At 44.1% G+C, this 288,358-nt stretch overlaps 6 long non-coding RNA genes across 17 annotated transcripts; 1 reads left to right on the top strand and 5 right to left on the bottom strand.

Annotated features, from left to right (window-relative positions):
- Positions 1-49,519: 49,519 nt before the first annotated feature.
- On the bottom strand, positions 49,520-118,726 carry LOC137446837 (uncharacterized). 9 transcript variants are annotated; one of them, XR_010988728.1, is made up of 12 exons: positions 116,814-118,726; positions 112,742-112,983; positions 110,434-110,548; positions 109,350-109,463; positions 106,851-107,010; positions 95,746-95,837; positions 94,446-94,633; positions 74,674-74,813; positions 70,113-70,239; positions 68,687-68,778; positions 66,214-66,400; positions 61,430-63,686 (listed from the first exon to the last, which is right to left on the bottom strand). It is a non-coding gene; the product is annotated as an uncharacterized lncRNA (long non-coding RNA). The 9 variants fall into 9 exon arrangements; XR_010988732.1 differs by lacking the exons at positions 61,430-63,686; positions 66,214-66,400; positions 70,113-70,239 and adding exons at positions 49,520-50,543; positions 56,852-57,043; XR_010988731.1 differs by lacking the exons at positions 61,430-63,686; positions 66,214-66,400; positions 70,113-70,239 and adding exons at positions 56,274-56,706; positions 56,852-57,043.
- LOC137446835 (uncharacterized) lies at positions 58,709-67,850 on the top strand. The gene is made up of 3 exons (XR_010988723.1): positions 58,709-58,878; positions 64,815-65,028; positions 67,257-67,850. It is a non-coding gene; the product is annotated as an uncharacterized lncRNA (long non-coding RNA).
- A 10,398-nt stretch (positions 118,727-129,124) lies between the features above and the next one.
- LOC137446840 (uncharacterized) lies at positions 129,125-137,426 on the bottom strand. The gene is made up of 3 exons (XR_010988738.1): positions 137,212-137,426; positions 136,702-136,890; positions 129,125-129,549 (listed from the first exon to the last, which is right to left on the bottom strand). It is a non-coding gene; the product is annotated as an uncharacterized lncRNA (long non-coding RNA).
- Positions 137,427-139,637: 2,211 nt separating this feature from the next.
- Positions 139,638-174,672, bottom strand: LOC137446838 (uncharacterized). Of its 2 annotated transcripts, XR_010988733.1 has the most exons (6): positions 174,566-174,672; positions 169,079-169,270; positions 159,743-159,836; positions 149,059-149,179; positions 143,639-143,773; positions 139,638-139,675 (listed from the first exon to the last, which is right to left on the bottom strand). It is a non-coding gene; the product is annotated as an uncharacterized lncRNA (long non-coding RNA). The 2 variants fall into 2 exon arrangements; XR_010988734.1 differs by lacking the exons at positions 139,638-139,675; positions 143,639-143,773 and having other exon boundaries at positions 148,683-149,179.
- Positions 174,673-182,883: 8,211 nt separating this feature from the next.
- On the bottom strand, positions 182,884-240,052 carry LOC137446839 (uncharacterized). Of its 3 annotated transcripts, none has more exons than XR_010988736.1 (8): positions 239,765-240,052; positions 237,137-237,316; positions 236,502-236,610; positions 217,116-217,205; positions 200,222-200,443; positions 199,026-199,098; positions 187,178-187,282; positions 182,884-182,981 (listed from the first exon to the last, which is right to left on the bottom strand). It is a non-coding gene; the product is annotated as an uncharacterized lncRNA (long non-coding RNA). The 3 variants fall into 3 exon arrangements; XR_010988737.1 differs by lacking the exon at positions 182,884-182,981 and adding an exon at positions 183,604-183,767; XR_010988735.1 differs by lacking the exon at positions 182,884-182,981 and adding an exon at positions 186,922-187,043.
- Positions 240,053-254,189: 14,137 nt separating this feature from the next.
- LOC137447114 (uncharacterized) lies at positions 254,190-285,829 on the bottom strand. Its single transcript, XR_010988786.1, has 4 exons — positions 285,557-285,829; positions 266,686-266,801; positions 262,703-262,821; positions 254,190-254,276 (listed from the first exon to the last, which is right to left on the bottom strand). It is a non-coding gene; the product is annotated as an uncharacterized lncRNA (long non-coding RNA).
- Positions 285,830-288,358: the final 2,529 nt, after the last annotated feature.

The raw sequence follows: 288,358 nt of genomic DNA, 5'->3' as shown, positions 1-288,358 counted from the left end.
TGAGGGCACAACCTGAGGTTGTGGAAGAAACATTTAGATGAGCATGTGGAAATATTTAGAACCTGAATATTCACTGCTGGAGACTTACAAAAAGGTTAAATAATCATCTGCAAGGACAGACACCCATTGAATTAATCCTGCTGTGTGGCCAGCTCATGGTCTAGGCGATCTCACAAGCTTCCTTTCAAGCCTTTCTTTTGGGGGGTTATGTTTCTTGACACAAGGTAAGAAAAAAGGTCTCTAAATCCTCCTTGCCCGGGTCCTGACTAGAAGACAATTTATTCCAGGCTTCCATATCTTGAAACCCTTCCAAAAAGTGGATAACCCAAGTGACTTTTGAATACAGCCACTTCAAGTTCATTGTTCACCAGGTTCTGTGGAAGCGAAAGTCAATTGCCTCAAATATTTGCAGAACAGAACACAGAGGGAAAGTGTGAGTGCAGATCATGCAAATCAAACTTCTCAAATGAAGTCTGCAGTGTTATTTCATCCTTTGGCAGCACCACTAAGGTCTAAGCAGATGCAATTTTGCTCTAATATAAACTCTAGGACCACAGTCAGATTGGAATATTGGGAAAAGCATGAAAGAGCAAGACTGAGGGGCTCTGGCAGAGCTGTGTGGGGCAGGCTGCCCATCACCTGACTGCACAGGAGAGCCTCTGGGGCTCTGTGCTCATTGCAGATCTATTCCTCTCAACTTTACATTAAAGCCAAATTTAGCTACACAAACAATAAGATAGAGTCACGTGGGAAAAGGCTCAAAGACTGTGAATCTGTAGCATTATGACCAGTACAGAGGTATTTAATATCTTCATTGACGATCTGGATGAGGGGATTGAGTCAGTCATCAGTAAAGTTGTGGATGACACCAAGTTGGGAGCAGATGTTGACCAGTTAGAGGGTAGAAGGGCTCTCCAGACTGATCTTGACCGGCTGGAGAGATGGGCAGAATCCAACATAATGGCATTCAACAAGTCCAAGTGCTGGAGGGCTGCTAAACAGAAAGGGACCTGGGGGTACTGATTGACAGCTGGCTGAACATGAGCCAGCAGTGTGCCCAGGTGGCCAAGAAGGACAATGGCATCCTGGCCTGCATCAAGAATAGTGTGGCCAGCAGGAGCAGGGAAGTCATTCTGTCCTGTACTCATCACTGGTTAGGCCACACCTTGAGTACTGTGTCCAGCTCTGGGCTCCTCAATTAAAGACAGACATTGAGATACTTGAACATTTCCAGAGAAGGTCAAGAAGGCTGGGGAGAGGCCTCGAGCACAAGCCCTATGAGGAGAGGCTGAGGGAGCTGGGATTGTTTAGCCTGGAGAAGAGGAGGCTCAGGGGAGACTTCTTGCTCTCTACAGCTACCTGAAGGGAGGTTGTAGCCAGGTGGGGGTTGGTCTCTTCTCCCAGGCAACCAGCACCAGAACAAAAGGACAGAGTCTCAAGCTGTGCCAGGGGAAATTTAGGCTGGAGGTGAGGAGAAAGTTCTTCACTGAGAGAGTCATTAGCCATTGGAATGTGCTGCCCAGGGAGGTGATGGAGTTGCCATCCCTGGAGGTGTTCAAGAGGGGACTGGATGAGGCACTTGGTGCCATGGTCTAGTAGTCATGAGGTGTTGGGTGACAGGTTGGACTTGATGATCTTTGAGGTCTCTTCCAACCTTGGTGATTCTGTGCTTATTACCAGGACAGAGGTATTTCAAAGCAGTTATTAAGATACAGGGGTGTGCATATTCAGGAAAATCCAGGTAGAAGTCTTTATGGTAAGAACCATTTACTTTCTCTTTTATAAATCCACCTCCCACCCTCTTTTTTTTTTTTTCCTTTTTTTTAAGTTTCACCTTATTGTCAAAGTCCTGTTTCTTCCACTACTTTCACCTTCCAAAGAAAGCAAACACGTCCCATTTCCAGCAAAGCTCTTATTCAGTGCCCGTCTCTCCCGTGTTAATGGCTTTCTCAGATGGAAGATGTCATGCTAGGCAGGAACCAGGAGAAGAAAAAAAAATAAACAATTAATGGGCAGGATTCATTGTTTTTTTGCATGGCTTCATATTTTACTTTCCAGATTGGCAGCACCATGGGAAACCCAACACTTGGATGTAGAGCTGTGCATATGGTGAATACGGGGGGAAGAATTCTGAAGCTGTAATTCAGTTAGGTGAGAGCTGAAAGGGGGTTTTAGGGAGAGCTGAGAGGGCTTTTTCTTCCTCTTTTCTTCTGCTCTTTTTTTTTTCTTCCCCCTTTTTATATATAGATATTTTTTTGTCAGACACTGATTTTATAGCACATATCATCAAGTCCATATTAAACAGAGTTTCTGGACTAATGCTTTCCAGCCTTGACTCTCAGACTTAGTAACTGTTCCAAATAGTACTTTAAAATGTCTTAGCTGTATAAATGCATGAGACCTCAATGTTTCCCTTGTGGACTAAACCAAAAACAAGTTAGATTAAAAATAAATGTAATTTTTATTTTTTTTTTTTTTTAGTATTTCCAATTATGCATTGGCCAAAGAGAAAAAAAAGAAGAAGAAGAAGAAAAAAAATCCATCACAGGAGAAGGACTCAGTGTTCCTAATGATATTTTTAAACTCACCTCCAATTTGATATTAATTTTGCATGCGAAAAAAAAGGCCTCAGATAAAGTCTATGTACATTAAGGTCTGCAGGGTAGACTCACAGAAGAAAATCAAGTTCAATAAGGCAGTGACTTGTTCTTGGCTACTTGCCTTGGTCAAGAGACTCCCTTAATGTGTCAGATGAGCTAGCCCCATGCAAAGCTTTGTGAGAGCTCAGAGCCAACTGAAGGTTGCACAAAGAAGCTGTTATATCATCGCAAGCAATTGAAATAAGCTTCATTCCATAGTAGAACTATCTATTAGGGTCCCCAAAACACTCCAGTAGCAGCACAACGTGGTTTCCTGCATAGGGAGATGGAACTAGAACTGCCCCACACAAATTAAATGACAAGAGGGCCTTTGAATGCAGTGATGAGAGCTTTGTCCAGCCTAATTTTAAGCTAAACATCAATTCACCCTTTTGCCATTTCCAATGATTCTTTTGCCATCTATTTTTCATTAATTACTCTTTTGCTCTATATTAGCTGTCCTTTATTAAATGCAAATTTGCAGAGGATTAAACCATACACTATATCCACGTTGTATTGAGTATCAGAGTAAAATCTCAACAAGCATGAGTGTTTTCCTTTGTTTTAGAAATCAATGGATATTCAATTAACATGGGGTAATAACTCTTGCAACTAGCAGAATCCCTTCAGAGTTAAATGAAATCATTATTGTATGTTAAATGGCAACACAGATACATTCAAATAACTTCAAAGTCCTCTACAAACGAGGATGAATTGAATATACTCTGTTCTTCCAGCCTGGTGCAAAAAATGGATGCTGTATCACCAACATCCTCCTAACCTGGACACTCAGACACCCATTCAAGGAGAAAGGGGGAGACCTGCTCGGAGTCCAGCATGCCTGTCTCAAGGAATGAAAACCCATGTCATTTCCCAAAGCATTAGGCAATTCTTCCTGGCAGCAGCTGGTAGTTACCAGAGCCTGTGCTTGCTAAAGGTTGAAACACTCACATGGGAAAGCAGCACTCTTCCCATGAGCTTTGTGATGAATCTCACATGCTAAAAATCCATTAAAGTTTTTCACATTTCAGCTCATTCTAGGTGCTTAACTGACATTTAGTGCTGCTCTACATGTCTGTCCACCCAGCCCTTGATATTGTCAAGCCTGCTAGTGACAGCATTACTCTCCAGTAGGGTCTTCTGAAGTCACAGACCAATATTCCATGGGATTTGGGTGCTTACAACTCAGATGATCTGTTGATAACTCTTGGGTTTGAGTTTTTTCACCTGAAGGAAACCTAAATAATGTACTAAAAAATGTAGTGTTTCCAAGACAATGTTAAGGCAGTATCTAATGTTTGGGAGTGGAATTAAGGAAGAATTAGTATAAGACCAGTCAGCAGAAAGAAAATGATGAGAAAATCAGTGTAGCTGGAAGGAATATTTTCTGAGAGTTCTGGAAATTCCCATTTTTCCTATCAGCACATGGTCTAAGTTGTTACACTTGTCCTTATGTCTGGAATGAAACCAGAGATACCTTTCAGGTGAAAGTAATGTATTTCCTTTGTTGTATCACTACCTGTTTCTCAGAAGAGCAGTGCCTGGGTAGTTTTTTTTGGGGGAGCAGCCCAGAAACCATCTGTGTCCTGGGCTGATCCCCAGGAGTGTAGGCAGCAGATACAGCAAAGAGATTCTGCCCCTCTGCTCCCCTCTGCTGGGGCCAGCTCTGGTGTCTTCAGCACAGGAGAGCCATGGACCTGCTGGAGAAGGGTCAGAGGAGACCACAAAAATGATCAGAGTACTGGAGCAACTATCCTAGGAAGAAAGGCTGAGAAAGTTGGGCTTGTCCTTTCTGGAGGAGGCTCCAAGGAGACCCTTCAGTACCTAAAGGGGCCAATATGAAAGATCAGACAGACTGTGTAGCAGGGCCTGTTGTGACAGCACAAAGGGTGATGGTTTTAAAATAAAGAAAATGAGATCCAGTCTAGATAGAGGGAAGAAATGTTTTATGACGAAGGTGGTGAGACACTGGCCCAGGTTACCCAGAGAGGTGGTAGACGTCCTGTACCTGACTACATTTCAGTTCAGGTTGTATGGGATTCTGAGCAATCTGCTGTATTTAGAATAAATCTTTATTTAGAATAAACCAAACCAGGTTGGAAGAGACCTTCAAGATCATCGTGTCCAACCCATCAACCAATCCAACCCACCCAAACAGCTAACCCATGGCACCAAGTACCCCATCAAGTCTCCTCCTGAACACCTTCAATGGCGGAGACTCCACCACCTCCTTGGGCAGCCCATTCCAATGGGCAATCACTCTCTCTGTGTATATCCACTCTCTCTTCCTTATATCCAACCTGAACCTCCCCTGGCGCAGCCTGAGACTGTGTCCTCTTGTTCTGGTACTAGGTGCCTGGGAGAAGAGACCATCATCCGCCTGTCTACAGCCTCCCTTCAGGTAGTTGTAGAGAGTGATAAGGTCACTCCTGAGTCTCCACTTCTCCAGGCTGAGCAACCCCAGCTCCCTAAGTCTTTCCTCATATGGCTTGTAGTTGAAGCTGTCCCTGGTGACTGCAGCAGGGTTAGTCTATCTGACCTTTAAAAGTCCCTCCCAAACCAAAATATTCTATGATTCTGTGAAGTCTTGTTTTTATGGGTTACAAACTTCATTTAATTATAAAAGGAAACAATTGATGTTGTCATTTATTTTTATTAGTAGTAGCTGTAAATGAGGGATATCATGTCTGACGGTCAGGGGAAGCAGAAGGGTTTCCTTTTGGTTTGAGTCCTCTTTCTCTGCTGATGCCAGCATCCCCTCTGCTCAGTGCTGTCAACGAGGGGCTGGGGATCCTGCACCAGGGAGGGAGGGGGAATGTTGGAGGTGAGCAGCATAAGAAAAGAGCAGAGCTGACTGAGATGGATCACGTCGTTTGTGCCAGGACCTCAGACTGTACACCTCAATCCAGCACCGGCACTAAATAACAGTAAGCCCCAAGATTATGAATAGGCTGAGGAGTAGAGTGCCTGGATATGGACTTTATCAGACAGCAACCTAGAGATTAACCTCCTGGCCCCCTAATCAGGGCTGTGCTGGGACACCATTTATTACCAGAGCCGGGCAGGGGTGCGGAGGGTAGGGAGGGGGCAGTGGCTTGGGCAGAGCACGCCCGCGGTGAGCCAATTTCACAACACACCGCTCGGCCTCCTGCTGAAGGTTTGGTTTTGTTTTCTTCATTGGATTCTAGGGTAAAAAAAAAAAAAAAACAACAAATTAAAAAACAAAAAATCTTGGAGTCTTTCTTTACTGCCAAGTGGAACCACGGTGTGACTCCGGAAATACCTGTCGCCTAATTAAATTGTCTAGAGAGGAATCTTGGAAAGTGCTGCTAATTCAGGAGCTTAATTTAGGCTGGGCCCATGCACCAGAGCTTTCTGTCTTATTATTAGATGGAATTTTAATCATTGTAGATCTGCCCCCCACCCCCAGCATTTTTTCCTCTCTCCCGATCTCCTAACAACCTGATTCTGGCACAATTCCCTTCCCCTTTAACCCTCTGGAGCTAAAAATAATATCCTCTTGGAACTAGCCAAAAAAGAACCCCACATAACAAAACAAAACAAAACAAAACACCTCAAAAACCCCCAACAACCAAATAACCCAAACCAAACAAAAATCCCTCCCCCCAAAACTAAGAAAAGAATAAAGAAATTAAAAAATGAGCAAGCAAAAGCTGAACCAGAGGTGTTTGATTAGCACGAGTGAACTGGAGATGGGCTCAGCAATCATTTTACAGTAGCTTCCCTACAGACAAGCTAAATGCATTATGAGACCAAGCACATCATGAGACCATGCCCCAGGTCCCAGCAGTAAGGCAAGTGGTGTGCTCTCAGGTCTGCCTAAGCTGAGAAGAGGTGAAATGACCACCTGACACCTGGTCTGGGCAGTAAAGGACTCCAAATCCAGTCTGGGATGTGGGAACAATTTGCCAACCCGAGCACATTAAGAGTTACACAGGAAGAGCTGGAATGGTGGACTCAGCTCCTGTTAAAGACATTCTTTACCATAAGAGTAGCGAGACACCAGAGAAGGTCACCCAGAGACATTGTGGATGTCCCATCGCTGGAAGTGTTCAAGACCAGGCTGGATGGGGCTCTGAGCAGCCTGGTCTAGTAGAAGGTACCCCCAGGGCAGTGGGGTTAGAATGAGGCAGTCTTTAATGTCCATTCCAACACAAATAATTTTATAACTCATTTGCAACTCCCACCTGAAATGCTTTGATTTTGAAAACACATGCTTCCACATATCTTTATCTGCAGACACACAAAAAGCCCTAAACTTTTGACATCTTGTAACTTTGAATTGCCTCTTTTTGTTCAGCTATATTTACTGGGCTGGATCGCCTGCCAAGATCATTAAGTATCAATCATTCGTTGTTTCATTAGTGCTGAAATGACTTTCTAATTGACTTTGTAATTGTAGTTAAAAGTAACTTTAGCACAGGCTCAAAGAAGTCTTCCTGGAGGCCTTTCTGAGTCCTGCCTTTCATCTGCTGTCACTGGAACTTAATGGAGATGCCTCCAGCAGAAGAATGGAATCAGACAGATCACTTCCTTGTAGGATATTGCTTTATTTTCTACTTAGTTTGATTTTTACTTTCTTTCTTCCAGGGCCTGGTAATGACTTGATGTTCTGCATTATGGGATACTTGTCTGATAATTATCTAGCCAGGAGCTAAACCATCACATAACAACTCATGAAACACACCAGGACAATGTACTGTGGACAGCAGAGGTGACAAAATGTTCTTGATCCTTTTAAAATCCTGATAAGCTTTTTAAATGACCTCTAGTTTTTAATCATTCTGCAAAGGCAGATGTTTTCAAATTAAGCCTTGAGTTTATGTGCACTTCCTCTGGCCTGATTGTGATCACGTACACTCTGCTACAAAAGCCCTGAGACTCAGTAGGGCAAAGATACGCCTGCAGAAGAAGCACTGAGTGTCTCCATGCTGACTAACAGCCATGAACTCCTCCCTTCATCCAGCTGAAATGAACTGAGCAGCCAGGGAGCCCTCTCTGCATAGCAGTACAGGAAAGGGAAGCAGGAGGGAATGCTGCTTCCTCAAGCTAAAGATAGAAGGCAGAGTTCTCCTCTGCTTTTGGCAGAGGAACAGGAGTGGCATTTCACCACCTACTTCCCCTTCTGTTGGCCCTGCCAGCATGGAAGGCAACATGCTACCAAACCACAGAGGAAGCAAACTTGCAATGAGAACAGACAGGCTGGTAAAAATGCCAGAAGAAAGCAGTTTTGTTTAGGAAGCAATGGATGGGGTGATGGAGGGCAAGGCCTGTCTTAGCAGCAGCCATGTCTAGGTCTTACAGGGCTGTTACAGGGATTAATCCTTTTAAAAGGATCCACGTGAGATCACTACCTTGGAGAGACCAGTATCCTGGGGACTGTTGACCCCAGCTAGTCTCTAGTGCTCAGAAATGACTGAGGTCATCGCTGCTATTATAAGATTATAATAAAATAAATACTCTGTTAATTTGGTTTAAGTGTGTCACACTCTCAGCTATCACTGACAAAGATTTTGCTGTGCTATGCTCAGGCCAGTTGCAATCTCCCAGTCATTATCTCACCCTTCCAAAATCTCTCATTGAATACTGGAACAGAAATCACTCTGTTTGATAGTATCAAAAGTGAGTTTATGACCTGCCACCTTCCTACAGCACTGTTGTTTCATTTGCAGTGGATGGATCAGATCTGTTTCATGCAGGTACAGATGTACCAGCTTATTCCAGCTAGAGAAGCACTTCCAGAAACTAGGAGCCAAGAGACATGGACCTGCTGGAGCAGGTCCAAAAGAAGGCCACAATGATGATCAGAGGGTTGGAGCTCCTCTGCTATGAATACAGGCTGAAAGAATCAGGGATGCTCAGCCTGGAGAAGAGAAGGCTCCAGGGAGACCTTAGAGCTACATTTTAGTATCTGGAAGGGACCTACAGAAAGGCTGGGGAAGGACTGTTTGGAAGGGCTTGAGGCAATAGGATGAGGGATAATGGTTTGAAACTGGAGCAGGCTAGATTCAGGTTGGACATAAAGAAAGACGTTCTTTACAATGAGAGTGGTAAAACACTGGAACAGTTTGTCTGGGGGTGTGGTTGAGGACCCCATCCCTGGCTGGAGACATTCAAGATTAGACTCAATATGGGCCTGGGCAGTCTGATCTAGTTGGAAGTGTCCTTACTGACTGCAGGGGGTTTGGGTGAGATAACTTTTCAGGGTCTTTTCCAACCCAGTGCAACCAGTGAATCAGTGAAGTTAAGACATTCCCCAGGTTGCTCCAGAGTGAGAGGAAGCTCAGACCCCAGTGCACACAATACCTGCTCTCCTTTTGCAGAGCAAGCTCATGCTCTACAGTACTGAGAGCTGAGCTGCTGGCCACTGAACAGCATCTTCTGAAGCCTATCAGTTGCAGTTAATAAACAGATTCTGTGCCCAGGCTGAGAACTGCTTTTGCTTTTATTTGTCATGTCACTACCACCACAATCCTACACTTCTGCAAACCTTCCATCAAGCTGTGCATGGTAAAGTTGTCTATAGAGCAGCTCCAGTGTAGAGAGGCCCCAAATCAGTGTGTGCTCAGCAGAGCCAGAAAGCATCAGTAGAGAGGGCAGCCCTGGCTGTCCCACCTACCCAGGCATGGGAGCTCCACACTTACCACTGCCACTAAGTCCTAGAGGGTACCCTAAAGGGTCTGGCTGCTGACTTCAAAGGAAGGGCCTTTGCCATTTGGCAGGCCAAATGAACTAACAGCCAGCTTGTAACCTGACCATGAACATGAAAAGAGAGCAGAAGTACAAGTGAGGTGAGAGGGGAAAAAATAAAGAAGAAAAAGAAGGGAAAAAAAAGAAACCAAACCCTCCCCCTTCAGCAAAACTTTGCTGGCTTGCAGGGGATGCCTCTTAGCCTTTTCTGGTGTCACCTGATTCTGATCACATGTCTGAGCATTCCATCTTACAGATTTCATTAGATAAGTTGTAGCATGCTGGAGGCTAGTGTGGGGCTCAGATGGACAGCTTTTTGTGTCCTGTCTTAGTGCCTGGACTTGGTGACCTGTGCTCCCAGGGGTGATTGGTGCCTTTGACCCTTCTGCTGGTTTTACTTGTGAGCACAGACAGAGAGATGCCTGAAAAAGAGCAAATCAAAGCAAAGGGGGTTGGATAAGCAACCTAATTTTGCTCAGAGTAGCAGAGCTGATAGCAGTGGTTTCTCTCTGAGCTAACTGGTTGGTGGTCAGGTAATTCAAACCCTCTCACACTGTTTGCCACCCCCATGGTGGCAGACAGAGAGCCACTGCAGGCAGGAAGGCTCTGAAACACTCAGGCACTGCTTCAGTTCTGTGTGGTTTAAAAGGGCTTTCTGCAAAGAGCTGCTGCTGCCTGCCTGACTTGCACAGCCCCAGTGCTGTGTTTGGAAGCAGTTTATGGCTGTGATAACAAATGAAACCATTCCTCTCCAAACAAAAGAAAAAGAGCTCCCTTGCAGGAGTCTATTTTTAAGCTCAGTCCTTTTGTAAATCTCCCATTTAGGTGAATTTAAGGGTGAAAGGAATGACACATCTTATCTAAAGGTCCACACTGGAGCTTCTTAAGTGGTTTCTTAAGAAAAAGCTCTGCCAGAGGTCAGCACAAAGAGCAGGTAACCAGGCCCCTTGGCTTTCCAGCACAGGATTCAGTGCCACTGTGGGCTCAGAGCAGTAGCAGAGGCTGGCCTGGCACGTCATCACTTTGGCACTTATAAATTGCTTTTGAATATATTGGCAATTTGAACAGTGCCAGCTGCAGTGGTTTTATTAGATATTTCCTGGAATTTGAAATTAATTTGAAGGCTTAAGTTCCTAAAGTCAGGAGAGGCTCAATTTTCTCTCCCACTTTCATCAAATCAGACAAAAAATTGGATCCAAATGTATGCCAACCCTCCCACCTTGAGTAAACTTAAATAGACTAACACTTAATGTACATAAATCTCAGATGTATTGATTTACTGATGATTCTCTCAAAGCCTGGTTTTGTATAGTTTAATTTGAATTCTCAGCCTGTATGGACCTCTGAACAACTGCAGCTTTGCTTCCAACACTTCAGGAGAGACCTCTGAACAACAGAACAGGTGAAAAAATGAGGGAAAAAAATAATCTCTCCTCCTCTGGTGAGCTGAGAAGCAGAACTGACTGTCTGCTGTAGGCTCATTGACATCTGTAAGCATTCAAGTAGGCTCAGGGGTTGATCTCTATTCACTTCACAGGACTGAGCTTAAGATGGGCACTTATAACTGCTCGTTGCCACCTCTCATCCCTTGTCACCACGAAAACCAGCATATGCCTTCAAGACCAATGTAATATAGGAAGTTGCAGCTTGATGTATGCAAATGTATTCGATTTTATGCAAATGTACAACTGACCTTTCTTTGGTCAAAGTAAGTTGGCAGGTACAGGCTCTTGAGCTCAAGTGCAGGAAAAATGAAAGGTGCCTGCATTATGCAATGGAGATTTCTTCAGAGAACAAACACCTCCAGCTACCTACAGCAGAGACTACATTCTGCTAATATTTCCTGAAGAGCTCTCCTGTATCCTCACAGGGAAAAGCTGCTTGGACTTTCTAACAGAAATGTATTTGCAGCAGAAATAACTTATTGCAGCTGAAGTTTAAAAAATCAAAGTAAAGAAGGGAAGGGAAGGGAAGGGAAGGGAAGGGAAGGGAAGGGAAGGGAAGGGAAGGGAAGGGAAGGGAAGGGAAGGGAAGGGAAGGGAAGGGAAGGGAAGGGAAGGGAAGGGTTGGGGAGGGGGAGGGGAGGGGAGGGGAGGGGAGGGGAGGGGAGGGGAGGGGAGGGGAGGGGAGGGGAGAGGAGAGGAGAGGAGAGGAGAGGAGAGGAGAGGAGAGGAGAGGAGAGGAGAGGAGAGGAGAGGAGAGGAGAGGAGAGGAGAGGAGAGGAGAGGAGAGGAGAGGAGAGGAGAGGAGAGGAGAGGAGAGGAGAGGAGAGGAGAGGAGAGGAGAGGAGAGGAGAGGAGAGGAGAGGAGAGGAGAGGAGAGGAGAGGAGAGGAGAGGAGAGGAGAGGAGAGGAGAGGAGAGGAGAGGAGAGGAGAGGAGAGGAGAGGAGAGGAGAGGAGAGGAGAGGAGAGGAGAGGAGAGGAGAGGAGAGGAGAGGAGAGGAGAGGAGAGGAGAGGAGAGGAGAGGAGAGGAGAGGAGAGGAGAGGAGAGGAGAGGAGAGGAGAGGAGAGGAGAGGAGAGGAGAGGAGAGGAGAGGAGAGGAGAGGAGAGGAGAGGAGAGGAGAGGAGAGGAGAGGAGAGGAGAGGAGAGGAAAGGAGAGGAAAGGAAAGGAAAGGAAAGGAAAGGAAAGGAAAGGAAAGGAAAGGAAAGGAAAGGAAAGGAAAGGAAAGGAAAGGAAAGGAAAGGAAAGGAAAGGAAAGGAAAAAGAAACTGAAAAAGACAGTAGAGGAGAGAAATCTGCAAAGTGTTCAGTGATTTTCTCAGTTTGGATTTCAGGAAAAGGCATTTTTCAGTAATCTGATTATTTATTGAAAGCCATCTTCAAAAAATACATTTCTTTCCAGCGTCCCTTGTAGTTCAGTTTTAAAGCCCTTGCAATGCCTTCTCCACTTTGAAATTTTCTATGGAATAAAACAAGGCATCTTTTTTGATGAGGGGTAAACATGATTGAACCTACCAGCTGTTGGGAGTTTGTATGATATTGTTCATCTGAATAATGCTCAGAAGCATTATTTTAGAGGAACCTGATGAATTCTGCTTTCTCAGCACCAAGGAGGTTGTTTTTTTTTCCTGAGCTGCTATTCCCCTCTCCTATGCTGATATTAACTGATTTTGAATTTTACTATAGGTTTTCAAAGTGTTACTCGTGTATTAGCAGCACAGTTTCCCTGTCAGCCAAGGAAAAAAGGATTCAGGCACCTAACACCCATTTATAGCTTTGAAAATATATCCTTGCTAAGCACACAGTCAGGAAACTAAAGAAAACAACGTGAGAAAAGAGGAAGGGGAGAAGACAGCTGTATGTGTAGGGCTCTAGAGTGTGATCTAGGCAGGGCTGATGGACCCCAGGAAGGACAAATATACACCATGGGTAAGAACTGCAGTGTGAAAATGGGAGGAAACCCAGCATTTCAGCTGCCCATTTTCTTTGTATAAAGAAAAGTCTGGGAACATTCCCACTGAGGCAGAGTTAATCAGGGAGTTTTTCATATTGTATCTTTAAAGAAGAACTCAGCCAGACTCTGAATTACAACTGGCCCAACCAGAGCTGGATTTGGAGTCCTGCCAGGATGGGAACAATGCTCCATCAAGGTCAATCTGATATGGCAGAGTGAGTCTGGCCTCCATCACACCACCAGGGTGCTGGAGCTGGGTGATCCTCAGCCTATGCTACCCAAGGCTTGGTCAATGATACAAAGACTGTCTAGAAGCTGGACTCGTATTTAAATCACAGCTTGGCAATCCACAGGCATAAAATATCAATGATAGTAATGAACTGGAATGAGAATACCAATGCAGACTTATCAACTCTAAAAATCAGAGATAATCAAACACTTGATTGTGGTGAGCACAGCTTGACTGATTGATCAGAGAGGAACTGGACTCTCTTTAGGACTAAGCTGGACATCTAGGAAAAGAAACAAGAAAGCTGGGGAGGGGTTTGGAGCACAAGCCCTATGAGGAGAGGCTGAGGGAGCTGGGGTTGTTTAGCCTGGAGAAGAGGAGGCTCAGGGGAGACCTTCTTGCTGTCTACAACTACCTGAAGGGAGGTTGTAGCCAGGTGGGGGTTGGTCTCTTCTCCCAGGCAACCAGCACCAGAACAAGAGGATACAGTCTCAACCTGTGCCAGGGGAGGTTTAGGCTGGATGTTAGGAAGAAGTTCTTCATAGGAAGGGTGTTTGGCCATTGGAATGTGCTGCCCAGGGAGGTGGTGGAGTCACCATCACTGGAGGTGTTTAGGAAGAGACTGGATGGGGTGTTTGGTGCCATGGTTTAGTTGATCGGATGGTGTTGGAAGATATGTTGGACTCAATGATGTCAAAGGTCTTTTCCAACTGGGTTCATTCTATTCTATTCTATTCTATTCTATTCTATTCTATTCTATTCTATTCTATTCTATTCTATTCTATTCTATTCTAATTTAATTTAGTTCTGATGTATGACACTGGCTAAAAAACAGGCCCACAGAGACATTTAGGCATCTAACTCCCGCTCGTCTGCCTAAGAGATGATTTTAGAGACTGAATACTTTAATACATCAGAGTCTTGGTAGCTGATGACAAAGAGAGACCCCTTGTAAAATATAGGTGACTTGGCCACATGGCTGCCTCGTGTTTCTGTAGATTCCAGGTGTTACTGTGTTAATTTTGAGCACACCAACAAGATGTTTTGTGTGTGCAGCCCCCAAACCCTACCAGCCTGGGGCTGATCCCACGCTGATGGCAAGAGGCAGCAGTCCTTCCCGCTCTGCATTCAAACTCAGTGCAGTTGTGTTTTGCAGAGCTTCAAAGTGCCACTTAAGGGGACTTTCATTTTCCTCCCAGCTGAAGGGAAAGGGCTGTTAAACTCCCAGGCTGGCGAGCTGGAGTTTACACAGATGGAACAGTTAGCGCAGACCGCAGAACAAATACCAGCAACCAACCAGTTTCACACTTCTAAAGAAAGAAAGAAAGGAATGGCAGAGGCAGGCCAAAGCAAACAGGCCTTGGAAAACTCGAAGCCGCTAGCTGGAATTTTCAGCTGTTACTTTTCTTTTCACATTCAGGCTGTTTTTGGAGATCTCTCGATTCAGCAAAGCAGAGAGAGGGCTTTTGCATTCGTATGAAATGATTTAAGGCTCCGTGAGGAGCGCTCCGCTCGGTCCCGATGACCACAAAACATACATTGTTTGAACTGGTATAAACGTGGGTTTCACTGAGAGCCACATTAAGAAAAAAAGGACAAAAAAAAAAAAGGGTAGGTTTTCCTTCCAGCAACTAACATATTGTTGAATTTCCCACATCTTGCCTAGCCATGGCAGTGGGGTGTGTCACTTCAGATGCTTTTCGCTTTTTAAACCTGAGGATGACTCCTGCGCTCTCGAAAGAGTCCTGAGTCCTCTTCCTTTCCCTGGGCTGTCATCTGTCCTTGCCTTCTTCCAGTGATGCTGCCCAGTCGATGAGAGTTGTGTCCCCAACGGGGCTCATCCAAGCTGCCCCACAATTAATCAGAAAGGTCATTGCTGAGTATCACCACCTGAAACCCCTGCAACACCCTGAGCCACTGCTGCTGGTCCTCAGAGCAAAGGACCAGAGCAGGAATTAATCCAGGTCTCTCCCATGGGGATGGAAGAATAACCTCTAGGCCAACCCTGGAGGATTTGATTTTATTAAGACACAGGGGTCATGCCTCCCTTCATTCAGCCAGCCTTCCATTCTTGTCCTCCTGTAACAAAGAAATTGCTAAGGAATTAAAAAAGGTACCTCCTGCAAGTACAGAGGCAGAGCCACTGGTGAATCTCTGCTCAGCATCTGAGACCTGCTGGGTAGAATTGTTAGGGGTGGATAAACTGGTTTAGACAAAAGTATCCTCTTGTATTGCCAGAGACCCACATTCAAATGCAAACCTCATTATGAAATTGAAATGCTTTGTGCTGTGTAAACTGTGACTTACACTAACAATACCAAGGCAAGTTCAGCTCCACTGAAACAGATGTTGGTTGGAGTAAATTTAGATTGCTCCATCAGTGCTTTGGGTGTCTGAAGGGCCTTTTCCTTACTGTGGATTTACAGTCATGGAGCTGAAGCAGCATCTCATTCTGAACTATTTCATTAAGAGTGCTTGCTTTGACCTGGTTTTACTTTCACATACCAGAGGTCTGTGTTGTGCTCCTTGCTGTATTAGCAATACCTTCCTACTCCATCGTGCACAGTAAGAGGATCTGATTCCTCATGCATTGCTGACTTCAGATGGTACTAAATCAGTCCAGACTTCATTCAAATCTACACAAATCCAGCTTAATTCAGTGGAGACACTTCACTCTTTGTTCTAGCTGAGACATTAAATTATGTTATTCAGGGGTGTAAAAATGAGTGGAATTAGCTCATGTGATGATGGAGGAGGCAGATGGACAAAGGAATAACAAAACAGTGATTCTAAACAAAAATGTCACGTCTGAAACAACAGATGCTGTGGCCAAAACTGATCAGTGTCCACTCAGCTAATAAGCATTGGAGATCAACTGCAGGTTTAAGGGCAGATCACATTATCTGTGGTAGGTGTAATATATGACATCAGTGCAGACAAACCCTTCTAATTCACCTCTCCTTTATCTTTCATGCTTGTGTTAATTCCTTTCTTGCTACATCTCTTTGTACTCACTTGGGTGTGATTTCCACTTGCTCCACATGTTTACTGACACCAAGATAAGCATCCTCCACCAGGACACTTTCCTCAAGGAGGACAGACTGGCAGTGGAGTAGTTCCAGTTCTGGGCCCCTCAGTTTAAGGACATTGAGACACTTGAATGTGTCCAGGGAAGGGCAAGGGGGCTGGGGAGAGGCCTTGAGTACAAGCCCTACGAGGAGAGGCTGAGGGAGCTGGGGTTGTTTAGCCTGGAGAAGAGGAGGCTCAGGGGAGACCATTTTTCTGTCTGCAATTACCTGAAGGGAGGTTGTAGCCAGGTGGGAGTTGGTCTCTTCTCCCAGGCAACCAGCACCAGAACAAGAGGACACAGTCTCAAGCTGCACCAGGGGAGGTTTAGGTTGGATGTTAGGATGAGTGATTGGCCATTGGAATGCGTTGCCCAGGGAGGTGGTGGAGTCACCATCATTGGAGGTATTCAAGAAGGGATTGGACGTGGCACTTGGTGTCATGGTTTAGTCATAAGATGTTGGGTGACAGGTTGGACTTGTTGATCTTTGAGGTCTCTTCCAACCTTTGTGATTCTGTGATTCTGAGTTTGCCCGGGGAAGCTGTGCTGTCTTCATCGTGGAGGTTTTCAATACAAAACTGGATAAAGCCCTCAAGAACCTATCTGTCATTTCCTTCTGAAGTCCTTTTGAACCTGTCATCCTAAGGTGGTCATCTGTGCTGTAAAACTGGGGCAGGTTTTCTGGGGACAAAGAGCTTAAAGAGCTCACAGGTCCACAGTATTAGAATAACCTCATCCACGTGGCAAGAAAGAGACTGCACAAACACCTACATCCATGTCCCATCCATCTCCTCCCTGGGAGGATGTTACTCATTCAGAAATGACATCATCAGTCACAAAACACCAGGGCTAAGCCCTTCCCTGCTGAAACTACTGAAGCACTGATTGTAGCCATCAGAGACATTGTTATAACTCACTGGAGGTGTTTAGGAGGAGACTTGATGGGGTGCTTGGTGCCACGGTTTAGTTGATTTGATAGTGTTGGCTGATAGGTTGGACTCGATGATCTCAAAAGTCTCTTCCAACCTGGTTAATTCCATTCCATTCCATTCCATTCCATTCCATTCCATTCCATTCCATTCCATTCCATTCCATTCCATTCCATTCTTTATTACTTAAAATGCTCCCTTCCCCCCCCCCCCCCCCCCCCCCCTTATATTTTTCCTGCTAATATTGCTACTTATGAAGTTATACCAAGCTGGAACTGGTGCCTCCTGGATCTGCAGTATTTTTCTTTCATTTCCATGCCAATTGTTTGCAAAAGAAAAAAAGACAGTGCCAATAAAAGGGCTAGGGAAAAAGAAAACAAATTATTCTTCCTCTTTTCTCTGCAGTTCCTGCTTGTGGTGACTAGTCCCTCCCTTTCAAACAACCTTTGCTGACAGAAGCCTGCAATGATACATGGCAGGATGCACTAGAGGACCATGGAAGCCAGTGCAATGTGACGCATTTACTGTACTACAACGTACTGTAGCTCAGTGCTAATGACGTCTGGGTATTGAAATCACCTCCACAGGGAGCAACGCTGCAACACCTGCTTCTTCTGGAGAGCTCAGTCTTCCTCTCCTTGCTGCAATGGAGGGGGAAAAAAAAAAAAGGAAAAAAAAAAAAAAGACAAAAAAAGACCTTCTCAGAGAGGCAGCTGAAGTGGAATGTCACATTAGGGCGTGCTTGTTAATAACGAAACCACTGCAAGGTTGCCAAGTGTTCGAAAAGATACTCCCAGGATCAGTAGCATTGGAATATTTTATGTAGCATTTAATTATCCAAGGATCAAATTATACACAGAAAAGGCAAGAAAAACCTTTCATTAAGTGATGCTTAGTAATCATTAATCACATATTTATTGTGTGATTACATACTGCACAGGGCTTGGAACACGGGTCCAGTGGTTGAAGCATCTCTGACACTGCATGGAGCTAACGAGGCTTGAGGGTCAAAAGCTGTGCTCAGTTATTCCAGCAATTTGGGCAGTTGTGTTGGTGCAATCAAAAACCAATAGTAAAGGCCACTTCTCAGGAGTGTACCAAAGCAAGAAGGAGCAAAAGGGCTAGCCCTTGGTAGGATCTTATATATTTTACCAATATATTTTACCAATATTTTACCAATATGTACTAGTCTTGAGGTGGGCTTACTGTGTGCAGCAAAGTACAGCATCACCCTGGCAATACACAGAAGGGAGACCCAGCCATCCTTTTCCATGGGCTGCAGTAATTCATTCCTCATTTCTTTACAGCTAAGCAAGTAGCCTCCACCTTTTGTTGAATTCTGGCATTGAGTCAGTATCTCAACTAGCTACAAAACCAGCCCAGGGGAAGCTTGGGCTTGATGTAGACCTGAAAAATTATTTCATATGTAACCAACTCATAGTGAATATAGACTCCAAGTAAGCACTGCTGGCATTAAATTGAAGCCAAAGCTGTGTACAGAGAACATCGTTTACATCTCATGAACTTTAAGCCAGAAATAGATCTGGCTGCTCTGATAACTCTGTGCCTTGCATTGCTGGTTCTGTATGTTCAGATTTACTACAGACTGGTTTCTCCTGAACACTCATTTAATGGTGCAACACAGCATAGAGCAAGGGATCTCAGGCTAAAGCCAAGGGAGCAAATACTGATACAAGCTGCATGCCCACTTGGCCATCTGTGGTGCAGAGACTTCACTTTTGGCTCAGGTGTCTCTCTTTGCCAGGTGGGGGCTGGTCTCTTCTTCCGGGCGGACAGCACCAGAACACAGTCTCAAGCTGCACCAGGGGAGGTTTAGGCTGGATATTAGGAAGAAGTTCTTCATAGAAAGAGTGATTGGCCATTGGAATGTGCTACCCAGGGAGTGGTGGAGTCACCACCCCTGGAGGTGTTTAGGAAGATGTAATGGGTTGGGGCAAACCCCCTCCCCACCATGCGCAGAAATAAAAACTCAGATAAATGGATTGCAAAAGTGATGGAAAGTTTAAATAGAAAACAGTGAGTGTGTGCAGAAGGCTAGAAACACAGTGACAAGAGAGAAACCCCAAAACAGACCCAGAAAGATCCCATCCCCACCTGAGGGTGCACCCAAGACCCCCAGGGCTCCTCCTTCCCCCCCCCCCACCCCCACCCCTGCTAGGCTAGTCTCAGCTGGCCAGATCTGAGACTGCCCATCCTCCCGTGGCCTTGGGCCTAGCCAGCCCCATGGCCGGGAGATATCTCCCCCGGTTACCTGGTTTCGGAGAGGAAGGAAAGAGGAAGTGCCAGACCCCACCATAAAATTTATAGTGGTGCAGGAGTTATGGTAGAAATACATTATTTCCTGTGTCCACCCACTGGGCTGGACTTCCGGACACAGGAAACAACCCCGTAGCAGAGGGCACCCAGCCCAAACTACGACAGAAGAGACTGGGTGGGGCGCTTGGTGCCATGGTTTGGTTGATTAGATGGTGTTAGGTGATAGGTTGCAATTGATGATCTCAAAGGTCTTTTCCAACCTGGTTAATTCTATCCTATCCTATCCTATCCTATCCTATCCTATCCTATCCTATCCTATCCTATCCTATCCTATCCTATCCTATCCTATCCTATCCTATCCTATCCTATCCTATCCTATCCTATCCTATTTCACCCACCCTTCAAAATGCTGGGTAGGGACATGTTGGAGTGACCAAGCCCTCCCTGCCCTCCCAGCTTCTGCATATCCCAGGGAAGCATTGGCTGCTGGTCCTTCTCTGTGTGCTGCAGGGGCTGTGGAGGGTTGGGGAGGGCTGCCTGTTGTTCAACAGCTGCCACGTTTCATCCAAGCAGTGGCTGCGTTTCAGTGGTGGCTGAAGTGCTTCCCCTGTCTACACTGGAAAGCTCCTTGGCGTAATTTTGGATGACAGATATTATTACTATATTTAATTTTTGAAACTCCACTGGAAAAGTTAAGCACTTAAAGAAATCCCTGTGCTTACTACACGCAGCTTTTTTCCTCATAAGAAATGATTGGGGAGTTTGTGCTTTTAATTATTATCATTCTCCCTTGAAATTATAGGCAAAGCACTCTGTGACATTCGAAACGTAGATTGCTGGCCTGCAGCCTTCCTGCTACTGTTTCTCTATCTCTCTGCCAGGGCTGCAAATCAATTTTCTGCATTTCTTTCAGATTTTCTGAAAAGAAAAAAAAAAAAAAAAAAAAAAAAAAAAGAATTAATAAAATACAACCCCAAACCCCTGTGGAAAATAGCTGTTGGCACGTGGCAGCTTTCCACAATGGTTAGAGCTATTGAATGGTGCTCTAATAGGCCTGCCTTGGAGAAGCCAGCCCCATTAAAATGCCAGCCTCGGATGGATCAGGCTACTCTCTCAAGCTGAAGTTCATCATTTTTCCACAGGAAAAAAAAAGCAACCTCGTTTTCCTTGGGGTTTGCCTGCAGTCCTACAGCTTTGTTAAGAAAAAAGTTAAATGTATTAAAAAATAAATAATAAAATGAATGCCCTGAGCTCTGGCCTCTGGTTTTTTATTTCTTTTGTTTCTCATTGGAATGGGCAGCCCAGGGAGGTGGTGGAGTGACCATCCCTGGAGGTTAGAGTAGAGTAGAGTAGAGTAGAATGGAATGGAATAGAATGGAATGGAATGGAATGGAATGGAATGGAATGGAATGGAATGGAATGGAATGGAATAGAATAGAATAGAATAGAATAGAATAGAATAGAATAGAATAGAATAGAATAGAATAGAATAGAATAGAATAGAATAGACCAGACCAGGTTGGAAGAGACCTTCAAGATCATCGTGTCCAACCCATCAACCAATCCAACCCACCTAAACAAGTAAACCATGGCACCAAGCACCCCATCAAGTCTCCTCCTGAACACCTCCAGTGATGGTGACTCCACCACCTCCCCGAGCAGCCCATTCCAATGGGCAATCACTCTCTCTGTATAGAACTTCTTCCTAACATCCAACCTAAATCTCCCCTGAGACTGTGTCCTCTTGTTCTGGTACTGGCTGCCTGGGAGAAGAGACCAACCCCCACCTGGATACAACCTCCCTTCAGGTAGTTGTAGAGAGCAATAAGGTCACCCCTGAGTCTCCACCTCTCCAGACTAAGCAACCCCAGCTCCCTCAGCCTCTCCTCACAGAGCTTGTGCTCCAAGCCCCTCACCAACTTCGTTGCCCTTCTCTGGACTCGTTCCAGCAAGTCAACATCCTTCAAGAGGGGACTGGACATGGTACTTGGTGCCATGGTTTAGTCATGAGGTCTGTGATGACAGGTTGGACTTGATGATCTTTGAGGTCTCTTCCAACCTTGATGATTCTGTGATTCTTCTCCGTTTCCCTTTTTCTTTCCCCTCACCCTCTTCTTTTTTCCCTCTCTTTGTTTTGTTTTGTTTAAGTTCCAACCATCCTGCCCTCTAACCCTGGCTGATCTCTGGAGGATTTGGTTTAGCTTTTGTTTATTTACTCTGTTTTTGTCCAGATTGTTCTTTTACAAAGTGACCTGGAAATTCACCTGTTTAGAGTGATGTTTATTCAGCCAGTAAAATGCTTTTCCCTCCAAGCTCTATGTGGTATGTTTTCAGGTGATACTACCCATACAGAGACATTACTTTCTGACTGGAAGCATCTTTAAATCCATCCTGGCTACCTTGGGATTTAAACTCATAGGGCACTAGCCAACAGTGAGGGATTTTGCATCTTTAAGTTTGGCTGATTTCTCTGGGTTTAGAATCAAACCTCAGGAAGACCTAACAATAGAAAAGAAAAAGCAAAAAGAGATGAGAAATTGCAGGAGCCTTTCAGTCCGTACAGCAGAATTATTTCAGCCCTGCCAGCAGGTCTGTCCAAGAGGGCAGGTTTCACAAGTGCTGAGAGCCAGAAGGACTAGGAATAATTGTTGCAGAATTTTTGCTGATCCCATTGGCCTGGTCTTATATCAGGAACAGTGTGGCCAGCAGGAGCAGGGAGGTCATTCTGCCCCTGTACTCAGCACTGCTTAGGCCACACCTTGAGTCCTGTGTCCAGTTCTGGGCTCCTCAATTTAGGAAAGATGTTGACTTGCTGGAAGGTGTCCAGAGAAGGGCAACAAAGATGGGGAGGGGTTTGCAGCACAGCCCTGTGAGGAGAGGCTGAGGGAGCTGGGGTTGCTTAGCCTAGAGAAGAGGAGGCTCAGGGCAGACCTTCTTGTTGTCTACAACTCCCTGAAGGGAGGTTGTAGCCAGGTGGGGGTTGGTCTCTTCTCCCAAGCAACCAGCACCAGAACAAGAGGACACAGTCTCAAGCTGCAGCAGGGGAGGTTTAGGTTGGATGTTAGGAAGAAGTTCTTCACATAAAGATTGGCCATTGGAATGTGCTGCCCAGGGAGGTGGTGGAGTCACCATCACTGGAGGTGTTTAGGAAGAGACTGGATGGGGTGCTCAGTGCCATGGTTTAGTTGATTAGATGGTGTTGGGTGATAGGTTGGACTCAATGATCTCAACGCTGTCTTCCAACCTGTTTAATTCTATTCTATTCTATTCTATTCTATTCTATTCTATTCTATTCTATTCTATTCTATTCTATTCTATTCTATTCTATTCTATTCTATTCTAAATTGTAGAGCTGGTTGGGGAGAAATGAAACAAACAAGGGCAGTGTTATGAACATAGTTACAGATAAGTTGTTTTAGACAATACGGTAAAAACATAAACAAAGTCATATCTCAGCTTCTTCTTAAAAACTGGTTCTAGAGAGAGTCAGCTTCTGTGTTTCTGATCATATGTTTCTTTGCAAGGTGGTGATGTAATGTCATACATGATAAAATGAGGGAATTCAGCTTGGGCTGAGAGTGGTGGAAGTGTGCTGGTCTAATCTGGGTCTGGATTAAATTTAGATCCATTTATACATAATTTCAGGAGCAAGTACCTGAGCTTGGAATATCTTGCTGCTGGCTGGCCTGACACCTGTTTTGACAAGGCAGGAGGAACTGCTGCAATACTGTTGTAAAAGAATTGTTTCAGAAGGGAAAATTGAGTTAACCTCTGGGTGTTTCAGTAATGAATTGCTATCTTCATTAACAGAAAGAATGCCAGAGAGGCTAAATGAGTCAGAACAGGCAGAGACACAATCCTTTAATGAGCTGAACAGGAGCTGGTTTGTAATGTGAGGTTATTGATAATCCCAGGGTTTATATAACAGCGTGATTCTAGGTCAGGGAGCAGAAAACACACACCGCTGCATACATGCACTCACTGGCGCTGTAAGATGACACACTCCTCCAAGCAGATGGCTTCAGCCTGAGTCGAGCACATGCACTCTGGAAAGATGACATTTATTATTTTCTTTCCAGTGGGGTGAGTTCTTGCATGCTTTTGCGCCTCAGCCTGTAGGGGAGATGTTGATTTTTTTCCAGCAAACGTTTTGCAGAGCTCACCCAGGCTATTGTGGCACCAGGCTGCTTTAATGCATCTCAAGAAACTCCAGATGTAGAAATTTTTTTAAGAAACACTGTCAACAATTTTTTTTTTTTCTGCAGCTTGAGAAATACTCTCTTATTTTCCTGGTTTCCTGCCTTGTGCTGGGAGATCGGTCACCAGTCTGCTCTCAAGGAGCTGGAACTGGAAGTGGGAGAACCACACAAGGTGAAATAACCATTGCCTCTTGGATCTTATTTCTGCTCTGTGTTGCTATTGGTGGGCTTTTATTGCTAAGGAAGGTGGTTTACTTTCCCAGCAAGCCAATACTAGTGAACAAAATGGTTCTATCATCACAGAAAAGATTTTTATTAGAGGAACTAATTTCCCTTTTTGTTCAATAGCCTGGCCAGTAACAGTACTATACCACTGAATGACATGAATCCGGATCTCCACCTGGTTTTCTCTCCTAACCTCAGTCATTTTGCAGGCAGCAGTTTCTACAAGGCCTGATGACTGTGCAGAGTGTCAACACTGCCCTTGACTCACCTGCCAGTAGTGTCTGATCAACTCATTATGGTTATATGAAAGTCAATTTATGATATTAATGAAAATCTGAAACATTCTAAATACCATTTTTCTAGTCGGCTGTGGTGTAAGCAGCCTACCTTAACTTCCCTGCCACAGCATTTCCTGAGAATCTTTCCATTCCCAGGCTTGATTTTCTTGTGGTCTCCATATGGACAAGCCACACTGTTCCTGGTACAGGCCAGGATGCCATTTGCCTTCTTGGCCACCTGGTCACACTGCTGGCTCATGTTCATCCTACTATCAGCCAGTACCCCCAGGTCCCTTTCTGCCTGACTGCTCTCCAGCCACTCTGACCCCAGCCTGTAGCACTGCATGGGGTTATTGTGGGCAGACTAAATGATTATCCAGAAGAACATCCAGAGTGACAACTCCTGAATCCATAAGTGACACCTTTAACCATATTTGTATGAAGGTAAAGGTATTTTCCGTCTCTGAATTGTCTATTTTGTGGTGGGTTTGGTTTGTGGCAGTTTTTTGACTGTTTGGATTTTTTTTGTTGTTTTGGGGATTTTGGTGTTTTTTTTTTAAGTGCACTTATTGAGGGTAGGGTTGTTTTGTTTGGTGGTTTTTTTTTTTTCCCTGACAGCAAAAACCTCTCCAGATAAAGGTGAAGATGTTAACAGACATCAGCCTAACACCAAGTGTCAGACCTGTTGCTTTCTCATTCCAGGTAGTGTTTGGTGACTGCTGTTAAAGGACAACTGCTGGTGAAAATGTCACACCTTTCATAGAGCTGCTGTTCCTGGAGTCTGGTAGGAGGTTTGCAGAAATGGACATTTCAGTTGCTGTCATTCCCATTTTAAAAAGCCCCAGCTGAAAAGCAGACACTACACCAAAGCCTAGAACTAAATTCTGCCTTCTGTCATTACCACTCACAGGGGCCAGAAAGTGGAGCAGAGGAAGAAAAACATTTAACGAGTACAGATGACCCCAGGAGAGATTTTGCAAGGGTGAGCAGTGATGTTTGAGCCTTCTGCAGGTGTTAAACTGCTTGAGAACAAGCACAAGTGTCAGCATGCACAGGTGTCAGTAGCTGGAGAACCACTGTGCCAATTTCAGCAAGCAGGAGCAAAGCCACGGGGCTGAGGCGCAGCATGAAGAGGATCGCTGCAACAACTTCCCGTGTGAAGGAGGTTTGTGGTTCCTCAGTCTGTGTTGGCAATGCACTCCCTGGAGTGTTGTGTGCTCTTTCATTGCTTTTCTAACAGTCAGCTTCAGTGCAGGTGTAAAAAACAGACAGGCTGTTACAACAGTAGGATTTTGCCCCTGTTTCTCATGCTCCTGATCGGTGGTGGTGGTGCTGCTGCAGAGTGGTTCCTAGAAAGCACAGGACTGAGCCAACAGTACAGCTGAACTGGTGTCCCATTGCATTGGCAAGAGCAGTGACTGCATGTCATCGAACTCCCAGCTTCCACAGCACTGAGAATAGCAGGAATTTTCCCTTCTTAAATGAAGTAATGTATTTCTCCCTCAGCTATGGAAAAGAAACAATGGGGAAAGAAGATCAGGTTTGCCAAGAGCAGTGCATCCCTTTCATTTCTGTGTTCTCCCTGACACGTACAAAATCTGTAATAATTGCAGAAAGGAATTAGCAAATGCTTCACAGTTTGGAAATAGAGTCAAGATATTTCTGACAAAACATTTTGCCACCAGAAAAAATCCAGACTCTGTTTCACTGAAAACAGAATTTAATCCATGGCAGTTCTTTCGGACAGCTTGCTCAGGTTAAAGCAGCAAGGAAAATGCCAGGAAATGGTGTTGTGGAGAATGATAGATAGCAAACTTGGGAGGCCAGGAGTTCTTCTGATGTTCTCCCAGTCATTTCAACAGAGTATGTGGGTTCATTTCTAAATGCCACCAAGAGTACTAGTATGATGAGGGTTGGAAACCCAGGCTTTTGAACAGGGAGAAATTAAATGACAACTGGAAAAGAAACTGTGTAAGGCCTAAAAGGCACTTCCCATGGAGTCCTGCAAGCCTGGAGAGAGCCCTACTGCCCCAATTTCAATGTTCCAATTCCCTCTGCTGCGTGAATGCCCTGCTCACATGTTTGCTATGTCTCATTTAGTTGCACAAAAGTGAGTGGGTGAAAGAGTTTAGATGAAAGAGAGTGTGTGGCAAGAGATCAAGAAAATAATTACTGCTGTGATCCACTGTTGGAACTAAAAAATCTCAATTAAGGGAGAGGATGAGCAGGAAAAGCTGTTGGAAGGAAAGAGATGTGTATGTATGTGTACACACAGACACACAGACACTCCTGCTCCTTCTTGTGTTTTCAAGGAATACTCTTGAAATCTGTCCAACAAGCACTTTGACTACATTACTCTCCCCACCCTACAGTTGGTTTGGTTTCTCAGAAACTTCAGAAATTGTCTCAGATCTTGCTTTGCACAAGAGTTTTACAGAATCTTTCAGGATGATCATTTACATTTCAGCAGGCAGCAGAGTGAGTTGACTTAATACAGAGCTGTGGAGGCTTCACAACTGCAAGTATCCTCTCTGTTTCAAGCAGCATACTTGAACAGCAAGCAACCTGTTTCTCTAAGGATGCTACAAGAAGCTGGCATGCCTGAGGAAGAAACTTCCCTTGCCTGAGATGGTTTCCTGCCTCTTTCCTGGGATGTCAGGTGACCATGACACTTCCTAAGGCAAATTAAGTTGTTGGGGTGCTGCTATCCTGCAAGCATTCACAAGACAAACTCTGCTGGTAGGTGGGGGTGAAGGGTGTGTCCAGGGTACTTCTTTCCAGTGGAGGGTTTGGTAGGAATGGAAAGCTGGAGACAGTAAGAGTTATGCAGCACAGCTTGTTAAAAGAGTGAGGCTGGTGTATTATAGAGGAGGTTTTAAATGTCTGCACTGTAGGGATCCTAGTTACCCTCAGCTAACCCTGTGTGGAAGGGTATGAACCAGAGTATGGACCTGCTCCACATGAAGTAAGCAAACTGTATCTGAACTGCTGGCTTCTCCATTAGTGCAAAAGCATGTAATTCTGTCACTGCTGCAGGAGGCTGAGAACAGCCACTCACTTTGCAGCAGAAATCACATGTGCCTTTAAACTGTACTTTTGTAGCATGGACATACTGCAGATGTGTGTGTGTGTGTTTGTGTAAACTCTCCAACTGCTTCTGTTCCCCTTGTACTTCTGCTTGGCAAAGAAGTGCCCATTGTGCTTGCTGCGTAGTGACACCTTCTGTGCATTCTCAGCAGGGTGAGTCCCAGCAGCTTGGCCCTCTCAGAGGTCAGGCACAAGGCACAGCAGTGGCAAGGAGCATGGGTGGCTTGCTGAGGCCCCAGCTTCCACCTCACCTGTATGGCAGCAGCTGCACTCACACACACTTCATGCAGAGTAGATGGTGACATTCAAAGTGCGTGTTTTGAAGGCAGGTGGTGTGAAGCATCATTTGCCCACACAAAATGCACAGAGAGGATTTTACATGCATTTTCCCCTTGTGCAAAGAACCCAGACCTCCTGGATATTGACAAGTGCTATAGAGCACTGTGGTCATCACCACCACTGAAGGGGGCAAACTCTGAGTGCTAGTCCTTCTGATAGAGACACTCAAGGAAGCATACTGAGGGAAAACAAATAAACAAATAACCAGGGTGCAACTAAGTATGCATTGTGAGTGTCTTTTGAGCATGGAAGGTTCTCTGAACACATAGAATCATAGAATGGTAGAGGTTGGAAGAGACTTCTGGAGACCATCTAGTCCAACCTCCTCACCAAAGCAGGATCATCTAGGACAGGCCACACAGGAACATGTCCAGACAGGCTTTGAAAGTCTTCAGAGCAGAAGACTCCACAACCCCTCTGGGTAGCCTGGCATAGTACTCTGACACCCTCAAAGGAAAGAAGTTTCTCCTTAAGTTCAAGTGAAACCTCCTGTGTTCGAGTTTGTGCCTGCTACCTTTATTCTATCATTGGCCACCACTGAGAAGAGCCCAACTCCATCCTCATGACCTTCACCTTCTAGATATTTATAACCATTTATAAGATCCCCTTTCAGTCTGCTCTTTCCCAAGCTAAACAGCCCCAGGTCTTTCAGCTTCCCTTTGTAAGAGGCTTCAGTCCCCTAATCATCTTCATGACCCTCTGTTGGATGCTCTCCAGGACCTGTCCTTGAACTGGGGAGCCCAGAACTGGACACAATACTCCAGGTACATCCTTACCAGTGAAGAGCAGAGGGGGAGGAGAATATCCCTCAACCTGCTGGTCATACTCTTCTTAATGCACTCCAAGACACCATTGGCACTCTTGTCCACAAAGGCACTTTGCTGGCTCATGGTGAACTTGTCCACCAGCACTCCCAGGTCTTTCTCTGCAGACCTGCTTTCCAGCAGGTCAGCCCCTCACCTGTACTAGTGCAGGAGTTATTCCTCCCCAGGTGCAGGACTCTGCACTTGGCCTTGTTGAACTCAACACTCTGGAAGACAAGAGCTTAATCTAAATGTTCAGTAGGCTGTACCTGCATGCATAAGTGTACCCCAGGGCTGGTGTCAGCATGAAAAGTGCTGCTGCACTAGCATAGTCTTAAATGAATGTATGTAAAAAAATACAGGTTTAGGACAATTTGGGGGAACTAGGACCTGGAAAACCAGGGCATTACATGTGTGTCATTCATATTTCCTGCTGGTGGAAGTTTGTCTTAATGCCCGCCTTCCATGCCTTGTATTCATTACCTCCATGCCACTTCTGGCCTGCATTAAGAACAGTGTGGCCAGCAGGAGCAGGGAGGTCATTCTGCCCCTGTACGCTGCACTGGTTAGGCCACACCTCGAGTACTGTGTCCAGTTCTGGGCCCCTCAGTTTAGGAAGGATGTTGACTTGCTGGAATGAGTCCAGAGAAGGGCAACGAAGTTAGTGAGGGGCTTGGAACACAAGCCCTGTGAGGAGAGGCTGAGGGAGCTGGGGCTGCTTAGCCTGGAGAGGAGGAGACTCAGGGGTGACCTTATTGCTCTCTACAACTACCTGAAGGGGGGTTGTAAACAGGCAGAGGTTGGTCTCTTCTCCCAGGCAGCCAGCACCAGAACAAGAGGACACAGTCTCAGGCTGCGCCAGGGGAAGTTCAGGCTGGAGGTCAGGAGGAAGTTTTACACAGAGAGAGTGATTGCCCATTGGAATGGGCTGCCCAGGGAGGTGGTGGAGTCGCCGTCACTGGAGGTGTTCAGGAGGAGACTTGATGGGGTGCTTGGTTACATGGGTTAGTTGATTAGGTGGTGTTGGGTGAAAGGTTGGACGCGATGATCTTGAAGGTCTCTTCCAACCTGGTTTATCCTATTCTATTCTACTCTATTCTATCCTATTCTACTCTATTCTATTCTATTCTAAAGGCTTCACTTCATGGTCACAGCAGTAGTGGCAGAAAATGTCAAAGACACAACAGAAAATGTGGTGTTTCAAGCTCTCAAAGTAGGTTCAGTCAGTTGGCTTTGTTTTGCTTTTTTTTCCCTCTTCTCCTGGGAAATTCCTGCCTGTACAGGGGTATTGCAACTGGCGAGGCTGTGGTGATATATATGTGGGTGGTTCAAGGTGTGGAAGGATGTCACCATTCCAGTTAGAACACGCGGATTGTGATGTCATATCAAAGGGAACCACTTGCAAAATGACTGTCAGCTGAACCCTGAGCAAGGGAACATGAGGGCTGTGCCTATGAGGCTCACTGAGTATCTATGTGGCACCTTGTGTTCCCGTTCCTGTCTGCAAAAAGGGAGGGAAGGGCTCATCACATGGGGATACAGTCTCATTACCAGACAACTTGTGTAGAGTGAAAAAAGTGTCTTTTAGTCTCTTCATCAATTTACAGATACCCCTGAGCCTGCCAAGAAGGATCCCCAGTACTAATTGTGTCTATGGTGGATTCAGCACTCTACAGCTAGTTTCAGGAGCACAGCCAGTTAGGGAGGGCTCCTGTATGTCCAGCTCCAGTTCTTGTAAACACACTTTACAGATCACAGAATGGTAGGGGTTAGATGGGGCCTTTAGAGATCACCTAGTCCAACTTCCCTGCCAGCACAAGTACTCCTACAACAGGTAGCTCAGGACAGCATCCAAGTGGATTTCAAATTACTCCAGTGATGGAGACTCCACAGCCTTTCTGGGCAGCCTGTTCCTGTGCTCTATCACCCTCAGAGTAAAGAGATTCCTCCTCATTATTATTAACACTAAAATAAATAGGATGTGTCTAATTCTTAACACAGTGTGCCGTGTGGCCTCAAAGCCCTGCAGCAAAGGGTGTGCGAGAAGGGCTGTGTGTCACACCATGAACCCACAGCACACTGTGAGAGCATTGCAACAGCTAACTCATACAAGCTATCACAAACATCAGGACAGCTCCTGTGATTCTTGGTGCTCCTCTTAGAGTGGTAGCTATGGCCTGGTTTGATCCCTGGGTTTCTCAAGGTATTTTCCAAAGGAGCTTCTCACCGTGAACTGCTTTTCTTGGTTGTTTTGAGCAGGTATTTCAGAACTAGGCCAAGGATCCAGAGAGGTTTACAAATCCCACATGCTTTAGAGACATGGTATCAAGTCTCACCCTTAGTTTCCCATGGACCTAGCCTGGCTGACTCCAGCTGAGGATCTGGCACTGCTAACTTCTATTCAAAACCTAACCATGCAGTATTACATGGGGAGAGGCAACAATTACTAAACCATCACATCACCCCGATTGGCTTAATAAGCCTAAGCCTGTGAGATGCTGACAACATTTATTTCCCATTCATATCCATGGGAATCAGAAATTCCTTGCACCTCTCAGCACTTCTCAGGGTCAGGACCTTCTAACATCAGAAGGGGTTATGGTTTTCTGCCTTTAAACTTTCCAAAAGCAGATGTGCTCTGCCACATACTTCCAATTACTAAAAAGGATTAAAAAACCTAGGTCTGGGTTGTGAGTCATGGAGTTCAAAGTAGGTCCAGGACTGAAATTTCTCTAACACTCAGGAGTATTTTGGCTGCATCTCATGAGGCCTGAAATTCCATTACTCTGCCCTCGCCTGCAACTGAGCACTGCAATAGTTTCAGCCACTGCTAACACAGTTATTACTTCAATGAAGTGGTTCATTTGTTTCAAAGATCTAAATCAACACTCAATTAATATATTTTTAAAAGACAAAACAATCAAAGAGCACATTATATGGCATGAAATCTGGCTTGGGGACGTCTCTGTTTCAGTTGTTCCTGGAGTCACCAGCACTCTTTGGCTGAATTATCCCTACACAAATCACCCAAGCACCTCCCGCTCTTCTCGCTCCTGCACAGGCAGCTCTGCAAGCCTGGATACCCAAACATTGGTGGCCTGGCTGGGAGGGCACTTACACTGGGGCCAAATAACCACAAACATCTGAATGATGCTTTAAATCCCCCAATCCTTAAATCATATGTTTCCATCCTCTGGATGTATGTGACGATCATCTCCGTGGCGTGAAATCAGCAGGCCCAGAGCAGTTCTAAGGAAGGTTCATCCGAGGTAAGGCAGTAAGCTAAAGGCCACATGTTGCTTTTATTGCAATTTTCCCCCTTGCTTGCCATCCTGAGCCAACAGTTCCCTCGGAGCCCTTCGTGCCTACACACACACACTGGCTGCACACAGCAAGGCTGCCCTGCTCAGCACGCTTAATGTTCTGTCTGTGCTGGCATGCTCTTGTCTTGCTTCATAAAACCTGTTGAAAGCCAGTCAATCCATTAATCTTTTGCCAAGAGACGTTAAATACCAAATGGGGAAAGATGATAATGACTTGACAGTTCATAAGAAAGGGCCTGATCCTGCAAGGTGCTGAGAGTTGGGAGCCAGAGGGAAGAGAGGGTGCTTGGCATGCTGCAGGACTCATCTCTTGCACGTTCGCTGCTCTGTCTTTGCCACAGCTTGGTACACAGCTTGCAAAGTGAAGCCAGGAAGGTACAAGCACATGATGAAGCTGCAAACGTGATGCTGTCCTTTGAGGAGGTCTCTGCAGCCTGACCAGTCTGACACATACCCCTGACAAAGTCTGTGTTGGGGAGGACTTAGCTGGGCTGATGCTGGAGAGGAGAAACAGGAACAACTCAGTCTGTTGCCAACGTGAAGCCAACTCTTCTCTGAGCCTGTGGCTTACTGACACATAAAGCCCTGGCAGTGGAAACTGCAACCCATTTGCAATGAGTAATCACCTGCACTGCTTGGTCCAGCTTTAGGCTGCACCATCACCGGGGCTGGGGCTGTGGGCAATGCTCGGGGGCTCAGTGCAGCTGAGCTTTGACACCTTTTCTCTGCTCCATGCCCAAGAGCCAACCCTGGCACTGGGAAGGCAGGAGGAAGCAATACTGCCAGCCTGGGGCAATGGGGCAGCGTGAGTCAGGCTGCAGAAAGGCAAAGAGTTTCAGTAAAAGCTTGCAGCTTTACAGAATAATAATTGCTGGAGCATTTTTATTTGAATTTCAGATCCTGAGATTTTAGGGCTCAGATTTTTGAGCCTTTCTGAGCCAGCATCATGCTGGAGGTTATAAATGTTTAAAGAAACAAGGAGAAACAAGAGATCTTCACATGGTTGCATGACTCAAGGAACTGGAGCTTTATTAATGAAACCGCACAAGACTTGCATGAAGGTAATCAGAGTGGATATCACTGAGGTCAACCACGGCTTCCAAAAGGTCCCACTGGTTCCAGGGCAGTTAGTGATGCTGAAGTGATGCACTAAAAATCAAGTACACCAGCCTCCTTGCTGTACAGGAGAAGTGGATCAATACTGAATTAGAGGTGGATAAACTGCATTTAACTATATTTAACAATACCACTGATAGCACTTAAACTTATTAGGTATCAATTATCCCTCAGTTTCACAGCAGCTCACCTTGGACTCATATTTTGATTGTGTTTGATTGCTCCAGCCAGAGCCTGTGGCAAAGATGATGCTGTTCTGTCCCTCAGCTCATGGAATCAGAGTCTAATTTTGTGGAAACTTTTCCTGAGTCATTTATCAGTCCTAAATCCCCCAGATGAACCCAAGCTGCTGTGTACCCTTTTACTTTTTTTTTCTGATTTTAAGTGCCCTTCCCTGCTTAGTACTTCAGCATCCTCTCCAGTCTGCAGTTAGAATAGAATAGCATAAAATAGAGTAGAATAGCATAGAATAGCGTAGAATAGCATAGCATAGCATAGCATAGCATATACCAGACCGGGTTAGAAGAGACCTTCAAGATCATTGCGTCCAACCCATCGTCCAACACCACCTAAACAACTAAACCATGCAACCAAGCACCCCATCCAGTCTCCTCCTAAACACCCCCAATGATGGTGACTCCACCATCTCCCCAGGCAGCACATTCCAATGGGCAATCACTCGCTCTGTGTAGAATTTCTTCCTAACATCCATCCTAAACCTCCCCTGGCACAGCTTGAGACTGTGTCCTCTTGTTCTGGTGCTGGTTGCCTGGGAGAAGAGACCAACCCCCACCTGGCTACAACCTCCCTTCAGGTAGTTGTAGACAGCAAGAAGGTCTGCCCTGAGCCTTCTTTTTCTCCAGGCTAAGCAACCCCAGCTCCCTCAGCCTCTCCTCATAGGGCTTGTGTTCCAAACTCTTCACCAACTTTGTTGCCCTTCTCTGAACACGTTCCAGCAACTCAACATCTTTCCTAAACTGAGGGGCCCAGAACTGGACACAGTCCTCAAGGTGTGGCCTAAGCAGTGCTGAGTACAGGGGCAGAATGACCTCCCTGCTCCTGCTGGCCACACTGTTCCTGGTAGCAGCCAGGATGCCATTGGCCCTCTTGGCTGCCTGGGATAGCTGCAGCAGGAGAGGTTCAGGCTGGATGTTAGGAAGAAATTCTTCACAGAAAGAGTGATTTGCCATTGGAATAGGCTGCCCAGGGAGGTGGTGGAGTCATCATCACTGGAAGTGTTTAAAATGAGACTGGATGAGGAACTTAGTGCCATGTTTTAGTTGATTAGATGGTGTTGGGTGATCGGCTGGACTTGATGATCTCAAAGGTCTTTTTCCAATCTGGTTAATTCTGTATAGAAGAAAAAACTTCATAGGAAAACTGGTGTGGTGATTTCCAGTTACCAGGTATTTCTGACAGTTTTTATAAAGCAATTGCAGTTCTCTGCCATGGGGCCTATGAGCAGAGATCCTGCACACTGTTGCAAAACAATTCCCTTGAACACATGTGGTGAAAGAGGCACCGTGTGGCCTGTCCTCCTTATGTGAAGACTGCCAGCAAACATCCTCCACTATGTGCATTCATCAAAGGTTATCTGCAGAGAGAGCCTTTCAAACTCACCACTGCTCATGGCCTTCCATAAAGTAGGTCACTTCTGACAGTAAGAGAGGATAGCCCCAGTGTCAGAGTGCCTTGATATTCTTGCAGCCACCCTTCAGCATATTGTCCTCCCCAGTTCCCACCATTGGCATGTTTGGTGGAAGAAGCATGAAGCTTCTGGCCCATCCTGATGATCTGCAGCTCTCCAGCACATGACAAGCAGGGAGTAGCCTGTTCTTTTTGCACCTCTAATCCATCTAAACCCTAATGGAATGCAGCTTGAAAATGGACAGCCACATTTGGGCTGTGAGTAACTTGCAAGCAGCTCCATAGCCCAAGCTGCAGTAACTGGTTTGTGCAGGTGGAAGGTGGGATTACAACACAGAGCACACCAGCCTCCCCTCCCTGAGCAAGCAACAGTGCTTTTGGTGGGTGTCTGCAGTCACCTTAGGAAGGCCTGGGGGAGGACTGCCATTGGAGAGTGCCTGGACTGCCACTGGAGAGTGCCTGTTGCTTCTGGAAGGCTTGTGATCGTCATTTCATTGGTACATTTTCCCAGAGGCCACAGAAAAGCAAAGGACTAGCAGTGTGAACACCTCAGTGAAGGAGGGAAGAAGGGGAGGGGGCATCTTCTCCTGGTATTTCCTTGTCCCATGGGTGGAAGCAGGCAGAGGTACAGTGCCCAGGCATCTAGAAATGACAATTCAGCTCAAACCTGACTTGTTTTACCATAGCTAAATCAAGAGCCAGGGACTAGGGGAGCATCTCCATCACCTACTGACAGGCCACTTCCTTGATTTGAAGAGCCTGTTTCTTCTCTGGAAGATGCTCTGCCAGCCCAGATCTCTTCCATTTGTTCCCTTTGCAGGAAGGGCTGTCCTGCCTCATGTCAACACTCAGGAGCAGCAGAGAGGCTTTGCAGCAAGAACAGGCAGTGCTGCTGGAGCCCAAGACTAAGAAAGAAAGAAATACTCTCACACTGTAGAGGAGAGAACAGATTTTTTTTGTTGTTCATTCAATCTTGCACACAAACTGTGGGTACAATTGGGGTCTGCTTCTGCCATTACCAGGGTGCACCCAGCTGTGCCAAAACTTCAGCCAAAGCTTTGGGCAAGCCAATGATTCCTCTCTTTGCACATTGAGCAGGTTCCTGTGGCCAAATGCACCAAGGTAAGAGGGCAGGAGGATTCCCTTGCCTGGGTCTGCACCAGAGCACTGCCGGTGTCTTTTGCTCTGCATTATTTGGGAACAGCTCTTTGGCTGGCAAGTGGAGCTTAGGGATGTGGGGGATGCGCTGGGCTGCTGCCAGGAGGGATGTAACACCACAGAGCAGCCTGGGTTTCCTGGATACACCCTGTCTTGCAGCTATCTGCAGCTCAGGAGTGTTTGGAACAGCCTTTCCCGGAGTGCTGCGAGCGCAGAGCCTCAGCCCGGCCTCTTTCTGGCAGACTTGTTTATCTGGGTGTTACATTGCTTGAGGCCAAGGCTTAGTTTCTGTTGTACTTGTGCCAGTGTACACAACCCTGGCAGCTTTCGGCGCATGGGAGGAGTGTCATTTTATCCCAAGTCTCCCTCGGGAACTGATAACTGTTTAACAGAAGATCAGGGAGAGGATGGAGCGACTGGAGGGGTCCCAGCGCGGGGGAGAACGTTCCCTGGGAGCAGGAAGAGAAGGCTGGACAGAGAGTGTATGAATAATAAACTGAGGTGCTTTAAATTTTTATTTTTATGACTTGGTGGTGGCGGTGGTGGTTAGCTCCAGACTAGGATTAATGAATCCCCTGCAGCTATCCTGCTTTGACTAGATCTGGCAAAGATTATGTTAGAGAAAAAGGGAGCAGGGGGGATGGAGGGGGGGAAAAAAAAAAAGCACCACTTATCAGCATGCTTATACAGATGGGAGCTAAAAGGTGTAACCTGATGAGACATCTTTCATTTCAGACAATGCAAGCCCTGCACAGTCCCTCTGGGTCTCTTAAACAGATATATAATAAGCTCTTTGGAGCCTCCCAAAAGTACATTGTGCTATGGAAAGTGTTAGGAGCTAATTATGCAGCGGGCAGAAGAAGCCAAGGCATCAGGCTGAAACAGAGTAAGTTTTGCACCCAAAGCAACTCTGGAAAGCTGAAAGCAGAGCTTTGCACAGTAGGATGCAGAAGCCCAGATTTCCCTTCTTGCAATGCAGTATGCAAACACACCTGCAGTGCAATGTAGCTGTTCTTTAGCTTGAGCATTCTCCTAAAGACCTAGGTGCCAGGACACTATTGAGCAGTCTTCATTGCAGCAGAGCCACAGCGTCTGAGCATTCAGCAGATCAACTGTGGCAGGATTCTCTTCAAAGACTTAGGTGGAAGAATGTGATCTGTTGCCCATAGAACCCCCCCATACCGAAATAAACCTTGCCTGCCTTGGGCAATTTGGACCCAGGAATATTGCAAAGCACTTTGGTTTGCATGGGGCAATTCTCAAACAGGACCAGAGCAGCAAAGCACAAGGTGAAAATTAGGAGACTAATATTCTTAAGGTTCAGGGGTGGTGGTGACTGTGAAACATGGAAGAAACTCAGGGAAAACTACAGACTCCTCTGCACCCAGTTCACATCTGTTCACAATTCACTGCTACCTGCCAAACAATTAAAACCAGCAACCTGTTTTATTAGCTGTCACATCCCATAAAATATTGCAGGGCCCTTCATCAGCAGCTGACACCCTGTCAATAATAACACTCTAGGTTAAAAAGAAAAGCACAACCAAAACACCACAATGTTATTTCAATGTCTGACTCTCGGAGGTTTATCTCTAGTGCCCATCACAGGAGTATTCAAGCACTAAATGCAAGGTTAACAACTTTACAATTAAGGATGTGAAAGATATATAGACACTGAGTCTCATCCCACCCTGAGTCTGAGCAATACAGGTCTTACAGGCTGAATTGTTCCACGGCTGGCCAAGGAGCAGTGCACCAGCTGAGCTTTGGGAGGGCAAGTGGGTGGCCTTGAAATAATCAGGCTTGGGAGATAATCAGCTGAAGGCTCAGAGGGGCACCTCTCACTGCTGAAAACTGGGGAGTGGCACTAGAATGTTTTTTTTCTTAACTTTTGTGGTCTAGGAAAAGAGAAAATGGGGAAAAGACATTATATCATTGCACAGAAACATAAATGTCAGGTTCATAAACACATTAGCAGCATAATGCTAACCAAAATGAGTGGACACAGGCACTGATGTGTCTCTGTGGAGCTCTGTGACTAGATACAGCTAAAAGATAACTTCTGCATACTAAGTGTGAGAGCTGGCTTTACTCAACCCTGTAACAGTTTGTGGAACTAACCACTCATTTTATGAAGGCTTCATGGGAAAAATACGTCTAGGATATTCAGATGCTGCCCCTGCCCTTGCTTATGGCACTATGGGCACCACACTGATGAAGTCACTGGACATTGGGTTGTTGTTGTTTAGCCCTGACAGTTCCTATCCTGCTAGCAGCGCTCCACTCCAGTAACTGTGAAGTGTTTTAGGCATCAAATCTGAAACAGATTGATCCCTTCAGCACAATCCAAACTCTGCCGAGGCTGCCAAATTCTGCCTCCTTTACCTCCCACAGGATCAGGGAGACTTCCCACAATGTTTCCTTTCGAAAATGTGCTTTTCAGGGCTTAAAAAAAAACCTGCCTTCACCTCTGTTTGAGAATATGGTGCCCAAGGCTGAAATAAAAGTAGTCAAGATTGAAATCAGCATTTTGAAAACACAAAGACTTACCAGCTTTCAGAACTTCTCCATTTGTAGACGTGAAGCTGCGAGTGACCGTGTTCGGAAAACCTGGAGGCTTTTCGTATTGTTTAACTTAAAAGAAAGAGGTTACACTCCTCTTCTTTTTTGAATGCAATGCCAAATTCAATCTAAAAGACAAATATTTTCCATGTCCTGCATTCTACACAGCCAGAGCGATGAGCCTTGCCCCAAGAAACTCACAGTTTAAGTAGACCAAAGAGAGATGAAATAAGTCCAAAATCAGAATTACAGAATCACCAAGGTTGGAAGAGACCTCAAAGGTCATCAAGTCCAACCTGTCACCACAGACCACATGATTAAGCCATGGCACCAAGTGCCATGTCCAATCCCCTCTTGAGCACCTCCAGGGATGGGGACTCCACCATCTCCCTGGGCAGCCCATTCCAATGGCTAACGACTCTCTCAGTAAAGAACTTTCTCCTCACCTCAAGCCTAAACTTCCCCTGGCACAGCTTCAGACTGTGTCCTCTTGTTCTGGTGCTGGTTGCCTGGGAGAAGAGACCAACCCCCTCCTTAACTGTTGCCAAATCTGCAGCTGGAGCCCAGTCCCTTTGATACAGAACTTCTGGATCAAATGGCTGTTCATTCCAGCCATCTCTCCTGACATGTTCCTTAATTTTCCATCCAGGCCTTATTTTCCAGGAGGTAACGTTATGTTCAGTACAGCTGTTTCATTGTGCAGGTACTTTCTATCTGGCAGCAGATAATCTGTGATTGAATCTACTGGGATCAAACAAAGCAAAAGAAGAAGGAAATCAGATATGAAAAATCCTGTTAAACATCTCCCAGGTGCCAGGAGCTGGCAATTTGTAAGCAATGGCTGCACCTCTGATCTCACAGGGTTGCAATCACATCCCTGAGCACTGAACAGGGCCTGTGGCATCGTGCATGTTCCAGGATGAAAACTGCTTGATTTGCTGGCAGTCATCTGTTTTCAGATATATTTTCAGCGTTCCTACAGCATGGTTATCTAGTGTGGGTGAGCACTCTAGGTCAAATTCTACCCAGTGCTACCAGCACACGTTCCCCTCTATCATCAGGTCTAGCAGCACGGGCAAAGCCAAAGGCAGGTTTTAGGTCTGAATGGCAGCATTACACTTAGATTAGATTTGTTATAAATGAAGTTTTTTTAGTCATTATATTATTCCTGGCATTTATCCCAACTACCTGATGTTTTGACCCTATCTTCCTCCCAGGGATCATGACTTACTTTCAGTGAATGGCAGACTCTTGGCCATTTCTCATCACAGCTCTGTTTTCTTCCAGCGTAGCTTCTCCATAAAGAAATTTCCACGCCAGGAATGCCAGGGCCTGTTTGGCATGGCAGGGAGTGGTTTAATGCTCAGACCTTTGCAGTTCCATCTTGTTTCAAACCTTCTATACAGAGAGAGTGATTGCCCATTGAAATGGGCTGCCCGGGGAGGTGGTGGAGTCACCATCATTGGAGGTGTTCAGGAGGAGACTTGATAGGGTGCTTGGTGCCATGATTTAGTTGATTAGGTGGGTTGGATTGGTTGATGGGTTGGACACGATGATCTTGAAGGTCTCTTCCAACCTGGTCTGGTCTATTCTATTCCTATAGAACTGCAGATACAGCCTGTGTAGTTGAGATCTCAGTCAGGTTAAAAGTGGCACAGAACATGGCACACACTGCTTTAACAGCAGGATTGAGGTAGAATGACACAGCAGGAGGACCTCATTTAACAGGACCATAGTTTTGTGCTGGTGTACATTCATGTATTTGCAGTTGCATGCAGTAACCCACAAGTCTGGAAGCAGCCAGAGTAACTGGCTGTGGTGAGAAAAAAGACATAAAAATAAAGGGAATTCCTGATTCTGGGGTGGTTCTTTAGGAAGGGGGGGAAAAAAAAAAAGTGATTTAAAAAAAAAGGCCTTGGCTATATATGTTTCCAAAATCCTTTGTCAAACCATCTCAAAGGCAAATTCCTTGGTCTAACTTCACTGATCCCAGAGGAGCACATGTGGTACCAGCTCTCTAGTCCTACGGGCAGTTTCAAAAGAGCCTGCTGGAAGTTTCAATGGGATGTGAAATTTTTCTGCTGGAAATCACAGCTGGTATGGCATATTTTCTGTCACATGATGCTCAGCCTCAGCATTTCTGTGTCAAAAAGAACAACAGTGGGAAAAGCACGGGTAAACCTTGGGCATCTCTTTGAAACTCTAGGCCCTTGGTGTTCTTAGCAGGTGAGCTGAGATGAATAGAGCTGCTCCAACAGACATGGGGCACTCGCTCTTTAAGCAGCACGCTGGACTGCTGGCACAGAAGAGGCGGGTGGCAGAAAGTGCTCTTTGATATAATGATATAAGGTCCCCTCTCAAACCTCAGGGAGCCCCGTCTCCTAATATTATTCTTTCTTCGTTTTCAATTCAGACCAAAAGTGAAAACAGAAAGAAAATAACTCTCTTTTCTCTCCTTGCTTTCCCCCCTCCCTCCCCTCCTGCTGCTGCGACAGCAATGGGAGGGGAAGCGAAAAGGGGCTAGAGCCACTTAGATCAGTTTCATACACAGGAGAAGGAAGGCAGGAATTATTTTTCTTGTTAGCCTTTTTTGTGAGAAGACAGACAACCCTTTCAGTCCAAATACAATATTGTAATTGCTCATATTCAACTGACAGAGGTTCCCAGATGAGCTCCACTGAGGCGTCATTTACTAATCTGTCATGTTCTATAGCACCCGGCGCAGAGCGCTGTAAAAGTGTCTTCTTCTCTTTAAGTTATTTATATAGTTGGCTGAAAGCGCTTTGCTTGTACAAACTAGAAACTATTAGATTAGACCAGCGGAGACAGCCAGAGGCAATCTTTTTAACAAAGTGAGTGGGATTCAAAGTAGGGCTGGAAAGCAAATATTATTTCACTGGAAGTCTATTAGAGGTAGTTCCCTGGATAACAAATAAGTGCTTTGTTAGCTTAGCTTGAAGAAATGCACCGGTCAGGTTGGCAGCAGCTGGGTCTAATGGTAAGCTGTGTGATAGCAGATGATAATTCTGTGATCAGTGTGACATGTAAGCTCATTTTGCTCTCCCTTCCTCCATAGCCTGCCACATCCCCGGGTTTACTTATTTGAAGTGCATGTCGGAACTTAGCAGCTGGGGATAACTCCGTTTGTTTTAAAACTTCTCATCACAACACACACCCACACACATGAAAAGAAAACGTCTGTAGATTCAGCCTATCAGAAAGCAAATATTGCTCTCACCAGGGAAAGCTAAAAGGTTGTCCATGTTGGAGTGCTTCAGTAAAAGTAGAATCTGGGCTCAAACCAAGTTTCAGATGTAAAGCTCATGACGACAAACAGAAACTCAGAGTCTCTGTCAAGGGAGATGAAAGTATATTGATAAAACACAAAACAAGTCATATACACTATTAGCTGCTAATTCTGGCAAATATCACTTTCATTCAGCCCCAGGGACAGCTACCTTCAATGGTGGATAACATGATTTTGCTTTGGTAGAGGACAAAATGTCTCTGTGCTGTAAATCCGTATGAAAGAGTGATTCCTAAAAGCAAAAACAGGGATGTATAACACCTTGGGATCTATTTCTTTCTGTGAGAGGGGCTTCATCTATGTAAGAGGTTGTTTTTATTTATTATTAATAGCCACTTGCACCTGCTTGGAAATTCTCTGTTTGAAGCTGCCAGTCTGAGGGATCAAAACCCCAAAAATTCTAGTTTCTCTTGTAGCAAGATGGAGAAAAGTCAGTCAAACCATGGGACAGGTAAAACACTAATGTGCAGACAATGCATTTTTGCAAAGCAGGTTGTTTCTGACTGTGGTCTGGAGGGCTAGAGACACCAGAAGGCTTCCCAAAAGGTCATTACTCAACCCCATTCCTTGTATTCGCATGCGAGACTGGCTCCAGGCTGGATGCAACAGGAATGCTGGGCTACCCAAAAGAGTCAGGGAAACCATGGCCCTGTGTCCTGCTTGACTGCACCCAGAAGAACTGGATTTCCCCTTGGGAAATGCATGATCCAGCCTGTTACAATGAATGGCAAGGGGCTGTCTGCTCCATGTAGCTGTTGGAGCAATTGGTCTGCCCCTTTTCTAAAGGGAAGACCCAAGGCTATACTCAGTCTTTACCTAATAATTACATTTTAAACTCTGTCCACCCTCAATGTATGTGTCCCAGAGGCAGATTCATCACCAAGGTAAATGTAAGCCCTCTCCACATCCATCTAGCTTTCCCCATCCCAGCAGGCTGCAGGACTAGTTAATTAATCCTTGTCTGCTCCACAGTTGGTCTTCAGCCCCCTGTGTTTGATTCTTGGGGCAACACAGCTGGAAAGCTGTAAGTTGCCAACTGTGCAGTAAGAGAACTGGTAACATGGTTACATTGAAGGTAAAGCTTCAAGTTCATGCAGGCAAGCTGTTGAAGAGATCAATCTCCACTCAGCTTGTCTTAAACAGCCAGGTGAAATACATGCTTTTACCAACACCCTCCAACGTCTCACCAAGACTATTTACTCAGCCTCCAAAATTCATGCAAATTGATAATTAGCTGGACCCTGGCCCAAGGCAGTCAGCACTTACTCAGAGGAGAAAGTGCAAAACTTGCCCAGCCTGCTCCCACTCCAGCACTCTTACATGCATTTTTGGGAGAATCATTTGACTTTCCTAGCCCTGCTGTAAAACTTCGAGGAAGTTTGCCCTTTTGCCCTCCTCCCTCCCTGTACTCCAAAGCCAGAGGAAAAAGGGAAAGTAAGACAGCAGCTGTCAAAGAGAGCCCTTGCTTTGTGTTTTCTGGGGGAGGAGAAATAAAGGGAAAGAGTGGGAGGTTTTGCCGAGGCAAAAGGCAGTGGGAAATCCAGTCCAGAATTATCCATATGCTGTGCAGGTGAAAACCACCATCTACTCATTAATACTCCCAAGTGAGTTAAAAAGCTAGGGATTCCCAGGGACACACCTGGGTTTTACCTTGCCAAAGGAGTGGGAAGAAACAAGGTCCCCTCCCAAGCCCAAACCTCTCCTACACAGTGGCATAGCCCCAATTCCTCTGTCTGCCAGAGATCCTAATTGCACATCCCTTCCATTCACCATTCACCTCTCCTACCACTGCTCCCCAGTAATGACAGGTTAGCCCTCCTGTTGCTGGAAGCAGGCAGCTAAACTGCAGCTCCCTTTGATCATCCCTCCCCACTCTTCCCTCAGGGCTGTATTTTCCTAAGGGAGAAGGGGGCGAGGATACAGCCGTGTCACCAACTCCCTCTGGAACAAGCCAGGCAAGTCTTTTATCTGCAGGGAGGTTTCTCTCTGTTTAGGAGGATGGAGGCTTCTCCAGTTTGACTAGAAGCCCTTGCCTGCTGATAAAAACCACATTTCAACAGCCTGGCACACCTGGCTCAATATAAGCTACTGTAAGTAGCTATTTAAGTTATGCCTGTTAAAATCATCCTATGGGTGCTGGTAAATCCATAGGAGATAGAAGAGTCTTGGAGGGTATAGGGGCACCTGAATGAAAGTCATAGAATCAACAAGGTTGGAAAAGACCACAAAGATCATCAAGTCCAACCTGTCACCCAAGACCTCATGACTACTAAACCATGGCACCAAGTGCCACATCCAGTCTCCTCTTGAACACCTCCAGGGATGGGGACTCCACCACCTTCTTCTTCTTCCTCTATTGACAAAGATTTTTTTATTAATTCTTCACCAAGTGCCAGTTTTCACCTCTTTCCTCCATAAGAAGGTGACAATTACAGCACATTTTTTTACAGACAATGAAAGACCAGGGGCCAGGAAAGGGAGTTTATTCTTAGATATGTCTGCAGTGACAAAGAATCACCATGTGTGACTGGCCTTTTGCAATCCTTCCTGCTTGTAGTTTGGCTCCTTTACAGGTTATCAGGGGATCTGCTACATAGGAAAAGCTCCAGATGATCCAAGTGATCTGAAGGCACATGAAAGAAGAAAATGCCCGGGGGACAAACATGTGCCCTGAAAAGCTAAAAACTTTCTAGGCCAGTCCTCATCTGGTAGAAGTGGATGTATTTCCGCAGCAGTAAATGCAGGCAGATTTAGGCTAGTGGGGTTTACTCCTCGACTTACCTTTTTTCAGTTCAAAGTTCATCAAAGATTTCCCTTCCTCAGCTATGCATCTGGAGATGGATCCCAAAACCCTGATCACAGGGTTGTGATCCTGCAGGACACTTCAAACACAGCTGGGCAGGCTTCTGGCTGAAGCGCAGTGGTTATGAACACCTCACCACAGGGTCCAAGCAGCCTGGGACATCTATTACATTCTCACCAGGATGTTCTGAGCAAGCAGGATAGAAAAGCACCTTCCCAGAGCACAGCACAAGAGACTGGTGAAGACAGAGACACTTGCCTTTGTGCTTCCAGTATGAGGCCAGCTTAAGCATCTTGCTGATGTATGAATTTATGAGGGAGGTGGAATCATAGTTTTTGCTTCTTTCCTCTTCTCTGGTTGCCTGTCTTATCCTTTTGAGTGTAACTTGTGATTACAGAAGCTTGGTGTTCCTGTGGGGGCAAGGTGGGGCTGAAGTTTAGTTTAGTGCACATTTTCACTGACAGAGGCTAACAGCAGAGTCAGAATTCAAAGGCATTTGTCCAGGTTGGCAAAAGAAGTTTTGCCACATTGACACATTTTTTAGACCCCTTTTTCTTTTTCTCATTATTTGGTTTGTTTTTGTTTCTTTAGCAGCAACTCCTTTGCTTTCTAGACCTGCCTTACTCTCTTTAGATCAGTTGCAGGCAGGCTGTAATGTTCTTAATGCAGCTCTGATCTATACAAGCTAGCAGCTGAGACTGGTGATATATTGCAATCTTTATTGCCCTGTTACTCCCATTGTCTCAAGTGCTTCTCCAGATCGATGGTGAAATTCCTCTGCTTTAGTGGCCATAAGCTGGGAGGCCACTCATTCACCAGATATGTGATGAGCTGAACTGCCACAGGTTGTGCTTATGGATGCTCAGCCTACCAAAGATTTCACACTGATGCAGTCTGCAAAACTAGGCCAGAGAAGAGAGAAGTGAATTCCTGCTAATGTCATACAGAGCACCCCCTCCCTGTTAATTACATTTGGAATTGCTTCTTCTGAGTGGATCTGGATCCTCTCCTCACCATCAGGTTCTCACAACTGTAATCTGCTAAACTCATGGAACAGAAATAATTCAGATTGAGCTAGGTCTGCTCAGGAGAATGAGGATCTACCTAATCCAGCAGGACTTTTAGTTATTAGGAGGCTTTCCTGGTGATTTTGTCATGAGGATAGGAATTTGCCAGGGTTTAGAACAGGTTTAATCTTGTTCATCCTTTGAAAATGTGTTTGGGGTCTGGAAATTCTTCTTTTCATAGAAAAATGAGATTCCAAACTAGCCCTGCTGGAAAACTTTGAGGAAGTTTGCCCTTTTGCCTTTCTTCCTCCCTGTACTCCAAAGCTGGAGGAGAAAGAGAAAGGGAAGGGTGCAATTGTGCAGCAAAGAGGTGGCAAAATAGCTTTAAACAACTTAAGATGTGAAAAGAGGAAACTGGTAACTGATAATGTAAAATCTTTCACTTGAAAGGGAAAAAAAAATAAGGGCACAAACACAAAACTAAAGGAATGAGTAGAACTCTTCAGCCAGAGATGTGATGAAGTCAGAGTTAGCGAGATTGGTCCCGTATGAGCTGCAGGATAGAGAGCCTTGTGAATAATACTGAAGTCATCTTGCCCCTCTGTTGCCTCCTTGTTTTAAAGGCGTGTGGCATGCGTGCCACGGGGTACCAGGAGGAACAGGCCTGAGAGGTTATTAGAGGAAAGACGCAGAAGAGACTGATGGACTGGAAAAACAGTCCCCTATAGGAGCAAAGCTAAGTGCCAGCAGAGAGGAGAGACCGCAGTGGATTGAATGACGTTGTGTGTGTTGGGAGAGCTTCAATTACTTAATTAAGGAAACGATGATACCGAGAGCGGTTTGAAGAGCAAAGCTCTCTCGTTTGGATTCATTTCACTTTATATCTTTTTGGTGAAAGATGGAAATAAAAACGGAAGCAGACATGAAATTTAATAATGTTATTGCTAGGAACTAAAATGGAAGGAAAAAAATAATAATAATAATACAGGGACTGAATTAAAGCCCAGGCTTTAATGCTTAAAAAAAAAGAAAAGAGGAGAGAGAAAAATAGCCAGGCAGGACCTAAATAATTCATTTATTTCCAGCAGTGGAAGAGTATTAAAAAACAAGGTGCAGTGATTACAGCAGGCAGCTGGGAGTTGGAGGGCTCTTGAATTTTATTTCTTTTCCTCAACATATGTCATTTTGTGAGTCAGTCCTTCCATGCTCCAGTGTACCCAATACTTCTTTGCGTGACAGTGATGTAGTTGGGCTTAATTTGCTGATGCCCTGTAGGTGTAAATTGTTATGAATTGGCAGAAATCACTTGAGATTTAGAGATGAAGTTATCTTGCCATTAGGAGCTTGGCTACCAAAACAAACTCGCCATTGAACTCCCCCAAAGAAAATGCAGCTCCCACTGAAATTTCATAATTCATCTCTCACTCCGGGAAGGATTTGCTCTTGTGCAGTGATACCTCTAATTGAATAGCTCCCTCCAACTCCCTGGTGTGAGCGTAGCTTCTGGGTGAGCAGTGTGAATTGCCTCTCTCCTGTTCATAAAGTTGAATCAAAGCCTCAGATAAGTCTATTATTGTTATACTTTCCCTTGCAGGCCTCAATATCGCCTCACATCCGAAGGCTGCAGGCAATCACCTGTGCCAATGAGATGAACTTTCTACTTGGCCCTTCCCAACAGTACTGCTGCTGATCCCTGATGCTTGGACATGAGGAGGGTGAGGGCTTTGCTGATTTGCTGGGCAACTCTGGCACCTGCCAGTAGAGGCTGACAGTGGTCTACACACAACCTGTGCAGATAGTGTCTCACCTTGCAAGTGTTCCATCTAGGCAAGCCTAGATTCTTGCATACCTTTAAAACACTGCACGTTTGCCACGGCTGTGTGAACTGTATTTTTGGAAGATGCTCATTGCCCCTCTGACAGGTTTCATGTTTAACCATGTGAGGAGTCCTTTCCAAGCAGAAAAGGTTTTATTCCCATGAAACCTACAAAAGTGCACTCAGCTACACGTTGAAGTCAATCCAGCTACCTATGCAAATAAGGTACTCCAAGGCAAAAAATTGTTATGGTACTGACATTGCTCCTGCACATCAGAGAAGCCATATGAGAATTTGGTTGTCCAGGATGGTGTGAGAAATCAGTTACCAAAAGCAACTGTGCATTCTGACAGATAGAAGTGGTCTGTGGTTCATTTGGCTTGCCAAGCTCAGTTGCTGCATTTGGATTCAAATTGCTAAAATCAGCACAAATGTTATTGTTGAAAGCCACAGACTGTGGTTTATATCAATGATAGAGAAACCTCAAAGTTTGGAGGTTTCCAGCCAGCACCCAAAAGTTTGGATATCTCTCCAGCTTTAGCCAACCAACTCAAATCCTACTGTTTTAAAACATTCAAGTAGCAAACTCTGGAGAGCAAGCTGCTTCACAAGGTTTCTGAAATCCCTGGTTTCAATCTGAGAACAGAAAACTTCAAGATCACCCCTTTGTTTGATATAACTTTGTTACCTCCATGAATAATTTTTGTGAATATTATCAGGCCATCCTGAGAATCTGGTGATGGTAAGTTCAACTGCAGCAGGTTCCATCCAATCCTAGGTGCACAACCCTTCTCAAGAAGAACTTCCAATCTCAACTAATCCAATATCTTAAAGAGCAGGAAATGAAGTCACATCACTCCAGTCTCACAGAGGGTATGACAGAACTTACCTAAGATCATGACTGAGATTCATGACAGAGCCTCCCAGGAAATTATAGGTGAAACTCTTTGTTTTCTCCTTTTGGCAGTGAAGATCCACAGAATGTTGGGGTTTGGAGGGGACCTCCAGAGATCAAGGTCAGCCCCCCTGTCAAAGCAGGATCACCCAGGGCAGGCCACACAGGAATGCATCCAGGCAGGTTTTGAAGGTCTCCAGGGCAGGAGACTCCACAACCTCTATGGGCAGCTTGCTCCAAAGCTCTACCACCCCTACTGTAAAGGAGTGTCTCCTCACACTGAAGTGAAACCTCCTGTGCTCTAGCTTGTACCTGCTGTTCCTTGCCCTATCACTGGGCACCACCAAAAAGAGTCTGGCACCTTCATGTTAACACCCAACCCTCAGATATTTATAGACATTAATAAGATCCCCTCCCAGCCTTCTGAAGACTAAACAGTCCATGTTCTCTCAGTATTTCCTCATAGGAGAGATATTCAAATCCCCCAGTCATCCTCATAGCTTTCTGTTGGACTCTCTCCAGCAGATCCCTCTCTCTCTTGAACTGAGGAGCCCAAAACTGGACACAGTATTCCAGGTGTAGTCTCATCAGGGCAGAGTGGAGGGGGAGGAATCACAAGTACATGTGCTGAGAGTCAGTTACCAGAAGAAAAAAAAAAATTGCCAGTGAGGTTTTTAAACTTCAAACCAAATCCTAGTTTATTTTTGAACAATGGTTAAGGTCATTTCCAGATTGGCAGGAATGGAGTTGACTACTCCTGATTCAGAACAGCAAACGTCAGCAGAGCGCTGGCAATTAACCAGTTTGTTAACAACTGCTCTGCTGGAGAGAGTCTGGGGCAACTGTGCAGGAAGGGGAAAGAGGAGGCTCACTGTAAATTTTATTGAACATCTCAGTACTGAGTCTGATAAATGGTTTCTGAAGGATTTTTCTGAAGTATCTGGGGCTCTGAGGAGAGAAAACATTTCTCAGCCCAGATGTTGTGAGCCGAAGTATCCTACCTGCAGCACCAGATGTTGAGGCAGAAAGATAAGGGGGGGTGGTTCTAATAGAGATGTACAAAAGCAATCTCACCATGGCAATCATTATATTTCACATATTAAGCTGGGATGAAAGTCCTGCAATCTCTGGTTGTGGGAGGGAGAAGAGTCTTAGACACTCCTTTTTAAAAACTAAGTGCAAAAACTAACAAGGCCTGCCTCAGATCACCAAAATCAGTGCTGAGGTCTTCAACTCCACTGTGCAGAACAGGGTTACTGCTGAGAACTCATCTGAGCACCCTCCTGAAAATGCATCCTTAATGTTTGTGTGTGAATAATTACCTGAGTTCTGGTGAGCTTGGAACAAAGAAAAATATACTCTTTGGGTTTAGTTATATGGAATATGCATCCCTTCAGTCCTCATAGACACAGACTCCAGTGCTGGCATGTAAAAAGTTCTTTTCAGTGAGTCTCCACTCAAATTGAGTAGCAGAAAATTAAATTTGTGCTTTTAAACCCCTGTTGTTCCTTTGCATGTGAAATTTTTACTTTGCCACAAGAGCTCTTTTTTCTAGCTTAAGTAAGTCAACTGAATTTAAAGACAAGTATTCTGAAAAATGGAACTAGAATACTCATATGAATAGCTCTATAGATACAGCAGCAGAACTTTAATTCTCCAGTTACAGATTAGAAGTTTTCCGTAGCAAGGGTATAAGGGTACAGGTTGATGGTAGGGTATGGGTTGACTGGCAGTGGGGGGAACATGAGCCAGCATTCTGCCCAGGTGGCCAAGGCCAGTGGCATCCTGGCCGCTATCAGGAACAGTGTGGCCAGCAGAAGCAGGGAAGCCATTCGGCCCCTGTACTCAGCACTGCTTAGGCCACACCTTGAGTCCTGTGTCCAGTTCTGGGCCCCTCAGTTTAGGAAGATGTTGACTTGTGAAAATGCATCCAGAGAAGGGCAATAAAGCTGGGGAGGGGTTTGGAGTACAGCCCTATGAAGAGAGGCTAAGGGAGCTGGGGTTGCTTAGCCTGGAGAAGAGGAGGCTCAGGGGAGACCTTCTTGCTCTCTCCAACTCCCTGAAGGGAGGTTGTAGACAGGTGGGGGTTGGTCTCTTTTCCCAGGCAACCAGCACCAGAACAAGAGGACACAGTCTCAAGCTGTGCCTGGGGAAGTTTAGGCTGGATGTTAATTACTCTTCACAGAAAGAGAGATTGACCATTGGAATGTGTTGCCCAGGGAGGTGGTAGAGTCACCATCACTGTTGATGTTTAGGAAGAGACTAGATGGGGCACTTAGTATCGTGGTTTAGTTGATTAGATGATATTGGGTGATAGGTTGGACATTGTGAACTCAAAGGTCTTTTCCAACCTGGTTAGTTCTGTATTTCTGTATAAAGGATGGGTATTCACTTGTCACAATGGCTCTTTCTCACCGATTCTCTCTGTAGAGAAGTGTAACTGAGATTTCCAAGCCAGCTTGAACTTTTTTTACCCCCCCCTCTGCATTTACCACCATGCAACATAACCACAATGGAGAAGATGCAGTCTATTTCTGTCTGGTCTTTATAAAATTTGTCTTGTGATTCATAAGAAGTGATTCTCACTTTCCAACCTGCCCCTCTTCCTGAAGGCTTCCTGTTCAGAGTTGATTGATAAGTGAATGCATTCTCCAGATATGCATTATTGCTTTTCTTCCTCCTTTCCTTCCTTATTTCTGAAAAGAAGCAGTGAGGGGGAAGTAATGGCCTGTAAATGAGGCACAAAAGCAGAGATTTATTGAATGATGAGAGCAGACTCAAAGGCCCTTCAGGTAAAAACAGTATCATTAGCATAATATATGACCAAACAGCTCCTGCTCCACCACTGACATTTTTGCACCCATTCCAGAACCAAGGGCAAGACCCTCACCAACCAAGATACCACACAGAGGATCTCAGCCCCAGTAAGGAGGCTTAGCCAGCACCCGTGGATGGTATTGGAGTAGTCATCAGTTCTGGCCCTAACAACCGGGGGGCCACCAGGCCCCCCGGCCTTTGTTGTCACCACCACCATCACCCAGTGTGCACCATGGGCACTCACCAGTGATGAGAGGAGGATCCCTCAGCCCAGATGGGCTCAGCTTAGGGCTTCTGCCTTTCCTGGAAGCGATTAAAAAGGGGAGTGGGTGGGCTGGGCTATGTGGCCACACCTGGGGTGGGAGGAGACTCCAATAAAGCCCAGGTGCTCTGGGATTTGAGGGGAAAAAGGGGCAGGTGAGGGACTTTCAGGGTGTCAAGTAATGATAGGACTAGGAAAAAAAAAATAGAAATGGATAGATTCAGATTGGATGTTAGGAAGAAATTCTTTACCATGAGGGTGGTGAGACACTGGAACAGGTTGCCCAGGGAGGTGGTAGAAGCCTTATTGCTGGCGGTTTTTAAGGCCAGGCTTGATGTGGCTTTGAGCAAGCTGATGTGGTGTGAAGTGTCCCTGCCCATGGCAGTGGGGTTGGAACTTGATGATCCTTAAGTTCCCCTCCAACCCCAACAATTCTATGATTCTAAAACAATTTTGCAGTTTAATCTGGAAGTTAGGAAGAAGTTCTTCATAGAAAGGGTAATTGGCCACTGGAATGTGTTGCCCAGGGAGGTGGTGGAGTCACCATCCCTGGAAGTGTTTAAAATAAGACTGGATCAGGCATTAGTGCCATGGTTTAGTTGATTAGATGGTGTTGGGTGATAGGTTGGACTTGATGGTCTTGAAGGTCTTTTCCAACCTGGTTAATTCTGTGATTCTGTGAAACCATGCACTCACATTTCTCTGAAAGGATCAGCAGACAGAAAAATCTCCAGGTACTCATTGCACTGAAACACACACACACACACACACACACACACACACACACACACACAATCCCCTTTCTAATATAAAAATACAATATTTCTGATACAGAAAGCCAGCTATAAAGAGGTAACTTTTCCCTGTCTCCCTGAGTTGCTGCTTTTGTCAAGCCCCAATTTCAGTGCAGATCTTTGAGTCAAGTTCTGCAGCTAACTACAGTCTAATTCTTTTTTTCTAGCCAGTTGATATGCTGCCTCAAACACCTAGGAAAAGTCTCAGGACCTTGTGTTTGATTGTTTTTATTGTGTTTTTTTTTTTTCACTTGACAGTTAGGAACCAAATTTGCTAATCTGGATTTAGACCAATTTAGGTGAAGTTTACTCTCTTGTTCAGTAATAATTATGAAAAACAAAATTTGCCTTGCCTGATGGCTATATGTGTGTGTGTGTGTGTGTACATAAATATATGTGTGCAATTAGAAAGGATTATTCATGCTTCTCTCTCTATTTGCTATATACTCTTACTTCAGGTAAACGTTTATGGCCCATTAAAATGGAGCAATTCCAGAATTTCCTAAGTGTGATGAGCGGCACCAGGAAGATGTGCACAGCGTGGCCAATTACCCCATGAATAACAATATCCTGAGTGCCATATGCCTTCATTAAAAGGTGAGCTTGGGAATATTCTCAGTTTCTGCTTTCTCTGCGTTTCTCAAGCAGGCTCCAGCCTCATGGTAGTCAGCAGCGGCAAGCAGTGGGGAGCTGCAGGTTTTAATAACAAATTGTGACTAGTTGCTACTGACTGCAAAGCAGCTCCCACTGAAGCACAGAGCCCTTGAGGTTGAGGGAGGGTACACAAGTCTTCAATTTAATAGACCCTCCTTTGAGTGAAATACATCAAAGCATAAGCAGACCCTTTGCTGTGGGAGATATTACCCTCAGCTGAAGCTAGGGATAGAATCATCTCATTTGTTCAAACCTCCCCATTTACAGCAGACAATATCATCATTAAGAGCTGAGAGTGGGAGTTGGGGAAAAGAGGGGGAAAAAAACCCAACAACAACTAAAAAAAGATCACTGCTACTCTTCTAAGAGAGCATTAGAGCTGCTATTTCTGAGAGATGAACTTGTTAGCAGCATGCAGCCTTGAATTCAATGACAGCAGTGCTCTCCAAGACTTCAACAGCACTTTTACAGCCTTTACTGATAATCACACACACTTAGTTATTATGTCAATGCAAATTATCATCATTTATTATTTATACAAGAAGAGATTTTCCAAAGTGCCAAGGACAGCCAAGCACCCAACTCCCTTCAAAAGTCAGTGTGGGAATTAGGTTACTGGATCCATCTACACCTCCAGCACTCAGAAGCAGCTCCGTGCGTCTGATCAGCTTGGCTATTGAATTAGCTGTTTAGATTTATTTCTGTGGGATTTACTTGGATTTTCAGAATCTGGGGCCCAGACAAACAAATTCTCTATGCAGTTCAACTAGGCACTCCAACATATTTTGTTTGCATTAGCTACACTCTGTTGCATTAGTAATGTCTCATCATACCATATTAGTAGTCTGCTTTGCTAATAAGGAGAAGGCGTTCACGCAGCACAAAGTCTACTTGTGTTAGCAGTTGTCTTCCTTTGTATTTCATTATAGGCAGAGGCACCGAGCTCTGAGGGGGTGGAATTTCTTCAATACTTCAGGATAGATTTGTCCAATGGGATAATAGGAAGATATTTTGTTTCACTTCAATTTGAGTGGGGAAAAAACTGTGTTTGAGCAACGTTTCAGGAATTATTAAAACTAACTTTGTATCTCTCCTGACTAGCTCTGGGGCCTCAGGTGATCTGTCCAGTTGCTAATGATCTTATTTATTTACAGCACAATGCTGCCTGAAATACAGTTGTGAATCAGTGCCTGACAGGCTAACACAGAGCAGAAAGATGGCCCTTGGCCAAGAGGTGTCCACAGCCACGAGCAGCACTATCAAGTCAAACATGGTACCCTGAGCTCTCTCAACAATTTGGCCTTTAGAAAAAGGAACACTTGTCTAAACCTGGGCCTTGTGAGCAGGTGTTTACCAATGAGAGAGAAATGGCAACAAATACATTTTGTAAATGACTGTATTTTCTGGAAAGGTTCTTTGGTATTCACCAGCTTGATGCCTCGTAAATTACCAAGACTAGAAATGTATTAAAATGTTTAGAAGGAGTGATTTACCAGCTCTCTAATGGAACACAACTTTTAGGACATGAGACTTCAAATCAAGCTCTGATCTGGCACAGAAGTGAATGTCACTCGACTGACACCAAGTTGGAAGCCTTTAGTACATCCATCTCTGATGAAAGAAATGCAGGTTTTAGTATAGCAATTTTAAAGGAAGCATTATAATATCTGCAGCTGCTTGTCTAAATGTCAGGCTAGGCAATCTTAGCTGGAAAGTACAGTTTTCCTGCAAGACAGCTACTTAAGAATTTCATCATAAACTGTTAGCTCTTTTTGACTTTGCACACAGGTATTCAGTAGAAGCTTTCCCTTCTTTTTCTTTTTCCCCTTCCTTTTCTTTTTTCCCCTTCTTCCTCTCCTCTCCCTTCTTCCTCTCCTCTCCCTTCTTCCTCTCCTCTCCCTTCTTCCTCTCCTCTCCCTTCTTCCTCTCCTCTCCCTTCTTCCTCTCCTCTCCCTTCTTCCTCTCCTCTCCCTTCTTCCTCTCCTCTCCCTTCTTCCTCTCCTCTCCCTTCTTCCTCTCCTCTCCCTTCTTCCTCTCCTCTCCCTTCTTCCTCTCCTCTCCCTTCTTCCTCTCCTCTCCCTTCTTCCTCTCCTCTCCCTTCTTCCTCTCCCCTCCCCTCCTCTCCCTTCTCCCTCTCCTCTCCCTTCTTCCTCTCCTCTCCCCTCCTCTCCCTTCTCCTCTTATTTTTCTTTTTCTCTTCTTCTTAATTTTCTTTTTACTTTTTCTTCTTTTTTTCTTTTTTCCTTCTCTTTCTCTCTCTTTTCTTTTTTCACATGTATGCCAGACAAGAGGTTTTATTTGCTACGAACCATCTCACAAATGTTTGGCATTATGGTCCCACACATGGCCTCTATTCTCTAATATTGACAGCTACTACAGACTCCTTCCCTGAGTTCTCCCACTGGGAAACTCAATGACAGTGGACTCTTGGATAGTTCTCAATACCCAGGTTAATATATTGCACAGAGAGGTTGAAGAAAAGATGCAATCTCCCCCACACTCATTTGTTCCTTCCTAGTCACCTAGACATTGCTACCTGTTTGTGCTGGGTATGTTCTGATTCCTGGGGACACTGAATTTATTCTATCATTGCATTTTCATCCATTTATGAAATTACTTTTACATGGCAGAGTAAAAATAACACAAAGATTACTACCTATCCCCAAATGTGGTTTATGAACTAGATAATTCTCTGACTCTGAAATTAATGAGTGGGAAATCAATAGACTTATCAATGTTAAAACTAGCATCAGCAAAATCAAAACAAAAATCTCCACTGACTTTCAAGGAGTCAGATTTCCCCCCTCCCTCCCCAGAATATTGCATATTGACCTACTCAAGCCACGTAGCATCAGACATGCAACAACTCTTTGGATATTGATGTCTGTTGGACACTAAGACATGAAGAATTCTGGTGAAGTGATACTAAAAAACTACCTGAAGGGTTATTGTAGCCAGGAGGGGGTTGGTCTCTTCAGCAATGGAACAAGAGGACACAGTCTCAAGCTGCACCAGGGGAAGTTTAGGCTGGAGGTGAGGCGAAAGTTCTTCACTAAGAGAGTCATTGTCCATTAGAATGAGCTGCCCAGGGAGGTGGTGGAGTCACCATCCCTGAAGGTGTTCAAGATGGGATTGGCACTTGGTGCCATGGTTTAGTCATGAGGTCTGTGGTGACAGGTTGGACTTGATGATCTTTGAGGTCTCTTCCAACCTTGGTGATTCTTTGATAAGATGGTTTAATATGTCCGCTTAATATCACTGACCTTGTGAAAGAGACACAAGGGCACAAATAGGGCTCTGCGTGGTGCACAAGTGCTGGAAAGTGTCTGGTTTGCACGGTGGTTCTATTTGCTGATGTCAGAGAGTCTTCAGTGTGATATAGCATTAATATTGTCTCACATGTCAGGTAATGCAAATACAGAAAATTACAAGTAGTGTGAGCATGTACTGAAGATGAGCTCTGCGACATCCATTATGTAGCAGCAAAATCATCTTACCTCATGAAAGATGGCAGCTTGAAGGCTAAATTTAATGAGTCTGATTCTGATCTCGTACTAGGTTAAACCAAAAATGACTCCATTTCGGGTAATGAAAATGCAGTGCTGCTAAGCAGGGGGAGAGTCAGGTTTATTGATGCATCCAGCTATGCTCCTGTAAAAGCTGACAGCCTACTAAAGGTTGCCATTCATTAGTGTCTGATTTTTGACAGTCATGGTAATGGTTATTAGGAAACCTCCAGCAAGACTGAGTTGAGATACAAATTAAAAATAAGCCAGTGGTACCTTTAAATGTGCCATGAGCTTGGGTTTTGGCACTGGTATCTCTGAGTGCAGGCTTACAGTTCAATTCAGACAGTTAGCAGGGTGCTGACAGCAACGTGTTGGTACAAGACTGCACTTCTCTCTTTGGTTTTGTTTTAATTAAAGCCGCATTTATTTTTTAAAGCAGGTCATAAAGCTAACCCACTCTGACAACACAGAATTACATTATAAAATCATTCCTTGGAATAATTATAAATCTCTGCTCAAGCAAATTGAAATGGAATTCAAGTGCCAGCATACGTTCCCTTTCTTCCTGATTGGAGGAAGGCATCTGATCAAAATTACTGCCGGCTGCTCAGGGTTTGCAACAAGGGTGGATCCAGAAATGAATCTCAGCCTTCAGCTTCCTGCTCCTCTGCATCATTTGATGTGCTCAGAGCTTGAGCCTCAAAGGATGCCCTCTAAGCACCTAAGAGGCCACTTGGTTGCACCTGCACTTCATGCCACAACTACAACTGGTTTCAGTGGCACTTTTTTCACCAGCTACGGATGACACTCCGGATGAATCCTGTCCTTCCACGCTTCCAGAGGGAATGAGAAATGCTGGTGTCAATTTAATTTTAAGTGAGGCAGTTTAAAGCAGAAGAGGAAAAAATATAATAATTATATCATATTATTTTATAGCCAGAAGCACTGAATGCAGCAGGCTGCTTTCAGGAGGTTTATAGTCTAGGGTGACATTACTTACATGACACGTATGGAAACCACGGGCTGGAATTTCCCTGAAAGCAGTCCTTCCCACAATGTTTTCTGGCACTTTGGATTCTCTACACAGCTAGAAATCCTGTGAGGACAATCTGTCTCATTGTACTCTTGAGTCCTCCTTGGTTGGAATGGAAAGCAGGGGTCAGATCCTTGATTTATGTAAACAGGAAGAATTCTGTTGAAGAGGAGCAAAAAGGGAAATTCTCAGTCCAAAACTGTAACAGAGAGGAAGGTTTCTAAATACTTCAGGACCTCCAAAATACCAACCAAATCCCTTCACAGGAGTGGGATGAGAAGAGGAGGAGGTGTTTTTTCTTTTCCTTTCCTGATGGCCTGCCCAGAAAAATATACACTTTTGTGGTAAGAAATGTACAGGTGGGAGATCCCCCTTGGCCCGCTGCAGTGAGGTACTTAGGACTTTAGCTCTTCATTCCTCAGTGTCCCTCAGAAGTGGGAACAGAATTGCTTGCTAACTTCAGAATGTACCAAGTCAAGGATTTCAGCTTTAAAGAGAATGCAGTGTCCTGAAGTCAATAAGATGCACATGTTAGTCACATGAATGCCAAGGGATGTCAAGGCATGAAAACTCTAGAGATGTGTCCTAAGGTCCAGACAGTCTGGTCATTTAAGAAGCAGGCTGAGTACAAAAAGAACATAGAATGTTATAAAATGGAGTTTAACTTCAGTGTGCTTTCAGTGCAATAACCACTGTAGACCATTTGAGAGTTCAGTCAATAGGAAGTTGAATATCCCACTGGCTCTGGATTTGAAAATGATCTGTAGGAAACCTGGTGGTGGTGATGGCAGAGAAGAGTGACTCCCAGCTCAGTCTGGGAGCTCCAGGCAAAGAACTCCATGACAGAGCAGGTGCTCTGCCAAAATCCAGAGGGCAAAAGCAGAAGGGGCCAAGTCCCATTTCTGTCTCAGCTTTCATCTGAAGAGGTCCCTTCTACCCAATGTGAGACACTTGGGTATCAGTTTCTTGCCAAAGCAAAGAGAGATGTCCTACATAAAGGAAATTGGCTGTGTATTAACAGATGGCTTTCAAGGCTGCTTCTGTGTCTCTCTCTCCACTCTCCAGCACAGGTCTCTGGATTGCATCAAGTTGGTGGTATTTCACTTTCTAGAAAGAAACCCTAGCAAACTAAACACAGAGCAAATGCTGGGATAACCTAGCAGGGAGGTTATGGGAGCATTCATTAACTGCTGCATCACTTGGCAGGCTGAACTAGTTACCTGTTTGTTTCCAGTTGCAATGGAATCCAAATTCCAGCTTTGGATCTCTCTAAACAAAGCCCAGCATGGTTTGGATGCTGCACCTCCTTTCATCTCTACAGTTGTTGAGATCAGCTGCAATCTTGCATCTAAGTGATCTGTGGGTGGGGTTGACATATAGCTTTGTGGATGAAGGCAATTTCCCAATCAGGACCTTCAGCTTAAGCAAAACCTTCCTTTCCTTAATGGTTTGGCAAAGTTAATCTCTATTGCCCTTCAAAGCATCCAACAAGGATGCTCACATTGCTCCTGAGAAATCTGCCTAGGGAAGTGGAAGCCTGGAGCATGGAAGGGGATGGGTAAGAAGGAACCTAGTTATTCATATCTGATATGGTATGATAGTTTTAACTGATTTGCAAATGTTCCCAGATATCATGATAGAGACAGAATGAAACTGAAAAATATGCAGATGCATCAAAACTCACTTCCAGGCTATGGAGCAACTACTGCTACTGAGATTACAATTTTCCAAATGCCTGGTTTCTTCATGAGGGGTGGGGTGGGAAAAGAGAGAGATGATAAGTAAAACCAGTCCCCAAAGAACCAACATTTTGAATGACAAAGAACTGTTGTGATATCTGGTAACTGTGCAGGCTAAGAGGGAACACAGCACCTTCTGCCTCTAATTTCACTGAGTGACTTGCACTTTGTGGTGGTGTTTATCTGGGACAGCCCATGAGCAACTACACTGGCAGAACAGGCAGCAGAAGACATCCAAAGTATTCCTGACACTGAGTAAGTCACTTCTCTCTCTTCTTGGTCTTGTTGGTATCATCCTTAAGGTCAAAATCACCTTGCTTTCAAGATCTCAGTCTAAAGCTTTCAGGGCAAGAACAGTGTCTGTTTGCTTGTTCACACAAGTGCTAGCACAGCATGCCCCAGATGTGGTTATAGCCTGCAAGTGCTGTTACAGAATATTTGCTATTAATGGTGGGGGAGGTGGAAGAGTGAAGTCATCCTGAGCTCTTGTCCTGTTTACTTGCCACCTGTGGAAGTTTCTACATTTACATCTCTGAGAGCAAAACAAACTTTCCAGGCCCCTCTGGACTCAGATTTGAAAAAGCTCTACCTTCTCCACCACCTTTGTTGGCTTTGATAAAACAGGTTCCTGCCAAATCTATCAGGGGAATGTTTCTCCTCTGTGTCCTGTAAGCACCCAGGAAACTGGGTATGGCATTCAAAGCCAAGGATGGGAGCAGAGTTAGGCATAACACATATTAGTAGTCTCAAATTCCAAACCTGCCAAAATAACCCCCAAAACATATATATAATGCAGCTCACATTTGTATGTCCAGAGTATCTATGTTTAACTTGACTACTTAGTGGTTTTGTGGTATTTGTGAGCACACACAAGCTGTTCTTGGCCTGAAACTTAGACAATGGTTTATTTCCTGTGCAGTGATTATATCTACTCTGCTGAAACAGCTGAGAAGGGGTTTTGTGGTGACTCAAAACTGGACTATGAACCAGCACTGCGAGAAATCCCTTTATGAAAATAAGTGCTCCTTGGAGGGTGATTTCCAGCAGTTCAATGGGACAGGATTTAGCTATGGGTTTGCATCAATATGAGTTTGTGGTATATTCCCAGGCATTGCATTAAAGAGATACCTGAGTATGAAGGTGGTTATTGATTACTCAAACTGGCTGGGCCTGGAGGATCACATTTTCATGAAAGCATTCATATCACCGCTGCTGTGCATCAGCCACATACCTGCCAGGAAAGTAGCTTTCACATCTGTGCACTTACACTGTTGCACGTGTAGTCATGGTGTCTGTCTGATCATGCCAATCTAGAAACTTCAGCATCTAAATATCACAGAAACATAGAATGATGGGGGTTGGAAAGGACTTCTGGAGATGATCTACTCCAACCCCTCTACTAGAACAGATTGCCTGGGAACACATCCAGTTGGGTTTTGAAAGTCACCAGAAAAGGAAAGAGCCTGGTCCAGTACTCCATTGTTGAGAAATGGCTTGAATCTCAGGGACATGGTTCTATGGAACAACTGTTTGAACAAAGTATGTAGGGGAATCTGTTCCAGGAGACTCACTGCAAACACTGGAACTTGCCGCCATAGTTTATGCCTTTAAACGATGGCTACAGATTCCCCTTAATGTAATCTCTGATTCCTTGTATGCAGTAGGGGTAGCACAGAGAACAGAAGAAGCCCTGCTACATCAGCATACCAGCTAACTGTGAGCAGTAAACAACATGATGGAGTACAGCCTACACACTTTGTTCAAACAGTTGTTCCATAGAACCATGTCCCTGAGATTCAAGCCATTTCTCAACACTCCAGCACCCTCAAAGTAAAGACAATTTCCCTTAAGTTCAAACAAAACCTCCTGTGATCTACTTTGTAGCTGTTGTTCCTTGTCTTATCATTGGCCACCACTGAGAAGAGACTAGCCCCATCCTCATGACCTCCCCCTTTAGATATTTAGAAGTATTTATAAGATTCCCTCTCAGTCATCTCTTTTCCAGGCTAGAGACCTTCCCAGCCTCTCTTTGCAAGAGACATGCTCCAGACCCCTCATTATCTTTGTGGCCCTAAATATCTTGAAGATCCATTAACCAAAGGATTCTGCCTCATGAACCAGTTCCAAATTAACACCTCTCCTACATTCTCTATTTTTTAAGTGTCTTGGCTCATATGAAAACCAAACAGATTTGTATATCTCCTAGCAGCTGGAGCAAAGATAACCTGACAACTTGAAACTAGGGATTCATGTGCAGCACAAGTGTGTAAAACTGATCCTTTCAAAGTCTTGTTCTGACATCAGAAGCCTTTACAAGATGATCTGTAGTAGTTCACCTGCTTAATTCCACTACGCAAAATGGCAGCAACTGGTAAAAGCAGACTAGATGTGGGGATCCTTTCAGGATAAAAAGTGTGGTGATGTTGCGTGTGATATACTCAATAAGGCAACTGAATGAAAAGTAGAGAGCCTTACTCTAGAACCAAGTATTTGAAGGAAAAATTTGTTTCATTTTCAGCATTCATGTAACTCTAAAAGTAAAGAGTCAAAGCTGCAGGTTCATGCTATAGATCACACTGAGTATGCTACGACATGTATAACTCTTCTGGTTTTCGTATTTCAGGCCCCTGAAAATGTTTATGTGTATGATTAGTGCCAATGAAATCATGGTCCTTGTGGCATGAGTAGCAATAGGCATATCCAGGATGATTTGTGGAATACTTCAGTCTAAAGAGACTGCTTTCTTCCCTTTCCTGATCTAGAGTACTTTATACATGTACACAGAATACCTGTGCATACACACATACACACACACCTACATTAACACAAATCAAACCACCAGCTCCAACTTCAAGTTACTTCCCACAATTATTTTATTTAGGAGGCTCTGATGAAATGCCTCTTTTGAAAACCCAGCTCCATTGCTTTTAGCATTTTAGCTGCAAAGCAATTACTCAGCCTGTCAGGGTAATCATCATAAATATTGCTGTCCATGGTGTTTCTACAGGCCAATAGTAACTGGTTGGGTCAGTGGAGCTCAATTCAATGACCTTCCAAGAAAGAATTGCATTTATATTCCATTCCCAAATTACTGACCAGTGTGCATGTGAAACTGGGCCATTGTCAAGGCCTTGACCTCTGTCCTATGATTCCTGAGGCGTAATCACCAACACCAGAAGATCTGAGCTCTGCATCTGCAGGTGTGTTCTCTTTGTTTTCTTGCAGAAGCTTGAGGCATAGAGGAGACCTTTAACATTTCAAGAATCTGCCTAGACAACAGGCGCAGAAGCATGGATTCAGTTCCATTGCCTTATAATGATGGAAGAAGCTCTTAAGAGTTTACTGATCAGAACCATCAGCTAAGAACAAACAGATGCCAGGATGCTGCCCTTGTGGGACTACCCTGAAGTGTAGTTTCCATGTGATCCAGGGATACATTCTCACCAGGCATAAACTGCCCTGGCTTCCCAGGACTGAGTGATTCACATCCAGAGATGCCTGGCCAGAGAATGTAATGGCCCTGCATTTGTGGTTTAGCATCATTCTTTTTGGCAAGCATGCAAACTCAACAACCTCTAGCCCAGGCCTACCTGGTTCCTTGACTGGTGCTGGTACAACTCTTTGTGTTGCTAAAAGTCACCCTTAGGAGCTGCAGCCACCAGGCATGATGGAAGCAGCTCCTGCCCAGCCAGCAACGTGGTCCTGATACCTCTCACATCATCTAGAACAGGAATGGCTGCATGAATCACACCTCTGTCCCCTTCCTTTTCCTTCTTTCCCTTCCTCCCAGTTTCAATATGCATGTGATATGTAAGGAAGGATGAAGAGAAACAAAAGGCAAAAGCTAAATTGTTGGTAACTGCTGTAAGGGAAAGTAAAAAATCAGAAACAACATGAGAAAAAAGCAGTCAGGAGCGGAAACAGTGTGATGGGGTTCAAAGGGAAAGAGTCCCCATCTGCTATTACTGCAACAAGAAGGGGCATATCCAGAAAAACTATAAGCAAGAGGAATAGGATGAGGAAATTTTACAGAGAACCACAAGCACAGTGACAAAAGAGAGATCTCAAAGCATACCCAAAAGCATCCCACCCCCACCTGAGGGTACGCCCAAAACCCCCAGGGCTCTTTTACCCTCTTCTAAACCACAGAGAGCAAGCAGGCTCCAAGAAGGTCATTAGCATCTACCTCAACATCCAGCCCCATCCATATTCATAAAGAATATTTTGCTCCTATCAGTTAAGTGTTCTGTAATCAACCCACGTCCACATTACACCGATGAGTAAACTGAGGCCCAAAGCGGCGACACTACAAGATCACACTGCGAATTAGTGGTGGAAATGAGAATAAAACTCAGGAGTCAGCTGCTAACCACATAAGCTATCCCTGCTGTTGGCCTGGAAAGGAAAAATAATGGTTTGGAGTCCTCCAGTTTTCATTATTAGCTTTTTGGATGAGTTTTGCCTAAGGGGAATGAGTTATTCTCTGCTCTTGCATCAGTATGTTTCACTTCAGCTGAATTATGTGTCACTTTATGGTAGGGTTGTCTTCATTTTTTTCTCAGCGGTGCTTAGGGAGATCTTTGTGAACATCTTGTTTGACAAATTCTGCACCACCCACATAACCACTCTGAGGCAAGCTTAGCAGAGCCAGAGCCAGAGCCAGAGCTGGGCCCACTTATCTTTGGTGGATCTCTTCTTCTTGCTCCTAATTGCAATCTGCAAGGTCCAGTGGCCGGAGCAGAGCGCAGGGCTTGGATCTAAGTGCTCAGTGCTTCGCTTTGTTGTTTTGTCCTTGTGGCTTTGGGCAAGTCACTGAATTTGACTGATAGTTTGTGTTCATTTACGTGCTTGCTAGTTTCTAATGAAAATTTCATCCAGTGCAAAACCTTTTTGCAGCAATATTTTTATGCTTTCTTTTTGTCTTCTTCTTTTTATGTTTGTTTTGGGTTTTTTTTTAAGGGAAGAGAAATTGCATTTAAAAAAGGAGCTTTCTCCCACACACAAATATTTCTTTTCTTCCTTTCTTCTTTTTATTTTTTTTGTTGAGTTTCCTGAATCCAAACCTGGAAAATAAATCACTGTTAAACCAAGAACTGCAATTTCTCAATGAAAATCCAGAAATGAAATATTTATTTCAGCAAGCATTTCGTTAGTTGGTTAGCTAAATATCCTTCATGGAATTTGTCAGGAAATAGTGAAGGGGCAGAGAAATGCCTGGTGTGTAACCTGCCCTGTCTTGATCCAGCTGCTTTGGTCTTGAATTCCAACAAATCCTTGGTGACGCTCCTCAGAAATCTGCAGTTTGTGTTTTGGGTGATATTTAGTTCAGCAATACTGCTCGTGTATAGAATAGTCTTGATTACATTTATCTAGCAGAATCAAAACAGATGGCAATGAAGTAACTATTTATCTTCCTGGTGAATTTTAATACGCAGGGAAGTGAGGGCAAAAAATGATTGGTTTCAACTTGGCCTAATATGGTCACTGGAAGCTATGAAAGCTTTCCCCAATCATCTCTGCTCATGCACCTAATCTTGACCTGAAGGCATTGCTACTGCTCCAGCCTTCTGCTTGAGAGAAAACATCTTATTTCCACTTCCTCTTCTTAACCTGTTCCTGATCTGACTTTCTCTGCACCAGCACAGTTGCACACCCTCCAGTGACCCAGCAGCACCACAGCTACATCCATTGGTACAACAAGACAGGGCAGGTGAGAAAGAGCCATGGCAAAGGCAGAAGATTACAGGACAGCTAAAGGAAGTGAATGATCAAAGGGCTGCCAAGTGTTGGGAAGTTTACCAGTGCTCACTCTGGTGGGGAGGATATTAATGTACTGCTGCTGAGAACCTGGCCCATCCCCATTTTGGATGTTTACCATATTCTGTGATATGGCACAGCTGTTTCTGGGCTATTAGCCAGTTCGAGTGATACTCTTCCATCACATGTTCAATGATCAAGACCTGCTGCTGGTGCTTGTACCATTTGTGGATATACAGAGCAACTAATCCCCCAGCCCCCAAGTTGATTTCTAGGGCCTACACTGTGGAATAAATGCGGCCAATGTGAGAAGCTGCTCTTGGGGGCACAGAGGACAGTGGCAGGACAAAACTGAGTTCTGAACCTTCCATCATTCAGTAAGCTCAGCAGCCTGGGTGGATGCTGAATTTCATTATCTCTTCAAATTGCTGCAGATTTGTTCAAAGGAGCTTTCCCTTGTCGGTCGGGCCACACGACAAGAACCAGCACGTTCCCGTCTGCCAGTGACGTTCCCTGCCTTCGAAGCAGCAGCAACAAGGGCAGCAGCCAAGCAGCGCAGACTGCCAGCCCCAGAGATAGGCGAGCGAATCCGAGTGCTCCTGCAGACACCTGCCAACCAGCATCCATCCCCTCCTGCCTCCCCTCCAGGTGAAACTCTGATTCAGCATCTTAAACAAAACCACAAAACCTGCTTGTCAGTGTGGGAGCTCTCTCGTCTCTCTCTTCCCTCCACCACAAGACTCTACATGCAGCCCTGCTGCTGCCCAGGGGCTGGAGCACAGGAGCAGGGAACATCCAGTAACAGCCTGACACTGGCTGCTGTTTGAGAAACTGCTGGGCTTTGGCTTGCTCAGGGAGTGCAGTTGATGCTCCCCAGGCTTGGCAAAGCTGTCCAGACTTGCACTCCAAAGGAGAGCTTTTCAGCACATCCCTGGGCCGTGTCACCCAGACAGAACTGTACTGGGGGAGTTTCCTGCTTTCCAGAAGCAGAAATCTGATGTTTTGTTCCTCTCCAGGCTTTTTTTTTCCCCTTGTAATTTAATTGTCTTTTAATTTTTTTCCCAGTGGCTTGAAGTGACACTGAATGAAAAACAGTAAAAGGATAATTCTGAACATAATTGTATCTCTAAGTGGAGATACTGGAGCCTTCCCAACCTCAGATTTGCTTTGGTCCACAGAGCAGCTTCTCTTCAGCTGGGGAGGAGGTCTGAGAGACAATTTTTTAAGTCACTGGAGTTGGCCAGAATTCCTCCTCAACCTGATACAGCTTTTTCTGACATCCCTATTACTTGCCTGAGGCACCCTAGTCCTTATTGCAACCATCTCTTCTTTAGTCCTTGTATTTTATGGTTGATGAGATTCACATATCACAGCCAGATTTATTTGTTCTCTGGAGCCTGTTGGATTTCTTTTCCCATTTTCATTGATTTCCTACAGCAGAGAGTCCAAGTTGAGAACTAGCACATCCTATCATACCCCCCTTTTCTTTTTTGTCCCATTTTCTGTAGTTGGTCAAATAGATCCACCCTAACTATTCAAAGCAGCTTTTTCAGAGTAGAAGTATTCAGCTTTTTATCTCCTACTTGAACAGAAGTGCAGGCATGCAGACTTGTGAGTTAAGTGGAAAGGGCAAATAAATTAGCTTTGGATATCAAAATGAAGGCAGGAGGAATTGTCATCCTGCTTAATAAAATGAAACTCCCAGGAAACACTGTTTAGAAAGTGGAGAAGATGTGACACCTCTTCCCTCTCACTGTCTAAACCAACCCAAACAGCTCCAGAATAATCATTAACCCACAGCCCGAAATGTTAGTCCTTTCCTTGTCTGGGTACCTGCAGTGGTTGAAAACGAGCATCCCGACATCCTTGAATTGAAAATTGGATCTGAACGGTGTCACTGCAGCCTCTCTCTTCCCCATTGTTAGGCGACACCTAAAGAGATTCATTTTGCACCTGAAGAACTGTACACCTGACTTTTGCCCCGTAGTGAGCACATTCTGATCAGGCCCCAAGAATATTCCTGTGCAGCAGGGGAAATGGCATTAAAACTTGAAAGTTGATAGTGTACAGTAACAAGAAGATATTAATTGCAAGTAAAAGCCTCTTTGTTAGGTTGCATAGAAAGAATTGAGCTGCAATGGATGTACAAATGAGAAATCCCCTGCATGCTGTGCCTCTTCACACACAGAAATGGTGGTGGGTGACTAGAGGAGTCTCCTTTGAGAGGCAGAACTTCATTACTACTCTATTATCTCAGGTGGACTGGCAGAGGTCTTGGTAGGCTGTCCTGGAGAAGTTAAATCTGGTTTAAATGTCAACACATAAAGTGCTTAATACCCCTCAAAGATCTTGTTTCAGGCTCTTGGCAGACTTAGCCACCTGCTTCATACTTTGATCAGCAACTTGCAGTGGAGGGGAGATACTTTTTCTTCTGAACAAATGAAATGTTTTGTTGCAGTTAATGTGCATCCTTCCCAGAAACTTGTGTATGACCTGCAGTGCTTCTGCTTTAGTCTCTCCCTGCAAACAGTCTCTAGCTCCACAGGGAATTTTCTCTGTGCTGATTTCATCTAGGATCTGTAGCCTGTCTAGCAGCTTGCACCATAAACAAAATAGTTTGCACAATTTCTGGTGCTTCAAAACTCAAAATTGAACCTACCATCCATGGCTTGGACTGGGACATAGGTGCTAAATCTCAGCCTAAAAATAATGCACTCAAAACCTCATCTAGAATATCCCTTTACAAGACCATCTGTCATAGCTGAGCTACAGCTTGGTACATTGCTGATCTGTCCCAGCACGCTGTTTGTTAGGTTGTTTTTGTCTCCCCACTGGTAAGGCACATTCTTCTCATTCACTTAATTTGTTTCTCTCAGAGTCTTTTTATTCAGCAGTTGTCACCGAGTCAACGTGACATGAAACAGGAGCGAGAAGACCATATTCTGCCTGCTCTATTCAGTGCCTCCATTGCTGTGACTGCACAGGCCATCCTTGTATCTGCCCTACTGCTGCCTCTGATTCTCCTTGCAGACCCTGCTGCCTGCCTACTTGAGGACAAATAAAATCAAGACAATGCTTGTTGACAGCAGCTGGGATTTTGTGCTCTTTTTCCATTGCTGGTAGCTACTGGAGCTCTTCCAGCCTTGGTAGTAAGCAATTTCATCCAGTGAGATGCATTTTCCAAAAGCCCTTCTGATCCTTCCACAGTTCTCACTGTAGAATACCACTTGTATGGAGTTACTTAGAGTGGGTTATATATAAACACACATTTCAGCACCTTGGGATTCACCACTATTCTTTCTTTCATATCTTCCTGCCCTTTCCCCCTCCCTTCCCTGCTCCCTGCATGCCTTGTTATACCTTGTTTCTACATGTCTAATTCATGTTTTAAATAACAGCTGTCTGATTCTTTGCTGCTTCTCGTACCCAGCTAATTATTTTCAATTTATTGATTTTCCACATGGAGATTAATGGGTTATTCATCTCACAAAGCCTCCATGCACACAGCTGTGAGCTAATGCATGGGTATGGGGAGGGGTGGGGGTGTAGGTGTTTGTGTGGTTGATCACCTTTTGGATGAACTTATGTAACAAACCCAAAGGGATTATTTTTTTCTCCTCCTTACTGATTATAAAAAGCCACCAAGATCCAGACTTTTGCCAGTGAATAAACACATTTCACAGGGAGTAGAGTGTAATAAATGAAAGCCTGATTAAGTTTGCAATAAGAAAATTGTTAACACGTGTCCTTCCTATATTTTTAATCACACTGGCTAATGTATTCTGGGTGTGAAAGAGCCAGGTACCTTGGCGCAGATGTGGGTGACATGAGTTCCACCCCTTTGGCACAGCCCTGTCTTCCTTGTGCTGCTACATCAGCCTGTGGGGATAAAGAACTGAACCTTTCCTTGGCTCTTTCTAGCCAAAATAATTTCTGTGCTCCAGTGTGTAACACAGCAGCTGCACCACACAACCAAGATAGGCACAAGGACCTAGGGGTATGAAATATTGACTCTGATCTGACCAGAGAGATCCCACGGAATGCCATTAATGTAAGACTGTGGATTTGAGCCCTATACATCATTAACCGTTAACTTGGGGAGTAAAAACTCTTCTAGTGTTTTGCAGCCTCCTTTATTAGCAGATTTCACACTATTTTATTCTGTCAAGTCAAGTGTCACTGTGATCATGCTTTATCTGTAAGACAGTAATTGCCAGGAGACTTGGGGAGAAGAGGGAATGAATGGCTAAGAAGTGCAATCAGCAGTCAAAGTAAAAATAAACTGAAGTATTGGCAGAGTGATTACCTTTTAGTGAGTCTGGACTGAATATTTCCTGCTTTCCTGGAACCTATCAAAATGGTAGCCCAAGAAGTCTACGTTGTCATGGGTAGGATGAGCTGAAATTACAGAGTCCCAGTTAGAATCAGTGGCAAGATTTGATTTGGAATGGGTTAGGAAAGGCTGTAAGGCTGTATTTTTAAGGCCAAGATTTAAGAATGAGGAGTTTAGATGCAGGAGATTTCAGGCAGAAGATGGAATTCTTCTGACCAGAGAAACATAGCTGAAGAGCAAGACAGAATTAGATGCAGGTTAAAGATGATTTTTTAAAACCTATTCAAAAAAAGGATGATTGTACAGCTGAAACATGTCCAATCATTACTCATTTTCCCCCCAGTGTTAATCCCCAACACAAATTAGCCTCAGTTATTTTCCTTTTCCCTCTTAGACACACGCCATTCGTCAAGCCACGTTGCCTTAACACTTCCCAACCAGCTGGAGCACATTTAGCTTGTCCAAGGAAAAAGTGCAATATGGCCACCTTTGGATGAAGGAACAAGCATGCCTCTTGCTGAGTGTGGCCTCTTGTAGGTCATCACAGCACATGTGTCCCTCTCCTGGTACGGCTTTTGTTGAAAATGGCTCAAGGTACACAAAGCTGAAGCTTCCTGTTAGGCTAGGAATGGATCAGTGTGGGTAAGGTAGCGTGGGCAGGAAGGCATGCAAGCATCTGGTTTGAATAGCTCTGTGCATGCAATATCAGCCAACTTTCTGTAGGTTTCATAGTTGTTGTTTTTTTGAATCCCAGAGGTCTGGAGCAGTGGTGGACCCCACCCTCCCCATGCCTCCCAGGAAGGCTGTGGGGAAGCTCATCAAAAGGGGATCAGCCTCCTTCATTGACAGGAGCCACTGAAGTCAGGAATGAATCCCAAAAGCCCATGCATGGTCCTAAGGTCAAGTGTCCCCTGTGACACTCAGGAGGCAGGAGAACCCAGTGCCTTGATGTGCTTCTGATGGGAAAGCAACATGTGAGAAGACAGGCGACGGAGCGGCCTGCAGGATACACATTCCTAAGTGTCACTTAGCCATACAACCTGCGAGGGCGGAAAAGTGGGCAGATGGAGAAATAATATTTTCATTGAAAATTCCCTACCTCTCAAATATTTCCTGTCAGGTTCCTTCCAAGGAGGGCTGAAGCAAGGAAGGAGGGGGGCCAAGGTGGGATGTGTGGCAGTGGATATGAGTTTGTGATTCCTCAGGCCACTCCATTTTGAGAGTGTTTAACTCAATCCCCTTTTTTCTCCCCCCTCCTCGAGAAAAGGATCATGCTGAGCATTACTGGAGCCGGAGGCAGTATGGGAAGTGAAATAAACACCTGACTGTTAAATGCTAAAGGTTTACTCAACCAAAAATAAAAATAGTTCTGGTTTCCTCCACGAGGCTCTAGAATTACCTTCATCAGTGCACATGAGCTGGAGCTTTGCACGGCGGGGAGTCTTGGAAGGCTGAAGCTCTTCAGAGGGCAAAATCTTGAGGCAATAAGGCAGGCCTCCCTCTGTCCTGTGAGAGATCTTCTGCCACTGAGAAAAATGCTGCAGCTGTTTTCCTGGTGCAAGCTAAAAATAAAATTCCCTCCTCCTTTCCTAGCTGCTTGTATCAGTTTCATGGGTGCCATCGCAAACCCAAGATGTCAAATGTAACGGGTCGGAGCCTCAAGGGCAGGCACAGTCCCCTTCACGTGGTCTGAAGGGCAGAAGGGAGCCTCAACACCTCGGAGGAAATCTCAAGGACTTTGTGGCTAAAGTCACAGTGGTCTTTGGGGGTTAAGGATTTGCAAGAGGCAAATGATAGAGAGCAAATGCTGCAAATGGGCAACACAAACATGCCTGACCAGGGATAGTCCCAATACAGCACAGCAGAAGCTACACTACAAACACTTGACAGTAGGAATCCTCACTGGAACACTTTTTTTGCTGTAGCTCTGCCCACTGAGCTGAAGACATGATGTAGCTGTAGATAATCTGCTCCTCAGAGAGCCAAACCAGAGTGTCAGAAAGTAACAGCATGTGAAAAATCATTCTGCTTGTGTGTTGCCTCCAAAATGCAAGATGGAAAATGCTATGTGTTGCAGAAGATATTTATCTGAGTTGATCATACATGACACATACATTTGCAATATGTTTCCTTCTGTCAGGTCATCCAGAGATGGACTAGGAAATACCATTTAGCTCATAGGAAATAGAGCAGATTCCTCCCTTGTGCAATGACGGCTTGCTTGATTCTCAAAGCCTGCCAACTTGTAAAGTAGCCCAGAAGGGCTACACGTGAACTAAACCATACTTTAATAGCTGTTGCCTTGTCCTATGTGGATATTCTTCTTCAGAGAGAAAAAAAGATTAAGCAAACTGGAGAAAAGAGCACACATTCTGCCCATTTTTACTCACATGACAGTCCAAGCCGGCTTCTCTATTGATGTCAGCTAATACCAACTGCTTGGTGAAAAACAGGCCACACCCTTCCCCTTCTTAACCAAGATGAAGAAAATCCATGGGAATAAGTATTATTCAGGACCCTCAGATGGATAAACTGAATTGGGATGACAAGCCTCCCAGACTTGCATTTGCTCTTTGGAGATGGGAAGCCCAGAGAGAGAGAGCAACACCCAACCTGAGCTGAGGTAATAGCAAAGTGGGATTAGCATGGAACTGCTCTGGCTAAAATGCTGTAGTTAAGCAGAATTTTTTAGGGTAAGAAATTATAGAACAATTTGGGGAAGGAGAAATGAAAGCCACCTGTCTAAAGGTAGCCTTTAACCTATTCCCTCTGCCTTCTCATTTGCTTTCTCTCTCTTTCAAATTCTCCCAGTATCTCTGCTTTCCATAGAAGCAAATATTCCCCAGGGAAAGTCAATTCTGAAGGCAATTTTCCAGAACCCATTTGGCAGAATTGGCCAGTACTTCAACTGCAAACATGAAAAGGCATTTATTTCACTAACTCAACAGAGTTTGGAAGAGACATTACTGAACTTGTTTTAGGAATATACTTTGAGTGCATCAGTTTTATTGCTTCTTGTATAAATGTCAAACTCACTTTGCCTCAAAGCAGAAAAGCCCTCAAAATTCATAGTCATGTATATATTACATACAAAAAAAACTGGGAAGAAAACGGTGATCTCCATGGTAAACTCAAGCCCACACCGTGTTAATTGGGCCCATCATAAGCGCTTGGTGTTTCATCTGCGGTAAGAAGAACCTGACGATGAAGGTTTTGTGTGTAGGCTTGTTGCTACTGTGACCAGGTAATACAGGATCCTGAATAATTCTTAGATTTGGGGTGATAATTTTGCAACCAAAATGGATTTTTAAATAGTTATTTTTTTTCCAATTTCATTCCCTAAAAGAGCTGTTTGCCTGTTGTGTAAAGTACTTCTTGTAACTCTGTCCTTTGTGCACCATCAGCAAGGTTTAACCTTGCACTGTTGGCATATAAAATCATAGAATTGTTAAGATTAGAAGAGATCGTCCCTGGAGGTGTTCAAGAAAGGATTGAACGTGGCACTTGGTGCCATGGTCTAGTCATGAGGTCTGTGGTGACAGGTTGGACTTGATGATCTTTGAGGTCTCTTCCAACCTTGGTGGTACTGTGACCTCAAGGATCATCCAGTTCCAACACCCCTGCCATGGGAAGGGACACCTCACACTACATCAGGTTGCTCAGAGCCACATCCAGCCTGGCCTTAAAAACCTCCAGAGATGAGGCTTCTACCACCTCCCTGGGCAATCTGTTCCAGTGTCTCACCATCCCCATGAGGAAGAATTTCTTCCAAACACACATTCTGAATCTATCCATTTCTAGTTATTCTCCATTCCCCCAGTCCTATCACTCCCTGACACCCTCAAAAGTCCCTCCCCAGCTTTCTTGTAGGCACCCTTCAGATACTTGAAGGCCACAATAAGATCTCCTCAGAGCCTTCTGTTCTCCAGACTGAACAACCCCAACTCTCAATCTGTCTTCATAGGAGAGGTGCTCCAGCCCTCTGCCCATCCTTGTAGCCCTTCTCTGGACACATTCCATCAGCCATCACACATCACATCTGAGATCCAGGACACCCATCAGCAAAAGATTATTTTTTTTTTCCCCTGGAAAGGGGGTCTGAAAAAAGCAAGTCTTCTAAATTCCTGCTTCAATCAGTACTCATTGCTGAATTTTCTAGCAAGAAGCGAATTGGCTATTTCAAAACACTTTATCTCAGCAAAACTCGAGCTGGAATTTCTTGGGGGCTAAGGAAGAAAGCACATCTTTAATCCAAAGGTTATCCCCCTGCTGAATTTCAAAGACTTGCTGCAGACAATGTGGGATACAGAGCTTCCAGGGGAAGTGAAAAAAAAAAAAAAAGGAGGAGGTTCAAAAGTATTAAGCAGCCTAAATAATCTAATTTCTGCCATTTTATTGTACGACATAACTTGCAGAAATGTTAGATATTAGGACAGATTACATATTAGGTGCTGCCATTTGTAAAATATTACTGTGAGCACATTAGATTTTGCAGTGGTTTAATTTGCATTTTAAAGTCTGATCCCGCAAAGCCATAACTCCCCTCGTACGGGTGGCTGCGATGGCATCGGCGGTGCTTCTTATCTACATAAAGTTAATGTCTTGCACAATTATTTGCAGGATCAGGACATAAGACTGAAAATGCAATTACTTGGGGAGTTACAAAAAAAAGAGAATGCTCGTTGAAATAAGTAGGTGAGGTTCTCGGCTGGAGTAAATGATATAGGACCCATTGAATGCAATGGAGCTATCCTGCTTCACACCCGCTGGTATGGTCCATTAATTTTAGTGTATGAAAATGAATCTCTGCTCTAAAAATACCAATTAGTAATAAGCTTGGAGAAAGGCGAAGAAGAGAAAGGGGGGGGGAAAAAAAAATCAATTTAAATTCATTTTGTGTAGTGCACATTTTCTGTTGCTATTTTAGTTAAGTTATTATTATGCATAATAACGACGGGGCAATAGGTGCTGTCACTTCAGGAATTTGCAGCTGCGATGGCTGGTATAAAATGTAGTGGTAGGGAAATCTCAGAAAAGCCCATCCACTGAGTGCAACTGTCGGTATGATGATTTGGGTGAGGGCAGTGAGTCCCTTTCCCCGCTCAGGTCTCAGCCCCGTAGTGCTGAACACATAAAGCGACAGCACTCCAGCTCAAAACGATTTACAGCCTAGCTAGAAGAAAAAAATTAAGCAGAGGGGAAGAAGGGAAACTGAGGCCAGCAGAGCTTCCACGAGTACTCGAGCTTGGAGTCAGTCTCAAGCCTCTTGACTCATGGCCAGGTGCTCTATTCAACACATCAGCCTTATCCTCAGGAAGGGATTTTTTTTTAAGTGCATGTGTAAAAGCGAATATGTACTTTGGCTGTGAGCCAGATTCGGCATTCAAAGTACCCAGAGACAAGCATGCAAGCAAGATTCTGTGTGAACACCCAGCTCTGCAGGCATTGAAACCCCAGTTGGTGCATGGGGGTGATTTTCATGCTCATTTTGCTTCTATTCAGTGCTCATCCCACATGCATTTGTGCAGAGGAGATCACTCTCCTGTGCCGGAAAGTTAAGTGTTGTCTCTGCGTGCTGCCATTCAGTCTTGGTTTTTCATGAACAATAAAAGCCTTTTGGGATAAGTGGCACTCAAAGAGGATTCAAAGCTGGTTTCCTCATATTCCAAGCAATCCTGAGATCGTAATGAATCTCAGTCATAGCTGGCTTACTCACTGTTGCTCCTCAGAATGTAAATGCTAAAATAATGAAAAAATAGAGAAAAGTTTTGCTTCACGTAGTGGATAATTGAAGGGTGGAACTCACATCCACAGGACATGTCACAGGCCAAAAGCACCAGTTGGTCCAGAAAGTAATTTAAATCCCAGAAGACAAAACCAGCAAGGACTGTTAAACATTATTGTTGCTAGCTGCACATAACCAGAAGCAGGGAGGATATATTGAGGAGATCAACACTCACCATTTGCCTTGTTCTTCTCTTCCTCTGCAGCATGTGAGTGAGCTCTGGGCATGCTGGACCTTGGCTTCATTGCAGTGTGGCTGAATACAGAGATTACAGTTTCCCCTCGTCCCCATGGTTAAGACATCCAAGCTCCAATGCTAAACCACAGAGATAAATTTAAATCTATAGATGCTCTAAGATCAAGGTGTTGAGTTTTTTTTTTTAGAAGTAAGAAAATAAAACAAAGTCATGTGAATATACAAGTTCAGATACTTTAGGGACTTTTCCCAGCACCTGATTCAGAAATCTATTGCTTACTGCTGAGAGCGTTTTGACTTTGAAGAGTTAAATCCACTTAACACTTCTTGGGATGACACTGAAGTCATGTTACAACCAAGAGTTCAGAGCCCACAGCACAGCAAGTTTCATGAAACCTGAGGTTGCTCTGACCCTGAGACATAGGAGACTCTATTTTCACCTAACCTTCAGCAGCTGAGTGATCAACAGTAGGAGTTCACAGAAGCAAGTCATCCCCAAGACATGAACTCCTCTCCTCACTGATCCTCCTCTCCCACCTGCCCCCATTAGTAGTTTCACCTTGTTCTGCAGTTAAAAAGTTTTTTCTCAATGGCAGAGAAAGGAAGGAAGAAAGAAAGAAAAAAAACCACAACCCAACATTTCTTCCTCTAAGAAACCTATTGACAGGCAGATCCTGTGGATTCCTCCTAGTACAGCTATCTTTGAACTGAGGACTTCTTAGTGAAGTTGGGGAGTTTCCTGGGGTTTTACTGTTTTTTTTCCTAAATTGATTGTGGAATTTTTAAACAAGGTTGGTGCCTCTGATCTTTTTCTCAGCAGCTGCAAAATCTCTTTCTCCCCCCACAACTTGTCCCACAGAAACCTGGTATTGGAAAAATTAAAGGGGAAAGGACTGCAGCACCACTTGCAGAGCCAACCTCAAACGCAACAAGGACCAGTCCTATTGCTTTGTGAGCAATCAGATATCCAAAAGGGCTTTGATCAACTTTTTGGGCTAGTGAATTAAGGACAACTATAAAAGTTTGCTCTAGATTTTGATTTGAATATTGGACACTGCTGAGGATCATTAATCCCCAACATTTGGTTCAGGTCCCCTCAGTGAAGTTCTTTTGTGTTATTCCTTGTGTGCAGACTTGATTTTTCCAAGCTTTCACCAATGAAGTTTCATTTTGTGCATGTCTACATTTTTTCAGTGTATTATTTGATGAGGTGTTCTATACCATTTTGTTGTGAGGATGATCTCCTCACTTGTCAGGGTGGTTTGATTTCAGTGAACTGTGATTTAATGCCATGCCTGGACATTGCCTGGCACTTTTAATGTCACCCTGTGTCTACAGTTACATGCAGAGAGGTGATGTTGCTGTGAGTATAAACCCTTTCCCAGGCTGGGAGAGACAGATGAGTGTGGGCATAGGAATCATAGAATGGTTTGGGTTGGAAGTGACCTTGAAAACTCATCTAATCCACCCCCCCTGCAGTCAGCATCAATATCTTCAGCCAGAGCAGGTTTCTCAGAGGCTCATCCAACTTGATCTGGAATGGCTTCAGGGGTGGGGCAATACTACCTCTCTGAACAACCTGGGCCAGTGTCTCCTCACTCTCAGTGTAAAAAATTTCTTCCTTCTATTTAGTCTAAATCTCCCTCTTTCAGTTTCAAACCATCATCCCTTGTCCTGCCATGACAGGCCATACCAGAAAGCTTTCTCATTGGCCCCTTTAAGTACTGATAGGCCCCAAGAAGCTCTTCCTGGAGCTTTCTCTTCTGCAGGCTGAACAACCACAACTCTCTCATCCTGTCCTCACAGCAGAGGGTTTCCAGCCCTCACATCATTGTTGTGGCCTCCTCTGGACCTGCTCCAACAATGAGAGAAGGAAATAAAACTGCAGAAATTAAACCAAACCCAGAGGCAGAAGGGGACATTTTTGGAGTTCTGCAAAGAGAGAGGAGTAAAGACATGTATAGAGGCACACATTTTGATTTCGGTGTGTGCTACATCGTGTTTCTAGCTGGAACAACCAACAGGAATGCCAAATGAAAAGCTTTTCTTCAGAAACCTTCATCATTGTTAAAATCAGGGAAGTGCTGAGAACCCATGTGAAAGTGTACTTTATGGAGGTTTGTAAACTCAGCTTGCCTGTCTTGGGTCACCCTGATAAAGCAAGGATCAGCATCCAAGTACTTAGGTGGCTTTTCATTCCAATATCGTTGAGGGCCTTCTACCACCAGCCAAATCACATTTATTTCGCACTCAACCTTACCAAATACTGTTGGAACCAGCAAGTTATTTATGTGACCTGCTTAATTGAAAGAGCATTTGCCGTCAGTGATCAAATAAACCGCTATTGATCTTCAGCATTGGGGGCTACTCACACGGAGCTTTCGGGTAGGTATTTTTCATTAAGACACTTTGCAGGACAAAAAAATAAAAATCAGAATGCAAATGAAGAAAAAAAAATTAAATTAAAAATTCCTATAGGGTACAGAGATATATAAAAAAAAAATCAAAGTGATTTGAGAGTGGCTCCAGAGAAAAGAAACTGTGCACAGTACAAAATAGCAACACCATCAATGACTGCATAAAGATGTAAAGGCTTCAAGACGCACAACATCTTGCTCTGAATTCCTGACAGTTACAATAAGTAGTAAGAATAAGCTGTTCCTGACACTTAGTAAGAATAAGCTGTTTAAATTATAGAAGAATGGCTTAGCCCTTTGTTTGGACAAACAGGGAGGAGTTCTGGGAATGGGAATAGGTGCAGCAGTCAAAAGGATTTCTGTTCAGTCCCTGACCAGAGCAAACCATCTAAAAAACCTGGGACAGGTTGCTTGCTCCCATCCCTCATCTTTTCAGTGTAGTTCTTCTTAACTCTTTTAGAAAGTTGAATCTGATCCCAATTTGATGGAAGCTTGAGTGTCTGAGTCAGCTTGGGTCTGCAATATTAAATGGTAAAATCCCTCCATACTGTGAAGATGTTAGTAGGTGCATCACACTTTCCTCCCTTTAAATGAAGTACAAATTCCTTCCTCACCCTCTAAGAGTAACTCAAAGAATAGATGAATTGAAAAAGGTGAGGAGCTCAGCTGTTACTCCAATGAGATGAAGGATACTTGAACTATCCTGCTAAACAAAAAAGACGCAGGGAGCAAAGCCCTAAATCCATGGCCAAGGGACCACAGCCTGGCTTGTAGTCATGATGAAGGTTATTTGTCTTGTAGTGGGCCAACTGCAAGCTGAACTGTCAGACAGCAACTCATTTGTGATTATGATGACCCAGACTTTAAGCTCACTTGCTGATGCCTTCACTTAGCAGTACAGATGGACAAAGGAGAGGACATGACAGACTTCACATTCCAGCACATGGTACTTTTCCATCTTTTTAGCTTGAAAACAGGGACTGTGAAACTGTAGTTGTTATTTACAGGAAACTTTCTGATCCAAAGGCATCAGATAGCAGAAGAAAACCCTAAGCTGTTGATTACCAGATGGTGAAAAGTTGTCACTCCACATATACCCTTCTCACATAGTCTTTCCCATGCAGAAGATACAGAATACAGAAGATACAGAATTCAGAAGATACAGAATTCAGAAGATACAGAATTAACCAGGTTGGAAAAGACCTTTGAGATCAACCAACCTATCACCCAACACCATCTAATCAACTAAACCATGGCACTAAGTGCCTCATCCAGTCTTATTTTAAACACTTCCAGTGATGCAGTATCAACCACTGCCAGAAATAAACAGTAGGGTGGATGACTTTGCTTTGACCCAGCATGGCATTCCTGTATTGGAGGTGAAGTTTAAGATGTGTCTCATTCGTCACTACTTCTTTGACAAAGTTATTGCTTACAGCATGTCTGAGGAAAATACTTAATAGAAATAGAATAGAATAATAAATCAGGTTGGAAGAGACCTTTAAGATCATCGTGTCCTACCCATCAACCAATCCAACCCACCTAAACAACTAACCCATGGCACCAAGCACCCTATCAAGTCTCCTCCTGAACACCTCCAATGATGGTGACTCCACCACCTCTTCACCACTTGTTCCACTTCTACAGCTGAGATCAGAGGCTTCTGTTGTGTCAGGTTTTATTTCTTATAGCCTCTTTCAGTTGTGCTTGGGCAACGTATATCTTAAAGGTACATGCTTAGAACTACAAAGAACTCAAAGGTAGAATTATCTTCACTTCAAACTATGAAAGCATTCAGAGCACTGGAGAGCTGCTGAGCTAATTGTTGTACCCTTCACCAGGCTGTAGATAGGATGCAATCTTGTCGTCCTGGTGTGTATTTGGTTTTTTGTTGGGTTTGTTGTTTCCCTCCCCCCCCCCACCCCTATTTTTAAGGGATCCAAACTTCATTTTTCATCAGGATCTTTTCAGTCTCTTAGTCCAAAATACTTTGAATTTTCCTTACATTGTTATTAGAGAAAGGAAAAAAAAAAGGACATCAAATAATGAGTAGTACCAGACTACAGCCATTTTACTGCTGAAATTGCACAGCTCTAAAATATAAGGCTTATAATGGAAACACTAACATAGGCTTGACTACTGCAGCCTTGCTCTAATACCACTGAACTTCCTTTGGGGGTGAAGCTTTGCCTCAGGAACCTTAATTATCTGATGTGGTCAATTACTCCAAGATAATGATGATTTTATCAGGTATTACTGCTCAAATATTTTATGATAGACAGGCTATTTAATTGCATTCCTGACCTACCAAAATGCTTACAGATGACTCAATTAAATGCTAAGAAGAGGTAGGGGGAGGGAAGGAGGAGAGGGACAGAACTTAAAATCCTTGCATGCAGTTAATTTTGAGAATTCTGTTCCTCTTGACATTTCTTCCATCCATCCATCCATCCACTCACTCATCTATCCATCCACCCACCCACCCACCTTTCCATCCATCCACCCACCCACCTTTCCATCCATCCACCCACCCATCCATCCATCCATCCACCCATCCATCCATCCACCTAAGCAAGTAGGATTGTCTGGGCTGGAAGTCTGGATAAACACAGTTTTCACCTGCTAATGGGAAAACATGCCCAGCCTCTCTCCTGATGAGGGACTAGAACTGAATCCTGGTGCATTGGTGGCTGGATTGGTGGCTTAGCCAAGTCATTTTAACATTCCTGCACAGCCCAGTGCAGACAAGCATGGGGAAATGAATTTCCTACCACATCCAGGTAAAGCTGTGTTTTTAAGACTTCACTGCATCAGCCTCTGGGGATAGTCTCAGCTCCTGTAAACCCTTCAAATACCCAGGTGCCGTTCACACCCGCATCAGCAGGCTGGTCCATTTTTCTGTCCATTAGCCCAGCAGTTTCTGGTGCTGGGCTGACATTTGCCAGGCAGGCTGAGGTCGCCCTGAGGACTGCTTTAATTGGCATCTTTGCTTCACTGGTCATAATGGGCCGTTTCCCAGGCACAGACCTGCCATGCCTTAAGAATGCTCTGGCTGCAAAGCGAGCATGCCTCTGCCTTGGGTCAATCCCTGCCCTGGATGCTCTTCAGGGCAGACAGGGTGAACCCTCATGCTCTGACTGGTGCAGAGAGCTCCTCCCAGTTTACCCAGTCAGGGAAAGAGGAGGACATCTCCCCTGCCAAGCCTTCGATTTGCTGCTGGTGAAATAGGAACTGTGTAGAGGGTAGATTATTTCCCTGCTGCTTACAATAATGTTACTGTAACATTTTCAGCAACTGAGTAACGGACTCAGCCAGGAGCAGGGGACACAATGGCCAGGCTGCCCTTCCTTTGAATAGCTGCTGGAATTCTGCTGCATTTCTCCACAAAGGCCCATTTGTCTTTAGACCCTGGAAATAACATGGCCTGTTGCAGCATTGCTGCAGAAACTGGCAGCAAATCCTCCTGGCCCAGGAGTGTGGTTACCCACTGTTGCATCAGGCTAACAGAGAAAAGACATTTTATGGGGCATTGCTCAGCAAAAAAAAACAAACCCTAACTTTTTGTGAGAATATTATTTGCATTTAATTAGTTTACACAGGGGCAGCACTTTGATAATTTTCTGCTATGTTTTCAGCCTCACTAGTACTCTGTTCAGCCACATTCTAAAGTAAAGCATCCACAAATATTCCCAAATACATCCTAAATTGCCCAGGAAGGAAACAATTTTCCAATCTGAAATTAGAGCAAAATATGATTCTGAAATGTCAAATTCTAGCAAACCAATGTGCTGGAGAAATTGGCTTGGATAAGTGCAAACAGTTCAGCCTGACTTTTAAAAATATTACTATCATTAGTTTTCACATCAAGACGAAAAGTTATATTGAAACTGCTGTAATTCTTTCATTACTAAGAAGAGTGACAGCCAGCAGTCAAAGGAAACAGAAAAAGGCACTAAAATCTTAAGCACCCTGTAATCCATTCGTATTTTGGTCAGCATTAGGTAAGGAAGGAACAATTTTTAGTGAGTGGAATGGTGAAGTGAGGCCAGAAAACCACGGGCTCTGTGCAGATAGTGTGCAACAGCAGCATTAACCCAATGAGCCTCCTATGGAAGCTTCTTGTACCTCCCTTCACTGCCCACACCCTGCTCTTGATGAGCACCAAGATGTGCTCCTGTAACACAAACTGCCATGGAGTGTTCCTCTGTCTTCTTAAAGATGTACTGTCAGTAGTTTTTCTGTGTGAAACCCAGAGCTAGCTGCATACCATAAGCGGTGCTGTGTCATTGGCAGGTGAAACTGCTTTGCTGAGCCTGCTGGGCTGGACCTGCACATCAGTCTGACATTCTATTTATTAAACAGAACACAAACTGTGGGCTTGCTTCAGTTGCTGCCTGCTGGCATCCCTGTGTTCAGAGCAGACTTACTACACTGGCTGCAGCAGGCACTCAGACCCCAAGAGCTGCAATTATAGCAGTTGGGCATTGCCCCTCCTCATACCCCTCACCAACCTGGAGCACTCTGAGCTAACAAGCTTTCTTGTACCGATTTCCATACCACCAATCCCCTCCCCCCCCCAAAGGCCCTACTTATTGCAAATCAAATTTTTATGCCTGCAATGCTTCAGCTCCTTTTTATGGTACATACATATTTCAGAGTTACCACTTAATACAATTATAGTTCATTTAGCCAGCAATTACAGTAATAGGAAGACTGGCAACCATTGTCATTCAGCCTGTAGAAAATCAATGTTGCACAGAGTGAGTGCCTCCTTGGTTTGGATGCACGTACTCTGGAATCACAGGCAAAATTTAGGATTGCTCTGATTTGGGGCTGGTTTTGGTTTGCATTTATCCATTTGGTTTCCAAATAGAAAACAAACAAAAAAACCCAAACAGTGAACAACATCCTGAGGCCCCTTCCAACCTGATTTATTCTATGAATTATCAGCTCTGTTCTTTCAGTAGATATATTCTGCGTTGAATTCCACCTGACAGAAGACCTTTGACAGTCCGTTTCTGAGAGGCAACTCGGAGCGCTGCTGTCCGCGGGCAGTGAAATGGAAAGCTTGGGGGGTTTTTCTTCAATCTGTTGTACAATGTTTGCTTTTGCAAGCTTCTCTCCAGAAAAGCATTTAAATAGGTGTTTCACTTAATCCTTATTTTAGCAGCATTCTGAAGAATCCACCCAAACATATGGCTACACTTAAGCAAATGTGCACTAGACGGGCATGCACTGCTTCCAAAAGAAAGCTAAGTCTATAACCACGTCTCCTGAGTTTTAATTCCTCTAATTTTTTTTTCAGCCACTCAACCACGTTGCAGCAAACCTCCTTTGGACTGATGGTTTCAATAGCTGTTATATTTGCATTTCATTACGTGAGTGGCCTGAACACTGAAGACAAAACAAATCTGCAATCGTACCTGGAGTATCTGGTCCCAGAAAGGGGGTGGTTAGAAATGGGAGGCTCCCTTTGTCATCCAAAAAGAAGAAAAGAAAACCCTAAATCACTGCCATTCCTGAAAGGAGTTGTTTCAGCAAGGAGAATAATGGTATTTTTGCAGGTTGCCAAACTTTTGCTGCAGAAGAGGCTTTTGGCAGCAGAGCCACTTGATTCGATGAGCATTACTGAATTTCCTCGTTGATCTGTTTGTCTCTGCATGGTGCCATCTTTTGACGGTGTTACATTATAGCCCCTTGTTCTTATGATAAATTATTTTAATCCATCATCAGAGCACACTCTTGCTCTAATGATGGATTAGTGTTATGCATCATCAGGGTGAGGAGCATTGATAATGCACCATAAGAACCCCCACTGACAGTGGAAAAATCTGCCAAAAGAATTAATTTGCTCTGCACCAAACTGAACCCAGAGATAAAGGTACAGTTACACACAGTAGCAAACATTCCAGGCAGAAGCAGCAAGTCCAGCTCCAGGAGGAATAAAGGTGGAGACGTGGTCAGCAAGCCACACATCAGGGCAGGACCTGTGCCTTTGCACGGGAGAGTTGTGCATCTGGGATCAACCTGCATGAAGGTCTGAGTGTGTTGTGTGGGTTCAGGGCTGCAGCAATGTCCTGTCAAGACATGAGAGCAACTCACTTCAGTGCACAGAGTAGAAGAGAACTGAATTCACTGAGGAGCTGGATAGGGAACTTTAAACTGCCTAGCTTATGGAGGTAGGTGCAAATCTTGGGTGCAGACAGCCCCCACTGAGCCCCTTTTTTGGGGAGTCAAAGTGCAGCTGTCTTCTGCTGGGCACATAGGAAGATAACTCAGGAGGAGCAGCTCTTAGGGATGTTATGGTTCACAAATCCTGCACCAGCTCTTTCAGGATTTTAGGCTGGATGTTAAGAAGAAGTTCTTCATAGAAAGAGTGACTGGCCATTGGAATGGGCTGCCCAGGGAGGTGGTGGAGTCACCATCACTGGAGGTGTTTAGGAAGAGACTGGATGGGGGGCTTGGTGCCATGGTTTAGTTGATTATGTAGTGTTGGATGATAGGTTGTACATGATGATCTCAAAGGTCTCTTCCAACCTGGTTAATTCTGTTCTGTTCTGTTCTGTTCTGTTCTATTCTATTCTATTCTCTCTTAACATTGAAAACACACACACAAAAAAAGCATTTTCTACCTTCATTACATTGTAAGGGAATATGTAACGAGTCTACATCTTAGTCCATAAAGACTACATTTTAACCTTTGAATCTTATGAGCCTTATTTAATCTCAGTCATGACTTCCACTTTAGCTGTGGAAATAAATACTAATAATAATTAAAAACAAAAAGAGTGGTGTTTTTCTTCACTTACAGTGTTGTAAAAAAGTGTAGCTTTTGGGTTATTTTTCTTCAAATGCATGATTATATCTATTCTACCACACCTTGTGTTACAACCGTGGTGATAAGCATCAAGAAAACACTGAAGAGCAAGGAATCTACAGGGGAAATGAAACAGACTACCATTCACCTTCAGGTGAATCCATGATACAGAGCACTAAACAATATTGGCATCATCAGAGGCTGAGCTCAGTTCCTTCTCTAATCTCACTGCACATCCTGACGTGTCTGCAAGTGGCTGCAGATCATTCTCCAACAGAGCTTTTCCCACACTTTGAAAAACAAACCACAGATCACAAATTGGGAGCTTGGGTTTGTGACCCCCAGTGCATGAGGCTTGTACTTTTGGATCAAGCCACCTGCCTCCTACTGTCAAAACCATCATGCTTGCTTGTCATGGTAGCTTATCTGTTGCAGCTTTTTGCCTACCCAGGGGTTCTAAGGAAGGTGGAAGAAACTTTATGAACAAGAAGTGAGGGAGTAATCTGCTGTGATTTGAGAGATTTGGGGACAGGGCTAATGAGTTAGACTGAATTTTGGCAGGGCAGAACCTGTCCTGAAGAGCAAGCTACATCCAACTTCAAAGATTAATGTCTAGGCAAGCAGTTGTAAATTAAAGCTCATGATGCACTGTAGTTTTGGTGGAAGAAAGGCTTTCTTCTCATTAACTCCCTTTGGCACAAGGACTAGCCTGCCCATGGAGATTACTAAAAAAGGGAAGAGGCATAGGGGGTGTGGTGGTGGAAAGCAGCTGTTTCCCTACTGGTGCAAAACACACATCTGTCCCCATGCTGCTTGTCCCAAGCAGATGTTGCAGGATTTGGAGCAACTGATGACATTGAGACTTTTTTCACCAGCTTTGCTGAGCTTTCCCTCAACTTACCGAATCAGTGGCATGTGTTTATCCCATGCCACTTTTGGGTTGTGAAGAGAATGATCCCAGGCAGCTACTAGGACTTGTAATTAATTATTCATGTAATCACTAATGGATAGTTGGTCCAGGAACTAAACTACTAAACTTCCTCAAGCGTATAATCATTATGGGATTTTTTCTCTTCCAGTGCAGCCTCTGCAGAACCAGTCTGAGCACATCTCCTGCCTGGCATTTAATCGGTAGTTACCTTCTCCTTAGTATGGGCCTCACCGCTGCGTTTAACCTGACAGCTGGAGAGGATCCAGGGTGAGATTTGACCACAAATGTGAGTATGACATGGAGCTACATGCTCTTCTTGACTTCTGACTGGAAGCCCAGTGCCAGCCATCCCAGGAATATCCCCTAACGGCTGTGATTTATTACGGTGTTATCATGCCTGTCTGCCTCATTACAGACTTTGAATTTTATCGGGCAGCTTGTCCTCTAGTGTCTGGTAACCAATTACTGTGGTCTGCAAAGAAGCCTGAAGTACTTTGCCAAACACTGCTAATAAACTGGGAAAGAGCCTGAGTACAGCTTCAGGTTGCCTTAAGGAAATTCCAGAGAGCACTTTCCACTTTATTATCTGGTTCACAGTATGAACTACGAATTATCCCAAAGAGTCACTCTCTACACAGAGCTGAACTCCTCTAAAGAGTGTGCCACACTGCATTGCTGCACAGGGACTTGCCTCCATCTAAAGACTGCTGAACTCAGTAGGAGTCTTTCAAATGATACCAATTGAGTAGGACTCGGCCCATGGCCTGAAACCAGATACTTCAGAAGAAAAATGACAAAACCCCTGTATTCCTTTTTCTTTTACCACAGCTAATGATGGTAGGAAAAATCAGAATGACAGTGTCTGTACTGCAAGGGTGACATGTGCCTGTTGCTTCCCACTTGTGAAAAGAATTATATCTTTATAGGTTAAATAATCACTAGTGTTTTGTGCAAGTCCTTTGCAGGAAAGTCAATGTCACATGCATCTGTAAGTATGTATTTGTTATACATTTAATATTTTCTTTTGAGGCTGGCTTGCCTCATTGGTCCAAGGAGGAATGAGCTGCAGAAGTGACCACTAACCTCCCTCCCTCAGCCAAAAAAAAGTTAGAGAATCATAGAATCAATAAGGCTGGAAAAGACCTCAAAGATCATCAAGTCCAACCTGTCACCCAACACCTCATGACTACTAAACCATGGCACCAATTGCCACATCCAATCCCTTTTTGAACACCTCCAGGGATGGTGACTCCACCACCTCCCTGGGCAGCACATTCCAATGGCTAACAACTCTCTCTAAAGAACTTTCTCCTCACCTCAAGCCTAAACTTCCCCTGGCAAAGTTTGAGACTCTGTCCTCTTCTTCTGGTGCTGGTTGCCTGGGAGAAGAGACCAACCCCCGTCCTGATTCATTTCTCTGGCAGTTCAAAGGACTTCACCTGTGGTCTTGCTGCTGCAGACAGCTTGGCTGGTATGAGAGTGAAAAAAGAGCATGTTGGGATCCCTACTCTTGGAGACAGCAGCTGGGAACTCACAGACCTACCCTGCTCACATCCCCATGTACACACACAGACACGCACACACAGACATACACAGACACACCCCCCTCTGTTTCTCTCTCTTTTTCCAACTTTTCCCCTAGGGCAGTCTTCTAAAAAGTTTTTTTTTCCAGGGTGTAAAAGACCAGCTCCATAAAGGAATGGCTTAGTGCTAAAATGACATGATTTGTGGCTTCCAGGCTGCAAAGCTGTAATTTATTCAGACAATTAGCAGCAGCCCTGTATTCTTGACAAATTCAGCTACTACACAACAAGGTACTTTTAAGAACTGTGCCTTATGGATTAAAAGACTCCCCCCTCCTTTTCCCTCCTTATTTGACAAGTTCTTTTCACAGTCAATGGAAATTAATACAGCAGGTTAGAGAGGTGATATAGAATAATCCATCCAGCCAAGAAAGCATTGTCTGAAAAGAGCAAGTACAGAGCCTACAGGAATGTTCAATACACAAAAGGGAATGCTCCAGCATTCGTCTTACGGTGAAGTTATTTCACCCTTCACTTCACATAATCCTCCAGAGTTACTGTACTACATGTCACCCTGATGCCATTAAGAAGTGTAAATGGTATTTAAGTGTGGGTTCGTTGTCCAAAAGCCCACAGCTGAATGTCTACCCTCCAGTCAGGTGGCTTTGCCTGGACCACAAACCAATGAGCATCAGCTGGCTGTGCAGGATGTGGCTATGCAGAGCCCCTCATGAGGCAGAGCTGGGACACACAGAGGTGCAATATAAATCAGCCCAGGCCCTGTTTCACACGCAAGCCTGAAGTTAAACCAGAGCTGTAAAATACAGAATCAGCTCTAAATCCTGCCCTGTTTCAGCACTGGCTGGATGCAGGGGGCTGGGTCAAGGTCCAAATCTCACTGAGACTGGGGTCTTGCCTTTCAAGAACAACAACCCTGCTGAGACCAGGATTCTGCTTCCTGGCACAATGTGAACTACATTTTTCTGGAGATCTGTTAAAGCTACTGAATTAGTAGCAAGATGAGCAGCCTCTTCTCCAGCCCATTCCCACAGTAGCCTCTCTGCAAAATGAGGACAAAAGCAATCAAATAGTCATGGACTCAGGAACCACTTTTTCTTCACTGCAGGGGAAGAGACTTGCTTTTAGGCTGACATACTCTGCCTTACATCTTTGTCCAAAAAAAGTTTAGATCTGCAGTGAGACCTCTGCAGAGGGGTCTTCAGAGCCTGTCTTGTTGCACTTCAGCGCCGTGGCATGGGTGGCAAGTGACATTAATGATCTACACTGTCAACTTCATAATTGGCTTTATAAACACCAACAACTTGGAAAAAAACCCAGATTTTCTTGACCAGACTGAAATTTGTTAGCATGAAGTTTTGAGCAAACTGCAAGAAGATAACAGTTGTTTGCTTTTGGTTTAGTTTGGTTTGGTTTGGTTGGGATTTTTCTACTAACTGTGGGCAGAGAAAAGGAGGTTTAACAGGCCACATATTCACAATAAATGATTCAGAGCTCAGACACGGGTGTGAATGGGTGTCTTAGAAACACTTGGAGGGTTAAAGAGGTGTCTGTAAAAACTGCAAGGCTTGCCCTGCTATTGCTTTTGCTCTGAATTATGCAGCATTCAGTTCAATAACAGCAGGGCTTCACCCCGAAGCAAATTAAAATTCAAAGTATTTGGCCTCTTGTGGCAAAACAAAGTGTTTGTTCGGTGGAACTAACTTAAGCAAATTCCTCTTAATTAATAAACAGAAGTATTTTCTTTCAACCAAAGCAAGATGGTTATTGAAATATAATGAAGATCTTTTTAAAAAGCTTGCCTTGTTTAGGAATGATTTTCTTCCCCCCCCCCCCCCCCCCCCCCCCCCTCCCCCCCCCCCCCCCCCCCCCCCCCCCCCCCCCCCCCCCCCCCCCCCCCCCCCCCACTGAAAGAGGAGAAGACACAATAACACAGCAATTGGAGCAACACATCTGTTAACTGCAGTTAATTTCCAATAGTGAATCAAGCTGCATTTTAGCAAATAGCATTACTAAGTGAAATGAACACACAAGTTAAAATGAGACCTGTGGAAAGAAAGACTCTTTGGTACAGTAGGGTCTGACGGTAACACACCACCTAGGGATGTGTCTGTTTTTCCTGGACCTGTCTCTTGTGCTAGTGGATGTAGTTACATTGATTTCAGGGGAGTCGTGCTGATTGATACCTGCTGGTGATATGACACTTCAGTGTGTAGCCCTCAGACATTAATGAGGCTCACAAAGGAAAAACAAGCCATTTTCTTGGCCCAGTTAATTTGTAAAACCACCAGGATACAGGACTTCAAAGTGTTTGTCATTTATTTGGGAGCCTACCTGAATAGGTTTCCTTTTTCTTTCTGCTTTCAAGAACAAGTTTCCTCTCCCCTCTCTCCTTGTCTTCTTTCTCAGCTACTACCTTGTTCTGGGTTAATTTCCCTAAGCAGAGACATAAAAACCATATCAGGTTTTCTCTGTTTTGGCTGCAAGTACAGCCTGCTGTGCTGTGGAAACTTGTTGGAGGTGCAGAACCAGAATCTGCAACAGCAGCTGCATTTTGCATTTGGAAAAGGACTCAGGAAAGAGCTACCTTTTCTTTTTTTCCAAGCCTTCATTAATCAAATGATCTAGCCAGGGGAAGGGGGGGGTTAAAGCAAAACAAGGTGGGGAAGAAAAACAAAGCAAAGCAAAAGTGAAGGATGGGTTGAGCACTTCTCATTTCTTCTAGCTTTCAATATGTGTTTATTCCCTAAGATGTAAAAGCCACCAAAGAAGACCAGGAATGAGTATGAGAGAGAAAGAAGAATCTGCTGTGAAAGAGGGAGAAGAATGCTGTGGAAAAAAAAATCTAGACAAGACTTCTTCATCATCAGTCCAGCCTTCTGGAGTGACTACCAGGGAGTGGGACCCTCCCATTGCAAAGTGGGGTTTGACTTGCTGGTGTCAGCTTGTAACAGGGGCCTACAAGGGCAATTAGCCAACTGATTACTTTAACAAAGTTTTGCTCTGCTGCCAGGCACCAGTGCAACCAGCACAACCCTCTGGGCAGCACTGGTTAGGAAACGGGGAAAGAGGATCTGATTCTGGAATATTTTAGGCGTGCTTTATTAAAGGAGAGAGCATTTCATCCATCTCTGCTTAACCCTGCTCCGAGCCCCCCAAAAGGCAATAGAGCCCCTACAGTGAGGTCTGTTTATTTTCTGCTCAGTTGGAAAGCAAAGGTCCTATTACTGTTAAAGGGAGCTACAAGTATTCATCAAAGAAAGAAATGACCCATAAAGGCAGTTAAGCTAGTTTTATTCCCACTGCATAACTCAACCCCTTTTCTATATATAAAATGATGGGGTTAGAGGAGGATATTCATCAGGCAGTCCACCGATTTCATTGGCTGCACTTCCCCAAGTACTTTGTAATTTGCAGTTATAAATAAGTATGTTTTTAATAATCAATTGGTATTTAAATAACATACCATAGCTGTCTTATTAAATCCCACTTTTTAGAATGAATAAGCAGTTAGATATTGAAGACAGGGGTACCAAACAGCCACAGGATTTCAGAGCATTCTTTTTCATATACAAGCCATAAATATCACTATGGAATGATCTGGTTAGCCAAGGCCTTGGATGAAGCCAGCAGAAGACCCTGCCCTCTGAAGTTGCCTTTAAGTGATCATATATTTTCTGGCATGATGACTTTTTAAACAATAACCACACAATATTTTCTTTGGCCATCCCTTGCAGTTCAAAAGGGGTGGCATCAAACCCCAGAGCTGAAGTAAAGTAATGTGTCCTCAAACCAGAGCCCGAAAAGCAAAGAGCATCTAATAGCAGGTTTGAGATTCTTGGTCTCAGTTAGCTGGGTCCACACTATTTCCAGCAGTTAAGTTCATGCATTGCCTCAGGAAAGGGAAGAAAATCCCCAAGAATTAAAAAAAAAAACAACCCCAAAAGCCCCAAACCAAACCAAAACCAACAAACCTGAAGGCAGAAGTCAGTTCTATAAAGACAAAAGTTACAGGGTTTGTCTTTCTCTGATGGGGACACATACAGATATATGCAGACACACTCTTTCCCTTTGTTGCTTTTATTTTAGAATGACCAACTTTGTGCTGATCAGCCTCAACTCCTGCTCCTTTGATGTCTGAAATGGGAATGCAAAGCAAGAAGCAGGGGAAAGCAAATTTGCCCTGGGTGTCAAGAGGGAGAAGGGATGGATTGCTATCGTGGTGCCGGGCCCTGGGCTAGATGCAGCATCTGAGTCCATCAGTGCTGGTTTGGCCTATGATGAGGGAGACAGAGCAGCAGCCAGCCTTGTCTCAGAAATACTGTGTTTTTTCTCTGGATCCCTGCTGGAGATGGACACCACTCTGCACAGCATTGGGCTGCATGGGGCACCCCTTGAGGGGCAGCTCCTAGAACCAAGCTGATGAAGTAGTTTGTGAGTTTCAGATTATCTTTCAGCTATTACAGGAAGCATCTGGAGGTGCTGGAATGTGTCCAGAGAAGGGCCACAAGGATGGTCAGAGGACTGGAGCTCCTCTCCTATGAAGACAGACTGAGAGAGTTGGGGTTCAGTCTGGAGAAGAGAAGGCTCTGAGGAGATCTTATTGCAGCCTTCCAGTGTCTGAAGGGGGCCTACAAGAAAGCTGGGGAGGGAGTTTTGAGGGTGTCAGGGAGTGATAGGACTGGGGAGATGGACCCAGTCCTATCACTCCCTGACACCCTCAAAACTCCCCTCCCCAGCTTTCTTGTAGGCCCCCTGTGAGACACTGGAACAGGTTGCCCACAGAGGTGGTAGAAGCCTCATCCCTGGAGGTCTTGAAGGCCAGGCTGGATGTGAACTCTGAGCAACCTACCTAGTGTGAGGTGTCCCTGACCATGGCAGGGGAGTTGGAACTGGATGATCCTTGAGGTCCCTTCCAGTCCTAACAATTCTATGATTCTACGATAACCACCACTACCAAACATCATCTACCTGTGGATCTTCAAATTCTTTTGCATGCCACAGGGCCAGGTTGAGGAGCAGGGAGGGGTCTGGGCAGGTGAAGACTTGGGAAGGAGCTCAGCATGTCTGCAAGGAACTACTTTGCAGTTTGACCTCCTCTTGGTAGGAGAAGAGCACACAGTCATTATCATGAATTGGTACAACATCCTTTTCCCATCCCCAAACTTCATCCCCTCTCCCTACACTGAACCAGAGGATGCCGCTGGTCTCTCAGGGCAGGCTGGTGCCAGTACCTAAACATTTCTGTGTTTCAAGGTGGGCCTCAAGCTGGTTAGGAAGAGAGATTATGTTCCAATGGTTGCAAAGGGGCAGGCATGGATGCCGTGGCAGCTGACCCCAGAGTCAACTGCACAGATAAGGACATTGTACGTGAATGCTGGACATGGTCCTGGCTCCTAAACTGCCTCCAGCAGCTCACCCAGCCCTTGTCCTCTTCTTTTTTACACTTCTTTTTTCCTTTTAACCCTCTGTCTGAGCTGAGATTTACTCCTCAGCACACACCCCTCTGAAATTTATGGCCTCTTCACCTATGCTGTAAATCAAGACGCTGAGGCCACGATGCTGGACCTACGCTCCCCTGCTTCCTACACCACCTGCAGCACCGGCAGCCCAGCCAACCCCCCTGGCTCCTGGCCGCCGCTCCGTCCCTTTCCAGAGGGCAAGAGCAAACCACAGATAAACTTCACCAGCACGCTTGCTCCGATAACTTTTCCCATCACACTTTTTTTTCCCCCCTGTTATTATTTTTTTTTCAGCCCACTCCCTTCCCCTTACCTCTCCCCCCACCCCACACCCACCATTCCCTCCTCCCCCCCCCCCCCCTTATTTTATTTTAGGCGCCTCTGCGAGTTCAACTGTCGCCTGAGGCTTCAAACTAATTTTCTCTTCAGAAATGATTGCAGAAAGCCGCATGCATAATAAATCCCGTTATTGCTCTTGTTATTAAAATAGGTTGTTAGGGATGTGGACTTGGAGGCCTTTTTGTCTGATGACAGCAGTTCTTCTTAGCTCGGCGCTTATGGCTTATTGACTAAGGCTGCCAGGTTCAAAAACAAAAAAAAAGAAGAAATAAGGAAAAGAAAAAAAAAAAGAATAAGAAAAGAAAATCAAAAAGAGAAGAAGAGGTAGCTGCTGTTTAATAGTGAGAAAGTTGGGATGATTTGAGGCGGTTCTTTTAATCATGTCCATGGGCCATGTTGGAAAAGACGGTGCATTTCCAGCAGCTCCGAGCCTGCACTGAGGGCCCACAGCGAGAGGCTGTGGCAAATTCTTTTCTGGAGCAATGATTAATTAATACTTCTTTGACATGATTTATTGGACTGATTAATTAACATTCTGCGACAGCCAGGGCTGCATACCCCCACCATGCTGGGCACCCAGCAAGCCTCAGTGAGAACCAGAGGCTCCGATGAAGAGTCTGAAGAGACAAACTGGCTGATGGACTGCAAGGGAATATGAATGGGATTGTTCTGCTTTTTCACATGGGGAGCTGACAGCACAGAAGTGAAGTAACTTGCTCAAGGGCACCCAAAATCCCAGTGTCAGGGCTGGTAATTGAAGAAAATGCTTGTAAGCTCCTGCTTGCCACGTTGACCGTCAGCTTATGTTTCCTCACCTTGTTGCAGCAAACCGCATGCTTCATCCAGCAACCTGGAAGCCTTAGCAAAGAGGAGCAGAGCCCCTTTAAATGTGGTTAAAGCAACAAATTTCCTGTGAGAATGCATTCTTAAAACAATAAAAGGTTTTCAAGCAGGTTTGATAAAGGAAAGTACACTGTCCAATCATTAAATGGAAACATTTTCTGGTTACCACATGAAAATATGCTTCATAAATCACTGCTGCCTTGTGAAACGGAAATCTAATCACAGATGAGGCCATGCACTTAGCAAGGTTCTTATGCGTGGAAACTACGAAGCAGAGTGCATTCCTACCCTATGAAACCAAACATGTCACATCTATACAGGAGCCAGGGGCAGAACTGGCACAAGTTTCATTGGGAAATTCTTGCTACGGGCAGGGAAGGCAGGGACGATGGACACACCGCCTGCAAGGCAGCACGTCGCTCCCAGGGCATGTTCAACACAGACCTGGAAGGAACCTATGCAAGAGCCACTGGCATGTGATGAACTGAGAGGAGACGTTCAGTGGCCTCCCTGACAGCTTGCTGTCTGCCTGCCCAAAGGGAGGACACTGCTTCCTTGTCAGTACCGACTCTGAAATCTCCCCTTTAACAGAGATGCCAATGATGTTCTGCAGCGGTTGGCGCTTGATGATTATTTTAGCATCAAAGAAACTGGGGTTGGTTAAAGTTGTTTTTTTGTTGGTTTTTTGTTTGTCAAAGAAACTGGGGTTGGTTAGAGTTGGTTTTTTGTTCGTTTTTTGTTTGCCTTCCCACCCACCCCACTCCCCCACCTCGGCCAGGATGTCTTTTATACTACACCATTCCAAAGAGGAACCACTGGAGATTTTGCTGTCAAAACTTAATGCCATGGTACTACCAGGCCTTGCTCTCAGTTTCAGTTGCTGGCAGATATCCAAATGACCAATGAGCTCGACCTCTGCAGCACCAAGGCTGCTCAGCAAAGTGAGCAAGGTTGGGTACTAGCTCACATGTCAGATTTCTTTGCAGAACAACCAGTCATGGTCTTTCAGCTCTGAGATGTCAAACTATATTGCAAGCTTGAGACAATGGGGATGTACCACCTCATTTCTGGCACCAATGTGCTGAGGACTTCAGTGGGGCTGTGACTTAGAATCATAGAATTTTTAAAGTTGGAAAAGACCTCTAAGATCATCAAGTCTCAGCATCAAACCAAACCCACTATGCCCACTTAACCATGTCTGGAAGCGCTATGTCTACATGTTTTTTTAATACCTTCAGGGATGGCAACTCCACCACCTCCTTTGGCAACCTGTTCCAATGCCTGAACACTATTTCAGTGCAGAAAATATTCGTAACATCCAAGCTAACCTCCACTGGAGCAACTTGAGGCCATTTCCTTTTGTTCTATCACTAGTTATGTGGAAGAAGAGACCAACACCCACCTTACTCCAACATCCTTTCAGGGAGCTGTAGAGAGTGAGACAGTCTCCTTTCATCCTCAACTTCTCCAGACTTAACAGACCTAGTTCCCTCATCTGCTCCTCATAAGATGTGTGCTCACCACCTTCGCTGCCCTTCTGTAGACCCAGGTCTGGTCTTCATGTGCTCTGTTCAAGAGCTGTGTCATTGCCTAGGTCAGGTTACAGATAGGTTTAATAAACTAATCAGACAATTGAATATAACAACATAGAAGAGGAAAAAGAGATAAATCCAGGAAACAGTATTACCCAAGCGAGAAGTATGGTCACTCAAAAGCTGTCAAGAAGCTCAACACAAAGACTGCTGTAGAAAATAGAGTCCATTAGAGAAAATATAGACTCAGTTGCATATTTAACAGGTTGAGGGCCACAATTTCCAATTCCTGATCGATTAATTTAAGGTATCCATCTGAGTGTGGAAACTGACATTAGTAAATGAGGTTGGACATTAATGCTTGAAGTATCCAAATTGAAAACAACAAGCCTGGCTTTAGAAAGAAGGGGTGGGGGCGGGGGAATCAAGCCCAGCTTCCTTGCCCATGTTCCATTTCTAGGTGGATTTTAAAGAATGCAATTCATACCCCAGCAATACAGAAGTAATTTCAGAAATGGAAAATGACCAAGTCATTCTCAGGTATTCATAGAAAATTGGCATCTCCTGAATATTGAATTGTACAAGGTCCTAGCTTTCCATAAATACAGAAGATCAATAATTATCAGTGAAATGCTTTGCTAACGTCTGAAAGTTGGCAGGACTGAAATAAGAAATGCCACTTGCATGTTACTATCTGAAAGAGAGAAAGACTTCCATTCTCTTGGTGAATACACCACTTGGCCTCCTTATGAGGAGTAATTATGGGCTGCTCCATTTGCACACTAAGGAAAGAAGTGAAAGAACAAATGTTGGCTACAGCTGACTTGTTCTCCTTGAAGAACACTACAGTGTTCCCAGTCCTCCTGTTCTGAGGCCTGCAATGCTGCTCCACCATACGTCTTCATGAGGAGGTGGTGTGTTTAAGAACATCTGCTTTAGGAATTACTTTGAGAGTCACTGAAAGCCAAAAATGTTTCTTGCTACCCATTCAAAGCTATGGAGCTGGTTTCCAAAGGAGGTAAAATCACCAACCTTATTGTATAGGCACAAAGAACTGAACAAAATCACTCAAGCTTTTAGAAACAGGATAAGATGAGAGCCAGAGTTGATGTCTTTGGACTCTTAAGCATCAGACTCCTGCCTGTTTACTACCTTTGCCTCTTTTCTCACCTTTCCATCCTGGGAATACTGCAGAGGCAGCTGCACAGTCCAAGGACTGCAAGTTCCCCCTTCCCCAACTCCAACATTTTGGGTTTTCTTCACTGCAGCAGAGTTTGGGAGAATAAAGGCAGGAGGGAATAAATAAGCTAGAAAACATACCATCATCATTGCAAACATAAAAAGCTACAAATCTGTCACAGTGCAGAAACTCTCACTTCATTGTTACTGTGATTTATTGGGGAGCTAATTTTAAACAAGTTTTCTTTTCCAAAACCACAACACAAAAACAAACTGCACAAGCAAGCCAGAGGACAGAAGCTAGTCGCTACCGGACAATTTAAGCAATAATCTCATTTGCTTTGTAGTATAAAAAGCAATAAAGGGCTGTTTACTGAGTGAATAAACACTGAGTGAATCACAAAAAGCTCTTTATTGCGATTATACTCCAAGGCAGAGGAGATTATTGTTATTACACAAGAAGGCACAATGTGAAAATTTAACTCAATGCGCCAGATTTTCAGCCTGTTTCAGTGGTACAATTGTGTTCAGGGAGTACATTGTGTCTAATCTTAGCAGGCTGTTTTGACAGTCCTGAATGCAAATCAGGTAGTGGGGTACAAATGCATTTAATTAACTATTTACAGCCAATTTATGCAAGCCTGGTGGCTGGACACGTGTTTTGCACAAGCCATGGCACGCTGAACTACTTCGAACATCAGCTACCCTGTGTGATCCCTTAAGCCCTGCAGGAGACCCACAGATGTTCTGGAGTGAGGAGGCTCCAACCACACTTTCAGCCCCAAGGTGCTTCATATCTTCTCTTTGTGGGGCAAATCTACACAGTTTCCACATCAAGTTAATTTCAAGAAGGTGGAGAAGGGGAAAGTAAGCAATAAGAACAACATCAATGAGTAGAGTGTCTTCCCCCCCCACCCCCTTCATGTGTTTCTAATATGTTTTTTTATTGTCAAGTGTCTTGTCTTGACTTGTAGCCCTGATAAGGTGGTTGTGCCAAGGAAAGTAAAGCCACTGAGGATATTTTTCTTTTTTTCCTGTCAGACCACTAAGGAGTGGAGTGAGCTCTGGAAACAGGACCTCTGTGGCATGGATTTCCTCGCCAGGAAACTGTTACAGTTGAAGTGAGTAGTGCTTGGCCCTGCAGGAGCCACCAGCCTTTGGAATGTGTATGTGTACCAGACATGTGCAGACCACAGCACTGCCTTCTGCTCAAGGGGGTTGGTTAGTCTTTTAGTGTGTCCTCAAGTGTCCTTGTTCACCAGTATTTCCAGGGTTAGTCCTATCAGCTGATGCACTGGACTTCATCTACCTCAAATAATGATCTGCCCCTGGATGTTGAGGATTTGCTAATTCTCCACTGGAGGCTTCTGTGTCCTCGTCCAATAGAAGCAAGTTGGTGACATGTAGTCTTTCATTATTGCCTTGTCTTCCTCTGAAGTCTGCTGCCTTGGCAAAGGTAACAGCACTGAGAAATGGCAGGAGAAGATACTCCCAGTTACAGAAGAGGCTCTCTATTAGAGAAGTTTTCCTGCTGGGATGGTTACAGATTGAAAACCTGCATCTGTAGCTCATGGTCAGAAATGGTTTATTGACACATTAACAGCAGCTTGTTGCCATTGAGTGAGAAAAGTGGGTTAAGCCCTGAAGAGAGGGTAACTAAAAGCCTCATTCTCTTTGTACATGTAGTTGGGAAGCTGCTGAGAAGCATCTCCAGTGTGGCCTGACTGGCATCTGAACACGAATCAGTGGTTCATGGACATGAAAAGGTGATTAAATCCCCATCCTTGGAGGTGTTTAAAAGATGTGGTGTTGAAGGACATGGTTTGGCACCAGACTTGGTGGAATTAGATAATGCTGGACTCAATGGCCTTAAAGATCTTTTCCAATCAAATGATTCTATGATTTTGTGAGAAATAGCTAATATATGATTTCCCCCCCCCCCCTTGCCTTCCACTTTTAAGATGATCTGGTCTGGTGCTTATGACTGACTATAATCATTCATGGGCACGGAAGAAAACCCAGGCAAAGAAAAGAACACTCTATTATGCATCCATTAAAAAGAAGATGAAACATCTATATGCAGAAGTGATATAGTTTAATAGACAAGAGATACAGTTAGAATATCAGGCCTGAACTCCTTTTAAAATACCCATAAGAAGGTCAGTATGGATTTCTTTGGTCTGTTTTTAATTGCTTTTAGGTTTTGCTTTTTTTCCCCCTTTCCATTTACAATGCTTCAGCCACACAAGGAGGGAATAGAAACAACACAATGTGATATTGGCAGTCACTCTCATCATATAATAACAATTATATCTAACTACTCTGACACAGCAAAAAGTCCTCCTGATTTTTTCCAGAGTCATAGGCCATGTAGGTTTGATTCCTCATCTACCCTGTAAACACACAAGGAGCTGAACTCACCAGAGCAATTTGGAGCACTGGTGTTTGTTCAGTTTTGGGGGCGATTAAGTAGGTCCCAGAGATTTTGGGTTTATTTATCTTTTAATGGAACTTAAACAGCCTCCTGACTATATATATACCCTTTGTGAGGCTCACATCAGATCAGTGTTAACAGCACACGGAGCAGGCATGGCAGAAACAACCTAAGTGCTGATATTGGAAATGTGACCTCTTGGATCTATTTTAAGGCAAATCTCCCGTGTGGAAAAGAAGGATCGGTTTGGACCGCTCAGGTGAAAAGGAGGAGCAGAGAAGCTTTTGTCATCAGCATTTCCTCATCTATTGTATTACCAGCATAAGGAAAAAGCAAGAGCTCTAATTGCCAACGAGAGCAAATGATGGTTAAAGTAAAATAACAAAAGGAAATAGAGAAAATGTGGAATATTATGGGAAGTGTCCACGGAAAAAAGAGCTCCACAGACCTTGAAAATATCAATGCCCTGAGCTTGAAGCAATGGATTTGTTTTTTAAACTGTTAAATAAACAAGAGCAGAAATGGAGGGGGCTGCTGTGGATGAGAATAGAAAGTATTTTGTTGCTGATAGTTCTGAATCTCCTTTGAAAGTTTATTTTGCGAGGGCCGAGGCTTTCAAGATCCTGAATTCAATTCCTTTGGGCTGCTGGCCTCTGTAAACACTTTCATGGACTACCAGTGAGGAGACAGGAGCTCTGGCCCTAGAGAACAAAGCCTTCATGTTCAAGACACGATTTCTCCAAGTAAGATGTGGTTTTGGCTGTTGTGTTGAAACCACTTACACCTGGTTTACTTCAGCAGTACTGGGCAGGATATGGTAAAAGACCTGGAGTGTTAGGACCAAATGTACCAGATGTTCCTCTGCATACATTCCCTGTCGTAGCAAAACTCCTAGCAACAGCCCTGTCCCTTTCTTCATCCTCCTCACCACAATTCAACCATCTAAGCAAAACTTTATTTTTAAGTATATTTCATTTTCTTTTTCTTCCAGTTCTGACTCTCATTACCTCTTTGGCCAAGTCCAACTTAGCTTTTCCTTCCAGCAAGGCTCTTGTGTGAGCGCTTGCTGTGTTTGATAGCTTCCTGGTCTTACAGGTATATTTTGCATTCAGACAAAGTGTTCTCTTCTCACAAAAGTGAGAGACTAGCATTGGCAACCCTATTTTCCAGTGGTAATGAGTAGGATTTAACTTGTCTATGCTCCCACCAGGACATCTGGGAATGGAGAAAGGCAGTAGTGAGCATAGGGAGGAAGGCCTTTCACTACTGAATAAGACATTCTCAGCTCAAGTAGAAGAAAGAGAACATTCCCAGTGAATCCCTGTAAGGTTTCATGCTAATGCCTCTTGGGACAAGACTTCAGGAATACAAAGAATGGCTTATAAATCCTCAAGCTATTCAATACATCTCTGTTAGTAGACACAAACTGTTCTGTTTTGAAAGCATGAGTAGCAATAAGACGTCTAAACCTGACAAGTTTTCTTCTAATGCTAAGCCAGGTAAAACAGATTCCAAAATTTCCACAAAATGTTCAAACCTGCTTGTCAGAGCTAATGTAGCAGGGACACCTTTAAACTGCCTCTTCCCACCTCTTCCTCAGAGAAGCAGAGAAGACACTGGACCTTTCAAAGTGATGTAACTTGAACCAGCTGCACACCATCAGCAACAAGACTTTGAGGACAGAATATGGCTGATATGATAGAAATGACCTGGAGGACGGTGGTGTTTCTCCTGCAAGAGCTGCCAGTGCAACAGCAGCACTACCAAAGTGTAGACCTGTCCACATAACTTCAGTCTGCCAAGATGCAATGACAACAGATGTCCACTGAAGCTGCTCAGGCTTATTCTGGTCTTCACCTAGCTACTCAGTAGAAACCCTGCATCAATATAAGTGGATTGTCACTGTAACTGCAGATTTCCTAGAATCATAGAGTGGTTGGGGTTTGAAGGCACCTCAGAGATCATCTAGTTCCAAGCCCATTGTAGTAAGTGTGGATAAATTTCAACTGACCAGGTTGCTCAAAACTCCAGCCAACCTCACCTCAAACACTTCCAAGGAGGGGACATCCGCAACATCTCCAGGCAACCTGTTCCAGTGTCTCACAACCCTCACAGTGAAGAACTTTTCACAGTGAAGAAAAGGTTTCTATTTTCTCTTTTTCAGTTATTTTTTCCCCATGGAGCCAATATCTGTGTTGTCTTAATTTCTGATTAATCTAAGTGAGCTGCAACTTGTTGCAGTTATTTTTAAAGGGAGAAAGTTCTTCATAGAAAGAGAGATTGGCCATTGGCCCAGGGAGGTGGTGGAGTCACCATCACTGGAGGTGTTTAGGAAGAGACTGGATGGGGTGCTTGGTGCCATGGTTTAGTTGATTAGATAGTGTTGGATGATAGGTTGGACTCAATGATCTCAAAGGTCTTTTCCAACCTGGTTAATTCTATTCTATTCTATTGGAGGAAGTTAGTGCAACATGTCCTGGTTTTCCTCTCTTTCTGGCTTCTCCACTTAGAGCTGTAAGCTCCTCAACTCACACCATGCCACTCAGGTTAGGAGCGTGCCCCACCCGGGTTTCCCTGTGGGTCTGTAGATGACACAGGGACACAAGCAATACCTGACAGCATTTAAATGCTGACATCTGGAGTTCACTTGTTGAGAATTTTATGAGGGACAAAAAAAGAAAGAAAAGGAAAAAAAAAGAAAAGAAAACCTTGTACTTTACATGTAATCTTACATGCCACAGCTTTGTTTTCCCTTCCAAAATATCATCCCTTTCCCTCAATTAGCCAGCCTTCTGTTGCACAAAATGACTGTCATCTTGTGAACATTGTAGCTGCCTTTTACAAGATTAAAACCAAGCAGAGCACTGGAAAAAAAAATAAATCCCAAGCACCTAATGGGGCAAAGGTTGCATCTGACCACACAGCACCGTCCGACTTCAGAGGTGGGAGTGGACAGGCCTGAAAAGAGCAGGCTGTGCTCCAGAGCAAAATGTTAGTGTAGGGAAATATTTAGGCCCTGCTTTATGAATTAAATAGTAAAAAACCCTTACATCCATACGTCTTTATCACAAGTGATTTCAAAGCACAAGCAGAAACTCTTCTGCTCAGCCCTGAGCTGCGGCCAGCCCTGGGGTGAAGCGGCACAGCTATTTAAAAGTGATTTACAACACAAGGTTAAGAGGAGCACTCGATGCAAATGAACTCTCTGAATGATTTCTGATGGCTAACATGCCATTAGCCTTCCTCTAACCAAGCCAACATTTCAGGCTTTTGTGGAAACCAACATGATGTTTCTTCAAATACAAGAGAATTATAAAAGCTCAAAGGGCTTATCCAGGTGGATCTGTGGGGGAGGAAGTGAATTTTGTTCATGAGGCCCCCTCCAGATGAAGTTTCATTTACAAAAGCCAGGAGGATTTAAAAACAATAATAATAACAAAAAAACCTGTATGGGTGGAACCTGACAGAAGTGCCTAGACAGGGGACTTTCCCTGCTACCCTGCACTGACTTGTCCCATTAATCCTTTTAATTTCATGTATTCGTTTTTACATGGCTTAGCTTGCTCACTGCATGCCAGTACAAAGCGTGTTTTGCTCCCTCTGCTCCTGTTGTGCTCCTTCCTCTGACAGGACCTCACTGCTCCTGCAGTAACTTATGTGGTCTGTCAGCCAGGGCACTGGGATGCAAATCTCCTTTTGTCCCCTTGGGGTGCCATCGATACTTTATTAAGAGTTTGCATCTCCTTTTACCTAGGGAAGTGATGGACTAACTGCATTTTCCTTCCTCTCTAGTGGTCTCAGAAGGCAATAAATAAATAGATAATCTCTATAAATGTCTGGCAAATAATGGCTAAAGGAGAACCAACTCATAATTTATCTAGGTTTTCTTAAAACTGAAATTTGCTTTAAAAAAAAATGTGTGTTTCAAGTACCATTTCCCACCTCTTTTTCCTGAAGCCATGCCATAAAATAAGTTAGTGAGACATAACTGAGACACATTTGCACTGGGCATCCAAAACTCTGTCTGAAAAGCTAGCATGTTCCTCTATCAGGCTTTGAAAATACACATTCTAGACCATATCACACAGTATCACAGTATAACTTAGGTTGGAAAGGACCTCGAGGATCATCGAGTCCAACCTATCAACACAGACCCCATGACTAGACCATGGCACCAAGTGCCACGTCCAATCTCCTCTTGAACGCCTCTAGGGACGGTGACTCCACCACCTCCCTGGGCAACCCGTTCCAATGATGAACAACTTGCTCGGTGAAGAACTTCCTCCTCACCTCGAGTCTAAACCTCCCCTGGTGCAGCTTGAGACTGTGTCCCCTTGTTCTTGTGCTGGTTGCCTGGGAGAAGAGACCAACCCCCTCCCAGCCACAACCACCCCTCAGGTATTTGTAGTGGGCAATGAGGTCACCTCTGAGCCTCCTCTTCTCCAGCTCAGGACCTGATCTGGATATGATAAGTCCTTTCTGCCCTGGAGGATGCTTGAACCTGTCATTTAATTTGAGGGCCAGGTTCTAACTAACAAACATCTGAATATTCACCAAAGCTTCAAAGCTAATTGTTCAAGTTCACCCAAACCAGTGCTGAATCCCCTTGTCTGGGGATGCTTAGTACTGTTTCCTAGACTTGGCACTTGGCCTTGCTAGCCTCTACCCTGACCCATTCCAGTTTGGCTGTGAATGCTCTCTGTTCCCTGGTTTCCCTAGGAATATTCCTGGGTCTATGTTCCTCAGCAAGCTGGCATCTCTATAAAGAGAGTCACTGTCTTCCCCAAAACCGCCTGTTTGTCAGTCTCACCTTGCTTCGTTTTACCTCCATCCTTCAAAACAGAAAGGCTTATGAATAAAGTAATGTTTATTTAGCAAGTTAAACTCAAGACTTTAAACAGAAGGTTATGAATAAGCAGAAGATTATGAATAAGCAGAAGATAAAGCAGAGGCTTCCAGCACTGCAGTTGGATCACTCTCTAATTGTCTTGCCTTTGTCTAGAATTCAGCAGGTTTTGCCCTGCACATCAGACTGCACATGGCAAAGTTTGGGAGATAAATGTGAATACACATCTTGAAGCCTGGTGTTCCATGATTCCCTGCTGCATGCCCATGGGGGTGAAGGCTGTCCCATTTCCTCACATCATATTGTAAGCAAATGTTTCCTTTCTATCTGCAATCTCCTGTCTTTGTAGAGCTTGCTGTCAGCACCCAACTTCACAGACACCCAAAGTTAGGCACAATGTGTTTCACAGCCCAATTAGACCATTTAGTTCACTGCTGAGTTTCATGATTTCAGTGACCATGGGCTTGTGTTCCACACTATTCAAGGATTCAGTGCTGTGTGTCATCAGAGATTCCTTTCCAGATGCTCAGGAGCCGAGCTGCCAATAGGTCAGTGTTTCCACCACACACTCAAGCTGACTCTCCAGCACCTTACTCATGGGCTGGTTTTCTGGCACTTCACAGCCTCATGGACTTTGTTCCTTTCCTAATTGGAGCCTGGAGCATGAATATTTACAGTACATCTTTTCCACTTCCTCCAGAACCTCTTTTTGAGATGACAACTGCACCTCCCCTACACCATCTCTTTTATTAGTACACAAGTGCACATCAAACACAACACCTTAAGAGTCTTGATTAGCCTCCTCCTAATTACCCTTGCCACAGCATTCATGCACAAGAGAAGTAGGAGCAAAACTGGATGCAAATATACTACACAGGGTTCAACTTCTGCCCTTCTAATTCTTATCTCCGTCTCTCCAGGCTGTATTTCCTTTGAAGAGTAAAATGCTGTCAGTATCACTTCTGCTACTCTTACTCTAAACAGAGGAATCTCACTTTTCTTTTAATTCATGGCACTTTCTTAATTCACCTTCCCATTTTCACAAGAAGGTGCAGACCTTCAGTTGTGGACAGGTTCAACATAACCTTCCTAGGACCCCCAAAAGCCACACTTCTTTAAAAAACAAATCAGGAAAACCTGAACCCTTAAAGAACAGGTTTGACAACTTCGATGACTGAGCCAATCCTGCCTTGAGTAGGGAGCACCAGATGACATCTTAAGGTCTCTTCCACATTACCCCTCTAGAGTTCTATTATTTCACACATTGGCACTTCCCAGCTTTTGAGCATAAGCAATTCAAGAATGTTCTTTTAAGAGGATGTTTTTGCACATATGGCCGTGCTTAATGCAACACAGAGAAAATAAAGTTGCTTGAATACTGCCCTACAATCGTTCCTCCTGTGACAGGAGCATTTGTCCTAGATGCTGTCAGCCGCTACTTGGAACAGAAGGAGGATCACTAAGCCTCTGGAAGCTGAGTAACCCTGCAGGCCAGCAAGCATTGTACCCATTATACATGCTCTGTGCCTTGGCAGTGAAACAGTTAACAAAACATTTTTGTTCATGTGAAAACACAAAGCAGCTGCTTAGTTCTACACTTGGCAGAAGAAGGCAGCCCCCTCTGCACTCCTTGTCTTCTGCTGCTCTTGGATCATTGCAGAGTTAACCAGCTGTTGCATTCCACATGCCAGTTACACCAGTTCAGGAAAGCAAGAGCAGGGACAGCGTTATAGCTGTACAAAAGGAATGAGAGCAATATACTGCTGAACCAGAAAGGACAATATTTATGTAATAAACATTTTCAGGAGCAGAATGACTCCTTTGCCATCAAACTTGTGGAGTGGTTAATTGCACACACAAAAAGTGCACCACCTAATCCACACGCTCAATAGCCATTAAGCAGCTCCCAAAGTGTCCATGTGCTGCAGCTCTGACCATCTGCACAGCCCTGCCTGCAAAAGTCCTCACAAAATAGGGGGATCAAATGCACAAACACTTCTGAAAATGCAGTTGTGTGTATGAACTGCCTCATTTTGTATGCCTATGCCTATGAAAATGCAGATCAGATGATATTGTTTCCAGGCTTAAAAATATCAGACTAAAGCAAGCACTGAGGTTTGGTTGCAAAACATTCACCCTCGCTTTGTGCACACTAAGAGGATATTCAGGTAGGAATTACAACTGAGTCAGATCACAGAAACGTAGAATGTGCTGTACTGAAAGGGACCTTTGAAGGTCCTCTAGTCCAAAGCTGCAGTAATCAGGGCCAACCCCAACTAGAGCAGCTTGCTCAGAGCCCCATCAAGCCTTACCCTGAATGTATCCAGGGATGGGGCCTCCACCACCTTCCTGGGCAACAGTGGACACAGCCACAGATATCATCAGCAGACTGAGGTTTAGAGGCAGCACCTGTCTGCTGCTTCAGATGTTCATTTCAGGCTAGGTTCAAATTTACTGAGTTCTGTTTCTGACTAAAATGTAAAACAAAAAGCTCTCTGAGTCACAAGAGACTTACTGTGAGAACTTTCTTAAAATCTCAAGTGTGGGTAATTTGGTGGTTATCAAAGGCCTTCAAAAGGTCTGTCCATTGCCTCCTAAACATCATAAGAAAACTATCACACCAGTGAACTGATGACAACAGGTCACAAAGAGTACCTAGAGATGGAACAGAGAAAGGAGAGACCACTCCTGAAAATGAAACCATTTTTATCTGAGAAACTTTACAAAGAGAAGCCAAAGGGCTTGCAGAGCTCATGTAAGATTTTTACTTTGATGTGATGCTTCCCCATACACAGGGGAAAATTTAGCCTGAATAAAGTGACATAATGAACTGATAGGAACAAACTGCTAGCCATATTTCATTATTTCAAGTGAGTTTCTAATAAACAAACTTTAAAGGAGGAATAAAGCATGAAAGAAACCTTTGCTCTTTGATCTCACGGTGGGTCAGCCTGGCCTCCCTGTCCCCTTGGAAATACAGCACTGACACAAGGTCATATCAATAAACCTTCTTGATTCTCCTCTCTGTCCTGGTGCACTCATCCTTCTAATCACCAATTGCTCTCTCTGCTGCAACGTCATAGAATCATAGAATCAGTCAGGGTTGGAAGGAACCACAATGATCATCTAGTTCCAACCCCCCTGCCATGGGCAGGGACACCTCACACTAGATCAGGCTGGTCAGAGCCTCATCCAGGTGGGGCCTCAACCACCTCCCTGGACAACCCATTCCAGGGCTTCACCACTCTCACGGTGAAGAACTTCTGACATTCATTCCCCATGTTCCTCAGCACCAAGTGTCCACACCCCAGCAACAGCCTCATGGATCTCCTCACCCTCTTCCAATTTCTAGACTTCCCCTCAAACTCAGTTTCTAGGAGGAGCTTCCTGTGTTTGATTTCTTAGATCCACAGCTCCTAGCAAAGTTTGCCAGTAGTGCAAGTCCTCAGCGGCCACCACATGGATTTCCAAGCTTTTTTATATTATTATTTTTAATAGTTTAATTAAATGCAAACTAAACATCTTTAGAGTGGAGGAAACTCAGCCAAATGTAAACCCAACATTAAATAGTATTCAAGCAAATGGCACTTGAAAGAGGAGGGAGGCGATTTTCCTACCTTTTGTTTTTAAAAGGAATGTTCTCAAACATATAACAACTGCAAATAATGCAATAGTAACTGTATAAGATACACACCATAATGATACCAGATCAATAGAGATATTGGAAAAAACCACAGAATTAGTTCAGGATCTGACCATTTCTTGTGTAAAAAAAAAGAAACCCAAAACATTATTTACATTCCAAATCACAGTCACCTGCAAATGAGGAAATGATGAACAGTCCCGTTTCAGTGATTTCTTTCAGAAGTCCTTCAATCCATCAGTCCTTCAGCCCATCAATGCCAGCCTTTCCCAGAGAACTGGGGAAGATTCCACTTCATGTAATAAACCAAACTCCTTGAGCAGCAGCAACATTCTTTATTTCAAAAAAGAAAAGAAAAGGCATTTTCAGATACATAGCTCTGGAGATGAGCTCAGCAGACATATTGAAGCATGTTGCATGGTTGTCTCCTTTGGTTGATTTGTAATAACCTGTAATGCACAGACGCTGGGAACCTGACTTGCCTTCCAAACGGCTTGCCTGGCACCATCCAGCCCACAACATCCTATGGCCTAGAGTGATATTCGAATAGAATAGAATAGAATAGAATAGAATAGAATAGAATAGAATAGAATAGAATAGAATAGAATAGAATAGACCATGTTGGAAGAGACCTTCAAGATCATCGCGTCCAACCCATCATTCAACACCACCTAAACAACTAAACCATGCAATCAAGCACCCTGTCAAGTCTCCTCCTGAGCACCTCCAATGATGGCAACTCCACCACCTCCCCAGGCAGCCCATTCCAATGGGCAACCACTCTCCCTGTGAAGAATTTCTTCCTCACATCCAGTCTGAACCTCCCCTGGTGCAGCTTGAGACTGTGTCCTCTTGTTCTGGTGCTGGTTGTCTGGGAGAAGAGACCAACCCCCGCTTGTCTACAGCCTCCCTTCTGGTAGTTGTAGAGAGCAATAAGGTCTCCCCTGAGCCTCCTCTTCTCCAGGCTAATCAACCCCAGCTCCCTCAGCCTCTCTTCATAGGGCATGTGTTCCAAACCCCTCACCAACTTTGTTGACCTTCTCTGGACACCTTCCAGCAAGTCAGCATCTTTCCTAAACTGTGGGGCCCAGAAGTAACTGAGGGGGCTGCATCTCTGCTCTTCCTGGCAGTAGGATTGGCTGGCATGTTGGAGTTATTCCTAGGAGTACCATATTCAGGCAGGATTGCCTAACTGCAATTGCTGGCTCCAAAGTGATAGCCTGTGAGCTATTAATTGTGGGCTAATGACTTATTAGGTCAGGCATCCCACCTCTGATGGCGCTGTTTTATCTTCATGATGGAGTGAGTTGTTATTGTTAGTTAGTGGTGTGTGGGATTTGTGTTAATGCCATTACTAAGTGAGTTGGCAATGCAACAATAGTGCCAGGCTGACAATTAATTACTTGCAAGGTGGGTTTTGGTATCTGGGTCTGCAGTTGAGAAGTATCTGGTATCTGTGATTGAGCAGTTCAGGTCTCCCCCTAAAAACTGCCCTGTGCTTGCTGCTGGGGAAGTCACTTCAGCAAGAACATCTCTGAAGACTATCCCTTCCTACATAAGTTCTCAATAAATCCTTCAACTTTGTCAGGCTTTCTGAGAAGTGGGAAATAATCACCCTGCTCAGACAGGGTGGGTCTCTTTGATGCCCTTGCTTTACAGTTTGCTCATGTGTGGGGTGAGCACAGAGTCCTTCAGTGCTGTTTTACTGTCCTGGGTTTTATATCTAAATAACCTGCACTTCCAGTGGAGCTGGGGCTTGAACAGAGCTCTTCTTTACCCAGGGCTGGTGGTTATTCCAGAGTTTGTCCCTCTGACACACGAAACCTTTCCCTTTACTCCAAAACATTTGTTTCAAAGAATTAGCATTTTCCAACCAAAAGCCCTTTAATGACAGAATTCCTGAACAGCTCTAATTACACCCTGTGGCTCGGCCGGAGGGGTGATACTGTTTCCCTCAGTAAAACCACAGTCCAGCATCTCATGATGTGCCCCTGCTCCTCTGGAACTTGGATGAGCAGTGTTGGTGAGAAGCATAGGAATTTGGGGGGCTGTTGGATGAGTGTGGGCTTCTTCTCTGACCACCCTGGATGAACAAAACCCTCTGTGGCTGCTGAGGGATCAAAGTCAGGTGGAAGAACATTACAAAAGCAACCAGTCTCCACATGCTGCACCCAGAGGGAAAACAGATGGATGAAGAAGGTATCCATCTTAACTGGCCAGGTCCAGCTGCAGGTAGGCAAACATCAGCCTGGTGCAGCGCATAGCAGCACCTGAGGCATGGGCTGGCCCCAGTCTGAGCCCTATTCTGCTATCCCCAACACCCAGGGAGATGTGAGAGCTTTTACATGGGTTGGGATTCCCTGGCACATCATCCAGCCCTCCCACCAATTTTTAAAGCACGCTGCAGCACTTTGGAGTTAACTTCCTAATGAGGATAATTATTATTATTATTACATGTACATATATATCTAAAAGCCCCAGAACCCTGTGAGGTTTCTTCAGACTGTCCCAGAAAGAAAATATTTGCATTGTGTGGGTTGTGATTGGGAACACATGGGGAACGCTGCACCCCACTTCGCTCCGCTTGCTCTGCTACTAATTACAAAGGAAGCAGAGCCCAGTGCAGAGGTTTCTTTAATTGCTTGGGTTTGGAGACTCAGCAAGCAAATTACCTGAAGAGGCTGGAGCTTCTCTGGGGTCCAATCAGTCATACAACATTTGGGTTAGGCCAGGGTGCAGAGGCACAGGCAATACACACATGCTGGCAGCATTAGGTAGCTGCCCAACTGGGGGAAAAGGGATTTCTTTTAATTAATGGCATGATGTATGACATGTTAGCAACACAAACTCTTTAATAAACCCTGATGCCTTCTTTTACAACTCACAGAAGATGAAAGCATGCTGGGCTACCTGTAGGAACCGGGTCCTCAGCAGTGCTGGCAGAGCAGCTTGTGGTGAGAGAGTCTGAATAGCTGCACATGGTGCTTTTGATTCCAGAGCTGATTTTAGACAAAGCTGCCTTGAAGCAAAGGAAGCAAGTTTCACTTTCAACCTCGCCCAAGGCTGCTACCCAGAAAAGAAGATACCAGTGAAGAAGACTGAAATCTTAATTTAATTAGCTCCCAACAAGGCAAGCTTGGGAGGTTTTGTTTGGAGCACAATTGCATGAACCAACTGAGATCAAGCATTGGCTACACAAGTTCCAGCTCAATTTTTGGTTGGCACAGGACTGAGACAGGCTTGATGTGACGTTCAGAGTCACTCAGATTTACCCAAAGTATAAGGTACTCTGATCTGACTCATGTCAAATAAACATGTTTACAGTTACAATGGATTTAGCCTTCTCCCACACTAAAAGCCATTTATTTAAACCTTTCATTTTGGTCATGTCTTTGCCATCTTATATTTCTTAGCCTGCTGGGTCAATGAGGGAGTAAATGGGTCAAGTGCTTAAAAAAATACCAACATCAAAATGCAGAGGAGATGTGGCTAAGACTTGGACTCCAGAGCTCTAAATTAAGCATATTAATAAAGACCTATGAATTACTATTTGTTCTTATGCACTTTGATGGTCTTTGCTTCCTTGAAGCCCAGTTTCTGGTTTAGACCAAGAAAGAAAAGGAAAAGGAAATGCCCCAGTTCTTGGCAGCTTTGGAGATCCCTCAGCTGAGATCCTGGAAGTACTAAAACCTCAGAGAGATGAGGAGAATCAGCACAAAATATGAAGGAAAAAATAAAATCTTATTCATGGCTCACCAAATTCAGCAGAAGAAATGAGCATGATTTCCACGGCATTCTGCACAAGTCCACAACTCAGAGAAGGGACACAGATCCCAGACTGCAGACCTGACAGAGTAGATTTCCAACTCACCTAATCACAAACACAATAACAAAAACATTTTAGGATTCTTTTGCAGTAAGTTCATGGCACTTTGTATCTCTATCCTTCAAAAAGAAAGACACATCCCTCTGATCTGAGACCAAGACCAGGCTGCAGCATGATACTGTACTGCTCAGCTCTATGTCCTAGAGATCTCTGCAGGGTAATCCATAAGGAAAGGCCTATGGGAAGTCTTTGAGATTCATGGAAGACTGATAAGACACTGAAATTAGACCTATTCCTCTGCATGATAATCACATTTCCTTTCTTCCATAGCTCTCCATGAAGGTGAGAAAGAAGAACAAAAAAACCTCTCCAGTGAGTAAAAACCTTGCATGGAGAAGAGACTCCTCTAAACATGCATCTTCATTCTGACATTAAACTAACTCTCTTTCTCTCTCTCTCTCTCTCTTTTTCCCTTTCTTTCTTTCCTTCCTTCCTTTTCTTCCTTTCCTTCCTTTCCTATTCTTCCTTTGCTATTCTTATTTTCCTTTTCTTCCTTCCTTCCTTCCTTCCTCTTTCTTTCTCTTTCTTTACCTTCCTTTCTTTCTTTCTTTCTTTCTCTTTTTCTTTTCTTTCTTTCTTTCTTTCTTTCTTTCTTTCTTTCTTTCTTTCTTTCTTTCTTTCTTTCTTTCTTTCTTTCTTTCTTTCTTTCTTTCTTTCTTTCTTTCTTTCTTTCTTTCTTTCTTTCTTTCTTTCTTTCTTTCTTTTTCTTTCTTTCTTCCTCTTTCTTTCTCTTTCTTTCTTTCTCTCTCCCTTCCTCCCTTCCTTCCTCCCTTCCTCCCTTCCTTCCTCCCTTCCTCCCTCCCTTCCTTCCTTCCTTCCTTCCTCCCTTCCTTCCCTCCTTCTCTCCTTCCTTCCTTCCTTCCTTCCTTCCTTCCTTCCTTCCTTCCTTCCTTCCTTCCTTCCTTCCTTCCTTCCTTCCTTCCTTCCTTCCTTCCTTCCTTCCTTCCTTCCTTCCTTCCTTCCTTCCTTCCTTCCTTCCTTCCTTCCTTCCTTCCTTCCTCCCTTCCTTCCTCCCTTCCTTCCTTCCTCCCTTCCTTCCTCCCTCCCTTCCTTCCTTCCTCCCTTCCTTCCTCCCTTCCTTCCTCCCTTCCTTCCTTCCTTTTTTTGGAAAGCAATTTAGTGTGGCCAATAAAAACCAGGCTAATTTTTAAATCAGCATGTAGCCAACTCAGCCACCCAGTAGCGCTGTCCTTGGGCAATATTATTGAAGCACACACAATCTATACTAAAGCGATCAGCTTCCCTCAGGCCTGCCAAGGGGATGCGTTAGGCGAGCCCAAAATGTGACAGAAGGAAATTTATGTGCAACTTTTACACATAATATCTCATTATGACTCCCCCCAATCTTTCAATTTTAAAAATAAACGGCCTTTGTAATGATTTTACCAGGAGCAGGTTGGAAGGGAGATTGAAATAAGAAAGAGGAAAGTGGCTTTGGCTGCAGTTATTTCTCTTGCTCTTCTCCTCCTCCCGGGTTTTTCTTTAATTTTCCTGAAGATGTTTCCACTCAATTTAGGAAGAAATGGAATTTCCCCCTCCCTGCCACCACTCCTGCGCTGTGTTGACCATGTTTTCAAAGAATGGAATGGCTGACATAATGAAGCCTCTGTCAATACCAAAATCATTTTGACTGGTTGGTAAATAATGAAAGTTTCCACTTAACGTGCAAGCCAGCTTACCCAGGGGACGAGCGCCTGGTCCCCTTCCAGGCCAGCAAACTGTCATCCCTTGCTCTCTGCACGCGCTGCTGAGAGCATTGCCTTGCAGCAAGGGGAAACCGGAGAGCTCAGCTGAGCCCAGAGTTAGTGGTGGCTTTGCCATGAAGCACATGCACTTTTGGATGCTAGAGAGCTGATTGCACAACCCTGACAGCTGGTGCTTGCACCATCAGGCCCAAAATGGGACCAGAAAAAAAAGATGGAATAAATAAATGTGCACAAACAAGCGAGGGGAACAATCCCAGTGAGGATTGATCTGCAAATGCATGCTTGCCAGAGCTGAATTCCAGGCCAGGCTTTGATACAGAAAAGGTGATTCTATCCATTTGCCCTTCTGCACTGAGATGCCAACGCTTGCATGATTTTCTAGTGTTTCAGTGTGAGTATCAACAGCAATGACTTCATGTGCTATTCACACTCCACAGACCACAGCCTGAGATCCCAGGGGAGGAACATATACCTGAAGTGAGAAGCAATTAGAAGCATTTTTGGGAACAAACTCCTCTTGGTGGGGTAAGGAAAACAAACAAAGCCAAACTCTCCCAGCTTCTGCTGGTAGCAGAGTCAGTTGTTCTCAGAATGGAAAGCAGAATTGCTGCCAATGTACACTGACTGGTGGAAAGAGCTGTCCCATTGTGGGCTGATGGGCAAATGACCATTATCAGGCACAGAGAACTGGAGCAAATGCAAAAATATTCCAATCTGTGCAAAATAAAAAAGGTTTCATTGTTAGACAGTTCTACAGTGCATTTCTTATACATTCCAAGCACCCAAATATCTCCTCAGAAGGCAACAGCTTTTATGCCTGCTAGTCTCTTCCCCTCTCTGAAGTCCATGCCCTGGGACATCATGGTTTTAACTATATGTGCTCATCCAGAAGCATTCCCAGAGAAGGGTGATAAAGCTGGTGAAGGGTCTAGAGCACAAGATTGGCTGAGGGAACTGGGGCTGTCCAGCCTTGAGAAGAGAAGGCTGCAGGGAGGCCTTCTCACTCTCTAGAGCTCCCTGAAATGAGGCTGGAGCTGGATAGATGTTGATGTCTTCTCCCAAATAACTAGTGATAGAATGAAAGGAAATGGCCTCGAGCTGCACCAGTGGAGGTTTAGGTTGGAAATCAGGAAAGATTTCTTTGTTGAAAGAGTGGAACAGGCTGCACAGGGAGGTGATGAAGTGACCATCCCTGGGAGTGTTCAAGAAAATGTGTAGATATGGCACTTTGGGATATGGTTTTGTGGGCATGGTGATATTAGGTTGACAGTTGGACTTGATGATCTTAGAGGTATTTTCCAGCTTTAATGATTCTCTGATTTGGTTATACATTGCTGTTTATTTGTCTTTATGACTACACACTTGCTTGGTTTTCAGCCTTGTGGCACTTGTGAAACCAATAGTAAAGTTATTAGCACCAAAAATCTGTAAATACCTTTTAGAGGACTCACACATTTTCTCATCAATCCCCCCACACCCCTTCAGCAAGTCCAGCCCTGACAGCCCTGGAACCAGTGGGGTGATCTCTTCTGTCAGGTGGCTTTCACTAGATCTTTTCCCTGAGGGCTGAGCTATGAATTATTTGTGTATTTCTGGGGAAACCACAAGAAATCTTGAAGCTGGATATCGAGGCAAATAGGAAGGATGTATATATATTTAGTAAATGGCCATGACAAAAATAGCACCAGAATACACAGAGAATGGAAGAAAAAATACACATCTTGGCAAGCAGATTGTGTATTTTCATTGTAGCTATAATGTATTAGTTCTGCATTTGAAGAGATCATTTGGTTTAGGCAGAACAATTTCACTCTTCAAGGAAAAAGGCTGAGGTCAAAGGGCTGATTCTCAGTCTCTTTTTTTCCACACTACCTAGAACAAAATAACTGGTGGTGAGAACTGAATCTGGATCTCCCCAGGGTGATTTAACAGACTAATGCAGTCCCATCCTACCAAGGCCTGGAAAAAAAACACCTCTATTTCATAGAAGGAGGCTTCCAACAGAGAGATGAAACTGAACAAGCTAAATTTAGATAGATTTTAAGGAGATTTACCAGTTAATGTTGGCCAGCAGGAATTGTTTGTTGTGGCTGCTGCACTGCAATATTTGTTTTGGTAAGGAATGACTACACTAACATTGTTACCATTAGGGACATAAAACAGCATCAGATAAAGAGAATTTAGGAGCAACTGGAGAAAGTCATCAGCCTGGGAGCTGCTCTTTGTTGAGCAGCATAAGTGCAGGCAGTTAATTCCCTGGGCCTCAGTTTTCCCCACTGTAAAATATAGAATAGAATAGAATAGAATAGAATAGAATAGAATAGAATAGAATAGAATAGACCAGACCAGACCAGACCAGGTTGGAAGAAACCTTCAAGATCGTCGTGTCCAACCTATCATCCAACACCACCTAATCAACTAAACCATGCAACCAAGCACCCTATCAAGTCTCCTCCTGAACACCTCCAGTGGTGGTGACTCCACCACCTCCCCAGGCAGCTCATTCCAATGGGCAATCACTCTCTCTGTATAGAATTTCTTCCTAATATCCAGCCTAAACCTCCCCTGGTGCAGCCTGAGACTGTGTCCTCTTGTTCTGGTGCTGGCTGCCTGGGAGAAGAGACCAACCTCTGCCTGTCTACAACCTCCCTTCAGGTAGTTGTAGAGAGCAATAAGATCACCCCTGAGTCTCCTCTTCTCCAGGCTAAGCAGCCCCAGCTCCCTCAGCCTCTCCTCATAAGGCTTGTGTCCAAAACCCTCCCCAGCTTTGTTGCCCTTCTCTGGACACGCTCCAGCAAGTCAAAATATTTCCTAAACTGAGGGGCCCAGAATCAAATAAATATAGAATTCTTTTAGTTGAAACAGATCTTTAAGATCACCAAGTCCAGCCACTAACACAGCATTGCCAGGTCACCACTGAACCATGTCCCTCAGCACCACACCTGTATGGCTTTGAAAACCCTGCAAGGATGGGAACTCCACCACTGGCCTGGGCAACCTTTTCCAGAGCTTGACAACCCTTTCAGGGGAGAAACTGTTTCTCAGGTCCAACCTAAATATCCTCTAACATGACTTGAGTCTGTTTCCTCTCATCCTATGGCTTGTTACATGAGAAATAGGTTACAACCCATTAGATTAAGGGGAATTCATTTATTCTTAGAACCTGCTTTCAACGTGGCATCTGCTCTGGACACAGCATGTGAAGGACTTCAGACCAAGCTCATTTTGAATAACCCCTGACACAGGCTGTACACGAAACACAAGGCAATAAAACACCTGAACATTTAGAATCCAGGGTGGAATGCTGCAATTCCACTGATTGCAGTAAATACATGTTTGTATTATACCATAATTGCTCAGCTTTTAAATCAAACAGCACAACAATTAGCACATGGGTGTTTTCCATACACCTCAGCATCCCTCACTCCACTCAGTGCTTTCTAGGAGAGATTTTATCCCTTTTAAAAAATTAATGTGAAGCAAATCTACCTGAAATATTTCCAAGCTTGTCACATCCCCAGGTATTACCTGACAATGCTACTGCTCTTGCTGAGCAGTCTGAGTCTAGAAAGCCCTCTTGAAGTGAAGGGCCCTTTGTTCCACCACTGATTTCTTTGGAAATATAGAGCACTGGACACATTCCAGTTATAATGGGATGCACCACTGCAGAAGCTGGATGTATCTTTGAAATGGTTTCTAGGTGGGGTGTGAACACATATTTATTAACAAACACATTCATTTCCAAAATAAAGCTTGACTAGAAAGCTCAGAATGTAAGAACATTTAAAAGAGCAAGATACTGAGAGCAGCTCTGCAGAGGACTTGTGGGTGCTGGTGGGTGCAAAGCTGGACATGAGCCAGTACTGTGCACTCCCAGCCCAGAGCCAACCTTGTCCTGGGCTGATCCCCAGCAGCATGGGCAGCAGGGGCAGGGAGGTGATTCTGCCCCACTGCTGAGCCCCTCCCTGCAGTGCTGGGGCCAACTCTGGAGTCCTCAGCACAGCAGAGACATAGAGCCATTGGAGCAGGGCCAGAGGAAATCACAGTAATGATCAGAGGACTGGAGCCCCTCTGCTGTAAGGAAAGACAGAGTTGGGGTTGTTCAGCCTGGAGAAAAGAAGGCTTCAGGGAGACCCCATTGTGGCCTTTCAGTGTTTAAAGGAGCCAATAAGAAAGCTGGGGATACACTTTTCAGCAAGGCTTGTTGCGACAGGACTAGGGGTGATGTTTTTAGCTAAAAGAGGGAGATTTAGACTAGAGAGAAAGAGGAAATATTTTATGCTGAGGGTGGTGAAATACTGACCCAAGTTGCCCAAAGAGGTGGTAGATGCCCCATCCCTGGAATCATTCCAGGTCAGGTTGTCTGGGGCTCTGCAAGCTGCCTTAGTTGCAGTTGTCCCTGCTGACAGCAGTGGCCTAGTTGACCTCGAAAGGTCCCTTCCATTCCAAATCATTCTCTGATGCTATGATAGGAGCCTGGGAATGTGGTGAGAAGACAGCAGAGTATACTGTAGTGGGGCTATTTTCAGCCTCATCTTTTTTACCTGCTCTTTTGGAGACCTCCAGTCACAGGTCAGTGTCACATTTTTGCTCCGGGTAGTCTGACCACAGAGGAGAAGACTTGGTCTGGCCGCTCGGTCACAGTTACCTAAGGCAGTGAAAAAGTTTAGTGACTGTTTGTGGTTTCAAATCCCAGAACCCATAAAGCACAAACACGGGTTCTAAACATGAGGCTGTGACCTCTCCACTCACCAATAAACCATGCTCAAAAATCATAATAAACAAAGCATTACAAATCAGGGTGGCAAGGCATAAAGCAGTCAGATGTCTTTTCTTTCTGGCCACTTAAGCAAATCTTAGCCTTTTACCAAAAACTACCTCGGTGAACTAAGTTAGGAAAACAGTCCTGATTACAACATAGGTGGAAAAAAAAAAAGTCAAATAAACTTAACCTAAGGTTTCTCATGGGATGTTTTATGTTCTTGTTGTTGCAGAGGAGAATATGGGCCAGGATAAACATGGAAGGGACACGAGTGTGATAATATAATGATACCTTTTATTAGCTCAAAGAAGAGGAAAGAATAACAGGACTTTGGATACATCAAAGGTCTTTTTTTTCCTTCACTTTCAGGATGCAGAAAGGAAAAACCACAGCTTACATATTCCTGACAACACTCATCTTGTCAGGAGCATGAACTCATGTTGTGGGCTTTTCATTTCTCTGGATTGCCAGGGAAGGAGGGGGAAGGGGAGGAAAAGAGTGGCTTTGTAAGAATCGAAGGACCTGACATCTGGTTATACAACAATACAGATTTCCAGGTCATACTTAACAGCACAAATAATAAGCTGGAAAGAGTCTCTGGCTACTCTCTGTGGCAACCCTGTTAAGCTGCTTTCCATGGGTGACCGATGGAGCTACGGTGGATCATGGTAAGGGAGGGAGCAGAGTAATACCTTTTCAGGAGATAAAGATGGTAAGCTCTGAACCAAAGATGGGCAACCCTGTCTATCTGATTTTTTTCACAGAGGGGACAAGATTCAGAGCTGCTGGAGAGGAATAAAAAGAAATAAAATAGAAAAGCAAAACAAAAAGGCCAAGCAGAACAAACAGTGCACCAGGAGATAACCTGTGGATAAAAGCGATGTGCTGGCAGCCTGGCGTCTGCTGGCTCTGAGCAGATACAGCAGAGTTAGTGCAGTGGATTAATGATTTCTTTTCCATCCTCTTACATCTTTTTTTCAACCCCTGCCATCATTTATTACAGCATCTCTACTTTGTTACTCAGGCTGACAGAAGGGGAATAAACTTTACCCTGCAGGTGTTTTCAGGAGAAATTTTCTTTTCCCCAGGAACTGGATTCTAGATTTGGTAAAAAATAGTTATTTTTTCCCAACAGTTCATGACACTACAGTGGGCAGATGCTTTTTCCCCTGGGTATTTCAGATATGCTCACTTGCATCCCAAACAGAACTGGTCTTCTGTGAATGTACCTTTGTAAAGGTAGAAAGGATTTGAGAGGGTTAAGACATAAGGTATATTAAAAGACCTACCACTTATATTGATTTTAAAGCATTACATTTTGTCATCTTCAGTGCAGACAGACAAAGAAGCTTGAAATGTATTTACCAGACAAAAACCAGATTAAGTCCATTTTACACTTTCAAAGTAGATCTCAAACTTTCTCAGGCAATAATGGCATAGTTTTCAATTGACTAGAACGAGAAAGGGATTAATAGGATTTAGGGTGACTGGAAAGAAGGAGCTACCTCTAAAAGGGATTTCAGAACACAGGCAAAGGGAGATGGAAAGTGGGGCCTTGCCCAACATTTTGCTTGTCAAGACCCTCCTACCTTCTTTTACTGCACAACTGGTGCCCATTCACTTGTTTCCTTCAGTGTTGGTATAAAATATGTCTCTACGTATTATATATCCATACAGGTATTATACTGCAGCAGAGATAAGACAACAAAAAGCACAAGGAGCCTAATGCAGGCACATGTTTAGAAGGCAGCCAGCAAAATTCTGAAGGAACAAGAGAGAAATCATCAGAGCCAAGAATGGAGGTGGCAAACATTAGAGAGGCAGGGAGACTGGCACAATGCAGAGATTGCAATGGCTAATGGAGAACCCCAAGCCTTGCAGACATACAGTTCAGACTGCAGTGTTGACTTCTGACCCCACATCTCTGCTGAGCAGCACCTGCTGAAACAACAAGACACATTTTGATTATTATTTTTTTTTCTGCCTGCAAGAGCATTGCTCTGAAACACAGAAGCACAGTGAAAGAAGAACAGAAATAGGCATTCACCTCAGGAGCAGTTTCGGTGCTTTCACAAGAACAAGGCACTTCTGGGCAATCCTCAAGGGCTGCAAACATCCTCAGAGAGTGGCCACAGGAGCATGCACAAGGTGCTTTGTGCCACCACAATCACTCCAGTAGCCAACCAACTCGGGTTCACCTACCTCACTGAGATACAGTGCTTCAGGAGAAAGCTTGTTGGATTTTAAAGACAGCTGGAGAGAAAGGTTAAGTCTCCACAGCAGTGCCTGGAAGCCTGGACTCTAGCACAGTAGTCTCACCCTGTTTCAAGGACTGCAGGGAAGATGATCTAGCTGATTCTGGGTGTGCCTCACCTGATTAAGAGATACTCAGACATTACCAGGGTGAGTGCCTGTAGATTGAGAGATAGCTTTTACTCTGTGCCTTCCACCTGAACCCACAGGGAGAGAGAGAGAGAGTGTCAGGCACTGGCTGAATCAATGCCAGTCACCCCTTCAGTTCTGTCATAACAACTAGGAGAGGGGACCAAATGGCAAACAACCATGCATCATATCCTCTGCCTTCTTCAAAATTGCTTTTCTGGTCTCCTTCCAACCACTGAGCAAGATATTGTTTGCTGCAGCAGTAAGTTAAATAAAAATGGAGTCTCTTTGGGGGTTATTTTTATGGATTATACAGCTTTTATTTAACAATAATTCTGCCACTAAGGCTAACTTAAAAGAGATGCTGTCTTCTGTGGGAGGTTCAGCACTAGCCCATAGACACACCAAAAATGCCAGGTTGCAAAAAGCTTGTTTGATACCCAGCTAACATGGGGGAAATTTCATGGGACATAGTCCATAATGTTTAGGTTGGGTTTTTCTTCATTTCTTTGCCAGAGAAAACTTTGGAGGATGAATGTTTCTGAAGACAAGGATGCTGTTTGGCCTACATCAGCTTGACCTAAGTGCACTGGACCTTTACCCAGGCCTAAGTGGCAATATCACTCTTTTCAATAAACATAACAAAAACTGAGGGGAAAATATTTTGTTGCCAGTTGTGGGTTTTTTCTTGTTGTTGGTTTGGTTTTGGGGTGTGTGGGTGTGTGTTGTATTTTGTGCTTGCTTTTCTTTGCTGCCATAAAAGAAACCAAAATGGTGACTCTCTTTTACCTGTCTACATGCCTCTGGGTTTGTGGAAGAAATACCCAGCTTAGTCGACAGCTGAAATTGGCTTTGATACAGGAAATGCAAAAGAAAGCAAAATACATCAGTGATCTACAGCACTATTTATTGTAGCAGCTTTGGGTCATTCCACAGGTCACATACTTGCTTTATTGGATTAGCAGTGAACACATGTGTGCATCACACACAGAGAGCAAATTCTTGTCTCTTTTGGTCTGGCTTTTTAGCTAGGTGGGAAGAAAATGATGGTTTTGCTTTATCATAGCAAAGTGTTGCCAGAAAGATTTGCCCCAGCATCTGCCAACCTTATCCCAAATTTCTGTCCAGCCCTCTTTGCAGGCTCTACCTCTCCACCACACGCGTGTACCTTTCATGTCCCACCCTGGTCCCATTAACCTGATCTGCTCCTTCAACCTGCCCTCCAAGGCATTCACTTTTCCTCAAGTGATGCACAGGAGCAACTTGCTACCAGTGGCAATGCTGGGTTTGTGGAAATCACAGAGAAATCTCCTATTTCTGGCAGAAGGAGCTGCCCTAAATCTCTGTCACCAGTGCAGCTCTTTAAGAGCACAGTAATTCTCTACCAAATTGAATCTTCTCTGACAATTGGCAGCGCATCAGAGACAATTCACAGGCATATTTTTTCCCCTTTCCTAACAGGAAATAAGGCTTGCGTTACATTTACAGTGACCTGGAGCTCCAGGGGCAGACTAATATCTCACCTAAACAAACAGACAGTATTTCTTCCCTGATAAAGGCAGACAGGCTGAAAGGGAAAGCCGACTTGGATGTGGCCTTCCCAGCTCCCAGCAGCAGCATGGGAGGTGTCAACAATGTGCAAACCTGTGAACATCAGCGCAGGGATCCCTGATGCAGCCCAGGATGATGGTGCAGAAGGTTTGGAGTTGCAGGTCAACATTTGCACTCCATCTTTGTTTTTGTTTTAGTGAACTGGCCATTATCTCATCTCTGGTGGACCTCAGCGGGATTCTCTCTCACAGTGTGAACTGAGAGTTTCACCACTCCAGCCATGGTAGGGCAGAGATGACCCAAACACTCTTCTGCTAGATACTCTCCACCTCCTTAGAGTCTGAAGCATTTTCCCAGGAGCTTCCCACTCACCTCTCTGGAGAGAGTGAGATAATTTTGGGCCTTATTTGTGGTGGATTTTAAAGAAAACAAACTCCAAACTGTGTGAAATGGCTCTGGAGGACAATAACTTGCCACAGATGTCAAGATCAGTCAATGTCCAACTGACAAGAGAGCCTTCAGAAATAATAAACCCCTACATGTGCTTGCTTGTAAAACAAACAGAATTCAGATACTATTTTTCTTGGATTTCTCTTCCTCCATACACTACTGCATGCTTTGTCCAGAAGCAATCTCCCGTTCATGCCTTGTAAAAATCAGAGAAAGAACCCAAAACTGATGTGGAAACCCACAGATTGCAAAACTCCACCCCACACATGCATCACGCTAAACACACAGACAGAAAGCAGGAGAGAACAGTCTGGTTTCACCCCCATTAACTCCAAATGCCAAAGGCACCAGCAAAACCTGCATGTTTCAGCAGTTTGCCTATCCCAGCAGACTATCTCCTCTCTGCTACCCAACCCCCCACTCAACTCAGCAGCAACCATTTACCTGATGTAAAGAGGCTCTGCATCAGACCCTCAGCACAGGATTTGACCTTCTGAATATATAGAATCATAGAATCAATAAGGTTGGAAAAGACCTCAAGGATCATCAAGTCCAACCTGTCACCCAAGACTTCATGACTACTAAACCATGGCACCAAGTGCCACATCCAATCCCCTCTTGAACACCTTCAGGGACGGTGACTCCACCACCTCCCTGGGCAGCACATTCCAATGGCTAACAACTCTCTCTGTGAAGAACTTTCTCCTCATATCTGACAAAAGCACAGTTTAGAGCTGAAGGCAACACAGCTCCCACTCTCAGAAATGCTTGGCTTTCTGAAATGCCATTAAGGAACAAAAAGTTTGCAGCTTCTCCCCTGCACATCTTTGCTTCCATCACAATGAGGGAGTCTCAGGTGATGGAGTGACTCCATGACAGCTCAGGGTGAGTGTCTGTGCCAAGATGTCTCTCTGTGCAACACTTTCCTGAGCCTGAACATCCCACAGGATCACACTATCATAGAAAGTTTTAGACTGAAAAGGTCTTTCAAGTTCAAGTTCCCTGCAGTCAGCAGGGACATCTCCAACTAAAGCAGGTGGCATAGATCCCCAAACAACCTGACCTGGAATAGTTCCAAGGATGGGGCATCTCTGGGCAACCTGGGCCAGCATCTCATCACCCTCAGTGTAAAAAAACTCTCCCTTCTATCTAGTCTAAATCTCACTCTCCTAGTTTAACACCATCACCCCTTGTCCTGCCACAACAGGCACTGCTTTAAAAGACTGTCCCTGTCTGCTCCTAGGACAAAAAAGAGTAGGGTTCAAGCTCCTGTGAGTCAGACCAAGTCTGCCTTTATGGGAAAAACCAGTACAGTGGCAGAAGGAGTGAAATCCAGAGTGGGATAAATGCCTGGTAGCAGAAGATATCCTCTTAGGGAGCAGCCGAGAGACAGCAACAAGCAAAGGAGAGATGCTGCTGGAATGCCTCTCTTTAAGCTGTTGTTTTGGCTTTCTCATGAGACCACAAGTCTGTTCATGCTAGGCACAGACCTCGCTCTCTCCCTGGCTATTTCCAGGAATCAGCCATCAACAGTTGACAATTAGAAGCAACAGGAGAGCTGTGGCTGGCCAGTCTCAGTTGGTCTGAGGTTCTTGGTTTGTTGGGTTTTTTTTTTGCAAGAGGAACAGCAGTTGACCTTTGGCTTTTCTGTGTCACTCATTGCCATGGCACTGAATAGAGGTATTTTAAGATGACCATATCTCTTTCCACCAACAGTTACAACACATCCCCTAGAAATCTCCCTGTTGGGTGGAAAAGTAATGTGCCAACCAGTTGTCACTTCCACTTGTGTAGATGCTCTCTAGTCATCCCCTCAAGAGGTCTGCTAGGTCAGGCTTGAATTTGGGAAAGCAACTGAATTTTAACTGCCTGAATTTGTTTTGGGGGGCCCCCAGAAACTCCTGCTGAAGCTCAGAGTGAAACCCTATGCCAGCCTCAAAGAAGTGAGAATTTTCTGTGACTCTGTCCTGTGGTTTCAGCTGCTTTTGCAATTACGTTTGTGTCCTAGTTTCGCTCTGAATTTCAGCTGATGCCATGCTCAGATCAGATAAAGCAGAACCTTAAAATGAAACTGAACCCCACGTGAGCCTCTCCTCTGAACTAACTTGCTTGTATTTGTTATCCTCTTCCCCACCTCATTTCCAGTCAAGTAAAACACTTCTCTAGTCACTGCCCTTTCCTTCCTAGCCCAAGAGAAAGAATCCTCCCAGGACATTTGGAGGTGGCTGGTAGGTCTTTCCCTTCAAAAGCACAGTAATCTGTGGCTTACCTTTCAGCCCTCATACATTTCTGAACATATGAAAACAAGGAGCTCTGTTCTCCAGGAATGAGCATGGGCTGCCAGCCTCTTTGCAGTCTTAGAATACTGGGCTCAGTCTCCACCAAAAAGCCACCCACAGATGACGTCCGTGCATTAGGACACTTGTCTGACATGGTGATGTTTTTGTGGCTAGCCTGAGGAGTACTTTCCTGCTTTATTATTAGTCCAGAGCATGAAAAAGCAAGGAAGATAAACAAGCACTGAAAAGAAGAAGAGTGGTCAAATGGATAATCAAGGGCTTTGCATCTCTCCAGGACTCTGAAGTCAAGAAGCTAATTTTAGTCAAAAACTTAGAAACCAGAGGTCACAGAAAAGAGCCTGCTCATGTGTGCTGGAGTTTTGTAGATGCATTTGTGGACTTTTGTTTTTGCAGTCAAACGTGTTGCCTCCATCTGTGTCAACAAGGAGCAGAGAAAGTTAATCTTACAGGAAAAATACAGTGCAGGGAAAGAGACAAGCTGGGTTTGGCTGCACAGCAAAGAAACTTGGTGGGATTAAGGGGTTCAGCTCCCTCATGTCCTCATTTCCCAATCCAGATGAAGAAAAAGAATGAATGCCCAATGAAAGGGGGAAAGACCTTTGGAGGACCATACCAGCCAAGCCAACAACGTGGCCTGTGAGAACTCAATTTGATTTTAATGCAGTGGGAAGTGTGCCTGGGACTCTAAATAACGCTTTGTGTTGCATAGAATGTTACACAGAGGCCCAGTTAGGGTCCTGAGTTAGGATGCCTGAAGGGAATACTCAGCAGGAGTCCCACTCAAACCACTAAACAAATCAATAAATGAACTTCAGGTATTTATAAGGGGTTTGTTATCATTATTTAGGTACACAAAAAACCAAACCAACATCAGTCTTCAGCTACATTTCCTTTGTGCAACCAGTGATTTGTATGCTACAAATACAGATATTTCTCATCAGTCTTAACCTGTCCTTCCTTGCCCTGCTCAATCTTCTCCAGTATGTCATTCTTTCCCCTATGAACTTGACAGAGGCTTATTCATGTGCAGTTTCAGGTGCACCTTACCTGCCAGGTAAGATATTAACTTCGTTCATTTTGCTAAAAAGGCTCAGACTAAAATAGCATTTGCCTAAAGCATGTCATGTAATAATAAAAAGCTTGGCTTAAACTGGGTTGGAATCAGAAGTGTTGCACAATGACTTAATGTGCTTTTTTAATTAAAAAAAAAGATCAGATTATCAGATCCTGGGAAACCAGGAACTATCTCAGGATCTGCCCAGGCTGCAGAGAAAAGTTGCTCCATTGTAAGTATTTCATGGTGGGCAGCCTGGTCAGGATACCTGTTAGATGGCACTGAAGATCCTTTCTGGCCTGTATTTCACTTAAGTGGATACTGAGTTTGAAGGAGATGTTGAGGAGTTCTGCTTCAGCCTCTGCTCTTATCCAGGAGCTGCAGGTAGCTGCGGCATGCACCTTGCCCAGGGCTACTGGATGTGCTCTGGGCTCCCTTCATCAAGTTTGGCCAACTGGGTTAAAAGGAAAATATCACATTAAAACAAATCTGTAACTGCACACAGGACATATTAACAATGGACAAACAGAACATGTATGTAGTGAGTAAGGTATGACTGAAAAACCCTTATAAGCTTTTACACACAATTGGCATTGGTTCAGACAGTTGGCATTGGTTCAGTCTGTGCATTTGCAGTCAAGCTGTGGCAGGGGAGGTTTAGGTTGGATGTTAGGAAGAAGTTCTTCATAGTAAGAGAGATTGGCTATTGGAATGTGCTGCCCAGGGAGGTGGTGGAGTCACCATCATTGGAGGTGTTTAGGAAGAGACTGGATGGGGCACTTGGTGCCATGGTTGGACTCGATGATCTCAAAGGTCTCTTCCAACCTGGTTAATTCTATTCTATTCTATTCTATTCTATTCTATTCTATTCTATTCTATTCTATTCTATTCTATTCTATTCTATTCTATTCTATTCTATTCTATTCTATTCCATTCCATTCCATTCCATTCCATTCCATTCCATTCATAGAATCACAGAATCATAGAATCAACATGGTTGGAAGACACCTCCAAGATCATCCAGTCCAACCTATCACCCAGCCCTATCCAATCAACTAGATCATGGCACTAAGTGCCTTATCCAGTCTTTTCTTGAAGATCTAGAGATGGCAACTCCACCACCTCCCTGGGCAGCCCATTCCAGTGGCAAATCACTCTCCCTGTGAAGAACTTCTTCCTAATATCCAGCCTGAACCTCCCCTGGCACAAATTGAGACTGTGTCCACTCGTTCTGTTGCTGGTTGCCTGGGAGAACAGACTGACCCCCACTTGACTAGGTACCAGACATCATCCACAGAATGTGAAGGACCTGGAAAACCTGAGGGAATTTCCATTTCTCAGCTGTGAGGGGGAGCTTCTATATGGTTTTAAATTTTAGGGGTTTTTGGAGTTATCAGATAATAAGAGATGCACAAAGCTCTCCCCGTGACTCTCCCCTTCACACATGCAGACAGGCACCACCCAAAATCAGATCCACACTGGGTAGTGTGGGTAGAACAATGGGAAGTGGTTCTTAAACCAGAAAAAATAAAATTACAGAGAAAAGGGGGAAAAAATCAAAGCACTATCACGTGCAGGGCGGTTACGTAACTGCCTCCTTCCCTCCTCCACCGTTTTTAGTAACTTGATGGGAATCCAAACCACAAAGCAGATATTTGGGATAGGGAGCCAGGGGAGGAGAGGCAGGCAGAGAGGAGGAAGGGGGTGACCTGTCCTGCCAGTGCCTGTCCTTCCCTGGTAAAAGCAAACAGCAGGGAAGCTGAGCTGCACCTCACAGAGTTAGGCAGTGTCTGGCTGCCACTGTGCAGCCCTCCCAGCCCACCACCTGTGTCACATCACATACTGAGACTCACAGCTGACAGATGTGTCTGGAAGCACTTTTCTAAGACCAGGTCTCCTGCTTTTTCCCACAGATACCTTGGTATGAGGACCTGAACAATGACTTCTCAGTGCAGGTTTAAATACCCTAAAAATGAGGCTCAAGGTAAACCTCCTCCCTTTCAAGTCTCCAGTTTTCCTACTCTCTTTCTCACGTGTTCAAATCAAAAAGCACTTCCAGTGAAAAATCAAAGGCTGCTGTTGAAAAATTGGAAGTCAAGATGAGACTAAATGCTTCCCACCACACAAATACACACCATTTGTACTGCCAGGGTACGTATGCAAGGAACCAGCCATATGCTCTACCCTTTTTATACCTCTTAGCTGTGTAAACTACTCAGAACTGGAGGGCACATGTCACTTACGCTGACATGCAAATCATTACTGCATTGTCTGCCAGGAAATCTGTGTAAACCAAGGCTGAGTTCAGGTTCACTCTATTGACATTTTCACCAACAAGTACATTGAAAGGTTACACTGTTGACATACCAGATGTTATGCAAACTGCTTTTCAAACCATGGTTTCCATACATCTCTATAAATAAATAAATTAGACGCTTACAAATGGTGTGTGAATCAATATATGGTAAAACACCCATTTATATACACACAGCAAAGACTACTGTGTGTAAACCCCATATTTCACACAATGTCAAAGCCTCCTTTTTCACCCAGTACTTTTCATTTTCCTGAATATAGCTGTCATCTATGTAAATGTTTTCCCTTCAGACCAACTGTTCTTCATAGTAAGAACATTCCACAGCAACCTGGGTGCCTGGCTTAGTACATGGTGCTATCAATGGGAGTTAAGCACTCAAGTGAGAGTTAGGCTACAACACATCCTTAAGAATTTGAGTCTATGTATCTAAAAGAGAAGATTTGCATGTGCTAACTTTAGGCACATTTGAGTGTTTAATATGGATTTGCTCCAGTTGAGATTTAGCCCTGGGTATTTTGACCTCCTCCTCCTGCATTTTTTCACCCTTGACTCATCTGTAGTAACAAAAATAAGGAAAACACTATTTGCCCAATGAGATACTTATCTGAGACCAATTCTCCTTTCATGGTGATACCAATCAGGACTGGCCTTGCAATTATAGTCCCTGTGAAGCACATGTGGTCCAGGATGTAAACACAAGGGTTATCAATGTGATTTTTAAATGGTATTGCACTCCTTTGGTCTCAGGATTAAAACAAAGCGGGGCTGACACCAGATTTGCTCACCAAGGTCTTCAGGTAACCTGAGGCTCCATCACTGAAGGAAAGAAAATGGTGTTTTGTCCTTGTCCATCAAGGTCTCCCACTGTGATCATTATTTCTCTGGAGTTCCCTGCAGAGCCAGTAATTTCTGGCCATGCCCAGTTTCCAATGTATGAATTTATTCTGCTGTAAACCAGGGCAACCCAGATTAATTTCCAAAATCTCCAGTTGCAGAGAAAGGAGATTTCTTGGAATGATGGTGATGCCTTCTGCCAGTTGCCTCATCTCCTAATCAAAGAAATGTCATAACAAATCAGTACCTTATATACATTCATCATACAGATGCAGAATGGTTTCAATACATTCTAAAAGGCTCCTCCTAGCTGGAAGAAGCCTTGATCAATTCAGACCTTTCTCAACCAGCTGTGACACAGGACTGTGTCTTTCCCACTTTATAATTCTTTGCTGAGTGCTCATACTGAAATTGTTTCATAACCACATGAATTTGGAGTTTTCATTTCACCCTTGGAAGAAATGTAGAGCCTGGCAGGGTGACAAGGATAACAGTGTGTAAAAGCACAATTAACTTATGCTCCCACCCCATTTTTTTACATTGCTAAGGAAGCTCTGAAATTTCAGAGTGATTGTTTTCACTTCGGAGCCAGCAGCAGACGATCCCTTCACTTCATCAGCAATGCCTCACAAAGGCAGTGTGCTTGATCACCAGTGTGAGCTCCTGCACTAGCACTGGAGCAGAGGAGTCACAGCACCATGTCTTCCCCCAGCAACATGCTCCTCAGTGAGAGAAGCAGCAATTAAAAAGGTCAAGCTGAGTTGCATGCAGCACTAACAGAGTTAGGCACCATAAACCCTATATTGTGTTTTTTTTTTTACCTGGTACAACCAACTCTTCATCTCAAAATGTGAATGTCTTCATACATAAACAAGTAACGCCTTTGAGACTAAAGATCAAACCAAGCTTTTAAATATGATCAGGTGAGGATGTGTCGAAAAGATGCTGAAGTGGTGTTTGCCAATTATTTAGAGATCCTGAATTTTCAGCTCATCTTGGTAAAAGGAAAACCAAAAGTGGTTTCAGACGCTCTGAGGTAAGATGCCAGCATTGCAAGTGTTTATGAACTTTCATGTCTACCTGCTTTCCAAAGAGCTGGAGGGAGCAGAGTTAACTGCAAGTGTATTCAGAGTATTGCCCCTTCTGCCTGACTACCATTTGCCCTGTGGCTGAAACAGCGGGAGGGTGATTGAATCAAGAAACATTTAATTACTCTGAGGACGCTGAATGGGCAAGGCTGAGTTTCTGTGTGCTAACCTGGAAGCTGTATCAAACCACTGCCTTGAACTTAGTTCCCCGATGTCTTCAGTTTACTGCCACTTGCTTCCCTGAACTCTTAAAGCAACACCAAGTACAGTATCTCACTTTCATTTCATCTTCCTCATGAGAGTAGATGCAAAACTCTGTGTTCATCTTCCAATGTATCCAAGCAACTGTCTGTTTCCTTTTCACCACCCTTTTACTGACCTTTTTTTGGCAGCTACATGTAGATATCTCGCTAGAAACTGGTACCAGCACAGATCAAGAGGTGTTCAGATTTAATCACCCTGGGTCCTCAATAATCTTGCAGAGTTCATATGTCTTAAATTCTTTTCAGGTTTGTTTAAGATATCCATCAGGCTTGCCACTTCTAAAGGAAAATAGTTTAAAAACCAGTATCAAGGAGACTGTCACTTCAGAGCCACCATCACTTGGATCATAGATGGCACTAGGCACCAGCCAGGTATCATATTTCCAGCAGCATTCAACAGCATTACATATGCTTTTCCTTTACCACCAACACCATAAAGACATTCTGCCAGACACAATCATCTGTATCCAGCCTGGCAGTTTATAAGCTATCCTAAGCACATGGGCTGAAGAGCCTGGCTGTTCAAAAGAGGAACAGCCAGCTGCAGCAGTGGATAAAATTGCATCTAAAAGCAGAACAAAACAACACCATGCCAAGCCTTAGCTCGTTTCTCTTTCACAAGCCTTTCCCCACATTTGTGCAGGGTTTTAAAACTCTTGTTTAAATATATATATAAATAAAAAGTACCGTGCCTCTCCTGATAGTTGTGAGAGCTGCAAATTAAAAGCAACACATGCTCATGTTCAGAGGAAAGCAAAGGACACCGGACAGGTTTTACACTGTGAGGCTTTGCTCTGTGGACTCTGATTTTTCTTTCAATCTTGATTGTTCATTTTTAATGGAGATCTAATGAAACACCCTCAAGCTTCGCAGTGGTTTGCATCTACCCTTAGCAAGCCAAACAATAGCATGTTTTGTTTTGTAAATAGCATTCGAGATAAGAGAGGGTAAGATCATGCCCTGGTTTTACAAGGCTGTAAGAGGCACTTAGGGGCCATACAGTCCCCTCTTTGGCTGCCTAAAGCCTGCTCTGGGCACTAAATAACGTGAAAGGCTTATAACAGCTGGTGACTAATATATTCCTTTTGTACAAATGTTTTACATTTGTCACTGTAACCACTGCAGAAAGACAGCTCTGCTCTCCTGAAGGCTGCATCTTGCCCAGATTTTTTTTTGTTTACTCCAAGCTGCACCGTTCCAAGCCCCATTTGCCAAATACTATCACATCATGAAGAGCCTCTGCAATCCTACGGTAAGTATAAGTTAAAAGATCACAGGCACAAGGTCTTTAAGATACCAAGGTAAGATAAAACATCTTAAGCAGGGAAAAAGGGGTGGGAAAGGTGCTGAAAAAGCTCTTTCCTCAAATTTGCTGGAACCATGCTTTCCAAGAGAAAATCTCCTTGATCTGGGAAAAAGAAAATCACTCCACAATTTTGTGTGAAGAGACAAAAATCCCCAGTGCATTTGGGCTCCAAGATGCACTACATATGTACCACAGCTCCTTAAGTTCTCTCATGTGAAAGTCACAGCTGAGGCCTGTCAGCTATCGACTTTCTGCCTTCCAGACACACACGTCCACTCTGACCATATTTCATGGCTCCAGCAGTTAGCAGAGGAATTGCACACGAGTATCACGTGCACCAGACACGTCTTGCTGTTGATTCAGTGACACTGCCCTCTTATTAAAGGAAAAATTGTGCATTCTCAGATCTCCCAGGGCACCTGTGGGTGATCCTAGGCAAATGGCAAATTATTTCACTGATCACTTCTCCAGATGAGAAGTACAAGCTGTTGCAGACCTGGACCCAACCCTAAGTTCCTGGAGAAGTACCAGCAGCCTCCTTGTTCTAAAGAAATGTTAACTGATCATCTTCCACTCCTTGTGGGCATTTAGTTATTTTTTACTGGCCTATTTCTGAGTAAAAGTACAAGTATTAACCCTGCTCCCAGCACTTTAACTATCTTTCTCCATTTGCAAGGATGATCAACAGATCAATAGATATTCTGCAAGTGGAAGGGACTTTGCTTTCTTTCTTTGGGAATGGATGGGCAGATCACTTTTTCTGTTGTATGCAAAACGTGCAGCTCACTGCAGAGAGCATCTGAGACGGTAAAAATCCACAGCTCAGCAATCTGACCAACACTGCCTGACACAAAACAAGGTGCACTGTGCTATGCTATGTGGAGCGTGGACTCCCTATTGAATTACAGACTGTCAGCCTTTCAGTAGTATGGACAGTTTTATATGACAAACTCTTAGAAAGTCTAAAACTACCTGAAAGGTGGTTGTAACTACCTGAAAGGTGGTTGTAGCCAGGAAGGGGTTGGCCTCTTCTCCCAGGCAACCAGCACCAGAACAAGGGGACACAGTCTCAAGCTGCACCAGGGGAGGTTTAGACTCGAGGTGAGGAGGAAATTCTTCACCGAGCGAGTCATTCGTCATTGGAATGGGCTGCCCAGGGAGGTGGTTGAGTCATCGTCCCTGGAGGCGTCCAAGAGGAGATTGGACGTGGCACTTGGTGCCATGGTCTAGTCATGGGGTCTGTGTTGATAGGTTGGACTCGATGATCCTCGAGGTCCTTTCCAACCTAAGTTATACTGTGATACTGTGATACTGTAAAAGTCCAAGAAGCAGAGATGCTGACACCTTTCTTCTACATGTATAAGTCATGAGTCACCATCTCTGGAGGTGTTGAAGGAAACATGTAGACATGGAACTTTGGGACATGGTTTAGTGGCCATGGTACTGTTGAGTTGGTGGTTGGACTGGATGATCTTAGGAGTCTTTTCCAGCTCTTTCCTATAACTACATTAGGACCAAACAATACTGTAACCATAGCCTTGAGCAAACATGTGCTGTCATCTTGGATGATAGGTTGGACTCGATGATCTGAAAGGTCTTTTCCAACCTAGTTAATTCTATTCTATTCTATTCTATTCTATTCTATTCTATTCTATTCTATTCTATTCTATTCTATTCTATTCTAGCCATCCCATCCGATCCTATCCCATCCCATCCCATCCCATCCCATCCCATCCCATCCCATCCTATCCTATCCTATCCTATCCTATCCTATCCTATCCTATCCTATCCTATCCTATCCTATCCTATCCTATCCTATCCTATCCTTATCTTAAAAGAGGAAGAAGAGACAAGACTGATGCCTAGAGCTGATAATAGAGTTATAGCAAAGACTTTGCCAAAAAATCTCATCTCTGATCAACCAAAATAGTCACCAGCTCTGTGCTAGCAGCTTAAAACAACCATCTCAAACAATGAAAACAGTTGAAAAACATTTAAATGGTTAGTGTTCAAATTCTCCTAGGGAAATATCTGTACTTTTCATTAATAATGTTAAACTTATTTCAAATTTTGTGTATTTGGCTGTTGTTGGTTTGGTTTTGTTTTGTTTTGTTTTGTTTTAATTATTATTATTACTTTATTTAAAACCTAAAGAAAATTAACAACAAAAAAAAAAAAACAGTTAAATGAAATGACCTGAGCAGGAAGGCTGACAGCTTTTCAGTTCACACACGTTTTAGAGAGAGATTGTTTTCAATAAGCTCAAAAGTTCTTTACAAATATTTGTGTTGCGTGTTTTCAGGATTGTCAGAAAACAAAAATAGTCCATTATTCACATAGCTTTGCCAGTAAGTTCCATGACTGGGAAGGACACAGACTCATGCAGCCTCCAACAGCTGTGTTCCATCTAATTCTCCTAGTTCAGCTTTGGTTTCCTATTGGTTTGGCAACCCTGAAGGTCCAGAATAGCTTGTGGACAATATTAGGCACAAGAACACAGGTAGGATTTAGGCTGCCTGAAAACAGCCTCGAATTCATGGGCATTTTCCATCTCCTGCTGGTCTTCCAGGAATGGTGCCATGCTAGCCTACCTCTTTCTCGTCTTCCTCTAGGATTATGTCCAAACAGCACACTTCGGCTCTGCAAATAGCATTAAAATGTACAGATGTATCTCAGTGGTGCCAAGGAATAAGGTAGGACTGGCATCAGGTGAAGGGAAAGAGAAGTACACCAAGGAAAAAGAAACCAAGGATTGCTCTGTCATCTAAATTCTCAGAAAGCCAGTGATGGAATGGGGTGCTCTGGTGACAGGAGGAGAGATGATTTATAGTAAACTCATAGGAAACCTAAATGTTCTCTGCCATGTTGGGGATGACTAAGTACCACAGAGATAGCACCAGGAGGAAACTTGGCTGGATGGGTGTGGTCACTTCTTCCCTGGAATACACCAGAAACTGGAAGAGGAACTAGCCTTGGCTCTGCAAAGTATTCTCATAAACGTTTTCTAGTGCTGCATTTCAAATTTCAGCTCAGCTGCAGAGCTTTCTTTTGTGACTGCCATTCAGTGTCTATTTTCTTCTTCGTTTGGCCCAATTTGTGAGCTCCTTTGGAATAATGAGTGGTGTGACAATGGATGCCGGGTCACAGTCTGCCCAAGGAGTCTAATATCTAAATGCAGGACAAAAGAGAGTCTGAGACAAATAAACAAGAAATAAAAGAGATCTACGTGACAACTACGATAAGCAATAGTCTCATCAGCACATCATGTTCCCTGGCATTGCCAGCTCCTTTTGCAGGCATCATGGCAGGGGGAAAAAAAAATTATTCTCTTGGCCCAAAAATAACCTATATTTTGAATGTTTTTGTTATAAATTTGGTTTGATCAGTCACATCATCTCTGGAATGAGAATAAACATAGGCCACATTAACATACAAATAACACGTTGTATATTATTCACTAGCTGGTTTTCCCAAACAGTTTGATAGTCCACACACACACATATTTAATTGTATGCTTTAAATGAGCTGGCATTCATGCTGTGCCTTAGCCCCATTATGAAAGCAGCTTTTATAAGCCAAGACTTTACTACTTGTGGTAGAGATGATCTTGCAACCTGTTCTGCCTTGTAAGGTTACAAGAATCAGGTCTGGTTTGTACCTACTGCATTTGCTTCCTAGCAAAGAAATCAAAGAAATCCCAAAAGAACTGTAAATGACACCATCAAAAAAATGATTTCTAAGAAGGTCATCCAGTTCAAACTAAACTGGGTGGAAATGCTCCAAATGACATCAGTAGAGATGAGTCCTACGTGCAGCACGGTGGGTTGTTATAAGATGAATGTGCTGGCATATCTTATTCACATGGCAGAACTGTACTTTTTAAATTCTTTGAGACATTCATATGCAAAGTCCAGTTAAACTGAAGGCTCTGTATCTGTCTGAGTCACTCAATGTGACTTGGTTTCTGTTCCCATGCACAGGAAGGGCTGATAGACAGGCCACAGAGGAAGGAGTCAGTTTAATCTATTCACCGCCCTTCTCTTCCAAGTCAAGAATGGAATTGCAGAGGAGGAAATGAGGCGAGCCTCAGCTCAGTTTTTTGGCAAGAACGTCTTCAACTGTGTGGGGCAGGAGATGGGACGGCAAAAAAGGCCTCCTGAGGATAAATGGCCACCAGCAAATTGCTGGCCTCCCTCAAACTGGAGGAAACAGGGAAGAGCATGATTCCAGGGGATACCAACTTTTCTGCTCCAATGAGCTAAAGAACAATGCAGTTTAGGTGCTACCTACTGGGCTGGGCAATAGCTGTGGGCAGAAGTTAGTGCATGAAATGCAAAGATATCTGAAGTCTTAAAACTTAGGTCTGCAGACAGGTATAGAGCTGTAAAGCTTCACCTGGAATTATAGTGTGTGAGAAGCTAGTTTGAAAAAGCCTAGGCTGTGGCTCACACCCATGATGGAGCCTCTCTAGCACCATCTCCATTATGAGGGATTTTTGTTTCAATCTTCAGAACCTGGTGCTCAGGGCATTAGGCCATTTTTCTCTAGGTAACTTGTTCAAATCAGGCTCTGAGGAAGAGTAAAATAATATGTTTATCATCTAACACCAAGAGTTTGGTGGCTGAAGTAAGCTGCCTGTTGCATTGAATCAGCTTTCATTCAGACAGACTTGAATAACCTATGCAGCTGGCAGTGATAAGAGACTTAACAGTGCCAGAAGTGCTGTACCACCAGCATGGCTCAAAACAGTCTAGAAAAGGATTGTCTGACCACTGCTTCCCTAGGGACCTCCAGGGAAATGAGATGTAGCTCATGAGCTTCTCAATCAGCAGAAATTGGAACAAAAACAAATAAAACAGTTGGTGGTCTCAACTGTGTTTCTTGTGGGCAGTCACCCATGTTGCAAAAGCTTTCCTTGTGATGGGCACTAATTGCTCTCCTTTGCTAGAGGTCTTAGTCAAGAAGTTGGAAGTGAAATTACAACAGGGAGTAAAGGTCACAATGGCAAAAGTATTTAGGTATTTAGTATTTATGAGCCTGAACTTCCACCTAAACCAATGGAAATGTTGGTTCCCATGTAGGAATCGGGATCTGGGACTCAGCTCATCCACGTTTAATCACTACAGTGATTGCCAAAGTGCTGCTGCTTCAGATTTTTCTCCAAAGAAGGAAGAAAGGCATTTCCAGAAGTTAGATCAGAGCTTTTATGGGACATTCAGCTCCCCTGAAGGTGCATCAATGAGAAAGAAAGATCAGCATAACTCCCAGGGGTAAATTCTCAGACAACTGCACAATCTGAGATGTCTTGGATCTGTGTATCTAAGCCACTCAGTGGACCAGCCCTGATCATAGAATCTTTCTCACCTGTCACACCAAGGCCCATGTCTATCTAAGAACAGATCTTAGATATTATCTCATTACAGAGACACTCTCAGATCCCCAATTTAAAGGAGTTCCTGTTAGCCAGAAACTTGCCTTGGCATGGGGTCCTCAGCAAGAATGAGCCTCAGAGCTGTTGCTAGGTCAGAAATGGAGATCCTGAATTTTGAACCTGAGATCCTGATGTTTTGACTCAAGCAAGTGTTGATGTTTTGAATCAAGTGAGTTATCTTAGGCATTGGTAGGTAGCAGGCTGAAAGAGGTGCACCATCTGCCACCATGTTAATGGAGAAGCATGCAAAGCAGTGTGAAAAAGCAGTTCTGAAACTGCACATGCTGGAAGAAACCAGATGAAAGAGATAGGCAGTGATTCTCAAAGACAAATGGTAGTTCTCTAATTCAGAAAGCAGGTCACCAAGTGCTTCCCACCAACATTTGTGGTTATGCAAACCTTATAGGCACAGTTTCTAATACAGCTTAAATATCTTTGTTGTTAGTAAGTTCAGGTCAAATAGGAAACTCTTTCAGGTAAATTTGTTAGGTTTTAAGTAGATTTATACTCTGAGGCACACATCTGTCTAACAATAGATTGGAATTATTCATCTAGTTGCAGACATAGCCTCAAATCCTGAATTTTAAGGAGTTCCTGGTAACCAGAAACTGAGTTCCTAGTAACCAGAAACTTGCTCCCTGATGAGGAGGCTGGCAGAAGGCTGTCACGAAAGACATGGTGAAGTGGTACCTACCTGATTGGAAGAAATTGGTGTTTGGTGTGTGATGGATCAGCCATTTCAGTTAGTTGTCATTGCAGCTTATCCCATCATAAGCATAATCCAAGGTCTTACTCTTCTGTGTGTTTCCTGCAGGAATACTCTAAGTGGCAAACTGACAAATGGGCTATGTCCTGCACAATGTCAGAGGACACACTCTGAAGGCTACAAAGAAATAGAGAACAGAATCGAATGAAGTATAAAACTACACAAGACAAAAATGGAAATATGAAGGTTTATTGAAATCAAATTAATACTTCTAAGAAAGTATCTGGGGTTAGTGGGAATTACTTTCTTATGTGGTATTTCAATCCTCAAAAATACCAAATGTTTAAAAAGCCACCATTTCAAAACACATGCTGGTGGTTCAGTGGAAAATGTTGATATTTTTCACTTGAACACCTTGAACATTTCCACTTGGACATTGACTCTTGGAGAATATTTCATTCTGCAAAAGCTTTCAAAGTCTTACCCAGTTCTACTTACTTCTCTCAGAAGAACAGTAGAAGTGGAGAGGCAACATTCTTAGCAGAGCAAATGGGGTTTAGGATGACAGGACCAACTTGCTGCTGAGTGGGAAGGCAAGTTTGTGTAATAACTGCTCTGATCTGAAAGGCAATGTCCAACCCCGGCTCCTTCTTAACATCAGCTTGGAGTGAGTGTCAGATCCCAATGTAAACTTTCCCATCTGTGTTATTCTATTAACTGAAAGGGAAAGGGATTAGCATGTGTACTTGTCACATCTTTTGACCTGTTGCATACTGAGCCCAAAGGTAATGTTAAAGCAAACAGCATACTTCTCCTTCTGCCAGGATAAGCAGGGCACGGGGGTGGCGATTCGTTAGAAGCAAAGAAAGCCAGACCACGTAAAACAAAGTATGTACCCTGTGCAAAAATAAATCTTGAAAGCTGAAGATTTCCAAAGGGTATACCTTAAACAGGGCAAGGAAGAGAGAGAGAGAAAAAACATTTGAGAGGAAAGTTCCCCTCCCTGCCAAGCACCAGATGGAGGGCCTTCCCACGGAAATAGCTGCAGAAGACAGATCGCTGACAGAAACCACTGCCAAGCGAAGGAGGTCCCACTCACTGTGCTGGTAAAAGCTTAGTGGACAAGAACATAAATACTCTGATTGAAACCTGTGCTGCAGATAGGGGGGTTGGAGTGTGGCACAACATTCTTTAATGTGACAGAGCGTGGCTCATAACCCCAAAAGGAGTGCACGTTTTTGAAGGCCGATCTGTCTTGGGGGTTCATTCCTTCTCTTCATGTAGATTCTGTATTTTCCCCTCACTGTAAGCTTGTAGAGCACATGTGCATACACACACACACACACACACACAGAGACATACATAATGGCAACAATAATCTGCTTTTCCTCTCCTTTCCCCCGCATTTTATTTCCACAAGTCTTTTGCTGTGACTGGGACAAGACGAAGCGTTGGATACTGACACCAATAGAGAATACACTTGGGGACAGAGGGTTTAATGAAGCTGGGTACCAAAAATCTCTTTCTTATATATATTTTTTTTTTGTTTTCAAATGTTTCAGTTAACTTGGCACTAAATTATTCATAGAAAAAGAAATTTTGGGCTTTCCACTCCTCCTGTTTTTCTCCTAGGTATTTCTGGTTTCTTTGTAAAACTAGATGGGAGTGTAAGCACTTTGTCAAAGGAGAGAAATTCAGCACCTCCAGGATGATACAGTCAGTTCAGCAATGGGGGGAAATAAAAAGGCATTTAAATATATTGCTTTCACCAAGAGCCAAATGAATGGAACAGGATAACCTGAGAACAGTGTGTTCAGGAAACAAGGAAGCCAAGCAGGTACACCCAGATGTTCCCAACATTTGAATGAGAGCCCTTATATTACAGTTACATCAGGCTTCTACATCTGATGTCAACAAAGTAGACAGTTAATACAAAATATCAACCACAACTAAACCCAGATCTACTTTTGGACCATTTTTTTCCTCCTCACAGTGTTAGAAAGATATCAGCAAATTAGTCTGAGTCCAGCAGTGGACTATCAGGAGAGCTGAACACAAAAGGAGAGGCTGAGGGAGGTGGATTTGTTCAGCCTGGAGAAGAGAAAGTTTAAAGAAGAGGATCTAATTGGTGCCTTCTACTAATTGATAGATGGCTTACAAAGAGTCCAGCTCATCTCAGATATGCACAGTGAAAGCATGAGAGGCAACAGTCACTATCTGCAGCAAGACAAATTCCAGCTTCATTAATAAAATAAAACTAAAGGAGGACAGTCAAGTTTTGGAATGGGTTGCACAGAAAGATGGCAAAACACCTAGCCTTGCAGATTTTCAAAACCTGACAGAACATGGCCCTGAGAAACCTCAGCTGCCTTTGAAGTTGGCCCTCTTTTAAGCAGGGGCCAGATGATCTACAAATGCCAGTTTCAATCTTAACTAATTCATGACTCTGAGAATACCAATTATATTTTTTTGCAGTGATATAGACAATCACTTTCAGAAATCCTCATCTCCTACCTGAATCATAATGTCCTCCTCTAAAACAAAACCTTTTCTTTTACTCCTAAAAACCCTAATACAGAGTAAAGCATTGTTGAAAACCTGGTCTGCACCACTTGCCATTTGTGCCATTGTGGCAGGGCTTTTGATTCACTCTGAGCATTGTCACCATTATCTATGACAAATAGCCCACTGGGGAGGAAGGCAGCATTGTACTAAAAGCTACATGAACACATGGCACCATTTATGGGTAGCCAGGACCATTTCTGCACTGTCCCATGCTATGTCATCTCAGGAAGTGAGTAAATCTTACTCCCTTCCTCACTGTCACTAAGACAGGGGCATGGATGCACTCTGTGGACAAAAAGCAGCTTTGGTAGGTTAGTTTAGTAGCTTAGTCTCCAGAAATTACCTTAAAATATGATGTCTCTGTTTTCACTGTCAGTAGAATCTGTAGGGAGAAGAACTAAGGAAGATGCACAGCTGTCATGCAGTGACAATCAGTGATATCAAAATGAATTTAGCAGGATGTGACAAAGAGGAATACCACGATTTCCCCTTAACCTTTATTTCTCCATCCTTTGCAAAGTTGTAGGCAAACCTGAGCTGAAGTTGTAAAGAAACCCAAAGGAGCATGGAGTGCAGTAACACAAAGCTTCTCCTGTGTTGTGTGGCACCAAATGAGATCACAAAGGTGACTGGTACGGGTGCTCCCAGAGCACGTGTTAACCCCTGGGAATAGACTATTGGACCAAAGTTTGTGGCAGGCTGTAATAGTAAATGTCACCACTTCAGTGCAGTGATGGGGAACGTTTGCAGGGTGTCTTGACTAAATAAAGAAGACATTTTGGGGAGGCCATGTGGCATGGGCCATTGCTTTGCTGAAAGACCAAATGAGATAGGAGCCCTCACACTTCACCAGAGTTACTCTTTTCCTGTTTCCCTCTGGTCCCTGGAAGGTTTCAGGGTGACAGTCCAAGGTAGCATTATTTGAACTTGTCTACACAACACCAATATCTCCTCAACTTCTTCTCAGCCCTGTGTCATCTTGACTGACTTTATCTTACAGAAGTACACAACTGTCCCATCCACAGGCCATGGCCATCGTGCTCTGTGCAAGCACAGGACAAAACCCTGACACTAGTTCCCTGTTCTTTTAAGGACTGTCCTTCCAGCAGAGATGGAATATACACTGAATGCAGTTCAAAATAAGGTATTTGTGCACCTTAATAGCCTGATATCCCTAAAACCACCATTCCCAAGGCAAATGTGAAAGCACACTTTAGATACATTGACTGACAGAATATTTCCAAATATCCAGCCTTGAGAGTACCTGTGCAGAAGTGCCTGGATTTGTTTATATCTGAGCTTAGATATTAGGAAGTCTTACTACCCAAAGGCAGATGCGAGGCTGCAGAGATTTTAGGTTGGATATCCGTACAATCAGACTGTCCTTTTTAATCAAGTACTTAATATATGCTGTTGTACAGATGCATACAGTCATGTACATGTAAATATGCATGTGAACAAATTCAGATAGATACACACACATATATGTATATGTAATGCATGCTACCAGATAAAGAGGATACCAGGGAACTCTTCAACATTACAGTTTTGTAGCTGATGTGCTCTTAGTTGTATACAAGTTGGGACATTTCTGATATGAAGATCTGCAATTTATTTCTACTATAGAATAGGTGAAGAAAAAAAGGAGCCCCAAAGCATTGCTCAAGTGTTTTGCAGACTTATGGACATTTTTTTACAGGGAGGAATTTGGATCAAAGCTCTCTCTAATACAATAAGTAAGAGTGAATGACACTTGTAGGACCTCATGGGTGAAAAACATGGGGGGGTGGCTTAGAATGATAAAATCATTTGGGTTGGAAAAGACCTTTAAGATCATAGACTTCAAACAATGGACTCGATGCTCTCTACAACTACCTGAAGGGTGGTTGTAGCCAGGAGGGTTGGTCTCTTCTCCCAGGCAACCAGCACCAGAACAAGAGGACACAGTCTCAAGTTGTGCCAGGGGAGGTTTAGGCTGGAGGTGAGGAGAAAGTTCTTCACTGAGAGAGTCATTAGCCATTGGAATGTGCTGCCCAGGGAGGTGGTGGAGTCACTGTCCCTGGAGGTGTTCAAGAAGGGGCTGAAGGTGGCACTTGGTGCCATGGTTTAGTCATGAGGTCTGTGGTGACAGCTTGGACTTGATGATCTTTGAGGTCTCTTCCAACCTTGGTGATTCTGTAATTCTGTGATGAACTTTTACCCAGGTTGTGAAGGACAGCAAACTGCAAATCACTCAGTGGCTTCAGTGGACTTGAAGATTTACACTGAGTTTTCTGAAGGGCAATAAATCTTTTGATTAGCAAACTAATAGCAATATAGATCTTGCTTGCACTCCATCTTCCCTAATTTCATTCATTACCTGGCAGTTGCTGGGGTACCTCTAAACTCAGTGCAGTGTCCTGTCAGCTCATGGCCATCCTCCCTGGTGCCAGCACTATTCACAGCACTGGTATGAGCTGTGGTTTGTATCATGTTTTACCTCTACTGCAAATGCAAAGGAACTGCAAGAGTATTAAGTAATTTCAAATTTGTCTGTCTCCATCATGTATATGTTGATGTGAATGACCATGGTCTGATCTGATGAACACAAAAATAAGGTTCATTCAGCATCACTCATAGTTTATAGAATGGAATGGAATGGAATGGAATGGAATGGAATGGAATGGAATGGAATGGAATGGAATGGAATGGAATGGGCCAGATTGGAAGAGACCTTCAAGATCATCGCATCCAACCCATCAACTAATCCAACCCACCTAATCAACTAACCCATGGCACCAAGCACCCTGTCAAGTCTCCTCCTCCACCTAACTAGGCAGCCCATTCTAATGGGCAATCACTCTCTCTGTATAGAACTTCTTCCTAACATCCAGCCTAAACCTCCCTGGTGTAGCCTGAGACTGTGTCCTCTTGTTCTGGTGCTGGCTGCCTGGAAGAAGAGACCAGCATCCGCCTGTCTACAACCTCCCTTAAGGTAGTTGTAGAGAGCAATAAGGTCTCCCCTGAGCCTCCTCTTCCCCAGGCAAAACAACCCCAGCTCCCTCAGCCTCTCCTCATAGGGCTTGTGTTCCAAACCCCTCACCAACTTCGTTGCCCTTCTCTGGACACGCTCCAACAAGTCAACCTCCTTCCTAAACTGAGGGGCCCAGAACTGGACACAGGACTCAAGGTGTGGCCTAACCAGTGCAGTGTACAGGGGCAGAATGACCTCCCTGTTCCTGCTGGCCACACTGTTTCTGATGCAGGCCAGGATGCCATTGGCCCTCTTGGCTGCCTGTGCACACTGCAGGCTCGTGTTCAGCCTACCATCGACCAGTATGGTATGGTTATGGGTCGTCAGAATCTAGACACAACCTGATTGCTATCACTTTGATTATCCCTTCATTCTAATAAATCCTACTACACCAACACAAACTCCTCAGAGAAGTCTCGAAAAGGGGGGGGGGGGGGGGGGGGGGGGAAACAAAACCAAAACACCACCAAGCTAAATCAACTCTCAAATTCCCATGTAAGCTGCGTTTAAGAGTGGAAAATTTCTTTTTACCTATTCTTTGGGTGGTACAAAAATCTAAAATTCCTATAGCCCTGCTTCCCCGAGCCAAGTCAAACAAGGATATTGTCCTTTTAATGTCTTAAAGGCTCTGTTTTCTTGTAATGCCAAATGCAATATTTTTTTGAAAACACTACACCAGAAGTTTCCCAGCTGAGAAAACAGGCTGGTGAAAAATGGTTTCAGAAAACGAAATAAACCATGCAAAAGCTGTTCAGGGTGTGTGTATGAAATGAACATCTGGATTTGGCTTGTTAAACTGCTCCTTCTTTTTTTTTTTCTTTCCTCTCTGTGTCTCCCTCCCTCCCTCCCTCCCCCCCCACCTTCCCCTCCCCCCTTTTTTCTTTTTCTCACAGCTGTTAGAAGGAGTCCTAAGGGCAAAGAGACAGGTCAATGGACTGGGTTACACCTTTCCCCCCCCCCCCTTTATCTTTCTTTCTTTCTTGTCTTTTTTTTTTTCCAACCTCTTTGCACCTACGCAAGGAATCCAGGCCACATGTGTGTTTAATAAGTAGGCACAAACACGAGAGAGAGAGAGAGAGAGAGAGAGAGGGAGAGAGAAAATCTCAATTCCTGTTGGTTCTAAGGAGAGACACTGAAGGAAAAATAAACTCCGGATTTCAAATTTTCACTCTCTCTCAAAAAAAAAAAGAAAAGAAAAGAAGGAAAAAAAGGAACCTTATGGTTCCAATAAAATATTTCTTTTCAAACCCAATGGACTGTTATTCTTTTGAAAGCCTGGGTCTTTGAAGAGGATATATTTTTTTCTCTGTTCATTCACAGAGGAGTAACAAAGGGTTAATCCCTTACCTGCTGGAGCAAGAAGAAATTATAAAATGCCAATGGCCTGGGTTCACTGAACTGAGTCTTCCCATACCACAGAATAGATACACACATTTGTATTGAGTGGGTTCAGATTTGGTTTCAGGCTGCAGCTTCCTGAACCTGAGTGGTCCAAAAACAAAACAGAGAACAAAAGGAACTGAGAAATTACCTGGAAACAATATTTTCTGAGAAACAGATAATTCCTCTTTTCCTACCAATGCGATATCCCCCCGGTATTGCTAAAGTGATGGCAAACAGCAGAGAGAGCACCTTCCATGGTGACAGGGTTGAGCAACCTCCTCCTGACAGAGCTTCAGGAAGGTCTCCCATGTGCCTTTTCTACACAAGGTGCCAGGGTTATTCTGGGTCTCACCTGGTCTTGGATCGTGGGTCAGATGATCATACCTCACATTCCAGCCAGCAACTGGGGCTGCTAAGGCAGTTCTAGTACACTGACAAGTAGCTGCATGAAAATGCCCTGTTCCCTTTGAAACAAGGCATGTGGCACTGAACCTTCATATACCAACATGGAGACCACCGAGGAGCAAGGCCATCAAATCTGAGCAGGCATTGACAGTTACTATAATCAAACCCAGCCTATTTATTTAAGGCTCTATTTTCTGCCCAGCTATTCACAATTTCTCTGCTCCATGTGCTCTTCTACACTCGATGCACAAATTTACAGCTCAGACAGAAGTGTTGTTCCTCTTGAGTTCTGCTTAGGGTTGATGTCAATATTGCAGTCCAGTAAGTAAAAAAGTCAGTCCCCAGATTTTTAAGTTTATGTGGGGAACCTTGCTTTAGCTAGAACATTGAATCAGATACCTGAGCAAAAGCCCTTTGCAAAACACAATCCCTAGTGCCAGTTCAATATCTTTACTGATGATCTGTCTGAGGGGATTGAGTCAGTCATCAGTAAATTTGCAGATAACACCAAGTTGGGAGCAGGTGTTGAGCAGTTAGAGAGTAGAAGGGCTCTCCAGAGGGACCTTGACCAGCTGGACAGGTGTGCAGAGTCCAACATAATGACATTCAACAAGTCCAAGTTCCGGATGCTGCACTTTGGCTACAACAATCCCATGCAGTGCTACAGGCTGGGGTCAGAGTGGCTGGAGAGTGGCCAGGCAGAAAGGTACCTGAGAGTACTGGTTGACAGCTGGCTGAACATGAGCCAGCAGTGTGCCCAGGTGGCCAAGAAGGCCAACAGCATTCTGGCCTATATCAGGAATAGTGTGGCCAGCAGGAGTAGGGAGGTCATTCTTCCCTGTACTCAACACTGGTTAGGCCTCACCTTGAGTCCTGTGTCCAGTTCTGGGCCCCTCAATTTAAGAAGGACATTGAGACTCTTGAATGTGTCCAGAGAAGGGCAATGAAGCTGGGGAGAAGCCTCGAGCACAAGCCCTACGAGGAGAGGCTGAGAGAGCTGGGATTTTTTTTAGCCTGGAGAAGAGGAGGCTCAGGGTGAGATCTTCTTGCTCTCTACAACTACCTGAAGGGAGGTTGTAGCCAGGAGGGGGCTGATCTCTTCTCCCAGGCAACCAGCACCAGAATGAGAGGACACAGTCTCAAGCTGTGCCAGGGGAAGTTTAGGCTGGAGGTGAGGAGAAAGTTCTTCCCAGAGAGAGTTGTTAGCCATTGGAATGTGCTGCCTGAGGAGGTGGTGGAGTCACCATCCCTGGTGGTGTTCAAGAGGGGACTGGATGTGGCACTTGGTACCATGGTCTAGTAGTCATGAGGTGTTGGCTGACAGGTTGGACTTGATGATCTTTGAGGTCTCTTCCAACCTTATTGATTCTATGAAGGAAGCTGTATTCCTTAACATCAATGTTATCACTGAGGAAGCATAGTGAGATTATCTGGAAATAGCATTTGCACAGTGGCCTCTGTTGAAAAATCTCCATTTGTTAATTGGTGCTGCATGTACAGACCAGTTTAAATGTACAGGGACAACACTGTGATTTGGGAAGGTCTTTGCAGAGAAGGAGGTAGTGCTGGTCTGCTGATGTGATGACCTTGGATTTGATCTACCTAAATATATTATCACAAAAAAACCCAACAAAAAACCCAAAACAAACAAAAAAACCCAACCAACTTAAAACTAAACAAAGGGTCTATAGAAGAAAGGTCTTGCTTCAGTTCCAACACCTGCCTGCCTGTCCATCCCAGGTCTGTATGGGATTCATGACAAGCAGACATATCTAAATCTGAAACAGAACCTTGCCTTGAATAAAGTTGGTCTAATGGTGGTTTTAGGGAACAGCATTTGATCATTGAGGAGCTCCTTCACTTGTCTTTTCCAAGCTCATAGAATCAAAGAATCACAGAATGTTAGAGGTTGGAAGGGACCTCTAGAGATCATTCAGTCTAACACATCTGTCAGAGTAGGATCACCTAGGGCAGGGCACACAGGAATGCATCCAGGCAAGTTTTGAAAGTCTCCAGAGATGGAGGCTCTACAACCTGTCCAGACAGCCTGCTCCAGGGCTCTACCACCCTCACTGTAAAGAAGTGTTCCTTTGTGTTGAGGTGGAACCTCCTGTTTTCTAGCTCGTACCCGTTGGTCTTTGTCCTATCACTGGGCACCACCAAAAAGAGACTGGCACCTTCATCTTGACACCCACCCCTCAGACATTGGTCAGATGCCCTCTCAGCCTTCTCTTCTCAAGACTAAACAGCTCCAGTTCTCCCATATCTGCTTCATTTGGTCTGAGAGACAAAACTACCACAAAATCCATATGTAGATAAAGTGAATCCACCTTCTCTTCTCTCCTCCTTCTCTCTCTCTCTCTCTCTTTTTTTTCCTTAATAAAAGACTATGAGAAGAGCATGGCAGTGAATATTATTTATGGGGCACCTAATAAAAATGCTATAGGGAAATAATTACTGGAAACATCTGACTGTGTGACTGTAAATGCCTCAGCCCCAGTACACTGATTTAATGGACTTTAGTCTGTTATGCCTCATGCTACTGACTGCCAGCCCCCTGCCCTCCTATTAAACTGCTCACACCGCTGGCAGATCAGGACTTTATTCTGCAAGGTTTGTGGCAACCTTCCAGAGAAGGATAATGTCAGCAGGGGTGACTCTGTGTTCACAGGGAGGCCTGGAGCCAGCCCTGGGAGAGAAAAAAGGGCTTTGGGAAGAAATCACAGTGAAACCTGAAGGCTTTGTGGTTCTGGGAGTGAATAATGTTTCATAATCTAGACATCAGGTGCTTTGGTATTTCTGAATGACACTAGCTAGGTGTGAACTCTTCCCTCTTTTTTCCCTATCCATTTATCATTCACAAACCATCAAACTCTCTTTTATTTTTCACTGGGTTTTCTTTTTCTATTTTAAACTTTCCTTTATGACTTCCTGAACCCAGTGTTACAAACCCTTCCAGCTTCCCTACACAAAGGGCACTGCTCACCAAGAATTACTCGTGTGCCCTCCCACCTTTTCTGCAGATAGATGCAAAAATTGCTAAAATTCACCAAACACCTTGTAAGTGATATGAAAAACACAAGGATTTGAAGTTCCTGCCTTCATTTGCAAAAACAGGCCTGAAGAAAGACCAGAGGGCTATCATCTAACTGCTGCTGCTGACTTGCTAAATGAAGAGAAGAAGGTAAAAGGCAGCTCACTGCTGCACTGACAGCAAGAACAGAATCATATCCATGCTTTCTGAACCCAGCAGTTAGCAGGCTTTTTCTCTATTTTTCTTGCTGGTTTTAATGTGATATTTAAGTTGGAACTAGAGCAGACCATGGAACATTAAATCACTACCAAATGCAAATTTACCTATGTATCTGAACAAAATTTTCTCCCACATTTACAAAGCAAAATTCTACCATTTGAACTGGGAGCTCCTCTTGCATTTAATGGGAGGCAGCAAACTCCAGACTTTACTTGGAATATACATGCACTTATCTTGTTGTTACAGGTCTCCCTCGCAGAACTAAAAGAGAGCTTTAGTACCAGACAGTATCTCTCTGGGGTCATACCCAAAGAATAGTGTTTTTTGAAAGGATTATTTCAAAGGAACTCTGAAAAAGAATCTAATGACTTGCAAGCTACAGGATTGCAGCATGGGAGGAAGTAGATAATGGAATATGACAGCAATGCATTTTTCATAAACCCAGTGATTTCTATCATAACGAGAACCCATCTATAATTCGGAGAACTCTCTTCCCCCTCCTGCCCCCCTCCCCAAGAAGGAAACCTGCGCTGTTGCAGAAAGCGCACTGAAGTACGAAATGAAACAATAATGATGATGATGTTACTGATGAGTCCCACAGCTCTGGCTTCCCTTTTGTCTCACTGAAGGTTCAGACATGCTTCAAGAGGAGCAGCTCCAACCACTCTCTGCCTCGGCATCACTAACCAGGGAAGCTTGCGGGCACAAATCAGAGACCTTGTGATGGATGCGAAACCCCAGAGAAGAGGCTGCTCTTTATCTGCTGAAAGTTAAGGCCTGCATCTGCTCTCAATTAGCAGGCAATTAGGGGAGTTGAAAACAAACCTGTTTACATTGGCTATGAAGTCTAAAATAATTTGTGAGATGTCAGGACAGAATATTAAGATGTTAATGATCTTGTTTCTTTGCTTTCTTTGCATGCAGCGTGCTATCACGTCTTCCTTTTGCAGCTCTACACAGAGTAACAGATGGGTTGACTTCTGGGAGGGTAAGAAACCACAGAATCACAGAAACATTCAGGTTGAAAAAGACCCTCAGCATCACCGAGTCCAACCAATAACCCTACTCTACAAAGTTCACCCCTAAACCATATCCCCAAGCACCACATCCAAATGACCTTTAAACACATCCAGGCTTGGTGACTCAACCACCTCCCTGGGCAGCACATTCCAGTGCCTCACCACTCTTCTGTGAAAAGTTTCTTCATAATGTCCAGTCTAAACCTACCCAGTCATAGCTTGAGGCCATTCCCTCTTGTTCTGAAGGCTGGTTGGCATGGGAGGAGAAGTAGTGTCTCATAGATGGTACATATGAGAGACCCAAGGATGAGGAATTCTTGGCAAAAAAAGAGAAGGTTGTTGTTCATTTTTAATTGTGAAATAATGTCATGTCATGGAGTATAGCATTCAGAGGTTTTGACCACAGTTCCCATAGTAAAGACCCAGTCTGCAGCCCCCTGTGAAAGTCATAAATAGTGACTGAACACATCCAAAAAATGCTACTTGTAACCCTTTGCTGGACTTACGCTGGTGAAAGGGCTCTGACTTCAGTTCTCTTACCACAAAAGTCAACACAGGCAAGTGATTGTGGCACATGGATGCTCTCCTACACAAGATACCTAAAGCAAAACGTGATTTCTGAACTTCAGAGTAACATATGAGATAGGATCCTGTGTTGCTTGCTTTCAAATATCTACCTACAGAACTAGAAAATTTTCACCACTGACCTCTCAATCCACCAGCATTCACCAAGGTGAGGTAGCTTAAGGTTCAGTTAATGCTTCTTTTCCGTGTGTGGGCCATTTCTGATCAGCCACATGAAAAGGCTTTGCAGAAACAGATGTCCTCCTTGAAGAGAAAATGAAAAGCAGCATTAGTATCCTTTGCTTGTGAAGACACAGAACTAGCTTCCAACAGGGCAGTACAGTAGAAGAATGTAAGGAAAGCTGCAGAAAATACATTCCTGGCAGATGCATTTTGTACCTTATTGAATACAACAGGTATTTTTTTTACTGTCTGCCCAGCCAGGTTAATTCTATCAAACTTACTGTGGGGCATATTGCTGCGTTAACCTTTTATGACACAGTCATCACATCTTACATTTGACACTCCTAACTAAACCAAAATATCATTCTAGTAAACAATCCTCTCCCAGTTGGCAAAGTTACATTTTTACTGTTCCAACTAATCAACCATGCTACTGTAATTATTTATGAGACAGGAACAGAGGCCTGAATTCACCCTGCCCTCAACATCTCCGAAGGCCGGTGAACAAAATGTGCACCACAGGTGCCACTGTGCCCTCTTGTGTTCTCCTCTGGACCATCCCTTCTTGTCCTCGGGTTTTTTTTCACCACATGCTATGGATCCAGCTCTAATAAGAGCCAGGTGTTCAAGCCCCCAGGCTACAAACCAGCTTTAATTATAATATTAATAGCATTCTGCTAAATCAGAAGGAAAAAAAAAGACCTCAAATAGGTCAGTATTTGTGCTTCTATTTTTCAATGTCCTGGTGTTTGTTTTCTTTCCAATTTTATATTTCTTACTGGCATTTATAATGCCTAAGAGACATTCCAGGGGCCAAAATACAGGCATTCTGATCTTTGCATGATACTCCTAACTTTCCACAAAAACCAATACCAGGAGGAGATCAGCTCTACATTATACCAGCCCCAGAGGTGTACCCTTGAGCCTTGACCTCCTTTGATGAAAAGCAGAGGAGCTCAGTGTTATTGGTATATATTGTTATTATCTTAATTGCTACTATTATTATGCAGCCCGTGAAATATATTCATATAAGTAACACAAACATAGACATTTGAAACAAATTCAGGCACAAAGAAAGGACACCCTCCTATTTAGCAAATATTAAACCCAATTTATTTAATACTTTGCATTAATAACTCTTGCAGATGCATGCTGTATGAGTCAGTCAATAATAAAGGTTGGGGTGAACTGTGTGCAGTGTGGGAATGCCAGCTGGTCTCCTTGATGGATACTTATTACTCAAAAGAGAGAGGGAGGGAGAGAAAAGAAGAAAGAAAGGAAGAAAGGAAAGAGAAAGGAAAGAAGGAGAGGGAGGGGAGAGGGAGGGGAGGGGAGGGGAGGGGAGGGGAGGGGAGGGGAGGGGAGGGGAGGGGAGGAGAGGAGAGGAGAGGTTCGGAGAGGAGAGGTTCGGAGAGGAGAGGTTCGGAGAGGTTCGGAGAGGAGAGGTTCGGAGAGGAGAGGTTCGGAGAGGTTCGGAGAGGAGAGGTTCGGAGAGGAGAGGTTCGGAGAGGTTCGGAGAGGTTCGGAGAGGAGAGGTTCGGAGAGGAGAGGAGAGGTTCGGAGAGGAGAGGAGAGGAGAGGAGAGGAGAGGAGAGGAGAGGAGAGGAGAGGTTCGGAGGGGAGAGGTTCGGAGAGGAGAGGTTCGGAGAGGAGAGGAGAGGTTCGGAGAGGAGAGGTTCGGAGAGGAGAGGAGAGATTCGGAGAGGAGAGGTTCGGAGAGGAGAGGTTCGGAGAGGAGAGGTTCGGAGAGGAGAGGAGAGGTTCGGAGAGGAGAGGTTCGGAGAGGAGAGGTTCGGAGAGGAGAGGTTCGGAGAGGAGAGGTTCGGAGAGGAGAGGAGAGGAGAGGAGAGGAGAGGAGAGGAGAGGAGAGGAGAGGAGAGGAGAGGAGAGGAGAGGAGAGGAGAGGAGAGGAGAGGAGAGGAGAGGTTCGGAGAGGAGAGGTTCGGAGAGGAGAGGAGAGGAGAGGTTCGGAGAGGAGAGGTTCGGAGAGGAGAGGTTCGGAGAGGAGAGGAGAGGAGAGGAGAGGAGAGGAGAGGAGAGGAGAGGAGAGGAGAGGAGAGGAGAGGAGAGGAGAGGAGAGGAGAGGAGAGGAGAGGAGAGGAGAGGAGAGGAGAGGAGAGGAGAGGAGAGGAGAGGAGAGGAGAGGTTCGGAGAGGAGAGGTTCGGAGAGGAGAGGAGAGGAGAGGAGGAAAGAAAGAAAAAGGAAGGCAGGCAGGCAGGCAGGCCTCTGTTAAAAGAAAAACATTATACTACTTTAGTTTCTGCCAGTAACATTCAGATCAATTCAGTTCTGTTCACAAGTTGAAAAAATGATGCATTTGCCAGTTCATTTGCTAGTGGGATCAGTCTCTTTTCAGTGGTACCCAGTGACAGGATAAGGGGCAGTAGGCACAAACTGGAACCCAGAAGGTTCCATCTGAACATGAAGAAAAACTTCTTTGCTGTGAGGGTACGACAGCCCTTGGAACAGGCTGCCCAGACAGGTTGTGGCGTCTCTTTCTCTGGAGAGATTCCAAACCCACCTGGGCAATGTTATCCTGGGCAACGTTATCCTGGGCAACCTGCTCTGGATGACCTTGCTTTAGGCAGGCAGGCTCAATTAGATGATCCCCAGAGGTTCCTTCCAAACCCCACCATGCTGGGATTCTATGATGGAAGGATCCTATCCTGAGGCAGCAGAGAGAGGGAGCCACAGGGGGATAATTCTGTTTTACAGCATCAAAGTTTGGAAAGACATTTCTGTCCTACATGGTGCTGGAAACAAAACTTCTCAAACCCTTTACCAGAGTTGGAATTAGTTCACCCCCAGCAGGCATGAGACAGCTCTCCTGACTACTCCCCCCAGCACAGCTCCTCCTCATTTGGTGCCAGCAGGAATCCCCACTCACTGCCATCTTCAACTGACAGGATGAGATGAAATGACACTTGGCTCAACATCTGCTTGCCCAATCATGCCTCTTCTGCTGCTTCCTTTCCTCTCACCAAGAGCAAACCCTGGGTAGCACTGAGCCTGGTCTACCAGTTGGTAACACTTGATGCACTGAACTCAACTCTTCGCTCCCAGCTCTATTGACTCCTCATAGGCGAGTAGTAAAACATGTTTTTGTCAGTAAGCTCCACTCCTGTGACTCAGACATTGACACACAGGGTGCAGTTACACCGTGTGTACAGTAACATGGTGCCATATTTAGAGTTTCTAACCATAACCACACTTGCAAAAACTGCATTAGATCAGCAGCCAGTTTCCCGGACTCCCACTCCTTGTTTCTGACTTCAGGAATTCAGATTATTTGTCTTGTACCAAATAAAGTTGCTTAAGAGATAAAACAGTAAGAAGAAAAAAACGGGGGGGGGGGGGGCTATCAACAATTACTTTTAATCTGCTCTGGCTTGAATAGATAATGCTTAGAGTGGAAAACAGCAGAGAGTTTATATACACACACACACACATATGTATATATATGCTGCAAATTGAAACCTAACATGAAAACAAATCTCTTTTCCCCTTTATTTTTAAAATTGTAAGGTTTTGCTTAGCAGCACACACATCATTTGCAGAAGTGCTGGCAAATCCTTATCAATTACATTTGCCCTCACTAGGCTGCCTGTGAATATCGGCAAAGACCAAGCAAAAGATCCCCAGAGGAAAGTGTTTGAGTTCAGCCCTGTGTGGCTGCTGCTGTTTACTGCAGGTAGCCATCAGGAGGGAATGCTTCAGCTGTCTTATTGTAAGATTTGTTTCCATAAAGAGCAGGTTTGATGCAGTGTAAAGGCTCTCTATTTTCTTCTTTTTTTTTAAATGACAAGCCAGATATTGCTGGTAGGATGAAGAAATCTGAGAGACTACCACCACCAGACAGGATGTTTTGGGATTAGAGAGGATCAGAAGCTCATGCTTTCATTGCAGAAGAGACTGTTCAGGAGTGAGGCCAGCCAAGATCAAAGATACCTGTCCTGGGAAAGGAAAGGCAGATAAACATCGTGAGTTAGAGAAGGTGTCGAGCGCAGGAGAAGGGGATCCGGGACATATCAGATAACCCTGACCCAGGTCCCAAAACATCTATTACCTTGGGAGGAAAAGGAGACCCACACAGGTGTATTTATTATTTTGTCTACACTTGTTTCTTTCCCATGCTGTTTCAGAGAGAATCATTTTAGTACCGTAGGCAACACCTGCACACAGCTGCGCCCAGGAGATTACAGAGGGAGCACCCGCAGGGCTGGGAGCCTAAGAAAAAGTGTGGACTTCAAGTCCAAAAGGTCACAGCTGGTCCTGTGGTTTTAGGGCAGCTGTACCACAGCACTTTACTGCCTCGAGTACACTACCAGACACCAAGGGCAAAGCGGATGAGACTTGGCACAGCAGCTGGGGGATGTCCAGTGTCTGGGAGAGCTGCTCTGAAGAGTGGGAACTGAAGCTTTTCCACTCACTCATCCACCTCTGTGCTCAGCTGGTACAGTTCTGGCACATCCCAGTCAGTATGGCTGTGGTGAATTCTGCACAGCAGAAATGAATTTAACCCACTCTGAAGGCAAAATTGGGTTGGGAAATTGTTCAGCATATTTTATTCTTTAGCCATTCTTTTAATGCATATGTACTGCTCTGGTGACTGTGTGGTGGTGTTTGCTTTTCAGTCCTTTGACTAGAAAGAAAGCAAAGGGAAACAGTAAAAATGATCACAAAAAGGAATCAGCTGTTGCCTTATTCAGATTAGTTTGAGTGCTGAACTTTGAAGAGCCGTCTTGTCTCCACAACACCAACAGGTGGTTCTGAGCTGGTTCTTTTTGATCCATCATCAGGGCAGGGGAAAGACTCTGTCCAGTTATCCAAAATACAAGTGAGACTAAAAAATGAAATCAGACCTGTAAGAATGAAGGCACTTGTTTGGTTTATTCTAATAAAGGTTATTCACTTACTGATAATAATGGACCCCAGGAAGTCCTCTATGTGGGATCCTTCTCCCTGGAACCCTCTTCTCCATGGCAAAAAGCTCAGACTCACTAATCACCTCCCCAGAGGCTGGCAGCTCTGGGAGAGGGGCCTGGCTGGCTCTGCTCTCACTGTTTATTTTCTGGGAAGTCAGGCTTGGTCAAGTGGAATGGATTTTGTGTTCATTTAAAGAAAGTTTATATTTGACTATGGTAGGACTGGGGAGGAGGTGACTGATAGGAAGAGGAGGGAAGGATGAGAGATCTTGTGGGGCTGCTCCCACAACACCACAAGTGGTGCCATTACCAGGGCAGCAGGAAGATGAAGCAAAACACCAAAATCAAACACCCTTTTGTTTTGTTTTGTTTTCACAGTTCAGAGATTACTCTAAATCTAAACCCAGCTCTTGCTCTGCAGCTGACCTTGTAGCCCATGAAAAAATGTAAACTAAATCTGCTGTTTTAAAGATCACCTTCTTAACTTCACAGCACAACCTGACTCATAGCAATGATCTCCATTTGCTGCCCATGTCTTGGGGTTCTCAAAGTCTCATCAGCCACTGCTGCCCTGCAAGAGAAAGTAAAGTGATGCTTTCTTCAAGCATTTATTGGAGCCATTCTGGTGGGACAAGGCAGAGAAGTGGAAGTGGAAGAAGAAGCTGAATCAGCCTGGACTCTCATGTCAGGATGGCATAGCTACATAAAGAACTTCACATCGTTTTGGGATGTACCCTTCCAGCAAGACAATGGAGAGAGTGGATGCAAAGCAGTGGATTTGCATCTTCTGCAGGCACGACATGATTCCCTCCCCAGAACTGTGCCAAGGGAGTGTAAGCAATCCTGCCTTGGCTGCACACAGAGGAAGCAGTAAATGGAGATGCTCTGTACAGACCCTGCCTTCCCCCATGCGGTGTAAACCAAAACCAGTTCCTGCAGTTCTGTGCAATAATATAGAAAGCACGCTGTCTCCTTCTCCCATCTGTCTCCTGTGGGTATAGATTCCTGGTCTCTGAGGAAACCAAGAATGACATCCTTCCAGATTTATAATCACAGGGATTGATGACATACAGTGTTGTTGTTGTTAGGTGCTTCGGAGTGGAAGGGGGAAATAAATAAATAAACTACATGGGCGTTGCCCCTGGGAAACACAAGAAAAAAAATCTGATCTCAATCAACCAACCACATTTACTACTTTGCATCCATGGCCAGGCTGGCCTTCAATCTTTTCAATACTTCTTAGGGGCATCCATCTTCCTTAACACAGCGTCCCTGATTTCAAAAGCCAGACACAAATTAATTCCGGGAATCCTACGGTGGGGAGACATTAAAGCCCATTTAGAGGTTTCTGTGGAAGCCTCTCTCCAGGCTCATTTCAGTCAGCTCAGCCTCATGGCATAGCAGGCTGGAGCCAGCCTGAAGGAGCAGGAGGTTATAGGTCTGTGGCAGACTGCAGGGACATGCTGGCTGGGCTTGTGCAACAACCAAGGGGTTTGGTTTCTGTGGTGGGTTGTCAGTGGTCTGTACGTGGGAGGAAGGGACTGGGCAGCACCCTGCTTCAGACAACTACATTAAACATTTCTTGCCATTTCCTTTTTATTTCCTTCAGTCTTATTTAAGGCTTTAAGTTTCACAGGTTTCATTTCCAGATATCAAGTGCCTTCAAGATTTCCTGTACAGCTCTCCTAGGCTAGGAAAAACAAGGGTGGGTTAAAAAAAAATAAGAGGAGGGAGAACTGAGCCACAGTGTTCAAAAGAAAATTGTCTAACACATCTCCTGGGCTCTGACGAGGCCCCGTCCCTGGAGGTGTTTAAGACCAGCCTGGATGAGGCTCTGGCCAGCCTGATCTAGTGTGGGGTGTCCCTGCCCATGGCAGGGGGGTTGGAACTAGCTGATCCTTGTGGTCCCTTCCAACCCTGAATGATACTATGATACTATGATACTATGAAGCAAGGAGGAGACTTCCTGCTGCAGGTTTAGGTGTTTCAGTTATGCCTCTGGGTTAGGTGTTAAGTAGCATTCCTCCTTCCAGCACGTAAACATTTATATTGCTAAGTGTCTCCCTGGTTCTGCTCTCTGATGGCTGTTGTAAGATGTGCCAAGGGCCGAGAGGATGAGGACAGGGCGCTGCCTCCTCACGCACCTGGCCTGCGGACAGCAGGGTCTGAGGGTTAGCTGTCAGCTGCAGCCCAGTCGCCCGGGTGCCCTCTTACGCGCTGGCTCAGGGCACAGCAGCACTTTTGCTCCTCTCCAGTTCATAAAGATAATGAATTTTGTCACTAGCTCCTCTTATTTTTATATTAATTTTGTGGGGGTTTTTATTTTTCCGGGTATTGTCGAAGCTTGCTTCAGACAGCCCACGGGCAAAAGAAACATTTCCTGAAGATACATTTCCTTCCTTTGTGCTTTAGAAAAGGAAGAACACCTTGTCCTAAGCGGATATACCGAAAGGTTTGGGTTGTTTCAGGGAACTGACCATCATCCAGAGTTAAGCTCGCCCCTCAGTTTGTGACCTACCTGCTATTTGGTAGAACAGAGAAGATCACTCAGTGCTGTATCCCCTCTGGAAGGACCAGAGCCATCCATACCCACCCCCTTCCTTCAAAATCCCTGCATGTGCAGCCTTTTTTACCTGAATCCACACCTACTTCTGCAGCTGAAGTTAGTGAGCATCTCCCACCTTCAGCAAAGGCCAACCCACACCCTCAGCCCTCCTTACTCTCCTGGCTGCTGGGATATGTTTGATCTAGCTGCTAATACCATGATTATATTGGGTTCTTTCCCTTTGAGGACTGGATGCTGAAGCCAAAGTGGTCAACCAGCACTCAGGGAAAATAACTAGTGATAAGAAGACAAGAATAAAAGTAGCTATATTGCAGCTGACATCCTCCTCACACAACAGCCAAGATCTTGGACAAAGAAGCCAAAAGTCTTTAGCTATTCAGATGATGAGAGAAACAAAGAACAGAATCTTTTCCAGCCATCTGGGGCAGCCACCCCAACCAAAGAGACAGCAGGGGAAAACTGGGAAAGGACCAGCTGTGTTCTGGGGGAGCTTGTTCTTACCAGCATTTGTACACCCCATCATTTATCATTCTGCAATACATGAATTTACAAAGTGAGAATGCAAATCCAGGGTGACATGCTGGTATTTTCAGTATGGACAACAACAGACTAACCACTTTTCATAGGTGAAGATAGACAAATGCATGTTATTCAGAACCCCTTGAGTGCCAGGGTTCAGACAGTTCATTTAGTCATTTTTAAAGGTCTATTAAAGTTTTTCTTTGTGTTGCTCAAATGACAAGACTTGTTGTTGCCTATTATATGGACCTATGGCTTGCTTTTGGCAAGCTACAGCTCAGTTTACAAACTATACCATGAGAACAAAGAGAGGAATCCATCTTGTTACACACTTGGGGATAAATGCTTTTTGGTCATAACACTCATGAGCTTCTATTAGAAAACTGCCTCACAGACAATGTCCATGAATACTTGAGAAGATAGGCTCAAAAGCAGTATTCCAGGGAACAGAAACTAAATGCAAAGGACCAGAACTTAAATTCCTTGAAAGGTCTATAAGATAAAAAAACAAACCAAAACAACCAAGCCACAACAGACACATTAATTATTTAACCAAACTCAGATGTCCATTAATGGCTACTTAGACAGCATTTGGGCAGGATATCCTATCTATGGTATCGCTATTGTATCCCTGCAACAGCACACTTTGTTTCAGTATGGTCATGAGCCATTTCTCCTGCTCCTGTCAATGAGGGTGAAGCTCTGCAGTTCCTCAGCTCATTATGAGGGGTCTCTTGCCATGCCCACTCTGAAAGCCAGCATGCAAACAGCTGAAGAGCAAACTGAAATCAACAACCCTAGAAGCTGTGGCAGATTTTATCTTCCCCCCCCCCCCCCCCCCCCCCTAAATCAGGGAAGCCTTATTTTACAGAAGTGTGGGATCTGATCCTCACCTCCATCAGCCAGCAAAGCCTTGTAACGTGATAAAGATCAGAATCTGGCCAATGAAAACAGAAAACTTTGGAGAAGTCATATTCAGTGCTCTTGGGTGCCGCCTGCAGGCTTTGAAACTGCAGTTTACAGATAATTATTCTAAATCAACACTGAACTTCAGGATTTGTGGAACAAACAGGAGACATTACACTAAAACTCCTAGAGAAATCAAAGACTGAAAATACAAGGGGTTTTTTTTGACTCATTGTGAGTGAACAGATGCCAAAGGGTGCATTCTTTTCTCCCAAGGAGTTTTTGTGATGATGCAAAACCAAAAAGTAAAATTTAATCACAGAATTGTCAGGGTTGGAAAGGACCTCAAGAATCATCTAGTTCCAACCCCCCCTGCCATGGGCAATGACACTTTCCATTAGACCAGGTTGCCTAGAGCCACATCCAGCCTGGCTTTAAAAACCTCCAGGGATGAGGCTTCCAGCACCTCTTTGGGCAGCCTGTTCCAGTGTCTCACCACCCTCATGGGGAAGAACTTCTTCCTAGCATCTAATGTAAATCTCCCCTCCTCTAGCCTGGATCCATTTCCCCTAGCCCTCTCACTACTTGACATCCTAAAAAGTCCCTCACTAGCTTTCTTGTACCCCTTTCAAATATTGGAAGGCCACAATAAGGTCTCCTCAGAGCCTCAGAACAACCCCAACTGTCTTAGCCTGTCCTCATAGGAAAGATGCTCCAGTCCTCTGATATCCTTGTGTCCAGAGGGCCATAAACTCACACCAATCAACCTAGCAGGAAACACACAGAGCATTTTTCCCAGATGCCATTCTCTAACACAGCACTGTGCTTTGATGAAGCCTCACAGACTTTTAGGCACATATATACCTTTGAGGATCCACATCCCGTCCCCAAAAGGTAGACCACATGTGGAGATTTACAAAGTTGCTGCTAATTTCAAGCTCTCTTTTTTCCACTCATTTTTTTAATACTTCATACAGTCCAGAGGCTTTGGCCTCAGTGCCCACAGACAGCCTCATCAAAGGTGAGATAGCAGAGTAAGATGGCAAAGTGCCATCTTGAAGTATGAGCAAGCTCCAGTTGGAGCTACTTGCCCATGGCTAACAGCTCTACTGGAGGTCCAACATTATTTGTGCCTTCCTTAACCTCTTCGTTCTTTGCCTTTTTCATGAGGCCTCAAAACAGTTTCCCAAAAGGCTCTACATTTGTTCTGGCAGCCATCCATATTTTGCTTCCTTGCAGTCCTCTGGGCCTGAGGCTGCTGTTGTCTCCCCTTCTGCTCCTGGTCCTACCACTTCCTCCCCACGTCCCGTGCTTGAAGTACAACCCAACTCATAGTGACCCAGTTAAGCAAACACAGGTTATTTGTTTACAGAGCACATTACATACTTGAAGACACAGTCAAAAACAGTGTAAAGGGGATGTGGGGGCCTCCTAGGTTAAGTAAAAGTTGTTGCTGATACACAGCTCTCTTGGACAGCCTGAGCCCTGCTGTGGACATAGGATTTGCCCTGTGCATGCCCATCCATGGGACTGGGGAGAAAAGAAGCACCTTCCACACCCTAACCATGCCCTGACCCACTGAGGATGAAGGAGGGCAGTAGACTAGGTGACCAAGTCCTCTGTAGAGGTGTATGGTCCATTTTCAGCTTAGAAGGAGATGATATGTGGAAGGTAAAACAGAAATAGAAGGATTTAAAACAATTCAAACAGCAGAAAAAGTAACTTACCTCTTGTGATGATCTCAGCCCCAGTGCTGGCTCCTGGATGTATTGACCTCTGACACTGACAGTTATTAAAACGTAGCTTTCCAAATCCTGCTTTCTGCATAAAGAAAGAAGAAGGTTGCTCAGCCTCCCATCCCTGGGAAATGCAGACTCCTTTCTCTGAAGAACAGAACACTTTTCCAAGATATCTCCATAATGCTTTTCAAGGTTTTAGCAACATGATTCAAACATAAGACACTGACTTGGGTTTAGTATTAAGAAAAACCTAAGGAAGACGAATAGAATAGAATAGAATAGAATAGAATAGAATAGAATAGAATAGAATAGAATAGAATAGAATAGACCAGACCAGACCAGACCAGACCAGACCAGACCAGACCAGGTTGGAAGAGACCTTCAAGATCATTGCATCCAACTCATCATCCAACACCACCTAATTAACTAAACCATGCAACCAAGCACCTTATCAAGTCTCCTCCTAAACACCTCCAGTGATGGTGACTCCACCACCTCCCTGGGCAGCACATTCCAATGGCCAATCTCTCTTTCTGTGAAGAATTTCTTACTAACCTCCAGCCTAAACCTCCCCTGGTGCAGCTTGAGACTGTGTCCTCTTGTTCTGATTCTGGTTGCCTAAACTGAGGGGCCCAGAACTGGACACAGGACTCAAGGTGTGGCCTAACCAGTGCTGAGTGCAGGGCAGAATGACCTCCCTACTCCTGCTGGCCACACTATTCCTGATACAGGCCAGGATGCTGTTGGCCTTCTTGGCCACCTGGGCACACTGCTGGCTCATGTTCAGCTGCTATCAACCAGTACCCCCAGGTCCCTTTCTGTCTGGCCGCTCTTCAGCCACTCTGATCCCAGCTTGTAGCCCTGCATGGGGTTGTTGTGGCCAATGTGTAGAACCTGGCACTTAGATGTGTTAAATGTCATGCCCTTGGACTCTGCCCATCTGTCCAGCCTGTCAAGGTCCCTCTACAGAGATCTTCTACCCCCAGCTTGGTGTCACCTGCAAATTTACTGATGCTGGACTCAATCCCCTGGTCCAGATCATCAATAAAGATACTGCTTATTATATGCATAAATACAGAAGCAAAGGACCAAAAGGAGGGAAGTAGAGGAAAAATCAACTGGAAATACAGACCTGTTAAGTCTGTAATAAGACTGTTTTCATTTGCAATCTTTCCTCCCCCCCACTAAATAAACTGAAGGCTTTTCCCAGCCTCAGAATTTTTCATGGGAATTGCTGTATTGTCCACACAACTATATTCATCTGACAAAAATTGTGCTTCAAGAACATATTTGAACCATCACTCACAAAATACAGTCTTTTCTCCTTTTCAGTGATTTCTCTCATATGTCAAGTCTCTACCAGGAGTTCAAGGCCCTTGTCTTTGAAAAAGAGAGGGGAATGAGACAGAAGTGAGAGCAAGGACTGAAAGCAGGGGTGAAGCAAAAGAGAGGAGACAGAAACAGCCCTGACACAGCAGAATTTGTAACAGTTCAATGTCCTGTTGAAAATCTCCAGTGAGAACCATAGAAATCCATCAGTGTCCTGAGTGCCTGGTCACTGGAGGTTCCTACAGCACCACAGGAGTCATCATTTGGAACGGGAGCCAGCTGGCAGGACAGCCAGGGCTGCAGAGCCAAGCTCCACAAATGCAGCACCAGGCACTTCACATGTCCAGGAAATGCAAGGGGATGGCTGCACTTATGCACTGCCATGGGGAGGAGAGAGGAAAGAGGGTAAGAGATGGCTGTCTGACTCCTGGCATTTAGCTTTTAAATTTTAACAGGGGCCTCAGTGATATTTTGGTTTTCATTTAGACTGAAGCTTCTCTCCCTGAGGCTGGCTGCTTCTTCCCCTAGAGACCAAAATGCCAGCCAAACCTTTCTAAATTATTACTGCTCCTCTTGTTAGGAGATTTTACTTCTGCAGGAGGAAGAACAAGATCCAAAAGGGATGCAGGGAAAGTATTGTGACTGCTTTTTTCCTCTTACGGATAAACTGACATCTGAATATGAACCTGTGAGAATATACAGGAGCAGAGAACATGGGCTAAAAGTCTACATCCTTTGGGAACACTTTTTTCATCCTGAGGACCCCACTATCATCTATGCCACCAGTAACACTAATGCCACTGGAGAACGACAAGCACATAGTGAGTTAAGGATAGCCAAAACACCAAGGAAACAAAATCCAAGGGACTGAGCAATGTTAAGAACTCCAACAGTTTCTTTCACCAGCAAAGCTCACAAAACAAATACACAACATATAAATTCTCCTATGCTGCTGCTACCCTGAACTATGTAGCAGTAGCCCTCAGAAAATAAGAGTAAGGCAGTTAATAGAGACCTCCCCACCTCTGAAGCGCAGGCATCGACTAAGTGGTGCCCAGAAGGCAGTTGAGTAGTATCACTGTGTGACAGACCAGGAAGTGAGTGATCTGTCTGTGGGAAACTACAGGTGATATTTTGAACAGGAAGTTGCTTAGAGAGGGAAAACAATTCAAAAGTATTGGCATTTAGAGCAAACCGTGCAAGTGCTGCCTTTTTTGTGTGTACAGCTTGTTCACGACTGCTTCCACTCTGCATTCTTCCATAGGTACAACAGAAGTCTGACAAAGTGGAGTTAACACTCGAGCATAGGATCATCAGTACCATTGCACCTCTGCAGATAAGTGCAGATCACCTGGTGCTTGCTCCACCTGCACCCCAACCTGCACCCCAACCAGTCTCAAGCACTGTTGCTGCATTAGCATGGCACATTCCCTGAACTGTTAAGCCCAGAGCCCTCAAAAAGGCCTGTTAGAACAGGTGCAGTGCCATTGCACAGATTATGTGGAACCCAAAATGTGGCTGGCTTGTAACAAAACCAGCTCAGCCTACCAGAACTGCAGAGATGTGGCTCTAATCACCCAGCCAGACACAACTGTACATTCAAACAAAGGTGGCATCTTCTCAGGCTGCCTGTAAAGAACACATTGCTTTCTAAAATGGTTTCTGTACACAGTTCTGACAGAATCATAAAATCATAGACTGGTATGGGTTGGAAGGGACCTTCAAGATCATCTAGTCCACCTACCAGTGAGCAGCAACACCTTCCACTAGACCAGGTTCCCCAAAGCCCCATCCAAACTGGCCTTGAACACTTCCAGGGAGGGGGCATCCACAGCTCCTCGGGGCAACTTGTTCCACTGTCTCACAATACTCACAGTAAAAAATTTCTTCTTAATATCTAATTTAAATCTTCCCTCTCTCAGTTAAAACCATCACCCCTTACCCTATCAGTACACTCCCTGATGAAGAGTCCCTCCCCTGTTTCTGTGTAGGACCCTATTAAGTACTGGAAGGCCACAAAAACATCTCCCTGGAATGGCTTAGGGTCTGAATCTCACAGAATGCAGCCCTCAATATTCTGCAGACACCAGCCTCTCTCTGTGCCCTGACATGTTCCTGTAATGTCAGTGGCAAATCTCCCTTTTGCTTCAGCTTGTTATGGATTTGGTCAAGTCTGGTCTTGTTTCTTTTGAAGTCAGCAGAAAAAAAAATCTAGTGGGGGAGAGGATAAAATCTATTTCTCAGTCTCTAGCTTCTTTTAAATGCCACATTATCCTCATGCAATGCCACCTGAAGTCCTCCATTCTGACTGGTCCCATTCCTTCAGCCACTTGGTTTTATTGTCTGGAGTTTGTATCCTGGAGTCTCAACAGCAGCAAAAGCAACTGCCAACATCCTGGGAATATCTGCCTTGGAATCTCAACTACTGTGCGAAGCCACTGCTCTCCAGTTTGAGATTTGTGTTTGCAAAGGAAATCTGTCCAACAACAACACTGAGAAAGGGAAAAAAAAAGGAAAGGGAAAAAAAAAAAGAAAAGGAGGAAAAAAGGCTTTATGTAAGAGAATTAACAGAGCTGTTGCAATAGTAATGTGAAGTTAACAGGCAACTTTTCCTCCTCCTTTTCTGCCCCCACCCCAACCTCCTCCTCTAACAGCAGTTTCATTTGTTTTTGTTTCCAAGCTTCTTTTACTGGCCACTCACACAGCCCTGCTCCCTTTGTCTAATTTGGATCTCGAGCTTCCATGCAACCAACTCTTGCTGTAACTGTAAATCTTTTTATGGCCCTTCTACCTCTGAACTGTAAAAGCAATGCTGCTGTAAGCCGCCTAAATGGGTTGTAAATCCACTTAGTGCACTGAATGAGGAAAAAAAGTTTTTAAGGGAAAGAAGGGAGAAAAAAAAAGAAGGCAGACTAAGGTGGCTGGAGGGACAGAGGGGGAAAAAAAACACAACAACCCAAGAATGTATTTGCTAAATGGAACCAAAATAACAGGAGTCAAAGGGAAAATATGAACAGGGGGAGAAAGGATGAAATGATGCATCTGGGTGGTAAAAACAATCTTCTTCTGAAGGGCTGCTCAGGTTATTAACTCTCAGTGATTTATAAGAAGATGTTGGTTGCTCTTCACTCCTGTTGGCATCAGTAGGAACTAGTAGCACAGAGAGACAATCTGAGACTGCTCATAACTAATAGACTCACTTTTTGTTTTCCACTGGGTGGTCCAGGGACTGGTATCTGGCTCTAATTCTAACTCTTCTGCACTGCCCAACTTGAAGGCTTAATTGTGGTTCCTTAGCTAAGTTTATTCACCTGTAAATGGGAGATAAAGATATTCCCCTTGTTTGTGACATTTTTTTGAGAGCTGCTTAAATACCACCAGGGAAGGGGGGGGGGGGGGGGGCAGAACTGATTCCTGTGGCAGTCAATAGCAATGGTTTAATTTATTTCTGTAGAAATGAAGCTAGCCCCAAATGGGCAAGTTTTGTCTATGCAATTTATTGCATCTATCACCATGGCATCAGAGCTCTCAGAGTAGTATCCAAATTCCACAGAATTCACTGAGTGTCTTTCCACAGCTTCCAGAAAGTTTTGGATTTGACCCCAAAGTCACAAAAAAACCTGAGGAATATGTCAAAAGAATGTAAGTGGGTGTGAGTTGAAATTGAGGAGTTTGGAGACTGGAGTATGCAGAACAGTAGCTATTTAAGGACAAGTTTGCTACCGAGTGTTCCCTTTTAATAGGGTTATATAAATACATTCCTGTCTCAATATATGTGGAAAAACAGGCAGTGAGGTGAGACTCTATTGCTTTATTTCTTATGGGAAATATTGTGCATAGCTAAACCACTTCTTTCCCTTTCCTCACCCACCACCCACAGTCCCTGGAAGCCTTCAGCAGCTGTGTACAGTGTGAAGAGGCACATCCAGGAGCACTGCGAGAGTTAAGAAGTTCACAGCCCTGCTTTCATAACAAAGCTCCTGTTTTCACTTCACTTTAAAGACTTGATCAGAGTTTTGCCACTCAGCATGTCAGAATGGTAGGGGAGACAGGTTATACATTATTATTACTATTATTATTAATTAGCATTATCATAATCATAATTATTATTATAATTTTGTTGCTCTGATCCTTGCAAGGAAAAGAGAAGGGAAAAAAGAGAAGGGCAACAAGGCTGGTGAGTGGCCTTGAGCACAAGCCCTATGAGGAAAGGCTGAGGGAGCTGGGATTGTTTAGCCTGGAGAAGAGGAGGCTCAGGGGAGACCTCATTGTCCTCTACAACTACCTGAAAGGTGGTTGTGGCCAGGAGGGCATCGATCTCTTCTCTCTAGCAACCAGCACCAGAACAAGGGGACACAGTCTCAAGTCGCACCAGGGGAAGTTTAGACTCAAGGTGAAGATAAAGTTCTTCACAGAGAGAGTCATTTGTCATTAGAATGTGCTGCCCAGGGAGGTGGTGGAGTCACCGTCCCTGGAGATGTTCAAGAGGGGATTGGACGTGGCACTTGGTGCCATGGTCTAGCCATGAGGTCTGTGGTGACAGGTTGGACTCGATCTTTGAGGTCTCTTCCAACCTTGGTGATACTGTGATACTGTGATAAAAGAGGCCCTTGCTTGGCTCTCAGAAAAGTCCAAATGAATTTCAGTACAGCTCTCTTGGGCCAGATGTGTCTCAGCAGAGGGTGACTGCCAGAGTGGACACCAAGTGGCATCTCAGTCACCATCCTCAGGAAAAAAAAGTCTGCAGTCAAAGAGGACTGAGCAGTGTTTGTTTTCCTCTCTGATTCCACCAGTACCACACATGCAGTGCACTGACCAATAGCTCAGGTCAGGAGATGCTGATACTGTAACTTAAAAGAATCTTATTAAACTGATGGAAATCCTTGAGCATGAAAAGTGGAGTCTGCACCTGGATAGCCATTATATTTCAAAGGAAATCCATCTGCACATCACTGGCAAGAACAATACAAGGGCTGGAATATTTCATATGGCGAGGCTTCCAAAAAGCTGTTTTCACTCTGTCAGGTCAGTAAACTACACAGATTTTGCAAGATTATCTCAATTATAGGTTCCAACTGGAATACATGTTTTTATAAAACTTCCCTAAAAACCCTGGTGTGGATCCTTGGAGCAGCCAAACTCCCGCAAACTTCACCAAACTCCATGAAGCAATTATGACATAAGTAGCCATAAAGGTTTATAACTACCTTTAAAGTAAAGTGAAGCTTATTTGCAGTAACAATGTCAGAGCAATCTCCCTGCAGTGAGGGTTGAACACTTTCTGTTTGTATGTTCTGGAGAGTAGCACACAAATGTCATGGAGGCAGGACAGAGCAAAGATGGGGCAATCCTCTGGCCAAGTGAAAACCAGCTCCAGGATGAAAACTGTGTCTGTAGCTAGATTTGGCTTGTCTGTGTGCAAACACATTACAAAGAACACATAATAAAAGAAAGCCCATCAGAATTGGCTGCCAGGCTTTTTTAAAGACCTTTGGAATCCAACAACAGTCTTATGAGAAAGTCACATAGAGCTAGAGGAGATTGATTAGACTAGACTAGACAACTATAACTATAATAGACCAGACCAAGTTGGAAGACACCTTTGAGGTCATCGTGTGCAACTCATCATCCAACACCATCTAATCAACTAAACCATGGCACCAAAAGCCTCATCCAGTCTCCTCTTAAGCACCTCCAGTGATGGTGACTCCACCACCTCCATGAGCAGCCCATTCCAACAGGCAATCACTCTCTCTATGAAGAATTTCTTCCTAACATCCAGCCTAAACTTCCCCTGGCACAGCTTGAGACTGTGTCCTCTTGTTCTGGTGCTGGTTGCCCGGGAGAAGAGACCAACCCCCACCTGGCTACAGCCTCCCTTCAGGGAGTTGGAGAGAGCAATAAGGTCACCCCTGAGCCTTCTCTTCTCCAGCAACCAACATCTCCTTAGCTGCCAATTCTAGTGATTTTGTTAATCCCAGTGACCATGTCACAGATATCCAGATGCCCAACACTAATGGCCTCAGCCGTCAGGTGATTGTTCTCAATCTCAGCTTTACTTTAAGTTTCAGCTGGCACAATTGAAAGAAAAGGTATTAAAAGCAAACTATGAAAACTTGAAAGCAAGAAATTGGAAATCAGAGTAAGGAAACCCCTACAGAAATGCAGAAGACAGATTTTTAAATGTTATTAATTATTTCTTACCTATCTTGAATTCTTGGTGATCCTGCCTGGTGGCTAGAGCGGGCATTACTGGCTAGCTGAGAGCAGTGACCCTGAATGAAACCAGTGTAACAGAATTTGGCCATAATCTACATTTGCTTTAAACTTGTGCAACCTCTAGCATGGAACTAGGAAACAGTGACAGATTTAATTTACTTTTCACTTCTGATGCTCCTTGCATATTGTGGGGGATATGAACTTGGCAGGGAGTCTGCATGTATTAGCACGTATAACTTTATCAGGAATGTTTGGTCTTGCTGTTGAAGCCCAGATCTAGAACACAGGAATATGTCAGATGCAGGGTGTCATCTTCAAAAGCAAGCTTAGAAACCATGTCTATTTCTGTTTGAATGCTTCACAAGTAAACCAATTGCACCCAAAAAAAAAAGTTGAGAAAGCAGAAACAAGACACATCTCAAAAGATTCCTTTTACAACTCCATGTCATTATTTCCAAGGTTTGGAAAACCTGACTCATGATTTCTAAGCATTTGGAATTCAATACTGCTTCTAACTGCTCACCATTGTTTCCCAAGGTATGACCCAGAACAAAGGACAGACTTCTGTCTCCCTAACTAAAATTCAGAGAGCAGATTTATTGAAATAATTTGCAGAGTCATACTTCAGCAGCTTAGACTCAATAGCAGATGCTGGCACTTGGTCTCCTACCCACTCCTCCTGTGTGAAGAACACTGCAGGCATTGAAAGGCTGAACACCCCCAGGCAATGTGATGTATTTTCATAGAATCACCCAGGCTGCAAGGGACCTCTAAAGGTCATCTCTAGTCCAACCCCCCTGTGTAGAAGAGGGACATCCTCAAGTAGATCAGGTTGTCCAGAGGCTTGTCGAGCCTCACCTTGAATACCGGGTGACCTCATTGCTCTCTACAACTACCTGCAAGGTGGTTGTAGCCAGGAAGGGGTTGGTCTCTTCTCTCTAGCAACCAGCACCAGAACAAGGGGACACAATCTCAAGTTGCACCAGGGGAAGTTTAGGCTCAAAGTGAGGAGAAAGTTCTTCATGGAGAGAGTCATTTGTCATTGGAATGTGCTGCCCAGGGAGGTGGTGGAGTCACCATCCCTGGAGGTGTTCAAGAGGAGATTGGACGTGGCACTTAGTGCCATGGTTTAGTTATGAGGTCTGTGGTGACAGGTTGGACTCGATGATCTTTGAGGTCTCTTCCAACCTTAGTGATACTGTGATACCTCCAGAGATGGGGCCTCAACCACCTCTCTGGGCAACTTGTTTCAGTGCTCAACCACCCTCATTGTAAAGAACTCTTCCCTAACATCCAATCTAAATCTGCTCTTCTCTAATTTCAAACCATTGCCTATCACTGCAGGTCTTTGTACACAGTCCCTCTCCCGCCTTCTTGTATCCCCCTTCAGGTACTGGAAGGTCGCTATTAGGTCTCCCCAGAGTCTTCTCTTCTCCAGCTCCCTCAGCCTGTCCTTGTAGCAGAGGTGTTCCAGCCCCCTGATCCTTTTCACGGCCCTCCTCTGGACCTGCTCCATCAGGTCTGTGTCCTTCCTGCATTTTGGAAGATTCAGGTACAATTATTTGCTATGAACCATCCTGTGTGACCCTGGCTGACAGAGAGAAGCCCAGCCCCCTCAGGAGAATCACATACCAGGGATCTGGACCTTGACCACTTCTGCTTGAATTGCTGACCGTGAAATGAAGGAAGTAGCATTGTTAGCCACTAACACACATGTAATTAAGGAAACAGAGGCCAGAGCTTCATGCCACCACATAGAAGCTGGTATGGACTCACCTTAGGAGAGCTTGTGCATATGAAGAGCAAAATGTGGTACAGTGATACTGGCTGAGGAACTTGGACCAAAACAGGATGGAGAAGAGTTCTATGGCCTCTTACTCTCATGAGCTGGCTCCACTGAAGACCAGTTGGTTAAGTCACTTCTGTGTGTTGCAGCCCAGTGAGGGAGTAGCACTGCTGGAGAGAACACTGCAAGAGACATTGAAAATATTTCAATTTCTGAAGTTCCAAAAAGGTATTCAGCAGTGTTACTGTTCAAAAAAGATGTGGATGGAAATTTGTGCCTAGCTCTGAACTGCTTCTTCATTTCTGTTTGCTGTGCTTTGCTCTTGCCAATGTTTAGGATGAGAACAGCTTACTGTGGGGTCAGCCTCAATCTTTCTTTTTCATGTCAGTTTATTTTGGATCAGATTCCCAAATTCACATACATAAACTCCAGCTATTTACATCCATGCATAACCTACCCTTGTTATTAAAGAGAAACAGCCTCCCCCCAGCTTGAGGATAACCTGCTGTTAACAAACTCCTTCTCCTCTGAACCATAACCTTTGACTTGTCCTGTGGGAGGAGACGGGAGAAACACAATCAGGTGCAGAATGCCAATTCAGCCCTCAGGGGTGACAGCCAGCCAATTTCCAAGCAACCATTAAAAGGTCCATATGGAATTTCATGTTTAATATGGAGCAACAAGAAACAGGAAAACCCAATGGTGAGCACATGCCGTGTGTTACTCCTGCCTGTGAGCGCGGGATAGTGTCTGAACCCTTCCAGGTCCTCTCTTCTGTAGTGAGAGTGAGCTGTGGGGATCTTCAGCACACTTGGGGTGCTCTTAGATTTTATTATTATTATTTCAACTAAGAAACTAACTGCTTGGTCCATTTGAGGAGGGTATGGCTTTGAGACAGATGTGGAAATAACCTGAAAAGATGAGGGTCAGGCAGTGGAATGTTTCCAAGACTATATGAAACATTAACCAAGTGAAGGGAAAACATTTACTTTTCCATCTCATATTCCACAGCAAACTTGGATTTCTCAAGCTTATCTTCCTATCCCCATTACAACTGAAGACTAATTTTGTTTTCCTCTGTATTTTGCAGCAGACCAAATAAAAGTTCAAATCTAGAGGCTCCCTCTTCTCACCAAAAAGTTGTTTTCCTCACCGCTGGCATCAGCTCAGCAGGCAGGAAGCCACTATGCAAAGCCAGAGACACTGCTGGGCTATGGAGAACTGCTGCAGCCCAGAGACCTCTCAAAATGAAGATGAAATGAGGCTCAGTTGTGTGCAGCACATTGATAAGACTTTGGCCCCCATTTCAGCATGACCCAATAGGTTTAAATTGCTTCATTTCTCAGCCAGCCAAGAGCAAATGGGTGGTAGATGTGAAATGGCTGTTCACTGGAAATCACTCTTGATTGATTTAGCTTCTCCTCCTCGGTAGTGCATGGGCTCAGTATATGGCTTGGGCACATAAATTATCTAGAAAACACCTTTCATGGTTGTGTATTGTGTACATATAGGCTGTCACCCTATCAGAGGAGAAGCTTTTATGAAGTATTGGCTCTAGGAAACAGAAATGATCATTTTTAGTTGCTCAACAAAAATGAAGTCACATTCCAATGTAACAATTTCATGTTAGAATAAAGGAAAACCAGGCAACTTTGATCACTTCTTGGTTACACAACAAACAAACAAACAAAACCGCCCACAACAACAGAACCAAACCAAACCAAACCACCACCAAAAGACAAAAACAAAACCAGAAAATGCTGGCTATGAAAACAAGCAAATTTTAAAGAGTTTTTTCCATTTGTATATCTATTTTAAACTAATAAAGGCTGTGACATTAAAAAAAAACATCAGTTCTCATTAACAAGATTTCAACAGTTTGGGGTTTTCTTTGGCCTTTTTGAAAGGAGATACAAGGATATTGCACTTTAACATGCTTACAGGGGAAAAAAAATCCTCCTAGCACTGTTACATTGTGACTTCTAGGGGATGATGAAGATATTGGAGAAGTATTCATAAGATTCATTTGGGTGATTTGTAAGCTTTCTTGTGTCCAGAACGAGGACTCATTTCAGGTTGTAACACTCTTGGTTTCTTCCCACAGGGGGATGAGTAACAGTCACTTGAACCTAGATAAACCAGCAGATTAAAATTGGAGAATAAAACTTTGAGACCAGAGGTGATTTTGTCTTGGGTTTGTGCAGCACATGGCAGCAGGGTCCTGTCTCTGGGCTGCATTTCCCAAGGGACATGGCACTGGGTGTTGTATGGACAGCCAACAGCAGAAACTGGTCAAGGACTAGAGTCTCATTGCCAGGCTGGCTGGAATACAAAGGAAGGCTGTGAGAAAAAGGTGGAAGGGATTTTGCAGGCCTGTTGCTTAATATTCATTAAGATTAAGTTTCAGCTCATGTAACTTTGGTAAGAATTTTCAGACTCATTATCTGAGCATCCCAGTTTTACAGACACTAACAGACCACCTAGCTCTAAGTGATACATCTCAAAGTTATTTTCCATCCTTATGCTCAAAACTCTGAAACTATCCCATTGGGAAGACAACTTTTTCTCCTTATCCAAGCCAGCTCCTGCTAAAGGCAATGGAGATTTTCTCTTTTTTCCCTTTTTCTGTCCCCCAAGGTCAGAGTAAGTTTATAAAATTCAGGCCTCATTGAATATTTTAATGTTCCTTCAGTTCTGAAATCTGCTGTGCTTGTCCTGTTACTGTAAGGTAAACAGTGAGTAACTGCTGACTGCAGAAACCCTGGTGAAAGCAACCATCACAACAAACATCTGCTAATTAATACTTTCTAGCAAAATCCCACAGTTCACATCAGTTTGGTGAAAGAAGAAAGGAAATTCATCTGTTTTAACCATAATATATTACTTGCCCAATGCAATAAAAACTCTTGCAGCATAAAGACCATCCTAATAAAAGCACTGCCAGAAATCCCTACCAGCCTTGCCGGATCCCAGTCGCCGCCTCCCCAGTTTTCCCAGCCACAGCTCTGCACGCAGCAAAGCACACCTGCCATAAATCTCAAAGCATTACCGGCTTTCAGCAAAAACTGGTCACATTAGGGCGGGGGGGATGATGTATGGGGATGTCACCAACTCCCTCTTCGCACACACGTACCCCTTCCCCCTGTTGCAAGCATTTTTAATCGGCTCAAGTGACTCGGCTGTTAAACATCTCCCGGCCATCAAGCAGAATGACAGCGGGACAGCGACTGCGCTCCCCCTCGGCCGGCAGCCAGCGGTCGGAGGCTGATGTTGATGGGAGGGTGGAGGAAGGAGACAGGAGCTGGGCATAATTAATGGGACAATTGAATGGGTTATGCCTCCCTGATTTCAATTAACCCCTGAACTTTGCTGTGACAAGATCTCATGTTTACCAACTAACTTCAGCTAAAAGCAGATGTTGTAACTGGTTAATCCCAGATCTCAACTGGGATAGTTGGGATTCGGTGATAGTCTCTTTTCAGGTCACTTAGTGCTCACTGGAAAAAAGAATAAGATTTGAGACTTCTTTAATACCATTATTGGGTTGAAATGGGGGGTCTAGTCATTGTGTAGGAGCTGGGGTCTGATTCTCTTCCCATTTCAACTCAGCTTCAGAATTCATCAATGGGAGGAAAATGAAGTGTCTTTTGAAAGAGACATTAATGACACGAAGGACATAGAAATTCAAAGCTTGCAAAACAGATCAGTATACACAGCAAGATAAATCCAACAATCTTTGTTCAGGAAAGACTGAGATAAGCCCAGAGCTGACATCAGAACATAAACCAATCTAGCTATGTTAAGAATAGTATTTCAAGATTTATTCATATATTTTAAAGAGAGGACTTTTTAGTTTAAAAAATCAGAGCAGGGTTTTATAGATTGAGCAGAAGAGGTTCTTTCAAAACCCTTTACAGGCTACAAAGATTTTGAGCTTGCAATAAAGCTACAACTGAAAATTAAAATTGATCAAAAGAAGGCAAATTTAAAAAGAAAGGAAAAAAGAAAGAAAGAAAGAAAATATCTTTTGAATTCTTCTACCTTTTGCAATCAGGAACTAGAGAGGGAAATGTTGGGTTTTGTCAGCCTGTGTTTTCAATGCAACTCTTTGATTTCAAAAGTTGACCCTCTCTGGTTAGTGGAAATGGATTCAATTCTGCTATCATTGCCACAATGGCTAAAGAGGATAAACTGTTATCACTTTCCATATTGCCTTAAATGAATTTGTTCCTAATCTTTAAGCAGCTATAAATGAGAACCAGCTCTGAATTTATGATGGCAGATTGTGCATTCTCATGTAGCTGCAATTATAGCAGCAGGTATGAGAGACACTGAAGGCTGTTGAAGCAAAACCTAAAGCTATGGTGCAAAAAAAAGATTCTAAACATCAGAAAAAGGGGCAAGACTCATAACATTTTAAACAGATGTGCTACTCTATAAGTGATTTTAAGGCATCATGGAGACAAAAATCAGTGTTGATGATATGGATAATAAACCTCTCTTTACAAATGTATTAATAAAAATATCAGCTTAAGAAAGAAATGTAAAGAAAGATTATATATTCATTAAACAAGATCTACCCACTGAAAAGTGGAGACTGATGTCAGCCACTTTGTTGTGCAGTTCTTCAGAGTTTAAATAGCACAATCAGTCAAATTAATTGCAGGCCTGAACATTTTTTATTCATAACAGTAAATAACTATTCCTATTAAACAACTTCTTGTAATGTAAATCTCACAATCTAGGCTGATACTATGAAGTGTTTTTTTCTCATAATGGATATTTAAAGCATCTGCAGTGAATGAGGGCCAAAAGTCAAAGCTTCTTTAAAGCACAATAGCCCACTTTGCAATATGTAGGAAATTTCAGTAGATGGATTTAAGAAATTCCTGACAGACACCTGAAGACGCCCATGCTGCAGCAGACTTCAGAAATACCCTTTCATTTCTTACTTATTAGCAACCCTATCTAATAAAACCTAATGTCCCAGTAATAGAAGTACCTAGCTCTTCTCCCCTAATCAATAACATGCAGCAAAAGGCCCTTCTTCCAGCAGCAGCATAAATTCTCAGATATATGCAAATAGAGTTGCTAATGTTAATTGCCAGGGCTGATTGGTGATTAATTTTTTGATTATGATCAATCATTGTGCAGGAACCTTAATAAGACATTCAAGGCAATCTGCAAATTGGTAATGATTAGGTATCCCAACTGGTAACACATCCACAGCAAACGAGAGAACATCTCTGTGATTGAACATGTTCCTGTGAACAGAGGAATAAAAAGGGGAAGGACCAAAGCCTCTGGAGCCTGATGGGACCATGCCATCATGTGTAACAAGAAGCCCTTTTTTTGGCCATTTATATAAGATGAGTTATGGCATCCTCTAACACAGCTGACCACCTTCTCAGTGGCCTTCATATGGCAGGAAATAAAACGAATGCTTCATTTACATGACAATGCTTTGGGAACATTACCTCAATTCACAGCCTTCCAGCCCAGGAAAAGATGTGATTGATAGGAGCTCAGGATCCTGAGGAAAAAAACCTCTCTCAAGTCAGGAACATCCTTCAGAGTAGTCCTGCCAGACCTGCCGGAACACAGGTAAAGGCATGCTGTGATGGGAATTTCAGGCTGTGCAGATTTTAAAAGGGCCAAAGGAGAGGTTCATGTGATTTATTCCCCCCCCACACCCACCCAGAGCAGACCAGACAATAGCTTTAAATATCAAGCAATAAGTTAGAAGAAATGTTTTCCCTCTGTGACAATTGTTTGTACACTTTAGGGTGAATGTTCAGATGCTGTTGTAAATGCAGCTACTCAAAATATAACGTGATTGATAATATTTTCTTTAGAAATGAATTTTCTTGCAAACATAAACATCCTCATACAACGTTTTAAATCCAAACACTAACTATTGCTATGTACAAACCAGAAAGTACAAGTGACTGGAAGAGGACATGAAGTTTACCAAACAAGAAAAAACTGCAGCTCCCCAAATACCATCAGCTCACTGGGGTTGTGTCAGGGACTTTGTCCAGCTGTGTAGGGCTTCTGGACCGGGCAGCCATTTGCTTGCACACCCCAGTGTGGCATTTCCTCCACATACTCAAGCACTGGACAAAGTGTTCCACTTTCCTCAACACTCAAAATGCACAGGGAGATCTTGCCACTTGCTAGGAAGAGCTAAACAGTCATCGCCTGCTGTCAAAAATGAGTGACGTGCAGGGTGTGAAGAATGCAGAGGAAAATAAATTAAGAGCACATTGTGATCTCAGCACTGGCCTGTCATGTTCTACTAATATCCAAGCATTTCTTCATGGCCTAATTCTGATTTGCACAAAATATCCCCTTTTATATGTCAAGAAAGGTGTGTAAATGAGCTGGAATATAAATGAAACCAAATCCCCGAGGTCTACAGGCCTTTCAGTGTTGCCAAATGTACCATTTTATGACGAGGTCCAAGGTATTTGTTCTTTTATTTGACGAGCCTGCAGTTAGTACAGCAAAAGTAGCTCAACTTTTGCTTTTATTGTAAGGACAGAGTAGGATTAGCCCTCTGCTTTTGTGTCACATTTTCTGGAGAGAAGTTAGGTTTCAGCTGAATGCTGTTTTGCACAGGAAATATCTTCTTCCTGAATACATCATCTTTTCAACAAGAAACTGAAACGCGGTTTTCACAGAAACCTCCAGTTTTAAGTGTGAGCTTTTACACAAATAGGAAAATATTTTCTTTTTCTCCCAACAGTTTCAATAAGAACAAAAAACCCCAACCAACAACAACAAAAAAAAACAACCCAACAACCAAAAACCCAAACACCAAAAAACCACACACCCAAACCAAAAAAAGAACTCTTAAAGGAGTGGATGCTTGCTGGCTGTCCTATATAGAATTAGAATTGGAATTGGAATTAGAATTAGATTAGAATTAGAATTAGAATTAGAATTAGAATTACAATTACAATTACAATTACAATTACAATTACAATTACAATTAACCAGGTTGGAAAAGACCTTTGAGATCATCGAGTCCAACCTATCACCCAACACCATCTCACCAACTAAACCATGGCACCAAACGCCCCATCCAGTCTCTTCCTAAACACCTCCAGTGATAGTGACTCCACCACCTCCATGGGCAGCACATTCCAATGGCCAATCTCTCTTTCTATGAAAGACTTCTTCCTAACATCCAGCTTAAGCCTCCCCTGGCGTAGCTTGAGACTGTGTCCTCTTGTTCTGATGCTGGTTGCCTGGGAGAAGAGGCCAACCCCCACTTGCCTCCAAACTGCCTTCGGTTAGTTGTAGACAGCAATAAAGTCTGCCCTGAGCCTCCTCTTCTCCAGGCTAAAGCAACCCCAGCTCCCTTAGCCTCTTCTCACAGGGCTTGTGCTCCAAACCCCTCATCAGCTTTGTTGCCCTTAAACAAGCAATAGTAAACAAGCAATGCTTTAAAATGACAACTGTATACATGAGGGCTTTTGCTATAAAGTGGCTTTTAACTAGGGATTTTAAAAAGCCTAGCTTCATTCTTTGCTTAATCTCACTATTTTTTCAGCCATTCTCAAGGATTTTAAACACTTCTAGAGGGAATTTAGTGGCTGCAGCAAGCAGAGAGTGGCACAAGGAGCATGTACCAAACAGCTTTACCTTAGACAAAACCAGCCTGGCTCTTTTCTAGTTGTCCCACATCACGAACAACTCCTCTATTGTCAAGGGAGCAATTATTTTGATTAACTGATATATGTCTTCTTTTTTAGTAAACAAATTAGATCCATACTTTTTAGGTTAACATTCCATTATTTATTTATTTCTTCTTTTTTTTTTTTTTTTTAAAGTTCTGCATATTTTCTTAAAGCAAATAAATTAAGAAAGGTTTCGGTTGCCTTTGCAGCTGAGATTCCTCACTGCTCCCTTTATAAATCTCACTGAGGCAAACCCAAATGCTAACACGTTTCTTGGATTGGGTCTGTCATTCCTCTCCAGCTCCTCGCACTTTTACAATTCACAAGGTCATAAGTACAAAATGTGCTTGTTAACTTACACAAGAATAAAGCTGTCAGATGGGCTGAGGCCTCCTTGTGTACCCGTTTAGTGAAATATGATTATCCAAGCTGTAAAATGGATAAACCTATTAAATTAATAAATCTGCTGCCCTGTAGCCTACCACTGATGTCATTGCCTTACCTACAAGGCACCCCTTCTTAAATTAATACTTGATAAAGGGATAAATCTTTTGAAGGCACACACTCGAGCTTTGCATTGAAGAATTATCTTTTGTGTTACAAACTGTAAGTATTTTTTTACTGCAAGCGATGTGAGTGAGAGAAAATGTATTCCAGGCTAAAAAAGAGAAATCTTAGGAAAACATTATTACCCAGCTAACACTGTGGGCTGCTCCTTATCTGTACACAACTAATCACTTCCCTGTTTCTTTTCTTTATTCTAATGTGTGAGTGGATTTTAATGCTCATGAAAGTGAAGGATAATTAGTAGGGTAGTGGATAAAGTGGAAGGGCATTGCCTTATCAATCCCAGACTGGGTCAGCTACAAATGGGCAAAAGAAATTATGATTCACTTCTTTTGGCTGCTTTGATCTATTACTCTAAAGGTCCAGCAGTGAAGTTTCACATTAGGGGAGAGAGAAGGAAAAAGTCTTTCAAAGGGTTTGGCCTTCTTGACTTCACAGAAAGCCTTTAGCATGTTGCGTTTGCTAGAGTACAATATCACTGTGCCTCATTATTATTAATAATCTATTACACAGACATCCTCACAGAAACAAAAAGCCCTCTGCAAGGTACTCACCAAACACATGGCAAGATGAAATCTCTGCCCCATAAATCCTGCAGTCTAAAACATAAAAAATCAAAAAGTGGAAAGAAGCAGAGACTTACAAAAAGAGTTGCTTTAAGATCATGAGGCAAGGAAGCAGCCGAAATACGGGACAGCAAACAGTTTCCCCAGATCCACACCACTACCTACGGATAAACTACTTCAGTGATGTTAAAAAGGAGCCCAGAATAAAAATCTCAGCTCATCCAAAAGCATCCAACAGTGTGCTCAAAACCCAAAAGAGAATTTGTAAAAGGAAACAGGAAATGAAAACTAAAGAGGGTTGACATGATTACGGGGTGTTAATAAGAAAAGACATAAGCCAGGGGCCTTGATGTACAACTAGACAACAAGAGGTTACGTTTGGAGTCAGGGCTATGCTAATTTGCAAACTTGGGTCCATTTCATTAAGTGAGCTGAGAGACAGGCTGTCTCAGTCCAGCAGAGAGGGATCTCATTATCCATGTAGGGAGCAAGAGATAAGAATCTTTTAATAATTGCTGGGAATTTTTCTTTATGATGATATGGAATGCCAATTTATGCCTCTCCACTCAATGTGGATAAAAACCAGCCCCCCTCCTGGCTGCGGCCATTAGGACATGGAGAGAAAACAGAGACTAACGTGCTTGCCCGGGAGACCAATGCTGCAAAACTCCATTAAATGCACTTCATAGTGGAAATGTGTTTGTTTACAGTGGATGAAAATCTTCGCCAACCCCTTTTACTTAATAATTAATAGGCACAGCTGTAGGATTTGGGGCCCAGTCCAAACCCCAGTACAGCTAATGGGCTCCTGACAAGTAGTCTTTGGATCAAATCCTTCGCTAATTTCTTGTCAAGGAAGGGTTCTGAACTGATACCTTTGGAAGAAGGTATATTACTTTGGCAAAAGCATTGCTTGCATTCCTGCCCCCTTGTCCCTCTCTCCAAAACACATCCACTGCAGCCAAGAGAAAGAAGCTTTCTAGAAGCCACAGGTTTGTGTTGTTGTTCCCTTTCCTGCAATAAGTATCCCACTTCCTTTGGGCTAGGCACATCACCAAATTTGTGACAGGGACAAGCTTGGTTTATAAGGGACTAATTTTGAGCTTGCATCTTTCACACAACCATACCAAACAGTTCTGGCTGCCTCTGAAAGCACTGGCACAGGAAAGCAGGGGCAAAGTTGGAAAAGGTCTCACACTCAGATTTTACTGCATAATATTTGCTGAGGGCTGAAATACAGACAGTAACTTACCAACATCACACTAATGGCATGAAACTTTTAAAAGTAAATTTTCCCCTCTGCCCAAAATTGTGCTGCAAAGAAAGGAGGAAGCAAAACTCTCTCCACAGCTAAATCTGCTCATTTTGCTTGAAGTCCCTGGGCTGGACTGTACATTAGTGTTGGAAAACATTGTCCAGGGAACCCTGAAGTTATGCTTATCTCTAAAGCTGGCTGCAGGATTTGTTTTTATGCATTGGGTCAACCTAAGGACTATGTGCAACTTATCTATCTCCTCAGCAGGAACAGAATTATAAGGCTCACTTCAGCTGACCTTGCCTCTTTTCCCAGCTTCTAACTGTTCACGAACAATCCTTACATTTCAATATGCCTATTTGAAATTATTTGGATAATATCTTGTGTGAAGAGCACTCCCAGTCTTCACTTGGCAGGCAAGACTGGAGAAAGGAGGGACTGGAAAAATTAAGCTGTTTTTTCTGGTCAAACCGCTCATGTTCTGGCTCCTTCATTAGGTGGGAACAAATCTAGAATCACCTATATGTGTATATATGCTCCTTAGGATTAGAACAGTGTCTTCTGTGAAGTGCTTTCTGATACTTACATTCAAGAAAAAGCTTCTATCTCCACAGATATTCCCACCTTGGAGCAATCCTGGGAAGCAGAGTCTGTGTCCCTTGGCAGCAGAGCTCTGAGTGGTGCAGTGACATTTGCTGCAGCACAGTAGCACTTGATGCAGCGACTTTTGTAATGGTGCAGTGAGGTTTGCTGCGGTGCAGCTACAGCCTAAAACTCTGACTCGGGCTACAACTCACTGAATCAGGAATAGGAACTGGAAGGAAGGAAGCACAGAGTAAGTACATTCACAAGGACAATTCTGGTGGAAAAAAACCCAAAAGACTGGAAAGGAAGAGAAGCAGAGGACAGGAGCAGCTCAAAAGCATAAATTTTCTGCATCTGCATGGAGACAGCTCTCAAGAACAGAAGATGTCCCATTCCTGACCTTAGATTGGTGCTGCTACAGTACAGCCCCTGCTCTTCCTCACAGCTGGAAAAGAACATGGGATTTATACAAAACATCTTCCCCCAATCCATACTGAAGCAGATGCCAGATACACACTGTACCTGAGGAGCTTCTGTCAGGTCCTTTTCTAAATTAACAGTGCCTGCATTAAGGAGTGAGAGACACTCATATCAATGAGTGTGGCTTCTTGAGCTGCTGCTGAGCAGCTTTCTCTCCATAAGCAGCTGGTTCTATGAAAAAGAGAAGACAAAATGAAGTGGATGACAGGAGAAAGGCTCAGATGAGTCAGGTCCCAGGAGATAGGACCACCTTGAGATGTGCTAGCCATGGGCATGGCACAGGCTGCTGCTGCTGTTCAGGAGCCAGGAGGGTGCTTACAGAGATTAGCCACATGCTTGCTCTTAACCTTGCAAGATCAGCACTTCAAACTGTCCTCATAAAGGTCTGAAGTTACAGTCTCAATTCTCAACATTACTTTCCTCCATTTCCACCACAACCACAACTATCCCACCCCTCTGAGATATGAAGAAATGTGAGCAAAGTCTGCAGCAGATCATGTCAAGCCAATAGTAAATGCTCTTTATAGAGTTTATGTCAGACCAACCTTCTTAGATGTCTGGGTGTTGCCTGCAGATACCCAGGGACTCTGCAACCCAGTGTCCTGATCACTGAGGAGGGAAGGGTCAAACACCAGCCTTGTGCTTACAAATTGTCTTAAGTTCTTGATGTCTTAAGACTTATCCTATGAAGTGATGTTTGCAACCCTCTCTTGTTGATGTTTTTCTAGCTAAATGGAAAAATGTTTGTTAACAATGTCATGTGAGTTTCCTCTGCTCTACACTTCAAGCCAGAGCTGAAGTATCCAAGTAACATAGTTCCAGGCTTTGAGCACATTTCAGTCAATGCTCACCAAGTTGGTGAGGGGTTTGGAACACAAGCCCTATGAGGAGAGGCTGAGGGAGCTGGGGTTGCTCAGCCTGGAGAAGAGGAGACTCAGGGGTGACCTTATCACTCTCTACAACTACCTGAAGGGAGGTTGTAGACAGGCAGATGATGGTCTCTTCTCCCAGGCACCCAGTACCAGAACAAGAGGACACAGTCTCAGGCTGCACCAGGGGAGGTTCAGGTTGGATGTTAGGAAGAAGTTCTATACAGAAAGAGTGATTGCCCATTGGAATGGGTTGCCCGGAGAGGTGGTGGAGTTGCCGTCATTGAAGGTGTTCAGAAGGAGACTTGATGGGGTGCTTGGTGCCATGGGTTAGCTGTTTGGGTGGGTTGGATTGGTTGATGGGTTGGACACGATGATCTTGAAGGTCTCTTCCAACCTGGTTTGGTTTATTCTAATAAAGGTTTTATTCTAATAAAGTCAATAGACAAATTCAACAACTTCTGTAGCTTTGAGCTGGCCATACCTATGCAATTGCTGCCTTGCATCACAATTCATCCCAGACAGCTGTGGGATGATCTACACCAGCTTTCACTTTTAAAGGTTTCCCAGCCCTCCTAATGAAGGATGTTCCAAGCTTTGTTTTCTAACCAAAGACCTCATCATGTTAAACCATATGGTTCTCTCTTCAACTGGGTAAGTGACATCCACTAGGGGCTTGTATGAGACCACTGAATTTACTTTGGTTTTTGAGTTAAGTCACCCAATTTCAGCCCAGGTATTTGAAGATTAGAAGCTAAAATTCAATATCTGACACTGCCCAGGCTTCATGCTGGTTGCTCTACTCTCTTCCCTTTCCTGTCCACAGGTTCCTGTTGTTAAGTTGGGAAATGTATCTAAGCTACATCAGTCTGAATTTATTTGCAATGTGCTGAGATAAAAGTCTAGCTGTAGCATAATTAGAATGTGGTGGGGTAATAGGCTCCAGATTTTTTAAAACCTATTTTCTATTAAAAGGTCTTTCTCTCTCTGCTTATTTCTCATAATTACAGTATGAATTTAAGGTACTGTAAAATTAATAGAACACTGACTCTAGAGACTGAAGTCTCCTACACGGGCAGACAGACAGCCTGTCCCTTCCACTGCCCTCCAGCTGTGACTGTAACCCTACACATGATAACAACTGCTTTACCTCCAGGCAAACTCATTTATTGACCCTTTAAGACGGATGTTAAAAGACCAATTGAAGCTAATAATGTGTAATGCTTTTTGTGAGCTGGATCCTTGACCATACAGAACAGATTTTAAATTATCCACCTCATTACAAGCCACAAAAAAAAAAGTTGTGGAAAATTCGGCCCCTACTACTGATGATATATGTGTGTGTGTGTGTGTGTGTGCATGTTTATAAACAGAGATATGCAGAGGGAAATCTGCAAGCTGGACAGTGTCATGGTAAAGCCACTTTTAGCCTACGAAGAGCTGGTTTTCTTTAACATTTTAGGGGGGTTGGTAAACATCAGTAGCATAAACAATTCTCATTTCACCCTTTTTTTTCCAAGGTATCAAGGGCCAAAAGCCATCAGTCCTGGTCTTTAGGCCCGTTGGTGGTGTCCAGGCAGGACAAGGTAGACCGCACCATGGTCTGGAAACTTTGTAGCACAATGTCCCATGACCTTGAGAAGTTGCAAAGGATTTTAGAGCTATTCCATTTGTAGGGTTTCCAGCTGCTAATTTGGCAATGATAACACCAAGAGGCTTGGTCAGGATTGCTGCATCCATGGATCTGTGTCTATCAGGGAGGATTTCTGCCCTCTTATTTACCCATATTGTGCATCCAGATCCACTTAGGAGAAAAAGAAATGCTGTTTTCCCTGCCCTTGTTTCACAAATAGGTGTTGCCTTAACTGAAAGGCAGTGGCTGTGTGCTATAAACACAAGAGAAAGAGGAAGTTGAAAAGGAGGCTCATGTTGTATCCAGCCACATATCTGTGATACACACAAGTAAAGCAGAGATGTAAGTACACAGGTATGTCTGCTCAAGTGTAGGAAACAATATAATTATACCCAATTAAATAGTTTTCCCTAAGATGCATTTAGAAATCAAGTTGTTATCTATTCATCAGACTGCCAGTAAACACATCTCTCACACATAAAACATGTTTAACTTCTTCCCAGGTCATTGTACTCAGACACACCTCTATCAAAACTACCACAAACAAAAACATGAATAATCAAGGGAATTATCCTCTATCCATTTCACACTAAGTCATGAAGCTTGGTTGGTTTGTTTATTTTTCACTCACTGTTTCTCTATTCATGTGGAGCTAGCTGGGTATGGAGTCATGATGATCCCATCCTGGTAACGCTCATTCATATTGGCATCTTCAGGCAAGGGGGCAGATCCCACCCAAGAACTGAGAGGTTCAGCTTTACCAAGCACAAGTTTTACTTTGCTAGATGTGCATTTAAACCACATGACTTACACCTCCCAGATGCAAATATATATATATATATAGACAATCATTATTATTCATAAACATACCTATTTCTGCCACTAGATGCATCTTTGCATGTCCTGTAGGTGTACACAAACAAGTCCTGGACCTGTGGCCCAGCTGATTCCAGTTCTCTGGGTTATGTTATTTCTGGTTCCATTTTCAGAAGCTATGTCTACATTTTCTCTCTACATCAGGCAGGTCTTTTTGAGGCAGCTAGATGCAATCACAGATGAATAATGATGAATTGCCCACGTCCAGCAATGTCAAGTGAGTAAGAGCCTTTTGTGACGTTCATAACAACGATATCACTAAATACCCAGTGTACAAACCTGGAAGGCTGTCTGAGGCCCTCTACAACCTAAGCTTTCCCTCAACATTTACCAGCTAGACCCATTTTAAGCCTACACAAACAGCTTCTGTCTTTATCCTGAATAAGTCATGGAGCTTAAACAATGTTATTTAACCTTCTGTGCCCTCTCCCCATATTTCTACCGGTGCCAAACATCCATAAACTCATTCCAAAAAGCCACACGTTACCCAACCAGTGCTGCCTAAGGAAAGCATTCAGGAGTGTTTATGGGGCAGCTGAAGTGTAATGATTTAGTAGATGTTTATAAATGTTTATACTGTACAGATTAACATTCCCCAGGGGGCCTGTAATGAAGAGAGTGCTCCAACTGGAATCAAACCAACCAGCCTGGGCTGAATGAGCATGAATGAATCCTGCTGGCCTACCCTCACTAGCTGTTTACTCAGTTTGAACGGATTTCCTCTATCCATGCTCCTTCGGCATTTTGTTTTGGGAGAGGAAGATTTTGGTCTCCAAAGAAGTTTGGAAACAAACTAGAAAATCCAGCCCATCACTTGGATCATAACAATTACTCACAAATTGCACTAGACAAAAGAACAAAGAGCACAACCCCTCTCCTGTGGAAATTGAGGCTGAAAATCCCATTGACTTCAAAGGAACCTTGGTCTCAGAGCAGGGTTTTCAAACATCACACCCAAGTGCAAACACTGAAAATCATGTTGAAACAAGTAAGTCTTGCTATTGGCCTAGGATCAGGAACACAGAAGATTCATGCTAGGTCACTATATTTGAAAAACTTGACTTCAGCTATATTGTGATACTGTGCTGGAGGTTCATAGCTAGCGAGCTGCTTGTTCTGGAAGAAACACTGGCCTGCAGTGGTGGAGAACTTAGCATAGAAGCACAGAATGAGTTGGGTTGGAAGGAACTGTTAAAGGTCATCTAGTCCAATCTTTCTGCACTGAGCAGCGATATCTTCAACTAGCAGAGCCCTGTCCAACCTGACCTGAAATGTTTCCAGGCATATGGCATTTACCTTCTTGCGGGCAACATGGGCCAGTGTTTCATCACCCTCAGTGTAAAAAATGTCTTCATTCTGTCTCTCCCAAATCTTCCTCTTTTAGTTTAGCTTCAGTAAATATCTAGCTGAAGGTGATGGACATCCTTCAGTCAGAGTAAACGTGAACAACAAAAAAAATCAGTGATGGCTCAAGGAGTAAAAATATTTGCTGCTGGCATTGGGATGAATGCAATGGGTTTCAAATTGCCATGTATTCAACCACAAAAAACAACCCCAAAAAGAATCATAGAATCGTAGAATTGTAAGGGTTGGAAGTAACCTCAAGGATAATCTAGTTCCAACCCTCCTGCCATGGGCAGGGACCCCTCACACTAGATCAGGTTGCTCAGAGCCACATCCAGCCTGGCTTTAAAAACCTCCAGGGATGAGGCTTCTACCACCTCCCTGGGCAACCTGTTCCAGTGTCTCACCACCCTCATGATGAAAAACCTCTTCCTAACCTCCAACCTGAATCTACCTATTTCTAGTGTTGTTTTTTTTCCATTCCCCCTAGTCCTATCATTAACTGACATCCTAAAAAGTCCCTCAACAGCTTTCCTCTAGGCTGGTGGATGAAGCAGTGCCTGTCTTGATGCCTCAGAAGCAGCAAGCAAGCAGGTTTTAAAAGATGCTAAGAGAAATCATGATTCTGGGAAGTATGAGAGGTCATTCCTTTTGGGCATGGTACCAGGTGAAAAAGAACTCATCCTGTGTAAGGAAACAAACCCCTCTGGATTTCTGCTGCGGTCAGGAGAGTGAGGCTTTTTATAAATGACACATGCATATGTTCAGAAAGTGAATCATCTCAAAGGGGCCAGGAAAGGGTGTGAAGAAAATAGAAAGGATCATGCCATGGCCACAGTCAGCACTGGTCAATAAATGCGGTCAGAAACACCAAGCAGAGTGAACTACATCCTCAAGAGAAGTACATAGCTTCCAGTGGATTTCTGCAGAGTGAGGACCCCCAGTCTGTTCTGAGCAGTGCTTTTCTGCTGATGTGGTGAGATTTCTCACTTCCCCTAGAATTATTCTACCTCTAGCTCTGATAGCTACATGTCTGTGTGAAACAGACAGGAGCATCACACACTACAGGTGCTTTCAAAATTAAGTAATACAGACTCTTAAACCACAGCACTAAAGGCAGCCCCATTGAAAACATCCTCTGCAGTTCTGCAGTCTCTCTAATAGATCAGACAGACGTAGAGGGCTCAACACATAAAAGCTTTTCTTTCAACGGGTTTCTGAGATGTTTTTGAAGGCTCAAACTCAAATTTGCTTTGAATGTTGGACAGAAAGAGTGGACAAAGGTAGTTTTGTCTTCAGTGGTCTGTTTGCCCATCTCACGAAGCAGTCTGAGTTAGTTACAGTGTTTGGCAACTGCTGGTACAAGTTCTGCTCTGTAACCCCACTCGGGTCTTCAGGCTACTGGAAAAGACAGGCACTTGAAATATTCTAGAGCACTGTAACCATCAGGTAATTAGCTGTAGCAGACTTACAAAATAGGAAAGGCTCATGAGAGCTCTGAAATGAAAGCACAAAATGCCTCCTGGAACTAATTTTAGAGTGGCTTGAAGTATTTAATCCTGCAAATTATTGCCAGTGAGGAAACATCAAGGTACTGCCGGATCTTAATACTGGCAAACCAGCAGGAATAGTTCACTCTAAGCTGCCTCCTGCTGATGGCTAAGCAATCAAACACGCTTTACACCACTCACAAGTTGCAGGGGCAGTTACATTTTGCTTCCAGTGACTTGCAACATGGCCTGGAGTTGCTTCTATCTTATTTATGTCTGCAAAGGATCCTTTATCAGCATAGCCCTTGCAGCCCTATTTTGGAAACATCAGAGAATAAGAAAGAGGAGGATAAACACTGGGGCACAGAAAACACCCCATGACCACATGATGCTAGACCCCAATTCCATAGATGTTCTTCATGATACAGAGAGCAGGGAAGGGTTTGCAGAGGGGCAAAAGCAGGCAGAGAGCTTTACTCTTTCGTAGCTGGGGTCTGTCTCATTTGGAAATATGCCTTTCTGATTTCTTCCTCTGCTATTGAGTCCTCTTTGATGAGTTTAAGGAGATTGGATTTATCCTTTCATCCCTCTAGGAGTCAGTTTCTCTGTGTGTGAAAAGGGGAAGGTAAGAATAACCCTTGTGAGGGCTGATTTTAGGAATAGGAAATGGTAGATATGGGACTAGAAACAAACTTCCTAAGTTCTTAAACCCGATCTGGTCTCATAGAGATTTTCATACCTGCAATCCCCTCCTTTATTTTCATCAGACACTGTATGAGGGATCCAGGAAATCCCATGTTTCTTCCCACTGGGAAGCCACTCAAGAATCCTGTAGCTGTGGTGGCTGAAAAGAAAAAAAATCATTTATTTTCCAGATTGGATTTATTCATAGCCAAATAATAGCCATTTGTTCTCGTGCCAAAATATTCTTTTATCTTTAAAAAGTAGTCTGCCTTGCTGTGTGAAAGCCATATACTTGATTGCTACAGAATCTAAGAGTTTCCTCTTGGCTCTTTTTCTTCTGGGTTATTGGTACATACGGGAAGAGACATGATGTGGGCTGGAGAAGGATGTTCTGGCCCAGACAGCTCCCTGTTAGGAGCCTAAGAAGAGTTTATATTGATAAGATTTTGTTAGAGAATAGATTTCCCTAGCTTTGCTTGGTTATGTTCAAGAAATGAGTAGATATGGCACTTTGGGACATGGTTTAGTGGTCATGGAGGTGTTGGGTAGAAGGTTAGACTTGATGATCTCAGAGGTCTTCTCCAACCTCAGTGATTCTATGATTCTAACTCGTCTACAAGCTATAGAAAGAAGTGGTAATAACAGAATGTGCTGCAATCCCCCATGCAAATGTTGCAGGAGCCCACCCTGGTGTGTGCAAGAATCCATGTACTAATTTCAAAACTCTTTCCACTACCAGCTTTCCCAGCTGGAAAGCTTTTCCCATCTGAATGACAGCTAACAAGCCACAGTTGAAAATTCTCTTGAAAACTGGTCCCTGAATGGTGTAAGATGCAGAGTTTCATCTCTCCAAAACCCACCAGGCACCAAGAAGAACCTCATTTACGGAGATAAGAATTGAGATCCTGCATGTGTCTTTGAATAACAAGCATTTTGGGGTACTTGTGTTAACAAGGGGGTTGGACTACATGATCTCCAGAGATGCCTTCCAACCCCTACCATGCTATGATCCTAACTCAGGTTTTGATTCCTTTTAGGCAGAGGTATCCTTGTGCACATGTGCCATTTAAATAATAATTAATTATTATTTTTTTGGTTGGCAAAGAACATTAAGTTCATCAAGTTCAACCATTACCTAAGTCTACCAAGTATGGTGGCCCTCAGCACCACATCTCTGCATCTTTTAAATACCTCCAGGGATGGGGATTCAACCACCTCCTTGGAGAGCCTGTTCCAGTGTTTGAGGACTGTTTCAGTGAAGAAGTTTCTTCTAATATCCAACCTAAACTTCCCCTGGTGCAACATGAAGCCTTTTCCTCCCGTCCTATCACTTGTTTCTAGGGAGAAGAGACTAAACCCCACAACATATGTGCAAAACTAAGTGAACAAGATGTCAGAAGTTAACCACAAACCCCTTATTTATCTGCATTATCATCCACCCTTTAAGTATAGGACCATATGCAACCAGCACCAGAACAAGAGGACACAGTCTCAAGATGCACCAGGGGAGGTTTAGACTGGATGTTAGGAAGAAATTCTTCATAGAGAGAGTGATTGGCCATTGGAATGTGCTGTCTGGGGAGGTGGTGGAGTCATCATCACTGGAGGTGTTTAAGAGGAGACTTGATGGGGTGCTTGGTGCCATGGTTTAGTTGATTAGACAGTGTTGGATGATAGGTTGGATGCGATGATCTCGAAGGTTTCTTCCAACCTGGTCTGGTCTGGTCTGGTCTATTCTATTCTATTCTATTCTATCCTATCCTATCCTATCCTATCCTATCCTATCCTATCCTATCCTATCCTATCCTATCCTATCCTATCCTATCCTATCCTATCCTATCCTATCTCCTGGTTTCCGCTACATTCTACCTCAGGATGGACTGTGCTCACTTTGTTAGTGTCATTATTCAGCATGTGGCTTGAGGCCTGATTTACTGCACGCTATTCAAAAGCTTCTTGGGAGACAAAATTGCTACTTTTCTGGTGAGTTTTTCTGGGGCTCTTATCAGTATGGCATATGAGTGCTTCACAACGTTCATTTCTTCTAACAACACCCGGTGAGAGGAGCGGATATTATTATTCCTGCTTAACAGATGGGAAACTGAAACACAAAGAGATTCAGGTCAAAACATTCTGCTAACATTGGGTACCCAAACTGAGATGACTGGGAATTGATTTCTCAGAGTGTTTAACATTGTACAGCATCATATGGCAGGAGAAATACCCCTGACAATGTATTCTGCAAATGGGAACACAGAAAACAAAATAAAATTAATAGGTAGTTGGGCAGAATTCAATTTAAATCGACTTGTCTAAGCCTGGCTGAGAACTTTACAGTATTCTGATGCCCCAGGCATGAGATCTCCCATTTTCTTCTTAACCATCTGCCCCTTACTATATGTCTCCACACTACACACAGGCAAAGTCCATCAGACACCAGCTTCTTCCTTTTCCCAGCCATGACTCATCCCCTGAGCTGCTGCTCCACCTTCTGAATGGAATGAGACCAGGGTCCTCTGCTAAAGATAGTAAGATGGTCATGTAATTAAAGACTACACCAAACTCATGTACTAAAGGAAGCCAAATAAACACTCTGCAGGAAACCTTACCTTCATGATTTCCTGACACTCTTTTCTAAATAATAAACTTGTCAAGGAGAACATTGTGCCCATTGTTTATATAGATACAAATATTGGTATAAAAGAAATGCAATGGAAAGGATAGAAATGTTGTAAGTCTAATTACAGATACTTATATTGCTAGCTGTAATCTGCTGGAATTTTTCAAAAGCTGGAAAAGGTAGAATACTAAGTTCAAATGATGAAAGCTTTCAAGTTAAAAGGTTAATCATCTTCCAAATGCTTCATACCTAAAGAGTGGATGCCAAGAAGTTGGGGACAGAGTCTTTCCAGAGGTGCCCAACAACAGGACAATGGCACAAACCAGAACACGAGAAGTCCACCTAAGAACTTCTTTCCTGCAATGGTGCCAAAGCACTGGAGCAGGCAGCCCAGAGAGTTTATGGAGTTTCTTTTTCTGCAGATTCCAAACCAGCCTGGACATTGTGATCCTGGGCAGTGTGCTCTGGGTAACCCTGCTTTAGCAAGGAGGGGTATGAAGTAGATGATCTCCAGAGGTTCACGCCAACCTCCACCACGCTGGGATTCTGTGATGAAAGTCTAACTATAGGTTTCAGTTCAGAATGTTCCTGTGCCTTTCTGTTTCGGGGAATCAGGACACACATGCTTGGGTGAATTAAGACCACCTCTACTTGCAACATTCTCTTGCTGAAGGCACAAATAGAGGCAACACTCCAAATATCCAGTGTGCAGGAAATCCAGTTATTTCATCGTTTCACTTCACTCTGAACTAGGAGAACACCTATGCCTCCCTTGCCTCAAACTTTCAAATTCCCCTTGAAATTTTGTTTGTGTTGGGTTTAACTTTTTCTAAATATCAGCATGGGAAATTTCAGTGTGAATGTTCAGGCTTTGACAGAATTACAAGGAACTAAAGAAGCCTGGCAAGAGTTCAGCAGTCCTGGTTACAGGTACATCACCAGCTCTTTCCAAAACACCACTGCAGTAAAGTATAAACTTTGTAATAAATAGCTTATTAAATAGGCTATGTATTATTTTCAATGAAGTGATACCAAGGCAGGCATCCTCATTCTCCAGGTATGTTTGCTCACATAGCAGGTCAAGCAATAGAGCCTTGTTCTCCTCTCATCCACAAACATGCTTCATTTCATACATTAGTGAAAAATAGATTCAAATCCAAACCCTTTTAATGATCTAAAGGATCCACAACTAACCTGGGAAAGAAGGAGTGGCACAGTCTCAAGCTGCACCAGGGGAAGTTGATGCTCGAGGTGAGGAGAAAATGCTTCACAGAGAGAGTTGTTAGACATTGGAACGGGCTGCCCAGGGAGGTGATTGAGTCACCGTCCCTGGAGGTGCTCAAGAGGGGATTGGATGTGGCACTTGGTGCCATGGTTTAGTAGTCATGAGGTGTTGGGTGACAGGTTGGACTTGATGACCTTTGAGATCTTTTCCAACCTTATTGATTCTATGATTCTGGATTTCCCATGCAGATAGAGACTGCACTCCCACAGCACCCAGGACAGGTAGCAGCACTTCTGAGCTGACACAGGGTGCTTTTAAGAGGTGAAATCAGAGTTGGGGCTATCCAGGCATTAAATGGCATGGAAAGCTGGACACTCAGGCTATTTCTTTCATTGGCAGTTTGTTCTTTTGTGTTTTCCTATCAAGAGAATGAGCAGAGTGAAAAAAGTAACTTGACTCAGATGCCTTTGAAGGATACCCTGGGGCTTGCTGTGAACCTGAACTTCACCTAGTTCACAAAGGAGCAGTCAAAAAACTGCATGAGAACTGCTCGATTAAAAAAATATATGATTAAATCCAAACCCAAAACTCCACACCACCACTATGTCAGGATCTTCTATTTTGAAGGGAGGTGAGAAATTGGAATGAAATATTCAGCTGAGAATGGCTCTTTCTGTAATGCTCAGGCAGTTGAAACCGCTCAGCCTGGCTCCTGCCAGCAGCCAGTGAGGAATTCCCCTGTCATGAGGGCCATGACTCACGCATGCCCCTGCTGCTTCTCTCCCTCAGATGTAGGGCCACACTTGTGGTCTGGGATGTGTCAGGAGAAAGGACCTGGCAGAGCTTGCATCTGTTACACAACCTCAGCGATCCTGCCCAGAGGCACAGTCCACCCAGGGCAGGGAGCTGCTGCAGGTGACATGAGCTAGCCAATGCTTTTGCTGCTGATATTTCATCTCTCCCTTCATTTTCCTTATTCTTCTGTAATAATCAGAGTAACTCAGTCCCCTCCCAAGCACAGCAGTCAGGATGCTGTTCTAAAAGTCAGTGGGATTTTTAGCTCCAGTTTCAGCAGTGTAACATGAGGCTCCACACACAGCAGCACTGAAACAGGTACTGAGGTCCCTTGTCAGTTTTGCTCAATAAATTAACAGAGCTGCTGCCACAGCAGTGTGAGCAGTTTGCAGCATTCAGATTTGTGCTTTTTTGGTATTTATTACTGTGTTTTTCACAAGCCCTTTTAATGCCTCCAGGAGTAATTTATGGGGACAGAAGAGCACGAAAAGAGCAGATCCCACTTATTTCAATCTCTGGATGATGAAAATCGCATGAGAAGAGCTGGCTTCACATTGTTTCCTCTCCATAAATGGCCTTCTGAGGCAGTAAAAGCCACGTAAAAGCAAATATAAACACTGCACAAACACTAAGACACTCAGGTTTCTTTGGGCTTACCCAAACCCTGCATGGGGATTTTCAGATTGATTCAGGTTTGGGCTCACTGTTTTGCTAACTCTTTCCATTAAAATGGTGCACTTTTTAGTTCATGTTAACATAACTAACTAGATACGTGTACTGAAAGTTCTTTCAACCAGTTTTACTACAGGAGAGGATTACTTTATAAAAACAGTTCTTAGTATTAATCTTGTTGCTTTTCAGACTGATGAGGTAAGCATGTGACTGGTGATTTGGGCTTTTTTTTCCCCTTCACTTTTTATCAGCTCTTACTGCTCCTGCTGCAGCGTCTGAAGCAGCCTGATCTGGACACCCAGGAGGGTCCAAGTTTCCAGCAACTGACAGGCCGGTTGTTTATTTTACAAACGAAGCAAATTAGTGAGGCATGACTAACAAACTTCTTGATCCCATGAACACTCATGTTAAGAATGGTGACCTGGGACATTTCACCAGTTTTCCTTCCAAGGGCTGGGTGGTGCAGTCTTGGAGGTATCTGCCATGCACAGAACGTTTACCTTATTTGAAGTGTGACCTGATGTTCATAGCATTTGCCTGTGTAGGGCAAATTAAAGGGGTTTCTTTAAAGAGGTTTCTTTAAAGAGGTTTCTTTACCCTGTCTTTTCTCATTAATTGGTGCTCTGACTCCCTAATTTCCTGATAAAGTCATAGCCTATAAGAAATGATGTTTGTCTACTTCAGTTCTACTATATTTCATGCCTTGCCTCCTGAGACCAAATTTATTACAGTGATGGATGTAATATAAGAGTATATTTTAAACAACCACAAGTGTACCTGCTCAGCTGCTCATTTTTCACAAAGCCATTCCAGGAAGCTTTTAAAAAGTCATAAGACTGCCCCAGAATTTGTTTGAATAATCTAGGCCCCATGATTGTGGAAAAAAAAAGCCAACACAAAAAAAAGGGGATAGAAAGTTAACTTGAGAGGTTTCCTCTGCTGCTAGTCACACCAAAATGCCATAAAAGCAGCTGGATGCTTTAACACACTATTTTCATATGGTGTGGTGGAGAGAAACTCGATCTAGACCTTCATCCAGCTGAAGTCCTGCACATATGCTCAGCTTCCTCCACTGTTACCTCTGTGTAGTCACAGGAAATAATCTGCAGCACGTAAAGCCTCCAACATGTTCAAATCTCTGCAAAATCACAGCTACCATGGACGTGAGCTTTGGAAAGTTGCAGGATTATTCATAATTTCACCAGTCTGATTCAGAAGAAGGAAGGTGGAGCCATTTTGAGTCACATTTAAAGCTTTTTATGAGTACTGGGAAAAGTTGTGTGCCCCGAACAAAATGTATCTTACTCTCTGCTTCTATTCTCTCAGTTTAACCTTACTGAAACTTGGGGGGGGAAACAGGGGCAGGGGAATAGAGAAGGACAATTTATGTCTAAATTACATTGCTCTGCAGAGTAAACCACAGAGAGCTGTAATGGGACAAGTCTTTTCTTTTTTTTTTTTTACATGGTATAATTAATTAGAACCCATAAAACCCAATTAAAGAGCACTTTTGAGACTATCAGGTGGTGCATGTTTGAAACTGCAAATATGACAGTGTAAGTACATTTTTATAGCTGGGCACACTCCTCAGGATTATTTTCAGTGCTCTACTAAAATGGGAAATGGCACCAGTTTGGCCTCTGCTAATAAATCACTGGGAAACAGGCTGTATTAATAATCTTTATGGGGGTAGGATGGAAGCCAGATGGGGCAGAGAGGGAAGCATGGAGGTGGCATAATATATTGGCCTGGAAAACATAATCCAAGCCAAAGCAGAAATTTAATCTTGGTGTGTACTAGAATGGGTTGGGAATATATAAAGGGAGAAGTGGTGGGCTGAGAGGGGACTTACTCTGAGAGACCAGAGAGAGCATTTCCAAGGAAAGAAAGGAAATACCCTGCAATGTAAACACTGTTCCCTCTGCATAGGAAAGGAAGCAAAGACCAATGCTCCAGCAGATTGAACAGCCGCTAGCAAGGCAGCAGCCTTGTTCCCTCTGCTGAGAAACGGTGCTGTGGAGATCTTTTCACCATTCCCAGCACAATTATACACTAGATATAAGGAATAAATTTTCCACAAGGACACAGGTGAAACACAGGAACAGGTTGCCTAGAGGAGCTGTGGATGCACCCTCCCTGGAAGTGTTCACAGCCAGGTTGGAAGGGGCTTTGAGCAACTTGGACATGTGAAAGGTGACTCTGCCCATGGCAGAGGGGTCAGACTAGATGACCTTTAAAGATCCTGTCCAAGCCAAACCACTCCATGATTCTACAGTTCTCCTCACCCCACCTTTCACAGCCAGCCCAGCCTCACTGTCCTAGGAGGGGGTGGCAGTGTGTGCGTGCACACCACGTCTCAGCGCCTGCGTACCAGCTCGATACACAATCTGGTGTGAGGAAAAAGCTCACTTTGCCCTTGTTTATTTACACGAGGCCCCGCTTCTGTTTGACTTGGCAGCGCCGAGGCCTGCGCCTTGTGCCAAGCACTAATTCCTTGAGTGCCCTGACAGGCCCTGGCGCACACCTGAAAGTCATTAGCGCTCGGCCCCATTTTGTTCTCACATTTCGAGGCAGTGACCCGCAGCCATGTACAGCTCCGGCAGACGCTTCATCATCGCCCCTGTCATCGGCCTCGAGCGCGGCAGCCCGGGCACTGCCAGACCACAGCGAGCAAGGAACTAATGAGGGTTCAGGAGAAGACCCTGTCCTAGCAAGTGGCTCCCCTCTTCCCCATAGGGCAACCAAGACGAAGCAGAGGCCTTCTCCTGGAATCATGAGCTCACTTGGGTTTGGAATAACTTAGGCTTCAGAAAATAGCAATGCAGTGTGCGAAATAAACAGCCTGTGACAGTTGAGCTTCAGTGACAGAAGCAGACAAATGAAATCCTAACAGCTCCATTCAAATGTAGAATAGAATAGAGTAGAATAGAATAGAATAGAATAGAATAGAATAGAATAGAATAGAATAGAATAGAATAGAATAGAATAGAATAGAATAGAATTAACCAGGTTGGAAGAGACCTTTGAGATTGAGTCCAACCTATCACCCAACATCATCTAATCAACTAAACCATGGCACCAAGCACCCCATCCAGTCTCTTCCTAAACACCTCCAGTGATGGGGACTCCACCACCTCCCTGGGCAGCACATTCCAATGGCCAATCTCTCTTTCTATGAAGAACTTCTTCCTAACATCCAGTCTAAACCTCCCTTGGCACAGCTTGAGACTGTGTCCTCTTGTTCTGATGCTGGTTGCCTGGGAGAAGAGACCAACCTCCAACTGGCTACAACCTCCCTTCAGGTAGTTGTAGAGAGCAATAAGGTCTCCCCTGAGCCTTCTCTTCTCCAGGCTAAGCAACCCCAGCTCCCTCAGCCTCTCCTCCTAGGGCTTGTGCTCCAAACCCCTCCCCAGCTTTGTTGCCCTTCTCTGGACATGTTCCAGCAGCTCAACATCTTTCCTAACACTGGGGAGTTTTACCTTATCAGTCACTCAGAAAATTCCTCCAGAGTCACCTATCAACACAGGAAGAATATTTAATCTAGAAATGTGGGAGGATATACTTTCAGATGAGATTTGGAAGGAGAAACATAGTGAGCAGCTGGTCCGGATAGGAAGTGTTGCAATGAAGACTCACAATGTCTACAGGAAGAATGCAGGGAGGACTTGAGAGTGTAGAGAAGATTATTTTCTCCCAGAAATATTGTTGCACTCTATGTGATGCTCTCTGAAGGTTTGCAGAGTGCCATCACATTCTTTAGTGTATGGGAGGAGGCTATTAAATTCTCAGTTTTTAGGAATCCGTCTATCAAATTACAGAATCTCATCAATATTTGCATTTCATGCCATTTCACCTGCATTGAGGCTTAAGCTTCTTCCCCTTCATAAGTTATTTCAAGAGCTCAGTCTCCTTAGCAGCTCCAAATGCTGCCATTTTTGTCTGCTAGAGACATTTCTTTATCTTCTGTTCCCTCCATCTGTAATTTTCTCTATTTAAAATCAATAGAGACTGAGACTCTGACATGATAAAAGTCAGTCTTAGACCACAAACAGGTTTTGGACTAAGTTCTCATGACCTTGACAAGGAAGGAATGGGAGACTTGAAGCCACTGGAGAGCTGCAGATTTCCATGAGGGGAGCAACATCACATTTTTTGCTATAGCAGTCTCAAGGCTATGCACTTCACAGTCATCACTTGCTAAGCAGTTATTTTAAAGAGAAAATATAACATCTGAACAAACAAAACCTCATTTTGGATTCTTCATGGAGGCTTTTTTTGCCTTACTCTTCTGAGCCCTGCACTGTTGAAGATGTGGTAATACAGTGCAAAAGCTTGATGTCAGAATACAGCCATGGACCAACTAAAATGTTTATGCATGCTTTCAAACATTACAAAAGCAGTATTTTCTCTGAAATGCATCAAATAGATGCTGATATTGACAATGTCTCTTAAGTCTGTGTAATCCATGTGCAAGCTTTCTATAAGCCTTGTGCTTCAGGTCCTTTATTTCTTTGCTCTCTAAACTGCTGGGCTTTTCAGTGTTCTTCATTCTTGTAGCATCCTCTGTAAGATCACCCAAGGCAAGGCTACCTGTTTGAAAGGCAAGGCACTGGTACAGCAAGGTTTTAGTGGTTAGAAATAAAAATGGACCTGAGCATGTAAAAGTTGGGATGATTTAATGTAAAATCCGTGAGGTCCTTGATCCAAGAGCTCACTATGAAGGTTTTCTCCCAAGAGATTTTCTTTTCCTCAGCCCAGGAAAACAAAGAGGTTCTCTGCACTGTACAGGGCATACTGAGATGAAGAACCTTCCTCCCCAATTTAAACAACATACATGGTAAGGACAATCTGTCCAGGCATTACAAAACTGGGCATTTAATAGAGATTCATGCAGACACACGCCAGGTCATTGCATGGTAAAGGAAGGACAGAAGAATTGCTTGAATCTGAAATCCTGGTTTAGATGTTTCAAGAAAATACTACACTTCAAGGAGACTGGAAAGCTGGGACTGTAGCAGATTCATGGTTTAATTAGTATAGGGGGTAGAAGCATGAAGAATATCAGCAGCCATCAACAGGATAGCAAATGCCATTCGTATAGACATGTGTCATTCCTGTACTGCAGCCAAGTGAAACTACAAACACTATTAAAAGTACAAAGAGACTTTAATTTACATTCCTCATAAGGCATCTTTATGTTGCCAGAATATTGCAAGTGGGCTTAGTATAAATGAGAATCTGGCCTTAATATTCTCAGACAGAAAAGTGAAATACACAGACATATTGACTTGGATCCGTATTCTCCCTTCTCTTAACCCAAGGTATCTGCATGGACCAAAACTAGGAGAAAGAATATGAATCTTCATGTGACTACACTGCATAGAGGCATCAATGAGCACAAAATATGAAGGGAGGCGTTCCATGTCACAGCAAAAGTGTCCCTGTACAGCACTACATTCCCCAGCACCATACAGCTGGAAGGACTGCCTGGATCATCTCACTTCTGCCATCACACCAATCATGATGCTAAACACAGAACTTCAACATCTACCTAAACATCCAGGAACCTCCAGTACAAACTTCAGTCTTTCAGCACAAAGGATTAAAAGCCTTGAATAACACCAGTAGCTTGGGAGAAAGCTGTCCCCTTCAGCAGAGAGAAGCTCAACAAGAAAGCAAATTGCAATGATCGCTGCCAGTGACCTCGAAAGACCTCAAAGATCATCAAGTCCAACCTGTCACCCAAGACCTCATGACTACTAGACCATGGCATCAAGTGCCACATCCAATCCCCACTTGAACACCACCAGGGACAGTGAATCCACCACCTCCCTGGGCAGCACATTCCAATGGCTAACAACTCTCTCTGTGAAGAACTTTCTCCTCACCTCCAGCCTAAACTTCCCCTGGCACAGCTTGAGACTATGTCCTCTTGTTCTGGTTCTGGTTGCCTGGGAGAATAGACCAACCCCTTTCTGGCTACAACCTCCCTTCAGGTAGTTGGAGAGAGCAAGAAGGTCTCCCTTGAGCCTCCTCTTCTCCAGGCTAAACAATCCCAGCTCCCTCAGCCTCTCCTCATAGGGCTTGTGCTCGAGGCCTCTCCCCAGCCTTGTTGTCCTTCTCTGGACATGTTCAAGAGTCCCAATGTCCTTCTTAAATTGAGGGGCCAAGAACTGCACACAGTACTCAAGGTGTGGTCCAACCAGTGTTGAGTACAGGGGCAGAATGATTTCCCTGCTGGCCACACAATTTCTGATGCAGACCAGGATGCCATTTGCCTTCTTGGCTACCTGGGCACACTGCTGGCTCACGTTCAGCCAGCTATCAATCAGTATCCCCAGATCCTTTTCTGTTTGGCAGCTCTCCAACCACTCTGACCCCAGCCTGTAGCGCTGCATGGGGTTGTTGTGGCCAAAGTGCAGCACCCAGCACTTGGAGTTGTTGAATGCCATCCCATTGGACTCTGCCCATCTGTCCAGCCTGTCAAGGTACCTCTGGAGAGCCCTGATACCCTCTAACCGGTCGACACCAAGCTATGCATGATGGGGGGGTGGGAGAAAACAAAATAGATAAATGCATAAATAACCCCACCTTGTGCCCATGAGGAAGCTGTCGAGCAAAGGGACGAGACACAGAGTTCAGAGCAGACTATGAAGACAGCTTTCTATCAGAAAGAAAAAAATCATCATGTAAAAGACACAGGAGAGAAAAGGTAACTCCAAACACATACAAACAAAATGGAGATAATTCTAAGGCCTCTCAAACCCTCTCAGGCCTTTTCTGGGCCAAGATTTTGATTTCCAAATATTTAAATCGTTTCCTACACTTCTTTCTAAATAAGAGCTCTGAAGCTCTTGAAATGTCTTCTTGGGATGTGTTACTTTTGATAGGAAGATGAAAGGTGCTAATTTGTCCCTGTCACTGTATAATATTAAACAGTTAAATGATGGTCTGAGTTTGGAAACACTGCATGGCAGACATCCTTAAGAAATGCACTCAAAATGTATCGAAAGAACGATCTTTTCCAGATCTGTCAACAAGATCCTAGCCACTGTTCCTGGCAAGAAAACTAGCTTAATTTGGTAAAACAATCACTTTTGCTCTCACAAACATTGTAAAACAAATGGGGTCATGGAAAGAAAAATGGGAACGTTAACAAGACCCTTGACAGCTCCTCAGCAGTGCGCTGCTGTGTTACCAGGGGGTATTTCCAAGGAAGCACACACACGGATTTAAAAGTACAAGGAATTGTGGGAGGTGGGAGGCAGATCAGCCTGCAAGCAAGGTCTGAGGCACTGCAAATTCAATTCACCGTGTGGTTTTGCTGTGAGTGCTTTTCCAGGCCTCACACCATTACATAGGATGTGACATCATAATGATGTCAGCCCTTGGACCAAGGAGTGAGCCGATTTAAGTTTTACAAGGGGAAGGATGAATACTTTCAAAGGAATGGTGAGTCGAGTAATACAGGACTGGTAGGATCACAGTTCAGGGAACACACAGTTATGCTTTGAACTATTTTTAGCAAGGCACTGCAAGTTCAGGGATAGTTAGTAGGGAAAGGGCCTGCACAGCTCAAGTGAAGCACAACCTCTCACAGCGTTGACGATGTTCTATCAATTTTGCAGGAAGAGAATCAAAACCTCTCCTCCTTTTTGCTGAAGGTGACTGCTGAAGCAAGGCTGCTGCTTGCAAATAGCTCTCTCTGTGTGTGAATGAGTATCAGAGTCTGTGCAAGAAGCTCTTCCTTCCTGTGTTCCATCCTGGGACAAAGGACAAACACCCACCTTTTATCTGAAGCGGCACAAGCCCTTCTTTGCTTTCTTTGGGATGCAACAAGCCACAGGATAACAGGGAGCATACTGCAGCAGGACCCAGGCTTCCTTCACCTCTGCCATGTCTCCAGCAGGAAATGTTCCCTCCTCATCTCTCTCCTGAAGGTGCTGTGACTTTGCTCTGCCCACCCGAGGGTACTTGATGGAGTCAATTTTAGCCTCAGCACTTTCAATCTGTAGGGAAACACACAAAATTCAGGTTTAAAAGAAACAATGAGCAGGTGGGTGGATAGGAAGGTAGGTAGGTAGGTAAGATTTCCGTCAAGCTAGTGTTCCTGAAGCAAGAGCATGTCAATAAAGACCTTCACCCCAGCTCCTTTTGGAAAGTCACTGCAGATACTAGTTTCTGCCAGCTCATTATGCTATTCCTCCTTTAAATGCATGGTTAAGAATATCCAGTTATTGCCAATCACCAGGAATACACAAAGAATGAGTTGCTTTACAAGCTTTACTACAATTATGGATAATGTTGGAAATACACACTCTGTATTTCCTGTATGGTGGGACTGCTATGAGCACAGAAAATCCACATTGAAGGGGATTTCTATGCAAGCTACGCAGCAAATGAGATTGTATTGCAAGCTTGAATTACTGATTCAAGCTCCTTCTCCTCCTCTCCCCACCCACTTCTCTAATAGCTTTTAAACTTAAATAGCCATATAAGTTAAAATGTTCTTTTATAGGGTGAAATAAACAGATTTTACGGTTCAGAAACTGCAAGTTTAGAGATCAACACTTTACCACTAATTCATGCAGGTTCAAGCTAAGGAAATGGCTCATTTTCCTCTCTACAGTTGTTGAGTTTTGTTGAGGTTGTTTTTCCTCAAAAAATTCAAGATGTGCTTTAAATTAGATGTTATGAAAACTCTAGATGCAGACAATGTTTTCTCTTGACAAAGCACATCTAGCTTGCTGCCTTCCAGGTCCTAGTTCTCAGAAAATCAGAGGGAAATTACTGCTGAAAACTTCAGAGAGGCTGGAAGTTGGTATAAAGCATTAGAACTTATTATTGACAGGACCTTACAATAACAATTAAAAAACCAAACCAAAACAAAACAATATCAAATATCCAAGAAAATGAAACAATAACCCCCAGAAAACTCAGAGGAAAGCTTTCCTATGCCACTTTCATCTTATGAGTGCAAATGTCACTTCTACTTAAACTCTTTTAACTATCAAAGTGTTGTAAAGAGCATTCAGCCTCAACCCATTCATTCCAGCCCTTTCCAGTGGGCTAGTAGGAGATACCAGCTCCATCTGTACAGGGAAGCTGAGAAGCAGCAGCAGTGTCAAGCCCCAGATCTTATACAACACATTTCCATTACACGAAGCATCCGTCAGACTTCATGGGTAGCCCTGGCATTTCAGTGAGTCAGGGGAAAAACCACAAGCCAGAGATGTGATTGCCAACTTCATCCAGAAATAATTGGAGGGTAAAAACCTCCAAGAAAGGTATGGCTGGGAAAACTTGGTCTGATCTGAATGCACAGAGAATTACTTTCAGATCCAGGAAGTGAAGAGCTCTTTTGTGCCCTGCACTTGGGAGATGCTGTCCTGAATGCTCTGAAGAGTGTCAGTGTCCTGATAGTTTTATCATACAACTTACCATCTGTTTATTCAACCCTCATCATTATGGTTTTTGAGCATCTTCTAGATCCAGTAACAGCAGGGGAGTATATTTTTCCTCCCATTTATCAGCTGCATTAACCAGCATTTAAGTGGTTAAAGCAGAGGCTTTTTTTCCAAGCAGAGATAATCCTGTTCTTGAGGACACCAGTAACGGTGGTATATGACAACACAATCAGCACCACAAGGATATAAACAACTCCCAATTATCCCAAACCAAAAATTTTGAACATCTTGTTACATTTTTTCCTTAGGCCTTAAAATTACTGAGTTGTTATGGTTGGGTGCTTTGTGGTGAATAAATCTAGAATAATTCCCTGGAAAGAGTGAATTGCCACCAAAGTGCTGTTAGTGCAAAAGACCACAGTACTGAGCTTGCCCTGGCTTTCCCATCCGTGGGGATAAAACTATGCCATGTTCTCATCATGTGGGGACAGGAGTGAGATGGGGAGGAGTAGTGGGGATTTGATTTCTAGGAAGTGGGAAGCAGCTGCACAGGCAGCATGGAAAACAGGCAGGAGGGAGAGCAGAATGGGAACAACATCGTATCAGAGAGCTGTTTTGGTTGGAAAAGACTTTTTAGATCATCAAGTCCAACCAATATCAAACTACTAAGCCTGGTGCTAACATGCAACGTGGGGATTTCTTGCACACTTACCCCTGTCAAGATGCCAGATTCTCTGAGCCTCCAGGTAAGAAATAAATAACCAACCCTTTAAAAAACCCAGTGCATGAGAACACCATCTGAACCAAGTCTGAGAGGATCAGGAGGTGTCATTTCCCACAAAAGGTGCACTGAGGCACTCATCAAGGCCAAGAGCTCTCACAGAGACAAGAACACAGGATTTTGTGCTAGCAACAGAGATGTCACAGGGCATGGTACTCAGATCTGAAGTCAGATCAAAGCAACCATGTTAAGAGCCAAATCCAGGCTTGGGCTTTGACTATACCTCCAAAACATGGATGTTTTTGGATCTAGACTTTGGGTTCTGTCAGCCATCTAATCTTGAAATGGGTGGATCAAAGATGTTCAGTCTGAGGCTTAGGAAAGTGCTAACAGACATTTTTGAATAGAAATGATTCAGTAAAGTGCTTCAAGCAAGGAATCATTGTTTTTTTTTTTAGAGGACAAGTTGTGAACTGAAAGAGAAGTGAAACTGGCTGAGGAAATTACTACCTACCTACTGATTTCTTTGGTACATTACCTTGTGATACTGGTTTTATTTACAAAAGAAGGGAAAAAGCAAAACAACGTGATTAAGGAGTTGGATCAGACAGTTGGTAGCAGTGCCAGAAAAGACTGGAAATTAAGAAGGATGTCCAGTGGTTTGAGAGCTGGTTTGGAAGCCACTTACAATCATATGTTTGGTGCTCCATCCCAAATTTCCTGTATGACCTTGGCCAAGTCATTTAGTGTCTCAGCTTCCAACTTGTCAAATGGAGGTAATAAACTTTGTTAAAAAAACAATAATCCTAGGGGGTGATGAAGAAGAACTCTCTCTCACCCTTTGCAGCCTCATGACTTATAGGTGGCCTGAAATACTCATTGAACAAAGGAGGCTGGATGGCTTCCTGAATTATTCACAATAGAAATACAATTATAGGAAAGAACTGATGGCAAAACACTTAAAGCTATGGGGGCAAGCCTGGTGATAGATTTTCTGACATTTCAGTGCTCTAAGGAAGCCCTGCTCCTGTTCAAGTCGTAGGAAAAACACACACAAACAGTTGCATAGCTTGGGCTGGCAGTGGTATTTGCACTGTAGGTGGCACAAATGCTAACCTTATTTTCTGCATTATTTATGCCAATGTAAAGTGGAAATAACTGCAGGCCACCAAGGAATTAATCCTAACGTACATGTGTGAGATCTGGCCACATCAACCGTGTCATTTATTCCAGAGCATACATTTTCTTGGCCATCATTTTTTCAGCCTACCCTAGTCAACTGCAGTAATGTTTTTGGCCAGTACAAACTTTTGACCTGATGTCTGTGCAGATCTGAAAGGAATTTCCCCTTCAATACACATGATCTTCCATTAAGCAAAGCCAGTTCCATGATTCCTGGAAGAATTAAGAACAAATATCCTGTAATGCTGGGTTTTGCAGTTAATGTTGTGGTCTTCTTTTAGGGGAGAAGAAGATAATTCCTCCACATCTTGCCCCAGCAGGTCATTCAGGGACAGTCTTACACACTCAGGGAGTAAAGGTAGATTCCTAAATAATTCAAAGTGGAAATCTCTGATGTTGTTCATTCTTCTGTGTTAAGTGACCAAGAGGTATGCAAATTTCGGAGAAGGAAAAATACGTATTCAGCCTTGCAAATGGCATTGCACCGCAGATGAGGGGCTGTCTTCTGGACAAAACAAAGACTAATCATGTAAGACCTTATCTACAGGCCTTTCAGGTTTACTAACCTTCAAGAACGGCAACATTTCTTCTATTGTTACACATTCACTTCATCAATGGTGACGATTGCAGAGGGTGTAGCATTTCTGCTACTGCGTCAGAATAGGAATAGGAATAGGGATAGGATAGGATAGGATAGGATAGGATAGGATAGGATAGGATAGGATAGGATAGGATAGGATAGGATAGGATAGAATAGAATAGAATAGAATAGAATAGAATAGAATAGAATAGAATAGAATAGAATAGGAATTAACCAGGTTGGAAAAGACCTTCGAGATCATCAAGTGCAACCTATCACCCAACACCACCTCATCAACTAAACCATGGCACTAAGTGCCTCATCCAGTCTCTTCTTAAATGCCTCCAGTGACGGTGACTCCACCACCACCCTGGGCAGCATATTCCAATGGCCAATCTCTCTTTCTGTGATGAATTTCTTCCTAACATCCAGCCTAAACCTCCCCTGGTGCAGCTTGAGACTGTGAGATTGCCTGGAAGAATAGACCAACCCCCACCTGGCTACAACCTCCCTTCAGGTAGTTGTAGAGAGCAATAAGGTCTCCCCTAGCCTCCTCTTCTCCCAGCTAAGCAACCCCAACTCCCTCAGCCTCTCCTCACAGGGCTTGTGCTCCTCCCCAGCTTTGTTGCCCTTCTCTGGACACATTCCAGCAGCTCACCCTATCTTGGCTGAAAGCATTTGCTGATGAAGGTTTTTTTTCTTTAGTGGAACAACACTCATGGGCAACTGCTCTAGTATAAAAAGGAAATAACTTTAAAATGCCTACACAACTAGAAGCTGGATTTCTGCTGAAAGCCAAGTGAATATTTTCATTAAAGGGCAAGTTTGATAAAGCTATTTAGACAATAAAGCCAATAAGATAATGAGTAAAATCTGAAGAATCAAATTAATAAGAGGCATGAGAATTTAAAACTATGACCTGCAGCACAGTATGGCTTTGAGGAGACTCTTCCTCCTCCTAACTGGTCCTTCCAGTTATGATTTTCAAACTTCTGTTAATCTGCTTTCTAAGCCTGATACCTCTAGAAAATGATGGCCACATAGTGTACCAATGTTAAAATTCCCCCAGAAGGCTCCATGTTCCTTCCCTTAGGGTATACAATTGTTCTGCTTGGAGGAGATAAAGCTGTTGCATTCCTACCAGAAATGCCAAAGGAAACTACGGAAAATGAGTGTTAAATCTCATTCCTTTGGGGATTGACACCTCTCAACCTTGGGAATAGAGCTTATATTTCCCATGCTAAAGCTGAAAGCTTTCCACTGCCGACAGAAAATACTTCTCTTCCTGGAGCTAACTCTCCTCCCTGTCCAGCACTACCTCTGGTCTGCCCAAGCATGCAGTTAGGTGATTTCTCAAAGCAGTTAATTCTGCTGAGGAGTTAGTGAGCCTTTGAATTCTCCTACAGCAGGCATGCACAGCCTTTGAGGTGCTACTCCTGTATGGCCATATAATGTGTAAAACTGGGAATGAGATGCTTTGGGGAATACAGCCAGAGGTCTACTTTAGTCACTGGGGGAGTTTCTCTTCCTGGAATCCATCTGGAAATTTTGGATTAAAGCAACTCATTGCCACCTCCTGAAAGGTCTCTCTGAAGGTGATATATGCAATTTCAGAGAAACTGTTTGGCTCTACAACTTGCTATTTCCTGCCTCCTACAGGAAGGTTACTTGGCAAAGGGATGCAATGCCATGCACAGATGACATCAGGGGTGCACAAGGCATTTTCATTTTCCAAGCAACGTCCATTTGGAAACCTCTTTAGCCACAGAGACATGAAGACACACCAGAGAACGTTCTCACAAATTACATTCATCTTTACACAGAAGCAAGCCAAGAAGGAGTTAGCTGTTTTCCCCCATAGCACAAAAATTCCAGTACGGATTACACACCTTCTGCATTCTAGCTCGGTGAACGTTCCACCCAGTGTGTTTCACATTATTAGGCAGGTTTCCCAGCATCTTTTGATAAAAGTTGTGGCTTTATTGCTGTATAAAAAATACAAGGAGAGTTAAATGTTCAGTATTTTCTTATCAAATATTTAGGTGTATAAACTGTTGCAAACAGCCTGGTGTTTATACAATATTCACAGACATCTGTAATGCCTCTCATGAAAGTTCCCGTCTAAGCTCTTAGCTCCTGCAAAAGGGTTTTAGAGATGCTCTGCCCATATTAAAGTGCAATTCTACATAGTCTGAAGAGCCACTTTGATAACAGTTTGTTTTAAGCTTAATGTTTATTCCCTCTCACTGCTGTCTAGGTTGAAATTTGCTTACTTTATGAGCGAAGGCTCTGGCGCATTTAAAATTTAAATACCTGACTTAGGACAGCCTTACTCAGCAAAACACATACACATGCCTAATTTCAGGTACATGTTTATATCCTCCAGGTCTCAGGGCTCAAATCATCCGCCCACATCACTTGTGTTAACAGACAGAAAAGCTGTTGGGAATACAGACAGAAGCCTGGAGTTCACAAAGTTAAGAAGCTCTCATGACTTGTTTGCTAGGTATCGCCCAAGTATCTACCACTAGTAAGAAACAATGGCCATGCCAGAAACAATGGCCATTCCAGTTTCTGAGCTGCTCTAATCTTTCTTGTTGCTTGCTTCTCAAATGGAGCTATTCCTAAAATAAAGCAGGATGCTCAGACTATGAGTACACAAGCTTTCCCATATCTTACAAAATACCACGCAGAGTTGGGATTCTTCTCCCACCATCAACAGACTGTAAGGTCCCACATGTGCACCTTGTGTGGGGTTTCTTAGCCTGGAGAAGAGGAGACTCAGAGGAGACCTTATTGCTGTCTACAACTACCTGAAGGGAGGTTGTAGACAGGTGGATGTTGGTCTCTTCTCCCAGGCAGCCAGCACCAGAACAAGAGGACACAGTCTCAGGCTGCGACAGGGAGGTTTAGGCTGGATGTTAGGAAGAAGTTCTACACAGAGAGAGTGATTGCCCATTGGAATGGGCTGCCCGAGGAGGTGGTGGAGTCACCATCATTGAAGGTGTTCTGGAGGAGACTTGATAGGGTGCTTGGTGCCATGGGTTAGTTGATAGGTGGGTTGGATTAGTTGATAAGTTGGACGCGATGATCTCGAAGGTCTCTTCCAACCTGGTCTATTCTATTCTATTCTATTCTATTCCATTCCATTCCATTCCATTCCATTCCATTCCATTCCATTTTCATGTCAAATAATAGGAATAGTCAAGAATATTTATGATTTTGATCACATGGTTTAAAACACAACAATGCCAATGAGACTCTCCTTGGATTTCAACTTTGGCTAATTTAAAGGGATCACAGCTGATGTAATAAGACTCAACCACACAACCCAATGCCAGCAGCTGAAGAGCACAGTTGTGAAGAGAGTTATGGCATTCCCCTCAAACCTAGTTCCACCACACATCAAGTGTAAATATTGACAAAATGTGGGTTTGAATCAAAAATCTCACAGTGAGGAGCTCAGATTACCTTCATCTGCCTCTATTCAATGCCTTCAGAACAGTCTTGCCAATCAAATGCGCCATGGTTTGTTCTGATGGAGCTTTTGCAGCATTTCTTATTTTCAGAGGCAAAGTGGTTGGTGTTGCACACCAAACCACCAGCTCCACAGGACAACAAGCTTTCTGCCTCCTTGTACAAGTCTAACAGACTGGAGACCAACGATGCAAGATGCTGCAGAAGTGTTTCTCTACTACGAAGGAGCAATTTCTATATCTAACTCTATCTTCCTATATCTTTCTATTTTAAGTTACAACATAGCAGATTCCCATCCAATAGGTGATGGCCACAGCTGTGATCTCAGATCAGTGGCAAGCACTTATCACGCTGCAATGAATACACATACATGCATTGGACCAAGTGAAGACAATCACATGCTGGGTAGAAAGTCCAGATCTGAGGAGCAAGCACAGGCTGTCTCCTGGGACCCTCAAGCAGGAATGGAGCAGACAAACTGTGAGTAGGTACAAGAAACTGAAATGGAGATGGGATAAATGCAACCTAAGTAGAACCCAGGAAAGAAGCAGTTCTGAAACTCTGGGAGATCTAGAATTCCCAGGACATGACTTGCAGTATACACAAGGGGCTACTTGCAACCTTTCTCCCTTAGGTTGACTTTGAATTACTACTTTGAATTACTACTACTGTATCTGCTCTGCTCAAACTCTACTCAGTCCACACTGCATCTGCTCAGGGAGCCTCCGCAATCCTCATATTGAGCTGCTGTTCTTCAGTACACCATCCTAGAACCTCAGACTGGTATACCAGTGTTTTCAATGGGTGCATTACCATTTTATAACAACAATTTGGACACTAGATAGCAAAAAAATGCATATTGACCATCTCCCCTATGGCTTTCCTAGCAGTGCTGGGTCTTTGACCATCCAAATGTAATCACAGATTAATACGGTGGGAGCCAGTAAAGTGCTACAAGAAAGTTTTATAACTCAACTCATCCAGCCAAAAGGCTGAGTGAACTGATACAAAATGTGGCACCTGCCTGTAAGTAAAAACAGGTTGTGAAAGTAAAAGGGGGCATGTAAGAGACACTATGAGAACATCTTTCCCCTCTAAAGAGCACAGATGGTTCCAGCCTCTATTTATGGTGACCCATACACAGTTTGTATTTGATTTTCAGAAAAGTTAGAAAGAGTAACTGAATGTGCTGTCCTCCATGAAATGTGTGGCAGAACTGGTGTCAGTCCGTGTGGAGCGTGCATACCAGCGTGTGACGGGAGAGGAAAACCAGCACTCCACACAAAATGAAGTCAGAGCAGGCTTAGAAAAGCAACCAGATAATCTTACATCACACTTTCTTACTCAAATGGTGCACAAATGTAGCTCTAAACTCACAGTTATAGCCTGTATTCCTTTTTCACATCATCTGTATTACAAGGGTGTAAGGAAGTATTTGGCACTCTCCTGTTGTCTACATCACATGCTTACAGATAATCCAGGAATGCTGTGGTTTAACCATGACATGTACAATAGCCAGAAGTGTTAGGCATTGGAAATGGATCTTAAAGATTTCCTCCACAGCTTTTCTCCTGTGAAGAAAAATAAATATTTGCATTGTTCCTCTGTGCAATGTACAGGACCTGTGGTCATGGAGGGGAACTTAGATAGTACTAAAAGGTCTGCAGGGATCCCAGGACAAGAGCTATGATAGTGAGAAAAGCCATTCAGAGTCCTGAAGTACCTTTTGCATCGTTTGTACTGTGTTATGTGGAAGCAAGCTGTTTTTCCCCATCACTAGAGAGATCTGCCAACTTATGGGTCTGTGTTCCCAAGAAAATTTATCCTCTATAGCAAATGCAGAAGTGTGTCACCTAATTTCTCAGTAGACTTCCACAGAATGAAATACAAAGCAAGGCCAGAAGATCATATTTCCACTTGACTCCCCAAAGCAGTATTTCCTTCAAAGACCCAGCCCTCCTGGAGCTCCTCCTTCACCCACATCTCATTGGACTCTTTTATATAGTTTTGCAAGCCAAGTCAGAAGCAAATGTTAGCTTTCTTCTGATATCTTTGTGTTTTAATATACAATAACTTCATCTGTGGACACGGTGGACAGAGAGGTGCCTACTGTTTTGATAGATCATAGAATCATAGAATCGATACAGTTGGAAAAGACCTCAAAGATCATCAAGTCCAACCTGTCACCCAACACCTCCTGACTAACTAAAGCATGGCACCAAGTGCCACATCCAATCCCATCTTGAACACCTCCAGGGATGGGGACTCCACCACCTCCCTGGGCAGCACTTTCCAATGGCTGACAACTCTCTCTGGGAAGAACTTTCTCCTCACCTCCAGCTTAAACTTCCCCTGGTGCAGCTTGAGACTGTGTCCTCTTGTTCTGGTGGTCTGGGACAAGAGACCAACCCTGGCTACAACCTCCCTTCAGGTAGTTGTAGACAGCAATAAGGTCTCCCTAAGCCTCCTCTTCTCCAGGCTAAACAATCCCAGCTCCCTCAGCCTCTCCTTACAGGGCTGTGCTTGAGGCCTCTCCCTCGTTGCCCTTCTCTGGACATGTTCAAGAGTCTCAATGTCCTTCTTAAATTGAGGGGCCCAGAACTGGACACAGTACTCAAGATGAGTGACATCTGGTAGAGAGAGCAACAGAGGACCACAGAAATACCTGCACAGACAAACAACTCTTCTCAAAGGTCCTCTGTACAATGCTACTGGCACTCAAAATGACCTTCGAAACTCCTTTGCTTAGTAAATTAATTTTCCTCAAAGCATGAATTTATAGAGGAAGAGGAAAAAAAAAAACCACAACATCAAAACTGAAGAGCTTCTATTTTAAAGACAAGGATGTTCTGCTAAATGAAAATGAATTTATTCTTTAAAATAAATTTAAATAATTATAAGCTGAGGAACACCTTCCCTGCCTCTTTTAGCTTGATTTAATGAGGGACACCAGTTAATGCCAATAATAGACTGCTGTGGTAACTCATCATGGCCACTGCAACCCAGCTCTAATCAGACAGAAAAGTATCAAGCATTGGCCAACACAATCATTCTATGATTGAAATTATTTTTAAAGGGAAAAAAAAAAGAGATAAAGAAAAAGAAAATGTTGAAAGGACCATTGTTTGTTTGATTAACTCCTTGTCATCTATTGTCATTCCTTCCTCTTCTTTATGTAGTAATTTTCCACTCATCTCTCCTAGCTTCCCTACTTGCTTTGTTTAGCAGTGCACATCTTGCAAACACAGGAAAACTATTCCTATGGTAGCAATCATGCACAATCTTGAAAGGCAGGCTCGCCCTGTAAAGCACTCAGAGTTGGAACAAGATGCAAGAGAAGTGGATCCAACAAATGAATAGAAGGCATCCCAGTAAAAAAAATAAATATATAATAATGCAGAATGTAAATAAGCTGGTGAGAAGAAAAAAGCATTTCACTGAAACACACAATTTTGCTGAACCCCAAATCATTCCTGGAGATAAATCCATCTTCAGAGGGCTTTTGGGGATGAGGATTTTTGAGGTTGAGTCAGCCATGGTCAAAGACAGCAACATCCCAGATATTTTAACTGACCCTCCCTGAGTTTTGCAGAGGTGAATTTTGACAGTGAGCATTGCTGTTATCTGACCATGGCAAGAGCCATCTTTGGGAAGGAGAACATTCATAAAGCCAGTTAGTCCACACCCTCTCTCAGTTTTACTGGAAGGCAAAGCACAATACTATACAGGAATAGCCAAGCTAATTCAGAACAAGTGAACTTGAGTCCCAAGAGCAGTGTAGACACTCTAACCTAGTGGGCTCCTCTGATTCATCAGGTGGAGTGCCACACCACGCAACTGCAGACACTGCAGTGGGAGCAGCTCGGTCAGATACCTCCACCCAGTTCTGCACAACCTCCTCTAGACACCACATATCTGTCTGCTTGACTCTGCACCATCAAAGATCTAAAAGATCTGCCCACTTCTGACTTCTATTCCCCACTCTTTTGAGCTGGTCACCCAAACACTGCCAGTAACTCTTGTTAGCAATGATCTAGGGGATGGAAAACGTCCAGCAAACTCCAGCAGTTTTGTTTTGAGGTTTTGGTTATGGGTTGTTTCTTTTTCTTTCTTCCTTTTCTTTTTTTCCCCCTTTTGTCTCTTGCCCCTCCTCTTCTCCCTGTTAGGGAATTACTAATTGTTCCAAACTGCTGTTAATTGGCTTGCAGTTCCCCATAGGTTGTCAAACTGCTGGTCAGCTGGCAGGCACAATGTGCTTTCCCAACAGATTTACTTCACAGCTGGATTTGCGTTCTGAAAGATCCTTCCCCGTTTCCAGCTCTGCAGCCCTTCCAGGCAGAAGGAGGAGAGGAACAGACAGATGCCTTTCCACAGAGATGTTATAACCCTTGCAGGTTCTCAGCATGTCAATAACAATCTAATCAGGCTGCATTATATTAGAGGGAAAATGAGATTTCTGACTTTGCCAGCACACTTCACACATCCGCCTGCTCTTACAAACACATACAACACGCTCCAGTTTCCAGATGCAGATAAGGATAACCACAGCATGGAAAACAATCCAAGAACTAGTCTAGCCAATTCCTAGCTGGACCACAGCCTCTTTCCTTCTCCTCTCCTTGCTCTGGAATAACAATCACTGCCTGTAAATTTAATGACATTTCATAGACAACTCCTCTGTTTGTCACAGACAGTGTCCTGCTGCTCTAAGGATACATAGGAAAGATGACTCAACAAGCTGTCCCACCTTGTCTCTCCCCCAGCTTTGGCATAGTCAGAGGGCAACCCTTAAACCTAGATATGCCCAGAGAGCAGGCATTTCTCCTGGAAAATTCCTGATGGCATCTCTAGAGAAAGAGTAGCTGCAAGCACCTCTTCTCCCCATTTGGCTCACCAGCTGCACAGAAATGCCAGGTAGCTTGCCCAACAAATACTGCACCAGGCAGGGCTGATTAAAACTGGCCTAACCCAGGCTCTAAACCTGGGATATCATCACCAGATGACCCCAGTTAACCTAAATGTACCACTGGCTTGTCAAATAGTGAGCAATAAACCACCCCAGAGAACAGAGCTCCTTCTTTAGCTTGCTCCAAGACAAAGGCTCGTACCCAGTAGCAATCTGTCCTTAGCAAAGAAATCCACCCAAAAGAATTATAAAATAAAGCAATAGGGTGCTGATTCCAGATTCACTGCCTGGAGGAAGGAGGAGATTTTATTTCTTTCCTGGCTGATTACCTAGTGAAAGAAAGAAAAGGGGAAAAAAGGCTAGCTGCAGTGAATGAAAAAGAACCTTTTAGTCCAAATCTTTTGGCTGGGTCATCCAAACTCCCAGCTGCCTTGATCTCTTTTCCAGCCAATGAGCTTCTCCTCAGCTTTGACTGATGGTGTCATCTATTTAAAAATCTGTTTATTCTGACAGTTTGCTGTGCTTTTATGTAAGAGGACAGGCAAGCAGCTCATCCTCCAAACCTCAAGGAAGCAGCACAAGCCTTGGCTGCTAGACTAGTTGGCTCCCTGTGGACTGTTGATTCTTGGACAAACTGTTATTCCATCCTTAAAATATGTACTTACCCTGAAAAAAGAAAATGCACACACAAACACCCAACTAGGTATTAAGAGCTTTGGTAGATCTGTGACTCTGATCTTGTGACTAAGGTGTCAGCTGCTTCTGCAGAAATGGACGTGGTAGTGGAAAAAAAACAACAACAACAACAAACCAAACTCAAACACAAAAACAAAGGAAGAGTGAACACTGAACTGGCCACAGCTGGACTGAACTGAACTTCCACTGCTGAGCCGCTAACACTAGGTTTTCCTCATGGCTCCAGTGTCAGTGAGGTTATGGAAACCAGAGAGGCAAACAAATGGGAATTTCTAAACAGATCAAGGACTAAAGGAAGGGGGGAAAAGGGTGTGAGGGAGAATATTGAAAGAACATCCGTTCTGTGGAGGGTTGTGTGTTTCTCAGGGTACCCAAGAGAAGGGGAGATAATGCCTATCCAAGAGAGGTCAGTGGGTATCAGATCACATCACCCCTTTCCTCTTTCCCTTGGCTGCTTTTAAACACTCCCTTTGGAATAAGTTTCCCTTTGGTTGTGGGAAACACACAATCCACCAGCCCTGTTAAAAAGCATGTTGCAGTGGCACTGCCTGAAATAGAAACCAGATTTCTGCTGTCAAGTCCCCAGCTTTACCCTCTACAGATCAGACCTAGCCTTGATCTCAACAGAAGAGACAGAGGATCTGGGAATCAGGCACAACCCCACCATACACCAAGGGGGCACATGAATTATTCCAAAGATAGTTGATGGGGCTCCTTGGTCTGCCTCACTCCCTTTCCCTAAGAAGTTCACCCCTGGGTTTAGCACCAGTGCCTGCAGGGACATGGTGACATGCAGTCCCAGCTCTGCATATGCATCTACATGCTCAGGGGTCAGCAGTCCTGCAAATGATGCCCAGACAGCAACATGATGAATGGAGCACCAGGACTAGATTAAAAGAGACTTTGAGATGCAGTTCAGTTTAAATAAATCCCCTTATTTTTTTACTATCTCACACTACATTTACTCTCTACCATTTGTCTTCTTTTCTACCAACCTGTTTCTGGGTTAGCAGAGATCACCTTTAAGAGAATAACAACAAAGAAAGGCACAGGAGCTCATGGGCAATGCTGCCACACTGCACACTGTCTCATTCCCATGGCTTTCCTCAGTGAAGGGTCTGTTTATATTCAGACCTCAAGCTCCTGAGATGTCCACCTACCATTCTATGCTGCACACCAATGTCTAGCCTGTAGTCTTCTCACACTCCAGAGGCCTGGGGCACAGCTCTATATTGGGACCTTCTTCCCACAGCTATGTCCAGCACCCAGACCAGGCTGGCTGCATCATCACCCTACCACAGCCTGACACCCAGCTGAGGTACCAGGGAGAAGAAAGTGCTGAAGATTTCACTGAGGGCTGGCCAGGGGAAGGGGACACAACCTATATGGAGGTGGCACAAAGCCATGCACATCTCAAGGGCCATGGGATGCACCAGCTAAGCTTGAGGGAGTCCCTGTCCAGCACAGTCAAGCTGCTGGAGGACCCCTCAGCTGAGCTCATGTTCACATGTTTTTTTCCTGAACCTTTCCAGATGGGATATAGTCAGGGCTGGAAGGGCCCTGGGTGCTCTCAGCAGGCTGGGAACATTACCTCTAGGGCACTGCATCAGGACTGCACAGATCCCATTGGTCTTCTGTGTTTTAACTTGGCGTAAAGCTAAAGTTTTCAAAAACTACACTCTTTAACCTCTGTGAAGAAGGAGAGATCTCGGGGATTTGAGTGCTGATCATCTTAGCACTGCATTAGCAGGTGAAGGAGCTTGTTTGAGATTCTGATCAGCTAAGTGCAGCTCAGAGGAGCAGGTCAGAAAATGTCAAAGATGGATCAACACAGAACAAGATGGCTGTGCTTCTGAATGAGCCCCACTGATGAAAATGCTCAGGAGCAGCAAAGGAAAGAGGGAAAGGATGTACAGTGATGTGGAGGAAGAGAGAGAGAAAGCCTTAGCCAGCAAAATGAGCATCCTGAGTCACTCTGCTGGGGAGGTGAGGCTGCTTTGCCAAGGAAAGCTGAGAGAGTAAGTCAGATGCCTGGAGTAATTCCATGGCACGAAAAAAAATTAGGTTTTTTTTAAACAAAGAGTTGGCTGCCCCTGATCATGCATGAGAGCAAGGGGGTAAGCACAGCTCGTGCCAGGCTTCTGAATGAGCCACAGCCCCAGGCTTGTGCAGAGCAGCTCCTGAAGAATCAGCAGCACGCTCCAGGCAGAGGGATCCATCCACAGCTCCTGCGGCCACCACCGGCATCGCTCCACCGAGGGCGTCAAGAGCAGCTGAGCGCTGCGCCCCATCCCCAACGCCAGCCACGCCTCACTGGGGCTGGGAGCTGCCATGGCTGTGAACATCTCCAAGATGAGCATTTTTAGATGAGAGAGGAGCTAGTTCTGCTGACTCATAGATGTGATTTTCATAAAGCAGCAGCGGATTTGTTGAACTCTGATTTCACTTTGCCTGGGTTTCTACAGCTGCTTTCTGCAACCAGAAGCCATCCAGGCTTAGGGCATTTTTTTTCCTTTTTTGTTTTTAGCTTTCCTGCTATAAACCCTTCTACATTTCACTGAACTCTTAATTAGAAATGCAACAATGAAAATCTGCACACACACACACACACACACACACATATATATATATATATATAGAGAGAGAGAGAGAGAGAGAGAGAGATGAGATAGAGATAGAGATAAATGGAATGGAATGGAATGGAATGGAATGGAATGGAATAGAATAGAATAGAATAGAATAGACCAGACCAGACCAGACCAGACCAGACCAGGTTGGAAGAAACCTTCAAGGTCATTGAGTCCAACCCATCATCCAACACCATCTAATCCACTAAACCATGGCACCAAGATAGAGAGAGAGATAGAGAGAGAGATAGAGATAGAGATAGAGATAGAGATAGAGATAGAGATAGAGATAGAGATAGAGATAGAGATAGAGATAGAGATAGAGATAGAGATAGAGATAGAGATAGAGATAGAGATAGAGATAGAGATGAGAGAGAGATGATAGAAATAGAGATGAGAGAGAGAGATGAGAGAGAGAGAGATGAGAGAGAGAGAGATGGGAGAGAGAGAGAGAGAGAGATGAGAGAGAGAGAGATGGGAGAGAGAGAGAGAGAGAGATGAGAGAGAGAGATGAGAGAGAGAGAGAGAGAGAGAGAGGTAGAGATAGAGGTAGAGGTAGAGGTAGATGTAGAGGTAGATGTAGAGGTGGAAGTAGACGTAGAGGTAGAGGTAGAGGTAGAAGTAGAGGTAGAGGTAGAGGTAGAGGTGGAAGTAGAGCTAGAGCTAGAGGTAGAGGTAGAGATAGAGGTAGAGATAGAGGTAGAGATAGAGGTAGAGACAGAAATAGAGATAGAGAGAGATATAGAGAGGTAGAGGTAGAGGTAGAGGTAGAGGTAGAGGCAGAGGTAGAGGTAGAGATAGAGGTAGAGGTAGAGACAGAGATAGATATAGAGACAGAGAGAGAGACAGAGATAGAGATAGAGATAGAGATAGAGATAGAGATAGAGATAGAGATAGAGATAGAGATAGAGATAGAGATAGAGATAGAGATAGAGATAGAGATAGAGATAGAGATAGAGATAGAGATAGAGATAGAGGTAGAGGTAGAGATGGAGGAAGAGACAGAGACAGAGATAGAGACAGAGACAGAGACATAGAGATAGATATGACAGACAGATAGACATCAAAAGTGCTATGGTACTTACCAGGGCCTTTGAAAACATGTCATAGCCTGCCCACCAGCAAATTTCAGCCTTTTTATTTTAACTGACAAAGTGCAAAGTGAATACAAAAACCTGAAAAAAAAAAGAAAAGAAAAGAATGTTTTTTCCATGATGGTTGGAGCACTAATACAGCACAACATTTCACAGCCCTCTGAGAACTGGGGTAAAGTTAGGACCGACAACAGAAGGAAATCAGATTTCCATTTTGTCTCAAAATGTTTTTCTTACAGGGCTTTGCTTCTGCACTGAGGGTCTAAGGACCTGGGCACAGCAGCGTTTGTAGGCAGAAATAAGATCTTGCATTAGATGAACCGGAATGGCTGAGAAAATTAGATAAGCTTCCAGGTGCTTCCTAACCAGTCTCTCTTACACAGTCACTAAGACAAGTCCAGTGAAATCTCTGGGGCTGAAGCATGCTGTGGCTCTGCTTTCAGTCCTTGTTTTCAGAAGTGCTGGTGCTTTTTACAGCTTGCTTTACCAAAGGGCAAGGATTAGTTCTGTCCAGCTGCAGGGACACATCTGACCACCCCTTAAACCAGTCAGAATCACAGAACCTTCACAGAATAACTCACAGAATGGTGGGGGCTAGGAAGGACCTCTGAAGGTCTCGTCAAAGCCCCCTTCAGTAGCTCTGCTTTCTCCTATGCTTCTGCTTTCTCCTATGCTTCTTTCTTTTCATTTGTGAAAAGAAATGGCCAGAAGAGCAATACAGAAAACAAACACATACACACAAACCCCATAGAAAATCACGAGTCAAGCTCATCTCTTTTACAATGTTATCACATCTATTCTCCTTAATCCCTTCCTGAGTTGAGCTCTCACCAAAATCCACTCCAGATAAAGTTTGCTCCCAGTGCAGTGACCCCGTGGTGTGGCTGCTGAGGAGCAAAGATGCCTCCACAATGTTTCATACACCAGCAACCAAGCCACCACCTCTGTCCTAACTCCATAAACTTGGTGGAGAGGGATCAAAGTAAGGTGTTCAGGAGCATCCTTCTCCCAAGTACCACAGACCTTCTGTTCTGTGAACTCAGCAGATATGAATGGAAGTCAATGATGGAAAAATGGGACACCAGACACCAGAGCCCTCTTTGTGGCCTTAACCACAGCTTAGTGCTGCATGGGACTTCTACATCACAAGCATGGCTGAAGGGAAATAGCACTCAGTAGTGGTCAAAGTGGTCTTATTTAACACTTGCAAGTAAAGGCAAAGCTCATGAAAGAGGTGACAGGGTTGTTCTGCCATTTTCTTAGCTCCTCTGGTTAAAAAGTTTCAGTTAATCAAAATTCAATGATAAATAATGCTGGGAGTAAGAATGGGATTTGGATTATTTGCTCTAAGCAGAAGAGAAAAAAGCCACCAAAAATTATTGAGGGGCTGTGAGGCATTCATCAGCTGAGCCTGGTGCAGGCACCTTGCAGGATTTTAATGCTATCAGAAGAGGAGCCACCACAACATTCAGATGCACACTAAAGCCATGCTCACAGCTCAGCAGCCTCCAGAGCTCTTTCACACCCCACCACCATCAGACCTCAGCAATGTGATTTGACTCAGCAATCAGCACAGAAGATGACTGAATCTGGAGCCTTTCTCTGGAGGAACAATGGCAAAATCATCCAGCCAGGATTTGAGTCAGTATCTGGTCCTCACACCTGAACCACGAGCAACCCCAAGGGCTGCTTTAAAGAAAGAGAAACAGAATCACAAGATTTGTCAGCAGCTTTTCATTATGAGGAAGCTGAGGTCAACCATATTTCTAATTTATTTTTTTTTTAGTACATATTGCTTACACTTCAGGCCACTGTCCCTCCTCCAGCCCACCCCTCCTTTCTAATAAGTACAATTTACTACCGTTGCACAAAAAAAACCCATGAGTAATACATTTGTTTCACTTAGACCCAGTCTGAAATGAATCATTTCTTTCCAGCACATGACCAGGCTGTTATGTCTCTCCTAAGCATAATGCAGAAAGACAGAGAGAGAGATGTTACTTTCTGCCCATAAACAGACTCTGTAGGTCGCCAGATATTCTTCTGCCTGATGAGTTCACCTCCAGAAAGAGGCCTTTTAAAGTGCACCTTTCCCTGTCATACCCACATCCCCACAGCCCTGGGAAAAAGGCACTCAAGTTGCTCTCACTCAGACAAACTGTGTCTATCTTTCTTGGCATGACAAGGGGGGTGGGGGTGGGGGGGAGAGAAGAAGTCTCTCTGACAATGGGGCCCCAGAGGGAAATAAACACGGTACCTTTATTTATAGATTTAAAGCCTGATAGGCTTGTGGCTCCCTCCCCTTCAGGCTTTGAGTAACCAGCATTTACTCATGCTTTGGTCTGGGCATTTCTGCCCCTCTCACCTTTCCAGTTCTTTACATCTCAGACACACTGTATAGAAAGGCAAGAGGTTCAGGCTGAGACTATGATGTGCAGTCTGTGTAGATCACTTCATTACATTAAAATTCTCTCTTCCCCAAGCTCAGCTTTGCCCTTTGGTTTTATCCCTCATGTTTGAACTAGAGGAAACAGCACAGGCCAGGAGCCCCTGATCTTCTCAAATTAGGCTCAGCTTAAGAAAACCTGACCAACTGAACCTAGAAAGTTATACTCTCTTAAAATAGAACCTTTCAGCCTTTGGCCCTCACATCCCACTGCAGAGAGGGTGTTTTGCCATCCACAAGGCAGCACATGCTCTGCAGTGCCCATGGGAGCTCAGCCAGGGTGAAGAGCTGCTGATGGTACAGAGGCTTGGTGCTTGGCTGCTTCCATGTCCCAGATCATCATCTTACACATGGATTAGGTCAGAGGGATCAAAACTACCTTGCTCTGTAACGACAGCAACGTTTCTGCATCATCTGTCAAGCTAATTGCAATGAGGATGGATTCACTGAATTACCTCTTTTTGTCTTTCCTTGCCAAATCCACTTCTGAGCAGCCTCTCTGAAACTCTGTGGCAAACTTGTGTCTCAGTGGAAATCAGAGGCAGTATTCATGGTAAAACCCAAACCAGCTATTAACCTATTTACTTTAACACAGCCTGACAGAAACAGGCCATTGTGTCCAAAATCTCACCTTCGGGAGCAGCTCCCATGCTCCTTTCACATCTTTTATATCTTCTCTGGTCTGCTTCACATCCAAATTCACAGCACATTTTTTAGACATAGAGGTGGATGCTCCCCAGTGTCATTGTCATTGACAGCTCCAGTCACTGTCAGCAAACCTACTCTGGGAGACATCCCTGCTGCAGTCTAACCTAACCTTGCCCTTCACTGCTATCCAGAAGCCAGCCCATAACTTATTGACTACAGAATACATCTTCCTTTTCCTTTCCAAGGAAATCTCTTTACTAGACCAACTGATATGGCAGGACAGACTTTTAAAAGGCCTTTTGTGTTTGAAGTCTGCTCTCAAGGTCAGGAAGAAGAGTAGATCTTTCATTCACATTGGCAGGCTGCTTGCTTTTGCCATACTTCCAAATCCACACTCGACTTTTAACTCCATTAAAGCACTAACTGGTGTGTCAGTTGATGCATTTTCTATGTGGGGATAGTCACCCTGAGCATGAATATCCACCACAATGATAGAAGTTAAAGTATTCACAACATACTAGAACCATAGTATCATGGAATTGTTAGGGTTGGAAGGGACCACAAGGATCATCTAGTTCCAATCCCCCTGCCATGGCCAGGGACACCTCACACTAGAGCAGGTTGCTCAGAGCCACATCCAGCCTGGCCTTAGAAACCTCCAGGCATGAGGCTTCCACCACCTCTCTGGGCAACCTGTGCCAGTGTCTCACCACCCTCATGGGGAAGAACTTCTTCCTAACCTCCAATCTGAATCTACCCATTTCTACTTCTTTTTTCCATTCCGCCTAGTCCTGTCACTCCCTGATATCCTACAAAATCCCTCCCCAGCTTTCTTGTAATCCCCTACAGACACTAGAAAGCCACAAGAAGGTCTCCTTGGACTTCAGTCTCTTCTCCAGACTGAACAGCCCCACTGCCCCAGACTGTCCTTATAAGAGAGGTGCTCCAGCCCTCTAATCTAATCTTGTGGCCCTTCTCTGGACACATTGCAGCATGTCCAGATCCTTCCTGCAATAGAGGCTCCAGAACTGGATGCAGTACTCCAGGTGGGGTCTCACCAGAGCAGAGTAGAGGGGGAGAATCACTTCCCTGGCCCTGCTGATTATGCTTCTCTTGATACTTTGGTCCCAGTAAGGATACTTCAGTGTTCCACTAGGAAGAGACATTTAAACCATCCCACTCCCCCCAGTCCTTTCCTCCACCCCGCTGTCTTCTAAGAAAAGTAGGGAAAAGAGAAAAAAAACCCAAACCTTCTTGTCACTGAGTCAGAGGGCCAGGGGCAGGTACAACAGGGGTCCTTCACATTGTTTCACTTGGGCCACAATATAGGAAGAAATTGTCAGTTTACATAGGATGATCATAATCCTCCAAATCTACACAAATGTCACCAAGTCCACAGTGAGAGTAAAAAATTCCTAGAAGCTGCTCTCCTGCCTTCACATCTGCAACACAGACCTCCAGCATGCTTCTGCAAACTCAACACCCACCCTCTTAGCTCAATCTGTGGAACTACAAATAGGTGACTTGAAACTCCTTTTCAGAGCCCAAATCCTGGACCTTCTCTTGTATTGGTCAAAGCTTGATCCAGCAATACAGAAACCCTATTTTTTCTTTATCTTTTTATATGAACTATCACCACCCTCTCACTTCACAATCTGAGCTACTTTCTAATCCATTCTCTTCCACTACCCTAAGTCCTGAGGGTACATTGAGGTCATGTTTGCTACATTTTCTTTGAAACCATTAAACCTCTGGGGGAAGAGGAGGGTTGGCTAGAATATATTTTAAGACTTTCCAAAACTCAAGACCTGGAGCTATAAGAAAGGAATATAGATTGCAGCACTGATGATCAAACCATGAGTTGGCAAGACTGGGTTTTCATTCAACTGAACCACAAATGCACTTGAAACAGTGACTTGCTTTTCTCCTTATGTTTCAGATTAGCTTGGCATCTTTTCTGACACAAAATGACCTTGGTAATTTCTGCTCTGAATCATCAGCAAAGAAGGGAAAGGAAGAAAAGTGAAGATATCCCTTTCCACATCTTCATCCTGCAGCGTAATCCAGAAGGCACAACTTGATCATAACTTCTCTCACTCTCCCATGACCTCTTGCAAAATAATCCCCCCTCACATTCGAGTTACAAACCAAAGCAATTCCTTTCACACTTCAAGTGCCTGCTGTCTGTGATGGCAAGATAAAAGTCATCCAACAAGGCATAAAAATTTTAGCTTATCTTGAGAAAAATGATATGCCAGCCACAGATGGCAAGGGCCATGGAGTAAATGCAACTTGCTCGAGTTTTAGAGGGATCCACATTAAGAACAACCCTCCACCCTTACACTTCTTTAGCACACCACTGAGGCAAGAAGACTGTTGCCCTTAAACCTGTGGATTCAGAGGCTCCACCACAACCTAACCACGCAGTAACACTCTTCCCCTCCTCAAGTCTCATGAAGCACTTGCAGGACATAGCTGCAGTGTGTACCTACCGCCAGATCAGTAGCCAGATGATGCATCTACATGCAACAGAAAGCCTAACACATGTCCTTCAGCAGGGTGACTGTGGTATTAGCTCAGGTTTGAAGCTGCTTTTTACTGAAGCTTATGCATGAGGGAAGCCTTCTTTGTCTAGCATGTGCTTCCCCCTCTATTTTCAGTCACATGGATGCAGCACATGGATATAGGAGCTACAGCATCCAGGACTGTGGCCTCACTGAGAAGAGTGGAAAACTCCAGTTCTAGGAAGTACAGATGCAGCACCACTTCCAGCTATGTTCCTCTTCATAACCAGCTTCTGCTCCTGAAGAAGCAGCCTTCATCATCCACCTATCCCTCAAAAGGTTCACATCTATTTCACTGCACAGCAGAGAGGCAAACACTGAGCTGCGGACCACCAAATGGCATTTCAGGTTCTTTTATCATAGAATGGTTGGGGTTGGAAGAGATCTTTAAAGGCCATTTAATCCAACCTCCCTGCAGTGAGAGGGAACATCTACAACCAGAGCAGATTGCTCAGAGACCCAAGCAACCTGATCTCACAGTATCACACAGTATCACACAGTATCACTAAGGTTGGAAGAGACCTCAAAGATCATCGAGTCCAACCTGTCACCACAGACCTCATGACTAGACCATGGCACCAAGTGCCACTTCCAGTCCCCTCTTGCACACCTCCAGGGACAGCACTCCACCACCTCCCTGGGCAGCACATTCCAGCCTCACCTCTAGCCTAAACCTCCCCTGGCACAGCTCGAGACTGTGTCTTCTTGTTCTGGTGCTGCTTGCCCGACAGAAGAGACCAACCCCCAGCTGGCTACAACCTCTCTTCAGGTAGTTGTAGACAGCAAGAAGGTCTCCCCTGAGCCTCCTCCAGGCTAAGCAACCCCAGCTCGCTCAGCCTCTCCTCCTAGGGCTTGTGCCTAGGTCATTCGGCCTTCAGCCTCAGTGGCCTTCTGTGGTGTTAGCTTTCAGACTAGTACATAACAGGAAGCGTTAAAAACATCTCTCCGCCGTTACACGTCGCCAGCAGGACGGAGCCCGTGCCCTCGCCGCGGGTACACGCTGCAGGCAGCCGCGGCCGCGAATAGTTCCAGGGATAGAGCATCTTCCACCTCTCTGGGGAGCCTGGGCCAGTGTCTCACCACATTCAGTCTTAAAAATATCTTCCTTCTATCTAGTCTGAGTCTCCCTCTTTAAGTCCTTGTCCTGTCCCTGCCCTGCTAAAAAGTCTGTCCCCAGCTTCCTGACTGGCCACTAAAAGGCTACCAGAAGATGTCCCTGGAGCCTTCTCTTCTCCAGGCTGAATAACCCAAACTCTCTCAGTCTTTCTTCATAGGAGAGTAACATACCAACAGCAACACCTGAGCCAAGTCTGGCTGAAGCTTTAGGTTCTCTTTGGTTACAGTGTGCATCCAGGACGGGAAGTACATCCTCATCCTCTATGAAGGACTTCTGCTAGTCATCAGACCCACACTGATTACAGCTAAGGAGTAAGAGAGGAGGACCAAGTTACATTTCTTTGCTCTAGACAACACTTCAAAATTCCTGTGTTTGATTACAGCAAACAGAAATGATGTGGTTGTTCAAACTGATCACCCTGGCAGGCATTTAAAAATAAATGAAACAGAGCCAGGAAATCCCAGAGTTTTAGACCTGCATCCTATTTCCAAATAGCATGGAAAAGAAAACCTGACTGCACACACAGCTTTTTCCAGCCCCCAGATCTGTCATCTGTACTGGTCTTACATCCATGGTTATGTCTGCATGATACCTCCAGGTAAGGGGGAATACAATCACAAATCTCTTTTATACAAGCCAGACAGCATTCAGGCAGCTAAAGCTACAGGCCTGCCCTTTTGTTTGCTCTTAGAAACAAACATGGAGATCACTGAGTAGGAGAAACACTGGGCCAGTCCCTCCTCAGGAAACCCCAGATACGTTTCCAGAGAGCAAATTACACACCTACAAGGAGCTTGCAAATGGGCCAGCTCTGCTCTGCTGCCATATGCTTACCTTTCCCATAGGCTCTATCCATTCCTTTTCATCATCAGCTGTTTTGCTGCACAATCATGCCTTTAGAGAAGTGCCTTCTCTTGGCAACATCATCCCTGGGAAGCCAAAGCACTTTGAATCACAGAATCATAGACTCAATGAGGTTGGAAAAGACCTCAAAGATCATCATGTCCAACCTGTCACCCAACACCTCATGACTACTGAGCCATGGCTTCAAGTGCCACGTATGCAACAGCTGGCACTAAAGGAGAGTTATTGCTACTCTTCTTACCCCTGCTTAAGCTCGATTTGGGCATAGATTAGAAGTGCAAAACAGAGAAGTGCTGAAAGCACAGAAAATACAGAGGTTTCTGGTCCAAGGCAGAAGAGGGGGAGGAAAACAGGCTGGAGGTGACTGTTCCTTAGCCAGCCTCTGCTAATTGAAGCGAGCCATCATCAATATCACTTTGCTTTGGCAGCTTTTCAGGAGAGGGGAAAAAAATAAGAAAGAAAGAAGCAGCAAAGCCCCACTCCCCCTGTGCAATGTGCTTTAATTGCTGTGTACTGCACTCCAAAGAGGAAATCCAGGGGGTTAGCACAACGTGATGAGCTGCACCACCTTTAGTGCTTTAAAGAGAAAAATCTTGCAGTTGGGGAGCGGGAAGGGGGAAGGCACATTCCCCCCTGACCCACAGGGCACATTCCTCGCCACTCCATCTGCCACCCCCAGCTGCTAAATCCGCCGTCACCAGCACAAGGTGATCTCAGACCCAAGCACGCTGCTAACACATGAAAGGAAACAACTTTGGCTGGCTGCCTTCTTACAAGCACCGCTCTCCCCACCCCCTTCCTTCCCTTCCTCTCGGACATGTTTAAAGCATCTGAACGTCAAGGTACTGAGATATCACAGAGTGAGTTTCCCTTCCCAGTCCTGCTCAGATGGCTCTTGTCAGCAGCTGCCTTCAGCCCTACTACTCTCAGCCCCCAGTTTTCCACGAGGATTTCCCTCTCTCCTTCCATCCCCCCTGCTCTGGAGCCACTGCTCTGGAGCACACATTATTTCCTTTCTTGGAGCCTACAGTCTGGAGCCAGCGAGGTTTGTCTGCTTCCCTGGGTTCAGCTAATAAATTGGGATCAGGGGGTCACACAGCAGGGGACTTGGAAGCCTGAGAGCCTCTGACACCATTTTTATTAGTTTTTACTATACATACCATTTCAGGAGCCGGGATGCCATCCCAGTGGGGCCCTACCCATTGCTTAGTAACTAAGATTTTGTAATCTAAGTTTTGACAAGGTCATTTTTTACCTTGGGAGAGCGTGGGGGAAGGAGAACCCCCACGTACATTAATTACACAAACACTGTGGGGACAATGCAAATAGGAACCCATTTCCCTTTTGCATCAGGGCTAAAGAAAGGATTTATTTATATATTTATTTTTACTACAGGGCTCTTACAAGCAAACAGGCCAGCAGATTTCAAGCAGCACTGGTACAGTCCCATCCTCTGCTTGCAGATTGGATGAATGTATTTCAGCCTTTCCTTTGTCTATCCCTAATAAGATGTGTTGTTAACGAAAGTGACCAAAATTAGAGGTAGGCACAGATGCCCAGATTATAACAAATGCCCCTTTCTCTCTGTGGGCAGCCTGATCGAGCTAAAATTATGTAGCAAAGCCTCCACCAGCTTCAGCATTGCAGTGCTGTTTAGTTCTGCTTTCAGTTAACCTCTGGCACAGGGCATAAAATGACCTTTTGGCATGCTCTAGATCCAACAAAACAAGATGAAGCTCAAGACCAAGAGTGATGCAGCTCATCAGGCTGCTGTTCACCGCCTGGATTTCCCTTCTGAAGTCTGGTACACAAAGCATGTTGGACAAGGGAATGCTTTTTCCCTATTCCTCTCCTCTCCTCTCCAAACCTCTCCTCTCCTCTCCTCTCCTCTCCTCTCCTCTCTCCTCGCCTCCCCTCCCCTCCTCTCCTCTCTCCTCGCCTCCCCTCCCCTCCTCTCCTTGCCTCCCCTCGCCTTGCCTCTCTTCACCTCGCCTCGCCTCGCCTCTCGAAAAACTGTGGAGATCCTAAACACTTACTGGTCCTTCAGGTCAACCAGGGATAGTTTTTTTCCTGATATAACGCTCTAGAAAGAATGAGAAACAGGGAAACAGCTACTGAGAACAAGTCGGTGCTGGGAGAGTATCATGAGAGAAGGTAGAGCTCAGAGCCAAACCAGTGGCAGCATGTGGTGACAGCACACTGCCATTGCTGCAGGGAAATGGAGCTCGGTTGGAGCAGTAAGCTGCCTGACCAGCTCAGTATCACAGTATCACAGTATCACTAAGGTTGGAAGAGACCTCGAGGATCATCGAGTCCAACCTGTCACCCAACACCTCATGACTGAACCATGGCACCAAGTGCCACATCCAATCTCCTCTTGAACACCTCCAGGGCAGCACATTCCAATGACTAATGACTCTCTCTGTGAAGCACTTTCTCCCCACCTCGAACCTAAACTTCCCCTGGCACAGCTTGAGACTGTGTCCTCTTGTTCTGGTGCTGGTTGCCTGGGAGAAGAGACCAACCCCTTCCTGGCTACAACCACCTTTTGGGTAGTTGTAGAGGGCAATGAGGTCACCCCTGAGCCTCCTCTTTTCCAGGCTAAACAATCCCAGCTCCCTCAGCCTCTCCTCACAGGGCTGTGCTCAAGGCCTGTCCCCAGCCTTGTTGCCCTTCTCTGGACACCTTCAAGTGTTTCGATGTCCTTCTTAAACTGGGGGGCCCAGAACTGGACACAGTACTCAAGGCGTGGCCTAACCAAAGCAGAGTACAGGGGCACAATGACTTCCCTGCTCCTGTGCCAACCCAGCTGAAGCAATGCAAAACAGTCACCTGGAGCCACAGCCACACAGGGCAGCACAGGGAAGGAGCAAATCTGCCAAGCCAGGCTTTCTCTCATGCATTTAGTGCTGCTTTCTTCAGCTGCACCTTTGCTGTGTTCAGTAACCCTGAGCATGTTGTTGTGGTGGTGTTTGGGTTTTTTCCTTGGTTTCTCTTTTACATTTTTTTTTCAGTCTGCTGCCCTGCTCTGATAAATTCACTCTGGAATGAGAAAAAAAAAGTCCTTTGGTAACTGCTACCTTTTCTTTCCACCCTCTCCCCTGTTCCAGAGCTCTGTGAGGTGTATGCCTCTGATGTGGTTAAAGTAGGACTGAGATTAAGTAATGCTTTGAGGTCCTGCATGCATTTTGCTGGCTGTCACCTCATTGGGCTCCAGCATATGCTTTGAGGTTAAGTCCCAGTGTTTGTGTTTTGGCCTTTGTTGTGGTTGCTTGATTTGTTCATGATGGCCTCAGCTCTGCCACCCCACTAGCAACTGCAAAATTCACAAAGTGGTGACTCAGTCATTTTATCCACTGGCAGCAGCAGTGGCTGGCAGAAGCTCAAAACAGATCAGAGAACTGGGCAACAAGTGTCTCCAAGATGGATTTCAGACAAACAAGGAAAAATAAAAACCCAAAAAAAAACATGGAGGGGAAAAAAAAAAGGCTGATATTAAAAATAAAGAGACAGAAAAAACAGCTGGAATGTCAAGCATAAGCTGAAGAGATCAATAATAAATCAGCTCTATGACAGACAAGGAGCTGTGCTGTGCTTCAGAACAGCCAACACTCAGAATATGGCAGCTCACTGCCCCAAAACAGCTTTTTCATTTGGTGAAACCCAGCCTGCATGTCAAAAGAAGTTGCTTTTTGCTGCCAGCACTGGAAGCTCAAAGCAGAACCTACAGATCAAACTGTTTGCTTTCTGCTTCAGGCATCAGCCCTAAAAATAAAGTGACCCCGGAGGAGTCCAAAGCTGGTTTGCTCGCTTGGCTGATAGTACATGGAGCAGGACAGCAAAGCTTGGGCTTGTTGTTCTGCACTTCTGTGGGCTCTGCAGGTTTCAAATAACAAAAATATGTCCCCAGATGTGAAGGGGGAACTTCATCCTGATATAGTTTCACTTCGTGGTAACACCTTAGTCCCTGGAGAAGGAAAGAGTGATCCTCCTAACATCCTCCCCAATCTGAGCACACAGTACCAAAGGCACTTACTCGGGGGGCACACAGAACTGTGGCTAACACCAGCGAGTGATCACACCACCAAGCCACAACTCTGATCACACCACCAAGCTACCAAGCTCTGAACTGAAGCTGTAAATTCTCTAACAAAAGCAGGGCATTGTGAGCTATGATGCAGGTAAAAAGGACATTTCTACCTTGACCAGACTGAACATGTGAAAAGGCACCACACATGGATTGGTAGGACAACGACGACACATCAGGTTCACAGAGCAAGGAACAATGGTCTTGTGCTTAAGCAGGGTACCAGAATCATGCTGCTGGGTCCTGTCCTTGCTGTGACCCACAGCCATCCCGTGAGACCTCAGGCAAGTCTTGCCTTAGCTGTGTAGTGCTTGTGAAATCACTACAGAGTGCAATGATTTCTTGTTAATTTCTTTTTCTTTTCCTTTTTTATTCATTTTAACCAGTGCACAGCAGTTTATGTTTAGAGAGCTTTATAACTCACTGCTGTCTGTTTGATCTCCAGCCCTAACTTTTTCTGGCAAAACAGCAATTAGAGGACAAGTGCTGAGCTGGCTCTTTGTTGCTGCCCATGCCCTATCAGAGTCAGAAAATGATTGTGACTCAGTCACCTAAGCTGCCTTCTGTTTATTCATGTGTAAACTGGGAATCATTATAATTGCTTTCTGAGCATTAATTGATTATTCCTCATAGCACTACTATAGAATTCGTAGAACAGAGGGGAAGAAAACCAACCAGAGAAGCGGACAGCAGCAAAACTGCAAATTGATAATAATTTGTTATTTACTACTTGTTTCGTCCTTCTTCTGAGCACTGACACGTGGGAAGCTCTTTCCACTCACATCCTCACTTCAACATGATGTGCCATGGTTTGCTCTGTGACTTCAGCCCATGCATCTCAACTTTCCTTTGCTCAGTGAGCAGTGAAAGTCTACATTCCCAGGGGGAATAGGAGGAGTTTTCCTGACTCCCACAAAGACAATGCAGGCATGCCCACTTGCATCACTACCTATATTTGCTCAAATGAAGTGATCTTCTCTCCTTAGCATGAAGGTGGAAGATAGTCAGATAGATATCAGGAGGTGACTCATAAATTTTGAGGTGCAAGTACCTTCAACAAGTCCAAGTGCCGGATGCTGCACTTTGGCCAAAACAACCCCATGCAGCTCTGCAGGCTGGGGCCAGAGTGTCTGGAGAGAAGCCAAACAGAAAGGGACCTGGGGGTACTGGTTGACAGCTGGCTGAACATGAGCCAGCAGTGTGCCCAGGTGCTCAAGAAGGACAATAGCATCCTGGCCTGCATCAAAAATAGTGTGGCCAGCAGGAGCAGGGAAGTCATTGTGCCCCTGTACTCAGCACTGGTTAGGCCAGATCTTGAGTCCTGTGTCCAGTTCTGGGCCCCTCAATTTAGGAAGGACATTGAGACTCTTGAACATGTCCAGAGAAGGGCAATGAGGCTGGGGAGAGGCCTCGAGCACAAGCCCTACGAGGAGAGGCTGAGGGAGCTGGGGTTGTTTAGGCTGGAGAAGAGGAGGCTCAAGGGAGACCTTATTGCTGTCTACAACTACCTGAAGGGAGGCTGTAGAAAGGTGGGGGCTGGTCTATTCTCCCAGGCAACTGCCAACAGAATGAGAGGACACAGTCTCTGTACCAGGGCAAGTTTAGGCATTAGGAGAAAGTTCTTCACAGAGAGAATTGCTAGCTGTTGGAATGTGCTGCCCAGGGAGGTGGTGGAGTGAACGTGTTCAAGAGGGGACCAGATGTGACACTCAGTGCCATGGTTTAGTCATGAGGTGTTGTGTGACAGGTTGGACTTGATGATCTTTGAGGTCTTTTCCAACATTATTGTTTCTATGATACCTCCTTCTACAACTTCTCTATGCAGCTGTGTATTTCCAGCCACTGCTCTTGCACACATAGGCACATTTTACCCCCAGCTGGCTGAAGTTCTGCACATCTCCTTACCTGTTTGAGAAAGAGGCTGATAAAAAATTGAGACCAATATACAGTGAGAAATTAATCCTCTCTCTTGGCGAGGCTGAACTGCCCTCTGAACTCACCCAGTGCAGTAAGGATGAAGCAGCAACAAAAATCCCAGAGCAGATAAGGAGCCAAGTCAGAATGGTAGTAGGTGTGTTACATAGGCAGATTAGAATAGAATAGAATAGAATAGAATAGAATAGAATAGAATAGAATAGAATAGAATAGAATAGAATAGACCAGACCAGACCAGACCAGACCAGACCAGATTGGAAGAGACCTTCAAGATCATCGTGTCCAACCTATCATCCAACACCACCTAGTCAACTAAACCATGCAACCAAGCACCCTATCAAGTCTCCTCCTGAACACCTCCAACTTCACACCCTTAATCATTTCCAGCAGCAAAACAACCAAAATAAAATACAAACCTGGCTACAAACCTCAGGTCTGGTTCTCCCTCAGGAAAAAACAGAACAAAACAAAACCCCAACAACAACAAAAAAAAAAGTCCTCCCCCCCCAAAAAAAAATAAGCTCCACACAAACACAAAACCAAACCAAAAACCCAAACCAGCCCAAAACCAAACAACAAACCCCCCCAAACTAACAGAAAAAATGCAAACCAGATAGAGCAGCCTTGGGGAAGCACTTCCACAGGCAGAGGCAGGAATATATTATAGCTGGGTAATGCAAGCAGTCTCCTTTCCTCTAGTGGGATATATGTTTAGCTCATAACAAATACTGATTTACAAAGACATAGTTTTAGTTTTTATTTTCATGGAGTTAAGCTAAAATTACTTCACTATCATAGCCATTTAGTCACAGGACATTTAGTCACACAGCAGCAACTGCTATCACAGAAGATTAACTGGAAATAAGGTCTGCATATTTGAGTCCAAAAACCATCCACTGTCTCTCTTTTCAGGCAGTGGTATGAAAATCTACTGAAAGGACAAAAGGAACATTCAAACACAATAAGCAGGCCTGGTGAGTAAAGACTCAAGCAGATGTTCTCAGCTCTCTGTAAAACACTCACAGAACTGTCCCCACCTGGAACCCAGAAATTTCTCATGGCAGAGGAGAAAGTTATTTGGGAAAAACACACAAGTGAAAATTCAGACATTTCTGGTAGCAGACAGCTAGCTGAAAACTCACTTCTCTCCTCAGAGAATGTTTTCATGGAAAATCTGACTGGTCTGGCAGAGGCTGTTCCAAGGCAGTGATACTGAGTCATAAAGCAAAGCTGTAGCTACCATACAGCCCCATCCAATGCCCCTGAAGTCAATAGGAAGGCTTTGGAACAGGCCCACAGAAATTAAATGAAGTTTGCAGCACAGCTACTATTAGCTCAAACCCACTGGAGGAGCTGGCAGAAAACTGCCGCTGCTGCTTTCACAGCAACTCTTCTCACTGTCATCAGTGTCATTTCTGTCCAAGGATGTGCTGCAAATTGAGACAGGCATCAAACCAAGGACTGTTCTTTGGACTTTGTTGTTCAAAGAGAAGTGGGGGGGGAGGGGGGAGGAATGGTTTCGTAGCTGTAGGTTGAACATGAAAAATGTGGCAGGTGACAGAAAGAGGGTCACCACACTGCAAGAGTGTCTCCATTTGACAGTGTATGGGCTTGGTTTTCTGCTATATTGTGTGATTTCAGTAAAAACAGGGAAAAAAAAGACAGTCTATTTAAATCCTGGGATGAGGAGCAGCAGCAGCAATCACTTAATAGGAAAATAAAAATTCCCTTTCTGATGATGAACTGAAGAAAATCTGTATAAAGGACAAGCAGTGTCAGAAATCAGCCATGGTAAGGTGGGATACAAGAAAAAAGCTCCAGAAGGGGCACTGAACAAGGGTAATTGATCTCCTGAATGGATTGCACACCCCTTGGAGTCAGATGTCTCTTTCAATAGGGGATAGAGACCAAAAAATGACAAGACACAATAATCTGACAGTTCAGGAGGACAGAGATCAGAGACAAGATTCAATGTTATAGGACAAAAGAAAACTCATAACGGGAGCCCTTGACCTCTATCTCTTAGCTCTCAGTTTAGATGCAAGACAGGAATAGCAGAGATAGTAACACCTTGTGCTGTAATGCTCAGCTGTCACTTGGAAGGGCCCCAGGGAGATGAGGAGAGCACCCAGCCATCATAGAATTATAGAATTGTCAGGGTTGGAGGGGACCTCAAGGGTCATCCAGCTCCAACTCCCCGCCATGGCCAGGGACACCTCACACCACAGCAGGTTGCTCACAGCCACATCGAGCCTGGCCTTCAAAACCTCCAGGGATGAGGCTTGCACCACCTCCCTGGGCAACCTGTGCCAGTGTCTCATCACCCTCATGGGGAAGAATTTCTTTTTCTACAAGCAGAGACATCAGGAAACCCTGCCCTTGATGGATTCCCATTGGAGACTATGGCCAGGAAGGCACTGAATGCAAGAAGATGGGCAGGAGAGCTTACTTCATGAACTACACACCTAAGCCAAAAACCTGGGTAATAAACAAGAGGAATTAGAATTAGTCATTTATGAGTGTTAATTTGACCTAGCTACCGTTACTGAACCTTGTAGAACAATTTGCATGACTAAACGTCTAAATCACTGGTTAGAATCTATTTAGGCAGAGGCCAGGTATTAGAAGCAAATGATGAGTGGGAAAGATGGCATCACCTGTAACCCAGTCACTAAGAGTCAAAGGAAAAAAAAAGAAGAAGAAAAGAGGTACAAACATAACCAAACAAAATAACCCAAAAGTGGAAAAAACAACTCACTGTCCTGAGCACCATGAGGGTGGAGAGACACTGGAACAGGTTACCCAGCAGGTGGTAGAAGCCTCATCCCTGGAGGTTTTTAAGGCCAGGCTGGATGTGGCTCTGAGCAACCTGCTCCAGTGTGAGGTGTCCCTGCCCATGGCAGGGGGGTTGAAACTCAACAATCCTTGAGGTCCCTTCCAATCCTGACAATTCTACGATTCTCTGCCATCAGTTGTCATCCACTACCATCATGCTAGAAAGCAGAATGACCAATACAAGTGCAAGGTGAAAAGGTAATCCATTAACTTCAAGGTGTACCAATGAAAGGCTGATGCCAACCCTCTTACAGCTACTAAATATCCAGATGTGAACCATCAAGGTGGCAGAGATGTCATCAGTCTGAGGAAAATCTCTACCAACTTACTCCTGACAAACAGAGGAACTGATCTCCCAAACAGTGGTAACAAGTACAATTAATTGAATCAATCACTCTTTTTACAGGCAGCAAGATCAAATCACATAAGCTAGTAATGATACATACCCAGGGCCCTGAAAAGCTCCTACCCATGTGAAATGGTTATGGGCAGTTCAGCCAAGAGATGAAGTCTCACTGACCACACAGTGCTAGGAATTGTTCATGAATATCTTAGTAAAAGTCCTAAATGCCACTACCCAAAAGTCAGGAGAAGAGCTGGTACTGGTCAGACAACTTATCTACACTAACAAATGGCAGAAACCTATTAAAAGCAAGTAAGATAATGCACAAAGCAGAGTAAATCTGAATTTTAAAGGAAGCTCAAAATGGAATTTATGCTTAGAGCTAACATTGAAATGCAGAAGACTACCACCAGAGGAAGGCAATTTTCATTACAATACACCTAAGCAATTCCCATCTAAGAGATCTCAAACTGGGAAACAAATGCTTTCAGCATGCCTTGGAAGAAGGAAGACTCCAGAAAATAAACTTTATGTTATAACAATATCTTAATTAACAGATCCATTACTCAGAACCTGAACCTGATGAAAACAAACCAAGCAAAGGAACCATGTGGCCCTCAAAACATGGAAAAGGCCAAACCTGTAAGCGGTCAGCATGAGTTTAGGCAAATCACAGCCGACCAAACCAGTTTCATTTCCCTTATAAGACAACAAATGGAGGTAATAGCTCCCTTTCAGTTAATAGCTTATGTTCAGATTTGAAATCAGATGTGTGCAGAACTGAATGTCATACAATGAATGAAAATTTGGTACCCTTTGGCTTTGTCACAGGTGGTGCTAGCAGGGCTGGGGGCTGCAGTACAGGGGACAAGCTGGCTGCCAATATCAGCAAAGTGCAGAGCAAGGCATCCTAACACTCAACAGCACCATTGCCAAGGCTATTTACAGCCTCTCTATGTGTAGGTCTTTCAGACACAGCAGGAGCAAAAATGGCAACATGAAAGAAAATGTACTACAAGAAAAGGCACTATGCTTCTCTGAGGTCAGTTAATAACTATGCTGTCTTTTGGTTGATCCCAATGGTGTCCCATATCCATAGCAATACAACATCGCTGTTGGCATAAGACCATTGAGTTTTTCATTTGGTTGAAGACATGTCCATTAATTGCTGCTATATCTTGCTCATCTCCAACACACCCCAAATATAAGGATCTAACAAGCTATGGGACTGATATCATTGGTATGAGAAGAGTCATCGACCCTGGAGACGTTCAAGAGGAGATTGGACATGGCACTTGGTGCCATGGTCTAGTCATGGGGCCTGTGTTGATAGGTTGGACTCGATGATCCTCAAGGTCCTTTCCAACCTAAGTGATACTGTGATACTGTGATACTGTGATCTTCCAGAGAGCAAGATCAAAGTGCTTGTGTAGCAATACAAAGAAGCAGAGCTGTGGCGCCAAGGGCCATGGTTTAGCATCAGACTTGGTAGAGTTAGATAATAGTTGGACTTCATGATCTTATCGGTCTTTTGCAGTCTAAATGATTCTATGACAAAGCTCTCTGCTGAAAATCATGGAGAGCAAGAAGTGGCAATCATCACTCACTGACCCTCTAGCATGCCACGACCTTGGCCTTATTTTTAACCTCTTACATGCCATGCCTTGATGGCAGCCCTGCAGGGTTATGCTAGTTAAAGCTTCAGTGATTATTACCAAGTGACAGATGGAGTGTCAAAGCAAACAGCATCTGTCCAAAGGACCCCGATAGGAGATGCTTCACAGAGTATCTCCTGAACATCTGCAGCAATTAAATGCTTAAGCTCAGCTAGATTTAATGTTGCAGGCTGTGTTGAATCAGATACAGTTCGCTTCACAGGGACTCTTGATCTTCTGTGTGCTCCTAGAAAACAGTGTTACTTGTCCCTAAGCCCTCTTCACCCTGAGCTTCAGAACTGTGGCAGCTTGTTTGTTCCAAAAAAATAAGTTTTCAGTGGCTCAATACCCATTTGGCATCCAGTGATGTTGTTTCTTATGTCTGAAAGGAGACCACAACTGGAATTTAAAAGCATTCACCTCAATTATTTTATGGAAGGGCTAGTTTGTTTTAGCAGAACAAAAGGCTTTGGGGGTTGGTTTGTTTCTTGCAGAACTCAGTAATGGTATCTTGATAAACTTGGGTTCTCTGCAAATCCCAGGCAAGCTGAAAAGCCTCAGGAGATGTTACCAACAGGAAAAAGCATGAGGTGAGAAGTGGAAAAGGCCAGAAACTTATCCAAATGAGAGACATTTGAGTTTGACAGTCAGCAATATTAAAAAGCCCAGTGCAGGCATGAAACACACTCCCTTTCCTCCCACAGAAGGGAGGCAAAGCCCAGCAAGTCTGTACCAAAGACACCATAAAGACCATTTAATTTTCTTTCATTTGCATGTACCTGGTGTGACATCCACCATTCACTGCTTCCTACTTGTGGCATTCCCAGCAGCTTGAATTGGCATGCCCTGTAGCTCACTTGACTCCCATTCTAAAAAGTCTTACCTGGAAGAGCAGTGATGAGGATGTTAGCAAGCTGAAGAAGAATCTGTGACCAGTACAAGCCATAAAAGCAGCCACGGAGTCAAGTGAAGACGTCAGGAGGCAGAGAGGTCTGTAGAAAGGAGATACCACTTAAAACAAATGATGGCTGTAGGGGTGATATATCAAACCTTGCTGAAATACTCATGGACCTCATGGTAGTCACTTTCCTGGCTGCACAAACCCCACATTGATATATCATTTCCAAGAGAGAAATGGGCAGGGAAACTAAACCCCTTTGCGTGGCACTGCAGGAAAATGTCATTCCAGAGGGACAATTTTGCAAGTCCCAAGTATCTGGTAACCCTGATCATTCTGAACAGGGAAGAGGTCACAAGACAAGTGTTCAACAAGTAATAACTCAGAGTGCAAGGTCCTCATGTGGAGGTTACCATATAATATTGTATTATGGTGATAGATAACATTGAAATGCTGATAGGTTTTTTTCACAGGTTATCATGTTCATTGCTTAACTCTCCATAGTTTACATTATTTTCTTCCATCTAGTCTGTCATGTTTCTAAGGCAACTACCACCTTGGGATCACTTTTCTGTAAGCAGTAATACATCTCTTAGACACTAGACAGATTCACCAATTACCTGCTAGCACTGGTTCTTTCCCTCTCATTCTGTTGGGGAGCCCAAAACCGATGCACCCTTGATGTCGTTCTTTGCCAAAAGCTGAGATTGTGGCTCTGGGAATTGCATGTATTAGGAAATCCATTTGTGCTCCCTTGTCTTACTCAATGGCATTTCCTTTTCCAGCTCCAGAGCAAAAGTCTGCAGGTCACACCAGAAGAAGATAATTTATTATTTTTTCAGTTGACAAAATAAGGATGAGTAGGAAAAGAGCTGAAACAATGGAAATGCTGATCTCATCCTAAATCATGAATTAGATTTAGTTCTCTGTTGGTGTTCGTTCATTGCTCACTAAACCTAAACTGTTCACACATCTAGTGGAGCGTGTTGGAGCTGTAAATATCAGTAGAAGTCAACCTGGAGAATAAGCAGAAGGTGAACTCATGGTTGGAGTCAAGGCTGGTGTATGGCCACAAGTCACATTCAGATACAGTCATGCAGGACTTTCAACTCTCCTTGCAAAAGTGTGATCATGCTTCAAAACACCCAGCAACTGTGCTCTCCTACATGTGACTTACTAGGACCAGCTCAAGTTGAGCTTTCCTCTGAAACAAAGAGCTTTTAATACTGGACTTATTTTGCTTGATTCTGTGCTTTAAAAGATTACAAAGGCAGATTTCTCCATGTGACAGACCCTAGACCCACAATTCCAGAAAGCCTAAACCTACTCATCAGAGTAAATTCTGCACCAGATACCACTTCTGACAGCCAGAAAAACTCAGGAAGGAAGGAAAGAGAAAAAAGACAAAGGCTGTGAGATGGAAGAGAAACTCCCAACATGCCTAATATGTGAATGGGGGATGGGAAAATAGAAGATGAAATAAAGGCCATGTCAAATGACTCTGTTTTCCCCTCTATTTCCTTTGGAGAGAAGATTAGGTTACTACAGTTCAACAGGACTCAGTTTGCTTATTGCTTTGGGCATTAAGAACTTAATGCAAAAGTAATGAAGTTAAACCTGTGGCATAGATAATGGTCATTAGCAGCCTTCTTTCCCTGTCATAAACCTGACCCTTGTTAACTTCCATTTTATCTTTCTATGCAGATGATTGTGAGTTAGGCAGGAAGTATTCTCTATTGTGGACAATTTAGAGGGGAAGGTGGGGGGGAAAATGATCAGATTGTGAGTATGCAGTGATGTTTCCTAAACTGACACCCCTCTGCCCCTCATCACAGCCCAGGTTGCAGTACAAACAAAAGGGAAACACAAGGCAGAAAGAGCAGAATTAGAACCTCTTAACAGAAAAAGTGTGACTTTTGGGAGTGATGAGAGCTTTGAGAAATCAGCTGGGAAATCTCCTGAGCAGAATATGTTAGGAAAAGGCAAGGATTAAAAAGTTTTAGCAAGAAACAAAGCCCATTCACTGCTTAACCCCTTTCATTTCAGTCCTCCACCTCCCAGATAATGGACCTCTTTCCCCACTCATTAATTAAGCTCCTTTAGAGTTTAGTGACTGAGGGCAAAATTGCCCTTCCAGACAAATCCTCCATGGCTGTTTCTGTGCCACTGCTCTGACAAAAGGAAGTATTTTACCCAGCTCTACCAAGGACTCTCTCCCCTGGATGAGGGACAGCTGAAAAGACAAATATGACCAAATGCCTTCATTCCTCAGTAGTTAGCCAAAATTAAAAGTTTTCTTTCACCAGGGACCAAAAAGAAGCATAAACATAGCCAAATGGCACCATTGTATTATGGGCTGCATGGGGGAAACTGCCTTCTTATTACCTACACCATGATCTACAAGCGAAATAATTGCCACTAGCTTTTAATGTGTTTGTCTAATAACAATGTGTTAGGTTTATTTGCCCCAGGAAATATGGAGTGGTATGAAGAAAGTTAATTTAAGGTCCCAAACTGAGGTGCCCATGCCATTGTTGATCCACAGATGGAAAAGGGCTATACAGCAGCATTGGCTTTAAAGATAAATTCATCAATTTTGAGGTTCCATTGTCAGGTGAATCCAAACACACCAAAAAGGCAGGAAGAGAGCCCTCAAGCCAATTGCAAAGCTGCACTACCTTCAAAGGAAGGATCATCTGGCCCTCAAACTGCAAATGATTCAGAATAACATCAGTCATCACAAGAGTTACACCTATATTTGAGTAACAAGGACTGGATTAGTCATCATCTGATGAGCAAACAACACCAAAAAAAATATGAATTTTTGGGTTTCAGTCCCAGGGAATTATCTGTTTTCCTGTAAGTTCACTAGAAGGGAGGAAAACCACAGCATAAAATCTCAGCTTGGGGTAATTCAGCTTCATGCACAGGACATTGCTGAATAGACAGATAAACCAGTCAAACTTTAAGGTGTAGAAGCCAATATGACTGCTTGAATCATCTCCCAGTCTCCTGTTCAGCTTTTCATCTGCAGTATTTACACAGACATATGTGATTTTGTTGCCAGCTGGTGATTTGGCAATAGGAGGAAATCTAAGCCTAATGTGCCTAGAAGATCTGTTTGGAACAAAAAAAAAATAAATCCAAGACAAGAAAATAAAACAAAAAGCCACCAGCACAACCAAAACAAAACCCAAAACCAACACCACCAAACTAAGTAGTACTTGTTGATAGAAACATTACGGTACCTTTGATCCTTTCTTCTGTTCTGCTTCAATATGCTCGAGTAAAAAAGAAAATAGGCTGTAAATTTCAGAGAGCAGCATGGGGGCTCCTATGTTTATGTTGCAAAGACAGACTGAAGCCTTTAATCAAGACAAACTCCTGTAGGGCAAATTTCCCAATCCAGCATTAGTGTGGTGGTGTTGCTAGGTGGTTCCCCATACAACCAATCCACGGTGCTTGTGACTTGTCTGGCCCATTTCTGCGGCAGGGCAGCCCTACAAAATCATTTGGCCATGAGACAAGGTGGGGAGACAAGAAGGTGCCACACAGGGAATAAAGATACAGGCTAATAAACACCAAACTACATGGAGAAGTAGTGCAGGACACTTCCAAATGGCTGAGACACTGAACTAGCAGCACCAATGGAAAGACAGGACTCTTACAGAAAATATATTCTTCCATAGGAATAGAATAGAAGGGTAGGATAGGATAGGAGAGGATAGGATAGGAGAGGAGAGGATAGGATAGGATAGGAGAGGATAGGATAGGATAGGATAGGATAGGATAGGATAGGATAGGATAGGATAGGATAGGATAGGATAGGATAGGATAGGATAGGATAGGATAGGATAGGATAGGATAGGATAGGATAGGATAATAAATAAACCAGGTTGGAAAAGACCTTCGAGATCATCAAGTGCAACCTATCACCCAACACCACCTCATCAACTAAACCATGGCACCAAGTGACCCATCCAGTCTCTTCTTAAACACCTCCAGTGATGGTGACTCTACCACCGCCCCGGGCAGCACATTCCAATGGCCAATCACTCTATGAAGAACTTCTTCCTAACATCCAGCCTAAACCTCCCCTGGTGCAGCTTGAGACTGTGTCCTCTTGTTCTGGTGCTGGCCACCCAGGAGAAGAGAGCAACTCCTACCTGGCTGCAACCTCCATTCAGGTAGTTGTAGATAGACTGCTTCAGATGCCCACAACCTCAAATAAAGACAGCAAGTCCCTTCACCTTTGCTACATGTCAGACAAAAATGTACCTGCTGCCCTTTAAACCCCAATATTTATTATATCTCTCATCAAAGCCTAGCTACACATGGACAGATTCTCCTGGAATATGAGCACGCAATAAGCATAGGGAGGAAAAAAGACATTGAAGCTGTTTGGTTTATAGAAGCTTCAGTCAAGGGATAATACTTAAAAACTAGTGGATGTTTTTGCATATGAAGTTGTTGTAATAGCTACACTTAAAAAATCAGATGTGCAAATGCCCCCTCAAAGGCTATGAGGACACCATCTACATAATACAGAATTTTGGGATTTGGAGTTAGCATCTTCCTAGGAATCATAGAATTGTTAGGATAGGAAGGGACCTCAAGGATCATCTAGTTCCAACCCCCCTGCCATAGGCAGGAACACCTCACACTAGACCAGGTTGCCCAGAGCCACATCCAGCCTGGTCTTCAAAACCTCCAGAGATGGGGCTTAACCACCTCCCTCTGTGAGCAATGAGTTTCCAAAACCTTGTCCAAAGTGCCTAAGGTGCATAGGGTCATGCTGTGCTGCAACCCAAAATATGTTGGGAAATATAATACAGTATTCACATAGAATATATGTTAAAAATATAAGACTATTTCACAGGCTCATTGCAGTAGAATCATTAAGGTTGGAAAAGACCTCGAAGATCATCAAGTCTAACCAGCAAATCCCTTTCATTAAGCTCCCTATTTCAAAGCAGTGTAATGTATTCCTTTTAGACCAAATCTGTGTCCCTTCTCTCCAAAGAGTTGTGAATGCACTCACCCAATTCTGAATTCTCTGTGATCAGATAGAATCATAAAATTGTTAGGGTTGGAAGGGACCTCAAGGATCATCCAGTTCCATCCTGCCTGCCATGGGCAGGGACACCTCACACTGGAGCAGGTTGCCCAGAGCCACATCCAGCCTGGCCTTAAAAACCTCCAGGGATGAGGCTTCTACCATCTTCCTGGGCAACCTGTGCCAGTGTCTCACCACCCTCCTGGTGAAAAACTTCTTCTTAACATCCAATCTGAATCTACACATTTCTTCTTTTTTTTTTTTCATTCCCCCTAGTCCTATCACTCCCTGACACCCTACAAGGTCCCTGCCCAGCTTTCTTGTAGCCCCCTTAAGATGCTGGAAGGCCACAATAAATAGTTAAATAGATAAATAGTTGCAATTAGAAACTCTGAACAAAAAGCAGTCAGAAAGGACTCCAGACAGGCCAAGGGAAGTGCCATTTGCTGCTGCAAGGTTCCTGTGCATAGCTGACAACAAGTAAGCTAAGTTTTAAAACAGAAGCTAGAAGTCATCACCAAACCCCTGAGTAATGGGAAATAAAAAGCTGTCCTGTAAGCCAGCACCTAGCATGCTCAGGAGTCATGGAAGAACACAGAGAAACAGAGAGTATTGTGACCACTGCAGTAGGGAAGGCCTTAATTTAGCTGCCTCCTCACATTGAAATGCAGGAGATGATGTCAGGAAATCCCGCAGCAGCCACCTCTGTCTCTGTGTGGTTGTTTCCAAAGTCTTCTCCACGGTTCCATGTTCCTGCTAGGTCAAGCCTTTGAATGAAGATAGTGTTCCATGGAGAGGTGGACTGACTTGTGTTCTCTCAGTTAAGGGGCCACAGTTCAGAAGTGGCTGATTGAGTCCTCTTTAGAGGGAGCAGGAATCTAGGGTCTTCTCCAGCTTTGTGAAGACGAGCAAGCCATATGCAATTTCCTAGACATCTAAAGACAGTAGGGGCTGAAAGGTAAGTTCCCCATCTGAATGGAGGAGATTAAAGCCTGCTGAGACCTACTCTCAGCCAAATGTTCAGGCTCCCTGAACTGTAGTGATTCTGCAGTCTTTTCTGTCTTTGAAACATGAGCAAGCTATTGCTGGCATACAAAAGAGGCTGGCAGAGTGTCATCCCATGATTCAGCATATCAAGAAGCAAGACAGCATAATGAATCACTGTGCAAAAGGCTTGCACAACATGGACTTCAGTCCATATAAAAGCACTGTTGTATTGGAATGGAAATGGCTCTTTCATGGCAGATACTCATCTGCCAACAAAACGTTGTATAACTAAGTGTTTTATGAGCAGAAGATCCAGAGGCAGATAGAGGCACCAATGCTAGGACCTTGCCTACTGTGACACAGACATGAGAGAAGATACTTTGGTTTGCCAGGAGGCAAAGGGTTACAGCTGTAACATCTGGTACAGAAGATTTTGAAAGAGATTCATGACTTGGAAAGAGGAGAAAAGGAGTCCTGCATCCCATTTAAACTGTGCTGTGATTTGGACATAATCCACCAGAGTCAATGGAGACAACCGGACATAAAACCATTCTCAGTGCACAGAGAACCAAAGCCAAAGAGTGTCAATGTACAGAGCTGTAGTGTGCTGCTTTATCCAGCCCATGAGAAAGTCTGTGATACACCAGGGCTACTTCAGCTGTTTCACAGAATCACAGATTGGCTTGGGTTGGGAGGCATCTTTCAAAGGTCAGCTGATCCAACTCCCCAGCAGTAAGCAGGGACATCTTTAACTAGATCAGGTTGCTCAAAGCCATGTCCCACCTGACCTTGAAGGTTGCTAGGGATGGGGCACCTACCACCTCTCTGGGTGGTAGGCATTTCCATCGCACAACTGTCTTTTTGCCCATGAGCTTCTCCCTGGGTGCTCTGATGGGGTCAGACACCAGCATCCTAGAGGACATAAACACTACACCCCATGCAGGACCATGCCTTTTGTCTATCACCGCCCCTCCATCTGGCTTGGAAATAGCTCTCCAGTTTGCTAACTGGTGCTATTGAGCTGGTCACCATCAGAAGAGCACACTCATCCTCTTTCCCAGCCTTTCCTGCTTTCTGGCACTCCTAGATGAAAGCATCCAAAAGACTCTTCTTTTAATACTGGCACACCACACACACCCCCCCACCAGCACCCCAAACACATATCCAGCTTTTAAAAACACAACTCAGAAAGGTCTTTTTGGTGACAGAACTGATGACCTTAGAAAGGAAAACCAATTTCAGGATTTTTCAGCTTCCTGTAGATTCATGGACAAAGAAAACTGGCAAATATAACTAAAGAAAAGCAAGTTCACCTATCCTATAAGGCTGTTTTACTGAGGGACAGATCTAAAGAGGGGTAGCACTGCTTCTGGAGCGGGGCGGGGGGGACTAAAACAATTAAACCAACAGAAAGGCACTGGGCTGTCTATGCAATTATTTTATAATTGATATTACAGAAACACCAAGCAGCACATCCAGTCTTGGGGACCAGACCTGTCCACAATAGCCATGCACCACAGGACTGAGACCAGGGGCTCCTTTTGCTGAAAAGCCACCAGGCTGTCATCAGATGCTAACAGTAACTGACCCTGGCCAGACTTGCCATAACAAGCCAAAGAGAAAAAGCTCTGCACATCATTAGCCATATTCCTCAGCATCCTTCAGGCATCCAGTCCCCATCCTCTACTTCATTTAATTTAGATAATTGGTTTCAAAGCCCTGTTTGACTTCTGTTTTCCCTGCTTGTGCTCCCTCTTTGCTTCAGCTTCCTCATTGCCCAAAGAGCTGTTTTGTCACCGTGTTCCATACCTTATTTTCCTTTTATGTCTACTGACTGCCTCCAATGCTACTAATCCTGTCTAATAAAGATAGAATCATAGAATCAACAAGGTTGGAAAAGACCTCAGAGATAGGATAGGATAGGGTAGGGTAGGGTAGGGTAGAGTAGAGTAGAGTAGAGTAGAGTAGAATAGAACGGAGCAGAATAGAATAGAACGGAGCAGAATAGAATAGAACGGAGCAGAATAGAATGGAACGGAACAGAATAGAGCAGAATGGAACGGAACAGACCAGGTTGGAAGAGACCTTCAAGATCACTGCATTCAACCCATCATCCAACACCACCAAATCAACTAAACCATACAACCAAGCACCCCATCAAGTCTCCTCCCAAACACCTCTAATCAAGTCCAACCTATTACCTAACACCTCCTGACAACTAAACCATGGCCACATCTGATCTTTTTTGAACACCTCCAGGGACGGTGACTCCACCACCTCTCTGGACAGCACATTCCAATAGCCAATTACTATTTCTGGGAAGAACTTTCTCCTCACTTCAAGCCTAAACTTCCCCTGGTGCAGCTTGAGACTGTGTACTCTTTTTGTAGTGCTGGTTGCCTGGGAGAAGAGACCAACCCCTACCTGGCTACAACTTCCCTTCAGGTAGTTGTAGACAGCAATAAGGTCTCCCCTAAGCCTCCTCTTCTCCTGGCTAAGGAACCCCAACTCCTTCAACCTGGGAGATGCAGGCAGCAAGGGAGGAAGGGCTCACTGCTAGAAACAATGTAAATAGATCAAACTTTCACCCTGCACACCTCAAATGATGGGAACCTAGAAGCGAGGCAGCAGTTACAGGCCTCAGCCACTTGTACCGGCAACGCCGTCTTTCATAAGCATGCAATTTAGATTCAATAATATGCCTAATGAATGGTAATTAAAAACAAATTGCAATTAAACCACTATTTAATGAGGTTTAACAGTGACGTGATAGATATGCATCTATCACCAAGTTCAACTTCAATAAATATTTTCTTAATAACAAACTGGCATTTAATTAGTAGGGGGAAAAATGTTGCTGTGAAACCTAAATTCAATTAAAATACACTTAGGGCACTTACCCACTTAATAGTATGTGTTAATAAAAGAAAGAAAAATATTTAAAAGGCTTGTTCATTTCTGTTTTGTTCTTTTCTTTAGAAGGGTAATGGTTACAAGAATTGAGTAAAAGGAATTTAATTGATTGTGGTGCAGACCTTGACAGGCTGGAGAGGTGGGCACAAGCCAACCTCATGAAGTTCAATAAGAGCAAGTGCAGGGTCCTGCATCTGGGTTGAGGCAATCCCAGGCACAAATCCAGGCTGGGCAGTGACTGGCTGGAAAGTAGCCCTGAGGAGAGAGACTTGGGGGTGCTGGTGGACAAAAAGCTCAACATGAGCTCTCAATGTGCACTTGCAGCCCGCAAAGCCAATCAGATCCTGGGCTGCATCAGGAGAAGTGTGGCTAGCAGGTCGAGGGAGGTGATCCTCCCCCTCTGTTCAGCCCTGGTGAGACCCCACCTGGAGTACTGTGTCCAGTTCTGGAGCCCCTATTACAAGAGGGATGTGGAGGTGCTGGAACATGTCCAGAGAAGGGCCACAAGGATGAGCAGAGGGCTGGACCACCTCTCCTGTGAGGACAGACTGAAGGAGTTGGGGCTGTTCAGTCTGCAGAAGAGAAGGCTCCGAGGTGACCTAATTGTGGCCTTCCAGTATCTGAAGGGGGCCTACAGGAAGGCTGAGGAAGGACTTCTCAGGATCTCAGGTAGTGATAGGACTAGGAGGAATGGAATGAAGCTGGAGGTGGGGAGATTCAGGCTGGATGTGAGGAGGAGGTTCTTCACCATGAGAGTGGTGAAACCCTGGAATGGGTTATCCAGGGAGGTGGTCAAGGCCCTGTCCCTGGAGGTGTTTAAGAGCAGGCTGGATGAGGCTCTGTCCAGCCTGATCTAGTGTGGGGTGTCCCTGCCCATGGCAGGGGGGTTGGAACTAGATGATCCTTGTGGTCCCTTCCAACCCTGAATGAAATTATGAAAGCATCACCCGTCACTGATTTCAGCTCCCTACCCCGCGATATCTGCGCCGCGACATGTGTGAGCCAACGACCAAACCAAACCTGCAGAGGCTCTGAAGTTTAAGATTAAACAAAGGTGACAGTTTACAAAGTCATACTCAGAATTCCCACTGCACCTTTCTCACTAACTTTTCCATGGTACTTTATGATCCCATTATCATAAATATTTGAGCACCTACACCAAAAAAACAAAAAAATTCAAATAGAAATAAAATGTTTTCTTTCTTCCTGCAGATGCAAGGTTTTAATATTTCATGGGGCTTTATTTGCTTAGTGGGAGAGGGCAGGAGAAGTTTAGTATTTTGAGCTTAGCATATGTCAAATGTTTTGCTTGAAACTGAGGTTTGTGAGATCTTTATTTCTCATAAAAGATATCTCAGTAGCTTAAGCCCTGATCCTACTTGTCTGCTGTGCTCCCAAGACTCCTTGTAGTGGCTGATACTTTAATTGCTCCAGCACTTATTATGACTTGGACTGAATTCAGATAAAACATTTTGTAGTGGGGAAAAAAAAAATAGCTTTTAGAAGAGCACAGAATTATTGCAGAAAACATGGATTCTTAAAACATTGACCACTGTTCATCAACTGGTTGGACCTGGGAAGGATTTATTTGGATAGAGCCTCCAACCTGGTTAAATCTATTGTATTGTATTCTAGTCTAGTCTAGTCTACTCCAGTCTAGTCCACTCCAGTCCAGTCTACTCCATTTTGTTCCATTCTGTTCCATTCCATTCCATTTCATTCCATTCCATTCTAGTCCATTCCATTCTATTCTATTCCGTTCTGTTCTATTCTATTCTATTCTATTCTATTCTATTCTATTCTATTCTATTCTATTCTATTCCGTTCTGTTCCGTTCCATTCCATTCCATTCTATTCTGTTATGTACCATTCTATTCTATTCTAATTCTATTCTATTCTATTCTATTCTATTCTATTCTATTCTATTCTATTCTATTCTATTCTATTCTAATTCTATTCTATTCCGTTCTATTCCGTTCTGTACCATTCTATTCTATTCTATTCTATTCTATTCTATTCTATTCTATTCTATTCTATTCTGTTCTGTTCCGTTCCATTCCATTCCATTCCATTCCATTCCATTCCATTCCATTCCATTCCATTCCATTCCATTGCATCCTATCCCATCCCATCCCATCCCATCCCATCCCATCCCATCCCATCCCATCCCATCCCATCCCATCCCATCCCATCCCATCCCGGAAACATGAAATAAAAACTAAATCAACATTTTGCAATTCCCTTTTTACAGAATTATTTACTGGGTATTTCAAGAGAAGAACTAGGAAATAAACCAAACCAAAATGTTTTCCTCACAGATAGGACCCAGAGTCCTTTCTTCTGTGCCTTCACAGGACCTACCGCAAGGGGTCTGGCACACAAAAAGGACCTGCCAGGAGGTCAGATTTACAATACAAATGCAAGCATTTCCCTAAGGCAAAACAAAAAAGGCATTTTTCAGTGTTTCAGTCTGTAGAAATTTGTACATAGTGACATTGTTGTATAGCAACCTGTGACACATACACAGGTATGTTTATTATTGCTGACAGTATGCAACTCACCTACCTGCAGTCAGAAACAGGCTTGCAGGAAAAAATGGCATGACATCAAACATAACTTAAGTAAAGAAGAAAAACACACTGGGACAACATTTGCCATGAGTTCACTGTGACTTCTTCTTCTTTAAGAGTGGAAAAGACTAGATATAAAAGACACACTTTTAGCTCTTAGCTCGTTCCTCTTGAAGACAACATCAGGAACAGGAGATGATAATCACAAACCTGGTCTCCCTGGATAGCTTCCCACTTAATCCCACCAGCAGCTGCTTGGCTCAGACCTCTTCTCTTTTCCTTACATATCACAAACAGACTAGAATGAGGACTACTAGTTTTGCATTTCAGTATTTTCTGTGGGACTTAAACTGCCAATCTTGGTTTAAAGTGATTGATCCAGCATTGCACAGTACTATTTGAGAAAGCCAAAGAGCCAGACATAGGAAATAGGTAACAGATAAGCAATGTGAGAATGACTTACCAAATATAGCACATAAAATCCTGCCACATAAACAGAGCAATAGCATACACACCCAGCCAACCCATGACTGATCCTGAAAGCAGGCATGGTGAATGTGAAGGATGTTTTCCTGGCATATTCCAGCTTCAGATATGATGTGGATAACACTTAGCAATAAATAATGCTCCTATGATTCCAGTTTTCAAGCATTTCACAATCCACTGCTAAATGTGACATCCTGGATGAAACAAATGACTTGATTAAGGGCTTATTAACATTGAAACAGAACTGACTTCATGAATTATGACAGGTCCTACTGTATATGTCACACTGCATCAGAGCTGAAAGCAAAGATGCTGTCCCTACTTCAGAAAAAAGCAAGTATTTAGTGAAGGAGATACCCACTCCACAGCAGCAGGCACAGCAAGAGCCTGGTTCCAGCAGGAAGAACAGAAATTCACAGCCAGTGTTTCAGTTTGGTGTCACCTAGAGCACTGTGGTGGCTGTTGTATATCTTGCTGCACTCCTGCTTGGATGGAACAAAACCCTTTTAACTTGAATAAAATATCTGGGCATCCTACAAACTTCATAAACTGTTGTGCTTTGAAGAAGCCAATCTTCCTCTGCTTTCCCCAGTTAAGTTACTTTCTTAGAGGTCAGAAAGATGCCATGGGGACCTTGGAAAGATGATTTATGATATGGATTATTGGATAATACTGGAAATGGTTCAGCATTGCACCCAGTTTTGATACCAAAAGGCCACCTGCAATGCCACCCACAGCTCAGTGTCATCTTGTCCAGAGCCCCAGTCACAGACTAACCGTGGCTTTGCCCTCTGAAAAGGCTGGGTGAAATCAACAGGCTTTGGGCTATGTCAATACTTGCTCAATTAACTATGATGGCCCAGATGAAACTGGAAGTCTTTCAGATTTGTCTTGCTAATCACTTGAAGGCTTTCAACATTTTCACTTCATCTAGAAGAAAAGTTTAAAATAAAATAAAAGAAAATAAAGGGATAAAAAAGAGAGAGAGAGAAAAGAGAGAGAGAAGAGAGAGAGAGAGAGAGAAAAGAGGGGAAATGGAGAGGAAAAAGAGAACAAAAAGAGAAAGAAATGGGAAATACAGAATCAGACACTCTGAAAAAGAATTTGGTTAGGGTTGGCTAGATGACCTTGCAGTCATCCTTGCCAGAAGAGGTAATGCTCTTAAAAAGGAGAGAGCAGACTACCATCACTGAGACAACCAAAGATCTAAACAGCCAGGAACCATTCTTCCTCCCTCTAGTATTTCCCACCCAAAATGGCAGAGAGCTGCTGACTAAAGAAAGACAGTGCTTTAACACTCTCGGCTTGTGGCTAGCAGTCTGGCATCTCTGGTGATGCTCAGCTCAGGATGAGACAAACAGAAGGCCCATGCCAAGTTGTTTTGCAGTCAGTGGCCTGTTGCCAGCGTGTCATTTTTCACAGAAAGGACACAATACCAAACAATCTGGCTGAGGATGAATAAAAATGTCATCTGTGTTCACTCCACTTCAGGGGCTTGTGGAGTATTGTTCTCTTCACGTGCAACAGAATCCCAGGTGACCCCACAGACACAGCAAAGGATGCTTCTCAGGGACCTGTTGGTCAGTCATCCAACCTTGACAAGGAACTCACATGAAACTATTACATTTTAGAGCAGTGATTAAAAGGAGTTCAGTTCTTTCATGACCTGGAAATGGTTTAAATTTTGCCTACTGAAAAATTTGACTCCTTTCACCCAGCAAAGAAGCACAAGAATGAGACAATGAGACAGCACGGAACAGCACGGAAGAGAGAAGTGTTAAACAGGAACAGCAAACCATCAGATTTGCACATTGCTGGAGATAAAAAAGAAAAGATGACTGAGAAAAGGCTGACAAGATTTATCTGCCATCTGCAAAAAAAAAGAAAGGAAGGGACAAACAGAAATAAACATACAGATGAGAAGGCAAGAGGAATGAAGGGTGGTTTATTATCGTAGTGGACCCTTCACTGGCTGAGCTCTAAAGACTTTACTGATACAGAGATGTGGGTTTGAAACAGAGCATGTGTAATTTTTGTCCTCAGAAACTGTAACTGAGACAGCCTCATCTTGGGCCCCAACCCAGGAAAAGTATACAGGAGGTACCCAAGGAGCCAAAGAATCATAGTTGGCTTTTTATGTGTTTCCCTAGAGAAAGGTCTCCATGTTTGACTGTTCATTTCCACACCATCTTACCCATGCTGGCATACAGTTGGAACAGTTAAGGGTGCAAGGTAAAAATTCTTTTTTTTTTTTTTTCCCCCTGGTTACATTGAATTCGAGATGCTAAGAACTTCTTGAGATTTCTTCAGCCTCCTCATCTCCTAAAGACAGTAATGGATGTTGGAAGTATGGAGTAACATGCACAAAATCCCAGACAAATGGGCTGTACCAGTTGCTACTACTGGGAAAGTGGAGCAGGAAGCTGGAGATAAAGTGAATAGAATAGAATAGAATAGAATAGAATAGAATAGAATAGAATAGAATAGAATAGAATAGAATAGAATAGAATAGAATAGAATAGAATAGGAATAGGAATAGACCAAGTTGGAAGAGACTTTCAAGATCACTGCATCCAACCCATCATCCAACACCATCTAATCAACTAAACCATGCAACCAAGCACCCCATCCAGTTCTCCTCCTAAACACCACCAATGATGGTGACTCCACCACCTCCCTGGGCAGCACATTCCAATGGCCAATCACTCTCTCTGTGAAGAATTTCTTTCTAACATCCAGTCTGAACCTCCCCCGGTGCAGCTTGAGACTATGTCCTCTTGTTCTGGTGCCAGTTGCCTGGAGCTCCCTTTGCCACCTGAGTGTGTTCCTGCCAACAGCTACTGCTATGATCGGATTCTAAACGGACCCCTCAAGCCGAGATTTTCATGCTTGGACAGAGATGACAAAGAGCTTACAACAAGTCTCTATGAACCATCTGTAAATATCAGAGCAGAAGACAAGCTGGGAACTGAGGAGAGCGTGCATTCCTCACCTTCTGCTGCGCAGGGAACAGAGGTGCTGGATATTTAATGTTGGGAGGTTTTTATTCTCATTTCCCACGGGAAGATTGTCCATCCTCACTGGTGAGCTAACAGGCTCTGACAGGCAACTCCTTGAGCAAGACATGAATTTACTGAAAAAAATAAATAATTAAGAGAATCCCATAGAAGACCTCTGTGATTTGAAAGCTGATGAATTACCCAAAGAATAAGGACAAACGCTACTGGAAGAAAGCTGGTGAGGGGTTTCCTGAAGGGAGGTTGTAGCCAGGTGGGGGGTGGTCTCCTCTCCCAGGCAACCACCAACAGAACAAGAGGACACAGTCTCAAGCTGCACCAGGGGAGGTTTAGGCTGGATGTTAGGAAAAAGTTCTTTCCAGAAAGAGAGATTGGCCATTGGAATGTGCTGCTCAGGGTGGTGATGGTATTGCCATCACTGGAGGTGTTCAAGAGGAGACTGGATGAGACATTTGGTGCCATGGTTTAGTTGATTAGATGGTGTTGGGTGATAGGTTGGGCTTCATGACCTCAAAGGTCTTTTCCAACCTGATCAATTCAATTCAATTCAATTCAATGCTATGCTATGCTATTCATCTATTATTCTATTCTATTCTATTCTATTCTTTTCTTTTCTTTTCTATTCTATTCTATTCTATTCTATTCTATTCTATTCTATTCTATTCTATTCTATTCTATTCTATTCTATCCTATTCTATTCTAATTCTCTCCTATCTCACATCCCTTTTCTCCCATCTCTCAAACCAGGGTCTGCTCTCCATAAACTACATTGTTTGGTAACCTTTGACTTTAAAAAAATAATCATGAGGACAGATTCCCCCACTTGCCTCAGCTCCAGAAGCCATGTGAATGGCAGCTGTAGGGCAGACATCCCAGACATAACTGTATTCAGCATCAGCATACTCCATGACCTGCAGATTCACCTGGCTCAAACCTGTGAGATAAAGGTCATAGCTTAGAATAATAGAATCACTAAGGTTAGAAAAAATCTCTATGATCATCAAGTACAGCTGTCAACCCACCACCACCATGCCCACTAAACCATTACCTGAAGCACCACATCTCCACCTTCTTTTGAACACCTCCAGGGACTGTGACTCCACCACCCCACCCTGTTAGCCTGTTCCAATAGCTGGACACTCTTTCAGGAAAGAATTTTTCTTTATATCCAACCTGAACCTCTCCTGGTGCAACTAGAGACCAACATCCACCTCACTAGGACCACCTGGAAGGAGTGAGATGGTGTTCCCTCAGCCTTTTATTCTCCAGGCTATACAAGCCCAAGTCCCTCAGCTGCTCCTCACGAGACCTGTCCTCCAGACCCTTTACCAGTGTCATTGTCCTCCTCTGGACCCATTCCAGCACCTCAATGTCCTTCTTGTAGTGAAGGGCCCAAAACTGAAGCCAATATTCAAGATGCAGCCTCCCCAGCACCAAGTACAGGGACTTTATACAGCCTAGACTGCCACCCCACTCCAGCCCCCAGGCACAGTACCAGGGTGATGCTGTCCTACCCACAGAGAAAGGGTAGGGCTGACAGCACAGCAGCAGGCTGGGGTTCAGCATCCAAGGTGCTCTCCACAAACCATAGATGTGATACCTCACTTAAAAAGTGGCTGCAGAAAGCAGTTGCCATAAACTTTCCATTCCAAAGCACTAAAATCTTATATTTGCTTATTAAATTTCATCTGGGGCCCCAGGCAATTGGAGAGAACACCACTCCAGCCAGTGCATTCTGCTTTGCTTACCGCTGCTGACACACAGCCATAACTTACACTGAGAAACTGCAAAGCCCAGGGCTTGGATGCTGGCTAACCATCCCTTCCACCCCTGGCTGTCAGGGTAAAACTGACATCACCTTGCAGGTTTGGGGTTTGGTTGTGGGGCTTTTTGGGTTTGTGTTTTGTGTTGGGTTTCTTGGGGGTTTTTTGGGTGGCTTGGGTTTGTTTTTTTTTTGTTACTTTTAAAAGCCTTATGGGAATGTGGAACAAAAGAAGAATAGCATATCCTCTGGTTAGGAGCCCCTGATTCAAAGACCAGTTGAGACAATGGCAGGATTCTCATGTATTTTGTAGACATTTAATAATAACCCACTGGGTCCAGTTGGAAAGTCAGTTTTCTCAGGGGCCTGCTGGGAATCTGTGCTCCCCCTCCTCGCTGGTGCTTTCACATGGTTGCACACACAGACATGTGGTGTCCCTGCATGTGCTGGCACCACGATAGCCTTGAGAAATCCCCTGGCAGCCTGGAGCTCAGACTCATAAGCTCACATAGCCATGCACACAAGGAGCTGGGTGATGCACTGGGGCTCTGCTCCTGTTTGAATACTGCAAAACGAGGTCTGAGATGATGAAAGTTATTGCAGTAGTACCTCCTACTCTGTGGCAATCAATATAGATGGTACAGACTTGAAAGCCCCAACCCTCTCTCATATGGTGTTTCTGCAATGCTTGGCACAGCAAAGTAGGATGAGTTTTCTAAAAGGTTCAATAAAATTCTGATTCCCCATAAGCCAGGCTTCAGGGGCTCAAGGAATTGCCAGCACTAAGTGCTCAAAACCTGTCAGGTTTCAGAAAGGCTTGAAATTCACTTGGAAGTCATGAAAAAATAATGAGAAATGTAGGGGACTTACTTGCTTTCTGATTTTGGAGCCTAGGACATAGACACCACATGAGGTTTCAAGCTCTCTTCCACCACCCCATGAGGACTGGAAATGTGGGGGTTTGGACCTCTATAAAGAAAAAAATTAAATATTTATTTTATTTTGGTAAATTAAAAGTGAGAATGCAAAGAAATAGCAAGATTACAAGAGCTCAGGCTTGAAGAGAGCCTCCAAGCATGTCTGGGAAGACTCACAATAACATTACCAACCTTAGTACCTGCATGTTCTTCCTCCAAGGCCAATCATAGAATCATAGAATCAACAAGGTTGGAAAAGACCTCAAAGATCATCAAGTCCAACCTGTCACCCAACACCTCATGCCTACTAGACCATGGCACCAAGTGCCACATCCATTCCCCTCATGAATACAATAACCTACTCTCCAGCTGAGGATCAGTTAACATTACAGAAAAGATATTAACCAGCAGCAAGGAGGGACCATCAAGCCTGCAAAAGATGCAGTTAAACAATCAGGCTACCACTTATCTCTTGTTTCAACCCCCTCAGATTATACTGGGCAATTCATATTTTAGCCATTCATCAGAATTAGCTAACTCACAGAATGGGACTTCCAGAGATCACCTAGTCCAAGCTCCTCTGGCTAAAGCAGACTCACCCAGAGCATGTGGTCCAGGAACACAATGTCCAGGAAAGTTTGGAATCTCTCCAGAAGAGATTCAACAACCTCTCTGGGCTCCAGCACCCACACAGCAAAGTTTTCTTTGTGTTGAGGTGGAACTTCCTGTGTTCTTGAGTCCACTGCCCCTCATCCTATCAATGGGCACCAGTGGAGAGTCTGATCCCACTCACTACCTCCACCCTTTAGATACTGATAAGCATTTCTAAGATCCCTTCTAAGCATCCTCTTTTCCAAGCTTTCATCTCTTCCTCTTCAGAGAGCTGCTCCTGCTCCCTGACCATTCTCATGGATACTTGTCAGTATTTCCCTGTCTCTCTCAAATTGAAGGGCCCAGAACTGGACTCTATATTCCAGGTGTGTCCTCAACAAGGCACAGTAGAGAACCTCACTTGACCAGCAGTCTTCTTAATGCACCCCAAAATACTATTGGCCTTCTAGGCTACAAGGGCACATTGCTGGCTCACAGTGAACTTGTTATCCACCAGCACTCCCAGGTCCTTCTGCACAGAGCTGCTTCCAACAGTTTGTTCCAGCCAGTCAAACCCAGAAACAGCACATCTGAAACAAACAGCAGGAGCAGCACACGCTGGAATCAAGCAGTAGCAGAGCTGAAGCATATGCTTAACTCTGCTGAACAGGAATGTACACATGCTTCAAAAGTTAAGCATGGGATTAAATATTTTGCTGGATTGAGGCCAGATGAATTCCAGAGTTACTTTATTGTTATCATTACCATGATCATCATTACTACTGAACAGAGAATGGTCCATGTTCAAGCTGCCTAATCTTCTTCGTAGTAATGTTTTCATGCAATTGATCCCAAATACATAACCTGGAGTTGGCCCATTTTAAATTAAAGATTCAAAAGAGCACGATCAGCAACTATCCAATTTGTTCAGACAAAGCAAACCAGGTCCAGCTACTCTTTTACAGCCCAGGAATGGTTTCAATAATCTGCTGTACCTTAAGAAAATGTTACCTAAAGACAAAACGCTGGAGCAGAACGGGCCGCAAGTAAACAGCAGCAGGAGCATTTGGATGTGCAGAGCAGCAGAATGAGAGGACTGTAGGCATTCCTAGTGTGTTTGCTTTTTAAACACAATGTTCCTGCTGCAAAGAGATGCTTAAGAGCAGATGTTGACATTCAAAACTCTTTTTCATTTAAGATACTAATAGGGGATAACATTACAAAAGACAAGAGGGTAGAGCTGCTTCAGGGAGATTTATTCTTTGCTTTGTTAAAACCGAGGGGCATTTCAGATGTTCAGGAACTGTGACTGTAACACATCTGTATTTTTATTTAATTACCTTTTTCCTAAATGAGATTACAATATGGCATGTGGTGTCTTTCAAAGCAAACACCTGTAGTCAGAATTAGAAGCCTCCCAGCCACCACCGCTGAAGTTCCCAGGGGTTGGGGAGGGTGGTGGGGAATTGTTCAGCTCGGACTCAGGGAAAGCTGGCAACCTCATCAGCAGCCTTATCAAGGCCTCTCCAGATCCAAATAGTTTTCCTGTCTGCACGTTTTTATATGTGTGGATACATATTTATTTATTCATTTTATTTTAAAGCCAGTTCCAACAGGAAAAAAGTAATAGAACAGTGAGAATTTCCTGTGACAGTAGAGCCAGAAATGGGGGGGGGGGGGGGGGGGGGGGAAGGGAGGAGAAAAAGAGAAGAAAAAAACCAGCACAGCAAACAACCCATTAAATAAAATAAACCTAGACAAAGCCTTATGTGAAACTGAAATCAAGCTGAGATGCCCCAGGTGCACCATGGGTCAACCGTCCTTACAGCTCAGCGCTGGAAACGTGCCCAGCTTTTGTGAAAGGTCCCAAAGCCACAGCAGAAGGCTCAAGATGTTGACTGGCCTTGGGCTACACACTTGGCTGCTGCAGAGGCAGTGACCTTTGTTCCTGACAAAGGGTTGGGGTTTGGGGTTTTTTTTTTGTTGGTTTGGGTTTTTTATTTTATTTCATTTTTTTCCAGAGTTCTTGCCTCTCACAGGAAAAAGAACTGCTCAGCAGTTGGGGTTTGCAGCATGAGATTTTGGCACCCCATTTATTTATTCCCAGGCAAAACTCTATTTAGGAAATGGATTTAAGCTCATGGTTCATACTGGTTTCATGTGGCTGGCAGCTTCAGGAGGCTGCGGGCTGAAGTATATCTACAGAGAACGCTGCAAAGCCCTCAGCCTTCAGTTGGTCCTATCCTGTACACCCCAGGACCAGAAGGTACTGTGATCACCATATACAATGACAGGCTTCTCCAACAAACATCCCAACAAGAACCAACCAGGCTGAGGGAGCTGGGGTTGCTTAGCCTGGAGAAGAGGAGGCTCAGGGGAGACCTTATTGCTCTCTACAACTACCTGAAGGGAGGTTGGAGCCAGGTGGGGGTTGGTCTCTTCTCCCAAGCAACCAGCACCAGAACGAGAGGACACAGTCTCAAGCTGCACCAGGGGAGGTTTAGGCTGGATGTTAGGAAGAAGTTCTTCCCAGAAAGAGAGACTGGCCATTGGAATGTGCTGCCCAGGGAGGTGGTATCACACAGTATCACAGTATAACTTAGGTTGGAAAGGACCTCAAGGATCATCGAGTCCAACCTATCAACACAGACCCCATGACTAGACCATGGCACCAAGTGCCACGTCCAATCCCCTCTTGAACGCCTCCAGGGTCGATGACTCAACCACCTCCCTGGGCAACCCGTTCCAATGACGAATGACTCGCTCGGTGAAGAACTTCCTCCTCACCTCGAATCTAAACCTCCCCTGGCGCAGCTTGAGACTGTGTCCCCTTGTTCTGGTGCTGGTTGCCTGGGAGAAGAAGCCAACTCCCACCTGACTCCAACCTCCCTTCAGAGAGGTAGTGGAGTCACCATCACTGGAGGTGTTTAGGAAGAGAATGGATGGGGTGCTTGGTGCCATGGTTTAATTGATTAGATGATGTTGGATGATAGGTTGGACTTAATGATCTCAAAGTTCTTTCCCAACCTGGATAATTCTAATCTATTCTATTCTAATCAGATGTGGACTGTGACATTGCTCTGTATCCTCATAAAGAAGCTGCATGTCATCTTCTGCAGGTCCCACAAACTACCTACTAGCTGGTAATGGTCTCTGAACACAGTGGATTTGCACCATGCTGGTCCCATCACTTGCCATCCTGCTTTTAAAGCCTTTAACTTTATTTTACAAGAAAAATGGAGCCGTGAAAGAGCCCTGTGCAACAGGTGTGGAGTAGGGAAGGGAATCTACTCCTCCACATTTTTCCAGAAGCAAATAAAATCCATCAACTTTCTTTAGGATCAGTGCTTGTTCAGTGTCAAAGCAGTGACGAGAGACACATGGTGCTATTAACACTTAGGTTTCAATTATTATTTTGTATTACCATAGCACCCATGGACTCCCTTCATGGAACAGTAACCCACAGTAACAGACACCGTGCAAAGCCAGCGCAAACAGATGGTTCTTGAACCAGGGAGCCTTCACTCCAAGCCAAAAGCTGACAGATGATGTTACAGACAAGGGGAGGCCATGGAAACCACCTAAGTTCAAGCAGTCAGCAGAGTTCAACACACCCACAACTCTACTGGTGTGAAGGTTTTATAGTCATCTTAGAAAAGGAGTTTTAAAGATAAACTGGGAAAAGGGTCATGAAGGTGCCTTAACAGCACAGGAAAACACGTGAGGGTGTTTTCAAATTGTAGAAACTGGGCAACAGAGTGGCATAGGGGGCTGATCAGAGGCCCAAACTGACATCTTAACCACACACACACAAAAAAATAGTATACTGGGGGGAGAAAGACCATGGAAGACCTTGGGAGTGAAGAGAAGCACATTATGCTTAAGATGATTCAGAACAAAGACTTGAAAGACAGATGCAATGAGAAGGATCACAGTATAACTAAGGTTGGAAGAGGATGATGGGCAGGAGGAGCAAATTATGTAGAGCAAAGAATAAACATGAACAGAGTGAGACTGGATTTGCCAAGGCCAGAATTAGCAATGTTGTAGTAGAAATTGAGCAGCATGATTCTGACAGCTTGAGCAAGCACGTGAGCCATGTAGGTGGACAGAAGAGGGAGGATTTTAGAGAGGCTGTGCAGAAACAAGTGGCAAGAGTTCAACATCACCTGGAGGCACAAACCAAGAAATAATGTCTGTGGGTCCAAGTGGTAGGCAGCATCTTGACATTGTCCATGTTGAGTGCCAGCTGCCAGCTGGTCTTCTGCAAGGAGACATGATGGGGATGGGAATAGCACGGAAAGAGGAGATGTACTGTAAGCAGGGAGGTCTCCATGGCACCAGCATGGGGACAGAAAGCTGAATTTGGGTTTGCAGACAAAAATACCAACAGATATGATTTATAACACTAAAGGACAATGACCAAAAAGGGTGTCCCTTTGGGCCTGAGAGGAATGGTAAGGAATGCTGGGGAGCTTCTGTTCTACCTCTCCTTTCTCTACACACGGCTAAATCATTTCTTCCTCCTGAGAGGGCTCATCTCTACTGCTCGTAAAAACAGTTCCAAGAAAGTAGCTGTGCTCTCTCCAACATTCATGCCTTCCCTTTTCAGCTGAAATTAAGCAATGGAAAACAGGATGACTTTTCCAGCAAACATGATCTTACAGCACAAGCCTCATCTTATTATAGGCAGAGTATTTTTGTTTATTTAAAAGGGAAAAACAAACAAAGGAATACATCCTACAACACATACCTCTATCCCTCACCCACAGAAACACTTCTTTTTAGGAGGTTTACAGCTCACTGCTTGAGAGGTCCCTTTCATGTCAGAACCCACATTGAAACCTTGGCAGGGCAAACTGCCTGAACCAATGCCCACACTCTGCAGCCACCCCAAACTTCCTCCTCCATCCCTCTTCCTAAACACTGCCTCACCCTCCAAAATGTCCCATGTGGAAAAACAAACTAAACTTCATCTTTGACTTTAGATTAATTGAAAAGCAGAGCATTTTACAAGATTCTTTGTCCACCATCGATCTGTCCTTCTGCAAGCTTCAGAATTGCCATGGATGTACGAGCAGCAATGAGGAGGTTGGTGCTGAAGGTAGGTGCTGCAGGTGAGAATAGAATAGAATAGAATAGAATAGAATAGAATAGAATAGAATAGAATAGAATAGAATAGAATAGAATAGAATAGAATAGAATAGAATAGAATAGAATAGAATAGAATAGACCAGGTTGGAAAAGAACTTTGAGATCACTGAGTCCAACCTACCAGCCAACACTATCTAATCAACTAAACCATGGCACCAAGCATCCCATCAAGTCTCCTCCTGAACACCTCCAGGGATGGTGACTCCACCACCTCCCTGAGCAGCCCATTCCAATGGCCAATCACTCTTTCTATGAAGAACTTCTTCCTAACACCCAGCCTAAACCTCCCCTGGTGCAGTGTGAGACTGTGTCCTCTTGTTCTGGTGCTGGTAGCTTGGGAGACCAACCCCCACCTGGCTACAACCTCCCTTCAGGTAGTTGTAGACAGCAATAAGGTATCCCCTGAGCCTCCTCTTCTCCAGGCTAAGCTACCCCAGCTCCCTCAGCCTCTCCAAAGCAGATGTGTTACCCTACGTGTGGTAACTAACGACCTGCTGCACAGTGCTCCTAAACTCTTGCAATCTTTTGGCAGCAGTCACTTTGTCCAGTTCCACTTCAAAGCTACCTCTGTGCTTTCAGAACCATAGTAAGAGCTCTCTCTAATTACAATGTGTTTCCAGTATGTTTCTAATCATCATCATTAAGGGACTGAACATAACCCACAGACATACAGAAGTGTAAACATGAGTAGTAATTATCCCAACCTCTTCACTGGTTTCAGGTAACGATCACACCATATAATTAAAAGTTGCTGCTCAGTTTATGATGGCCTGTTTTAAGAATCACATTATCCTGGGTGCTTCTTGTTAAGGCCAACTAAAGGTTAAGGTCTGTAAAGGAGGGGGAAAGTGTGTTTTTAAAATATTTTAAAGGCTTTTATTCATATAAAGTCAATGCCTGTGACCTGCTACGAATCAGCAAAGATGAAGACATCTGCCTTGTGCTATTCCAGAGTAAACAGAGCTGCTGCAGAATTGTAAGACAACTTACAGTTGGAATTTCAGCTTAATTTATGGTAGAGACGCCACTGGCGTTTCTCAGTGTAGAAGTGTTCATGTGAGTGTTAATCAAGTTAACATGGGTGCTAGAAGCTCCTCAAGCGCAGCAGCTCAGCACTCACAGATGTGCTAATATTTGCCATAGTTCTCAAGAAGCTAGTGGGAGAGGAAGGGAGAGATGGTCTTGAAGGCAGGACTTTGAAAGGGCCTCCAAGACCATCAGACAGTGCCATGCTCACCAAACATCCTACCTAATACAGTGCCCTTTATTATACTCCTCTCCATCAGCTTTGGCTTTAGGTAAATCGAGAAGCAGATCATTTTATGTGACGCTTCATCCACCATCAACCTGGTCCTTCTGCAAGCTGCAGAACTGTCATAACCCCATCTCCCATAAGCAAAGTATACAATGCTTTTGCCATACAATTTGGTAGGTACTGGTGACTCTTCTGGCCACTCAGGTGGCACAGCCAGGCTGCGGACAGATAAATAATACGTGCTGAAAACTCACCTCCTGCTTGCCTGTGTGCCTGCTGCATGCATTCCACGCACACAGGATCTCGTTTCAGGATTCTTCCATATTTAACCATGTCAAACCTGACTCATCTAACAGGGATCTACAGCCTCCCAAAACTCCAAAACAAACCTGAGGGCTTAAAGACATGAACAAACCTCTCAAGCATCTGCTTCCATGTGGTAAATGCCTGTAAGTGGCCTGCATCAAGAACAGTGTGGCCAGCAGGAGCTGGGAAGCCATTCTGCCCCTGTACTCAGCACTGGTTAAGCCACACCTTGAGTACTGTGTCCAGTTCTGGGCCCCTCAATTTAAGAAGGACAATTTAAGAAGGACATTGAGACACTTGAATGTGTCCAGAGAAGGACAACGAAGCTGGGGAGAGGCCTCAAGCACAAGCCCTAGGAGGAGAGGCTGAGGGAGCTGGGATTGTTTAGCCTGGAGAAGAGGAGGCTCAGAGGAGACCTTACTGCTCTCTACAACTCGCTGAAGGGTGGTTGGAGCCAGGAGGGGGTTGGTCTCTTCTCCCAGGCAACCAGCACCAGAACAAGGGGACACAGTCTCAAGCTGTGCCGGGGAAGTTTAGGCTGGAGGTGAGGAGAAAGTTCTTCCCTGAGAGAGTTGTTAGTCATTGGAATGTGCTGCCCAGGGAGGTAGTGGAGTGACGATCCCCGGAGGTGTTCAAGAGGGGGTTGGATGTGGCACTTGGTGCCATGGTTTACTAGTCATGAGGTGTTGGGTGACAGGTTGGACTTGATGATCTTTGAGGTCTCTTCCAACCCTATTGATTCTATGCTATATCACTTAATGCACAGCAAGTATGAATTTGGGCCAGCTTAGCCGATTCTTCTGAAAGCTAAAGCAATGGAGAAGATTCACATTTTTACACAGACACAAGGTCTTCCATCGGGTGTCTCACCCTAAGCTATAATCTTTCCTGAGCAGAACTGCTTGAATTGTTTTCTTCATGAGCTATGTTTTGCTTGGGGGCTTGCTGTTTCACTAGTATCTTGTTTGTGTTTGAAAAACAAATCTTTCCCCTTGTTTTTCAGAGAAAATACCCAAAATGGAAAATTATTGTTGACACAGGTTCCAAATCTTGCCAGTTTTTCATTTTTCTTGGTAAATCATGCTGGAACCACCTGGCCACTGGAAAGACTGAAATAAATATAATATTTGCAGAATACCTTTCCAAAACTTTGTGATGACTTTTCACCATACCTCTTCCAGTTTATCCTTGGCTTTGATGGGGAGTTCCTGGGTGACCTTGCGACACGATTTTTCTGTACCATCGCTCCCTATTTGTCGAGATAAAAGAGTTCTGGTCTCCAAATAAGTGACTTTTCATCAGAAAAAAAAATGACAGTTTGTCAAATTGAAGGTTACTGCAGAAATAGATTGCCTTTGAATAATTACAGCTTTTGAGGGGGGGAATATTCCTCCAGTTGAAGATGGAGATCCCAGCGAGAAACAAACAAAAAACCACTCAGTTATAGTAATAACAGTAATAATAAACAACCCCAAAAGAGGCTATTTCAAACTATACCAAAGGCTTCCCCTTCCCGCCCCCCCCCCCCCCCCCCCCCACAAGCTCTCTGGCATAAATAAGAGGCCCAGCTTTGATCACAGCCACAAAGGTGGATTTTCATTGAGTGTGAGCTAGCACCACCCACCAGTCATGCCCAAACATCTAATATGGAAATGCAAGTTGTTAGGCACGTACTCCAAACAGGTTGACACCCACTTTCATGGGTGCAGTCCAAGGCATGTCCTAAACTGCTGCAGAAAAGCTGGCAGGGGCGCAGAGGGCTGCCATCAGCCCCACTGCCCGTCAGCCATCTGTGCCCACAGGTGGAGATGCAAAGAAAGAAACATTCCACCCTGTTCCCAGAGGATGGGTTCAACCTCTTCCCCCAAGTGAAAAGAGCTAAGCCACGCTCACAGTCCTCAATTCATAAGTGTTCATCTATGAAATCGGATTCCCACCCCTCTCCACTAAGACTCTGCTATTTCAACCCAGCGCAAGATGTCAGGATTTTTGCCAACATGAGCACAGCTGTCAAAATCTCATCCTTGGAAAGATTCCCAGATAGACACATGTTTTACCCCAGCCAAAATGGTCAAACTTTGCAGAGAAACAGTCAGAGAGGAAAAAGGTTCCATATTGTCACTGCAATAGCTTGGGCTTGCTCACAGCCAGACAACTGGGATGTGGTGTTTTAATAGCTGAACCATTAAAAGCAACAGGCATCTTGCTATTGACAGCAATAAGAACAGACTCGGTGCCTTTGGCACGAGATTATCAAAAGCAGCATTGCAGGAGAGGAAATCAGCTTGTTTGGATTTGGGAGACAACAAATAACAGGGGAAATATGCTTGCAATTTTCTGTTGCTGTAGCATGCTTTTCTGTATATCTGCACCACTTTTGCCTGGTATTTCCAGTGGAAGGCTATGAAGTCTTAGGTCTAGATTGCACTTGGGTTCACATTCTCCTGAGCCTACCTGAAAATCTAAGTCTAAGAGACTTGGCTGGACTTAGCCATTATTGCACTGGGAAGGATACAGAAAGGTTTCTCTTCGGACTGTCCCAGGGACTAGAGACAAGCATAGCTCTGAAGCCCTCCTGCACACTGCTGCAAGCAGTGAGCAGCAGGAGGAGGAGCAGGAGGCACTGAGGCTCTGGCCATGCTGACAGAGCACATCTTTCATGTTCTGCCTTTGATGAGGACCTTGAGAAGAGGATCCCTAGCCTGGTGTTCTGCACCCTCCCATTACAATCACACACTGCCCAGCCTGAAATAAGCAAGACTCCCAACTCCCTGAGCAGGCAAGAATCAAACTATTTCTTCTGATCTGAGATGTGAGGAGGACAAATTATTTTGCTCAGGTCACACACAGGGGCAGTGCCAAAGCTCACAGAGGTCCAGCAACTGCTTGATCCTTCGTGCAAAGGGGACCTGCATGTGTTTCCCCTCTTAGCATGGCCCGATTTGCGTGCAAGCAGCAGTCAGCCAGCAAGAGGTGAACTCCTACAGCTGAGGGGGTGAGGGGGTGGGGAGGGGAGGTGGCATCAGAAACAGCAATCATTATCCTCTTTACTGGAAAACGTGTATCTGAATGGCCAAATTTACTAGCTGTTCCAGTTCTTTATGAGATTTATGAGGCTTAAGAAAAGAAATTTACTAGAAAGACATAAAACTTCAGTGGTTTGAAATGGAAATGTTTGCAAGGGACTTGGGATCAGCTGGATTCAATTGCAGTCCTGTCTGAAGCAGGGCGGGCTTCACTTCAGGGCTGAGGACCTCAAACCTTCCGTGACCTGACCCTCCAAAGATAGCTAGAGATTAAATCTGACTAGGGAGCCAATGCTCCATCATTGGGAGGAGCTGTGGTACTCCAGATAAAGGAAAAACAGAGATAGTGGAGATGATGGGGAGCACATGGCAGAGACGCTCAACTCCTCTTGTGTGAACAAGCCCAGTCCTGCAGGGCAAGTCCTGAGCTCAATATCTGGTAAATCTAAACTTCCTAATCCTGGACTGCCCATCCTGGCACTCCTGGTTCTGCAGGGCTTATTACACTGCATGGAAAGCTAACCCTGAACCTTCTGCATTTGCACCCTGATGGGAGCAAACCAACCCGATCTTCGGGCACACTCAAGGGAACATGGGGCAGGGATGCTTGTGTGACTCTGCATTCTAGCCCAGTGCTCTCAGCACAGGACCAGTTCCCAGCAGAGGCATTTGAGTGTCCCTGTACCTTCCTCCTGGCTTTCCCTCTGTTCACAGAGAAAACCTTCCTGGCTCTGACAAAGCACATTGCCTCAGACACCACCCCAAACTCTCTACTTAGGGCATTTCTCTCATGAGAACAGGCTGAGAGTCCTGGGGCACTTTAACCTGAAAAAGAGAAGATGGAGAGGGGAATCTTATGAATATTTATAAAAGGTGGAGGTCATAGACTCTTCTCAGTGGTGGCCAGTGATAGAACAAGGAACACTGGATACAAACTAGAACATAGGAGGTTTCCCTGGAGCTTAAGCAGAAATTTCTGTACTTCGAGGGTGAAGTAGCACTGGACCAGACAGCTCAGAGAGCTTGTGGAGTCTCCTTCACTGGTGATTTTCAAAACCCACTGTGCAACTTGATCTAGTGATACCTGCATTAGCAAGGGGATTGGACTAGATGATCTCCAGAGGTCCCTTCCAATCCCTGATATTCTATGAATCCAAGACATCTTATCTCTGGGCTGAATCTGACACAGTGCAAAACAGAAACCAAATTCCCCTCCAAGCTTAACAGACAGGACAAGAAAACACTTGGAAATGTTGTTTTCCCCATATCAGAAGCCCAAAACCACATTACACACATCTCTTAATGAGGGTAATAAGCTTTAACTGCACAGCCTCTGAACTGAGCTCATCATCCACTTAGAGTAATATTCCCTTCACTGCCTTGTAGGGCATGTTGGGATAGGTTGGCCAACACTTAACACCTTTGCATTTGCCAGCATTTGTTCCTGGCTCTAAAACAAACACTAACAACATTAAAGATTTCCAAAGGGTATCTGAAGGGGTGGAGAGCTGCCACAGATGCTGCTGCTGAGTTTACCCCTCCTCATCTCACAGGATGCTTGATTACAGCAGGCTCGTGCAGGATTCACACCTAGCAGCTCACAACTGCTCTAATGGCTATCAAATTCAGTGTGAGCTGGAAGGTACCAGTGGTTTCTTCTGCCTCTCTCCTCCCTCTGAGCTACCAGAGAATATCTTCCTTCCTTCTTCTGCGTATCCTATGTCTCCCAGACTGGGCACATAGCAGCCTGGCTCACCTGGCTGGCAGATCTCACTGAAAACAGCCCGGCAGTTCCCAGCTCATAATCCCTTTCGCTGGGACTGCCTTTAATCCTGCGTAATTGAAAATACCAAACACTCTGTTCTGATACAAAGGGAACTTCTTTCATGTAAAGCCCTGGAGACTCCAGTGAGAGAGCGCTGCTGTCAATACAGGCTTTCCCACAGCAGATCAGCTCACCTGCCCGGGCTCCTGCCCCGCTGCTCCATGATGCCATACCGCAAAATGCACTTGGCAATGTTCAGCTTTGCTGTCTGAGGAGGCAGAGTTTTGCATAATTCTGCTCAGACATCATTTATGTCCTGAAATGTGATCTTTGGCTCACTCTCCTTAGCTTGAAAATTACTTACAGCACTTATTTGCGTACTGATGTTCAGAAAATCATCTTCATCTGTTTCAGACATCCAACTTCATGGCTTGTTCTGATAACATCTCACAGGAGGGAAGCCCACAAATTCACCATGCTCTGTATAAAGACATATCTACTTGTTAGAATTAGCATCAGCATTATCTTTGTCAGATCTCTTACCAGACAAGCATCATTATGAACATTTTCTGGCCCTGAAGTCTGTTTATTCAGGTAGTTTCACTTAGCAATTAGCTTTTGAAACACTCAAGCTTACTTCTCAGTCTACTTAGAGCAGAAGTTAGGAGCATCTCACAAGTTGAGCCAGTGCTTTGATCAAGTTTTCTATAGAACTGGCCAAACATACTGCCTCAAAATCTGTAAGCGTGGGTTGTGACAAAGAAATGAAAATTTGAGCCTGGTTTGGAAGACACCAAAATATCTTTTCAGCAGCAGCAGCAGCAATGTGAACTATTGTCTGGAGGGAAAGACAATTCTGGCTCTTACCTTCTAGCTCATTGCATGACACAAAGCATTTGTGGTTCACTCCCAAGCAGTGCAGCTCAGCACACACCAAGCCATAGCTGCGGTCCTCCCGTAGCTTCTCCAAGAAAGTAATTGACTAAGGGGTGTTTGCCAAGCCTTGATCTTTCTAGATTCTCTTTTCCCAGGACTCCCATTCCCTTGTCCCTGTCTGTGATCTTAAAAGGAAAGTTCACTGTTACTGACATAATACTAGAATTTGCTAAATCATCTGCAACACAGTGAACTGTTAACTGCTTAATGTGAAGCCCAAAATCAATTAGGGTCATAGAGTCATAGAATGGTTTGTATTGGAAAAGACCTTTAAAGTTAATCTAATTCAACCCCCCTGCAGGGGTACAGCAGGTTGCTCAGAGATCCAAACAACCTGACTTGGAATGTTTCCAGGGACAGGATATCTACCACCTCTCTGGGCAACCTGGGCCAGTGTTCCACCACCTCCATTATAAAAACTTTCCTCTTTCTACCTAGCCTAAATCTCCCAAGGGGTAATTACTCCTTGTCCTGTCCCAACATGCCCTGCTAAAAGGTCTGTCACCATCTTTTTGATTGGCCCATTTTAAGTAGTGAAAAGGACACAATAAGAGTAGAGTAGAGTAGAGTAGAGTAGAGTAGAGTAGAATAGAATAGAATAGAATAGAATAGAATAGAATAGAATAGAATAGAATAGAATAGACCAGACCAGACCAGGTTGGAAATGACCTATCTATCACCCAACACCATCTCATCAACTAAACCATGGCACCAAGTGCCACATCCAGTCTCTTCCTAAACACCTCCAGTGATGGTGACTCCACCACCTCCCTGGGCAGCACATTCCAATGGCAAATTATTCTTTCTGTGAAGAACTTCTTCCTAACATCCAGCCCAAACCTTCCCTGGTGCAGCTTGAGACTGTGTCCTCTTGTTCTGGTGCTGTTTGCCTGGGAGAAGAGATGAACCCCCACCTGGCTACAGCCTCCCTTCAGATAGTTGTAGACAGCAATAAGGTCTCCTCTGAGCCTCCTCTTCTCCAGGCTAAGCAACCCCAGCTCCCTCAGCCTCTCCTCACAGGGCTGTGCTCCAAACCCCTCCCCAGCTTTGTTGCCCTTCTCTGGACACCTTCCAGCATCTCAACATCTTTGCTAAACTGAGGGCCCCAGAACTGGACACAGTTCTCAAGGTGTGGCCTAACCAGTACTGAGTACAGGAGCAGAATGACCTCCCTGCTCCTGCTGGCCACACTGTTCTTGATGCAGGCCAGGATGCCGTTGGCCTTCTCAGCCACCTGGGCACACTGCTGGCTCATGTTTAGCCTACTACCAATCAGTACCCCCAGGTCTCTTTCTTCCTGGCCACTCTTCAGCCACTCTGCCCCCAGCCTCTAGCACTGCAGGGAGTTGTTGTGGCCACTGTGTAGAACCCAACACTCAGATGTGTTAAATCTCATGCCCTTGGACTCTGCCCATCTGTCCAGCCTGTCTTGGAGTTTAGGTTTTAGAAACCCGCACTTATAACCAAATTTAGCCTTAACTGTTCTGTATTAACCTGCATATTTTTCAGATCACTAACTAAATGTCCCTGTGCAAACTGACTAGTGAATGAGAAATGTTTTCAGGAAGGAAATGAAATTTTCCAGAAACCTGAGAAACTCTGACCACTGAAATAGCACATGAAAAAAAACCAACCCATTTCAAACCCCTCTTATACTATTTGTTAGTACACAGGACTATAAACATTTTCTCCAGTATCATTCCTTCTCCCTTTATCTCTATCTCAAACAGATTTGTAGCTTGGGTCACTGTAACATACTGCACTCTAACACATTTCAGCTGAAAGTTCCAGTAAGGCACACAGCTCTTTGGAGCTTTCTACAGGCTTCAACTGTTGAGTCTTTCAGCTTCTCTTCCAATCACAGCCTTTAATACTGCTGGATATCACAGCTCATACACAGATTTACTAATATAGCTCTCTTTAACCAACCAAAAATAAACCATCACAGTGTAGCATCCCCACTCTGAGTAGCAGGCTGCTACAAATATGTGCTTAGCCTTGAAGCCATTGTTGGTGTTTTCCAAATTTATCAAGATCACCAGTACGTACACGAAGGGAAAAACAAAATAAGAGAGGGAGAGAAACAGGGACTGTTTGCAAAGGGAAACAGATCCTTCTTCAGATGTTATTCAGGGGATATCTGGTTTCACTGGTCAAGTACAGTTTGTCTAATCTGGCTTCAAAATCATTGTTCACCCCTTAAACTACCTTGGTTGTATGAGACAAGATAGGAGTCTTTAGGAGGCTGGCAGAGTGAAGAGAGGAAGAGAAGGAGGGAGACAGAAAGTCAACAGATCAATAAAAGCACTTTAGGATAATGGCTCTACCACAAGCAGACCAGGTCTGGATTCCAGGCCAGTCCCTGCACTGCCAGGAAATGTGCATTTGCATGAATCAAACATTAAACCCACAGCGAGGCAGAAGGTGAGGATCTGGTTCTGCCCCAGTCCTCTTTCAGGGGGGTGGTTCCCTTCCTGCTCACAGTTGGCCATATCCAGTGTTCTGATCACGGTCAGCAGAACCAGAGTCAGGAAGCTTGGGCAACCTGAAGATGCTGAAGATGTGGGTTTGAAGCATTTTGGAGAGAAAGATGATAAAATAAAGCATTAGCAGTCTGGAGTGGAAAGACAGGGGCACAGAGGGGTATGCAGACTGGGTCACCCTTGCATCCCTTTTTGTTTTCATGCTGAGCAGTTACATGGAAACAGCAAAATGCCTGAGTCAAGTCAGAGCTATCTTCCAGGAGGCAGTGCCAACATACTGCATCTGGGCACCACCTCCAAAAGCTTCCTTACTCAATGGGACTTTATTACAGTAAGGGCCCCACCTACTGCCAAAAAATATGCAGTGAAACAAACCACACATTTAAGTATCTTTAGTTTCATTAAAACACTTTCATTAACTAACTCCCAACCATTCCATGAGCACACACCAGCTTCACTAAGCACACCTACAATGCACAAGTAAGAAAAGGCCTCCCTGCCTTTTATATTGCTTCAGAGGGTGCACCCATCATGATGACCCACACAAAAAATTACTGTCCCCCCTCCCCTTCTACATCCCAGCCATACTAGGTGAAGTGCTGTCAAGCAGCAAACTAGAAGTGGGTCTCTTGATCCATGTGGTGCAACCAAGCAGTCAGGCCATGGACCAGGAAACATAAGAAGTCATGTCAAGAGGTTTACTTTCTTACTGTGCAAGTACAACCTGCAGTTAAAGGGGGTAGAGCCTGTTTCCACATAGCCCAAAGCTTTGGGTTACTCAGGAGTTTTAAAGAGCACATTTGGAATCCATAATCATATGACAAAATCAAGTGTTGGAAGCAGAAGAACTGGGACCTGAGTAGACAAACAGTTAACCAAATGGAGGAGAATATTTATACTGAAGTAAGGTGTGAGCTGTGGGTCACTCTCAAGGTTTACTTATACCACTGAAGATACTTTTGGGCTGGGGGGTTATTTTAGAAGCTATTAATATTTTCCCCCCAATTAGCACAGCTAAAACAGTCTCAGAGGTGGCTGGCCCTGCAGCCTGACACCTAGAAGCTCTGCTCAGTGGCAGCACTCTACAAAGGTCTTTAATTCACTGCAAGGTGCAAGAGCTCAGCAGGAAACAAGTAAGGAATCTCTGATCCAGAACTGCCCATGCAGCCACCCACACACTACCCTTCTGGAAAGAAAGCAGCAGCTCTCTCTTTCTCAAGACCAAGTAAGGGGAGCATAACAAAATAAGAAGAAACTGTAGTAAGGCAAACATTGAAGATTGTTTCTCTTTAATTACCCTCTCTCAGTATCTTTGCTCATCAGCTGGAACTCCCTGTTGCTTTTTTTAAAGTAAACAAAACAGTGAGGTTTTAATATTGACCCACCTCACTTCTTTGGTCTGACTAATTGCTGAAACTGGCCATAAATTGTCCATTTTGTGACACTCTGAATAGCCTCATTTATTCTGGACGGCACACATCTGGTTTTGTGAGCACGCACACACACGTGCACGCTTACACAAACACAACCCTCTCTCCCGCTGCAGGGACAGCCAGGGATGGGGATGGCCAGTGTAAAATTTCAGCCCCATATTGAGTTTTGGCTGGTGTTGAGGTCCCTGAGGCTGAAGAGAAATAAAGCTCTCAGAAGGGAAACAGCATGTAAACATGGCTCTTATGTTCGCCTGCATGGAAAATGTTCCCTTCAGCGGAGGCTGGTGAATGAATCATGTGAGAAAAGGCCTGCAAGCTGCAGGTTGGGAGCAAGCCTGCCTGCAATGAGGCAGAAGGAAACATTTCAAAATGCACCTGAACTTTCTCTCCTCTGAGCAAACGGAGCCAGGTTCTGGCCAGCCTGTGCCACCATCAAGAGAAGAGCCTAGTCAGACAAGGTGAACACAGTCTGCTGGACCGTGTGATGCCATTTTAGACCATTAGCCCATGTTTAGGGCTTGAAAGAAATCTCCCTTCACAAATACCACAGAGTCATAGAATTGTTTTAGTTGGAGAAGACCTCTAAGATCCTTGAGTCCAACCATTGACCTAACACAACCATTTCCATTAAACCACATCCTAAAGCGTCACATCCACACATTTCTTGAACACCTCTGAGGATGGTGACTCCACCACCTCTCTGGACAGCCTGACTAATCAACCCCAGTTCCCTCAGCTGCTCCTCACCAGATCTGTTCTCCAGACCCTTCACCAGCTTTGTTGTCTTTCTCTGGACAGGCTCCAGCACCTCAATGTCTTTCTTGTAGTGATGGACTCAAAACCGAACCCAGTACTAAGGTGTAGCCTCACCAGGGGCACAATTTCTTTCCTGCTCCCACTGGCCACACTATTGCTGATTAAGGCCAGGATGCTGTTGGCCTTCTTGGCCACCTGAGCACACTTGTGGCTCATGTTCAGATGACTGTCAACCAACACCTCCAGGTCCTTTTTCCCCAGGCAGCTTTCCAGCCACTCTGCCCCAAGTCTGGAGTGCTACAGGAGATGGTTGTGACCTGAGTGCAGGACCCAGCACTTGGTCTTGTTAAACCTCATGCTACTGACCTCAGCCCTTTGATTTAGCCTGGGCAGATCTCTTTGCAGAGCCCTCCTACTCTCAAGCAGATCAACTCTCCTACCCAATCTAGCGTCAACTGCAGACTTCCTGAGGGTGCACACAATTCCCTCATCCAGATCATTGACAAAGATATTAAAGAGAACTGGGCCAAATACTGAGCCCTGGGGAACACCACTAGTGACTGGCAGCCAACTGGATTTAACTCCATTCACCACCACTGGCCATCCAGCCAGTGCTTAGCCCAGCAAATCTTAGCCCATGTAAGCCATAATGAACAATCTTATGAACCTGAGACAAGACTAAATGAAGTAAAGATCCTGTCAGCCAACCTAGCATCTTTTCTTCCTCCCATGAAACTGAGAAACATGCAAGTGTTACTTTCATGATGGTTACTGCTCTAGATGTAACGTTCAATAAGTAGGCTATTTAACTTTAATCAGTGTTTTATCTCAAAGCATATGTCCCAGCATGTTGCTCACTTAACACCTATACTATTTTTTTAAATCAAAGTCTATTATTTTTCATTAACACGCTGATGACAGACATGGAAGAGGGGGAGAAATTCCTCCCCCTGCGTAGCATACACATTCCTGATGAAGGCCAGGATGAGAAGCACTGGTCTGAGGTGATGACCTTGGCTTTCTGGCAGCGTCAGCAGCATAAGCCCATTCTCCACACCTTTCCTCCACACCTTTATCTTCACCTGCCCTTGTCTGGCCCTGCAGAAGATGGCACAAACATCTGGGAACACAAAAACCACTCTCCAGACAAGTGCAAAAATTCACCTTACTCATCGGGCAAGATGCTCAAACACACACATGACCATCCATCAATAAGAAAAGGAGAATTTCTCAAGATCTCTGATAGCATGAAAGGTTCAGGGGGGTTTAAAAGGTTTTGTCTTTGGTTTTCAAGAGGTTTTATTTTTTTCTTCTTTGCTGGTGGGAAAGCTTATGCCTTTAATTCTATAACTATAAACTATATAATATATCAGGGTTTTTTTCTGTCAGGCATGGCAATGGTACTGAATGTATGCAAAGTTTCCACTAAAGGTTTTTGTAACTTAATTTTCCTCTAGAGATTAGAGGAAGCCAGATATTCTGTTTCTTGCTGGAACTTGGCTGGTAGCCATGCTGCGCTCCCTTTCCCTGTCATCCATCCCTGGCCCCCCCCAACCCGCCTCACTGTTAATCAGATGGCTGTATCTTCCCTATATTTTTCCTGTCAAGCTATTAAGGGGATAGAGAAGAGAGAAAGAAGAGAATCAGCTGAGATATAAACCAGCCCAGGTCCCAGAGTGCGTCTCCACCCTCTCAAGGTTGAGCTGGCCGTACTGCTGCGCACACTCCTGTCACAGCAAAGGAGAAGCAAGCTGGGAGTAAAGAGCTGAGGTTTATTTCCCAAATGAAGAGGGGCAGGAAGAAATTCTCCTGGGCAGAACCATCATGAACCTATAAAATGAGGAAAGGGCAGTGTAGAGAGAGCAAAATCACCTAGCCTGGACTAGGCATTGGGGGTATTCCAATCTGTCCACCCCATGCCCCTGCCTGCACAGGGAAAAGTGCAGTGTCGACAGGGAGCTGTATGCTGCTTGAGAGCAGAGGGTTATCACAGCTCCCTAGGTTCTGGCAGCTTCCTTTGGTAGGGAATTCCTGGCACATGCTCAGCAGCAAGTGGAGGTGGTTGGCTGGAGAAAAAGCTTCATGAGGTTTACACAGAACCCCCATGTCCAAGGTAGTCTCAGGGCTGAAAACACTGTTTTTTACCACCTACCTCCCTCCACGCCAGCACAACAGAAAAGCTCAGACAAGCACACCCAGCATCTATGGAGAACTTTGCCTCCCGTTGAAATGTTCCTAGGGGAGCCTTTCTTCACAAGGAAATAAAACAAACTCCCACCTCTGGATATCTTAGGGCTTTGAAAATAGTTGGATCCCAATATTTTTTGGCTGTGTCTACCTCCCATTCTTGCACATATCAGTAAGTGAGGTAAAACCCCTGGCTAACATCACTCCAGCACATTAGAAACAAGAACTCTTGCACGATTTTGGCCTGAGCTTTGTCTTTGTAACCAGCCAGGTAGCAAACTAATCAAGAATACCACAAAAACCATTTCATTTTTCTAGTAATTTGAGAGTTTCTGATTGCATCGAGAGTAGGCCCTGTGCTCCCCACAGCACACTACACAGAGATTGATTTTATTTGAGGCAGGTCCACTCTGCTGCCCAGTGCTCTGGTTTTAACAAGTACTCAGGAGGTTTTTAGGAGACAGTGAGCTCTCAAGCACCTCAGCTGTTTTGGAAAATGAAACCTAGCTATGGAAAAAAAAGAGAGAGAGAGAGAGAGAGAAGGAGAGAAAGACTTAGTTGGGTAATTCCTAAGTTACTTTGAAAACAAAACATTCTTGTACCGAGTAAACATCTGTGGAAAAGCATGATGACATGATGGGTCACTTGACAACTTTTTTCCGAATCCATGTTGAATAGAAAGAGAGGAAAATCAAATTAATTCACCAATATGCAAGTTCCTTACTCAGGCAAAACATTTACCCACTTCAAAAAGACTCCCAGACTACGGAAGAGGCTAAGGACTTTGAATGTGCCTTATTGAAGTATTTGCTCTGGCCAGCTTATTTCTGGGTAAGTTTGAGCTGATTTTTTTTTTGGTCCCTTGAGCTGATTTTTTTTTTTTGTTTTCAGACATGCTAATAAAATAGCAGTTCCTTCTCCTTGGGATTTTTGTTTGCTTCAATATTTGCAAAGGGAAAACAAAAGAAATTTCTGTAAGTACCACTGCTAGAGAATGTTTAATGCATATGCAGCCTATGTTTCTAGTTAAATGTTTGACTGTGAGAAGCCCACATGAAAGCTGGTGAGAAAGAATACAGGAACATGCCTGAAACAGTGAGCACAGCTCCACACTAGGCATGCCAGCAGGAAAAGCACAACCAAGTTCTTATCATGCCCTGCTATATTGCATAGGGAGACAGCTTCCCTCCGTCCAAACACGCCTGCTGGAGCATCCCCCCTCAGCCACGCTGCCCTTGCTGCAACCTTTTGTCTTTCACTCACCTTTCCTTCCTTTATCTCTGTTCTATAACCATTATCTCCATCAGCATAACTCCTTAAGATACACCTAGACATCATTTTGCCAATGAATGCATTTCACACAACATTAGTCATATCATGCTGTGGATAATTTCTATGATATTGCTGTGCCTCTCCTTGGTACACTGTTACAGTTTAATTTGTACATATTCTGCTGCTGATGTAGTGTCACTCAGCTGTAACCAGAGAGAGTGTGATGGCTCTGTATTATTGCAATGCATTTTGTCTTGAGAAGAGAGGAAAAAAAGAGAGACTTTTTCTTAAGAGTAAGCCTGTTGGCTTTCTAGGATGAATTAACTGCAGGGCCTGCAAAGAGCCACAGCCCAACTTCGTCCAAATTCCAGGTTACATCTTGGGCACATTACTTAAATAAGTCTATGAAATATCTGAAGAAAGGCTGAAAGAGTTTGGGTTGTGCAGCCTGGAGAAGAGAAGGCTCCAGGGAGACCTTATAGTGTTTTTTTCAGTGCTTAAAGGGGGCCAATCAGAAAGATGGGGACAGACTTTCTAGAAGGGCCTGTTGTGACAGGATGAGAGGTGGTAGATTGAAACTAAAGGAGGGATATTCAGACTAGAGAGAAGGTGGTGAGATAATGGCCCAGGCTTCCCAGGAAGGTGGTAAATGCCCCACCCCTGGAAACATTCCAGGTCACGTTGTTTAGGGCTCTGAGCAACCTGATCTATTTGAAGATGTTCCTTCTGACTTCAGTAAGGTAGGACTAGATGACCTTTAAAGGACCCTTCCAACCCAAACCAGTTTATGATTCTATGATAAGCTGCAAATTTATGAACACAAAGTTCAGTGTGAAGGTTTCATACCTGCCACAGTTCTGCAGACCCTTTCTAGATACTCATCTTCACCAAACAAGCTAATATCAGCTATCTGCTTCCCTTCCAAACGGTGATATACAGTTTGTGGTCACAGCTTAATGCTATAGATCCATTTTCAGCCCCAGGCATCAGTTTTACATTTAGACGTGCAGAGCAGCGCTGCTAAAGCCTGTCAACAGGTTTAGGTATTCAACAACCAAGAGCAGTTATCTACACAAGGAACCAGCCACACTATTTCCAGTGCTTCTGCTCAGTGATCAAGTTTCCCATATGGAAATGTTTTGCAAAAATAAAGGATTAGTTGGAAAGGCACTGGGCTAACCCTGTTGGGTATCTGCTTTTCTTCTCCTTAGCTCTGCAGCATGGAACGTTACTGCTGGTATTTTGGACAGTGACCATAAGGTCACAAGACCGAGCGAGCGATCAAGACTCCCTCAGGTCTTTGTTTACCCCGGAAGATGAAACAGCTGATAACTTTGTATAATAAACAGGGGTGTTGCTTAAGGCTTTAAAAATACTAATTTGTTTTTAAAGCACCTAAGTTTGCCAAACAAATTTGTACACTGTCTAATAGAATACATTCCTCTGAGTAGTGACTTCTCACTCTTGATTGCAGTCACCCATAGTGGCAAATGGGTTTGGGTTTTTTCCCCTTATTGATCTTAATCTAGGACTTATACAAATATTTCTCACCCTACAGATTTACTCCTCCAAGCTGAGTACATTAAGCAGTCATGACTGGCTTGTTATACAGTGCTATAAGCAGAGATATTTGGCTCTGAAGATAATCTGAGTTGCTGAAGAAGAGTAATTCAGGACCTTAAACCTCCACCATTTCCTTTAAGGAAAAGGGATTTTTTTTCATCTTCTCTGAGGATCAGTCACAATAAAAGTCCTTGGCATACTTAATATTCTTTGCATGCCTTAATCCTGTAGTACAGACAGATGCAAGGAGAAACTATGTTGGCTAAATCTACTTTTATTCCTGCTCAGATGCTCTAAACACACTCATTCACAAAAACTGCCCTGAGAGGAGGGGAAACATGGTGGTCTTCTAAGTCATCCTTTAATCTCTCACATCAAACTGCTCTATCAAACTGATATTTACAAAAAGGATTTAAAGGGGGCAGAAGGATTAACCTCTGTAGCTGCCATACCTGCAGCATCAGCCTGCTCAGAGTTCACTACAGCGCTGTGACATCCTTTACTTGATCCTGTTTCTGTCAGGGCTATATTCACCTTCATCAAATTTAGCTAGATTCCCTTACAGATATGTGCAGACCTGGCCTTTGCAAAATACCTGTTTAAGCTGTTTTTATAATTGAAGGACCTATCTAATGAACTGCAATATTAGTTAAGACCAGAAACATTTTGCTATGAGACAGCAGGTGAGCTAGAACTAAGAGGCTGACATAGAGACTAAGAGGATCATCTCACATGGTTAAAAGGTATAGACAGTAACTCCGCAGATTATGCTGGTTTCAGATCTCAACCTAAAATATTAGAACATATGAGTTGTTCTGGAATGCAGGAGTTTGACACTGTGAAGAGAATTACCCGACATTATCCTCCTCTACATTGTACCATTTTACCTGTGTAAATTTAAAAAGCCTCAAATTCCATCTATAAGGAGATGACTGAAAGAAAAACAGTTTGTGAAGATGTAAATAATTAATCCACTTCAGACTAGAAAGCTGATTCAGGTCATAAGGTTATTTGTTCTACTCTTACAGGAGTCTGTTATGTTAGCTCTTCCACACACCTGGAGCACATATCCTTGACACATTAGTACACATGTGCCTTCTCTAAACAATTGTGGCATCTCAGACACAAAGTCAGTGACCCTCCTGCTGCCTACAGACTCCCAGGTAAGTCTCCTGCTGTGCTTGAAGTGGAGCCCAAGAAACAGTCAGATAGTAGAACAGTGAAGGTTTCTCCTCAATTCCCACAACATCCTTCCACTCAAGAAGAAACCCAGGCCATGCTGAAATGATGGTGTTAAAATGTCCATAAGAACCTGGCCTGTGTAGAAGCTTTTATCATGCTTTGCTCCTGCGAATCAATCCTTTCAATTAAAGAAGCTGGGGGATATAATGATGTTTTCATTTGCAATTACAGCTTTGAATTAGGATCAATAGAGGTAGCAACAGCCCCATCATACCAACAGGCCTGAGAAGTTCAGAGATTTTCAGAGAACACCTTTCTGAAACAAACCCATCCCTTTTCAATTAAAAATACAGTCAAATATCATAGGAAAAAGACTTGGACCTTAACACCAGGGAAAGACTCAAGGAATCTCACTATTTGGGCTTTGGTTTAGTCTTTTCAGACATCAAACCACCAAGGTCATCTTCTCTGTGGTTTGCCCCCCTTACAGACTTTCCACGGTCACATCTGGAATAAAGTGGATAGGCACCAGGCCAGGTCAGAGCTGACTTTCATAGCATCATAGAATCAAGAAGGTTGGAAAAGACCTCAGAGATCATCCAACCTATCACCCAACACCTCCTGACAACTAAACCATGGCTTCAAGTGCCACAGCCAATCCTTTTTTGAAAACCTCCAGGGATGGTGACTCCACCACCTCCCTGGGCAGCACATTCCAATGGCTAACAACTCTGGGAAGAACTTTCTCCTCACCACCATCCTAAACTTCCCCTGGCTCAGCTCGAGACTCTGTCCTCTTGTTCTAGTTCTGGTTGCCTGGAAGAAGAGACCAACCCCCACCCGGCTACAACCTCACTTCAGGTAGTTGTAGAGAGCAAGGTGGTCTCCCCTGAGCCTCCTCTTCTCCAGGCTAAACAACCCCAGCTCCCTCAGCCTCTCCTCATAGGGCTTGTGCTCGAGACCTCTCACCAGCCTTGTTGCCCTTCTCTGGGCAAGTTCAAGTCACAGAGAAGAAAATATGCATCCATCTAGTTAATAACCTGTATTTCTGGCTCCTCATTGGCTCTAAAATTGTGCTGAATGTGAAGTTTGTGCCACGAACAAGTTTTGTTTGCATTTTTGGATCAACTCTTCCAAGTAAGGATACCGTGTACCAAAATATACGGTGTTTTCAGCTTGTACCAACTGTGACTAACAAAAACAAAAGCCATGACTGCATGGAAATGTTAATACCATTTTCTATGAATTGGGGCTGTTTGCCCTATTTTTAAGCAAACTCTCAAAAAAAATATTTTTAACAAAACTCAGGAGCCTGTGTCAGATTAAATCTTTTCTGAGAATGAAAGGGCAACCTTATTTCTTGAGTTTCACATTTCATAGCATGTTTCTGAGTTGTTGTACAAGTTGGGGTAATATCTGCTATGATTTATAGAGGAACAGTGCTGTAAGAGTCCTCCCTTCTAATTAGAACTGGTTATGAGGTACATCACTCATAGCAGACTGAAATTTACTTCCATCTCAAACATGAGGGGTTTTTTTTTGCCTGTTTATTACTATAAATTTGCCACAGAAATGCTGATAAAAAGATTACAGAAAATATTATTAACCTAATCCCTTCCCAGCTGGATCTCCTTCTTTTAATACAGACCTATTTTGAGCTGTTGTTTACACGTTGCAATGTGTCAAACACTAAACACTCTCTCTTATGGAGAGCTGTGCAACAACAGCCTTTCCTAGTCCATGTGGCCCATTAGGCAGAAAGGCTCACTTTGACAGAAAGTACCAAAGAACCTATAAATCCAATGATCCCCTCCACTTCCACAAGCAGTGTATGCAAGGACTTCACATGTATAGGAGACGTTTCATCTGAATGCAAACCATGCTAAAATTTGTCCTGAAGAGCATCTGCACTTTAAACATACATCCCATAACTCTAAGAAGAAAAATGTCTGCCATCTATTTGGGCTGATTTCAAATGCATATCTATTTTAAATTATCTGTATACCCCAAGGTGTGCATTTTGTACAACAGAATGATAACCATTAGCATTCCAACTCCATCTAATCCACAGATGGCCATGATTTATTGGCTAGCCGTGCACAGTGCACTGCCCCTCCTGAAATTCATCCTGTAATTTTAATTCCTGTTGTTGCTGTTGCTGCTCCTCTCTGGATGCAGGGCTTGCCATGAAGATACCATGGGCTTACCCTATAAACATAATTGATGCTATTGATGATAATGATTTAGGATATCATCCATCTCCAGTACAGTTTGCCATTATGAGGCTTGTTCTTGCAGGTATCTGATTTGTATCATAGACGAGTTGGCTTGATTGCTGTTTTGCCATAGAGTAATAGTTTTCTGGTTTCCACTGAGATACTGAGTCTCCCTTGATCACTCAGGTGATCAGTCAACACACAAGTTAATTATGGGTGAAGGGGTGTCTGAAGCCCAAAGATCAAAAGATATGCACAAGGTCTTCTCCAAGCCATTATTCACCTTCTGAAGAGCGAGGCAGTCAGTTCAGATTCTCATCTCCTGCTCTGTCCCTAAACAAAGTGATATAACAGTAGGATACCTGAATTGGAGCAGCTAAATAAACATAAAAAGAAAATCCTGATTTCTTTAAAAGAGGTTAAGAACAGGAAAGAAAAGAAATCAAACCAAAACTGGTGTTCAGGAGGAGACTTGATGGGGTGCTTGGTGCCATGGGTTAGTTGTTTAGGTGGGTTGGATTGGTTGATGGGTTGGACACGATGATCTTGAAGGTCTCTTCCAACTTGTTTTTATCATTATTATTATTATTATTATTATTATTATTATTATTAAATCCTTGTGGTCATGACTGGGAACTCAGGAGAACTCTAATTTACTTACTTGAAAAGAAAAGGAAAAATAAACAACACAACAAACCCACAAACAAACAAAAAATACCCCACCAAAAACCCAAACACATTAAAGAGTCAAGGCTAGCTGTTTAAAGGTACACAACCTGACAGTTTACCACAAGGCTTTCACTCACTTTCCTGGTAAAATATCTTAGGTTTTAACTGGCATTGCCAGGAAATGTTTTGAAATCTTTCCATCATCTTTACTGCCAGAAATTAGAAGCTACAAAACCATTAGAAGCCCTCCCAAAATGTAAAGGAAAAGCAGTTCTTCCTGAAACTTTTCTTCCAATTTTCATCCACCCTCAGAGCTCAAGTGTATGCACTAACATTACCAGCTGGTAATTAAAATCACTCCCCTGAAACACCTCCTTTGGCCCACATCCTGCTCTCCTCTGGGCAACAGGCATCACAGCATCACAGCCTCCTTCCTGCTCCAAGACCCTGTGAGCTAAATAAAACTTGTTGGACAAGTCTGTTGAACAGACAGGACCTACAGCAGTCAAGAGGCTGTGGTGTCATGCTGCAGTACAGGGTTATTCTTTTTGTGGATAGAGAAAACAAACCTCCCCAGCAATAATGGGCTGGGCTCATTGGAGGCTTGGATATCAGCTCAATATCTGCACCACCAAGCTATGCCTGTATTCATCCTCCAAAAGTGGCTTCTCCATCTCTGAATGGTGTTGCATTGCCCAGTTGCATCTCTAAAGGAAATATAACTGGGCAACGTGCCTTAAAGGTTTATTTCCTAAAACACTCATTACTACTCCTCCCAAAGTCACCCTGCCTTTATTTTTTAAGGCTAAAGGAACTGACTCACTGAGTTGCAGATCTGAAGAGATACTACATAAGGTCAAATGTTCAAGGGACTCTGGTGTAAGCACAACTCAGCACACACAACCCACACATACTTTCTTCCATATGCAAATAAATGCTACAGATGCACACCCCGCTTGCACGTATCTGTGCATGCCAAAGGGATTTACACATGTTAATACTTGGAAAGCAAAGTGAGAATGTATATAAATGGCATGCACGAAGCACATGCATCCATGTGCATATCCCTCTGGAGGCATCGCTACTTGGATGTAATCCTAAGCGGAAAAGCAGTTAAAAAACTGATATGTCACCCTCTCTCCAAAACCTAACGATTACAGTCTGTTAATTACACCACATCTGTTGGAACCTTCAGCAAAGTTGTGGCCTGGATCTACTATTTGTAAGAGCAACAGAAATTACACATAAAGGTCTTAAAGTCACACTTCTGCGAAAAGTGGCAGCAGAAGCAGACTGTGCCACGTTATCCCTGTCCTGCAGCATCCCCACACAAGCACTGTGTCTTGTTTCAAAGCAGCTACAATAATCTTCTCTAAACTTTACTCTCTGCAGATGGAGAGAAAGCAGTGAGGGAACATAAAAACTTACATACAGGAAGGAAAAGAACATTAGAAGAAGTTTAAAATGTCATGTACAGTTAGTCCCAGAGTACTCTGAAATCCTGTGGGCCATGTACTGCCACTGGTTTTAGCCACATCTCCCGCAGCCTGGTATTCCCTGATAGCTTCTGAATTCCCAACAAATAGGGCCATGGCAGAGTCTGCTAGGGAGAGGGTCATCTTAGCACAGCTGTTCCTTGAATTCAGGCTCTCATGGTGGCATCTCTACTCCCAGTGTGAAAACCACATGGATTCACCAAATCCCTATGCTTTTTAAGGCACTTTAATGCTGGGATGAAGCCACAGAGCTGCTGATCTGCTCATGTGTTGGGCAGCAGCACTCCATCCTGTCTTTCACAGAGCTCTGAACCACAGAGATGCTTTCTCCCCACCTCTCACACACTGCAAGCACTACCTGGCCTTACTATTGCTATGGTTTCTCCAATATCACAATTCAGCTTTCAAGCAAAATAATAGATTATATTTTAATTTCTTTTTTGCCCCCCAACACCTGGCCCAGAAACCAAGGCAAGGTCTGAAAGTCAAGCTGATTCCTTCTTCCTTGGCTTTCTCAAACCAGTAACGAATAATTCCCCAGAACAAACAGCAATTGTCTGGCGTAAACTGGAGCAGAATTGCCACCTTCTTTTGTGTACAGAAACAAGAGCCTTTGAGTCTCCTTATTATTACTATGGGACCTGAGCAGTAATGTTCCTTTTAAACTGCTTTGGCCAGCCCACTTACTTGCCAGAAAGCAAATAATCACTCAGGCTGAAGTTTATGAAGCTTCTGGGATTCACAAACGTGTTTCGTGAATTTCTGGCAGTGGGCCCAATGTTCACAAATAATGTGATGCCAGCAATCAGAGCAAGTCAAAACCTGACACTTTTATTCATAAATCAGGAGATGTTTTCTTTTTACTGCTTGAGCAGATCTGTTCCCAAGCACGACTGGATTTGAACCACCAACCTGGAGGTGAAAGGACCTTTATTTAATGTATTTGTTTAGATTTATATGAAGTATAAAAAAGTGTCTATGCAGGGCTCTAGCCACCTTTGCCATATATTAAAAAAAAACAGGCCAGTTCACACAGACAAAAATAAACTCAGCAACTTCCACAAGCCAAAGGAGGCACAAAAAAATCCTCTTGGCCAGAGGCATCAAATCTTTCTATATAAACTGAAAACTTCTGCATACACTATTTCTCTCTTCTCCAGAGCCTGGGACATGAGGAGACATGTCCCTCAGGTCAGCAAATTGGACTCTTCGAGGCTGTAGTGGAAAGCAGGCATTCAGTCATCCTCATGCCAAGGAGATCTATCAAGTTCTCTGCTTTAAAGTGAGAGAACTTCAGCCAAAATGCCTCTGTGGCTTGCAGCTGCAGCGATATCACTTGGGAGACAGAGCAATCTATTAAGCAAAGAGGATCCAAGATCCAAGACCTTATGCCAAGAATCTATTTTAGCCTCCCCCGCAAGCCTGCAGACACAGTGTAGGTCCTGGAGCACCAGAGCTAAGTGCTGATGGTGAAAACTCCCACTCATCACCCCACACACATGGACAGCACTCTGCAAATCCACATCCCACCACTGCCCAGTGTTCCCCTCCTCAAGCTGCATGTGCACCCCTGTCTGTCCCCAGGCCCAGAAAGGTGTTCCTTATGCTCTTGCATTAGAGTAGTTACATAGAACTAGTTCCTCCTTCTGTGGCCAGGAAATAGCCAATTTATGACCAAAAACTGGAGAGGGAAGAGAAAAGCAAGCTATTGACTTCAAAGCATAAAACAAAGCAAATGGCTATTAGGATTTTCTGCTGCAAGGTGGAACAGTCCTGCAGGCCAAGTTCTGTCAGATTATATAAGATGTTTAATTACAGCTTTGTCTCTTAGAGACAATCCCAGTTCTGCTATAGGAAGATCCCTTCCAAGACAAACAAACAAACAAACAAAATAACAGAGAATCAGCTCTTTGCTCTTTAGAGTGCTGCAGAAAATAAGTGCCCATAAAAAAGGATGCAAGAGATGGCCATTCTCTGACATGCTGAAGGTTGTATTTTCCAAACCCTCTATGCAAACATGAAGCACCATTTTTTTTCACTAGAGGCGAACAAGGTTAGGGAAGGTTTCCATCCAAAACACTGAGCTGAGGTTTTGCTTAGGCAAGAAGTGCCAGTAGGAGACAGGCTAAGCCAAGATCAGTGATCCCTGTCCCATCCATCCGCCCCGCTGCTCTGCAAGGCATGCATCACCTCAACAGCTGTATGGAAGGCCTGCATGCAGGAAAATTAACTCTGTCCCTGGCCTTTCTGATCTGGATATGGAGCAAGATCCATTGCAACCAGGCACGTAGAGCACAGGCAGATAAACTTCCTCCTCTTCAAGCATCTAAAAAGCAGCCTGACCAGATTTTTCTCCTGGACAGCTCAGCATTTAAACAGGCCGATTAATCAAAAGCACCTCCCAATTGAAATTACATCCTGCTTGCCTTCTGACACTTACCACTTCAATAACATCTTTTATAGCTCCATTGTTGCAGTATGAAGCCCTAAGGAGAACTGGCTCCTACAACACATTGCCATTACCTTTTAGCCAAGGTTGAATGTAGCTGCAAATCTCTCCACACAAAGCAGCAGAGATCTATAAAATGCATAACTTCCCTGGCACCAAAAGGCGATTCTTTTAGCAGGTCCACTTCTTCCCTGGGATTCTGATGAAGTGTGTCCTGCTGTGTTATGAAATACACCATCTTTTTGTGTGATACATAGATAATGTCTTTGTTTAAGGCAGCTGATCTTTCATCATGTCACTTTTCTGTTGGATTTCTTTTCTGTTCACTGGAAGAATATTACCGTGACAGCTTTATAGGGAAGGCTCTGCTATGTGACCTGCAGTGTCAGAGACAGGATCAGATGCTCCCCAAAACATAATCTGGACAGCTTGATGCAAAGAAAAGCAAGATGGAGCAGATAAAGAACCAGGTAAAGCAATTCAGTAATATTCCCATCTAAGGTCCATCCCAAAACAGAAGCCTTCTACAAAAACCTGAGAATTAAACTGTTGTTTGCTGTCTGATGTTCATTATTCCATTCATACACACTTACCAGTGCTAGCATGAGAGCTCAAGAACGCTGGGATGCCACCGGCATGTCCATTTCACTCGGAAGAGGCAATGTGGTTACAAACCACAGCCCAATCTCTCCAACTGGAGCATGTCCTCTCTCATAACAGTCACTGTTTTAACTTCTTCTAGATCCTTCAGAAACTAAGCAGGAATGTGTGGTAAATCCAATTGCTTGGTAGAGTAGGTGCTAGCATAGCACTCCAGATACAAGGATTCCATTTTCTGCTTTGTTGTGAGCTTCTGTAAACACATAGCAAGATGAAGTCCCGCAAGATACTTGCTCCGATAGCTCGCCACTGCTGCAGTCAGTGTGGGGAACTGGTTCAGCAAAGATCTAAAAAGAGCTGGGTGGTAAAGAGAGACTTCCCTCTTTTGGCAGGAGAGAACTGTTGGAGCGGCTCAGGCACCTTGTGCAACCTGCCCTTTGGGCACCTTCATTGAAAGCGGTGATGTGCCTAATCCCTAACTATGCATCTTTGTTTCCTGCAGTAGTGCTCCCTACACAGCTCAGCATCTGCTCACGTCGCCACTTGAGCTGGGCTGTACACCCAGCTCATATCTAGCCCTGCTTGGACTCCACAAAACAGGCTTTCACCTACCAAAATCCTTTCAAGGACCTGCAGGTGAGTGCCAAGCATTCCTAAGTAGGCCATGCTCCTCCAAAAGCAGGCTGCCTCAGCCTTCTTTCAGGCTAAACTATCCCAGGTAGCTGCCCCTGTTGCTTCACTGCATTACTCAGCACATCCTGCACTCTGCAGAAGAACCACTCTCAGCCATAGGGCTTCAGATAAACATCTCTTTTATCCCAGAGGGGGATATCTACCTGCTTTTCTTGGAGATGCTCTCCACTTCTCTTGTCAAAGCCCAACTACTACACAGAATGAGTTGAAGTTTCATTGAGTGAATGGGCTGATGAAATACCACTATTTTAACCATCATCTCATGACCACAATGCTCACTCAGGGATTTCTGCTACTGCCCTATAAGCTGTTTTCTGGAAATCATATAATGTGAAGGTTGGGAGCCATTCTTAAGAATGATGTCACAACTTCTGTACATTTCTGCTTGAGTAAAGGCAGCTTGTCTTGGATTTCTTTGGTAAACCTCCAAAAGGAAGGATGGGTAAAAGCTTCCATTTAGGACAATCTAGAAAAGTCAGAACTTTTTTTTTTTCCTGGAAGAAACTTTGACCTCTAAGTTCCCTGTCCTCAAATCAGGCAACCTGAATAGCTGACTGAAGTCCCAAACCCTGGATAAAGTTAGGGCTTGTAGTGCCAAAGTCATCACTCACCTGTGACTCAGTTGGTATCTGCTCATGTTTTCTGAGCTCAGTGGCTTGAACAAGTCCTGCCTTTCACCCATAAGGACACTTAAAGGGGGAGTATCTGCCAAGCATGTTGACCCAGTCCAGAGGCCAAACCAACACTCTGACAGTAAGCAGATCAGGTTCAAGTCCAAAGTCAAGGTCCAAGTCCACTTGACAGGGGGTGAATTTGTGACTCCCACCCTACACTTCACTCCCTCCTCTGCAAAACACACAACAACACTTCCAGGACTGCTTTCCAGAAAAGACATCCTAAAGGTTATTCAGGTAAAGACGACTATGCAAGCAGCTAAGGCAGGGAGACAGGGATGTTAGAAGCTTCCTCTCCACATCCTGCAGCAGAGGGAACTTGCCAGGCTTGCTTAGGTCTTCAGATTCATTACAGCAGGCAGGAAAAGATGGCTCAATATACACACAGAGCTTATCCTGCTGATCAATAAGCTTCCTTCCTTCCCCATAGCCAAACCACTTATAATATTAGCAGCGTTATTTAAGATCTGTGGAAATTTTGTCTGATCCAAGCAAACCAGAAATATCTTGACCTAGATAGTAAGAATAAAGCAACGCTGAGTAAACTTCAGGATTGCCACTTCATCTATCATGGCACTTGACATTTTATTCAAGAATCGGAGCAAAACTATTTTTACCCCAAAGGTTCTTACACCAGCATATTTCTTCAGTGGAGGAAAGAGAAAAATACTTCTGACACTTTCTCCCTCTCAATTTAGATTCTAAATGGGTGCATTTTATAGCCCATTCATAAGGTACACGAGGTGCCTATAGGCCCTTTTCAAGTGACTGCAGATAGCAAACAATTATATCAGCAAACATAAATGCATGAGGCACATCTACACTTCCTTCTGAGGAAGGAAAGAGCAGAAAAAGAACACAAAATGTATTTCCACACAAAGAGTATTTCCACCATGTTACAAGTGTGCAGGCTTGAGAGAGTGACCTGCACAGATGGTCACTGGTGCAGAATGGTTCAACAAACATTTTCAGAATGACTATGAAGCTGTTGCTCCTTTTGGCTTTAAGTGGCACTGGGCATCTGTAGCACCTTGAAAAAGCAAGGCCTTATTTTCTTCAAGATCTACCTAAAAATCCTAAACAGTATCACAGTATCACTAAGGTTGGAAGAGACCTCAAAGATCATTGAGCCCTACCTGTCACTACAGACCTCATGACTAGACCATGGCACCAAGTGCCACATCCAATCCCCTCTTGAACACCTCTAGGGACGGTGACTCCACCACCCCCCTGGGCAGCACATTCCAATGGCAAATGACTCTCTTCTGTGAAGAACTTTCTCCTCACCTCAAGCCCAAACTTTTCCTGGCACAGCTTGAGACTGTGTCCCCCTGTTCTGGTGCTGGTTGCCTGAGAGAAGAGACCACTTTCTACAAAAATATATTCTTGACCCACTTCTCTTTCATAGCCAACTGTAAAGCTAAGAGA

This window comes from Melanerpes formicivorus, unplaced genomic scaffold (genome assembly GCF_026170545.1).
Source record: "Melanerpes formicivorus ecotype bairdi unplaced genomic scaffold, bMelFor1.0.p_v2 SCAF_19, whole genome shotgun sequence".
Taxonomy (NCBI): Eukaryota; Metazoa; Chordata; class Aves; order Piciformes; family Picidae; genus Melanerpes; species Melanerpes formicivorus.
The sequence above is the reverse complement of the archived record's forward strand: the minus strand, read 5'-3'. Positions and strand labels throughout refer to the sequence as shown.